The sequence below is a fragment of the Oryzias latipes genome, chromosome 6 (genome assembly GCF_053564925.1).
Source record: "Oryzias latipes strain Hd-rR chromosome 6, Olatipes_Hd-rR_3.1".
NCBI lineage: Eukaryota > Metazoa > Chordata > Actinopteri > Beloniformes > Adrianichthyidae > Oryzias > Oryzias latipes.
The window spans coordinates 26362422-26595504 of record NC_136242.1 but is presented as its reverse complement, the minus strand read 5'-3'; the positions used below and the strand labels follow the sequence as shown (position 1 = coordinate 26595504).

Below are 233083 nucleotides of genomic sequence, written 5' to 3'. Positions count from 1 at the left end.
ATGGCAGCCCTGATGAGGAAAACAAAGATGCATCAGAATGGGGCGAGTTTGTGGTCCGCCCAGGGTAATAGCTACGTAACTATTACAATATTTTCAAATATATTTTTGTCTTCTACTGATTCAAAACTGTTTGAATAGAAATGCAAATGTAACCTTAATTTTAAAAATGCTAGTTGATCATGCTGAAAATACCAAAAAGACAATTTTCATTAGACTACGTTTAAGAGATTTAGTTTTGAATTGATAGGAAAACTTAAAAATTAACACAGCAGCATAGAAAAATAGTAACTGTTGAAAACAAAATAAGACACCAACAGAGCAGAGTGTCATGATGTGTCAAATGCTTGACTATAAAATTGAGCTTTAAGGAGTTTTTTTTTTTAGAAATAAACTGAGAAGAGGCAGCTCTTTCTAAATTGACAGATTCCAAACTGGGAATTAAAGATAAGATGAACCTCAAATGTTTTGAATATTTAATTAGCTGGTTTGTGTTTTTATCTTCTCCCCTGACTGTAGCTGCTGAAAATATGACTTTAATTTAGCCTTTCAAAGCGCTAATGTGGACGCGTGAATGAACTTCTCTGGTTTTAAAAAGATGTGAACCATTTCTTACTTTCTCAATTTTTGTTGTTGTTGTTTGTTTGAGTTTATCCTAGAAAACAACAAACATTGTCTGTAAATTGGTATGTCTGTCAGGTTCTATGCTTCAAAGCATCACTTTAAATCAGTAGTCTGCCTTTGGGGGTTTTTTTGTCAACAAACATCGCAATGGTGCAAAGTGATTTATCCACTTTGATTTGCCAAAGTCAGGGGTGTCATGAAAATAATGCTTAAAATCCACAACCCGGTTTTAGCGAGTTGTGCAGAAAAGGAACCTGTGCCCTCTCATCTTCACTTCACCCCGTTCGAAGTGTATTTTTTTTTTTCACAGCACATCAGGTGGGATAGCACAAAAAGCAACACTTGAAAAGGGAAGCAAGATGAAGAGTGTAAAAAGGTTTAGCAGTTGACCCAAACAGAGGCAGAACCATGGGCAGTTTGGCTTTTTATTTAATGCATGAGCTTTTTGACACAGAGCCAAAGTCTATTTCATGCTTAATTTAATAATAATGCTGATGTTTTTCTTAAACTTAATATTCCTAATCCTAACATACAGAATATATGGGTAGAAATTCCCATAAACTAAGACAAACAGGATATTTTCAATTACCGATGGTGTAGCTCAAACCGTAGAGGATTTTGTATGTCTGTGTGCGCAATCAAACTCTGGAAACGTCTGTGCTCTGAAGAAAAACAATGTAAAAATATTCTTAAGCTTTAAAACTTAGCTTCAAGCACATGATCTGAGCACAATACATACGTATAATGGATATTATGAGGACATTATTGATATCAACCCAATAGTTTAATATTACATTTCAATAGACTCATACATAAAAAATTTTTTAAAAAAAACGCCCCTCTCACCCTTTCGTGGGTGGTTTCTCACTCAAGCTCGGGTCCTCTACCAGAGGCCTGGGAGCTTGAGGGTCCTGCGCAGTATCTTAGCTGTTCCTAGCACTGCGCTTTTCTGGACTGAGAGGTCTGAGGTCTTTCCAGGGATCTGTTGTAGCCACTCCTCCAGCTTGGGGGTTATTGCCCCGAGTGCTCCAATTACCACAGGCACCACTGTCACCTTCACTTTCCATGCTTTCTCCAGTTCTTCTCTGAGTCCCTGGTATTTCTCCAGTTTCTCATGTTCCTTCTTCCTGATGTTCCCATCGCTTGGCACTGCCACATCCAACACAACGGCTTTCCTCTGTTCTTTATCCACCACTACAATGTCTGGTTGGTTCTCCATTACCATTCCTATCAGTCTGGATCTGGAAGTCCCACAGGATCTTTGCCCTCTCATTCTCTACCACCTTCTGAGGTGTTTCCCATTTTGACTTTGGGGTTTCCAGGTCATATTCTGCACACATGTTCCTGTATATTATTCCAGCCACTTGATTGTGGCGCTCCATGTATGCTTTACCTGCCAGCATCTTACATCCTGCAGTTATGTGCTGGATTGTTTCAGGGGCCTCTTTGCACAGCCTACACCTTGGGTCTTGTTTGGTGTGGTAGATCTGAGCCTCTATCGCTCTGGTGCTCAGGGCTTGTTCCTGAGCTGCCAGGATGAGTGCTTCAGTGCTGTTTTGTAGGCAAGCCCTTTCTAGCCATTGGAAAGACTTCTTGATATCAGCCACTTCAGTTATGGTCCGGTGGTACATCCCATGCAGGGGTTTGTCCTCCAATGAGGATCTGTCCTCCAGCACTGCATCCTCTGCTCTCCATTGCCTGAAACATTCACTGAGCACACTGTCATTTGGGGCCTTGAGCTTGATGTACTCATGCATCTTGGATGTTTCATCCTGGATAGTGGCTTCTACGCTCACTAGTCCTCGGCCTCCTTCCTTGCGGCTAGCATACAGTCTCAGGGTGCTGGATTTGGGATGGAACCCTCCATGCATGGTGAGGAGCTTTCGTGTTTTAACATCCGTGGTCTGTATCTCTTCCTTTGGCCATCTTATTATTCCTGCAGGGTATCTGATAACTGGCAGTGCGTAGCTGTTTATTGCCCGGGTCTTATTTTTGCCATTCAGCTGGCTTCTCAGGACTTGCCTTACTCTTTGGAGGTATTTAGCTGTTGCAGCTTTCCTTGTTGCCTGCTCCAGGTTGCCATTTGCCTGTGGAATTCCAAGGTACTTGTAACTGTCCTCGATGTCTGCTATTGTTCCTTCTGGGAGTGAGACCCCTCCTGTGTGGACTACCTTGCCTCTCTTTGTCACCATCCGGCTGCATTTCTCGAGCCCGAATGACATCCCAATGTCAGTACTGTAGATCCTGGTGGTGTGGATCAGGGAGTCAATGTCACGCTCGCTCTTAGCATATAGCTTGATGTCATCCATGTAGAGGAGGTGACTGATGTTGGCCCCATTTCTGAGTCGGTATCCATAGCCAGTATTGTTGATTATTTGGCTGAGGGGGTTCAGACCTATGCAGAACAGCAGTGGGGACAGAGCATCACCTTGGTATATCCCACATTTGATGGACACTTGTGCAAGTGGCTTCCCATTGGCTTCAAGGGTGGTTTTCCACAGCTTCATTGAGTTTCCTATGAAGGCTCTTAGAGTCCTGTTGATGTTGTACAGCTCCAAGCATTCAGTAAACCAAGTGTGTGGCATTGAGTCATAGGCCTTCTTGTAATCAATCCAGGCTGTGCACAGGTTGGTGTGTCGTGACTTGCAGTCTTGGGCGACTGTTCTGTCGACCAGGAGTTGGTGTTTGGCTCCTCTGGAGTCTCTACCAATGCCCTTCTGTGTGTTACTCATGAATTGATCCATGTGCCTGTTTATCTTGGTTTCAATGATGCCTATATATATATATATATTCAAATTCAATTCAATTTTATGTGTATAGCCCAAATTCACAACAACAGACGTGTCGATGGGCTTCGTATCAGTAATTGAAAAAGTGGAACATAAAGTCAAGGGGATCATAAATACATAGAATTCAATAGGAAAAGACTAAAATGAACTAACAAACTGACTAAGCTAAATTGGCATCCCTGCCCTTAGACCCCCTTCGCGGTAAGGAAAAACTCCTAAAAAAAACGGATTCCGGAAAAAAACGAAGAAACCTCAGGCGTGCCCACATATATACATACTATTTCATGTCAGGCAATATTGCAACCAAGACAAATAGGCAAATGGATCAATACATGAGCAACACACAGAAGGGCATTGGTAGAGACTCCAGAGGAGCCAAAAACCAACTCCTGTTTGACAGAACAGTTGCTCAAGACTCCAGGTCACGACACACCAACCTGTGCACAGCCTGGATTGATTACAAGAAAGCAAATGACTCAATGCCACACACATGGATCACTGAATGGTTGGAGCTGTACAACATCAACAGGACTCTAAGAGCCATCTTGGGAAACCTTGGAGCCAATGGCAAGCCACTTGCAGAAGTGTCCATCAAATGTGCGAAATACCAAGGTGATGCTCTGTCTCCACTGCTGCTCTGCAAAGGTCTGAACCCCCTCACCCAAATAATCAACAAGACTGACTATGGATACCGACTCAGAAATGGGGCCAACATCAGTCACCTCCTCTACGTTGATGACATCAAGCTATATGCTAAGATATGCGAGCGTGACATTGACTCCCTGATCCACACCACCAGGATCTACAGTACTGACATTGGGATGTCATTCGGGCTCGAGAAATGTAGCCGGATGGTGACAAAGAGATGCAAGGTAGTCCACACAGGAGGGGTCTCACTCCTAGAAGGAACAATAGCTGACATTGAAGACAATTTTTTTCTCAGCCAAATGGCAACTTGGAACAGGCAACAAGGAAACTTGCAACAGCTAAATACCTCCAACGAGTAAAGCAAGTCCTGAGAAGCCAGCTGAATGGCAAGAACGAGACCCAGGCAATAAACAGCTACCCACTGCCAGTTATCAGATACCCTGCAGGAATAATAAGATGGCCAAAGGAAGAGATACAGACCACGGATGTTAAAACACGAAAGCTCCTCACCATGCATGGAGGGTTCCATCCCGAATCCAGCACCCTGAGACTGTATGCTAGCCGCAAGGAAGGAGCCCCAAGACTAGTGAGCGTGGAAGCCACTATCCAGGTAGAAACATCCAAGATGCATGAATACATCAACCTCAAGCCCCAAATGACAGTGTGCTCAGTGAATGTTTCAGGCAATGGAGAGCGGAGGATCCAGTGCTCGAGGACAGATCCTCATTGGAGGACAAACCCCTGCATGGGATTTACCACCGGACCATAACTGAAGTGGCTGATATCAAGATGTCTTTCCAATGGCTAGAAAGGGCTGGCCTACAAAACAGCACTGAAGCACTCATCCTGGCAGCTCAGGAACAAGCCCTGAGCACCAGAGCGATAGAGGCTCAGATCTACCACACCAAACAAGACCCAAGGTGTAGGCTGTGCAAAGAGGCGCCTGAAACAATCCAGCACATAACTGCAGGGTGTATGATGCTGGAAGGGAAAGCATACATGGAGCGCCACAATCAAGTGGCTGGAATAATATACAGGAACATGTGTGCAGAATATGACCTGGAAACCCCAAAGTCAAAATGGGACATCAGGAAGAAGGAACATGAGAAAATGGAGAAATACCAGGGACTCAGAGAAGAACTGGAGAAAGCATGGAAAGTGAAGGTGACAGTGGTGCCTGCGGTAATTGGAGCACTTTATTTAGAGTATTCATGGTTTTTTCATTTCTTAACCTTTTGTAGACTGGTTCTTTTATAATTTTCTTTGTCTTCACATTGATGTCAAATAGTGCAAAAACTGGTAAATGATCAGTTATGTCACATATCATCAGTCCACTCATATGAGTATATTCTATATTATTTGTAAAAATATTATCAATAAGAGTAGCACTTTGAGTTGTGATTCTGCTGGGCCTTATGGTTGGATATAAACTCATAGCATACATTCTGCTGATAAAGTCGTCTGTGGCTTTATGTTTGCTGGGGTCTATCAGATCGATATTGATGTCTCCACAGATGTATAATATTTTGTTATTTAGAGTCACTGAACACTTCTAAGCTTGACCCTGGCGACCTATAAACACAGCTTATAATGACATTTTTCCCTGAATCGTTACATATTTCAATTGTAAAACATTCCAGTATTCCATCCACTGCGACAGACAATTTATCAATTACCGTAAACTTCATATTTTTTTCCACATATATTGCGACTCCTCCAACATTCTTGTTTACTCTGTTCACATAGTTAATGTGAAGAATAGATAGAAACTGCCTTTAACTTTTATTACACTAATGGTTTAAACTTAATTCACTGAGCATGTATTGTCATCTCAAAATTATATTACATTTGAAGACAGCACAGCCAAGCTATTTTCCTCACAGTTTATTCTCATCCTCCCTTTTTTCTGTGCATGTGTGTTCTGCTGAGCAGGCCTCAGATTTATCTTCACTTTAGCCTTGGAGCTTCTCTCCAGCAGTAACCTGTGGGCGTGATTTTCACACGAGGTCCATCGGACGATCTTCTGAATATGCAAATGCAGGGTTTTTATACCAACCCCATCCCTGAACTCGTTGGTTCGGACTTTGAATGCACCATGTTCATCTGTCTGTCCCCTTCGTGTTTGTACGAAGTAAAACCTCCACAAAAGATAAGTTTTGTCTCTGAGTCATTATTCATTCATTTCTGTGTGCAGGAAGCTGAAGGGGAACGAACCTAAAAATATTCCTACTTTACAGTCCTGTTTAGAATCTCCAGTTTCCTCACAGTTAAGTTCATAGTTTTCCAATTCAAAGTCAGCGTCCTTGTCGCGGCTGAACAAAGTCTCAGATATGGTTATGATATCAAAGGAATGCCCGATGTTCTGTAAATAGTCCTTGATGTTTTCAAAGTTGGTATACATGGTTCTGCTGTTAAAGTGAATGATTGACAGTTTTTCTTCTGGGTTAACAGAGTTTTTAAAGTCATCTATGCTGTAATATTTGCAGTCCATGTTAACAGTGGAAAAGAATTGATCAGGGTCAATGTCTTGAAGGTTGTTGTTATTATCACTGAATATTTTAAGGTCGGATTGCTCAGAAATGGGGCCAACATCAGTCACCTCCTCTACGTTGATGACATCAAGCTATATGCTAAGATATGCGAGCGTGACATTGACTCCCTGATCCACACCACCAGGATCTACAGTACTGACATTGGGATGTCATTCGGGCTCGAGAAATGTAGCCGGATGGTGACAAAGAGATGCAAGGTAGTCCACACAGGAGGGGTCTCACTCCTAGAAGGAACAATAGCAGACATTGAGGACAATTTTTTTCTCAGCCAAATGGCAACTTGAAACAGGCAACAAGGAAACTTTAATGCGGTAAATACAGTTGAGAACTGCAGCTGCTCTATGCCTGCGTGGCTTTTTCTCTGAGAGCCGGAAGTTATAAATGTTGTAACAAACTAAATTTAGGTAAAAAAAAACTTTTGTATGCCACTGTTCTTACTTTGAAAGCATATTTTTTTAAACTGTTTTGTTCCTGCAGTAGATTTGGAAAAAGTCAAATATGTTTACTTCCTTTAATCTTTCTAGTATTTTGGATTTTATTTTAACATGAATCTCAACAGAAGAGTTTAGATCATCAGCAAAGACTAAAAACAGTTTTGTTTTGACACAAAAGCATCATCGCGTTGTTGGGGCTGTGTGCATACAAGAAACTGCACAATCCTTGAACTTCCTCCCATCTCTGAGTAGCTTTTTTTTTCTTTCTTTTAGGGCTTTCTTTTGTCCAAAGCCAAGTGGCCCCTGAGGGCCCCACTGTATGTAATTAAACTTGCCAGCCTTCGTGAACAGCTGGAAGCATCAATGAGACGTCTGATTTGCCAAACAATGTGAAATATGCATGATCTCATCTGCAAATATATTCTCCTCGTTGGTTGAGGCAGCTTCTAACCTAAACTATGTCTTTCTGTGCATGTGAGATGATAGTTAATGTATTTTTTAAAAAAGCGCTGATAATTAAAAGTCATAGCTGTCATTTTAGTGCAAGATGACATTTGCTAGACTTAACAGGAATGGGAGAGCATGTGCATGAAGCCATCGCTGGCTGACCCAGATTTGATCAAATGTAAAGATGGATGGTTTATTTAAAGTGACCTGAGAAATATTTCACACAAAATCCAAATGCAGGAAATTATCAAACAGCAGGTAGAAATTCACACACCTAAATACACTCCAGATGTATTAAGGAACGTGTTTGGACATTACAAAATGCATGACATTTCTTGAAACAGGAAAGATTATTTATCTTTTGAAGATGTATTTTCCTTTCCACTTTTCTTCATCTGCAGAGGTTAAATAGTGTTTAGAGGTATTTTCTTAGTTCTGTTGTTCCACCAGTCACGGTCACATAAAATACATCTGCTAAATTACACATTTTTTTTATTTCAAACTTTTAACAATTTACAATCCTTTCGTATTAGCTTTTTATTTGTTTTATTATTTGTTGTAAATTTAGCTATTTAAATGATAGTGGTTCAAATCAGATTTATTGGATTTGAGTTTTTCTGTAGTGACAAACCACTACTTTCTTCAGCTAAATTTGCCTACAACATAGAAGCACAATGTCTGGATTCTCCATCCAGCTCTGCTGATTGTCTCTCACAGCTTTCTGGAAAATGACACCTAAAGAATTGTCGCAATTATCTAATGCTGCCAATTGACGACTTTCAGTTATTTTTAGTATGTGATTATGTCAGTGCGTAGTTACAACATACATTTTAGCAGGATAACTGCTGCACCATCAGAACGTCAGGATTTAAAAGCAAAGATCACCAGGTGCCTTTAAAGGAGCCAATATAAAAAAATCCACGGCAAATGATTTACAAGACTTTAATTCATAACTAAAAACACTAATTAAGTGTTCTGAATTACTGTTCGTACAAAAAAATGAGAAAAAAAACAAGTAAAGCAAAGAAGAATAGATTTCCTCTGCATTTTTCTAGTTGTCATGATTTTTTTTTCTTTTGTGACCTTTATTTTGTGCGTTCCAAATGGTAATGTCTGCTTTTTTTTCTTTTCTTTTTAACTTTAATTCAATTCCTGTCCTGCTTTACTGCAATCACTGAGGTATGTAATCAAGTTTATTGCCGACACTTAGTTTACATTCAGGACTCAGCTGATCCCAATTAGCCAATCAATCACTCTGCATTTAAGCATCTTGGTCTTCAGCTCTTCTGAGGTAGATCTGTGTGTGGTTGGTTTTTCTGGTTGTCTGAATGTACAAGCTTTCCTATTTAACAGTGGCAGTCATTTACTTTTGTAATTTCATCAAACTTGTTAATTTTTCTGTGTGCCTCTCTACTCCAATCATTTGCATGTGGATGTTTGTCTGACCACCACTTTCTATTTAACAGCATCTAAAACCATCTTTAGATAAACATTTTATTTCGCCAAAACTACATATTTGACATGGTTTTATAGAATTAAATGAATGACCAGTTCCAATCTAAATGTTAAGATCCTCTAGTTTTTTGTGATTTTTCATTTAAGGAAAAACACTATATAGATAGATATCTAAATATATATATATATATATCCCTCATGAAACAAAGTGTTGACCATGCTTTCCTGGATTCATGTTTTTCCAGTATTCATGTTTATGATGAGTGTTTCTGCAGTATAGTGTTCTCTCACAGATCACAAACAAGTCAGTTACTCATGTCTGGCTGACAGGAAGAAGGAAGCAGATCTCTATAGTGGAACCATTAGTAAGCCTGACCAATTACACTACGTGTGTGCATGCATGTGTGTTTATGTGCATTGCAGCTGATGCTTGCTCTCCCAGCGGGACAATGCGGCTGCCGACTAAGTGACCTCCTTTGCAGCTCTTTCAACTTACTCCACGTCCCTCAACTGTTTCCTGGTGGGATGATCCCAGTTCCAAGTCTCGACCCACTTCCCCCTCTCATTTTTCCAGAGATCAAAAACCATGCACAAATTCAAAGTAACTGCAGCCTTCATTTAGACTAGAAGATGAAAATGAGGCATTGTTTACACCTTCCTGTAATTAGCTCTATGTCGGATCACTTCCTTGTCAGAGTTTCACATTAAAAAAACACCTGGGAGGCAAACGGACTGCTTAGAATAAAAAAAGTAGCCTTTGGAAAATCAGATGTTTGTTTTAGCAAATAAAAATCATCAGATATATTTTCTGTAAATATCTGGGAAAAGTCGTTTCCAAACTGACCTTCAAATTTAGGGCTAAGGTCTCTTTAGTGAAATTGCACAAAACATGTCAAGAATCTCATCATCTCATCGTCTCCTCACCACATTGGCGGCCATTTGAAGTAGCCACCAGGCTTTTGATGCAGTTTGCAGGCCATTGATTCCTGAGGTTAGTGGCTTTACCAGGGGGCTGACAAAGGCAGATAGGAGGGCAGACGGCAACTTTCTGTGGGGGCCACAGCTGTATAATTGCACCATTGCTCAGAAGTGTTGAATGTTCTGTTCATTTTGTTGTGTGTTGTTGTTTTTTGCCATGCATTTTGAACTCTAAGGGCAACACTTCAAACAAACACAACAGTTTTCAAAAACTCATCTTCTGCTCTGAGCCCCCACAGCACTCATCACAAACAGAAGAGATCACAGGAGTGCAGAGCATCCTCAGAGCAACACGCCTTAATAAAAGTGCCGTGCAGCAGCTCCATCAGAATTGCCTCAGTACTCAAGAGGGATAAATTAAACGAATAAATGGGCCTCATGTGGTTAATTTGTATTCTGTTTGGACTAAAGATGCCCTCTTCTTTTTTTTCTTCTATTGGCTAGTTTTCCTCTGCTAAGACTTGTGACTGTTGTTAACCTTTTTAAGCCCTACGATGTGAAGATGCCATATACGGCAGACAGGCGATGATCTCATATTAGTTTTATCGTCATAGCTCCTGCTAGTTCCTGTCTAGAGGGCTGTTCACCTCGCTTGTGATTTTTCCATCAATTTACCAACAAGGGAAATGTGGTTTAGTAGATTCTTAAAGAACACTTTGTACTCAGATTGGTTCAATAATATCAGGAAGCACAAAATAATAGTCTATAAAGGTAGTGTGTAAAATATCTTTTTTTCTACAGAATGCTGGGGGGGGGGGCAGGATTGCATTCACTGAGATAAAAAGAAAAAATTCAACAAAACAAAAGCAAAGTAGTGTGCATGTAAACTGAAAGTGTGTGTTTTAAACCCTTCTAAAAGCCAACTGGAGGAAAGGTTAATGTAGAACACAAGTATTTTGAATTTTAGATGAGAACAAAAACCATTGTAGATGGTCATTGCATAAAGTTATTAGCACAAAATACAACAATTTCCTGTTTAGGATGTTCAGAATTGGATGTAAGAAATATAATTTTTAATTTCACTTTTGGTTCAGGTAAAATAATAATAATGATAAACCAAATTTTTCTGAATTTTTTTTCTAATATTTGACAGCTGTTTACAATCACCTGCTGTTTATCTTTTGTAACTGTTTTGTGATTTAGATCAAGATTTTTTTTTTTTTTATAAAATCTGTAAAAGCCAAGAAATGAAAATCCATTTGTTTAATGGAAATAAAACGAGCATAATTTTGTCACATCAAAAATACATTTGTAAGGAAAATGGGTTGTCTACAAAGAAATGAATGAATTGAAGGAGGTCACAGAGTTAAGGATTCCACTTTGAGTTTCTCAAAGTTGAATTATTTCATCTTTCCAACACATTTGGGTGGAGATGAGGGGAAAAGCTGAACCTAACTTTTAAGCTACGTAAACACTGTGCATGAGTTGCGCAAAGATTGTCCTGAATGCAGATTTTTGAACACGCTTTTAGCATGCGGTGTCCAAAAATGTCTGTCTCCATCTGATAGAGCACATATACTCAAAGCTGGAAGAGGCTTTTGTAGCTTGATTTTGATGAATGAAGGACTTGGTTTCATTTAATTCCAGCCGTGAATTATTAATTTGTCCTTCGTGATCATTTTTCAAAGGGTTGGCGTTTTAAAGCATTTTAAAGCGTTTTAAATCTTTTGTACAATGTTTGAAGCCTTTGTTCTGATTAATCACCTCCTTTATGGCAAGCAAAGATTTAAAAAAATTTCAGCAATACAAAAGGGAAAGTTTGCAAGTTTTACATTTCTACAAAGTGAACTTTTTAGCTTGATGAGCTTTGGGGTCAAAGCAGAAAGATATGTGGACATGTTTAGGAGGAAAATAGGTCTATTTCTGTTATTTTAATTTTGGTTTCACCTTCAAAATCCATCTGTTCATCAGTCTGGAGTTAATGAAAAACAGATTTAGATTGTCATGGATTGCCATTTAACTACTCTAGTCAGACATTTAGATGAATCTCGGAACTACAGACAGAGCTTTGTGGGATGATGCAGCCATAAGAGTTTCATAAGAGTTTTCTGCAAGTAGACCAAGATACCTGATCAAAAACAGTTTGCCTGTAGTCACAATATCACAGATAATTATTGCAAAACTCTACATCTCATCTTTCAGCTTTTCTTTTGCTGTCGTCATTCTAGTTTCCAGCAGAAACAGCAGGCAGCTGTTCAAAATGAAAAACACTTGATTAAGCCCGATGTAGGTGCCACAACTATTCGGCCTGTAATAACTGTTCGGGGTCCTTTCGACTGAGGATGACGTCACACTACTGTAGCCCCACTTGGACAAACTACATAGCGTGGAGATCTGCTCGGGCTCTACATATTTTTATTTCACGTTTCCTTTTGTAACATAAAGTTCTTTTCCCTCATAGCTTGTGTCTGACATTATTCTTTATCGTCTTTATAGAGAGATTTTGCCACAACCCACTTTGTAAAAAGATCTGTGGCTGTTATTGAACTTGCTGCTCCACACAAGAGAACCGTGTCTCTGAGCAGTGCAGCTGGAGTCTCGTAGCTTCGTGTTCGCAGGCAGGGAAGGTACTTTGTGTGCGGTCCGGAGAAGGGTTCGGAATGCAGTCCGTTTGGCTGCAAATGCACTTAATAATAATAATCATAACAATAATAAAAGCACGTTTAGAAGATAATTTCACTCTGTGTCGGAGCTCTGTTTGTTTACAACGGACCGCACAATTTCTTCTTCTTCTATGTTAGTATTGAAATTTGTCCAGACCAATCACTATCTGAAACGCATCGATCGGACCAACGGACAGCCGATCGCATAATGTGACGTCAGCACTGCTCGAAGGATCCCGAACGGTTATTGCAGGCCGAATGGTAATGGTACCTACACCGGCAGGAATCCGTGAATTAAAAGTGCAACAGTGACTTGTGAGGGGCTAATTAGGCTGCAGGGCTGCTCTTTTTCTGATAAATCGGTTCAAAATGAAACGACATGTCAAACTTTATCACTTGAAGTTAAATGAAACGAAGACTCTCTCCAGCTCTTCTGTGAGTTTGAGGAGCAAACGAGCCTGTGAGAGGTTTGAATGTCAGAAACTGGGCTGTCAGCAATCGCAGCAGCATGCGGTGAAAACTCACCTTCCAGGTGTGAGGAAGAGAAAAAGGCCAACTCGCTCAATCTCTCCCCCTGCTATAAATCAAAGACGGCTATTTAAAGAGGTTTTATTAGTCACATCTGAATGGACGGTTTTACAGTCTGCCGCAGGTTCACAATACACCTCGTGTTTACAACATGGTTAGTATCTCACAGCAAAGAGATTTTAAAAATGAGTCAGAAAAATAAAACATGCATTGTTTCTATCAACGGGCGTCGTTGTTTGTGATTGTTTTAATTAAACATCCACAGGGAGGGGTCCCTGTTGAAGCTACACAAAGTATCATTACAGTGGAAGGGGACAAATATGAGCAAGCTCCTGGTCAATTCACAAGCCTCAGAACCATCAGCTTCAGTGTTTGCAGGACTTCTGTCTGTATGGATAAAAGGCACTCTGGATCTCCATCAATCCGAGTATGATTACCCACACAGCCTCACAGTGCTGTCAAAGTATTTGCATTCTTCTTTTGTCTTTATTTTTAGCATTTATGTAACACTTGTATGGTTCAGCTCAAACAAATGTTCCCACAGATTTCTTATGAGTAAATATAGTTAATCTGTTGTATTTATTCAGAGTGAAAGTTGCCCAAACCTTCTGGACCTTATGGGGAAAGTGATTGCCCTTTTGGCTATGTCATGGAATTAAATTGATCCGATGTTTTTAGTTTAAACATGAGCTGCTCTTCCTGACACATTTACAGTAAAACTGAGGATAGGCTGGAAAAGACCCAGATATCTTTAAAAGAAGGAGAATGAGGAGTCAGAGCAGCAAGGTCGAGTAATTTACTAGACAGGACTGATCCATTTACTTTTTTTTTCTCACAAATATAAAAAAAGGGTAACATCTAGATCTTTTTTTCATTGTTGAGTCTTAAAAACCCCACTTATTAAACTATAATAAACCTATCAACTAGAACTGAACCTGTGATAAAACGAGGACAAAAAGATCGAGCTGTAAACAAAGCATGAACATAAACCATGCACCAAATAAACTACTGTTTCTGCCTCGCAGCTTTTTAGACATTTTCCTGTCAAAAGCTCCTTAAGGTTAGAAGCTACAGTCTCCTCTGCCTCAGAGGGTATGATAAACCTTAAAAGCAACACAACACAAAGTTTGCAAAGATCGCCTAAAACAGCATTTTAAATGTAAACTTTCATGGGACTCCAAGTTAAGCAAACCCTCGACAGCAGCATCATTCACACAACAGGGTTTCACACATTTACCTAAATAGGAGTGGTTTTGCTCCACCGACTGCTAGTCTTCCAAAAAGAACAAAAAGTCAGACTGTCAGATCATTTCACTCTGTTAACAAAGCAGTCAGAAAAAGTTCTGTGACAAACAAACAGCGCTGAAGTCACTCATCTGGAATGTAAACTTATGATTTCATGTGATTCGGTCTAAAAACGCATCAGTTCTAGTGCAGCTACTGAAACTAATGTGGTCACTCAATCTTGCAAAATCTGCCACTTTTTTTTCAGTGTCATCATGGTGACGGTGGCGTCTTCAACGAATTGGTGGATCCTCCTTGGCTTCCGCTCACTGTTGCTCCCTGTCCAACCCACTAGAGCACAACAGGAAAAAGAAATGCAGAGTCGGTTAGTTCCACGCAACTGTGAAGGGAAAGTTTGGAACAGAAATGATTACTAACTGGGATGTTATGGAAATGTAATCAATAGAAAAGGAAACAACTTATTTTTATATGCTGATGATACTCAACTATGTCATTAATTAAAAACAGGACAGAGCAAAAGGCAAACTAGACTAGCCAAATATTTTAAACATGCAACAACTTAAGAATTTGGTATAAATTTTCAAATATAAACCCTTAAAAAAAGCTAATTTATTTTTGTGAGACGTTTTGGTGCTAGGCTCTTTACCTCTGACTAAAAAATGGCTTCCTCACACTTAATGCTAGACTTTGCGTTCACATCCATTTAGTTTTTTGAGATTTCTAGTTTTTACCTGTTGAGAGTGTTGACCTTTATAATATGTAAGGATAAAATAAGAAAAAGACAGAACAATAAAAAAAAGAAATTTAAATAGTTGTGTAAATATTATGCTAAACTATGTGAAAGTAAAGCATAAGCCAAATTATGAGAAAAGATAATAATAAAATAAAATGGGCTGAAATAAAATCTTGTAATTGTTTTTTTTTGTTTGTTTTTTCTGGTGGAAAGTAGTTCATTATAAAGCCTACTTAAAGTGAGCTTGCGAACACAACATCTTCCTTGACAGCATTCTAGCTCCTAATCCATGTGACACAGAGGTTGACTCAGCTTTCTGTGAATCCTTTACTTCCCACCCAGTGGTGTCGGAACTGGTCTGAAATTACATTGGGGGAATTGAAGAGAGCATTGCTGTTGCTGTTGTTTGTGCTCATGTTTTCGGTCCGAGCATGGCTGTTTTACAGCCATGGTTTAAGGGTCACAGGGAGGAATTATTAAAGCTGTCAGTGTGTAGTGGACTCTGCAAAGGTCAAACCAACACTCCAGAGAAGCTCACAAATGTGATGTCTAGAAGAAACCTGTGAAAAGTCTATATCTGGGTATATAAAACTCCAAATTGAGAGTGTTTGGGCTTACTTGTTGACGCCTGTGTTACAGTGCTTCCGATTCTTACATACCCTTGTACTGTTTTGTGCCTCAGATACATGAGTTTGTTCATGTGTGAAACTTTCTGCGAGCCCCTCAGGGCTTTGGTGTAGATCTTTTTAAAGGAACACGGGTAAGCCATTAGTTAGGGTCTCAAATGCAGGTCCTGTAAAGCAGAACTGGCTGTTAATAGCTTCAGACAAGAGCTGCTTCTAGGGCCAGTTTGACAGACCTGCCCTGTGTGTGGGGAGTACATGGAGTATTTGTCAGCTCAAAGACCCGGGGCGGATAAAGGGAAAAACCTCACAGTCACAGACTTTTGATCAGAACTGAAAATCCATTGGTTATAATAAATTTGTAGCGGGTGCTCCAACTACAGTTTGTTGCTGTTCTCACTGAAACTGGCTAAAGCTGATGCAATTGTAGAGAAATGTTGACTGTTGATTGACTGATATCATCTTGTTAAATCAAAAAAAACAAAATGTACATAATTAATATCTATTAATTATCCCATAAAATCCACCTGACTTCAGAAATAATCAATCACAAATAAAGGTCAAACAAAAGCTGATAGTGTTTTTTTTCTCTCTTATATATTCATTTTGAAATAAAATCAGTTGTCATGTTCCTAATAGATTAAATAAACAGTTTGTAACGCTAAACGCTTTCTTGAATTACAGTTGAATTGCGCCTTTTACTAACAACAACTACAGCAGAGCTGTATATGAAATGAAACACAACAGCAACAAATCCTTTATAGCCATCGTTGTTTTAAGTTAACAAGGCGTAAGAAAATTCTTAAATATTTCATTTCATTTCAACATGAATATTTTAGATGTTAAACAAGGCAATCGCAAATCTGTTCAAGTATCACTTGCAAAAATCCAAACAAAAGGTTTTACTGCAGTGCAGCACACAGACAGGTTTTTCTGTTCTTTTTTTTTCTTCAACATAAACTCAGGTTGATGTTTTCACTCTCAGTCGACTGCGGCTTTACTCTTCTTTATGGTCCTCTATATAATCCAGACTGATTACTGGCTCTAAAAATGGTCTGTCATCACAGAGCAGATGAAGAAGTAATAATAATAATAATACATTTTATTTAAAAGCGCCTTTCAAAACACCCAAGGTCACTGTACAAAGTTAGAGGTAAAACACAATAAAATCACAAGTTAAAAACAATAAATAAATTGGATTCATTAGTAAAATCAGCTGACAGAAAATGAGAAACTGTGTTCCGGAAATGCAAGCTTAAACAGATAGGTTTTGAGTCTGGATTTAAAGATCAGAAAGGAATCAGTGTTACGGAGGTCTGGGGGGAGAGAGTTCCAGAGTTGGGGAGCAGAGCGACTGAAGGCACGGCTCCCCATGGTGACCATACGGGCCGGAGGGACAGAGAGCTGAAGGGAGGAAGAAGACCGAAGAGAGCGAGAGGGAGTGTTAATATGGAGGAGATTAGAGAGATAGGAGGGAGCCAGGCTATGGAGGGCTTTAAAAGTGTAGAGAAGGATCTTGAACTTAATCCTAAAGGCTACTGGAAGCCAGTGCAGCTGCTGGAGAACGGGAGTGATGTGATGGAAGGAGGGGGTTCTGGTGATGATGCGGGCAGCTGAATTCTGGACTAACTGAAGCTTATTTAGAGTTTTGTTGGGAAGACCAAAGAGAAGAGCATTGCAATAGTCGAGACGAGAAGTGACCAGACTATGAACTAAAATGGAGGCGGAGTGGATGGTGAGGGAGGGGCGGAGTCGATTAATATTACGTAGATGATAGTAGGCTGACCGAGTAATGCTATTGATATGGGATTGAAATGATAATGTACTGTCAAGGATGACACCCAGACTCTTTACTTGAGGGGAGGGGAAAACTGGAGAGGAATCGATGGAAAGGTTAAAATTAGAAACTTTGGAAAGGGTGGATTTGGAACCTACGAGGAGTAATTCGGTTTATCACTGTTAAGTTTGAGGAAGTTTAGGGTGAACCAGGTTTTTATTTCAGACAGGCAGGAGGAGAGGGAGGCAGGTGGAATAGAAGAGTTGGGTTTACTGGACAGACAGAGCTGAGTGTCATCCGCAAAACAATGAAAATCAATATTGAATTTACGAAGAAGTGTCTTTGTGTTGAGAAAGTATGAATTGTAAACTGCTTGTTTGCTTCCTTTTTTATTTATTTTTGCTCCCAGCAACAGAGTTACCTTCCCTTGTTTGACAACTGCTACACAAAACATGAGTGGGACATTTATGCCCATAGGGGTCTCTATGAATCGCCCCGAAACAGAGCAGAGATGGAACTCGATTTCACGGTTTTGCACCACAGCTCTATAAAAGGAGCTTAAACAGTGATTTATTTGAATTGACAAAAAAATCATCAATTTGACCCCAGAATGTTGCATGTGGTATTTTAAATTTTTCCAAACTTTTGTTTAATATTGTGACGTTTTCATTTTAATTTTACAGGGTTATGATTTATGGTGAGACAATTCATTTTAAAGACAATATCGCAATTTGCTGATACTTTTTTTCTAAATATTGTTTCAATCTGAAGGATCCTTTTTGATTTCACTTACTGAACAACAATGGATCCAGGAGATCTTTAGCCTCTCAGAGACAACTACCTGGGCACTGACATGTGCAGTTGAAGTTTTCAAGATTCTTTGAATTTCTTGCAAGATAATCGATTGGAAATTTAACATGTGTACAAACAAACATGTAAACAAGAATTAATAGCATATCCATTGACATTTTTGTTTCATAAAGTTCAGCCCACTGTTTTTTTTTTCACATCAACATATTCCAAAGGGAATTTGTTGATGTGGAAAGCCTAGTGAGGACTGCAGCCCGGTGAGGACTGGGACAAAAACAGGTCAGAAGATGAATTCATAAAACTAACCTTCTGTGCCTTAGTCTGAATAGTATTTACCAAGATCAATATAATCGATCTGTTTTGTTTTGAAACGATTTTACAATGGTATGGGTCGATTTGATTAACATTGCTTCAGACAGAGTGGTCTGGTTGGATGGTAGTAATATAAATCTATCATTGATTAATCTATTATTGTTACACCCATAGTTATTAGAAATACTTGCTCCAAATAAGTTGCTTGAAACTGAATATCAGTATCATTCATGTCATTTCTCTGAGTTTTGCTCCTTGCTGATTCAAATGGAGCAAAAGACCCGTCCTTCAAAGCCAACATTGTGATGCCATAACAATATCCTGGGAAAGTAAGTAGTAAAACACAACGATCGTTGTTGAGCAACTCTGGAGCAGAACGCAAAACATCTATGACGTGGACGCTGAAACATTCATTTGCTATAAATAAACAACGATTGTGAAACATTGCTCAGCCTTGTTTTGGATGAATATGATGTTTATTATTGTTGCCGGTGATAATCAGCATCATGTTCATTAAAGATGGAATCACAGTCGCAGGAACTCTAACCTTTTTATAATGAGCATCACCACATGTCTCGTACAAAAGAAAGGTTCCATTTAAAGATAAGTGTCTAAAATATGCATAAAGATTCCCGACTGGCTGCTGACATTCGTGTCATAACGGTGAGACCAGCTGAAGTTATGCTTCCAAGGAGAGATCAAGCTGGTATAAAATATGTGTCACGACTAACACTGGTTGTTACAATCGTTCTTTTTTTCTGAGGCTTTTTAACTCCTGAGCCATTCAGCGAAATGTATATATTTGGCTTTGACAACTCGACATGAATTTACATGAATCTGTTGAGCATCTGTTGAGTTATAGCATGCTCTGTTTCTTTTTAATGAGATTGGGTTGGGAATTCAGAAATAGAAACAGCTCTGTGTGTGGCCACCCTTCCCTCTTTGAGCGTTGGGCTTCAGTTGTGGTAATCGCAAAACTCATTTGCACGTCATTTATGATGTATCGTCTCCGTTATGTGATTGTTTATATTCTATTCTTTATAATTCTGCTTTCAGTAACATGGAATATGAGATTAACTTTTTATTTTTTACTAGAGGGGATGATGTGTGACTTCTGTGTTTTTATTTCTATTCCAGTGACTTCTGCATTTTCTCTTCTAGTCCATCAGAATCTGGCTGAACCGTTGTTTGCTCATGTTCTGTATGAATGGCTCAAGGAATTTATGAATGGACACGAATCCAGAACTGCAGGTTCAGCAGTCGGGAGCTGGACAACACAAAAACTAAATGGCTGCTATAGAAATAGATCAGTTGTAAAAAGGATTTCCCTGGAAAGTGAAATGACCTCCGTTTTTAATGTTTGTGGTGCATTTTTTGGATTTTTACAGTTTGACGTCTTACTAAAATAGCAGAAGTGCAAAAGTTTAATTAAAGGACTCCTGAGGTCCTTAATTTCATTCAAAGATTTAAAAAAAAAATGTAGCAGATTCTCCAGTAAAAGTGCCTACAGCTCCATCTAACACTGAAAGACTATTGAATTGTATATTTGTTGATTTACAAGATTCAGTCACTATATACTGTTTGTGTGTAAAAAGAAAAAAAATATATATATAAGATATATATTTCTGGTCTTAGGTCTGGTCTTTTATATATATATATATATATATAAATCCTTTTTCTATTTATGACGTTTTTGCCTTTTGCAGAATTTGTGTAGCCCGCTTTAAAATGTTGGGGTGTGTGAACTTCCAACAAGGTCACACACTAATGGGCGAAAGTGGTCGCCATAGTAATGTTGACTCAGTAAGCAGTGATTGGTCAGAGTCTGACGACATGAGGTTCCAATATGGCAACGTCCACACCGCGAAAAAACGGCGACTGAATTGACTTTATTTCATTGAAGCTTGAAGTGAGCCATTTTCCATTGGTGACATCACTGTCGCTATTTCCCCTAACTGTAAATATTGGTCTTTAAGCACTTCACCTGCTACAATCTATTTCTTAGTCTTAAAAAAAACGCCAGAAGCATAAACTCCATCCAGGTGAAGTGATCTGTTGCCATTCAGTGAGGAGCTTCACACAAATCAGAGGTAAAGTGAAATAAGAAAGCCACAAAAAAAAAAAGAATTACAAAAATGAGATTTAATGCTCTACTTAATCTAGAGAAAAAAACTAATGAAAGTTGCAAAAAGAATTTCTTACTTGAATGTTTCCTCTGTGGTGAGCTTGTAAAGTCGACGGTCTTACAGTTAGAATAAAACTCTTGTAACTTAAAAAGACTTGATCAAATCAATACATACATTTATGTATGTAATTAATCTTTCCTGAACTGAAAAATCTACATGTCAGGGAATCATGTCATGTGTGACTTTAAATAAACAATTTGAAGGAACAGAAAGAACTAAATTATTGCCAAATTGGCCTTAAACAATAAAAAGGTTGTGCTGTTGCTGCTAATTACAAGCAAAATGTAATTTATCATTGTGGTTTAAAGGATTTGCATTAAAACCTTTTGCACTGATCTATGAAGCAGAGCTCACCTCTATGAGCGGGTGCCAGTGTGCGATTGGTTTTCGGGGGTAAGAAAGCATCTCGTTCCAGTGATCTCGCCCCAAACTTTCAGCTTCACTTCCAACCCTGCACACCCCGATGACCTCATTATGCCCAACCCTGCAGCACCAGAAAGAACGCCACCCATAAGATCTCATTTTACAGTATTGTAGGAGTAAAATTTAACACCGGGGAAATCGGAATGCGTACCGATCGTAATCCATAACTGCTATAAGCAAACTGATCTGGTCGATGTTTTCAGGAGGGACGTCAAACACAATAGCTTCGTTGTAGACTGGATTGAGTGTGTTGCGCTTTGTTGAGGTCTTTCTCTTCTTAAGTCTCCGTCCTTCACACATCAAGGACACTTTCACATATGGATCTGTGAAGAGACGACAGGAGCCAGCTGAACCATGGCGAACAGATTCAGTTTATAGATCCACTTCCTGACATCTTCCTGTTTACACGCCGTCCCGGTAGCTTACAGCCCGTTACACCCCCAGACCTAACATTATCGGTGCAACAAAAATGGTGAGAAATATTGCAGATATCCAGCCGTACCTGTATGAGCCAGATTCCAGTACAGACGAGGAAAACAAAGACGTACATGAACCGAGTTCTCTGCTAGTGAATGCACCAGAACGGAGCTTGTGGCCTGCCAAGCATTTTTTTTTTCTAATGTCGAAAATACGTTTTTTGTTTTTTCAAATGTCTGCTCCTGATTCACATTTGAATAAAGAAATATTCAAATGGAATTTTGAGCTTAACTATCTTAATACAGGTACATCATTAGAAAAATTCAACAAGAATGTTAGAAACAACAAAACTGTCTTTGCAGAATTCAACAGGAAGGAGTGCCGTGGCTAATTTAGTTTAAATAAAGCAAACAAAAACTAAAAACTAGAAAAGTGATTAAAAAACTCTGGGTGTGGTGCCGAACACACCTGAGGCTCCGGTGATGTCCATGGCTTTGAGGTTCCTGGCTTTGATCATGGTGATGGTGAGTCTGCCGGCAGTGGGGAGATAACACAACGAGAACATCAGCTCCCCAAGATCCACATTGTCCTGTAGAGAAATACATCACAGTTCTTAGCATTCTGAAAAGACTTTCATGTGAAAGAAACCATAATCACTTTAAGGATCAATTACTCCAGATGTACTCCTTTCTGAGAAAAAAAAAATCAATGTTACACTGTAGAATAGAAGAAAAAATGAAATGAAGACTAAATAAATTGCAGTCTGTCTGTTGTGTGACTTGAAATTAGTATAAATGGGAGTAATATCATGAAGTGGGTGCGTGCTTACATTTGTGGAATTACTATCATGTCTTTTCCTATGAGTGTACTCACAGCTAATTCACGCACATGCCATGCCCTTTTCCCAATTAACACCTCTAAAAAGAAAGTGTGAAGGGAAGGAGGTGAGCATTGACGAGCTGCTTTATGCACAAACTGTAAAGTCTATTCTTATATTTCTTCAACACAATGGGCTTGCGAGAGCTTCCTTTAAGGCACACAGGGGTTTTATGTATGAAACTCTGGGTTGCAGAAGATAAACAGAAAAGCCCAAATATATATGTGCATGGGATCACACATACAGGTATGACACATTTTATAGTAGCTTTATAACTGAGCACAAAAAAGGAGAAATGTGTGGATGCTTTCATGCTTATCTTTGTACATTGTAAATTTTTGCATGATTTGGCTAATTTCTTGCTAAGTTTGAGCTTTTAACATCTAGATAGAATTTTGAATCAAAGAAAAATTACCTAAACCAAGTCACTAAATTAAGCCTTTAAGTGTTGACATATTTTCGACTACCGTAACTCTTTAACTGTTGATGCAATTAACATAAGTCCAGCGGATTTTGAAGCGCAGAAAATTCTGAAGCCTGGCGCTGACTTGCAACACAGACGGGAAGTGTTTATTCCTGCTGATTCTGTCACGGAGAAAAGCAGCTTTGCGCTGTCATGCATCACCATATGCTATTAATGTGTTGCATATTGGTCCAAAGTTTAAGAAAAGCTTATCTCTGCATCACTGTCAGCTGATTTACCTTGATTGCAGAAATGGTTGAAGAGTAGCCCATCCCCAACTTTAGAGCAAAAGTCCTTTCCTTCAAGTTAAGTTCAAACGTCTTTTTAGTACAAACAATGCCATTGCTGTGCGTGTATAATATAACAGCAGATAAACTTTATAGTCAAACACAAGATTTTGAATGGCAAAAAAAGATTTGAAGTGGTTTTGCCTTGTACTGCATTGAAAGTTGACTCCACCCTCTTCCATCAACACTCGCAAAATTTTGCAGTTAACCTGGACAAAGCACAAAGTTGAGCTAAAAACGTTCTACCAGCGTCACAAATACAAAATAATTTCTACAAAAAGCATCCAAAGTGTTAACTTTTTTCCAGCTGGGGTTATGACGTTAGTTCTGGGCTGCTCCATTTCGCAGCCATTAGGACCACCCTGATTCCAGTAGTTTCCGACACTGTCATTTCCCATCTGCTCTGCTTTGACCCTCACCCTTTCACATCAGGAAAGTTCAGTGGACTCTGTTCAAGGTGGAAGGAAAATTAGGAGAACCAGCATTTCTTCATTTTATCTGGTAAACCATCACACTGCCTTAAAAACTGTAACTGCCCAGAAGCATTACACTTACAAAAACTGATTATATGGTGGCAGTTTGGCTTGAAACAAGCTCTGAACAGGGAGAGAAAGCATGGCACAAGTGGCTGGTCTCATTCATTTTGTGACTTTTATATACTAATAAATGTATTATCGGTATTTTTTTTCACCCTCATAGTTTCTTCAGTTCACAGAAAAAATGAGCTTCAATATCTTGAGTCCTTAGTTTAGACTTTGTCAGAACGTTCAGAAGTTATCTGAACGCCTCCTTAAAAGGTCAAATGTGGTTATACTAAAAGAAATCATCAATATATGTAAGTGCTTCATTTTTTCTCATCATTCTGATTAGGAATAATTGTACCTAGGTAGTATGCATGGCTCACTATCAGTTGCAGATATGAAACCTACCGCTGTGAATCTTCGACTCATTATCTCTGAAATCAGATAGATTAAAATGACTTAATTCATCAGGAATGACATCCTCTACATGCCCCCCAGCTCCCAGCACCCGTCATTATCCAGGATGTGTGACATTCTCATCCTCTGAATCAGTGCTGCAGCAATAATGATTATCGCCTGCTGATGTCTGAGAGAGTGATATACATGTCAGCACAAGCAGGCATGCACAGTGATGGTGGCTAAACAAGCCCTTCAGGCCTCCAATGATGCTGTGAAATCCATTTCTATTACACACTCGCACACTTAGATTGCAGAGTTTAGTTTTCAGGCTATAGAGTGTCAGTCACCACTCTTATAAGCACTCAGATCAAGCCTGTGGTCAGGATTATGGTCACTTGTGCTCTTCCAATGAAATTAGATCGGATCTCTAAAGCAGTCCAATAACGCAGAGAGAGTGTGGACAGTCCATCTTCTCCAGTTATAATACCTCCATCTGCCCTCCCCCAGGAGCCGCTGGGCCTTTTCTGAACATTCAAGGTTCTGTCTTACAGCGTCTTTCATAAACAGAGGTTCGGACTAATTCAATCACACGCCTCATTCTTGCTTTTCCTCCTCCTTCAAGGTTTGCTTCTCTGCACATCCACTGACAATTATTTTGTCTATGGACATTCAGAGGCTGCAGTGTTCCTTAATGCAATCACCATACGCCTTTATTTTTTTTATTTTTTTTTAACTAAGCAAGCTTGGTACAGAGCAGGTTGATTTCTCAGGAGGAGTCCCAAAGTCTTACCTCACCCTTGCAAAATAAGACACTACTTTATATGTTATTGTCCCTTTATGATAAATATAAATGAACTATTGTTTATTTTGGAAATAAATTAAAGCAAAAGGATAACCTTTTTTCAAAATACGAAATGGTTGAACCTTTGACAGAGGTTCACACGGCTTCCTTTCAAAATAAAAGACAGTGTTTAACATGGGATCATTTCATTGCAGTAAATATAGTAGTAAGTAGTGTAATGGCAGCAATAATTTAAAAAATCTGTTAGTTTTGCTTGTGCTTACTGACCCCAAAATGTTTTTCTGTTGTATGTGGCACGCAAAAATCTGCCAGTGCTTTAGTATGACTTTGGTACTACAAAGGATTGATGGATTGTTGGAAAATGACCAATGCAGCATAAAGGCGAGGAGAAGTAAAAGCAGGAGTACACATCTCTGACTTCAGTGCTACTGAGACCGTGGCTTTCTATCATTATTGCAGCCATTCGAAATATTCTCCAGCCATGGCGCAACACAAGTAATGAGCTATTGCATTCAGACACCTCATTAAAAGAAAACCCAGACTATCTTTTAAAACCCAGACTATCTATCCTTTTTACTTCTACCCTTCCTCTCCTCTATTCTTGATCATAATTTATCATTTAGTTCTCCATGCCTCTGTTTGGTGCAGTGCGATTCATGTATTGTCCCTCTTTTCCTCTCCCCTCCTGGGGAGTGGGAGTGCTTCCAGACTCCAGTTGGCTCATCCGTGCTCCAGTTCCTGACCGTTTACCTCGCCTTTGCTCCTGCTCCTACACCTGGCTGTGGATCCTGCCTCTGGCTCATCTCTGGCTCGTCGCTGCTCTGTACCTGACCGAGTACCTCGTCTCTGCTCCTGCTCCTACACCTGGCTGTGGTTCCTGTCTCCGGCTCGACTCGCGCCTTTGACTGTCCCCACAACCACGGCTGGATGAAGCTCGTCTGCTGGACTTTTATATATGTAGTTGTAGATTTAGATAAGTTAATTCTTCTCTAAGAGTTCTGGTAAATCGCCTGTCCGTCCTGGGGGAGGATCCCTCCTTCATGTGGGCACCCCTGAGGTTTCTTCGTTTTTTCCGGAATCCGTTTTTTTTGGGAGTTTTTCCTTACCGCGAAGGGGGGTCTAAGGGCAGGGATGCCAGTATAGCTTAGTCAGTTTGTTAGTTCATTTTAGTATTTTTCTATTGAACTCTTTGTATTCGTGATCCTTTTGATTTCATGTTTTACTTCGAAGCCCATCGAGACGACTGTTGTTGTGATTTTGGGCTATACAAATAAAATTGAATTGAATTGAATTGAATTGAATCTATTGAGACAACACACATCTTGTTACATTCTTTTTTTTTCTTAAGTGCATATATTCGTCAAATTGAACCCACTCTTGTTGGTTATTTGAGTTCTGAATGATTCATCTGGTCACTGGTGTCACTAAATGTTTAAAACGTACTATTCTTGGATTACTTAGAAACCGTACTCACTGCAAAGTGCTAATAGTTTGTTGTGTGAGCGTTTGACACAATGACAACATTAGGAGAGCTTTAGTTGCTCTGTTACATTTTACAATAAAATTAAGTGCATTCTTTATTTTATATATATATACGTATATATGTATGTACTGTCTTAATTCTGTTTTTAGATAGATATTCCAAGGACATTTCAGTTTAAAAAGTTGAATCTGTGGAAAAAAAATGTTTTAAATAAAAAAAAAAAAGTCAAGATATTTGTAGCTTTTACGTTGTTTAATGCTTTATGGGCATAATACTGATTGCAGCAGAATCCTTCCTAGAAAAAGGTTCCAGCAGCTGAAATGAAACCCAACTTAACAATCAAATGACTTTGTTACCCATGAATATAGAGAATAATTTTTTGTGTCCATACATTGGTATCTGTCAGAAAGTAGGTTTATCATTCAAATGCAAATTACTTTTTTTAATGCAAACAAACTCAGTGCTGAGAAGCATTATTGTGCTCCCCTGAACCCCTGGGATCATTCGCTCATCCCACTGTCTATCTGGCTGGGTGAACATGGTGGAAATAAGTAAATCACTGCCATGACTGAACGTTAGCTGCAGCAATAAACAAACTGTGGCAGAATCAGTTTAAGCTGAACAATCCTTCATGACAGTTTTGGAAAAGCATTTTAAACCTAGAAAAATGCAGTTAACAGTTTAAGGTGTCTAACTAACACGTTCTTTACACCAATTTTATTACTAAAACATCAAAAAGGTCTGATTTTATAGCTTTAAATCCTGAAATGCTTTACGATTCGCCCACCTTTTTTGTAAAAAAGTGTTGCACATGTTGAGATTGTCCAAATCAAACACTGAATTTAATCACTTTAATCGGATTGTCTCCATTTTTAACTTGTCTGTTGTCTCCCACAAGAGTCGGCACACACCCACAAACGGGTACATCAGTAGCTGCGGTTAAATGGACAAGGTAATCGGAATAAACACCTGATCAGAATAAAAATGCGTTGTGCAAACATGCCGTTCGGAATACTCTGACCTGATCATACTCAAATCCAGATCAAATTTGACTTCCGATCGAGATGGGTGGGTTATGCCAATTGTTGATCCAATCGTGGTACATGTAAACAGTTTATTCTGATTGTGGGTCCGCATCTGACAAACCCAGAAAAAGAATGAGTAAAGATGACTAAAATGTAGTGGCTAAACTCAGGAATGTAAGTGATGCAACTGGTTAAATGATTCATGCAGAGGAAGTGCATTTGGCATCTCTGTTCCGGGTTGAACCTAATGCGTCCAGATGAATAATACTAAACGCAGGGTTCAGTTGTCTGATCCACCAACTGTTTATTCAGCTGAAGACTTAAATAAAAACATGTCCTACAGACAGACATGTCCTACAGACAGACAGACATGTCCTACAGACAGACATGTCCTACATGTCCTACAGACAGACATGTCCTACACACAGACAGACATATCCTACAGACAGACAGACATATCCTACAGACAGACATGTCCTACAGACAGACAGACATATCCTACAGACAGACATGTCCTACAGACAGACATGTCCTACATGTCCTACAGACAGACATGTCCGACAGACAGACAGACAGACATGTCCGACAGACAGACATGTCAGACAGACATGTCCGACAGACAGACAGACAGACAGACAGACAGACATTGTGAAATTCATCACAAAATAAGAACAATTGGATTTTGCCCTTGTTGGTGATAACAAGGTTATGAGAAGCTAAAGCACTGTCAAATAACCAACTTCTAATTGCTTCTCTGTTTCAAAGCATTGAGATCTCTGGATATTTTTTTCTGTTCCTGCATTAAAATGGTGATTTAATAAAAAATAAAAAAAACTTTAGTCTTTATGTAAACAACAATTCATCCAGTTTTGAAGGCCACTTGTACCCTTTTAGGGTTAAGGGGATGCTGGAGCCTGTCCCAGCTACTATTGGGGCAAGGCAGGGTAAACCCAGGACAGTTTACCAGTCTTTTGCAGGGCAATTTGTAAACAAACAAAGCACAAAAAAAGACAAGTCGACAATCGACAATCTGACAATTACCAGTCCAACAAAAAATTGCGAGCAATATCAGAGCTATCCAGCCGTACAGTTTTGAGCCAAATGCCAGCTCGGATGAGGAAAATGAATCACATGGCATACAGCCCAGTCTATATTCAACGTAAGAAGTACACTCTTCTTCAATTGGCATTTTTTCATCCTGATTCACAATGAATTTGAACACAGAAATAATCAAAAATGAAATTGTGAGCTCAACTTGCTGAATAAATGTCCTCCATTATCAGAAAAGTGTCACGTTAAAACACCAAAAACACAATTTCTGTCAAAGTGGCTCTTTAAAGAAAAGATGCACAGATTTTGTTTGCTGGTAAACATTTAACACCTCTGTGATCCAGAAAATATAAAAGACTTGTAAGAATGAAAAAATAAAGTTGATTTAAAACTTTTTATAAGATATGGTTCCCTGCAAAATTGTCATGCCATAAGGATCAACACAGCTGATGCCCAATTATAAAAGTCAAAAAATGGGCACAAAGAACCAAATTACCTCTGCTTCTATGGAAACCTAGAATCATGCAATCAGGACAAACGTAAGGCTTCCTCGCTGAGACACATGCAGCTTCCAGAGGCCGATTTTAATTACTGTTTTACTAATTAACTGTGTGTTTAATAGTTATCTGGTTTAGCTTCCACATGAGTTCAAAAAGAGATGTAAGCACGAGCTGGAGGTTTTCAGTTAATTAAGGGTTTTAGTTAATTAAGGGTTTACTCCCTTAGCTGACAGTACAGTCCACAACTGAACTATGCAACACATTTATTTTCCTAAAATCCAGTGCACATAACCAATAGATTGAGGCACCTCTGGGTTAGAAGCCATAATTAAAATGCACTCTCCCACGTTGGAGAGTGGACCAGCTAAGGTCTCTCTGTGATCCCAAGGGAGGTAACCTAGTTCTGTTGGGAGAAGTGAAGAGCGCCCGAGCAGAATCTTAACGTTCCTGCTTTGCTTTAAGCCTTTTTTTCTTTCAGATTACTCAAAACAAAATTAACACTGTACACCAACCATGGAAATTATGGGGCTTTCAGAACACATGAGGGGTTCCTGAGATTCTGAATCTCTTCTTGGTTGTTGACTCACATAGAAATGTATTGAAATAGTGATAATATGAGTGGGATAGGGTGGAACAATCACCAGGAGTTACAGATGAAACTGCAGTGGAATCAATCAGAGCTTACGGATAAGTCCAAATGATCTCCAGGGTGACTCCTGGAACATGAACTGCTTGCACTTCCTCAAGAAGCTGTTAAGTTACTTCTACATCTAAAATTCCAGACAAATACATCTGTCAGTTTTACGCTTAAGCTTCTCTTTATTGGAACTATTTTTTTTTTTTGATTGAAGCATTTGTTGCTGCAAAACATAATACATGTTAACTATGTGTCTGCACACAGAAGAAGTTCTATTGTTGGGATTACGTCAGCCCTCTTTTAAAATTTTTAGATCAAATCATAACATTTAGCAGGTGGCTGGAGAGCCTACTTGACAGCAAACGTCTCGTCTAGACTGTCAGTATGTTGTTTGGAGGATAATTTGACATCACAGACAGATCTTCTGTTAGAATCCCACTCTGATCATCTTTTGATTAATTCTCAAAACGTCCACAGTGGTCTTTTAATTATGATGCTGTTTTTAGGCAAAATCAAAAAACCTGTGTTGTTTTCTGGGACAAAGCTTCTGCAAAGAAGTGACATTTTAAGCTTAATTTTTTTCATGTCCTCCATCCTCAGAAAAATGCCACAAGAGCTTGTTAAAAATGCCACGAGTTTCCTCAAAGTGGGTCTTCGTGGAGATTGATTCTGGTTTTTAAGTATGAAAATATCTGTAAACAGGAACTAACTCTGGAGCAAAAGCTTCACTAAGTCACTGTGTTTTTTTTTTTTAGATTAAATCTGCACACAGATTTATCCAACTTGTTGCTCAGGTGTGGTTTAGCTGTCCTGTTGACATGGTAACCTCACTGTGTTCTTTGAGCGTCTCAGCTCTGCTGCCGTCTTCACTTTAAAGGCAGAATGAAAAAATCAGAGGATGTTTTTTTTTTCTTTTTACACCAACAATCACTGTTGCTTGGCAACAGATTATGATATGCGTGTGTATATTCTTTTTGTGCAAAATTGCAACCTGGCTTGTGAGTCGGTTAGCTTAATCAAAAACGACCATGACTTTCAGGCTACTTTTTAATTCCTGCACCAGTGACGCTGATGTCTACAGATCATTAACCACAGACTGAGGAATAGGAAGAACACAGAAAATTATTAACTATAGAAAACACAGCTTACAGGAAAATGGAAGATCGCTCCACTTGATGTATGTAAAGAACGTTTCCACATAAACAAACAAACTGATAACTTTGCACTACTAAGAGAAAGCAGCCCACCACAGAAATCCTCCATCACTCACAAACCACTACTTGCCACAAACAGAAGCCTTGCGTGACCTGAAGGCTGATTTCCAAAAATGTCGGGATAACCACTCTGTTCAAACCTCACTGAGCTTGCAGCCAAAGAAAAGGCCTAAAACCTCAAAATTGCACAAATGGTGCTAAAAACCATATGGGTTTCCTCCACCTCTCTCTAAAGAGTCTCTGCTATCTAATGGAAGAAGACAGAGCATTACAGTTGTTGGGTTGACGGTCCAAAAATGTGCAACTTTAATTTTGTGTTAAAAAATATCCTTTTTTATTGCATTTCGTATCTGATAATCCTATGGCCTCATATGGTCTACACCTTTTAGAAAAACCACACAAAAGAATAATGCTGACATGTTGCAAAACAGTAATTAAAGAAAGCTTCAGAGAACAAAACATTCAGGTAAACTGATCATTTGTATACATACTGCTAAGTGTTCAACATTTTTTGATATAAACAAAAAAATTAGCATTAACACAAAAAAGTAAACTACATGCATCTTTTTAAAAAAAAGTAAAGCTGTAAGAGAGGATCTCACTTTCAAATTTATAGATTAAACTAAGTGAATATGTATATAGGCAATGTCACTGCATGTCTATCAAACCAACCCCACTCTTGTGTCTGTGAAGATCTAGGTCACTGCCCCCAAGTGTTTCCCTCTGCTTTCATTAAACATTAACTGTGTCTAAGTATATTTCTATGTCCCCACCTCTCAAAACCTCAGATGTTTCCACTTGATACCAGTCTGCTCATACTTTTTTTTCTATTTCCTCATTTAGAAGAAAATAATGTCAGACATTGCTAATTTTAGATTTTTAAGCATCCTTTCTAATATTTCATGCATGTGTTACCATTGTATGATCACAGTGTATCAACAGTGTCTGATTTAATGGTATAAGTGTTAAGCCAAGGTTTAAGTAATACAGTGGGGCAAAAAAATACTTAATCAGCCGCCAGTTGTGCAGGTCATCCCAATTAAAAAGATGAGAGAGGCCTGTAATTTACATCACAAGTATCCCTCAACTATTAGGGACAAAATGAGAAAATAAAATCTAGAAAAAATCACAGTCTGATTTTTAAAGAATTTATTTATTATTTTTGGTGGAAAATAATTATTTAATTAATAGCAAAAGTTCAACTTAATGCTTTGTTATATACCCTTTGTTGGTAATGACAGCAGTCAAACATTTTCTGTAAGTCTTCACAAGGTTTTCACGAACTGTTGCTGGTATTTTGGCCCATTCCTCCATGCAGATCTCCTCTAGAGCAGTGATGTTTTTGGGTTGTTGCTTGGCAACACGGACTTTCAACTCCCTCCAAAGACTGACTAGGCCACTCCGGGACCTTGAAATGCTTCTCACTAAGCCACTTCTTTGTTACATAGGCAGTGTGTTTGGGAGCGTTGTCATGCTGAAAGACCCAGCATTGTTTCAACTTCAATGGCCTTGCTGATGAAAGGAGGAGGTTTTCACTGAAAATCTGTCGATACATGGCTTCATTCATTCTTTTTTCTTTTACACTGATCAGTCGTCTTGATCCCTTTGATGAAAAAAAAAGCATTATGTTTCCAGCCCCATGCTCTACAGAAGTTATGGTATGCTTTGGATGCAACTCAGCATTCATGCTCTTCCAACCACAATGAGTAGAGTTCTTACCAAAAAGTTCTATTTTGGTTTCATCTGACCAGAGGACATTTTCCCAATCCTCTTCTGGATCATCCAAATGCTCTCCAGCAAACTTTAGACGAGCCTTCACTTTTACTGGCTTTAGCAGGGGGACATGTCTGGCACTGCAGGATTTGAGTCCCTGGCGATGTAGTGTGTTACTGATGGTAGCTTTTCTTACTATTGTCCCAGCTCTCTGCAGGTCAATCACTAGGTTCCCCCCATGTGGTTCTGGAATTTTTGCTCACTGGACTTGTGATCATTTTGACCCCATGGGGTGAGATCCTGTGAGGAGGCCTTGTTGGAGGGAGATTCTCAGTGTTCTTGTGCGTCTTCCATTTCCTAAGAATTGCTCCCACAGTTGATTTCTTCACACCAACCTGCTTACCTATTGCAGATTCATTCTTCCCAGCCTGGTGCAGGTCAACAATTTTCTTCCTGGTGTCCTTAGATAGCTCTTTGGTCGTGGCCATAGTAGAGTTTGGTGCCTGACTGTTTGAGGTTGTGAACAGGTGTCTTTTATAGAGCTAACGAGTTCAAACAGGTGCTATTACTACAGGTAACGAGTGGAGGACAGAGGATCCTCTCACAGAAGAAGTTACAGGTCTGTGGGAGCCAGAAATCTTGTTTGTTTGTATAGGTCAGTGTTTTTCAACCTTTTTTGAGCCACGGCACACTTTAACCTTGACAAAAATCCCGCGGCACACCAGCATCCCAAAAAAAAAAAAAAAAAAAAGCAGAAACTCATAGTCTGTTTTGATCTACAGCCCCCCCCCCCGGCAATCTGACGTGCATTTTTGTGATAATTGTGGCAGAAAAAGCAGGAAGTTGCAGATGTTTTTTCTAAAAGATGTAATAAAAGTTAAGTTACATACACACTGTATGTTCGTTGTGTTTTCAAGACGCTGTCCCTTTAAGCCAATGCATCATGGGAGATGTAGTGTGAAAACTGCGAGAAAACGGCAGAAAGACTCGCGTCTCTGAGCTTCATGGTTTTGTTCACTTGTTCCACGGTCTGATACCGGATTCTGTGGAAAGTTACACCGCTAAAGACGAGCTTTAGCTGGTGTTTTTGTCGGAACTGACTGAGTTATGAGCTAAATTGGAACAAGGAAGTGGAGACTTTAACCACTTCTGATTGGTCAGACTGATGACATGTGATTAAGCCTTCAAGAATGATTGGTGGAGTCGTGCAGACAGTAAAAGCTGCGGGACTTTTCCTTACACAGTTATAGCTGCAGCTATTTCGCGTTACCGTCATTCTTATCAAAATGTCTTTAATAGAATCAAATAAACACAACGAAAAAAGTATTTTATGATCGTTTATATTCCTAACTACTCAGTGTTTTATCAGGACCTGTTTGGATGAACAAAGAGCTGATTTCCTGGAGATGGTTAATGTTTTTAGATCAGTTAATGAGGGCAATTTTCCACGGCACACTTGACCATCTCCCACGGCACACTAGTGTGCCGCGGCACACTGGTTGAAAAACACTGGTATAGGTGACCAAATACTTATTTTCCGCTATAATTTACAAAAAAAAAATTCAAAGATCAGTATGCATGAGTTTCTATTCTGATGTCAGGGCTGTTGAACATTAATTATTATAGAATGTGTGAAGTGATAGGTTGACTTAAAAAGTGATATTAACAAAAATAAGACAAAAGCTCAATAATCTCTAAAAGAAAAAAAGTTAATGCTAAAACACACTAAAGTAAGTTATAAATTGGTTGTTGTTTTTTTTTTTTAAAAGGAACAATTAAAAAAATGTTTAAAAACTCAGATTATTGGGAAAATACAAGATAATAAACTTTCAGATGGCAAAAATCAACATGTAGGCAAGGCTTATTTAAGTTTTGAAAATAGTCAAAACAAAGGGTTAATGCTACATTGGTTACAAAAATGGGGGGAAAAAACTGCTAAAAACAAAATAATGATCTCCTCAAAAATGTTAGAAGATGCATTGATACAACTTGAGTTCTTAAAATAAACAGATGTTGTGGGACACGGTGAGCACTGAATGAGAAATAATGTAACTACAATGAAGGATTGCCAGAAATGCATAAAAACCAAACTGCAATGAATATAGGATGAGGTAAAAACATGAAAATTTTATAAAGATTACGAAAAAGTTGTTAGTTTTCTGTTTTTGTGTGTGTGTCTTGTTATATGCTAGGAGTCAACATCCATTGTGAGAGCTGAACAAGAAAGGTTACAGGACATGGAAAGAGAAGTTCTCATTTAAAAAAAAGATTAAGGTTTCTACTCATTTTTTATATTCAGTGTGATTCTGTTGTGTTAAATTAAGGCAAAAATCTGAAATAAATGGACGGAAATTCTCACCGAGGTGACGTATTGTATGTCCCGGCACAGTTTTGTCTCCCGTGGAAAGTCGGGCAGATCTAAGAAGTTGTCCACCACCACTTGGCCAATCAGGTCATGGCGCGAGAACCTGTCAAAGTCATAAACGCTGAAGTGCAGCTTACGGCTGGACAGCTCGGCGTATGCAACAGGAAAGAGAAACACCTCATCAAACACTGGGTTGAGTGTCTTTCGGTGCACCTTGGTCTGGTGTTTTGTTTTGCGGTCAGGCAGCAGGTAAATCTTAACATATGGATCAGAGGTCCCTGAGAAGTCCTTGGCAGGAAGGTCCTGAGCCCTATGGATCTTCACGATCAGTTGCTCCAGATCAAGGTCAAATTTCAGTATGAAGTGAAGACGTCCGCAGCTGTCTGTCCTGCGGCCGTCTTCTGCATCCACCGAGCGCTGCTTGTAGAGCTCCGGCTTGATGCGTCCCAAACCGGACAGCGAGTCCTGACGCTGAAACTGGGTGGGGTTGAAGTCAGGGTTGGATAAGTTCATCTGACGGCGGATGGAGTTGTGCCTGTAAGTTTAATGAGACATTCACACAGCTGTGTTGGAATCCTTGTGGAAAAGCATATCCAAACATTTAAAAAAGGGTTACATTAGGTAGATAATTACATTAGAAAACAAAATTACACAACAAACAACCATTTTACAGGTATTTCTGTAAAGCCTTAGTCACACGTCATTAAAATGGAACATGATTGTTTGGCTAGTGTACCATGAAGTATTTGCAATCCAAATGTAAGTAGCACATACCTATGACGTACGGGTGACGCTGTCATACGGTGCCCTTATGCCACACTAACTGTTCTTAAGGTGTGCTTACTGACCAAGCAAAAATGCTGCACACAGGGGGTGTACAGGTGATACAGGTGAAAAAGTTCTGTACAGCATGCCTGCCTTTCACCTACTTCTTCCTTACTTACTGTTGTGTGTTTACTACAACCTTTCACCCTTACACGAACAAGGCCTACGACCTGGATGATTCCTGTGGAACATCTGTTTGCCCGGTACAGATTTTGCCCATTTTTTACCCACAGAAAGCCCATATCCACCCGTAAGCGCAGTTGTGACTGAGGCTTTAAAAACAGCAGGAGCCCTCCAGTGATGAAATCAGGGCTAAACCTTAGCCTTGCTTTACCTACAGACACAAAATTAGCCCTTTCTTTTTTCATTTTTGCCTCCAATCAGTAAACCTCATTGTTTACAAAGTGAACTCAAAGTTCTCGTACGCTTTGTCTCATTCAAGCTAAAAAAGAACAGTTCAGAATTGGTACGCTCATGATGAATGCGCAGCTTTGAGAGATGATTTGTTCACGTTTAAAAGTCCAGCCACATTTAAAATAGAAGTATTGCACTTTGAAACGTTTTACAAACCTCCCTGTGATTCTTTAAATCAACTTAATGCCAAATGTTTCTGAGCAGTTAGGGAAAAGGCCTAAAATGTGGGTCATGGTTGGTTATTTTAAGCTACAAGTGGGGAAGGAAATCCTCACGATAGGCTCGATCTTACACTTCAGTGTGTCACTTTTCCTGTATATTCCCTGAAGCCTGATCTTTTTCCCAAATGTATCCCTGAAACCAAACATCTGGGTAGAGGGGGTTTCAAGCTGCACACCAAATTCGTAGTGCACTGACCGTACAGATGAGGTGGGCTCAGTTATCTGTCTCTGAACCCGGTCCCTGGCCAGAGTGTGAACTTGGTTTTTCTCCAACTTAGTCTGGCTCTCCAGAGGGATGTCTGGGGATGTGTGGCTTATCTTCAAGGCTGACTCTGGAACAGCCACAGCCGATGGGGGACCTGAGGTGTCCTTCATGCAGCCATCCTCACTGTACTCCCTCTCCTCCCCATCCACCTGCACAAAATACATCAATGTGTCTCCCAAAAACAAAAGTACCTTTCCAACGGATAGACAAAAAACCTGATTTGTGGCACTTTTCCTAAAGATGATTAACTAATTTATCAAAACAGATTCATTTTTCCAATTTACAGAAAAACTGGACATTGCTAATGTTCAAAACCAACATGGGTGTCATGTAAATAAACCATGTTTTTCTGCATGTGTTTAAAATTTATACCTGTGTTCAAAGGCTGCATTAATTTTCTCTATTAATATTAGATGCATACTGTAATCAATATCTATTGTAAATTGAACTTTTGTCTAACGTAATCTCAAAATAATTACATAGTTTGTTTTTTAAGTTTTTATGTATATATTTTTAGCCCAAATCCAAAACCGTAGCTCACAGCCCCTCACACCCCAACCTAACATTACTGATTCAACAAAAATGGCAAGCAATATTGGAGCTATCTAAACGTACAACTTTGAGCCAGATTCCAGCTCAGGCACGGAAAACAAAGACGGACATGGATCTATTCGTCGGCAAGTGAATGCATCAGAATGAAGTGAAGCAAGAAGCTTGTGGCTTGCTGTTGTGGCTTCTACTTTACTGCTACAAGCTTTCTCCAACAGCATTTTTTCATCTGCTCCTGATTCACCACAATTTGAAGAAAGAAATACTAAGAAATTTAATCTTAAACTAAATTTTGCCATATACAAGTCCTACAACATGAGAAAATTGCCACAAGAACATGTTAAAACACCAAGAACATGATTTTCATTGGAGTGCATCTTGAAGTTTTTGCCATATTCATTCAGCAGACAGAAAAAAACAAGAACTAGAACTTGTCTTATTAGTTCTTAGTATGTTATCCGCTAAATCTGAACAGATTTCAAGCCTTGTTTTACCAAAAATACAGAGCCATAAGCGATTAAGCATAAATTTACACAGCACTGTGCAGATTTTCTTGCTCTGCTTATTAAATTTTTTAGGTTTACTTCAAAATTCTTTCAGCCATAAAAACTGCATTGAGAAAATCAACAATGAAGACAAAATCCTTAATGTTTCACCATGTGAACGGCAGATTTGAGAATTTTTCACCAAAAGTAAAGCAAACCATAAATTCTGCAGTTTGTCATATGATATTTAAATAAGGAGAAATACAGGAAAAAACAAAAATGTAACACCTACTGAAAAACGTTTAAGATAAAACATCATGGATGAGCATAAACAGTGAGAACATACAGTGAACATGTAGACGGTAATTTAAATCAGGATCTTTTGCAATTGCTTTTTGTTTTTGTTCACTGCATACATGTTGATTTGGTTTTTGTTTCTCCCTCATTCCACATCTTTCCTTCTTTAATGCATTTGTTAACCTGGTTAGATAGAATTTGGTACCTTGTATTTAGTTTTTACAAAAAATGTAAAATATATGTATATATATATATATATATATAAGTAATGACAAATGTGTTAAACCAAAAAGATGGGAAAAGTAAAAAGAATATGTTAAAGTAATCAGAAGTTTATTTAGTCCCATACTGAATTTAAAAATGATTGTGTCTTTGAGATACATACATATATTTAGACTCAATTATTTTTAATGTAATGTTTTAACACTTTTTTTGGACCTTCACATATATTTCCTGGAACTTTACCTCTGTTAGGACTGGCTGCTGGTCCCCTCCCAGGAAGTGTGCCCCCTTCAGGGCATCTGGGAGGAAACGGCCGCTCAGTGGTACCCAGCACAACTTCCATGAGACAAAGAGGGAGACGCTGAAGAGAGCCAGACCGCAGGTGGTCACCAGCAGGGACAGCAGGCTCACTGAAACATCTAGAGAAGAGGGGCAGGTGCTCAGTGAAAGCGGAAAAAGTCTGGCACGCACAGGCCTGCGGCAGAGCTCATGGGAGGACGGTCTCAGTTTATTTAATGTTAAACTGAAAGGAAAATGTAAAAAGCACATTATACTTTTATTATGTAAAAATCCACCTCCACCTGCTTAGATTAAATTAAATATCTAATGTAAATGTTTACATCTGACATTTGTAACTGATTACCATCCTAGCCATAAAAGTCCCACTCTGATCATCTTGTGATCTGTTGTGAAAGTGTTCCCATGGGTCTTCTAATTATGATTATGCTGTTTTTGGCCAAAATAAAGAAAAAACTTTTTTTTTTCTGGGACATCGTTTCTGCAGAGCGGCAGTAGATCATTAGAAATTTGTCTCCAAGTTGTGGGTGGGATCATTGGCGCAGAATAACCCCGGCCCCCTCTTCTCCTCCCTGTTAATGAGAGCTCTCTACTTATCGGCTATCTTACAGCCCCTCACACCCCAGACCTGACATTACCAATGCAACAAAAAAATGGCGAGCTATATCAGTCCTATCCAGCCATACAGTTTTGAGCCAGATGCTGCTTGGAGGCGGAAAACAAATATGCACATGGATCTATTTGTCTGCAAATGGATGCATCAGAATGGAGCGGAGCAGGGAGTTTGTGGACCATCCATCGTATTTTATAGGTAACAAATGTGATGGTTTTTTTACATTTTTTTGTCTGCTCCTGATTCCCAACAACTTGGAAAAAGAAATAGTCAGAAAGGCTATTTGAAGCTTAATTTTCTTTATATGACACTGAACCGCACATTGCTCCTGAAGGTTACAGATTGGTGCCAGTGTTGGTGCCAGTGTTGGCATTCAGTGTGTGAATGTGTGTGTGCATGGGTGAAAGGGACTATATGACATTTACCATATTTATGACCATCTTCATTAGAAAAATGCCTCAAGATGATGTTAAATAAAACAACACCCCAGTTTTCATCAGAGTGGGACTTAAAGTGTATTTCTTTTCTGGTTGTTTTGATACAACAGTATACAGCATACATATATAGTATTTGTTTTTGAATTTGTGCCCTTATGAAAAATCATGTTATGACTTCCACAGCTGTTTTCCCCAAGGGTTTCCAAAAGCTCAATACTGAGCTTATTCAACTTCTCAGGGCACACAATCACTCCCACACATAGACTCACACCTAGGGACACTTTAGAGTAACCAATTAACCTATGAAGCTTGTTGTTTTTTTAACGAGGAAGGAAACCAGAGTGTCCATGCATGCATTAGAACATGCGAACTCCACACAGAAAGATTCCAGCAGGGATTTGAACTAGGGCTGGGCCACCATGCAACCCAGTGACTTTTCCTGGTCACTTTTGGTTAAAAGGGTTTGGAAAATGACTGAAATCAGAGTTGTGCATTTGAAAAAGAATAAAAAAAAAATCTTCTTAAGATTTCCTAAAATAGGGGTAATGATTAAGGAAAGTCTTATCACCATGCAGCCTCTTCTGTTGGACTTTCATGTGGTGATAAAGCCTCTAGGTCATCCAAGAGCTCAGCAACCAAACTGAAAGTCTGTGGTGCCATCAGATTTGCTCATCTATGACCTGGGTCAATAGAGTCCATATAAAGGGATGCTGCTCTCCAGAAGATTGATGTCTGTAGATTGGCAACAATATCCTTAAATCAATAGAGCACTGAAGTCTGAGAGCTGCTTCATATGATAACTTTAGGACTGTTCTAAGATGAGCACAATGGATTACTCCACTTTAATGCCCAGCTGCCTCAATGAAAAAATACATCTTTTGCAGACTATTTTCTCTGTCTCTGTAAGGAGAGAATTTTCCTCAAAATATTCTTTTATTGATCTCTTTGTTCTCTATAAGTGACATTCAAACATTGGAAAAATGCACAACAGGACTGACAGATTTCCCATTGGGATGGAGAGAAGTTAGCCTTTTTAACTGCCAGGTGATGCCTTCATGAAGACTCGTAACGTTCAGTAAAACCTTTTTCCTCTTAAGCAGTCTGTCAGAAAGTTTTACACAACCCTTACTAAATCTGTCGGTGGAGGTAAGGATGTTTTTTTTTGCAGGAAAAGAAAGAAAGATGAGAGCTCTCTCTGGATCTTTCTGTCTGCCATTTTCACACTGAGTGTCATTTTGGATCAAATTCAAACAGAAGAAAGTTCAGCAATAGTCAGACCAGAACATTCAAGAGTGGTCATGAAGTCAGGAGAAAAACAAGCTAAAAGCTTCTTTTTTTTTCATTTGACCCCGAAATGTAGAAAAACGAAACTATATTTTCTTATTAATGAAACCATGAACACACACCAAATGTACACTTAAATAAACAATTTACAAAAGACTGTGTAAGGCAGCAGGCAACAGGTTGTAATAAAGCATTTTTTAAGATATCAGAGCTTAAAAAATAAATCTAAAAAAAACATGCAATTTAAACTGGACAAAGGAGATTTTATTAGCAATAAAGAAAAACGTATGAAAGTATACAACATAAACAGAATTACTATAAGAGAAGTATTGTCACTATATTCTGTGGTTTAACTGGAAATGCATGAAGCATGACGCTAGTTCATAATGTTCTTAAAAAGACGGTGAGGGAAAAGATTTAAGAACTGAAGGATCTTCTTCTTTTTCTTCTCGGGTCTTCACAGCAAATCATCCTCCTCCATTTTATCCTAATCTCTGCATCCACCTAACTCACGACTACCTCCCTCATGCCCTCCCACTGTATATCTATGAACCAACCTCCTATGTCTTCCTTAAGGTAGCTCATCTAGGAACTCTATCAGTCCCTCCTCTCAACAGGTCCAAACCATCAAGCATCACATAATATCAAAACCATCATTAGTGCAGTAAAATAATTAATTGACATCAAAAACCAAATACTGGAAAGAATTTCCTTCATGTTTCAGATAATTTCGTAAAATCTTCAGGCTTTAATTTTAACGCCTGCATAGAATCAATTCAAAGGACTTATTTTTCAATGGAATAATATTACATGGCTGCATAGCAACAACCAGCATTGGATTCTTCAGTAAAGAAAGTGACTCATGGTTACAGAGATCAGCTGCTGCCCGAATTCAATTCAATTCAATTTTATTTGTATAGCCCAAAATCACAACAACAGTCGTCTCGATGGGCTTCGAAGTGAAACATGAACTCAAAAGGATCACGAATACAAAGAGTGCAATAGTAAAATACTAAAAAGAACTAACAAACTGACTAAGCTATACTGGCATCCCTGCCCTTAGACCCCCCTTCGCGGTAAGGAAAAACTCCCAAAAAACCGGATTCCGGAAAAACGAAGAAACCTCAGGGGTGCCCACATGAAGGAGGGATCCTCCCCCAGGACGGACAGGCGATTTACCAGAACTCAAAGAGAAGAATTTACTTATCTAAATCTACAACTACACATTTAAAGTCCAGCAGACGAGCTTCATCCAGCCGTGGTTGGGGGGACAGTCAAAGGCGCGAGTCGAGCCGGAGACAGGAACCACAGCCAGGTGTAGGAGCCTTCACATTTGCTCCAGTGGGGAGCATCCCGGTTGAAGGTGTGACACAAATGTCAGCAAAGCGACTGGATGTTTTAAACATCAAGAAAAGCAAACATTGTTTTTCTGCTTTCATGTTTAGCTTTGAAGCTCAAGGTTTGAACCACCCAGGGTGCACCACACCTTCACCAGACAATGGCTGGATAGGCTCCAGCAACCCCCAAAATGAAACAAGAAGGTTGGGAAAAAGAATGGATGGAAGCTCAAGTTTACTTCTTTTAGGCAAATTTCTATCCTTTGCTCTGCAGTTTGAGTCCTTTACAGACTAAAAAATAAATAGGTTAGTAGGGTATTGTTTACAAAAAGGAAAAATAAAGAATTAAAAGAATATAAAGTTACATTTTCATTTTTATTTTAAAATTTACAAAAATTATAAAAACGCATAGTAAGGAAATGATATACTGTATAAACTTTTAAAAAAGTAAACAGTTACAAAGGATAAAACACAAAAAAGACATTGTTTCTAAAGGAGACAGAGTGAATAACTGAAGACCAAAATACAACTAAAGAGTATTGAATGTTGCATCATAGGCAGAATTAATGAACAGGTTGCAAACAACATACCATTTTTTTGTTTGTGCTTGAATAGCCAGCTGGTTGAATTAAGAAAATACCAAACAAAGAGAAAAAAATAAACTAATGAATGAATAACAGGAAGTCCAAGAATATAAATCACAGGTCAGATAACACATCCTGCAGTACAAGGATTGTGTTTTGGTGGCAGGTCAATTTGTTTAAAATAAAAAATAATAATGAAGTAAAAATTAGTGCAAGGTCAGAGGTATGATCAGTGAAATGTAGTTCTCTGTTTGCAGATGTGCCCTGGGACCCATCTGTGATGAATGCAGCTCAGAAATAATGTAGGATAATGCTCTCAGCTGGAACAAACCAGCTCACAACATTAGAATTTTCCTCTCTAAATAACCACATTTGCACTTTTCTCCATATTAAAGTCAGACTAAAACTATAGGCAGCCTCATTGTGGTTTGATTGATGCAAAAGAAAAACTGTTTTAGCCAGCTTCATTTTGAAGTGATTTGAAAAGCTGCCGTCGGTTAATTGCATGCTACTAATCAGTACGCTCACCCATTACTGAAGGAAGTTTACAAATTATAATTAAAGAGGTCATGTTGATTAGTGTAGATGGAGTCTGTGAGGTTACATGTGGAGAATGTGGGTTACATACAAGATACAGGTTTGAGTGCAATATTTATGTAAAAAAGAACTGTGGGAAGTAAGTCAAAACAGAAGCCCTCTTCATCTTTAATTCTTATTTAAACATTTATGAAGTTCATGTTTTAAGTTTATTTATTAACTAGATGTAAGAAAAGGGACAGTTTTACTTGTTCTCACTGGTCAGTTTGTTTGTATGTCCCTTTTCGTGTGAAAATTAAGAAAAGGTTGAACACAGGTTTATGATTTATCCATTTTCAGTTTATTTTGAGTGATCCCTTGCTAACTTCCCTAATCTAATTTAACATTTAGTTTCATATTTAAACTAAGTTATATTAACTATTTAATGCTGAAATCTCGGGTTGTGACCAGAATACTCTCGAGTTATGTTTACTCCACCCTCAGCAAAGCAAGTTCAAGCGGCTACTTCCAATAAAGTCTAGGCGCCCACAAACGCATGTTTTGGGCTTCCACGTTCAAAACTCTTGCATTCACACGTAGCTTCACAGGTTTCTACAATCGTTTTCAGGCTTTATGCACCATTTTTTTGTTCGCTTTCTTCAGCTAAAATAGTTTTTTGTTATGTTGGGGACCCCTGGTACTTGTTCTACTGCTTGCTGGTGTTAGCTATTTTAGCATTTTGCATGTCATTACAATGTTTTCCATGAACCTCTCTTTTTTTGTTTCATTCAAAATTGCTCACTAAATGTTTTTTCCATTGCTTCCAGATTCTTGAATCCACACTGAATAATGTTGGAAATAAAGCACTTGAAGGCCAAAGGCGAGCTGACACAAATCCTGTTGGTTCTGGGTTTTGGAATCTGTGGCCGGGCCTTTAATAGATTCATTTGTATTTCTGAGATCTGAAAGCGTGTCGAAGTTGCTTTGTGGCAACCTTTCAATTTGTCAAGATCTGGTTCATCACTCCAAGGTCTCCTACTGCTCTGCAAAATGCATGACGATTATTAGAGCCAATTTCTCACTGCTCTGTCCTTAAACACCGTTTTTTGGGTGTATTTTGTTGTTTTTTGTGGGGATTTTTTTTCTTTTCGTTTTTTTGTTGCATTGCTCAGGTTGATCTATTGTGCTACAACATTTTAAATCACAATGGAAAAAAAACTACATCACTGTTCAGTTTCAAATGGAATCAGGACATGTTGACTGCCTTTAAAACTATTGGATGTAGTGAAGGTTTAACATCCATCCTTCAAAAACAAACCTGGACCATGCTTGAGTACAAACTGCTACAGAGAAAATATTTTTAAAACTACTCTGCTTTTATATTTGTTAAATATGTATGCTAAACCCTCATAGACTTTTACCTGTCTTCATTTCTTTTTTTTTACATTTTAAAAAAAAGATATCAAAATATAATTTTTTATATACTCCTGGCATTTTGGCATTATAATTAGCATTTTCAACACTGTTCAGTTTAACCCTTGTGTTATCTTAGATGACCCCACCCTTACATTGACGTGTTCTCCCTACCATGACAAAGGTGGATAAAGGTGGAAAGATTTCATGTAATCCATGGACACCAGTGAAGATCACAAATCATTGAAGAAAAAAGGTTCAGCGCACTGTCTAGTGGGTCTAGATGACCCAACTCCCAATGTTAAAGTTCCTAGGATAGCACAAGGGTTACCTCAGTTTTCTTGTGCCTTTGTCTCTTAACTTTCAGCCACAAATACAGATTTTTAAAACCCACTTTAATGATTTTAGCATTATTCAACTGTTTGTTTTCAGCTTGACACTCTGCTGCAAACCGTCCCAATGCACGCTGGAGGTTCTGGCTTGATGGAGCCAACAGGACAACATCATCTGCAAAGAGCAGAGAGGAATTCCTGTGGTCCCCAGACCCCTCCGGCCCCTGGCTGCACCTAGAAAATCTGTCCATGAAGATTATGAACAGAACCGGTGATAAAGGGCCACCCTGCCAGAGTGAAACATGCACCAGGAACAGGTTTGACTTACTGCCAGCTATGTGAACCACTCTCCTGCCACAAATGGACAAGTTTAAAAACAAATCCAATCCATTGAATATCTTAGGGTCACTCACGAGTGAGGGAAGATTGGAGTGTGAGATTGACAGGCGGTGTTACGGCTGTGGCCGTATCTGGTTTCGTATAGTTCTGTTTGTTTTGTGTTTTGTGTATTTGATTTGAATCAGAACGGGACTTCAGTGGTTTTTGTGGATCTTTTGTTTGTATGTCTGTGTGATTATTTTCAGGTGTGATAGAAAGGGTGTGGCCTCCAATTGGACCAGGGCTGGTGGAGGCAGCCTCAAGAGGCCATGAGAAGGGAGCCTTGCAGCAACAGGCTTCATTGCAGCTTGGCCCTCGTCTCCATATGGTTTGTGTTGCACTTTGTAGTTTGTGGTTTCGTGTCCACTCTGTTTAGTCTTTTGGTTTGTAGTTATTTTTAAGTGAAGCTGTTAGGGGGGGAAATGCCTTTTATTTAGTACTTTGTTTCTCCTGTTTTTGTTAGTCTAGGTTATAAAAAAAGTATAATGTGCGTGTAAATGTGCTCTCTTTCAACCCCATGAGACCTAATGATGCAAATATGAGTCGAACCACTTCAGCACCAATATTACCTTAAGTTAGCATCTACATGTAAGGAAAAACATTCAGTCTTTCTGTTTTCAGACTGAATGTTTGTTCTGTAAGGCATACAATTACTGGCTTTTTACTATTTCTGCCAAGTAGAAAAGAAGAGTTTCTATCACAACATAAAATGTTTTTTTTTTAAACATTTTTATACATAAGACTGAAATGGTGTAATGCCAATTACACCTGGTCATCAATCCCATTGTTATGTGTCAGTATTGTGCAAAATATCCCAAGCTTCCTTGAATATGAACTTAAAGTAACCAAAACTGTTTTATTAGCTGAAGATGTTCCTTTAGCTCTACTAAACATTCCACTGCAAGAATCAAAAAGGGTAAATGGATTTGTTGAAATCTCCTAAAGAATTTAACCTCAGTTTACACTGTTACGGGAGCCGGCGGAATGACCTGGTGATTGTTACAGAGTTATTGTCTCCACAGCGGCTAATGCCGGCTACTGTCCATGTGGGAACATCCAGGTAGTCATTACTGCTTTGATTTACGGTCAACTTCCCTCTGGGGAGCTGAGCGTGGATTCATATCAGTAAAAGGACCACATTGAACCAGGGGGAGAAGAGTCATTAGGTTTATTGGTCTCACTCAACGCAATCACCAGAAACTCAAAGATTTCCGAACCAAACGGCTAATAATGTCATGTTGCCCGGCAACACTCACCCGAAAATTTAATCAGCAGGGTTATGAAAGCTAACCTGTTTCTACTGACATTTAATTAATCCTTCAACTTGGAGACCGAGAAACGAAGGTGCTTTGTGTGCGTCAACTTAAGAATTAAACATCTCTCCTATGATTGGGGTTTGAATAATGTTTGACAAGAAATTATTGAGGATGTACAAATTGACTTTTTTTTTGGATAAAACGAGTTTGTTTTACAAACAACATTGTTTTATCTTACAAAAAAAGCAATTGAAATATTGGAGATAACTGCTCTAAAAATATACAATCACGAAACAAAACACGTTTGTTACATTTTCAAAACATTGTGCTTTCTAAGCTTCATCTACAGCAAAAAAAAATCTGCCTCACCCCTAAGTGTTTGATTTGACTAAGAAAATTATTTCTGGCTGTTATGAAAACAATCAACATTCTTGAATACTCAGTGAGACAAATCCAACCAAAAAGGAGCGATTTATATAACAATGATTTTATTCAAGCAAACTAGTGACTGCTTTTTGTAAGACTGGTGGTGTTTCGCTTTAAATTTGAAATTTACAAGGCAATGCACAAATAAACCAAATGCATGATGATCAATTAAAGATCCTCATGTTTATTAACAACTCTGTTCCTCATGGAGAACTCCTGAAGGATTTTTTGAACCCCCCCACAACCACCACCACCACGTAATTTGGTTTACATGTTATCCTCCTACATGAAGCTCCACCAGGCGCTCTCATAATCAGACACGCTGATTTAGGGGAATAGTCAACTCACCCACTGCTTGGTGCCCAAATGTTTCAGAGGGCCTGGTCTAACACAGAGCTTGAATATGTATAAAGAAAGAAAATCTGTTTTCAGTGACAGAGGAGGGCAGAAAAGCACCTGGAAGAAAGACTGGAGGGGGAAAATGAGCCTGTTCCTGCATAGCATTAGAATAATTCCAGTATGCATCTGCAGCACAAACCTTCAGAGGCTCAGCAGATAGATTTAGTAACATTTGTTCCAAATTTTGACCTTAATCTTTGATGGGTAAGTGAAGGAATTTGACTGAAGTTAAGAAAAATAGTGATTTATGAAACAAAGGCTGTGTGTAAATTCCAACCTTAATCCCTAACTACTAAAAACTATGTACTGCGGGAGTATGTAGTGCCCTGGTTTTTAAAAGCATTTTGGACACCTTGCTCACTATTTCATTTTCTCAACGGCGAACATGACATCATCGATTTCACAAAGTAAAAATCTCAGTGATGTGAAAGTTTTGCGACGACCCTTTATGATTCCACTGTGTTCTGAAGATAAAAATGTTGATGATTTATAAACAAAAAACATTTAAATACAATTTCTTCGCAAAAATTGTTCAAACGCAATGCATTGTGGTCTATATTCAGCAATCAAGTGGGCATCGATGCACACTGGTTTTTCACAGAGACGTCTAGGAAATTTCTGGGGCACTCGATTTTGGAATTGTAGATTCAGACAGCATTCAAAATGACGAACGCACTATATAGTGCACTATATGTATCGATTAGTGAAGGAATTCGGACACAACTTAAGTATTTTAAAAAGTACTTTGAGGTTTTTCAAGATTCTTCAAAAAACGTTTTTAAGTACAATTACTATTTTCCTCAAATGCAAGGAAATGGTTTTGAGTGAAATCAGCAACATGAACATTTGCTGTTTCATTAAAGTGTTGCAACTTAGAAATTAAACAGATCTTTTGGGTCAGAAAATATCAGAACAGTTATTAATTTTGTTGTTTTTATTTGTATCTCTTAATTTACCCATGTGATCTGCCCATAGAAATCCATACGTTACAAGAATGTTTATCTATTTGTTGTCCCTCAGTCTTTAAAATATGTCCACAGGTGTATTCATTTTTTTTTTTTACAATCAAATTTGCCAAGTAATTAAACAGAGGAAATGGAGGCAAATTCACCACAGGAATCCTGTTCGGTGTGAATGCATCATAAAGCGTAATCTGCATTCCCCTCTGTTTATTTTTATAATACTACTTTCCACGGAGGTTCTAAATTTTCTTCATGTGATTGGCTTAGCTTTGTTTTTGTCTCTTAAATATGATCAAAAATATGATCAAACATAATCCATAACAAATCTCCTAAAGTTGCTGACGTTATCTCAGTCCTGTCTCAAACAGATCTCAGTTTAGTTTCTAGGAATCAGAACGATCAATAAAAGTTAATTATGACTGACTGGAGAGAAAAATTCAAAATCCATGCTGTGCAAAATTGTGCAACACTTGCACCACATTCCTAAACGTTACATGTAAAAATCAATATTTTTTATTTATTTATCAGAAAGTGTCCATTAACCCAGTTTAAGCAGATGAAAACATCTTTGCAAGATTCTAATTTGTCTAATATCCAGCAAAAATACAGCCGTTAATAGAAAAAAATGAGGTGTATGAGGGTGTTGATTGATTAAGGTTTTGCTTCACCGCACTTGTCTTGATTACATTAGGTTTAGTTGCCAATCTTTATTTTCTAGAGTGTATTTAAGTTTGCAGCTTCTGTTTTGTCACATTCTTCTCGTCTCAAAATGTTTTATCCAGGTTTTACAGTATCTCTGTTGAAGTTAGTCGCATTTTTTTGTTTCAGGGTCTTAAATCATGTAATTGAATCAGTTGGTTCAAAAGAGCCCAAGTCCAAGAGGTTTGTTTTTCCAGGAAATGATTTTAACTGCATAGCTTAAAGGGAGGCTACACCAAATGATTAATATTTTACCCAGATTTAGCACCAGTTCATAACTTACAAATGCTATAATATGAAGCACCTCAGTTTTATCATTTCAGAGGACTAGCAAACAAGTCTCTGGACTTGGGCCCTTCTTGAATTAAACAGGGGCGCTGCTATATTGGATAACTTGCGCTGCCATCTATGGGATAAAGCTAAACTGATGCAAGAGAGGCCCAAGCCCAGGAACTGTGCATTTAAATGTCAAACATACTCAATTCATTACAACAGACTTGGGACTTTTTTGCACATAATCAGATAGCTTTTCCCTTGAAGACCATAGAACATATAATATCTATATTTAAAAAAAATTGTGGACTTGGGCCCTTTTTGAACTAATCGATTCAATTTACTTGTGAAGTAATTTGATTTGCTGTCAAATTTGTCTCCCATTTCCTGCATCTGAACCGCCACAAACAACAATACATGGCAATTTCTATTTAAAAATGGTTTTAAATGTGTTAATTTATAGGCACTTATGAGATCCAACTGGTTCCAGCCTTTGCATCTCAATGAAAAACTGGTTTCATTGTTGTATCTCGTGCCATAATTGCTAACCTCAAAATTTAAACAGAATTCTCAGTGAAGCTTTTAAAATATCTCTTAGCATCCAAGGCGGGTCATTTTGTCCTCGCTCATGTTTATGTGAAGCTTCAAAGATGAAAAAAAAAAACACCACAGCCTCAGATGAGGACTTCTGCTAATATCTTTGATACTTAGATGTGAATAACAATGAAAGCTGTCACCAATTTCCATATTTTCCTACAATTTTGCATTTTTAACCAACCAGAGCCCAAGGACATTCAGCAACAAGCAAAACGTTCCTCCACCAATGATACTAGAGGCTGAAAGTTTTCAAAAAAGTAATAAACATTTGAGAATTTTCCGACGAAATCTTTTTTGTGAAATATGAAATTTGCAACAGCACCAGAAACATTATGTGAACATGTTTTGGGTCTCTCCCGGGTTATCTGGTGGCTCTATTTTTGAACCACTTGTTTGAATCCTTTTCCAAAGTGGGAGACTCCTCAAACTTTCAGTGATGTTCTAGTTTCTCCCCCAATGCTCTGAGGGACAACTGGCTGTTGTGAATCAAACAGTGGATGTGTGTTTGTGTGCGTTTACAGTGATCTACAAGAGGAAGTGGGTCACAGCATCTCCTGGGAGCCGATCTGGTTGCATGAACCTCCTCTCCATCATACATGTTTAATTATAGATTATAACATGTTGAAAGGCGGCGGCTATTCATAAAAACCTACATTTATTAATGAAGAGGAGGAGAAAACCCCTGTGTTTCTCCAGTGGATCAGGTTGAGCTGCTGCACTGTAAAACATTTCGAATTTTGAGTTTACTGTCCACAGCTTTGCAGCTGAAATACAGAACTTTTTGGGGTACTTAAAAAACAAATTATTTTCTTCATGTTTCCTCATCTTTATATTGCAGCAGCACAAGATGGTATGGCAATACTTTAAAGGCCTAAAGTTGTGGGGTTTTGACCTCTCTCTGGTACATATTCTGGGTACTTTTATATTAATAAATTGTTGTAAAGTTTACATTTTAGTTTCTAATTGTTAGAATTTTCCCATCTGTGGATGTGCAGACTGATAATGATGAGAAACATTGGGTGGGGCTGTCTCTCTCCTTCCGTGTGTGCTTCCCAGGATGAAGAAAAGAGTCATAAATGAATACTGCTGTGTGCAGAATAGATTCTGCAGATGCAGCTTCTTTCTCAAAGCCAAGAAAAGATCTAAAAATGAATGTGTAGATAAAAGGAACAATCAGGTCCTTCATGTTTTCTCTTTTATTTTTTGCATTTTTCAGTCATATTCCCCTGAGTTTGAATGAGCCCCAAAGCTGAAGAATTGAAGCTTGCTCACAACTTTCATGGAATTAAAAGTTTTCTGCCTCCACAGTGAAGCTGCTCATGCAGACAGAGCTCTGACCTGAGTCCGTGTAGCGCGGTCTGGCCAGGTCCCTGAAGTGGTAGATGTAATCCAGGCAGTTGTCGTCCTGCACTTCTCCCTTGGAGCACAGGTCGGACAGCAGTTCCAGCGCCTTTCGACAAATCTCATCCTCTCTTTCTGCAGGCATTGCCTTCCAGCATCCTTCTGAATGATCGGCCACTCCGGCGTTTCCTCCGCCTCGCTCTGGCTCTCTCTGGCTCTCTCTGGCACGCACTGGCAGCAGCGCAAAGGCGCACGGGAACCGCCGCGGCTACACCCTGGGATGCACCCTGCGCGCTCTGTGCATCCGCGAAATCCTCTCAAAGGTCAAATTTATCCAGATTTTTCATAAAAGTATGTTAAAACAGACAATTTGTGGAAGTTTTATTTTTTTTTTTTTTTATCGGAGTGAAAACATCACGACTTGCTGCCCGTGGTGCTCCCGTGCAGCTGCTGCTCGGAGAGGCTGCTGCTTAGTGCGCGCTTCTCACAGTGCGTTAGGATGCAGAGAGACAGGAAGTTCTGCCTCCACCAACACTCCTCCTTCACATCCACCCCACCATCAGACCCTGCCACATAAAATCCCTTCTTCCTCTGGATTGAAACAAAGATATGTTACCTCCCAGCATGCAAATACACGAGTAATGAAGTTAGAGCCCCACGCTCCCCTGGGCAGCAGATGTTTCACTGTAGTGTGGGGGCCCTAACACCTGGGAGGGTGCACGAGCATGACCTTTACTGACATGAGTAATGAAGGGCGAGAAAGGCGGATAAATGTCACAATACTGCCCCGCTGAAGGAGCTCATACAGGCTTTCTGCGCGCGTGGCATTTTGTGGAAGGTCCTTTACGCGGAGGAACAAACAGCACCAAGCAGCCGCCTAAGCTTCTGTTGTTTGTCTTGGATAGGACTAAATATTCATGAAGCTAAGCGCTTTGACAGGGATCTCACTCTGAGACGTCAAGAAAGAAAGCAGAACACAAAAAACCTGCCTGTCTCTCTTTTACACATTTAATATTTTTGCATCTTATTTAGAATAATTCCCCTCAGAGGGGTAACTTTCAAAGGTTTCTTTTATTTCTATTATTATAATTTTTAGCTAATAAAAACTTGACATTTATATCTAGAAAAAAAAGAAAAATATTGAAATATTGAATAATTCATTGAATACTATTTAAACAAAACATATATATATTCTACACGGAAAAAATATGAAAATGTTTACTGTTGAATAATTTTGGTTTGATTTATTTTCAAGAAACAGATCAGACCAGTTTGTGGATCTGCTGAAGCTCATGGATGCCCAGGTTGCTCTGAAACTAGCCTTTTCTCAGTTTTTGAGTTTGGTCTGGGCTTTAGGTCACCTTACGTTAGGTCAACTAACCAAACAGTGTAACTTGGATTGAAGATCATCTTTAGAAAATAACTCTGTTAACCTGATCCAGCGAACCACACTAGTGGATGAAATGACTCCTCAAACCTTCAAGAACCCTTAAATTGGACCTCAAGCAGATTTGTTTTCTTCCTACTCTGAGACTTTTGTTTACTAAAGTTGCGTCAACATTTACTTTAGTCTGAAAATTACACTTTGGACCACAGGGCAGTTCAGTCTGGTATGTTCAGTTCTTTGTCTAGCCTCTGACGTTGTCTACTGTTTAATATACGAATGTGACCGTTTATCCTTTGGATCCATCTGTGCAATAAAGATCTTGAAACGTTAATTTTCCTGGACTGCACAGTGGGTCGGTGGTTAGTGCTCTCAACTCGCACCTAGAAGTCTCTGGTTCAAATTCATGTTTGCATGTTCTCCCTGTTCATGTGTGGATTTCTCCAGGCTCTCTGGTTTCCTCCCACAGCCCCTGCAATAGACTGGAAACCTGCTCAGGGCAAATTCTGCCTTTACTCAAAAGCTGGGTTGATTCCAACCGCCTACTGACCCCAAAGGGGATACAGTGGGATTAGAAAATGGATGGATGGTTAGTTTTCCTCAAAGAAATTTGTAATGGTTAGGATTTGGGACTGACTTCTTCCTGACACCCAGTGATGTTTGAGGTGGACGCACAAAGCTTCACTCAGACTTGAATTTTCTGCATCTCCTTTCATTCGAAGAGCGCTCTTAAATGATTTGATTGCAGCTCACATAGCAGGAGAGCTCTCACAATAAAAACACAATGACTTAATCTCATCAGACTCTGAACAAACTGTTTCAAAGATGCTTTGATGGATTTTGATAGATAACTCAGAGAGTCAGGATGAGCCATTATGAACTGTTTGATTTATGAAACTGCCAACCTCCAAAGTGCAGATGAGTTCAGCTACAAGCTTGCGTGTGTATTCTGTGTTGTCAGTATGTAAGAAGCATTGTAATTAAATAAGGTAAAGCTGCATAAGAGACTTCATATCACATAACTGTGAGTTTGGGTCTATTGAAAGTTGCAGTGCAGCTACAACTGGGGCTCCAAAGGGGACTATAGTGGACCCTCTTTCTGCTCATATTGTGGATGTCAAACTTTAAGATTGTCTCAGAGTCCTGTCTCATACTAAAGTATTGAAGCTGCTGTGGTGGGATATGTGAAGTATCTCAAAGGGGGGAGCACAGAGACTTCATGCAGTGAAAGCACCTGCCTTCTTCTGAACATCACAAAGTCTTGAGAGCTGGTGGTGGCCTTTAGAAAGTCAAAAACATCAGTTTCCAAACTGGATGAAAGAAGTCTGCTGCTGTTCTACAGGTACCTCAGAAATCTACTGGATTGGAAGCTGGACTGTTCACTCAGCACAGACAAAACCTACAGGAAATAGCAGAGTTCTTCCTGAAGAGATCGAGGTCTTTTGATGTTTGTTGCAGAATGCTCAGACTGTGGTGGTGGGCACCTATAATGTTTGCTGCAGTCTTGTGGACCAGCATACTTAAAACAAGGGATGGCAGGAGACTGGATGGAATGATAAAGTCTGTGAAGGAGAGAACAGAGCTTTTTTCAGGCTGTGGCGGAAGGGAGGCTGAAAAATTAGTTCACAGCCATCATGGATGACATTATCATCCTCTAAACAACACGCCACATTGGCAAGGAAGCAGTCGAGCCCACTGTGGTGCAGAACGGAGAGGTGAAGGACTCCATTTGCTCCTACAGCCATCAGACTGTGGCTTTGTCATTCCAAGTCTGCTGTACAAGGACAAATCTGGATAGTTGTTTTTTTTTCTTCATACTTTACTTTGAATAGTAGAAATGTAACAGCTAGTTTATTTAGCTTTTACTGTTGTACGCTGTTGAACAGTTGAATTTCTCAGCTTGGAATCAACAAAATGCGTATTCAACTCTACTCTAACATGTCAGTTTTAGTGGTTTTCAGCCACAAACAAACACGTAAAACACTAAATCACCAGAGCTGTGCTCAGCATTCATCTCTGCTCAGCAGTTTGTGTGTGGGAGCTTGTGTGGGTGTGTTTCAGCCTTTCTGTTTGTTTGTATTTCCATACACATGTGCACGGAATTTGTTCACTTCCAAATAAAAGTTTCTCTGACTGTGTTTACTTTCAGAAGTGCACGTGGACACACGGGTGCACCTGCACGAGGATGTGGGAGAGTTTGGTTTAGCATTTATTGCAGGATGCAGCCACGGCTTGAAGCCAGCCCAGCTGCCTCTGAGGAACTGAGGGCTTCTGTTCCGCCGTGTTTTCAGCAAAGCTCCTCAAACAGCAGCATCCTAATGTGCGGTGGTTGAAGGGACAGCCTTGATCATTCTGCAATTCAAACCTTAACACTATTAACCTCTTTGTATCAGACACCTATGTTACCGTGACTATAATTCGGAGTTCAAGGAACAGTTCTGATAGAGATAAAGAGGGACAACCTACTAAGCTGTGCCATTTTTTATTTAAAAAAAAGTAACTACATAAGGTTACTTTGGTTACACAGTGGGTTAGCACTCTCGTCTCTCAAGAAGGCCTTGGTTCGAATCTTGGCTGGGACTAGAGGGCTGCATTGGGATTGGGTCCCGCCGGGTCCCGCGGGACCCAACGCAAATCTCGCGGGATTGGGCGGTTTGAATTGTACTACGGGCGGGAGCGGGCGGCAAAAAAAAAACTCTCCGGGATCAGTTTTGCCATGAATATCTCATGAATATATAATAGTGGACTACGTTAGGCTGTGCGGCTGTTGGAGTCTTATGTACTGAAGCTCCGTGAAGGCACCAGGTAGAGACGCCCAATAGCCACTGTCATCTAACCTGTTGTTGGGGGTGTGCAGCGCCCCGCCCCGCCTCTTAGAAATTGTGTTCTTTAAAGCCTGATACCGCGGTCGCGTATGGGCGGAGCTATCAGCTAAAGTTCTGGTCTGATCGCTGCATGGAGCGATGTGTGCATCAATGCATGGTAGACACGAAGAATGTGGAGAGATCAGGTTTATTATTTTAAAGAGTTCTGCTTGATAATCATGTTTCCATGTTTTAGTTCATAGAATCATCCCAGAGAAAGTCTCTGCTTCAACTCCCGCAGTGAAAGCTGCGTCTCAATCTGACGCCGTGTTTCCATCTCTCTGACAGAGTTTGAAGCCAAAGCCCCTCCCCCGCCTCTTTACCTGCTTTTCCTCTCTACCTGTTCACCTGTTCACATCTTCTGCAGCTTAGAGTTATTTTCCCCGCGCTCCCAGTGTGTTCTACACAGAGAGCGCAAAATACGGTCATAGCAGGTTAACACGTTAGTCGGAACGCTCTAGCGCAACAGAAGGATGAAAGAGCTGTCAATCTATCTGGCAACACTGCGCGGGATAAGGAAGAAGCAGAGGTTTCCTGACAGGGACATGATGTCAGTTGATGAAGCAGAAAAGAACCTCAAACGAGGTTCATCGTGTTCAGATCTGCGTGCCAATGCCCCACTGAGGCGCAAAACAGCAAAAACGGGAAAAGGCTGAAGCTAAAAAAAAAAAAAAGTATTTTTCCGTCAGGAAAAAATTAATTCATAGATTTTCAGCTCTGTTGAACCATTACAATGTTTTTCTTCCTGCAAATGACTTTGACCTGCATCTATCCCAGCTGGTTCAGCGCGCTTCAGGCCGTCTGTCGTGGACAAACAATGTCGCGGACACACGCACACTTTTTTTACCGAACAGGATTTGTGAAAATATATTTAATGATTATGTTGCACATTACACAAAAGAGGAATGCATGAAAAGATGAGACTGGAGGAGGGACATGAATCTCTTTAATAATATCAATAAAAATACGTGTTTTTTTCTGCGGGACGGGAGACGATACAAAATCAATGCATCTCTATTACTGTGCGGGACTAAATTCTATGAGTTTTGCGGGTGCGGGCGGGAGTGGACATACATATTGCGGGTGCGGGCGGGAGTGTAACGCATACGTTGCGGGAGCGGGCGGGATTGGTCAGAAATTTGGCGGGTGCGGGCGGGAGCGGGATGAAGAAAATAGTCCCGCCCAGGGCTCTAGCTGGGACCTTTCTGTGTGGAGTTTGCATGTTCTCCTCGTGCATGTGTTGGTTTTGTCCGGTTACCTTCCACAGTCCAAAAAATGTGCTTCAAAAGGTTATTGACGATTCTAAATGATCCCTTAGGTGGGAATGTGTGTGTGTTTGTAATTGTGTATCTTTGTGACAAACTGGCTCCAGCCACCCTGTGTCCCCAAAAGGGATTACCTGGGTTTAAAAAATGGATGGATGGATGGATGGATGGATGGATGGATGGAGGTTACCTAAAACCCATGTTTGATATACATTACATAGAACAGAAACATACAGCTTTTCCAAACTGAACTCAGAGGAAGAAACCGGAGATAAAAGAAAAACGAGAGCAGCCCCTATGTTTCAGTGATAATACAGCAAAAGGAGAAGGGGACAGGTCCCAGAAAAATCCCTGCCAGCAAAAAGCAACACGGAACTGACATTTCAGCTATACCAGCTATGTGTATAGACTACTTTGATAACATTGAAACAAAAAAAAGAGTAAAACTTAATGTTTTCTTATCCAACTTAGATATAACCATGTCTTTGAGGTTTCTATTTCATACATTAGATCAACTTTCACTTTTTTTATTTGCTCCAGTGTGTTGACTGTTTGATAAAAAATAATTTGTTTTCATACTAGTCAAGTGAATTCCAGGTCCATCCATCCATCCACTTGTCTTCTAAACCTGCTTCTCTGAATTGCCAGAGCCTATCCCAAACCCCTTCTGGGAAAATGGCCTCTGGATGGGTCGCCAGTCCCTGGCAAGGCCACACAACCACAGACTCTCACAATCACACGGGACATTTCAGAGTGACCATTTGACCTAAGATGCATAATTTTGGACTGTGGGAGGAAGTCAGAGTGCCCGGAAAAAATGTGTCTTGTATATGCTTTTAAAATAACTTTGAAGCTTTCTCCCTGTTAAATGCTTTTTCAACATGTGAAAGACTTGGACATAGAAAATCAGAACAAAATGAAATGTTGCCTTTAGTGGGGAATCCTTAGATGTATTTTGTCCAAAATGCCCACCTAAGAAATGCCAAAGCTCAAAAAATGGGCCAAAGGCAGTGTTTCCCAACCCTGGTCCTCCAGACACACTGTCCTGCATTTTTTTCAATCCAACCCTGCTCAAAGAAACCTGGCTTAGATGGCTGTCATTGTCAGACTTCTGCAGAGCCGGATTATGAGCTGAAGCAGGTGAAGTAGGGCAAAATGTAAAACATGAAAGACAAGGTACCCTGAGGACCAGGGTTGGGAAACACTGGCCTAAGGGACATTTTAGAAAGCCTGCTTAAACATTTCAGAATATTTAGGAAAAACAAGGTTCTTTTTTCATTCTTCTTTTTTTTCAATAATATTTTGGCCCAAGATGGCGTTCTCTGTGAAGGCCCAAGTTCATGTTTTAGTGTTTCATAACAACAAGAATGACAATTTTTATCTCTATACATGACAAAAGTGTCATAGCCCCCACTGCTCTGAACTTTGTCCTTGGCAGCTTTGGCAGCACAATCTGTGGGCTGAGTATAATAGGTGGTGTCATTTGCGTTCAGACCAAGACATAGGTTTAATCATGAGGGATTCATCTCTATGATAGGGAATTTAAGTCTAAATGAAGCTAACTGATGCTCAGATCTGTGAGTCTAACCATGTTGGAGTTCTCTGAGATTTTGTGTCCGAAACAATAATTGTGTCTGTATTAAGCAAATATGTACCTGGTTTTTGGATTTTAGGAGTAAAGAATTTGCCAGCTGCCATGGATTGATGTTTGCAGAGTTGCTATGGCAACAGTACATTCACTTTTTTATGTTCACCTGTTCTGACGTGGACTCATCTGAAACATTCTGGGGTCACATTTTTGGTTTGAGTTCAAAGACAAAATAAGGAGGATAAAAAAAAGTAAGTTGAGTTCACCTCCTGTTCAGACAGTGAGTTTTTCAAGGATAAAAAGAATAAAACTTTCGGTGGATTCAGAAAAATTTCACATGAATTACACAGTGACACTCAGGTTATAGTCACGCATCCACTTCCCCAACCCTAAACAGGATAGAAAGTTTGAAAAGGGAAGGATGAAGCAGAGGAGGAAGGAGGAGAGACAGAAGGGCAGTGTTCAAAGACGCCAGGAGTTCATGCTCTGGCTCAGCAAACAAGTGAGTCTTTGAAGGCCTTGGCTTTTCAACTGCAGGATGCAAGAAAGAACGATGCAAAGCAGGAAAAAGATGTGGATTAAATGTGGACGCAATTTTCTTTAACAATGGTGACTCTGTAGAGGAGTCTGACTGAATCATTGGACATTTTTCTTCCATGAAAAATGGAACATTAATCAGAATCAAACTAAACAGCAGAATTTCTTTTGGGGAGATTTAGCACAGATACTGCAACGAATGAGGCAGATGCTGAAAAGTTGACATTTAAATAATTTATTCAACTGGTGATCATTATAAAAAGAAATCCATTCAAACCATCAGAAATGTCATCATTGCATCAATACTACAAGTAAATCCTTAAAAAAGTTAGAGTAAGTGTGACTCAGGTTAAAATAAAGCAAAAAACACACCATTAATTCTATTGAGTGTTGGGTTATTATTTAAGCAACACTTTGTGGTTAAAAACATTGCAAAACGTTTGCAGATGTAATTAGTGAGTGCAAACAGTATCAGAATGACTGTTGAAGGTAAACATTTCTATATATAAGATGATTGTTTTATGACCGTGGAAAAAAAACTTTCAGGATTTGTTGATTGAGTAATGCTTTGCAGACTGTGTTAGGATTTCAATTTAGATGTTCAATTCAATTCAATTTTATTTTTATAGCCCAAATTCACAACAACAGTCGTCTCAATGGGCTTCGTACCGGTAATTGTAAGGTAAACATGCAATCAAAAAGGATCATAAATGCATAGAATTCAATAGAATAATACAAAACTTTAACCCCCCTTCGCGGTAAGAAAAAACTCCTAAAAAAACGGATTCCAGAAAAAACGAAGAAACCTCAGGGGTGCCAACATGAAGGAGGGATCTTCCCCCAGGAAGGACAGGCGATTACCGAAATTCATAGAGAAGAATTAACTTATCCGACTCTACATAATTAAAGTCCAGAAAATGATCTTCATCCATGTAGTTGGGGGACGGCTGGGAGGCACGGGACGAGCTGGAGGATCCACAGCCAGGTGTAGGAGCAGTAGTAGAGGCAAGCCAGAGACGAGGTACATGGTCAGGTACGGGAGCATGGATGAGCCAACTGGAATCTGGAAGCTCTCCCACTCCCAAGAGGGACAGTACATGAATCGCACTGCACCAAACAGAGGCATGGAGAACTAAATGATGAATAATGATCAAGAATAGAGGAGAGAAGAGTAGAAGTAGATGAGAATAGAGGACAGAACCCCAGTGCACCATAGTTTCCCCAGCTTCAAACTTCTAGCAGCCTACTAACAACTTTATTGTTAAGTGTATTTTAAACAAATTAACAGTAAGGTAAATATTCTCTGAACACTAGCCAGTCTGACAATAGGCCTGTCCAAAGAAGAATGTTTTCAGTCTAACTTTGAATGTAGAAACTGAATCGGCCTCTCTTACATGAGCTGGGTAGCTTATTCCATAAACCAGGGGCATGATGACTAAAGGCTCTACCTCCAACTGTGCTTTTATAAATTCTATGAACCACAAGCAGTCCTGCATTTTGTGAACAAAGTGCTCTGTTTGGTTGGTAAGGCACTATGAGGTCTTTAATGTAGGACGGTGCCATACCATGTAAGGCCTTATAGGTTAACAGGAGGATTTTGAACTTGATTCTAGATTCAACTGGGAACCAGTGAGATGAAACTAACACAGGAGTGATGTGATCTGTTCTGTTAGTTCCTGCTAACAATCTAGCTGCTGCATTCTGAACAAGCTGGAGACTTCTTAAGGAACTCTTAGGACAAGCTGTTAACAAAGAATTACAGTAATCCAGTCTAGACATAACAATTGCACGGATATGTTTTTCGGCATCACTTTTGGAAAGTATATTTCGGATCTTAGCAATATTCCACAGGTGAAAAAATGCAGTTTTACACGCCTGAGATATGTGAGCCTTAAATGATAAATCCTGGTCAAATAAAACCCCAAGGTTTCTAACTGAGGAATTGGAGGCTATACTTACACCATCCAGGGACACTATCTGAGGTTTTTAGGACCTCAGTTTTTTCTGGGTTCAGGAGGAGGTAATTAATTGTCATCCAGGTTTTGAGGTCTCTGATGCAGGCACTCAGTTTCTATATATTGTCATTCTGGTCAGATTTAATATATAAATACAACTGCGTATCACCTGCATAACAGTGAAAATTAATGCTGTGTTTCCTGATTGTATTTCCTAAGGGTAGCATATAAAGCATAAACAGGAGGGGTCCTAAAACTGAGCCCTGTGGGACTCCGTGGCTAACTCAAGTGCAATCAGAGGACTGTCCATTTACATTAACAAACTGGTACCCATCGGATAAATAGGATTCAAACTATTGGAGGGCAGATCCTCTGATCCCTATGTCATGCTCTAACCATTGGAGTAAACTACTGTGGTCGATAGTGTCAAAGGCTGCACTGAGGTCTAACAGGACCAGGATATAAAGTAGTCCCGTTTCTGAGGCCAGTAATAAGTCATTACAGACACTAACTTGTGCAGTTTCCGTACAGTGGTGAGGTCTAAACCCTGACTAAAAATCTTCAAAGTGGCTTCTGTCCTGTAGGTGGCGGTAAAGCTGCTTAACTACAACTCTTTCTGGGATTTTTGAAATGAAGGGGAGGTTTGATATTGGTCTATAGTTGGCCAGGTTGCTAGGATCTAAACTGGGGTTTTTCAGAAGAGGTTTGGCAACTGCATATTTAAAAGACTGTGGCACATAACCTGTTTCCAGAGAGATATGTATTATCGTTAATATGGATTCATTAATTAGGGGGAAGGTTTCTTTAAAAAGCCTACTGGGAATTGGGTCGAAGAGACAAGTTGAGGATTTGGAGGACGTAATAACTGATATTTCCGCTTGATTCACAGTAGTAAAGCAGTCTAATATTACAGAGGTTTCTATCGATGCCTTCACTTCTACCGCTTCAGCCTGCTCTGGGCTGATAGTAGGAATAACTTGATTCAACTTATGTTTAATATTTGAAATTTTACTATCAAAAATGTAAGAAAATCATCAGAGCTGAGAGAAACAGGAATATGTGGTTCTACTGAGCTCTGACTGCTAGTTAATCTAGCTGCTTGGATAATTTCCATTCTCTGATATTAAGGTTGAATAGTACTGGGTTATAGCTCTACGCAGAGCTTTTTATAATTTACGAGGCTATGTTTCCATGTATTCAGAGACTTCTCTAAACCAGAGCGGCGCCAAGAAAGTTGGAGAAGTCAAGGAAACGGCAACAATGCTGACTTTGTACACCCACATTTCCATTTGTTTTGTTCCCTGTAATGCTTTTCCATATCTCGTCAAGGTGGCTTCAGCCTTCACCCTACAGCAGCTGGGATAGCCTCTACTAATCCTGTGACCCCAAAAAAGAATAACCCTTTAACACTGGAGATGTCGCCGGCCACATCTTAATAACACATAATTTTTGACATATTTTAAGTCAATGACCGTTCACGCTATTACCATGAATCAACTGATTCTAACACAGAGAAAAGTGGCTTTGCACCAATATACAACACATAACTAATGTGAAGTGTTGCATAGTGGTGCAAAGCCGCTTTTCTTCGTGGCAGAATCATCAGATTTATTTTTACTGCGGAAGCACTTCGCTTCTGTAAAGTGTTGCATGTCAGTGCAAGGTTACTTTTCTCCACTTCAGAGTTTTGGTCATTGAAAAAATATCAACAAGGGACCTAAAGGTCTGATTTTGAGCAGGTTAGGAAAAATGATGGATGGATGCATGGATGGATGGATGGGTAATGCTTTGGACCACCAAAACAGTTTGCAGTTTAAACCACTGTCTGTGTATGAAAAATGGACTGGATACGAGTGACCCCTCCCCCCTGACGTTCCAAACAGGAAGTACCCACTTGCTCCAAGAAGCCAAAATCCCATCAATTTCTATAGAGAAAATAATCAGCTATTACTCAGTCATTCTATTTGTCAGAATAACTAATTTTTTGCTCTACTTCCTTTTTTAATTATGTTTTTGCTCATCCTAATATTCTTTTATAATTTTTTTCTGTTGTTCAAGTTTTAACCTGGCCAATCAGATCTCCCGAGCCCACTTTCAAGATGTAGGGGACTTTTAACAAGCTCCCTCCTGATTGGCAAAAGTGGTTGCCATAGAAAAATTGACTGAGATAAACTCTGATCAATCGCTGCTTTTTGATGATATCTGTCTACAACATGGCAGTGTACATTTAAAAGGAAAAAAAACACATCAAATTGACTTTATTTTATTGAAGCCAGAAGTAAACCATTTTCTATGGGTGATATCACACTTGCTTGGTCCATTTCTCATATTCAGTCAATGGTTTGAAGTTATCAGTCACATATTGCATGTGTGCCTCCTACCTGCAGTACCTTAAAGCCTGTATCAGTTGATAGGACATCCAGTAGATGGGAAAATATTAAAACAATCCTCTATCTTCTCTTTATTGAAGGTTTAACTTCATTAGTCATGCAAGACATCATTGAAACACTGATTGTGGATCAGAAATTATTGAGCAGGAACCCTCTGTCCTGTAGAATCACAGTCAACGCACTGACTGTAAAGCACATGAGCACTGTAATGTGACTGAGCTCCTGGCCCAGAATCAAACCAAAGTGCTGCATTCCACATTAATGCTCTGAGTCAGAAATGGAGCGCTAAATTATTAAAAGACAGCAAACAAAGATGATAAAAAATAAAAATCTGTTACATCCATGTTTTCTCAGTAGATCCAAGGAGCAGACCCACTCTGACACAATCTGATGGATGTGTTTCCATCCATCATTATATGACGTAAAATTAACAGAAGAAGCTCTAACTTGTGTTGTTTAATTTTACTATACTTATTTTAAAAAACAGAATTCAATGTATAATTCAAACTGCAGAAATGAAAATATTTGAAGGAAATTTCAAAAAGTATAATTTATTTGGGGGAAATTGATGGAGTGGAGTAAAGCCACGTTCTCAATGGCTTTGTAAATGCAGCATGGAATAGCATGGTAGCATCATGTGTATAAGCAGTGGCCATGGCTCTTCAAATGTCTTTGGACGATTCTTAGGGGAAATGGTGGACACTTAAAACCGCTGCAACGTGGAGGAATGCCATAGGAGTCTGGCTCCAAAGACAAAAACTCCATCAAGTTCCACCAGTTCATCATTATATCCCTGTTTAGTGTCAAGAGCAAGATGTTCCTCAAAATTGTGTCTGGACTGCTGACAAACTTTCTCCTAAAAAAAAAAAACCTGGACACATTGATTCCAGGGGTTCTGTGATGCCTGGAACACATGAAAGAAGCAGTGCATATGATTCAGGAGGGAAGAGGACACAAAGGAGCTTTAAGGTTGCTCTCTGGCTTCATTTAACCAATGACTTAATATCTCTCCCACACAAGCAAGATACAGTGTCCTGTATCTTGTGTAAATAAAAGCCCAACAGACTACTTTTGCAATAACGGATTATTGTGGCAAATTCAGCGCACTCTACACCTAACTCGGATTTCCTTGAGAAGGTCATAATTCCTGGATGAGCAAACTCAGTTAACTTTTTATTATTAGCATTTATCATGATTTTAAGTATACTGTGTTGGAATGCCAAGGAGCCAAGTCAAGATATGGGATACAGTAGACCCCCTATTAAAGCCTCCATGGACTATGTAACAGTAATGACGACTTTGGTTCCAGTGAGTTGGTGAGTCCTTCTGGAGCTTGAGTTGCTTGTTGGGTGTGGTGGCAGTGTCGATATCGGTGGCTGAATTCTGCAGTTCTGCTCACTCAATGATGATCACAATCTGGTCATTTAGGATTATTTTTATGTAGTGTATTTTAAGTTTCTGTTGATCTTTTATTTGTATTAAAGGGTTTATTCAGACATTTGGTTCACTTAAAGTGAACCCGAGTTTGTTTCCCCCGATAATCCGGCACAAATTTTCAGTCTGAATACACTTAAGCGGACCCTGGTCCGGACTAGGGACCGCTCTCAGACCCATCTTTTGAGGCGGTCTTGGTTTGTTTCTAATCGGACTGAGATCCAGTTCGCTCTGAGATTCCTCAGTCTGAATATGTCCAGTGCCCGGAGCGGAACAACTGGACTAAAACGGCCACTGTAGCCGGTCGTCACGTGATGTAAACAGATTTGGAATGAAACAACCGACCCCGCTGCTGTGACATCATCCTAAAAGCTGCCATAACACCACAACAATGATACACATCAACTCAGTGAAATGTGGTCAGATAAATGCAGGGTCATTAAAACAACTTTTAATGTGACACACATTGCTTCTTACTCTTTCCCTGATGCTAAGTATGTCATAAACACTTATCAGCATTCCTTCTTGGCCATCTTCTTGCCAGTTACTGCCTTGCAGCATGCCTCCACAGGACCAAAAAAGCGAGTAAAAAGTGTGTATAAAGTGTACCTGACATTGATACAGGCCTTCAAAATTGGTGAGCAAAAGGTAAAGTTTGAATCAGTGAACTATCCTGACAAGGACTGCAAAGTTGGACTTCCATAATTTCTGCCTCTGGTTGCTTTGCCCCGCCCTCATAATTCCTGACCAATGACTGAAGATATATTTAGTCACATCGTTTTGTTTACAAGGTCTGGTTTCTTTTATTTGTATATTAATATAAGACAATGGTGTCAATGGTCAGCTCAGCCAGCTTATAACCCTACTGATGTGTATTCATGTCAATTTGGGTATTTTTCTTTGTTTGTTTACTCCTTGACACCTGAATTCCAGCATTGATAAAGAACATTTATGTTATGCTCTTACATTCATGTGGATGCTATATTAAGGTAAGTTTGGAGCAGAAGTCCTTTGGTGCATATTTGCATCAGTAGGCGCCAATGGGGTTAAGTCTGTTGGTTTCCTGTTAGTTGGTTTGCTGTTGAGTATTCTCATTTGATTTATGCTTAGTTGAACTCTTATGAGGTCAAACACTGTATTTGTGAGTTTAATTAATTTGATTATTTGTGTATATATATATATTTTTTTGCCATTGATCTTCTAATCCGGTTGTTCCCTTTCTGGGTAACCGGGTTGCTGGAGCCTATCCTGGCCACTTGCGGGTGAAGGCAGGGGACACCGTGGACAGGTTGCCAGTCTGCCACAGACAGAAAGCCAAACCTGTTCATGGTGTTCAACATTTTGTTTGTTCACTTGGCCCGTCACAGGTGGACGATGATAAACTTTAACCCGGCTAAGCTTTGGTCTCAAGTCTTGAAGAAAAACAAAGTGATTGTGAACTTAAACTTCACCCTCGATCAAATCCTAGTTCCATCAGTGACCATAAAACTGGTTTGGTCCCTGGGGAAGATCTTTGGCTCTGCCTGAATGGCTGCTCCCTGGTGCAGTTGTTGCAAATCAAATCAAGATGGATCTGGTTGTCTGAACAATCAGAAAAATCTGGTCTCCCGAGAAAATAAATTTTGAATCATCAACACAGACTCCTGCCAAAAATACTCAGACTCTATTATTTATTATTACTATTTATACATTTTGCCATTGAAAGGCAGATTCATACACAAAAATCACAGAATTTTCATGTTAATATATCAAATAAATATAATAAGACAGTAAATATAATACAATAAAACAGAAGTTCATAATTTTAACTAACCTTTGATGTATGTTAAAAGATTTAAAAGTGCAGGAGTCTGCATTAAAAAAAAGTCAAGGATGGGCGTTCCCAAACAGCATGTTTACTGAACATTTATAGTTGATGATTAGACCCAGATTTAACAATTTGATATATGATTAGCATATATATTAACATTACTTTTGTGAAGAGGAAAATAACGTGGCAAATATGAGAAAAAAGTTCTAAATCTACCAATCCTGTTAATAACTTTATTTATTTATTTTTTTTGCTGAAGTACACCAGTATGAGGCCCATTGAGATGACTGTTGTTGTAAATTTTGGGCTCCATAAATAAAATTGAATTGAAATTGAATACATTTAAAATTGGAGAAATATCAAGCTGTGTCTGTTTCAGTTGATAAATCTACTTGACTGTGAGAAATTGTGTTTATTCGAAAAATAAAGTAAGTTATGAAAAGCTTTAGTTTTGCTCTTTCTATACGGTCACTACATAAACAGAATATGACAACTACTGTAAGATTTTCATGATTTTTAGCATTTCTAAGAAGACTTCAGAATCATTCGGAATCTGCCTCTTGTATCTGGGATGCTGTCTGAATTGAAACCTTTTTTGTGGCTTGGAGTGAAGTTATAATTTAATCCAGGCAGGAACTGAATTACATTTTTTCTATTAGCCATTCCCTGACTTAACTAAGACATCTGTTTTGAATCTATCCAACAAAATGGAATTATCCGAGGGAGCTTCAGCCCATGTCCTCCTGTCTTCCTCCAAGGCTCTGTCCTCTGGGACGCTCTTTCCCTCATTCAAAAGTTCCTCATCCTCAGGTCTTTATGGGGTGATTACTTTGAGTTGCCTTTGCTTTGTGTGAAGCAGAGGAAATATTGAAAAGATTCAGCAATATTAAAAACAATCTTGGTTATTTTAACAGCTCCTGAGAGAAAAAGAGCTCTTCAGGAAAATCAGCCTACTTTTCTGTCCCTCCATTCTAAAAACACAATTATTGTCCCCAATTGCAACTTATTCCATTCTTCTCTTGAGAAATTCATTATTTTTTCATTTTCTCTCAAAAATATGGTGATTTTTTTTTTAAAGACTTAAACTGGGAGGACTTGGGAAGACGTGAGCAGGGCAAAACAATCTGTTACTGCAAACTATTTGATTCTTGAAAGATTTCAAACCTTGTTTTTAGACAATTTAAGATAATTTACCAGGTGAGAAATGCATTTAACGTCGGTAATGTTTAGAGGACTTTTTTGTTAACCTTTCCCTCCTGCAAACGTTGGTCAGTTTAATATTAATACATGCAATTGTGTTTTTAAAAGTGAACTTTTGTCTACCCTTGTATTGATCAAGTGGTATAGGTTTATATGGGATAAAGAAATTAAGCAGTGCTAGCAAATTGTGTTTCCTAAAAGTAATTGTTACATTAATCTAATTCAATGTCCCTGATTTCATTTTCATGTAGATGCAATCCTGCAGGAATTAAAAGAACATGGCAGCAGCTAAAAATGAAGTATAAAAACATAATTCAAACAGGTCAAATTTGAGCATGTCATGGATGTAGGCTTTGTTGACAATATTTGACATATGAAACATCTACATAGCAATACATATCTAATGTTGTTTTCATTGTATATATGTAATTGATTGCAGCGAAAAACGGTAACGCTCAAACAAAAACGTATGGGGAAATGACAAGAAATCGAGTCTAGGTCTCAAAATCCTCGCACGACAAAAATGTAATTCTCTACGAATTAATGCAGCCTCCTCGCCTATTGGGTCCTCCAAAAAAGGCCAAGCCATTCTTGTCACTTGTCTCTGTGTGACGGAAATTTGGGCAATGAAGGTTAAAGCGAAAAATACCGCTTCGTCTTTAAAAAGGGGAGGGGACCGGCAGAAACCTTGAGTTTGGAGGATAAAACCTGCTCCCGACCAGGTTAGGTTCACAGCACAAGTAACCATGGACACTGACTCCGAGTATAAGTTACCTCTCTTTCAGAAACGGGTTTGACTTACACTGCTTTCTCTGGTTTAACAAACATCCCATTCTGAAACGGAAAACCCAGGGTTTCCCTGATTTCAGGGTTAATGCACTCAGAGTTTACACTTAACCTCCTTTCTGAAACAGGCCCCCGGTCTTTTGGAACCGACATACCCAGAGTAAGCAAGTTCAGGCGGATTTCAGACAGAGTTCAGGCTTAAAGTCAGGCTAGTTTAAACATGCTTCCTGGAATACCCCCCTGCTCTGCCTCTGGCGTGTCTTCTTCTGGTTTATTATTCACACCTGCATTTAGGTGATCACTACACCTGTAGCCTGTCTTGTTGTTAGCTCAGTCAGTATTTAACTACTGGTTTTCTGCTGTTGCCGGTTAGAGCCTCACTTTGTTTGAACTGTGCACATGGTTTCTGTTATGATTATTATCCCCTGTCCCAGTGTGATTTTATTTTATTTTATTTTATTTTATTTTATTTTATTTTATTTTATTTTATTTTATTTTATTTTATTTTATTTATTCATTTATTTATTTAACAGGGACAGTGCACATTAAAAGCATAACTGCAATGCATCAGGATTAGCTCAAAGGTAATTTTTCATCTGTAGTCCCCGGACAAGAGTTTAGGGTAAAAGTTTGTCTGAAGAACTGGACAAAGGTGGCAAATGTGTTCCTTTGTGCCACCTTGAGGCAACCTGGACTGTGAACTTCATAAGAAAAAATATGGATCAAATTGTTGTGACTTCAGTTTTCTGTACATTAATAACTTAAGTAAATTGTCTATTTATCTGCCTTGCTGCTTAAACTTGTCAGCCAAACCGGCTGATATTTCCCCACAAACGGGGCCTGATAATAGCTGATTACAGCATCTGCTATAAAAAATTGTCATCATAGAAATCCCTTTGCCAGAATACATCTGAGTAATCGCAGCTCTTGGATTCAGGGGGAAAAAACTTTCATGATTTATTGAAACCTCACTTCACAGATAATTCGCTTGCTGTTCTTCATCTCTGCTCTCAGAGATGGGAAGCAAAATTTTGTTCAGCCCACATTTATCTCGCCAGGTGATACCGAAGCTTTAAATAATTAACTGGTGTCAAACTGAGTTAAAAAGTGAAGCAGAGGAAAGTCTATTTGTCAGTTGAGGCTGGGAGGTGGGTGTAAAAGGTAACTGGGTTCTGAAGTCAAATGAAAGCTTTTGTTTTCACTGTGATGAGGATTTAGGAAGCTGCAGAACGGTCCGAACAGAACCACTGGTTTTCAGAAAGCAACTGAAGGGGGGAACTTGCACCTGGATGCACAGCAGGCTTTACTGGACCCTGATGTTTGTTTGTCCTCAGATGAATAAAAGCTTTCACTTATAAACAGGGTGGGGTTTCCTGCTTCTCCACAGCAGCACTTTAGTGGGAGTACTGAGATGAACACGATTACAGCACCAGTCTTTGGAGCTCTGTATATTCAGAAAGTGCCAGCCTATGGTTTCCGATCAGTTTTGACTTTTCTATTCATAGCTTATCAATTTCAAAAAGGATTAATGTCCACACAAAAAAGAAAAACAAATGGCAGTATTTTCTCCTCATTGTGACAGACTTCAGTCCAGCAGCATGTACTGAATATCTGCCTCTGACTGTAATGTGTTTGCTCCCAGATGAAAGAAATCAATGTGGATGCAGCGGATAGTGCATCTCCAAAGATGGGATGATCTGCACATGCTGGAGATAAACCTCACCAAAGCAAAAACATTCTACAGGTCCTGAAGTCCCGCACAATCACACTACCACCACCATGTTTGACTTTCTGTTAGATTCCAAAGAAGTAGTAGGTGAAGGAAGACAAATCCCTTTCAGAAACTTCCACCACATCAAGTATCTCTTCAAATGGTCAATTTTTGATCTGTTTATTAAGCTCGTATTCTAATTTTTTTTTTTTTTAAATGGAGGTTCAAACGTTTCATCCAGGGGTGATCTGTGTTCTTTTTTTTTCTTTTTTTTGGGTCAGCTAATGCTTTTTTCCCTGCTGAATGTGTATAAATATATCTATTGTATGTATCATTATACAGAAGATCCAAACTAGCCAGTGATTCTATACTGAATGCTTGTGTGCAAACTACAAGTGTACATGCTATATAGCATAAATGTACTTATAGGTTTAGATGCAGTACTTTTTTTATATATGTTTTCCCTCTTATTTTTTGTCTTCTAATTAATTAATTAGTCTTTTTGTTCCTTTTCATCTCTCAGGCAGAGGTTTTGTGTATAATCTCTTACTTTTGTTGTTTAATAAAAATGAAAAATGTAAGTAAAAAAAATAAGTTGGTGTAAATGAACAAACCATTTTTAAGTCTTCATTTTCAAAGTCTTTAACTTTTATTGTGATATAGATTGAAGCTTTCTTAGGTTTTTTTTTTTTTTTCGATGTATGAAATAAAAGCCTCAGAGTGAGACCTCTATTCATGACCAGCTTTGTTTATTGTTAAATGTTGCTCATCATTGACTTTCTGTTGATCCTGTCTCTGTTCTGCCATTTTGCTTCTTCCATGCTGCTATGCTGTTCGTCCTGTTGCTCAAATGCTAACAATGCATTGATAAATAACTACTGGAATTTGGCCAGATATGGATTTTAGAGATGTCCATTCTGAAGATGCAAATTTCTACAGACAGTTTTTCATTTGTGATCTTATTATGATGCAGAAAGCAAAGCACATCCAGGGAGCGGCGGTTGTAAAGGAGGATCACAGAGGAAAATGTCAAGGTTCACAGAAATGGGACAATTGTTTGTAAAAAAAAAAGAAAATGTGTCAGGAAATGACATGAGTGATGACTGTTAAATGTTAAGGACAGGTCAGTGCTGCGGGGCCAATTAAGGAGTTCAACCTCATGTTGTTTGATATTTTTATTAGTCAAATCTTTTGACTTATGATTCTGTACTTTTGTGACCCGTTTAGCTGTTTACCCCTTATGACTGTATGAAAAGAAAAAAGAAAAAACAATTTTCAAAGAAATTAACTTGTTTTGACCAATGCAGCGAGAGTCTTAATTTAATTCAGATTCAAGCTTTTTCACTTAATTGAGACTAAAACTAATTCATTTCTCATCTCATGATTCCTTGCAAAACTCCTGTTTTGCTTAATTGACACAAAAGACATTAAACTTTTTCACAATTAAATTTCTTTGGTCACATTTAATCCACTATCTGATACTGTATTCAAGAAATCTTTTATCAGTGACATATTTAACAAAGATTTTGGTCCATTGGGAATGAAGAAATCTGAGATCCCTTTTAAAGAAAACCATTTCTTTTCATTTTCAACCCCTTCATGATGTGTGTTGTTAATTTGTAAACGCAACGTTAAATCCAGGACCCAAATTGGTATCACCATGAATGGAAACAGCTCTGAGGAACATTTTTTTATATTGTTGGAAATACATTCAGACATGAAGGAGTAATAAACCTGTTTGACTAAAGAGAATTTCTGTAAGTATATTGCATGCACAACTTTAATCTGACACGTATGAAGATGTCATGGTGACTGTTTTAATGTGTGTCCTCAGAGAAGCTGCAGGTTAATTGATTCCATAATCAGGTCAAGCCAAAGACCAAACCCTTCCATGGCTGACACTCACCAGGAAGGGTTGGATTTGCTGTGACAGACATTTTGCACACTGTTACTTTGACGTTTGACACTTTCTCCTCTACATGTTCAACCTAAAAAACCTCATCTGTGTGAAATTGACTTTTTCTATTGAGCTCACAGCTCCAGCTCACATCATTCAGCTCCACTGTTGTCATTTGGAACAGCTACAGACTGTACCTTACTAGTGTTGCTCTCAAAGCTTGAATTTGTTTTAAATTTCAAGACCCCCAAAGCAAACATGACTGGAGAAGTCCCACACATCTCCAACTGGGAGAGCAAACTTGAGAGATCATAGACTTTATGGACTTTTTGTCTTACTCCTATCTTTAGAATACCAATGTGATTCATTAGATAAGCTGGAAAAGGTGTGACTATGATCAGACTGTTGCTCCGACAACCTCAAGTCGGATAACTAATGGAAACCAAGACACCAAAATTGAAAATTAAATGTACTTATGTAAATAAAGCTTTTTTTTATATTCATATTCAGCTTTAGAGTATATTTCATCATTGAAAATACTTATTCTATTCCTTACTATTTCTGTGTAGTTATAATATAATCTCAGCACAGGGTAAATTGTGTAGGCTTGGTATATTATTATGCAGTTATTCTCACAGTTTCTCTTGGAAAATTCCACTTCTTTCAATGAGCTTATCACAATTTTACGGTTTCTAGTTTTAATGATCAACTTGCCTGCCATCCTGCTGACCCTGGATCTAATTGTAGGCGTTTCTGATTTGCTTTAAAAAAAATAGAAAGAGGCTTGGAAAGGGTGAAGTTTCTAACAATGGGAACAGTGAGTGAACAATTAATTGCATTAGAATTAAACCTAATTAATTCAGATTCCTGGAGTGGACATGACATTCTGCTACACCGGGGAGCATCCTGCTAATGAAATTTTTAAGACCGGATCCACAGGAAGTCAGATGACCCACAGAGCGAGGAAGGTCGGAGAACAAATGTGAAATAAAGTGAGGAAGGAGAGGGAACTTGGGTCAGATGATAAAGCCAGATGTGATGAGGAAGATGAGGGAGGATGATGGAGGAAAACTTTAATCAGAATTTTGCCTTGTGCTCGCTTAGAGTAAATTTGCTTTTAACTTACAGTAAGTAAACTAAACCACATCCCCACAATGAGATCTAGCTGGGGGCAGAAGTTGAATCATACTTGTTTTCAGGAGGTTTCACAGCCATGTATTGCATGTGGGCAAGACACCGAACCCCACATTGGTCTATGTGGCCTGGTTGGTGCCTTTGGCAGCTCTGCCAAAAGAAGTAAAGTGAAAGTTTTGTCAGGTCTACCCATCTATTCATAACCCCACTTATCCATCTTCAGAACCCACTGAATCCATTTTTGGGATTTTCTGGAGCCTACCCAGCTGTGGTTGGGTGAGAGCGGGGTACACCCTGAGCTGGTTGCCAGCCGTGAAAACCTAAGGGATATATAGAGACATCAATTAATCTTTGAAATGTGCTTAGGATTTTGAGATGAAGCTGGATGGCCCACAGAAAACACCCACATGCATGTGGAGAACATGCAAACGCCACACAGGAAGATCCCAGCCAGAATTTGAACCACCAACTGTGTAAAAGTCCGCCCCCCCCCGACATTCCAAACAGGAAGCAGAGTGACAAAAATGCATCCTCCTGTCAGTTCCACGAACAAATACAACAACTAAATGCTTGAAACTGGGATGTACATCCATGTGTTAATTTTTTTTATTTAAATAGAAAGTTGGTCCTCGAGAAGCTGCAATAACTTGTACTTTTGAGTTGGTTTGAAGTTTTTGTTGTACTTCCTAAAATCCTCTTATGGTTAATGAATTGAGACGACACCTGTTAAAATGGCTTCACCAGAGTCTGGTAGTCCTAAATGCAGCCCGGTGACACCCATCTAAAAGTTGAAGGATTGAATTTACTTTAAAATTGTGGAGAAACTGGTTGAAAAAAAATCTACTTTTATAAAAATAAAATACATCTCAAAAATCGTACACATATTTACACTAAGAGAAAGGCTTCCATCAATAATACATTTCTTTTTTATGAGAACTCTGTCCCGTTGTTGTTAGCCTCCAGGTGGATCCTGTCTGTGCCGGTTGGCATTAAAAGCTCATCAGCTGCCAAACGCAAAGACTGCAAGGAAAGGTCAAGAGACAGAGGGTGGCTGGAAACTGGCAATCCTCAATCATGCAGACACACACATGAGCAGCTGCACTCTCATCCTTTGGCTCAAGAGAATGTTGCACACAAGCAAAGTAACTTTCATCTGGAGACTCTGTTAGCTCGTCGTCAACTAAAGGATGCCCGACGTCCTGCTCCAGAGATTATTCATTTCCCTCCTGAATGTGAGCTCAGTTGCATGTCTTGCTGAGACTCCATGGATATTTTATGGACCTCCTCTGCCAATCGTCATGAAGCTTTCATGAGGTTACATGTCATTGTGTGTTTGAATGTGCCCTCGTGTTAATGTATGACACAGCTCAGGGGGTCAGGAAATAGAAGTTGACCGTAATCTGATCCTGTAAATGTAGATTAAATTTGTCTCTTGTTCAGCTTTGGTAATTCACTGGTGAACAATAAAAGTTTTTTTAGACAATTAGCTGAATGACTGAAAAAGCTAAGGCATATTTAAATATATCCCTGATGCAGCCTTTACCAATATTCATTAGCTTTAGAGCTGCTTCAGAAAACTCTCCACAAGAGATGAATCAAACTTTCATCAATGTTTGAACTTTCCTATTAATTAATCAAATCAAACTTCAAATTTATCATCCTTCTGTTTTCTTACTGACATTTTTAACTTTTATAGAATTCTCTTTTGGGCATTTGAGATTATTTATAGCTAATTTAGTGCACGGCCATGTATTTTTTATTTCATTTGACCTTTTCTTTGATTATCATTTTACCTATTGTTTTGAGCTGACAGGGGTGTGCAAACCTTTTGACTAGGGCCACAGTGGGTTCTGAAATTTGACAGAGGGGCTGGGTCAAACTTCAAAAATGCGTCGATCTCTTCTTTCAGGTCCCAGACGCATTGAAACACTTTGTCCAAACTTAACCAGCGCACACAAGAGTGGTAAAGTAAGTCCTGATGATATGCATCGGTTTCCCCCGGGAACGTGATGAACTGACGATGCTGGAGTCTCACGACTGGATACATGACATGGTTAAGCTGCAATATAGACTTGCACAGTGATTCCTGATGGATGATACAGTGAAGGAAAATAACCTCCTGCTTTAGGTTTTCCTCTTACACTTTATCCTGGATTCTTTTCAGCAGCCCAACGTTTTTTTCCTGTTAAATTTGTTGATCCATCTGTCATGACGTTAGCAAGTTTACTCCAAGCTAATTTACGTTTCTCGATGGCAGCAGACACCTACCACCATACAAATCCTCTCGCTTCCGGTGGCAGTTTTACCCTGAATTACTCCGCAAGACCCTCGCCAGCCCCCCCTCTCCCTCCTCTCTGAAAAGGTTTTGAAGTTAAGTTTTAATTTTAAGTTTGAAATTTAAATTGTCATGCTCTATATCAATCTCTACTTCAGAGAAGAAAAATTAGCTCATGTTTGCCGTCTTCCATCCTTTGAATGGCACATTTTTAGTTATGATCTGTTAAATTATGTTTTGTCACCATGGAGTTGTAGTAAATGGTAAATATTCATATTTAAAACTACCTACAGATTTATGAAAATTCTACGGTGGCCAACAGGGCTCACACTACATACAAAAGAAAAAACGCAACGGCATTACCCGAAGCACAACGAAATTACACAAAGCACAACGAAATTACCCGCAACACGATGACATAACCGCAGCATTAGCATTAACCTCAGCACAACCGAAATGAGGACTTTTTTTTCCTACCGGCGGGAAAAAAATAATTCTGTTTCTAACTATTCAGCGCTCCTGAGAGCTATGTGATATTTGGACAAGATTAGGGCGTTTTCTTACTAGATAATATAATTTCTTACAAATATACATTTGTCTAAAAATATAAATTTACCCAGCTCTCCACATAGCTACAGCTGCATCTAAGGCTCTTTGTCTTTTTTTTAAATTACGACTTTAGTCGTAAATTTACTAGAAAAAAACTCTTGAATTTACAAGTTTTTGCACCCCCCGCCTTTGTCCCCCACCTGGCCACTTCATTTGGAAGCTACCCAAAGTTGAACTGATTCCCCGCAGCCCCCCCCCCCTTTTCTTCACACATTTCCAGCAGGGGCGGGTACAGCTACACCCAGGGGCGCCAATTCGCCACAGGGCGGCGCAGTCGCAGTTTTTATTTTTATTTTTTTATCAAGGACTGAGCAGCGGCCCGCGACCATCGCCCCCCCCTTGAAGATGATCCAGCCAGGTTTAGCACATGCACAATCGCGGCGGTGCTCCGTGCTCACCGTGCGTCCTTCACCCCACGCCCCCTCTCATTTTCTTCTTCACACACATTTGCGTCTTGTTCTCAAAGACAGGATAGAGAGCGCACAGCTGCGGGGCGGGGGCGCCGCCAGGTTTCAGGCTGTTACAAACTCTGTGATATAAGTAAACCAATAGTGGCGCATATATTTTTTTACAAGCGCTGAGCAGCCGGTGCCGCCCCACTTCATTTTCTGCCCCAGGCCATTGCCCGTATTGCCCGTGCCTAAAACCGCTACTGCTCCCTTCGTTGTTCCCTTCAGAGACTCCATGCTCAAAAACTCTTCCGTCAATTCAAAACTGTTATTCATCCCTCGGATGAAAATTAGGAGCTGCGCAGAGTCTTTTATTCTGTTGCTTTCATCAAGGGCGAGTAATTATAACTTAAAAGACTCCACCTTTTTATTTATTTGGGTGGCTAAATCTTTATCAATCAGTTCCACACGGCAAGTCACAGCCCGATGCGACAAATGGTCCGGAAACAGGACACCTCCAGTCTCCACTGTCAAGGATGCCGTGTGGACACAAACGCAGGACGCATGATTTCTCACAAAAAAGTCCAAATTTAATTAGTAGGTGATGACACTGAGGGAGAATTACACTGGGGGGAAATCATGACACCCGAAATGAGAGGACATGTGAGGAACTGAAAGTAACAAAATAAAAGCAGAACAAAAACCCGCCCAGGCCCCACTACCTCACATCCACCACGCAATCTTTCAAAAACTTCTGAAAAAAGGCCTTCTAGCTTTTGCTCATTTGAATGCCAGTAAAAAGCTTGCCTTGGTAGTTGACTCTTGAATCAGAGTTTTTTTTAACACTCTGCACTCACTATCCACTTTTCTTGTCTTTGATAAGCTCATTTTTACAGAAGGGTTTGTTGGGAAAAGCATGACAGAGAAGGTGGCGCCAATGGTCAAAGGCCACCATCTGGTGGGGAAATTTGGGCATTACAGGGGGAAAGTAAAATGAGCGGTATGCGTGCACCGGTACTGGTAGTATTAACTTTATATTTTAATATAATTTGGACAAGTTTAGCAGGAACAACAGGCAGTAGTATGTTCATGTCTGGACTAATGACTCTATTCATTTGCAATATTTTGGTCTTTTTTATTTTTTTTTACTTTTCTGAATTGCCTGTCTTCCATGCTTTTAGAATAGTTTTAAAATCTAAACTATTCTAGTTTTTGAAATTATCAGCCCGGATAAATTGAGAGGGTTGCGTCAGGAAGGGCATCCGAGCGTCAGCTCCCTTAGCCTGCCGAGGCCCACAAGCCAGCCAGGCTTGGTAAGACTCCTTCTTCTGCTTGACAGCATACCTTACTTCCAGTGTCCACCACTGGGTTTGAGGATTGCCACTGAGACAGGCACCAGAGACCTTACGACCATAGACAATAGAGGTAGAACAGATGGAGGCTGGACACATTGAGTCAGAGTGGACCTGTTTGAAGCTAAGTTGAAGTTAAAGACTTCCCTGACGGAGGGCTCAGTCATATGTTTCCAGCAAACCCCCACATTACGTTTGGGTCTGCCAAGTCTTTCTGGTCTCCTTTCCTGCCCAGCATATCCAACTGACCACCAGGTAGTGATCAGTTGAAGGCTCTGCCCTTTTTCTCATTACTCGAGTCTTCAAGACACTCAGCTGAAGGTCGCCTGAAACGACGTCAAAGTTGATCAATCTCATCAATCTTCTGCCTGGGGTGTTGTAGTGTCAAGTGTATTGATGGACACCCTTGTGTTCAAACATGGTGTTCATTGTGGACAAACTTTGATAAGCACAGATGTCCAAACAACAGAAAACCACTCGGGTTCTGATCGGGGAGGTCATTACTCCCATCCGCACCTCTCCAGGTGCCACTGTTGTTAAATATGTGGTCATTGAAGTACCCCAGGAGAACAATGGAGTTCCCTGCTGGGGCGCTTTTTAGTACCCCTCCAACAGACACCAAGAAGGCTGGGTACTCTTATCTGCTTTCCGTTTATTAGACCAAAACCACAGTCTGATACCTATCTTTTGTCTGGAGGTGAGGGGACATGACCCTCTTGTCCACCAGGTTGAAGTCCAACAATTGGGGGCTGCGCTGGGGGCTCACAAGTATGTCCACACAAGCCTACCCCCTCTCACCATGAGAAACTCCAGAATGGTAGTGAGTCTAACCTGTCTCTCAGGCTTCTTCCCTCTTAGAGAGATGACTTGTCAAGTTCCAAAAGCCAACTTTGGTCATCGTGGTTACAGCTACTGAGGCACCTACCTTCGACTGTCTCCCAACCCACTTTGCACCGACCCGTTTTGAGCTCTCCTGCAGGTGGTGGGCCCAGGGGGTAGTGAGCCCACATCACAAGGGAGTGATGCCACATCACAGGGGAGTGACCCCACATCAGCTCTTTGGAAGCTGATGCGCTTCCAGAGCAGGACCATGGTGACCCCAATCAGGGCAATGTAACAGAATCCTGAAGGCACCTATACATACATACAGATGGACAGACAGACAGACGGACGAATGGAATAATTTAGTTTAAAATTAAATATGTAATAACTCAAATGTATAATTTAGTTTTGCTTTCATAAAACCCTCTTGGGACTTGGGACCGGCGCAAGAGAGCACTGGATTGTGCTCTCCTGTGGTTGCATTACATTCATTCATTTATTGATTCATTCATTTATTCATATGTTCATTCGATTGATTGATTGATTGATTGATTGATTGATTGATTGATTGATTGATTGATTGATTTTAAATAATTACAGTTTTTGTTTTATAAACAGTTTTAATTTTTACACTTTTAACAATAAGCAACAATATTAATAAGCAATAGAGATTTTTTTAAGGGCAAAGCTGAGCTCCAGGAGAAAACCCAAACTAATTAAACATAAATAAATAGAAATATTTTTTACACTTTTAATAATAAACACCTTCATAACCGATGGAGATTTTTTTAAAGGGGAAACCTGAGCTCCGGGAGAAAACCCAAAGTAATTTAACATAAATAACAACAGAAAACGTTTTAATTTTACACTTTTAAAAATAAGCAACAAAATGAATAAGCAATAGAGATTTTTTTGAGGGCAAAGCTGAGCTCCAGGAGAAAACCCAAACTAATTAAACATAAATAAATAAAAATATTTTTTACACTTTTAATAATAAACACCTTCATAACCGATGGAGATTTTTTTAAGGGGAAACCTGAGCTCCAGGAGAAAACCCAAACTAATTTAACATAAGTAACAACAACAAAAGTTTTAATTTTTACACTTTTAACAATAAATACAATATTAATAAGACGTAGAGATTTTTTTAAGGGCAAACCTGAGCTCCAGGAGAAAACACAAACTAATTTAACATAAATAACAACAAAAATTAATTTTTACACCTTAACAATAAACTTCTTCTTCTTCCAGCATTTCCCATCAGGGGTCGCCACAGCGAACAAGTCGCATGGTAAACTTGGCAATGTTTTACGCCGGATGCCCTTCCTGACGCAACCTTCTCAAAGCAACCGGGCTTGGGACCGGCACAGAAGTAGAGAAGGGAACAGGGAGCAGCCCGGATTTGAACCCTGGTTTCACGGACGGACGGCGCCGCAAACCAGGACGACCTAAACCGGCTCCCTACTCCTTAACAATAAACAACAATATTAATAAGCCATAGTTATTTTTTAAGGGTAAACCTGAGCTCCAGGAGAAAACCCAAACTAATTTGACATTACTAAGGCAGAAGCTCACGAAAGAACTTCAGAACGCGCCTAAAACCCTTGTGGCTACTAGATTTTTCAAGAACCTTTTTCATCACCGGAGAGGTTTTTTTCAATTATTTCTTTCGTCCGAGCTGCCTGTGTCCCACGACATCTTCATCCTGATAGCACCTTTTTCCTGAAAGGTGCTTCATGGTAATGAAGTCGTGTTCGAGGGCTTGACTCGGCGTGATTCTTCGCTCAGGATTAACTTCCAGAATGAGCTTGAGAAGATCAAAGAAGGCTTTGTGGTCGACAACATCGTGCATTTCATACGTATCCCGATGTTTATCAATCATAGCATCAAAATTTATCACATGATTCTTGTTTCTCACTTTTTCCCCAGTTGCTTCAGTGTATTCTTCTGGTGTGCTTAGTCTCCAGTGACCGTTGTCCATAGTGAAAAAGGTTTCTTTGTACTTTGCCCTATGGAGAACGTCAGCTTCTGGTAAACCAAATATCTGCACCATAGCTCGTATTGTTTCGTATTCGCTTTTTGGTGGAAAGAGATAATTTCCTCTGTAAACACAGGCCAACACCATGCCAAGAGCCCACATGTCAACGCTTTCATCCAAAGGAAGACCCAGGATAACTTCAGGTGCTCTGAATGGATTTACTTGGATTACGATTTCGGTTGAAAGTTCCTTTGTCTCTACAGCCACACCAAAGTCGATGAGTTTGAATTTCAAGGATTGTTTGTCCGCAAACATAATGTTGTCCAATTTTATGTCGCAGTGAACCACACCGATACTTTTAAGCGCTTGGAGAGCCTGAAACATCTGCTGAGCAATAGCTCTGACATAAGTCAGAGGTGTCGCTTTGCATTTATTTTTGTTTAAGAAATCTTCCAAGCTTTCTTCCAGGATCTCAAACACCAAGCAAATCACATTTTGAAATGAGAAACACTCATACATCTTTATCAAGTGGTTCTCATCAGGATCCAGAGCTTTGATTAGTTTCATGGATTCAAACTCTTCCATACCTTCTTCGACATGTGCTATGATTTTAATTGCATACATTTCCTGACTTCCCAATTTACTACATTTACCCACTTTTCCAAAAGCTCCCTCTCCCAGGAATTCCTGAACTTTAAAGATCCCCTGATTTCCAACCAAATAATGACCTTCCATCAGCTCAAAGGCTTCAGTTTCTCTATTTCCTTTACTTGACATTTTTTTCTTTAGGTCTCTTCTACTTGAGATCGTCTGTCAGTTTTAAAGATTTAATCTTAGAACACAGTTGATCAAAATTCGTTCACTTTGTATCTCCAACTTTAAGATGTTTCTTCTGGGAAATTCAACCTATATTTATAGCATAAAGCAGTGATGTAAAATGACACCATAACATGTATGCTTGCATAAAAGTGTTGCAGAATGACGTCATAACAGGTCTTGGATAGTGTGTATTGATCCAAATGTGGAAGGGTGATGATTTCTGGCGTCATTCATACGTCATTACGTCATTCATAGAACCATCGCAGTCACGTGGGTTGTGTGCACGCGCGAGCCTGCCGTCAGTCATGCCTGAGTCTAAGTGCGCTAAATGAAACGGAGCTCGCGCGTGTGACCATGACGTGCATGTGACTCTCCAAATTCAAACTGTTTCCAACATTTCGACTTGATTCAGTCTAACATGCGCAGACAAAAAGAGTGCGCAGCCAGAGCCGGTGGTCCAGAACAGGTCAGGAGGAAGATCAGTATGGTGTCAAATTAGAGTCTAAAGTATTGCGCATCAAAACAGTAAAACCGCGCATCAAAACCCCAAATCTGCAAATCAAAATGCATAAATTGAGAACCAAAACCCACAATTTGCAACCAAAAGCCTTTCCCCAAAGCAAAATCCTATTTCTCAGCTGCTGATTTGTTTTCTTGCCATTCTGAAATCCTGTTTTTGAGTTGCAGTTTTATTTTGAAATTATCTTTTTGAGTTGCGCTTTTATTTTTTGAGTCGCGCTTTTATTTTTTGCGGTTTTGTATGGTGTCAAAATAGAGTCTAAAGTATTGCACATCAAAACAGTAAAACCGCGCATCAAAACCCCAAATCTGCGAATCAAAATGCATAAATTGAGAACCAAAACCCACAAATTGATGCGCAATACTTTAGTGCAGTGTTTTTCAACCAGTGTGCCGCGGCACACTAGTGTGCCGTGGGAGATGGTCAAGTGTGCCGTGGGAAATTGTCCTCATTAACTGATCTAAAAACATTTCCCATCTCCAGGATTTCAGCTCTCTGTTCATCCAAACAGGCCCTGATAAAACACTGAGGAGTTAGGAATATAAAAGATGTAAAATACATTTTCTTTACGTTTATTTTATTTTATTAAAGACATTTTGATAAGAATGACTGTACAGTACCGCGATTCAGCTGCACTTTCGGCTGTATTTTGGAAAAGTCCCGTCCCTTTAACTGTCTCCACCAATCATTCTTGGGGAGCTTAATCACATGTCATGAGTCTGACCAATCAGACGTGGTTAAAGTCTTCACTTCCTTGTCCCATTTAGCTCGTAAAGTCGCTCAGTTCTAACAAAAATAGCAGCTAAAGCTCGTCTTTAGCGGTGTAGCTTTGCACAGAATCCGGTATCAGACCGTGGAACAAGTGAACAAAACACTGAAGCTCCGAAAACCGATCTCCAGCCGTTTTATGCACTACATCTCCCATGATGCATTGGGTCATGAGATTGACAGCGCACAAGGAGATCTGTTGTTAAACGTCTTGAAACAACGAACACACATCAATCTGTTTTTAAATCTTCTAACTTAACTTTTATTGCATTTTTTAGAAAAAAAAAACAGCTGCAGTTTCCAGCTATTTCTGTAACAATTATCTCAAAAATGCATGTGAGATTGCGGAGGGACTGTAGATCAATACAGACCATGAGTTTCTCCTTTTTTTTTTTTTTTTTTTGGATGCTGGTGTGCCGCGGGATTTTTTTTAAGGTTAAAGTGTGCCGTGGCTCAGAAAAGGTTGAAAAACACTACTTTAGTGTAACGGTTTCAGTTTCTTTGTGTTTTGTTCCTGGGTTTCCTGTTTTATTTTGTAGTATTTCCTGTTTTGTTGTTGTTTTGAGTTTTACCTTGCCCCATCAGTCCTGAGTGTTTCCACCTGTGTCTTGTTGCCTTGTATGTATTTAAGTGCTGTCTTTCCCTTCCTCCTGTGCTGGTCCATATTGTATTCTTCCCCGGTTTCTGAGCTTAGTACATTTCTATTGTTTCGAGTTTTGCCTGCCGTATAGAGTGGTCTTGTTTTTGTCTTTAGTTTTGTTATTAAACCCCATTCCCTGCATCCTCCTGCCTCCTCTCCTCTCTGCGCCTGGGTACTTCCCTTCTCCCCCGTTACATTATGGACCAGCCTTACCAGTACCCAGCAGAGGGGACCTGTCTCTGGTGGACCCCTGGCACTTCCCAGATCTACAGGGACTTCAAGGGGAGTCGCCTGGCCGTAAGGGGGGGTCGACCACATCACCGCCGCCCCCATTCTAAGTCCTCCCCTGTTTCCTGGTTGGAGCGAGACATTCTCCGGCATCGGTCCTTCCTGGACCCTCTGGACCAGGACCTGTGGCTGTGGGAGGACCCTTACCTGGAGGAGGGGGTTGAGTCCCAGTGGACTTTGGAGGGTCAGCTCCCCGCCTCCTACTTCAACGGGAGTCGACTGGCTGTAAGAGGGGGCCGCCGCCGTCGTCGCCGCCGCCCTTCTCGGCGTCCCGCCGTGGTTCCGGAGGTGGACCTGGAAGCTCCCCAACCCTGTCCCGTTCCGGCTCCGAGGAGGGTACCGGACGCACCCCCTCCCGTTCCGGCTCCGAGGAGGGTACCGGACGCACCCCCTCCCGTTCCGGCTCCGAGGAGGGTACCGGACGCACCCCCTCCCGTTCCGGCTCCGAGGAGGGTACCGGACGCACCCCGTTCCGGCTCCGAGGAGGGTGCCGGACGCATCTCTTCCCGTTCCTGCGTCCAGGAGGGCGCCTGATATACCACGACCCGTTCCGGCTCCGAGGGCGGTGCCGGACCCACCCCGACCCGTTCCGGCTCCGAGGGCGGTGCCGGAACCACCACGACCCGTTCCAGCTCCGAGGACGGTGCCGGAACCACCACGACCCGTTCCAGCTCCGAGGACGGTGCCGGAACCACCACGACCCGTTCCAGCTCCGAGGACGGTGCCGGAACCACCACACCCGTTCCAGCTCCGAGGACGGTGCCGGAACCACCACGACCCGTTCCTGCTCCTAGGAGGCTCCTGGTGAGGGGGATGGCAGACCGAAGGGAACTGGAGAACCCTCAACCCATTCCCGCACCGGACGTCTGGCCCGAGCCCCCCGCACCGGACGTCTGGCCCGAGCCCCCCGCACCGGACACTGACCCCGAGCCGCTGCCGCCCGCCGCGGACCCCGAGCCGCTGCCGACCGCCGCGGACCCCCAGCCGCCTGCCGCGGATCCCGAGCCGCCAGCCGTTTGCTGGTTAGACTGTCGATGCTGGTTGGCGCTGCCTCCCGGCCGCCCTCCGGATCCGTTTCGCCGGACAGGGCGGTCTCCGGGCCGTCCTCCGGACCCGCTTCGCCGGACTGCTGTTGGCCCTTGGATTGGCCTTTCGGGCCCCCTCCTCCTGGACTCTTGGAGGAACCTCGGTGCGGTTCCTTGAGGGGGGGGGTTATGTAACGGTTTCAGTTTCTTTGTGTTTTGTTCCTGGGTTTCCTGTTTTATTTTGTAGTATTTCCTGTTTTGTTGTTGTTTTGAGTTTTACCTTGCCCCATCAGTCCTGAGTGTTTCCACCTGTGTCTTGTTGCCTTGTATGTATTTAAGTGCTGTCTTTCCCTTCCTCCTGTGCTGGTCCATATTGTATTCTTCCCCGGTTTCTGAGCTTTGTACATTTCTAGTGTTTCGAGTTTTGCCTGCCGTATAGAGTGGTCTTGTTTTTGTCTTTAGTTTTGTTATTAAACCCCATTCCCTGCATCCTCCTGCCTCCTGTCCTCTCTGCGCCTGGGTACTTCCCTTCTCCCCCGTTACATTTAGACTCTAATTTGACACCATAGGGGTGTCTCAGACTCGCAGCGCGTGCGCGCTCAGTGCTCGTTCTGAAGTCAGGAGTTTTTAAATTTTGCTGTTTTGTTAATCTAGTGGTGTTCAAATGTTTCGGAAGTTTTCACGTGGAGCTTCAAAGCAGCCTGATTTGTGTATCACTGATGGGTTTGTTGGTTACAGTTTAAGTGTATTTTTAATGTGGTGAACTTTTAATAATAAACTCCTTTTTAACCCCTGCTGACATGACACTAAATGAAGAGGCCTTGTGTGCTTATCAATCCGATTGAGTATAATGATGAGGATTCCACCTATCGTCAGAACTGTTTCTTAGTTTCAAGCATGTGTCCTTATCTTTTACATGTGTTCAGAAGTTCTTCAATGACAGAATTGTCTGTGAATATCTTTCTAATTTTACTAATTCCTGAGTCCTGCACACTGGTTGACTCCCCCCTCCCCCTTATCGGACACATCAGTTTTGAAACAAATGTCTTGCAAGGAATGTGTCAAAGTCCGAGCGCAGATGTAGCACTCGTGGTTCAGCAGGTTTGCGCACACGCAGCAGCAGATTTGAGCAGTTGTAAAAACTGACAAAAGTAAAAACAAAAAACATTTTAAAATCAGATCATGCCTTAAACTGTTGTTCATTAGGATTACTAAACTTCTATGTATGTTGGAGGTGAAACACTTTACTATTAAAACCTGACAACTGCTTTTTCTCCTTAGGAAGGGGTAAAAAATAGCTGACAGGTTCAGAAGTGGACAGAAACTGTTTGATTGCAGTGATTGTTTCAAAAGATTTTGCAACTTACTATTACGATATTTGTTTTTATGAAACCATGTTTTAAAGATTTTTCAAAACAACAAATAACAGACTGTTTTTTAATTTTATTTTTTAATCAGCGCCTCATCAGAGCTTTTCTGACTCTTGGATGTACATTGAGTTGTCCTTTTTATTTGGTAATGGAATAATATTAGTATAACGGAGAAAATCTTTAAAAAAGCCAGAAAAAAAGAAATTGAGGCATTTTTTTGCATCGTTATCTTGATTATTCACGTAAAATGACCCTATTATTGTTTAAGGTTTTCAGATTTAACTATGCAGCAGTCCTTTTATTTAAAAAAATAGTTTGTAAAATGAAAAATAGCAATTTTTCTATCTGGGTTACAGAGTTTTGAGACCAAACTATATTTTCTGTGTTAGCATTCAAGAAACTTTGTCTCTCTCTAGTGGTCAACTATCGTCACAACGTTAATCAATAACGTTTGATATAAATTGATTTCTATGTATTTAACATAAAAAATAAGGCCTTCTGTTTAATTTGGGTGTCTAAAGCAACCAAAAGTAATTATAATATCCTTTCAGTCTCTTTTCTACAAGAACACTGGCTGTCCTGCCCTGAATTTTTGTTTTAACCCTTGTGCTATCCTAAAATGACTATTGACGTGTTCTCCCTACCATGACAAAGGTGGATAAAGGTGGAAAGATTTCATGTAATCCATGGACACCAGTGAAGATCACAAATCATTTAAGAAAAAAGGTTTAGTGCACTGTCTAGTGGGTCTAGATGACCCAACTCCAATGTTAAAGTGCCTAGGATAGCACAAGGGTTAAGGGAAACATATTATGTTTGAGTTTAGATGACGTAGATTTAGATTACAGAACAGAACAAATACTTGCCAAGGATCCTATGTGTAACTGTTAATTGCACCTTGTTAACTTTTTAAACAAAACAAAAAAATTTGATTGTTTCTGAATTGTTTATTTGTAAATACATTTACATTTTGACACATTTTTTTAATGAAAATGTCAAGAGTCAGGAATTCAGAAATAGTTTTGATTTCTTCAAGGCTCATTAAGTCTTTTTTGTTTGTTTCTTTCTTTCAATTGGTGCCCAGAAAACGGCGTTGGTTTTGTGGATAATTGGAGCGCGTTTTGGGGGAAGCCCGGTCTCATGCGGAGAGATGACGTCCATCCCACCCGGGAGGGTGCCGCTCTTCTTTCTAGAAACATTTCTGCTAGCCTTAGTCTGTTAACCTGACAATCCAGAGACGAGACCCGGGCCCAGAGCAGCAGTGTGAAACGCTCCTCTGATCCTCCCTTAGGGTTAGTGCTGGTGCAAAACCCATGCAGGGAAAGTCAAGCAGGTCCTAGCTTTAGCTTATGTGCTGAAAGACAAGTGAAAGGAGCGCGTCATAGAAACCTTAAAGTGACAGACAGCAGTTCTCACAAGCAGAATTATGATGTCATTAAATGACGATTTATCGTATTTCGGGCAGATACTCGAAGCAGTGTTTTCAGGTAAATACCCCAGGGCGGTTCAGTTAATTAACTCACCTGCTCAGCGTCCTATTTAAGCCAGGTGCGCAGTTGTTCATTCTTTCTTACCTTCAGCGCTCATTCTTTGCCGGTCTCCGAGGCCGCGGGTCTCCGTCTCTTTCGGCGTCTTGCTGTGTTCCCACGTCCTTCGGATGGATGATCCCCTTCTTTCTGATGTGGGGTTTTCGTTTCGCTGCGTCTGCTCTCCTTAATTTCTCCTCCGATCCGCGGGCGGCTGACGGCGCACAGCGCGTTCGTTTCGCCGCAGTCGCGTGCATCTGCAAGGGGTGTGCTTTCCGCGATGTTCTGGATGTCCGTGCCCCCCGATCAGGAGTAGTCCGGGTCTTCTCGTCTGCCGTGGTCACCCCAATTATCCACGGTGAGCGTCATGCGGTACTTTTCCCGTGTAGTTTTCTATGGCTGCGTCTCACTTCCTGTTTACTTCGGTGACGTCACGCCCCTAAGGACCCTGGGAATTGTGGTTTTGACTCCGGGTCCTTCATGATGCGCTTCTGATTCCTTTTCTGCTGCGTAGTTCTGTGTCGTCCGGTTGTTTTTTTTCAGGGGTTGTGGGGTCCTTTCTGTGGTTGTGAAGGCTGGCAGTCCTCGTTTGGACAGGTTTCTCATGCTGGCTGAATTTATCGTGGCTTTTAGCATTTGTTTTCTGTTGCTGTTTTGTTCTTTGGGAGCTGTGTGTAAATCTTATCTTTAATTTGATGCTGGCTTTATTATTATGGCGTTTCTACTGTTTGTTTTCTTCGTTGTTGTAGCTGCTGGTTAGTTAGAATGTGAATCAGTGTCTCTTGGACCCGTCTCTGCTCTGTGGACATTTTTCCCTATGATTGGTCTCTCTTATGCAGCGTCTATGGCTCATTTTATTCACTCAGCGATCCTCGTTCATTGCCCCCGCACATTCTGCATCTGGTTCTGCTTCGCCTGTTTTTCCCCGCTCTGTGTACCCCAGTGGGTCCTGCCCTGTCCTCAGGGACTTGCGTTGGCCGCATTAGTGAGTGTGTCGGTCTCGTCGCGGCCTTGTTTTCTCGGCTGGACAGTTAATTTGTTATTCTCTCTCTAGTTTGGTTGGAGGTTTGTGGGGGCTATGTGATGGATTCTTCCGGGGCATCGTTTTCAAAGCCGCCACTGAGGGTGGCCCCTAGGAAGTGTTCAGGTTGACGTGACTTGATCTGGACCTGTTAGCGCCTCGCAGTTAATCTTCTGGGCATCAGTGGCCTGGTTCCCCATGCGCCTTCAGGATTAGTATACATTTTCTTCAGCTCCCCATGCTGTCTCTACGATTTTCCTCCGAACGCGATATAAGGCTGAGGATGACTGTTATTGCTGATGGTCTCACTGTTCTGCCTCTATGCCTCTCAGTGGCGTCTCTTGGCCTTCAGTTGGCGCTCGAGGTGTTTGCCGGTTTACCTTTCCGTTGTCGTGGCAGTCCTCATAAAATCGACTTTATCGCCCTGTACTGGATATTTGTAGGCGATGGGTGCCCTTCATTTTGCATGTTATCGATGATTTCTTGGTGGCCAACTTTCCTCTGTATCCCTGGTCTTTTGAATCTCTGTGAAAAAAAAAAAAAAAAAAAAACTTTATTTTCAAAATTGGGTTTCCACGTTATCTATAATGTACGGTCCTCCACCCGTCCGGATTTCTTTTTCTTCTATAGATTTGGGTGGTTCATTGATGCTTGTCTCTCCCCATTATGTCATCTCTAGCTTTTGTGCAGCATGTCGTTTATTCAAATTTTGGTTGGATATGATTTGTCAATGATTGGGCCACCTGACATTTGCTGTAGCTTTGGTCCTATGGTCATCCGTTCATCTTGTGTTCTTGTTCTGGGTTGTTCGATCCTGGGCCACGTGTTCCTGTTCTGGATTTTCGTGTTTTGTTTGATCTTTCCCTCTCTATGCCTGGAGTGGTTTTGTGATACCTGTTGTGTCTTCAGGCTCCCTCCACTTGTTCTCCTGAGTCTGCGCCTTCTGGTTTGGGGGAAAAGGATTTAAGAAGAGTGGTTTGTGCTTGTCCGGCCGCCAGAATCTACGGCTCTGATGGTTCTTAAGGGGTCGTCCAGTTATTTCATCCTTGGAGATTATATTAAGGCTGTTTCAATATTAAATGATAGTATTGTGTCATCGGTTGACTTGGTTAATGTTTAAATAACACCTTGAGCAACTTCTACCCTGACCGTAGGAAATATATATCACTTGCGCTCTCAAGCTTAGTTCAAGAGTTAAATCTTGTGTCCACAAGTCAGTCTTCTATCTGCTTTTTTTTAAGCAGATGACACTCTGCTAGATGCATCCCCATTTAGAGGCTTGTTATACTCCGCCTCTAAATGCTTAAGGTTCAGTCTAGCAAAAATACTATCAAAACCTATGATCCCTCATGGCTCTCAAGTTCTCTTTTGCAGTATCCAGTCGCCCTTGGCTAATTAAAAAATTTGAGAACCACTTATATCAAATACAAGGCATCAAATCCAGCCGAGCTGTAATCCTTTGCCACGCGGGATGTTGACCTTCCTCATCTACAAATCTCCTTGGCTACTCTTCCCATCTACTACTCCTCGATGGCCTCCTGAAGGTGCGTCCCTCTGAAACTGTCAAAGGTTACTTTTCTCATCATTGGAATATATAAAAAATTGGTGTTAAGATTTCGTGCAGGTCATATATTTCACTATCATTTCACTGTTGGAATTTGTAATTATGGTGGTTTCTAGGGTGCGATAAATCCACAATGGGTCTTTACTTTTACTATCTACTAAATTTCACTTTCTCAGATTTGTTTTTTAAAAGCACTGTTATTTAATTTATCTCAATCATTTTGAAACTGATCAGTTTCTGGGTTATTTATATATTCTTGTCAAGACTAATACTGCTTTGTTTTTATCTATGCATCGCATCCTGAGCCTGCGAACACCTACGCCCCGATCAGCTTCTCCGTTTCCAGGAAATGATGTCACCCATGCATTCCTTGATCTGGTGCTGCAACGATGACTGCTCGACGTACCTATTGCTGCACTGAAAGTGACGGGGCGTTGGACCTCCTCTGCATTCCAATGACACTTCTGACTGAATTAATTAATCAATGTCAACCGCAGAATGAATGTAAATTCTTCGATTATAGATGTTAAAAGAAAATTATAGCCAGGTGGAAGCCTCAAAATTTAGGTTGCTCTAAGTTGTATCATAGTCTGCGAGGAGCTCGAATCTGGTTCTTAAGCTCATTTGTTTGTAGTATGCCAAAGAAGCATAGTAATTATGGGCGTTGAACTCGTTCTTAATATTAGGATGGAACCTCATTATATGGATGTTCCTTGAGCGCTTATAATTGGTATGCCAAATGGAGAAAATTATGGCTATTAAGCTCGTTCGTGGTACTGTCGTTGGGAGCTTCGAAATAATGGATGTTACTTAAGCGCGTGTATATATAGTTGCCAAAATGGAAGAGTTTATGGCCATCAAACTTGTTCTTGGTTTAATAGAAGTTCCAATAATGGCTGTTAAGCATGTCATACGCCATCGGAAGCTTTGGATTGGATGTTAAGTTAGTGTATCATACGGGTTGTTTGGCGGTTTAAATTATAGTTCTGCACAGCGTTTTGCGGAAGTGAGCTTACGTTCTAAGATCACGTATAAGTAATTTTATGTTGGCTCCCCTTTTATTTCTTTCCCTCTCTCTTTCAGATAGTATGTTCCTCTAGTGGTTTCCACGAACGGGAGCGACCCTACGGTCAATGGTGCCGGGTCACACATAGCAGATCCACTAGATAGCATGTCCCCTTCGTGGCGCTGTACTCGAACGGGGGCGGCCCAACGGTCAATGGTGCCGGGTCACACATAGCAAATCCACTAGATAGCATGTTCCCTTCGTGGCGCTGTACTCGAACGGGGGCGGCCCAACGGTCAATGGTGCCGGGTCACACATAGTAGATCCACTAGTTAGCATGTTCCCTTCGTGGCGCTGTACTCGAACGGGGGCGGCCCAAACGGTCAATGGTGCCGGGTCACACATAGCAGATCCACTAGATAGCATGTTCCCTTCGTGGCGCTGTACTCGAACGGGGGCGGCCCAAACGGTCAATGGTGCCGGGTCACACATAGCAGATCCACTAGATAGCATGTTCCCTTCGTGGCGCTGTACTCGAACGGGGGCGGCCCAAACGGTCAATGGTGCCGGGTCACACATAGCAGTCATACTGGGAAATGAAATGAAAATGGAATGCTGCCGAAAACACACCCCATTTTATTACACACTGATTATACATTCACATTTTCTCTTCTTCTGGATGATTTTAGTGTTGGGGGTTTTGTTACCCGAAAGTTTTATGGAAATTTTATGGAATTTTATGGAAGTTTTATGGAATTGAACGGAGCCTTATGCCAAACGAAAATATGTGAATGCCAACTTAAAGAATGTGGAAAAATGTCAAATAAATATTTCTTACTGCAAGAGTTGTCTGACTGAAATGACGATTTATCGTATTTCGGGCAGATACTCGAAGCAGTGTTTTCAGGTAAATACCCCAGGGCGGTTCAGTTAATTAACTCACCTGCTCAGCGTCCTATTTAAGCCAGGTGCGCAGTTGTTCATTCTTTCTTACCTTCAGCGCTCATTCTTCGCCCCACCCTCCTCCCCGGCTTCCACCTGTGGGCTCCGTAAAGGGGGGGTTTGTTACCCGAAAGTTTTATGGAAATTTTATGGAATTTTATGGAAGTTTTATGGAATTGAACGGAGCCTTATGCCAAACGAAAATATGTGAATGCCAACTTAAAGAATGTGGAAAAATGTCAAATAAATATTTCTTACTGCAAGAGTTGTCTGACTGAAATGTGGTTTATTAAACATTCGATCCATTTCCTCTAAGTCCTTCTTAGTCAATGAGTTCATCACTGATTCTAACCTTAGTCTTCTAGCCTTAACAGAAACTTGGCTCCAACAGGATGACTATGTTAGATTGAATGAAGCAACCCCCCCCCCCCACACACACACACACACGCATGAACACATGAAGTTGGCTAATGTTAGGGTAGAAGACGTCCATGATAGAGTGAGGTGGAAAAGGATGATTCGCTGTGGCGACCCCTGATGGGAAAAGCCGAAAGAGAAAGAAGACTCTGAGACAAGCTCCCATAGTATCAGTCCTAGTATAAATGACCTGTTTGTTAATGATGCCTTACAAGCCCTCAGGAGTACACTCGATGTTGTTGCCCCCCTGGAACCTAAGTTTGTTAGACAAAACCGAGTAGCACCGTGGTTTAACGCTGAAACACGTTCTCTTAAACAAGAAACCCGTAAGTTGGAAAGAGAATGGTGCCGCTCCGGTTCAGAGCAGTCTCTGGATATCTGGAAACTTAGTCTATTAAATTATAAAAAAGCTCTGCGTAGAGCTAGAACCCAGTAGTATTCAACCTTAATATCAGAGAATGGAAACAATCCAAGATTTCTCTTTAGCACTATTACTAGATTAACTCGCAGTCAGAGCTCAGTAGAACCACATGTTCCTGTTTCTCTCGGCTCTGATGATTTTCTTACATTTTTCGATAGTAAAATCTCAAATATTAGACATAAGTTAAATCAAGTTATTCCTACTATCAGCCCAGAACAGGCTGAAGTGGTAGAAATGGAGGCATCCATAGAAACCTCTGTAACATTAGACTGCTTCACATCAATTATTACGTCCTCCAAATCCTCAACGTGTCTGTTAGACCCAATTCCCACTAGACTTTTTAAAGAAACTTTTCCCCTAATTAATGATTCCATATTAACAACGGGTTACGTGCCACAGTCTTTTAAATATGCAGTTGTTAAACCTCTTCTGAAAAAGCCCAGTTTGGATCCTAGCGTCTTGGCCAACTATAGACCGATATCAAACCTGCCCTTTATTTCTAAAATCCTAGAAAGAGTTGTAGTTAAGCGGCTTTACTGCCACCTACAGGACAACAGCCACTTTGAAGACTTTCAGTCAGGGGTTTAGACCCCACTACAGTACGGAAACTGCACAAGTTAGTCTCTAATGACTTGTTATTGGCCTTAGAAAAAGGACTACTTTCTATTCTGGTCCTGTTGGACCTCAGTGCAGCCTTTGACACTATTGACCACAGTATTTTACTCCATAGACTAGAGCAGGACATAGGGATCAGAGGATCTGCTCTCCAGTGGTTTAAATCCTGTCCATCTGATACCTATCTGTCCGATAGGTATCAGTTCGTTAATGTAAATGGCCATTCCTCTCAGTGCACTCGAGTTAACTATGGAGTCCCACAGGGCTCAGTCTTGGGACCGATCCTGTTTATGCTTTATATGCTACCCTTAGGAAACATAAACATAAACAGGAAACACAGCATTAATTTTCATTGTTATGCCGACGATACGCAGTTGTATTTATCCATGAAGCCTGACCAGAATGACCAGATAGAGAAACTGAACGCCTGCATCAGAGACATCAAGACCTGGATGACAATTAATTACCTCCTCTTGAACCCAGAAAAAACTGAGGTCATTATACTTGGTCCTAAAAACCTCAGAGATGCTCTGTCTGCTCAGATAGTCTCCCTGGATGGTATAAGTATAGCCTCCAATTCCACAGTTAGAAACCTTGGGGTTTTACTTGACCAGGATTTATCATTTAAGGCTCGCATATCTCAGGCGTGTAGAACTGCCTTTTTTCACCTGCGGAATATTGCTAAGATCAGAAATATACTTTCTAAGAGTGATTCTGAAAAACTCATCCATGCATTTGTTACGTCGAGGCTGGATTACTGTAACTCTTTGTTAGCAGCGTGTCCTAAGAGTTCCTTAAGAAGTCTCCAGCTTGTTCAGAACGCAGCAGCTAGATTGTTAGCAGGAACTAACAGAAGAGATCACATCACTCCTGTGTAAGTTTCGCTCCATTGGTTCCCAGTTGATTCTAGAATCAAGTTCAAGATCCTCCTGTTAACCTATAAGGCCTTACATGGAATGGCCCCATCCTACATTAAGGACCTCATAGTGCCTTACCATCCAATAAGAACACTTCGCTCGCAAAATGCAGGACTGCTTGTGGTTCCTATTAGTAAAAGTACGGTTGAAGGTAGAGCATTTAGCCACCAAGCCCCTGTTTTATGGAATAAGCTCCCAGCTCATGTAAGAGAGGCCGATTCAGTTTCTACATTCAAAGCTAGACTGAAAACATTCCTCTTTGGACAGGCTTATTGTCAGACTAGTTAGTATTCAGAGATTATTTAACTTAATGTTGATTTGTTTAAATTAAACTTAATAACAATAAATATTTGTTTTAAAAGGCTGCTAGAAGTTGAAGCTGGGGTAACTATGGTGCTCTGGGGTTCTGTCCTCTTTTCTCATCTACTTCTACCCTTCCTCCTTTCTCTATTTTTGCTCATCATTTATCATTTAGTTCTCCATGCCTCTGTTTTGTGCAGTGCGATTCATGTATTGTCCCTCTTCCCCCTGCTTCCAGACTCCAGTTGGCTCATCCGTGCTCCTGTTCCTGACCGTTTACCTCGCCTTTGCTCCCGCTCCTACACCTGGCTGTGGATCCTGCCTCTGTCTCGTCTCTGCTCTGTACCTGACCAAGTACCTCGTCTCTGCTCCTGCTCCTACACCTGGCTGTGGTTCCTGTCTCAGGCTCGACTCGCCCCTTTGACTGTCCCCCCAACCACGGCTGGATGAAGCTCGTCTGCTGGACTTTATATATGTAGTTGTAGGGTTAGATAAGTTAATTCTTCTCTAAGAGTTCTGGTAAATCGCCTGTCCGTCCTGGGGGAGGATCCCTCCTTCATCTGGGCACCCCTGAGGTATCTTCGTTTTTTCCAGAATCCGTTTTTTTTTTAGGAGTTTTTCCTTACCGCGAAGGGGGGTCTAAGGGCAGGGATGCCAGTGTATCTTAGTCAGTTTGTTAGTTCATTTTAGTATTTTCCTATTGAACTCTTTGTATTTGTGATCCTTTTGAGTTCATGTTTTACTTCGAAGCCCATCGAGACGACTGTTGTTGTGATTTTGGGCTATACATATAAAATTGAATTGAATAGAATTGGTTCATTAATCTTCAAGGTGTAAAAATTGCAAACCAGCATTAAGATTAATTTATTGTTTACAAAAATTGCCAGTGTTTGTTTCTCACATCCACCAAATAAAGCAAAAGTAAAGGATTTGTGTTTTTTTTTATAAACCATCAGCATTTTTATCTTCAGAAGACAGTGGACTCATAAATAATTTTAACTTTGTGAAATCGATGACATCATATCCACAGTTAAAAAAAAAAAAAAAGTAGTGAGCATGATGTCTGAATTGCTTTTAAAATTCACTGCACTACATAGTGCTGCACTATATAGTTCTTCAGTAGTTAGGGGTTAGGGTGGGAATTCAGACACAACACTAGTCATACTACAACTCCCAGCATGCCCCAGCGCACACTTCCTGGATGCTGCACAGCTGACTCTCATTCATCATTCATCAACCACAGCATACTTAAGCCCTGCATTGAGGAAATCTCAGCCTGGGCCAATTTTCAACTAATTTAGTTGAAAATTATTATTGAATACTATTGTAACTTTTAGGTAAAACAGCTGCAACTTCAAATTGTTTGTGCCTCAATTATTACAAAAAATGCACGTGAGATTGTGACAACACTCAAAACAGAGTTACATTCTTTTCCTTTTGGTTGCTGGTGTGCTGCGGATTTTTGTCGAAGTAAAAAATGTTTACCTTGGCTCAAAAAAGGTTGAAAAACACTGCTACACTGTAAAAGGTATGGGTCAACTGCAGCTGCACTCTCATCCTTTGGCTCAAGAGAATGTTGCACACAAGCAAAGTAACTTTCATCTGGAGACTCTGTTAGCTCGTCGTCAACTAAAGGATGCCCGACGTCCTGCTCCAGAGATTATTCATTTCCCTCCTGAATGTGAGCTCAGTTGCATGTCTTGCTGAGACTCCATGGATATTTTATGGACCTCCTCTGCCAATCGTCATGAAGCTTTCATGAGGTTACATGTCATTGTGTGTTTGAATGTGCCCTCGTGTTTATGTATGACACAGCTCGGGGGGTCAGGAAATAGAAGTTGACTGTAATCTGATCCTGTAAATGTAGATTAAATTTGTCTCTTGTTCAGTTTTGGTAATTCACTGGTGAACAATAAATGTTTTTTAGACGATTAGCTGAACGACTGAAAAAGCTGAGGCATATTTAAATATATTCCTGATGCAGCCTTTACCAATATTCATTAACTTTAGAGCTGCTTCAGAAAACTCTCCACAAGAGATGAATCAAACTTTCATCAATGTTTGAACTTTTCTAATAATTCTTCAAATCAAACTTTAAATTTATCATCCTTCTGTATTCTTGCTGACAATTTTAACTTTTATTAAATTTTTGATTAAAATTAAAATTTTAGCTAATTTAGTAAATGGCCATGTATTTTTATTTTATTTGACCTTTTATATGATTATCATTTTACTTATTGTTTTGGGTTGACAGGCTAATGACTCAATTTATTTGCTATATTTTGGGGTTTTTTCACTTTTTTGTATTGCCTGTCTTCCATACTTTTAGAATAGTTAATTTTTTTAAATTAACATTGTCTGCATTGTTTTTATTTTTTCAATTTTGTGTAACTGAAAGTCAAAGTTTCTTTTTTCCTGTTTGTTGATGGCTGTTTCATTCAGATGTGCAGCTCCAATCTTCTCACAGCTGGACTGGATGGACCAAAGGTTTTGTTTTCTACTTTGTCCTTATTGACCTTTCAGTCATTTTCTTGTTCAGACTTTTCCCAACACCCCACCAGATTAGTGTTTCCAAAAGTGCACTGCTGTTTCGTTTAGTTACTCTCAGGACATTTTTGTTTATTATTTCAGTTTAATGGTTTAGTTTTCTCATATTTGTCTAGTTTTCTGCTTCTGGGTCCTTCAAAAACAAATCTTCATGATATGATTGGGTTACATTAAAAGTATCAATAAATTTGGTTAATAGATACATTAAAATTGAGATCTATTGTCTTAATTTAAAATAATTTTCTTAAAAAAGATTTTTGGTAAAGTTACATTTTGTTTTGTATTGGTAATTTTAATAATATTCATATCTTAAATATTTTCAGCTCCTCGCATCTCAATCTTTTTGCCTTTTTTTTCTTTTCTAATTTATCACTTCAGAGTTCCTGTGTTTCTGTTTATTTCTTTTTTTAGTTGTGTTTAATGAAATGTTCCCATCCATGAGGCACGTCTCCTGCATTTGGTTCCACGTCTTCTGCATTTGGTTCCACGTCTCCTGCATTCGGTTCCACGTTTCCTGCATTCGGTTCCACGTCTCCAGCATTCGGTTCCACGTGTCCAGCATTCGGTTCCATGTGTCCAGCATTCGGTTCCACGTCTCCTGCATTCGGTTCCACGTCTCCAGCATTCAGTTCCACGTCTCTTTCATTCATGTCACCATTAAACTTACCTTGTCTTTTCGTATAAGGATGAATTGATTTCCCTCTACCTGTCACCCTCATATGGAAGCTAATATAGGATGCTAACACCATGGTTTCTATTGTCAGATCTTCAATAAATGGAGGTGGTCTCCCAACACCTTTTGATTCCCTAAACAAAACGCAGAAGTGATCCGGTTACACATGCACGGAGAGAGCTTCTCACAGAAGACTCCCTGCTGGGATTAGAACCAGCGCCTTCTTGCTGTGAGGTGAGAATGCTGTCCGCTACACCACCGTGCATCCCTTTTATTAATTCCTAATTGGACCTTTTTATTTCTGAAGTGTAAATGCTAATTTATAAAACCTACTGAGATTTAAGTACGCTCCTGTTTAAAAAAAAAAATTTCGAGCTTCTAATTTTATGTTTTTAGAGATGAATTAAAAAGCCCTGTCTGGTTTTTGCACGCCCCCTTCCTAGTTTTTAGGTTTGTCTTTATACCAATTAAATCCACCCGGTTTGGGTGGAGCACGCTCCTCTCCTGCCCAAGCTCAATGAAGACGAGGTAAAACTCCCTTGAAGGCCAGATTGAATTTAGGAAGAACCCTCGGGAAAGGCAATTCAAAGAGAGATCTCCTTTCCACAGACGGCAGGGGGGGTTAAAGGAGCTGCAGAAAAAGTGTGCAAGCAGCACACTGTAAGAACCCCCCCACCAGCACCGCCACCATGCCGAGGAGTCCTGAAGAAAAGAGAAGAACAACATGTTAGAAAGTGACACTGCTGTAACATCTACACCTTTATTTTGGGTACATTTAATTTTTACATACTGTAGTGATTGTCTAGGATAACAACTCACCAACATTTGGACTCAGGAGGTCTTGCCAACTCTCTCTGGAGGAGATCTGAAGGTCACAGCAGCCATGAAGGTCACAGCAACACAGACGAGTCCCGGTCACTGGAACAAGGAAAACGAGGCAGGTCTTTCCAGGAGAGTCAGCATTAGTACAATCAGTGGACAGAGAACCCAGAAGGAATTGAACTCAAGTGAGGAGCCTTTGTCCAGTTTTCCTTTAACTTTAAACTAGTTGGATTTTCAGTTATACTACATCCCGTTTGAACAACGACCTGTTCTTTAACGTTGCCTCGTGCCGTGCTTCCAAACATCAGTTCTTCTCTAACCCAACTGTGTATGTTTTAAATAATTCTACAGACTAACAAACATGATTTAAGACATCGTCCCTACAGGACCTAACAGTGATTAAAAATTCAGGGTCCGTGCGTAATATACAAACAAAACAAAACTTTCAACCAAGATTTAAGCAATTATGTATACATTAAACTTGTTTGCACCCCAATGGATTTTAAATCTATATGAATCAGTAAAAATAAATGGGTTTTCCATCCATACTTTACAATATTATATTTTAAAATAAGTTGATGATCTAAACACATTTCGTTATCCCGGTATATTGCTATATTTCTTTCGTATTGGAATTCTTTCCAATGAAACTTTTCTCCACCTCCTCCTGCACCGTAACAAATAGAAAAATCAGTTTCCTTTTCTGTGGAAAAGAGCGCAGAAACGCGGAATGCTTCTCCGTCCATGATCAGCTGTTTTTTCGGTTTCGCTTCGCGGACCTTCGCCTTAAGTTTCGCTTCTAGCTGAAACGGTCCTGCGTGACGCGGCGGCGCTGCGGGTCCTGATGCAGTTCTGAGGCAGCATGCTGGCGTGGGGAGAGGACTGCCGGCGCGGCTTCCGGCTGATGGACAGCGGCGACGATGGAGTTCAGCTTCTCCACGTCTCCTTCCACATCGCCGATCTGTCTGCGGGCCGTGGCGCGCTGGCCTTCGCCAAAACCAATGGGAACGCGTTTGTCATGCGCACCAGTGACGGCGAAAACGGAGCCAGAATGCGGGGCAAGCAGAGTGAGCCTGGTTCTCCAAGTTATTATCGTCTTCAGAGTCTAGAGCTGATCTGCTGCTGATATCTCTGCAGAGTTTGTGAAGTGTAAGGAGAAGATTGAAGCAGTGGGCTGTGGAGATGATGAGGTCATTCTGCTCTCTGAGAAGGGCTCAGTTTACCGCGTTGACGTCACTCAAGCTCTTTACCTGCCCAGGTGAGGAGAATCCTATCCAGGAAGGTTTTAGGGGGTAAAATGTGACAGATGATTGACACAGATGTTCAAGTTGTGCTTCGTTCAAACCAGTGGCATCTAAACTCTGTGCAAAGACGGACAGAAATTTTGTTTTGATTTTTCAACAGTAAACAAAATCTGGTTCAAATCCAGATGCTAAAAGAACAGTTTAGTCGGCATATGTGAACAACTTTATAAGCTATTAGCATAACCCTTGTGCTATCCAATGGGGTCCAGATGACCCGATCCTTACATTAACGTGTTCATTGAAGAAAAAAGGTTTAGCGCACTGTCTTGTGGGGTCTAGATGACCCCACTCCCAATGTTAAAGTGTCTAGCACAAAGGATAAAAAGGAGAACCATGCAAACAAAAGTGAAGGAAGTAGAAAAAAAGGCATGCAGATAGGGAGAATATACAAACTAAGGTGTCATTTATTCAATTCATCTTGTAAATTCTTTTAGAATGGTTTCCAAATCTCACTAGTGCTGGGTTAATCAGCCAGCATTTTTGAACCCTTATAAAATGAATGCAAAGGAACTATTTCATGAAATTACTTTTGCTTAGAAATCTAAATACATTTTATACCAAATTACTGTGAATTTTGTATTTAAAGACAAGAATAAAGTGCTTTTACTTCTTTCTTAGAAGGCCCAAAGCACTTTACAGTCACATTCCCATTCACTCATTCACATACTGATGGCACACACTGAACCTATAACCAAACCTGCTACCTCCCATTAGAAAAAGTCTGTCTGAAAAAGGAAAAAAAAAACTATTGTCAACACTAAATCTGGGTTCATGTTAAATGTTACATACTGTGTATTATTAAATGTTCAGTATAAACATCTAAATAGAAAACACGTGAACAGGAAAATAACAAAAACTGAACACTGTTGTTTGTACACAGTTTTCAGAAATTTGAATACTGGCCGCATTTGGCCCACGAGCCGGACTTTGGACATGCCTGGTTTAAAGCAATGCACACTTCAGATTTAGACAAAAACTTTGTGGATCAGCAATTCTTCATCTTTGCACTAAAGATTCTGCAGAAATTATGTCAAAAATGTGTACATTTCATTTTCACAACTTCATGGTGTCCCTGTTGTTTTTGGGCACCCACAATGACGAAATGGATGTAACTTGTAGTGAGTTATAAATGAGTTTAGTGTAATTAGATACTAAACACGTAAGTCATTTGAACCAGTGTCACATTTTTGTTCTTAGAAAAAGGAAACGTGTGCTATTTCGTTTGCTTCTTTCATCAGGATGCTGGAGGCCTTCTGCAGGATCCCGGTTTCTCAGGTTGCTTGTGGGAGTCGGCACACAGTTGCTCTGACCAAAGGTCTGTGCAGAAAACCACTAAAGATTTAGCTTTATGACAACCTGTTATTATATATCAGAGTTGTTTTAATCTAAAAATGTAAAAAACGTATATTTTATGTTCATTATTTACCTCATAATAGTTCGTTTGTAGGGTGAAACATTTACAACTTTTTGAACTATTTATCTCTCCTTCACTTTAAACCAAGCCATGGAGCAAGTCGAAGGAAATAGGCTATCCCCTCAAACACCCAGTTGAAAATACTATTAAAAATATAAATAAATTAAAAAAAACAAGAAGAAAAACAGCAACACTCATTGAAAGGGTTTTAAGGAGGTGTGCAGTGTTAAAATTGGGGCTGAGGATCATGGCTCCCTTCAACCTTTTTAGAAGTGTGCAGCTGAAATGGTTTAATTTTCCCACAGAGGGTCAGGTGTACACATGGGGCCAGAACTCCAGGGGCCAGCTGGGTCTGGGGAAGAAAGGATGCAGCATCAGTTCACCCCAATGCGTCAGGTCTCTGTCCGGCATGCCTCTGGTTCAGGTCTCTGCTGGAGGGGACCACAGCTTTGCCCTCTCTGTGTCTGGAAGTGTGTTCGGCTGGGGGAGAAACGACTGTGGACAGCTCGGACTGGGAGACAGTCAAGGTGCTGAGTCCTAACCTCTTTCTGAAAGAGCTGTTTTTATTCACTCAAAAAGTCTTCATGATCCAGGAACTGTGTTTTTCTTACAGACAGATGTACACCGACCTCTGTTGACAGTTTGAACCTGAAGAAAACCACCAGCATTTCTTGTGGTAAAGACCACACCGCCATTCTGACAAAGGTTTGTCTATTCTTTATCATGAGCTAATGTTGTATTTGTTTTTCCCAAACTCAAGCCGAGCACATCAAACCAGTTCAGTGGCCAAATGGTAGGATGTCCACCCTGAAGCTTTTGTTTGGGACAGCTAATGACGAAATGAAAGCATGGCTAAAAATGCTACTTAGATGTGCTTACCATTAGAGTTGGGCACAGACAAAGTTAAGAATGGCACAATTCTTGCAAACTTGACAAAAAGCGACAGCTGCTGCAGTTCCTTAAAGTACCACTGGAGGCAGGTTTCAAAAGGGCAATAACCCATACATGTTTTTGTTTTTGTTTATTCTATTCTATTCTATTCATGACAACTGTTTGTGTTGGTTTTGATTCTATTAAAGCACAAGCTTGATCATTTTTTTGGGGAGTGTGTTTTTTACTCAACACAACTCTCACTTTACTTTGCCCCGCCCAATCAGCTATTTCTAGAACTTTGTTGAGTTGGGCGGGACAGAATTCAGTCAATATGGATTTACTTTTGGATTTGTTTTCCCGTTCAGGATGACATCAGAGATGACCCGCCCAGCGTGTATATGTCTATAGTTCTGCCGGGAGCTTAGTGGTGAAAAGATGACGGAGTTTAGCTAAGTGCTACAGACTCTCTAAATATCGGAAACATTTATTTAAGTTGCTAAAATATGAAATAAAAATGTCTTTTACTGAAACATTGATTGTTGCGTTTGGATTCTGTGCAACCAGAATGTGTTTACTGTCAATATTGACCCTTATTGTTTACATATGTTGATCAGCATGGCACCGTGTTCACGTTTGGCTCTGGGCAGTTTGGACAGCTCGGACACAACTCCTCACGGAACGAACTCCGGCCTCGGCTCGTCGCAGAGCTCTGGGGGGCAAAAGTCACCAGGATTGCATGTGGAAGGTACATCCAACTTAGCATTTTGAAGTCTTCCTCTTTTACTGTCTATAGTGTTTCATTTGCTGCCAATGACTTGATGAACATGACTTTATGTTGATGGACTAACATTAGATAAATGGGAACATTTTTATATTTTGCTTTTATATTCTATTTCAGATACCACACCTTGGTCTTACAAGAAAACAATAAGATCTACTCCTTTGGTTGCAATGACCAAAATCAGCTGGGACGCAGCAATGACAGTCATCCATCAGTTCCTCTGCCTGTTCTGTTGCCTCAGGGTAAAGTCAAACTGGATGGAATTGGAAAAATGACAGAAGATTGAACATTTTTTAACCTATTTGTGAAGATTCTTGCTTTTCATGACTGCAGTCACAGCTCTTGTTTTCTTTTCAGACATTGGCGGCACCAAAATTAGAACAATCTTTGCTGGAGAAAATTGTTCTTTTGCACCATTAACAACAGATGAGGTAATTTGATTTGAGTTCATTTGGTTTGATCTGGTTTGTCACTCAAACACAGAGAGTTATGCTACACAGTACTAATTTGTGTTACACTTTTACATGCATGTGTTTCTATGTCTGCTGAAAATCAATTTATTTCTGCTGTTGCACTTCCTGTCTGCAAAAGATGCTTTTTTTGTCTTCAAAACCCAACTATATTTTATTAAAAAAGGTTTGACTGATGCGTTAGGATCTGTGTAACAGTGAATTATAAAAGGAGTTTCCCCTTTTTAACGTTATTGTTTAATAACAAAAATTTTAGATCACAGTTTTATTTGTTAGGGCACTTTTTCTGAACAGTGAGTGCTGCAAAAAACAACTTACAGTATCTTGTTGCAGAAATTTCACAGAGATTCAAATTGTGACAACGCCAACAATAAAGCTCAGCTTTGCCTTGAAAACATGGTCAAAAGGTGGACATCTGAATCAGATATGAAGACATGGAAAAAGACCAAACAGTAGGTTTTACTCCACAGTAAAGCGTAAAGCGGTCTGATGTTTTAGTGTATAAATGCAGTTTGCTTTACAGGGAAATCCAAAGAACTTTTTCTTCGGCATCCTGTTTAAACAGAAGCTTCCTGGAGAAAAAGTAAGGAATTGTTTTTCATGTTTGTCCATTTTTTACCTGGTGTTTGGTTGAGATTACCTCCATGTTCTGCCTGTATTCAAATTAGCCTCCGGAAGGTGTTTTAATGCCAAGAAAATCCAGTGAAGTTGATTCAGACGATTCAAATTTACATCTTCATTTTAGCACAAACAGCTCTCTCAAGAATGAACCATAAACAAACTCTGCACCCAAAAAAGTCTTGCTGCTCCAACTGCTGGTCTTCATAATTTTCATCAAATAGAAAAGAAAACCTGCTGACTCTGCTCTAACTTTGACTATAGCTACCTGTGAACAAAGGCTTTTGTTTTCTTTTCTGACTCTTCTATTGTGTTTTTGTGCACCTCAGATTGCCCTAAACTAAGCTTCACATTAACCTAAACTCCTTGTCTTTTTACCAGAGATAAATATTTCCAAACTTCACCAAAGTATCACGGACTGGACTTGAAACGAGCACAACTCTCTTTCAAGAAACTAGTAAAGAAGAAGAATGTGTGGGAAGAGGTGAGCCTCTTTTTTCAATGAACATTTTCTGATAAGCATGTACAGTAGACATCTTTGGCTTTGGGGATTAAAGAAGTCCTGATGGCCTCCAAGCACCTAATAAAACTTGGACACTCTGCCATAGCTTGCTTTAAATCATCGTCCAAACAGGTTGAGGCTGCTCTGCTGCGTTTGCTCCCTCTGCTTGACAAGAATCCAGTCGGGGTGGAGGGTCTGAGAATCTACCTGCTTCTCAACGAGCTCCTGCGAGCGACCCAGACACAAAATCCACAACAGAGCACAAAGCTGGCAGAGGTGGTTGCTGCCGCTGTGACACGGTTGTCAGGGAAAAACCTCCAGGTCATAGGTACTGTGCCCAAATAATTTCATTTAGAAATGATGTGAATTTGTACCATTAAACACCTTTATGAAGCTTTATGTTTACAATTCTTTCAGGGGACTGGTGGTCCTCACTGATGCCCTCCAGGAGGGTTAGACATGTTAACGTGTGGAAGAAAGCTGTCTCTGCAATGTTGTCATCAGAGGATGGTTCTCACACTCCTGCAGTGAGAAACCTGCTTCTTGTCCTTCAGTATATGTATAATGTCAGTTTCTTAATTATCAAAGACTACTTGTTTTTCTTCTTGTCAGAACTTTGTTCGCAAACTCGATGATTATGTCTTGGTTACAGGTCAACAGCAGGGTTGCAGAGTGTCAGAGGCTGCCAGACAGCGTTTTTTGTTTGAAACTCAGTGAAGCTTTTCTTGACGAGGATGGAATTCGCTGGTATTTGAGGTCACATGGCGAGGTAAATCAAAACCAAAATCGCAAATTACCTAAATGTATTTCTTCTTTGTCTGTATTCTCACAATTCTGCAAAAAAAAATTGAATCAGATAACTTCTTTATTTGCTCTTTTTCTCTGGTAGATCATGATGTCTGAGCCTCGTGTCCTTCCAAACTTTTCCTTTGTGATGGATCTGAAAGCCAAGATGCTGATTTTTCAGAAAATGTGTGATGCCACAAAGGTAACCTGTGGCCTTTTCAGAACTTGTTTTAACTTCTTTATTACTAAAATGACAAATAAATTTGCATAGATATAACAAAAAATATTAATACAGGTTGAGAAAGCATTGGGTGATCTTAGTTCTCTTTTATGGAGCTACATGTGGGACACACAAAATAACCTACCGGGATTGATGCTGGATTTGAGGAGAGCATCAGTTCTGGAAGACACATTTGAGCAACTGGCTGCTACCCAACAAGAGGACTACAAGAAGTCACTTGTGGTAAACAAAACTTCATAACTCCATTCCAAACACTCTCCTCTATGTCTTCATGTTTGTTTGTTTGTTTTTATTTTATTTTTATTTATTTTTTTTGGGGGGGGGCAGTTGTGTCTCCCTGCCACTTAGCCTACACAGTTCCAGTTGCATTTAAATGTAAAAAAATACTCTTTTGACTTGTAGGTCATTTTTGATGACAATCCTGTGTTCGACGAGGTGTACATAAAAGACTTCTTTTACGAAGTCTTTCATGAGATAGTGTCACCTGAATATGGGATGTTCATGTTCAATGACTCTAAAACGCTGGCATGGTTCCCTTCAAAAGTACGACTTTAGGTTTTTATCACAACAGTTTTACAGACTTTTACACACCAAAACATTTCTAGATGGTAACTATCTGTCATGAACATTAGGCACAACAAGAGGACCAACGTTTCTTCCTGTTTGGAGTCTTGTGTGGGTTGGCTTTGTACAACCAGGTCATCATTTTCTTACCCTTCCCACTGGTACTGTTCAAGAAACTGCTCGGAGTAACTCCTTCACTGGAAGATTTGAGAGAATTCAGCCCAAGTGAATACAAGTAAGTGGAAATTTGCAACTGATTTCCCTACTTTTGCAAATTTCAGTCTTTCCTAGAAACATGGGATCTTGCATTCTTTCAGGACTCTGCATTGCATTCTCTATGAATACACAGATGATGTCCTAGAAAACCTCTTCATTGACTTTCAGGTTGGTATTTTGAAGATTTTCAAATACTTGCTGATAGTGACAGTTTTTGTTCTTAAAGGAAGGGTTTTTTAGACTTCAAGCCAGGGTATAGTTGTGCGCTTAGCATTATTAATACAAACAATGCCAATTATAAGAAACCTGCTGTCTGAACATGCAACATGATGCTGGTTTTTGAAATCCAATGCATATTTTACTTCCTATAATAAAAAATAAAAAACAACATAACCATGACTTAAGCCGTAGTCATTGGCACTCGTATAACCCGTATAGGTGCTGCATGTTTTTGGGTTGTCTGGGGCCGTGGGGGGGGGCATAGACAGGAGTTGCTGCTTCACACTGTCACACCACCATAAGAAGAATGTCTTGAACAAAGAAGTGCAAAAGTTTCATTTTTTGTAACCGGTTTGAGACGCCCACAATGAAATATTTAAAGAAAGGTTGTTGCAAAACTTTGATTCAAAACTCCACAGATATGATGACTGAGGCTCTGAAAATGAGAATCCCTGAGAATATTTCAATTATGAATGATTTATGTAATAGCTTTCTCACAGACCTGATATCTGGTTTTCTTGTTTTAAAGATCACTTGGGATAAAACCTGCATTGACCTTGACCCTGCTTTCCCTGAGAAGCCAGTAACAGGTCAAAACAAGTAAGAGTTTAATGTGTTTTGATACGTCCCAAATTTTTCTGTTTAGGGCAAAGTTTTACACCTGTGATTCCTATTTAACTGTTGCTTATGTTAATGAGTCATTTATTTTATTGCTAGAGAAAAAGAAAATAAATGTTTTTACGTCTATGTTCTAACATTATTTCTAATTAGCGTTAATATTACAATCCAGTTTTAAAGTCGGAAAAATGTGGCATTCAGAGTACTATTCAAAAAAGAACAAAAGTCAAAATAGTATATACTTTTTTTTAAGTAATTTAAGGAAAGTTAGTCTCAAAATCAGTGTTTGGCTACGTTCACACTGCAGGCTGAAACGACCCAATTCCGAATTTTTTGCCCCTAAGCGGCCCAATTCCGATCTTTTCATGACAGTCTGAATGACACAGATCCGATCTTTTCAATTGCGACCCAGGCCCCGTGGATTTGCCGTCCTGATTCCGAATTGTAGCCGTTCTTTTCAATTGCGACCGCCGTCTGACCGGCCAGGCGACTTGATTCCGAACCGTACGTCATCGACACGCAACAAACGTCATCATTTTGCGTTGAACTAGGCGGGAACGAGAACGTAAACATCAACCATGGTGGACTATGCTGCTGAGACCCGTCAGTGGAAGGGAAGCGAGATCCCCGATTGGATTAATATTTGGGGTGATCGCTCTTTTCAGGCCAAACTCCATGGCTCTTATTGCAACTGGGCGGTTTTTGAAAAAATTTCCAGATAAATGGCAGAGCGTGGTGTTGAACCTTTACGGCTATAACTTTTTTTTCTTTCTCCCCTTCCGACCGTGCTCAAGCGCGGGGGACCCGAGGCGATCCTCCTCCTCCTCTCTGTTCTGATCCTTAGATTCTCCAGAACGGGTTAATAAAGAGTCCATAGCATTTATTTTGGGGGAAACCTTCTTTTATTACCGTCCTCCGTAACACACAACATGAATGCCCCCCCCTATTCTCTATCGCGGCATGCGCTTGCACACACACACACGGGGCGCCCGGGCCCAACACATACACATTCCTCTTCCACTACAGTGGGTACAGACGATCCCGACTCCATTGCCTTCTTAAAATGAGAAGATTGTAATTGTGCTGCTCCTTCGTGAAAATAATTTTAATATTACAAAAAGAGCTCCGCTTTTGACAACACTGTTGTTGACATCTGCTCCGCAAACAAGTGACGTCGTTCACCGTTGAGTATTCTTCTGGCTTCTGCGCATGCGGGTCTCGTTTGGGTCGTGTCATGGTCACACTGGAGATCATAAAAGTTCGGATTTACTTGGAAATGTGAACGGTCTTGCAAAAAATTCGGATTTTTTCAAAAAATCCGAATTGAGCATTAAGCCCTGCAGTGTGAACGTAGCCTTTTTGTCAATACCTAAGCCATTTCAGGTCTAACAAAAACATGTTGACAACAAAATATTAGAAATTAAATATAAATATTGTCTAAAGGTTTTAGATGAAGGATCTATTTAAAAGTGGGGGGGGGGAATCTATGTATTTTCAGTAGTTTTTGTGAGGCTGACCTTTTGTTTGTGGTAGAATATCCTTTAACCTCTTGTAGGATTTTTTGCACATTCACAGAAATTTACAATGAATGATTTAAGGCGAGCCCAATAAATCTCTCTGCTTTACAATTTTTCCCCTTTCTTATATAAAACAAAATCTTCTTTCTTTCCAGCTCTGCCCCATGACTACGCTACCTTTCTGTAAATCTCAAAATGCATTAACAGAACCTCTTGTCTATTATTAAATTTAAATACGGTACCTAAAAGTGACAAATAATCAGTCTTGTTTGGCCCCAAAATCACAAAATTATATTGCAAAAGTTAAAAAGGACTGGTCTTTCTGAAAACGACAAAACTATTTTCAAATGTAGAAAATCGCTGCATTGTCTGCATAGAAATTTTACCCTTTATAAAAACAAAGGTCATTTTTAAAAGAAAACAAAATCCTTAAAGTGAACTTGAAGCAAAACATGTGACTAGGAACCTCTTGAGGAGACACAAGAACACCCAGATAAGTTAACATTTATTGATATGAGCTTTCTGCAGTTGAATCTTGTGGATTTTCTCTGCTGTTTTGAACAGAAAGGAGTTTGTGGATGCCTATGTGAATTATGCCTTCAACACATCAGTGAAAAGAATTTTTCAGGAGTTTGCACGAGGCTTCTTCAAAGTTTGTGATCGGGAACTGGTGAAACTTTTCCGACCAGAGGAACTGCACAGGGCGCTGGTGGGAAATGACTTCCATGAATGGGAAAAGCTGAAACAGGTATCAGCACTTTTTTAAGCTCTTTTACCATACATTTGTGGTAAATTTGGATTTAACACTGTTGTTTCATTAAAGATTTTCAAAAGCTCCTTTTCTGTGTCTAGAACACCTTGTATGACGGGGGTTACAACCCCAGCCACACCAATATTTTGATGTTTTGGGAGGTCTTTGACGAATTGTCGGAGAATCAGAAAATGGCTTTTGTCTGTAAGTAGTGGACCACATTTTACCATAGTAAACATACACTTATTTTAATTAAAATGTATTGCAGCATAATAAGTTTTCAAATTGATAGAATAATTCCTCTTTCAGCAATATTTAACTGGATTCTTTTTGGAAAATCTCCCTGTATTGAATATGTGCCAATATTAGCATCTAATGATTACTAGTTTCTTTTCCCACCAGGGTTTGTGACAGGATATGAGCGTTTGCCCATTTCAGCTTTGGAGAAAATCACAATCTCCACAAAGAAGATTAGTGAGGATTTTGGGGACCGGTACTACCCAGAGTCAGAGACTTGTTTTAGGCTTCTGGTGCTGCCTTTATACTCATCGAAGGAGATCATGACAGAGAAACTGGTGGAAGCGCTAAGCAGCAACAGAAAAATCAGTCAGTGCTGAACCCTGTTTCCAGAGTCCTGTGAAGGTGTGAAGTACATGAGGGTTTATAGGTGTGAAGGAGGAGAATGCAGAAAATGACACGAAAGGCAAAGAAGAATTTGTTTTGTTTTTATGTTTTCATTACCCTTTAACGACCCAACCGAGACAAAATCAGTTTTTTTCTGCTGCTTATTGCCTTTGGGGATTATTAAAAACAATCAATGTTTTTTATGTAATCATAAAATATAGATATATAATGTGCACTATTGTTTGGTTGAACACACCATTAGAGGGTCGTCTGATTTTTTTTGGTTCTATTCTTTTCTTTGTGGAATGTTCATACAGTGACGTTTTGGTCATTTTCCACCCCCTGCAGATATGATCTTCCTCTGTTTGTGCATTTTTACATCCATGTTAGTTTCCAAATTTTTCTCTCACTTGTCATGTTATATCTTGTGATTTTCTTTCATTTCTATTTCAAATAATGAATAAATCTGTACAACACATTTCTGATCTATTTGTGAATGCTATTTTTTATAGGTTGCTGCAGAATTGGACAGGCCGAAAAAGTTCCACAGGCGGCAAATAAATAAATAAAAAATAATTTCTTTTTTTTTTTTAAATAAAGCACCTTTGCTTTATTCGATTATGTTTCAAAAATGCATTTTAAAAATGCAAAGAAGTCTAATTAAAAATAAAGAGGTTGTACACAAAGATAATAAAGAAAGATTCAGGTCCAAATTAAATCATTAAAACATTTTTCAAGAACTCTAAGTTCTAACTTGGACTCAGGTTTTATTGATTTTCTCATCATGTTATAATTCTTTTATTCAAATCTTACTGCACTGCTCACCTGCGGATTGACTACAGGGCACCCCAAAGTTACAAGTTACTTTTGATGATGCCCTGAAAATAAAAAATAGATCAGTGGTGCAGTGCTAGTAGTGAGATGTTTGTTGGTGCAGGAGTTCACACTCTCCAGGCCCCTTGATGATATTTTATTTATGGCTTTATACAACGTCTTAATTCCTCTGAGAATAAAATTATTTTAGCCCTCACCAATAAAAATCAGCCTTTTTAAATATCAGTCTCTAGTCTGGAGATATGGAGGCATTTTACGCCCTTCAGTTTTTAAGGTTGTAATTTCTGTTTTTAGTTTGATATTTATGCCTGTTTTTACCACTTTTATATTTATTTCTACTGTACCTTTTATGCAGGAATTTCTGTTTGTTTTTAAATTCGTGTTATTTGGACCCTGAGTCTATAGTAAAATCATTCATTCTAACATATTAGATGATAAAATAACTGCTACGTCTAGTTAGAAGAATTTGTGAGCCAGATGCCAGCTCGGCCGAGGAAAACAAAGACATTCAAGTGGATGCATCAAAATTAGGGTTTCAGCAATGAACGGATTTCTATATAAAATCAAAACAGATTGATCTGTCACAGGCAAGTTGTTTAATGGAATCAGCCTAAACCATGAAGAAACTGATATATAATGAGATACATCGATAATGTTGGAAAATACCATTTGGATTGAGAATTGTTAGGTTCATTTTACTGTTGCTTCAAAAAGAACCAACATCGACTACGAATTGGATCAGAAAATACAAATTATGAAATGAGTCATTGTTGAAAGGAATCCTTACAAACTGTAATCAGAATGGAGCGGAATGGAGCCTTGTGTATTTTCTGTCACAAATACGCTCTTTATCAAACTGCATTTTTTGTCTGCTCCTAATTCACAATGATTTGATTTGAATAAAGAAATACAAAATAATAATAATAACAAAAATGAGTTTATGAGTTTAAAAATTAGTTTAATTTTCTTCATATTTGTCCTCCATCATCACAAAATGCCACAAAAACACCAAAAAGTGAGTCTTTAATGTTTAATATTTGGTGTTAGCGCCCTCTGCTGGTTATTCCCAAGTTTAGCAGAAAAATAACTCACTAATTAAAGACGTGAATATTTGAATTGTTTTTTTTTTACAAAATGTATATCTTCATGGAACGTAATATAGGCAGAATCTTTTCATTATATTTAATATAAATGTTGGAGAATAGTCTGGCTCCAGGAGCTCATCAAATGCTGAATCATTAAGTCGGTTGTTTAAGATTTTATGGCTAAGTTTCCACCTTCACATTCCAAAAGATATCAGCCCTTTTGGTTTCATTTTCCCTATCAGGAGTGTTGTTGTTGTCACGCCCCCGCGTGAAAGTTTCGTTTATCATTTTGCGTCATAAATTGAGCAAAGTTTCGTTTTTCATTTTTACGTCATAAATGGAGGAAAGTTTCGTTTCCGCCAGCTGGCCGCTTCAGTCTCAGACATGTTGTCGTGGGGAGAGGACTACCAGCAGGGCTTCCGCCTGAAGAAAGGCAGCGCCGTCCCGCCCGTGGCTGGAGGAGTTCGCTCCCTTCAGCTCAGCTTCCACGTCGCGGACCTGTGCGTGGGTCTGCGGGTGCTGGCCTTCATTAAGGACAGCGGCGAGGCGTCAATCATCCGCGTGAGCGAGAGCGCAGCCGGGACGCGGGAGAAGCGGAAGCAGAGTGAGCATCCGCGCCGCGCCGCGGGGTTGTGCTGTGCCTTGCATTGCTGTTGGGATTAAAAGGCGGTGTGTTTGCAGAGTTTGTCGAATGTGAGGAGAGGCTTGCGGCTGTGGGCTGCACGGACGATGGGGTCACCCTGCTTTCTGACACAGGTGTGGTTTTCTGCGTGGACTCCCCTCACCCCCCCTTCACGCCCAGGTGTGACTTTTTTTTTTTTTTTTTTACTGATGCTGCCTGGTGTGATTCTCATGGGACAAAATCCTGAAGCTCTGCCTGTCGTTTCAGGTCTCTGGAGGCTTTGAGTGGCATCACAGTGACCCAGGTGGCGTGTGGGAGTCAGCATACGGTGGTGCTGAGCAAAGGTACAGGTACACACTGTAGTGACTGAGTCAGCCGTGTTAGTCAGAGCAGTCATGGTACTTTGACCTGCAGATGGTCAGGTGTACACATGGGGCCAGAACTCCAGGGGCCAGCTGGGTCTGGGGAAGGAAGGATGCAGCAGCATCAGTTCACCCCAATGCGTCAGGTCTCTGTCCAGCATGCCTGTGGTTCAGGTCTCTGCTGGAGGGGACCACAGCTTTGCCCTCTCTGTGTCTGGAAGTGTGTTCGGCTGGGGGAGAAACGACTGTGGACAGCTCGGACTGGGAGATACTACAGGTACTGACATTTAAAAAAACAAACAAATTTGTTCAAATTTGTCATAATCAAAAACAAAAATTCACTTGCAAATTGCCAAACTTGTTGCATTACAATGTCTTCAAGGTGTTATAGGGACTCACACCGATGAAAATGGTGTCTTTCACATGTTCTCGTGGCATTTTTCAGGACATTTATTAAGCTTAAAACAGTGTTTCCGAGTATTTCTTTATAAAAGTCATTCTGAATCAGTAGCAGAGGAGAAAATGCCATTTGAAAAAGCTTCTAGCTGTGATGTACAAGTTACAATCATTGGGCCACAAGCTCCCTGCTCCGCCCTATTCTGATGCATCACCTTACAGACGACTACATCCATGTACGTCTTCGTTTTCCTCGTCTGAGCTGGAATCTGGCTCAAAACTGTACGGCTGGATAGCTTCAATATTACTCGCCATTTTTGTTCCACCGGTAATGTTAGGTTAGGGATTGTGAGGGTCTGTAAGCTAGCAGGAGTTAATGTAAACAAAGGGATGACTGGCAAAGGGGGCGGGCTTACTCCGCACCTACAGTCCCATCCACAACTGCCTACATGTGGGAACGATGGCCCTAGAAAATGACAGGTGTTTTGAACTGTTTGGCTAAAAACGGCATAATCATAATTAAAAGACCACTTAAAACACTTTGAAAATATCAAGAGATGATCGGAGTAGAACTTTAAAACCTTTCCTTGTAAGACATTTCAAGCTTGATTCTTATTTTTTCATTTAATTTGTTTTTCCGCAGATAGAGAAACACCAACCCTTGTTCATTATCTGAACATGAAGAAAACTGTTTTTGCTGCCTGTGGGAAGGATCACACAGCTGTTTTAACAATGGTGATTGACATTATTTTAAAAATATATATATTTTGTTAGACCAAACCACATTTTTATAGATTGTATTTTTGGGTGGAAGTGACATTTATTGAGTTAAAAATACATAAAAAGAATCAAATAGATTGTTTTATTCATCTATTTAAAACTTTGGAATTGTTTAGCTGTAGTGAACAGTGTGTCTAAAATTATTCTTTTTTATTTTATTTTAACTAAATATTTAATAAAATGCATCTTATGTTATTGTGAATTCTAAGCACCTTTTTTTTAATTATTACACCTTAAGAGAAGAAATATTCTATAAAACTAATTTAAACATTTTTTTATAAAAATCAAATAAAAAGAAAAGTAAGCAGTAATCCTATGACTTTTTTGTTGCCTTTTATATACTTTTTGTATGACTATGTTAACATATACTTAAAGTTTTTTCACGTGTCGTTGTGAATTGTGAAGTGAACCAGAGTTTTTATTTTATTTTATATTCTTATTATTTTTTTTAGGATGGTACCGTTTTCACGTTTGGCTCCGGTCATTACGGACAACTCGGACACAATTCGTTTCGGAATGCGCTCTGCCCTCGTCTTGTTGCTGAGCTCTGGGGGGCAAAAGTCACCAAGATTGCTTGTGGAAGGTAGAGTTACTGCAACGTCAAACTGAAATGTTCTCTGTTTTGCAGAGGGACATGGATGCTCTGTTTGTCATGCTGCCCTTTAGCAAAGTCTTTCTAGCTTTTGAAGGAGCTTCTCTTGGTTTCTCTGGCAGATATCACACATTAGTCCTGACAGACCACATGAAGGTGTACTCCTTTGGGTGTAACGAACACGGTCAGCTGGGACCGAGAGAGGAGACTCATCCATGTGTGCCGCTGCCTGTGCAGCTGCCACGAGGTAAATCATTTTGTTAAAATCCATAACAGAATGCAAACAATGATAATAAAGGATTTAAGTATAAATTAAACACAAACTTATATGAACATAGAAACTCTTTAAATGCAACACTTTTCATGAAGTTCACACAAAGCCTATAGACTTTACTAGGTTCACATTGACTGCTGCTATCAGATGGAAAACATTAAATACAACGAAAATATTCAGATTTATAAAATCAACAGGTGCACTCCAGCATATCTATTATTATGAGTAATAATGGGAAAATGGTGTATACTTACATAAAGTAATGTTCTACCTTAATTAATCAATCAACTGATTGAGATTACCGGTAGTTGTTGTTAAGAATTCTTTGATATGCTCCTACTTATGTCCACCAAGATGTCAATGTCCCCTAAAGAGTATTGGAGTCTTGTGAATCCACTGACAAAACTGACAAGGTCTGAAGTTTTAGCAAGAAAGTTTGTAGAGGATGGAGTTGACACGTTTTTTTAAATTAATATAAAAATATAATATATGCAGAGTTTTATACACAATCATCAGTGTGAACGTAGCTTAAGACTGACTCGGACCAATCACTGCGGACATTGTCTGGTTCCAACATAGAAACATTTACTGGAGCCAGAATGTGCATTCAGTGCAGTTCTCGTATGCAGTGGATAGAAAAAAGAAGAAAGTGCTACTTTCTGTCACACACCTAGGTGTGCGAAATTTGTTCTCCGCATTTGACCCATCCTGGGGGAGCGGTGAGCTGCAGACGAACTCGGGAAGCAGTAGCGTTAAGGGTCTTGCCCAAGAACCCCCACTGGGTGATGTGAATTGCTCGCCATTGATATGGTAATTGCCCCCAGTACTATTGCTTATTCCCCTCTGGTAATTGAACCCTGGATTCCTGCGTTGTGGCCCTTTACCTTTTGGCAATTTTCTTGCCAGATGTTTTACTTTTTTTGTCTCTTTCTTGTGGGTTTCAGTTTTGGACTGATCTGCAGCTTTTAAACAATAGGCAAGGCAAGTTTATTTGTATAGCACAATTCATACACAAAGTAATTCAAGGTGCTTCACAAAACAGAAAAATGCATTAAAATCACAATACATCATAGAAATAATCAACATAAAATTTACTTTAAAAGAAAAGAAAAAAAAAATTGAAAACTGATTTAAAAATAAAGGAAGGAAATGAAAGAAAAGTGCAGATAGGACCTTTCAGTCATATACACGGCTAAACAGAAATGTTTTAAGTCTAGATTTGAACATGAACACAGAAGAGGCCTGTCTTACGCCTTCAGGGAGGCTGTTCCAGATTTTAGCTGCAGAATATTGAAACGCTAATTCCCCTTGTTTAGTTCTGACTCTGGGAATCAACAGGAGGCCGGCCCCTGAGGTCCTCAGAGTACGAGATGGTTCATATGGCACTAACATGTCAGAGATGTACTTTGGTGCTCGGCCATGGAGAGACTTGTACACAAGCAGAGCTGCTTTGAAGTCTATTCTTTGAGGTAGAGGGAGCCAGTGCAGAGACCTGAGCACAGGACTAATGTGATCATACTTCCTGGTTCTGGTCAGGACTCGAGCAGCAGCATTCTGGATGTACTGAAGCTGTTTTACAGCTCGTTTTGAGAGGCCGGTGAGCAGGCCGTTACAGTAGTCTAACCTGCTGGAGACAAATGCATGAATAAGTATCTCCAGGTCTGGCTTTGACACTATGTTTTTGATTTTGGCAATGTTTTTCAGATGGTAAAATGCCGCTGATGTTACTGACTTGATATGGCTGTTAAAGTTCAGGTCAGAGTCCATGATTACCCCTAGATTTCTGACTTGATTTGAGGGTTTAAGAGACAGAGAATGAAGGTAGCTGCTGAGACTTTCTCTTTGTTTCTGTGGGCCAAAAACAATAACTTCGGTCTTGTTTGAGTTTAGCTGGAGAAAGTTGTTCTGCATCCACGCACTGATCTGTTGGAGGCAGTGGCTGAGTGAATCCACCGGCCCATATTCACCTGTTGTCAGTGACACATAGATCTGAGTATCATCTGCATAGTTGTGATAAGATATGTTATTACTGCATATTAACTGCCCTAGTGGCAGCATGTAGAGGTTGAACAGAAGGGGTCCCAGGATCGATCCCTGGGGCACACCACAAGTCAAGGCCATGTAGTCTGAGACACAACTCCCAATTTCAACAAAATATTTCCTGTCTTCTAGATAAGACTTGAGCCAACTTAGGGCAGATCCAGAGATGCCAACCCAGTCTTGGAGTCTGTGCAAAAGGATCCCATGATCAACAGTATCAAAGGCAGCACTCAGGTCTAGCAGGATTAAGACAGTGACTTTGCCATCATCAGTGTTCAGGCGGATGTCGTTGGTTACCTTGATAAGAGCAGTTTCTGTGCTATGATGGGGTCTAAAACCTGACTGGAAAACATCAAATGAATTGTTTAATAAGAGAAAATCAGTGAGCTGTTGGTAGACAACTTTTTCAAGGACTTTTCCTAAAAATGGCAGATTAGAGATAGGTCTGTAATTATTCAGTACAGTGGGATCAAGACCGCTCTTCTTCAGGAGAGGTTTAATGACTGCAGTTTTTAAGGCCTCTGGAAATATTCCAGATTGAAGAGACATGTTAACTATTTGAGTAATTGATGGCAACACACTGTTCAGGACAGACTTTAGAAATCTAGTGGGTAACACATCAAGGCAGCATGTAGACGAGCTCAGACGGGTGATGGTCTCTTGGACAGTTTGGTCAGTGACAGGTACAAAGTGAGTCAGCTTAGAGTGAGTAGGTGGCCGTTCGATAGTTATATGTGTTGTGGAGTTGATGGCTTTTTTAATGCCCTGAACCTTGTCATTAAAAAATACAGCAAACTCATTACATTTAGGTGTGCAAACCAGTTCTATTGGTAGCTGGGTTGGAGGGGTTAGTTAATCTGTTTACTGTTGTGAACAGGACACGAGAGTTGCTGCTGCAACTTCCAATGATTTCAGAGAAGTACCTTTCCCTTGTTCTGCATAAGATCTGGTTGTAAGCGTACAACTCCCCCTTATACATTTCATAATGAACCTGGAGTTTTGACTTGCGCCACTTTCGCTCGGCTCTGCGGCACTGTTGTTTCTGTGCTCTGACTAGATCATCGTTCCTCCAGGGAGCTTTCTGTCTATGTTTTCTCAATTTAACCTTCATAGGGGCAATGGCATCCAGAACATTCAAGATGCTAGAAGTAACAGAATTCAGCATTTCATCAACATTGGCACCAGAGGCGTTTTCAGGGTTTATCATTTCTACAAACTGTGCCCTAGTGCTCTCATTTATTTGTCTCCTTTGGACAACTGCAGGGCCAGGCGGTGGTTTGGGAGTAACAGACAGGTCAAAGAATACACAGAAATGATCAGAGAGGGCGACATCAACCACACTGACATTGTAAATATTAACCCCCTTTGTGATGAGCAGGTCCAGAGTGTGCCCTCTGCTGTGGGTGGGGCAACTTACATGCTGAATTAGATCAAAGGTTTCAAGGACAGCATTGAGCTCTTTTGCATTTCTGTCATTGACATTATCAACATGAACATTAAAATCACCTGTAATGACTAGACCATCAAAGTCTGTGCACACAACTGAGAGCATTTCAGTGAAATCATCAATGAAACTTTGGCTGTGCTGAGGAGGTTTGTACATGACTATGCAGAGTAAGGGAGGAGTTTGTTTTAACTCAATCTTAAAGGACACATACTCAAATGATGAAAACACACCAAATGATAGTCTGCGGGTTGCAATATTATCTCTAAACAGTGCAGAAACGCCTCCACCCTTTTTATTTTCTCGTATTTCTGATACATGTTTGTAGTTGGGGGGAGTTGATTCGACTAGAACTATGTTTCCTGTGTTTTTGTCAAGCCATGTTTCAGTTAAAAACATAAAATCAAGATTAAAAGAAGAGATAAGATTATTGATTAAAAATGATTTGTTGCATAAAGATCTGACATTGAGTGCAGCAAGTTTGAGATTAGTTTCCTTGGGACTGGTCGAAACCTTCTTGCTGTGGATTAAACGATTTTTATCCAAACAATACAAGAAAAATGTGCTGTTCTTTCACAGCCAAACACATTCAAAGACATGAAGTATTTTCTTCTGCTCTTACTCCACAGAGGGGCCAATAATCCAAAACATCTTTGCAGGAGGAGACAGCTCATTTGCAACATGCAGACCTGAGCAGGTACCACAAACATGTTTTAAAGGCAGACCATGCTGTCAGCAAAAGAAAAAAGGTTTACCATTACTTTAGCAGGAGATGCATAGTGAGCTAAAAAGTGTCCCAAAACAGGATGTGTCTGAAGTGCCCGTTGAGATACTGGTGGACAGATGGATCTCTGAATGGGACTCAAAGCTGCAAACAAAAGTAAAGCAGTAAGTTAAACTGGCAAACTAATATTCCACACATGACTTTGCATTTAAAATCTTACTGGATGAATCCCTGCAGGGAAATTGACCAGAGATTTTCCTCCGCGTCCTTGATGAACAGAAGCTTCCTTAACCAAAGGTACAGAATTTATGAACAGGATCTTGTAAATTGGCTTCAAACTGCATCCCTGACATTTATTTATCTCTCAGCAAACATTTCCAGACATCCTCAACCTACTCCGGTTTGGATTTGTGTCTTTGCAAAAGTGGTTTTAACAAGTTGCTGCGCAATGAAGCCATTCAAATAGAGGTACAAAACAAAAACATTCAACTAAATGTGATTTTCAATCACAGTCTTAGAGTTGTGTTCTTCAGGTTAAATGCATTTTTTTCTTTTAACAGGTGGAAAAGGCTGTGATGAAGATGCTTCCCTCTCTTCACGAGAAGCCAGCCGGAGTTGAAGGCTTGAGGGTCTTCCTGATCCTCAACGAGCTTCTTTATGCGATTCAGACACTCAGGCATGGGAGTCTCTGGGAGGGGCCACAGACTGGGAGGGGCTTTCATGGCGTGGAGATCGCCATGAAGGTTGCTGCCGCTGTCCAAAGTCTGTCTACTGAACACCTGCAGATCACAGGTACCAGGATGGAGACTTCACTGAAATCTTTTTTTGTTTGTTTCTTTTTTATTATTGGTTTAAAGACCTGTTAGGTCTTAGAAATATGTATTTTTCCCGGTTATTAAATAAATATACCCATTTGGTGTTAGAATCCAGATGAAGCAGAACCAAACCTGGAGCTGAATGTTATGAGACTGTTAAACATTATTTGATCAAAGTGTTTAAGATAATTCTTTATCGCGACATCACAAATCTGTAAACTTAAAAAAGACATAGTGTTTTAAATACTGAATGCAGTTTATCATAAAGCTACAAGTTTGCCCCTCACATCACACTAGCACCACCATGTTTGATTATCACTGATGATGCTTTACTGAAACTTTAATGTTTTTATTTTCATCTATACTTTATTTTAACAGGAAGATCAGTTAAGAGCACTTTCTCATTTACAATGATGACCTGGAAATACAGCTTGACTTGAAGGCCGTGTCACAAAGCCACTAAGTACATTTTGAGCATTTTTCAAGTATGAAATTTCAGCCTTGGTGTTACATGCACAATAATTCAGAAGTGTTTCTTGCGTTCGTCATTCGTCATTGTGTCGAGGGTTTCAGCCGACAGGTCTAACGTGGTTCATTTGTGATACATCTGTGGAAATTTCACGTAAAGACCGTAACTTTTCTCACATTTTCCAGGTATGTTAACATTTGACCAATTTTCATATATGACATATGCCCAAAATGTACATAGTGGCTTGTGTGACACTGCCTTTAGATTTAACAGGACTCACAATCCTTTAAAAAAGCGTTTTTTTTAATCTCATCATTTCACAGAAATTCTGTGCAAAGGTTTTGGACATAACCCACATTTTTTGGTCTTGTACTCTTTTTTTTTTTTCTTACTGCTGAATTCTGAACTTTATTGTGTGAGGCCTGCAGTTCTTTTCACGTTGCTCTGCCTCTCTGTCGTCCTCCTGGATGAGTTCCACTTGTGCTCTTTGAGTAATTTCGGTTGCCTTGGTCACTCCAGGGAAGGTTTTCTGCAGTTTGAAGTGTGACTTGAGGTTCTTCTCATGGCTCCCTGGAGCTCCAAAGCTGCAGAGGTTTTAACCAATCTTTTTTTTTTTCAAATTTCAGCAAACTGGTGGACTTTGTCCATGATGAAGAACAAAAGCAGACATGTGAACGTGTGGAGGACAGCTCTTTCAGAGGTTCTAGGAATCGAGGCTTTTCCTCACAGCTCAAGCAAAGACATCCTGCAGATCCTGCAGAATATGTACAATGTTAGTGTTGAAAGCCATCATTCTATTCACTTTGGTCGTCAGAAATCTATTATCACCGGTAATAAAATAAACTACACGTTTTTGATTGTCAAGGTCAACAAGAGGAAGATGAAGATCCCTGAAACAACCTTTTGCCTGGAGTTTAGCCCAATATTTATAGAGCAGGAGGTGACTCGTTGGCGTCAGCAGTCAAAATCTATGGTGGGTTTGATTTCTTTCTTTTTCATTGATTCCCTTTGATTTTCAGATTTTTTTGGTCACTTTCTGATAAGGTTTTCTTTTTTTTTAGGCTGTGGACAATCCTCCACTCATTCTTTGCAGCTTTGCATTTGTGATGGATTTCAAGTCTAAACAACTGGTGTTTCAGTGCAACTCTTACTTCACTGTGGTAATTAAAGCAACGCCTTTAGCGTGCAGCTCCGCTCTGCAAACTGGACATAACATATTTGTTGTTCATTCTTTTAGTTTAAAAAAGATTAGGATTAAACTACTAATTTAGACCAAATAAGGTCAATCATGTTAATCCTGTTGACTGGTAACAAAACAGACAATGAATTTTTAAAGATTTCATCCAACTACAATAAAAAGACGTTATCCCACGAACATTAAAAAACAAAAACCAGATCAAAAATGTATTTCTGAGATATGTGATTTATGGATTTTTTTTCAGCAAGAGGTCCAACAAGAACGGATGCTTTACTACTTCCAGGGATTGGCTCCTCCACCCCCATCATACTTTGAGCTGAATCTTAGGCGATCATCCCTTGTGGAAGACTCCTTCAGACAGTTGGCTGAAGCTCCTCCCACAGACATCAAGAAAGCTCTTGTGGTGAGTTTTTTATTTTCCTCTAATGAGTAGGACACAGTCAGAGAGGAACTAAACATCGTGCGACTTCATTTTCAGGTTTACTTTGATGGAGACACAAAAATCACAAACGTCTACAAAAAAGATTTCTTTCACCATTTGTTCCCGAGGATCAAGGAAGAGAAACCAGAAATGTTCAGGACCAACGACTCTGAAACTTTGGTCTGGTTCTCCATCAATGTAGGAATAGCATCCAAAACAGGAGTCTTATTTGAACTATTTTCTGACTTAAATGACAAGATTTGTATTTGTATTTTGCAGGAACCTGAGAGGATCAAGGCAGACGTGTACCTGTTTGGGCTCCTGTGTGGACTGGCCCTCCACAATGACTGCATCTTTCCTGTGCCGTTCCCTCTGGTTCTGTTCAAGAAGCTGCTTGGCGTTAAACCAACCCTTCAGGATATGATGGAGTTCTGCCCTGAGGTTGGAAAGTAAGGACTTACTTGTCACTGGTTAATTAGAACTTTTTACAAACATTGATGTCTTATTTTCCAACACACCTTCAGCTAAAGACATATTAGATCTGTTACTTAACAAATCTCCTCTCTACATAAATAAATGTAGAACTGTACAGCCAAATACATTTCTGCTTGGATTTTATCCATATTTATATATATATATATATATATATATATATATATATATATATATATATATATATATATATATATATATATATATATATATATATATATATATATCCATATGGGATACTTTAATGTATGTATAATATACTAATACATTACAACATGTGGTTGACAAAATGTATCTCTGCACCTTAATGCTTTTTTTTGCTTTTAGAAGACACACCAGTAGTAAATTTATTAGAAAGATTTTAGTTTTTTTTTATTATAATGCCAACCTATTATGTTTAAAAACAATGTTTGGTGATAATTAAATGCATTTTAACAAACAAAACCTGACTGGATGGAGAAAAAACAGTTTTTAACTCCCTAAAATGTACTCAGACACTGCCGCAATTTTAGGGTTCTGTTCTTCAGGGCAGCTAAAATTCAAAGGTTCATCAAAACAGAAGATGTTTTGCTGCTCTCCATTCTTTAAACACTCTTCCAACATATTGCGACAGAAGATGTTGTCCTGAAAATAAAAAAAATTATTCTCCCTATATTTCTAGAATTTTGGGGCCATTTATGTTCTATTTTCTGCTTGTCTTTATTGTAATCATTGTTTTTCTTTTCCTTTTATTTTGTGTATTTAAAGGAGCCTGCAGTACATTATGAACTATGAAGATGATGACTTAGAAGACCAGTACATATTTTTTGAGGTTAGCTTTACTTCTTTTATCAATGTCAGGCATTACAACTCCAAAGATTTCATAACCAGTTTCATAATTGTTGTGTGCAGATTACCTGGGATGACACAGTCATTGACCTTGATCCGGAAAATCCAGGAAAGCCAGTCACCAGCCAAAACAAGTATGGATTAAACATGTGCGTTCACACCCAAAATTCTTAAATGTTTGCTAATTTAAGGCTCTTTTCCGCCCCACAGGAAGGAGTTTGTGGATGCCTATGTGAATTATGTCTTCAACCAGTCTGTGGAGAGTGTTTTCCAGGAGTTTGAACGAGGCTTCTTCCAGTTGTGCGATCGGGACCTTCTGAGGATGTTTGAGCCACAGGAGCTGCAGAGGTTGATGGTTGGCCAAGATGACTACGACTGGGAAAAGTTAAAGCAGGTACAGCAATTTCTTGTTTGGAACTCTGTATTTTTGGTTTTTGCTTCAACAAATTACAGTTTCTGTTTCTTTTCTTTTTAGAACACACTGCATGAGCTATTACCATTGTCAGCAAATGGTGGCCAGCTGGCCCGCTTTGACAGCCATCTGCAAAACCCCACCATGCAAATGTTTTGGAAAGTCTTTGATGACCTTACTGAAGATCAGAAGAAAGATTTCCTCTGTAGGTGCTATTGAGAGCTTTTAAAGCTAAAACGTTCAGGCTCACAGCAGGGGATCTTGTAGAGAACTACGTCATAAAACTGGCCCAGCGTCTGTTTTTGTGTCGTTAACTAAGACAAGATATTCTTTTTCTATATAATAATAGTTACAATGTTTGCATTTATATTTTGAATATAATATATATTGTATATTTTATTATAAATAATAAAAAATATTGCGCGGAAATGACAACTAAAATGATCCACAGTCAGCAGCTTGTCTTCTCCTTTTAGGGTTCGTGACTGGTTCCAGAAAAGCTCCAATTCTTGGCATGGGTCAGATCCAGATGAGGGTTCGGTTAAAAATCATCTCGAGTGGATCACCCGATGAGCAATTCCCCGAATCTCTGACATGCTACTATATTTTGGATTTGCCCTCATACTCAAGTGAAGAGATCATGAGGGACAGGCTGATTCAGGCCCTGGAAGCAGAGAGAACATTCTCGAGTGAGGAGGAACGTTTGTCTGACTGAGTCTGTGCAGGGCAGAGATGCAGCTCAGTTTTGCTGTTGTAAGACTTCTTTACTTATCATTAGAAAATGCACAATTAACTGAAGTAGAAGACATTGTTTGCGTGCACACTAAACGTAAACTTAAACTTTCAAAATTGAAAATACATCAAAGGTGTAGGTTTTTTTTCTGTTACTTAGGGTCTTTATTTGAAGATTTTATGGCCGCAATCCTTTTTAAAATGTTGAACGTTTTTGCAACAGTTTTAATAGCTATCTTAACAAATCTGCACATCAATATGATAAACCTACTGGGGACTTGTTTGCAACGATTGGGGTTAAAACGTATTATATATAATTTTAACAAATTACAATGTATTTATTAATCTTTAATTGTGATTAAAGGAAGTTTAACATAATGAAAAAAATTGTCAGGTTATTTTCTGTCTGTTTTTGCATTTCTTGACAAATGGTGTTGGAAATTTCTCTTGGCTTCTTTAATTGCATTTTTGTAAATGATATTTGATGAGTGTATGCCGATATTTAGTTAATTTTATAGCCAATAAATTCCCTAATTTTTTGTATATTTCCTAATACTGATGACTAATTACAAATTGGTTATGTTTCCAATGGTTATTCTTAATATGGCCACTAGATGGCGCCAAAAGCAAGCTTGTAAAAAACAAAAACTTTTTTTTATATTTTTTGTTTATTTGAACTAAATGCGTTGTTTCAAGCATCTATTAAAACATATGCATTTAATCTTAAATGTCAAGGGCATAAAATAATGTAAATGTTGTAGAAAATGTAAAATGAATAAAGTAGCAAGTAATGTTGTTAAAACTATACAAATCCTAAAAGTCTTGAGGGGGGAAAAAACAGATTAATTTATGAAAAAGTCACCACAAGATCTGCAATTCATGTTTTAAAAAAAGTAAAAACTTTATCCTTCGTTTGTTTTGAATGTGAGTTTGGGAGACTGCAAGAAATAAACCACTAGATGGTACCATTATTCTGCTGTGCTGCTCAAACAAAGAGCAACAGCGATGAGATCATCTTGCAGACTGATGCAGCTTCAGTCAAACAATAGTTGAAACCTCAAACCTACAAACACAAACCCTAAAATCAATTCCAGTCCACTCAAGCATGAAAGCAAAGTCTAATGAATAGACACAATCTATTCACACTCTCTTGCATCGTAAAACATACACACAAATACAACTCAATTAACGCTCGATCAGATTTCTGCAAGTATTCTTTGTGAATATCCACATTTTAAGCCCACAAAGCATACAGAAAGACAACAAATGAATACATGAAGGAATGAAGAAAGACCAATTTTAGCGCAGAAGAAGACAAAACCTTGATTTATTCTGAAATAAACAGAAACCTTTCTTATGTCCTGCAGCGAGAGCAGATCTGGCTGTTCTTAGACATATATTTGGGTACAATAAGTATGGGAGGCGTTTTTTTATATATATATATATTGGACTGTTTTTCATCCCTTATCCAGCCCCAACTGCACATTGAAGGAAAATATATCAAATTAAACATTAGACTATATTTTGGGTGCATTGATTCACCTAGATAAATAGACAAATTGATAAAACAGCTTCAGAGGAGAATCAAACTTTAAATGTCATAAGGGCCTTAAAATCGACTTATTGGCACAAATAAAAATAAATAAATGAAATAGAATAAAATAAAATAAAATTAGGCAAAATGAGCAGGAAGTACACTGAACTGCCAATGAGATGTGAAAAAAGTATAAGAGATGCAGAATTGAAAAGAAAAATACAGAAGAGTTACAAATATGTCTCAAAAAAACAATTTATTTTTTTAAAATTATGCAAAACAACACAGACCTGAAAAAAAACGAACTCCAAAAACATCTGATTTTACACTTTTGGATCAGACACCATACACTTAATGAAGGAGCTTCTATTTCCAATTTTTATATATATATATATAAAATCATAAAATTAAACAAAAACCCTTAGGTGAAAATAAACAATTCCCAGAAAATGAAGCATTCGGTGAACACACAGTCCGTCCTTGAGTTTGTGTTTCTGCAGTGTTCTGGATTCCTGTGCGTTGACTCAAAAAAAGGACAAAAACGCGTCAGTTACATAATTCTTTCAGACTTCGTTCAGTTGTTTTCCTCACTCCCTCTGTGAACCAGAGGCGCGCCGCCGCTGGCTGCTGTCTCTCCCTTTGGCGCAGCGGCCGCGCGCACCATGGAATTGACGTCAGAAGGTGCGCGCGCGCGCGCGACGGTTTTTTTTCTAATTCCTCTCCCCTCCCCTCTCAGCCTGCGCGGAACAGGCACGCGGTCATTCGTCGGAGCCAAGTGGAGAAGCGGCTGCCCGGGAGGAAAGTATGTCCGCGCGGAGCTCGCTAATACAGAGCGTCTTCACGGTACCGTTCGAGCCTAAATTCAGCAAGCGGGGGCCAGCGGAATGACGGGGACAACAGTTACGGGAATTTTTCGTCCGAACACGGTAAGTTAGCTGCTCGGTGGTTCGTGTCGTCACAACTGCCTCTCTGCCCCGCAGCGGTTTGGCGGTCCTGCACAGGGGTCTGCTGCTTGTTTACGGGCTGCTGCCCGAGGATGACAGGATGGGCCAACTTGGGACTCCGGTTGAGGCCATGAGAAGAGCTGGCCTGAGGTCCAGCTCAGCTGGGATGATGCGATAAACTAAGCACAACAGTCCGGGACATGTTGTTGGTGGATGTTTAAGTCAACGAGGCCTGTGTCAGTGTGGACCCAGAAAATGTGGTTGTTGGTGTTGGAAAAGGCTGCAGTCATGTTCTGATTTATACGACTCTCTGAAAAAGTGATGACGATGTAAGTATTGACTAAACAAAAAATAAAAATCAACTTTAAAGATGCCTAGGCTGCCAGGAAATCCAGATTTACTGAAGAAAAGGCAATGCTCTCATGTTAATTGTTAAATCCTTAGTTAACATGAGCATTTAGTGTCACAAACGTTCTTTATACCTTAAAACATCATTTTGATACATGGCACGTTAAAGACTCTTAAGTGCAACAGTAAAAGTAAAGTAAAAGAAATGCCTTCAAATGAAAATCATTGAGTAATAAAATGATTTTTTGTTCAAGTTTCAATGAGAATCAAGGTTTCTATATACAAAACCAGAGAGATTCAAAACAAGAGTGCATACTGTAGCAAAACTTTTTTGCCAAAGAGCTTGGTTAGAATTAATCAAAAAGGCCCAAACAAGATTTAAAGCTATTATATTCAAGCCTGAGCTTCTCAGGTGCAGAGATGAAGCCTTAGGTCAACACTATCTTGAAAACAAGAGACTTGAAAACAAAGTTGTTTTTTTAAATCTTATTGTCTGTAGCTCCAGGACTTTTACATAAAGATACAAAAGCACCAACTCACTGTTATTATGTCCCCACGGCTAGTTTAAAAGCAGTTTATTGACACTAATTAAACATTTTGAAGACTCACTCTGACATGGATTGTGTTTGAGGCTTTTTGTGATGATGATGGACATATATTAATAATAAGATTTTTATTTTTTTCTAAATTAGAAGCAGACGAAAAATGCCGTTTGATAAAGAGCTTATTTGTGATGTAGAAACTACAATGGGCGGGGCCATAAGCTCCCTGCTGCGCTCCTTTCTGATGCATCGCTTTGTAGAGAGTAGATCAATGTACGTCTTCGATTTCTTTGTCCAAGCTGGCATCTGGCCCAAAAAATATTCGGCTTGATCGCCATTTTTGTTTCCCTGCTAATGTTAGGTTGGGGTTGTGAGAGGCTGTAAATTAGCTGGAATGTGTGTTAATGGATGGATGACAGGAGTTGGGGTGGGGTTGCTCAGCGCCAACAGCCCTGCCCACAACTCAGAGGTGGATTTCTAATAGACTACTGCCGCTCTGCAGAAACTATGTTCTAGAAAACGAGATGGCTTTTTGATTTTGGCTAAGAACAAAAATGTTAGGATTTCAATCCTGACAATAAGTCAAATGCAAAGGCTTTGACTTGCAACAACCTCATAACTGCAACATCATGACATAAAATAACAGCTGAATATGTTTGTGTGTGTGTGTGAGAAACATTATCAAAGGCGTGCCAAACAACAGCAGTTATTTCACAGAAATCAATAGGAAGAAGCTGCAGCTGCAAGTCTTTTAAACCGCAAAAAGGAAGTGGAAAGGCAAACTTTGAGCTCTGCAAAATGCCATCAAAGAAAGATCAAAGCATAATTTCAGGTTTTATAAGTAAGATGTTGATTGTATTAGACATCCAGCTCAGTTGACATTAACTGCACACTTAAATGATGGACGCCATTCTTAATGTCACACATTTGCTGCCTTTTTAAAATCCCGCTCCGACCATCGTTTGATAAATTGTAAAAGCTTTGTTGGCCCAAAGCAACCCTGCCCCAACTCCTGTTATCCATCTGTTAACACACTCTCCGCTACATTAAAGCCCCTCACAACCCCAACCTAAAAAGCACAGGTGCAAGAAAAATGGCGAGCAATATTGGAGCCGTACATATTTGAGCCAGATGCCATCTCAGACGAGGAAAACAATATGAAAATGCTTAGATTTGCAAAATTAAGCTTAATCTTCTTTAAAAAATTTCTCCACTATAAAAAAAAATAGCCACATAAATATGCTAAAAACACCCAAAACACAATTTTCAAACAAATCTTTAAGTACCGGAGAACTGGCTTAATTCTGTGAGTAATGAGTTACAGTTATGCTCTCTGGATGACATCAATGTTCAAGGTACTTCTTAGTTTGTGTAAAAATCCATCTCACTTGAGTGTTGTTTTACTTTGTTTTGCTCATTTATACGGTTTAATTATCCACTTTTATTTAGGGATAACTCTAGAGAGTACTGGTTTTTCTGGCTTTCAAATTTAAAATGATAAGGCAAACTGTGATTGAACTCAAAGAGAAAACTGTTTTACTTTCGCTTTCACGAAGCAACGACCTAAAAGTCTGAGTGCAGATGAACTTTCTGTAAATGGTCGAAGGGCAAAGCCAAGCGGTGCAAGGTTGCCTAAGTTTTTACAGAAGGAAAGCTCTGCGAATGAACTCATCTAGAGGACTAAGCTCAGAGGTGGTAATGGAGATGGCTGCTGAACTTTCTACGCTGGGGGAGGAAAAAATGATGAGATAATCGACTCTAATGCCATCTTTGGACCACCGAACAAAACTGATGATATGCAAGCACGTGTTCAAGTGTGCTTCCACACAAACATACATTAAGGTTTACTATTACAGTATCGATCCGGTGCGCTGCTTGTGCTTGATGGGGATATTTGAGATGCAGCTTTTAAAACAACAGAGACGAAACCCGGAATATTTCTGCCTCAGCTGCTTTCATTGTGCTGCACTGTGATCTGGTCTTCACTTCTTAATCTAAACATGTTCTGACTTCTGTGTTTAATGAAGTGGAATTCTGGACTACTTTTGGCTCACTGCCTTTAAAGAATTGTGGCATCAGCAGCAGCTGACCATGTCTAAAGCTTTCCCCCCCTTGGGTTTAAGCCAAAATTATCCTCTGACATTTTTTCTCTGTCTCTGGTTTGTCTCCTCTTTTCCCTGCCAGGTCTCTACTCGAGACTGAGGAACTTCTGTCATCTAAGTCACTTTGAGGAGGAAAAAAGAAACAACTCGGTACTTTTATTTTAAACATGGACTCCCTTGGAGATTCTAGCTCAGCCGGGGATGGCTTAGTGGAACGGAGGAGCAGTCCCGGTCGCGCTGATCTCAGTGGGCTCTACCGCGTGGGTCGGACGCTGGGCCGAGGCCACTTTGCCGTGGTCAAACTGGCACGTCAGGTCAACACCGGACAGCTGGTGGCTGTGAAGATCATTGACAAGACAAAACTTGATGTATTGGCGGCGAGCCACCTCCTACAGGAAGTCAGGTAAAGACCTGGAAACTTGGAATGTAGTCATTGACTGTACATGAGAACTGGACCGAGTGATGAGATGTCACCCAAAGGAAAGGATTTACTTCCAGCTCCAACCAAATGAAAGTTGCCATACAGATGTTGCCATGTTGGAAAAAGTCAGTAAGCAATGACTTGTCTGAGTAAACATTTCTATGCCAAGCACTCTTGCCAATCAGAAGCTTGTTGGAAGGCCACACCCCTACCCCTTAAAAGTGGACTACACAAAATTTGTCAAACGTTTGATGTGAGACCACTTACTTTTATCTGATTGGCCAGTTTGTAATGAGAGTAATTTGTACTGCAGAAAAGATGACATGAAAAATAAGGATGATCAATAACGTAAAAAAAAAAAGTAACTTGGAAAGAAGGGTTATGCTCGCACATTTATTTGTTTTTCTCAATAGATTTTGGCTACTTTGAGCCAGCAGGTACTTCCTGTTTGGAACACAGGGAGAAATGGTTACTCAGTCCAGTTCTCTTATACAGTCAATGAATCTAGTTCAAAATGACCAACTACTTTACATTATTTGAGACATTCTTTTTAATGTCATCGTCTTGCATTCAGGTGCATGAAGCTGGTACAGCATCCCAATGTGGTTCAGCTCCACGAGGTCATCGACACCCCCACCACACTCTACCTAGTCATGGAGCTGGCAGAAGGGGGTGACCTCTACGACTACATTCTCCGTCACGACGGGGGCGTGGCCGAGGGAACCGCCAAGCGTCACTTCGCCCAGATCGTCCAAGCCGTGGCGTACTGCCACCGGCTGCACGTGGTGCATCGGGACCTGAAGCCCGAGAATGTGGTGTTCTTCCCCCAGCAGGGAACCGTGAAGCTGACAGACTTTGGGTTTAGCAACTTATTCAAGCCTGGCATCATGTTGGCCACCAGCTGTGGGTCGCTGGCGTATTCTGCTCCGGAGATTCTGTTGGGAGAAGAGTACGACGCCCCAGCTGTTGGTAAGTCGAACAGAAAGTGACATGTATTTATGGGATTACATTTGTCATCTGGTCGCTTTATGCACGTTTACATTCATTTATTTATATTTTGGTCAATGGTTTTAGAAGAACTTTGCTGTGTTGCATTGAAGTTCCTGGATTGTTCCTCATCAACCAATCTACTCTGACTTTGTTTATGAGTTTGTTTGTTTTTTTCAAAATATTTGATTTTAAGAAGTTTTCTTCGTCCACAGTGAATATTTTGAAATCAAGTTATATTTTAATGTTTTATTTTTTTCAAACTAAAGTGACCATTCTCTATGAGCAGATCAGGGGGGAAATGGTATTTTTGATGGACTTTGGTTTATTAGAATGTCTAGAAAAACAAATGTGAACAAGATTAAATGGTTATAAAGTTAATTAAAACAAATTTGACAATCATAGTTTAATAGTAAAGCAAACAAATCAAATCATAGTGCTTTTAAAGTTATGGTTAGAAATTCAAAACATTGAAAAGATTATACTTTTTACTCTTCGTTTGGTCTGACTTCCCATTTTCTACAAGTTTTTGGGAATTATTTGTAAAAAATATTTTGCAAGCTTGCATCTGCATTGCAGCCCTGCTTCTGACTAAAACACTGAATGCATTTGGAGTGTAGCCTGAGGCTGGATACAGTAAAGTCCCGTTCCCTAATCAGGGTTGTAAATGTTTCGCTTTTAGTGTGTATAAATCAAATTATCCAGTTATAAATTCCCACAAAAAAGTGACAAGAGCGGGATTTTCACTTCTAAGGGAATTAAATGCTGCATATTTTTTCTTTTAATTGTAGTTTAAAGTATTTTTGTTTCTTAAATGTGATGAGTTTTTGTCTTACAAATCCACAATCACTTTTACATACATGTACATAAGAGTTTGTGACCATAAGGCTGGTTCCTGTTCACACGGCCACTCCCTTCTTCATGGCCCATTTGTTCAACCTTCCATGTTTAGGTGCTGCTATCTGATTGTGGCTGCATATGGATCATGCTTTGAGTGCATTTGTGCATCTGTTGAGGATTATTGTGCCTATCTGGGTCAGTCCCAACAGACCCGACAGTCATGAGCCAACTGGGCACGTTCTGCAGAGGAACCTAACACCCGAATGCTCGCAGCTCACATTGCAGAGAGAATGTGTTCAGGAGAGCCGGACAGATGCATGCATTCTGTTCTTCTGTAATATGATAGATGCGTTGATAATGGCTGGGGGGCCCACCGGGGGTTTGTGGTTTCAACTACCTAACTATACTGTGCTGCATCTTTTATGATGGCAGTGTGTGTGCCCTTTTCCCACACGTGTGTATTAATGCTGCATGGTTACTTCATTGGGATTTAACATGGATTTAAAACGGGTCAAAAGTTGGGATTTTGTTTTTGTTTTTTTTCCACTTTATTGCAAGCACTGATGAAGACATTTCATGCACAACTGTCAGTATGTTTCTCATGTTTCATTAGTTCCTAGTTTATGTTCCTGCTTCTAAAAATGTTCATATGAATCCTGTCAGCCTAAATTACTCAATAATGCCTTTCCATGTTCTGCAGATTAGCTGCCCTTCTCTAACGTGACTCGGAGTGTTGATATCCTTCTGTCATCATTAGGATAGAAGTCTGCGGCTCTGTCGGTCGTCCCCACACATATGCACATGTATGTATTTATGGATGAGTGTGTAATCCTGAGCTGCACACAGAAAGAGATGTCCCTCGGTGATCTCGGCTTAGAGATGACTCATAAACCTGAACACACGCACACACACACAGACGCACAAACACGGGCTGCTCTGTGTGTCTCTTTGATATTTCTGGCTCTCATAAACAGCCTGATGTTTAATTCACTGTTTCCTTCGCACTGTGTGCTCTGCTTTGTGTGTATGCTTGATGATCAGCATGTGATGTTGAAGAGACAGAAATGTCCACAAGGCCTCCAGCCTTTGAAGATAAACAGTGCCTGCAGTTATATAACATCTCGCAGCAACCAGTTTGGTTAGGGTTGTATTTCAAGAAAAAGTTCCACATTCTAGTATCATTTGTTTGCCTTTGTCATTAGTGTAGCCTGCAATTGTGTACACCAACCTGCTGTATTGTGGTAATGTGTGGTAATGTCTTGAAAGGAAAAGGTCACAAACTGAAGTTTCTGCTTGTGCGCCTAAAGACATCCGACAGTCCATCACACAGAGGTTGGCAATAATACTTTGAGAAAATGTCAAGACGCAAAGAAATAAAGAGCCAATTTGGTCGCGTGTGTCGTTCTGAAGGAGGAACTTCTGCTCTGAGAGATTATTGTAAGCGTGCCCGACTGCTTCACACTGCAGGTGTGAACCCACGGCCTCCGATACATTCGAGGTTTAAATAACTTTGCTGTGTTGTACCACTTACAAACAGAACAGTAGAACAATTCTGAAAATGTGAGAGAAATTACTAGATTTTTTATAATATTTCAGAGCCTTTATAAACACCGAAGCAACAGGAAAAAGTTTTTTTTTTCTGAATTGTATAATGTTAAAAATAATGATTCAAGGTCTGCTGAGTGTTCATGTAATCTTTACTTTTAGGGTGTTTCGTTGGGGATGATTTGCTGTTTTTATTTTTTTTCTTCTTTTACAAATGATGGAAATAGTCCCAACAAGTTAAAGTTTCCTGATTTTCTAATAACTTTATTGTCTCTGGTTCAAAATCTAAGATGTGTCTAGAGGTTAGGTTCCCCTCCATCTCCATCTTCACATGGAAGCAGCTTCACTACGGAGTGAGAAGCCAACAGAGTTTGACATTTTAGTTTCTCTTTATTGTATTTGTCTGTTTTTGGTTTGTTAAATTTGCTTCGTCATGGAAAGACGAAGCTGGCACAGCAAAAACTTGCTGTGTGGTAGAGTTGAAACAACTGCTCTTTTTGACCTTTTCTTCCTTGATACTTTGTTGAATTCTTCGTAGCTCTTATGTACTGGATGGATGTCTAAAATGCAACTTTGCTTTGATGAGATCAATACGTAGATTTTCCTATAAACTGAGTCAAAGAGTAAATGGCCTTTTTCATTAGTTTTCAGTTTTGTTTCTCAACATTCTATTACATATATTTGTACTAATTTAATGTTGCATCTGGGCAGTATACATGCAAGGTGAGAATCCTTATTTATTAGCCAGCCATTTATATTCAAAGAAACAGTTTGCAAAAAACAAAAAAGCAAATTGGACTCGCTTTCATAAACTAACTAGAGATATGTCTGTAGTAAAGCAAAGTAACAAAAGATGTTAATTTTGTGTAATATAGACAGAAGAGAAGTCTAAAAACTGGAAACAAGCATGAGGATGAGGAAATGAGAAGGACAATACTAAAAGTAATGTACAAAGGGGAAGAAAAACAATGATTGCATCATACACAAGCATAGAAATGGCCACAGTTACGGTTTTAGGATATGGTAGTTGACAAATGGCTGTAAAAACATATTGGTCATCAGTGAAATACAATCAATCCTGAAATTATTCAATGTCCAGGCAAATGTTGACCCCTTTCTTTAAGACGGGTCTCTTACAAAGTACCACGAATGCACAAGAAGTCTTCTCAGGAAAAATATATTCAGCTTTTAATTTAAGATTTGGCAAGGGTGTGGACAATTTTGGGCTTGACTGTAACTGGAACAGAAGTTTCTGGACAGTTGTGTTCTATTAGATAAATATCTTTTACTTAAGCCAAAGCAAACTTATAGAAACCTCTCAATTTAAGTCAGATTTAGTTGCTTCTCTACCATTGTACGTTTTTTTCCTTCTTGTTTTTGTGTCATTTTCATTCCATTTTAAATGGACATAGCCCCTCTTTCTGCTCATGTGTTGTAACCTCCCCATCAACGCAGGACTAATGGCAGCACATGCGGCTCCTCAGGGTTATGTCTAAGCTAGTGTGAAAATGGCCCTTATCTACTCTTTGTGCCACCACACACAATACACCACTCTGTTCTGCCCTCCATGCTGGAAGCTGCTGGTTGCTCATTACCCAGCTGGGAGCAGCACATGGAAAGCCCCCATGAACATCCTATTTTGGATCAAGGAAGAGCAGCACAACCGGAGAGACTTTCCAGACAGAATGACTTTCAGTGTTTGCATATCAACCTGAAGGCTTGTGGCGTGTTTATACCAGCACTTGCTTTTCCAAGACCAGCACACTGGAAAGCATTCAGTGAAGTCTAATAGTAAAGCAAACAAATCAAATCTTTTTGCAGTGAAATTTAAACACTACTGTGGGGTTGATCTAGAACTGCATCCGCTAGAATGCTTTGAATTCCGGGTCAAACGGGGAAAGTTCAGTCTCCGTATTTTAAAGTGTATTGATGGACTATAACAAAATTTAGCAAATTGCCTGTCACAAGGCTCCAAATGTCATTTACTTTATTTGGAGGCACATATTATGTACTGTGCTGTTCTGATGTAACTGGCTGTTTGTCTAATTTTATTTTTAGATTATGTAAGGCAATTGTGACTTAAATAAGCCATGAGTGAATTAATGAGACAGAGAGGATCCAGTGTGATCCAGCGTCGTTTTGGAGGAAAACCAAACAAAAGGCTGGAGGCCTTTTAAGTGGATTTGAGTCCGTTTGCAGTTAATAGTCAATAGAATATTTCAAACTGATGTTCTGTGTTTGTGCATTTCCTCAAAAAATGTTTTCCAAACGAACTCTGGTACAATTTACTTCAGTATGACAACACACTGGCTTTTTCTGAACTAGAGAGCAGACTTAAACCAAAAAGATGTGAACATTCAATTCATTCAGTTTTATTTGTATAGCCCAAATTCACAACAACAGTCGTCTCAATGGGCTGTCGTATAGGTAATTGAAAAAGTTAAACATAAAATCAAAAGGATCATGAATACATAGAATTCAATAAGAAAATATTAAATTGAACTAACAAACTGACTAAGCCAAACTGGACATCCCTGCCCTTTGACCCCCCTTCGCGGTAAGGAAAAACTCCTAAAAAATCCCGCAAAAAACGAAGAAACCTCAGGGGTGCCCACATGAAGGAGGGATCCTCCACCAGGACGGACAGGCGATTTAACAGAACTCATAGAGAAGAATTAAAGTATCTAACACTACAACTACATATTTAAAGTCCAGCAGACGAGCTTCGTCCAGCCAAAGTTGGGGGGATGGCGGGGGGCGCGGAGTCAAGCCGTAGGCAGGATCCACAGCCAGGTGTAGGAGCAAGAGCAGAGACGAGGTACACGGTCAGGAACAGGAGCACGGATAAGCCAACTGGAATCTGGAAGCACTACCACTCCCCAGGAGGGGAGAGGGAAATACGGAGAGTACATGAATCGCACTGCACAAAACAGAGGGAACTAAATGATGAATAATGATCAAAAATAGAGAAGAGAAGGAGGGGAGAAGTAGATGAGAAAAGAGGACAGAACACCAGTGCACCATAGTTACCCCAGCCTCAACTTCTAGCAGCCTTTTAAAACAAATATTTATTGTTATTAAGTTTAATGAAAAAATATTAACATTAAGTTAAATAATCTCTGAATACTAACTAGTCTGACAATAAGCCTGTCCAAAGAGTTTTCAGTCTAACTTTGAATGTAGAAACTGAGTCGGCCTCTCTTACATGAGCTGGGAGCTTATTCCATAAAACAGGGGCTTGGTGGCTAAACGCTCTACCTCCAACCGTACTTTTACTAATTCTAGGAACCACAAGCAGTCCTGCATTTTGTGAACAAAGTGCTCTGTTTGGTTGGTAAAGCACTATGAGGTCCTTAATGTAGGACGGGGCCATTCCATGTAAGGCCTTATAGATTAACAAGAGGATCTTGAACTTGATTCTGGAATCAACTGGGAGCCAATGGAGCGAAACCAACACAGGAGTAATGTGATCGCTTCTGTTAGTTCCTGCTGACAATCTAGCTGCTGCGTTCTGAACAAGCTGGAGAATTTTTAAGGAACTCTTAGGACACGCTGCTAACAAAGAGTTACATTAATCCAGCCTCGACGTAGCAAATGCATGGATGAGTTTTTCAGAATCACTCTTAGAAAGTATATTTCTGATCTTAGCAATATTCCGCAGGTGAAAAAAGGCAGTTCTACACACCTGAGATATGTGAGCCTTAAATGATAAATCCTGGTCAAATAAACCCCCAAGGTTTCAAACTGTGGAATTGGGGGCTATACTTATGCCATCCAGGGAGACTATCCGATCAGACAGAGCATCTCTGAGGTTTTTAGGACCAAGTATAATGACCTCAGTTTTTTCTGGGTTCAAGAGGAGGTAATTAATTGTCATCCAGGTCTTGATGTCTCTGATGCAGGCATTCAGTTTTCTATATTGTCATTATGGTCAGGTTTCATGGATAAATACAACTGTGTATCGTCAGCATAACAATGAAAATTAAATCGTAGGGGTAGCATATAAAGCATAAACAGGAGGGGTCCTAAAACTGAGCCCTGTGGGACTCCGTAGCTAACTCGAGTGCAATGAGAGGACTGTCCATTTACATTAACAAACTGGTACCTGTCGGATAAATAGGATTCAAACCACTGGAGGGCAGATCCTCTGATCCCTATGTCATGCTCTAACCTTTGGAGTAAACTACTGTGGTCGATAGATATAAAGTATTCCCTTTTCTGAGGCCAGTAATAAGTCATTAGAGACTCTAACTAGTGCAGTTTCGGTGCTGTCGTGAGGTCTAAACCCCGACTGAAAGTCTTCAAAGTGGCTGTTGTCCTGTAGGTGGCAGTAAAACTGCTTAACTACAACTCTTTCTAGGATTTTAGAAATAAAGGGGAGGTTTGATATCGATCCATAGTTGTCCAAGTTGCTAGGATCCAAACTGGGCTTTTTCAGAAGAGGTTTGACAACTGCATATCTAAAAGACTGTGGCACATAACATGTTTCCAGAGAGGTATTTATTATCGTTAATATGGAATCATCAATTAGGGGAAAGATTTCTTTAAAACGTCTGGTGGGAATTGGGTCTAACATACAAGTTGAGTATTTGGAGGACGTAATAATTGATGTGTGACGTGATTTACGAACAGGAAAAAAAAAAATCTAAAATAGCAATTTGAAGAAGCATGCTTGAAAAGTTGGAAAGTCTTGTGGGTAAATAGGATGTGTGGAGATTTTTGTTGTTGTTCATATCACCTATGTGTCAATTTTCCTACTGTCTTTCTGTCTGGTTGCTGCTTGCTTCTGGCAAAACTTTCTCCAACTGAGAAGCTGTTAAAGCTGCGGGATTTCCAGATGCTATGCTTCGCTCCAGCCCGCGGTTCCCTCCTGATAAAAATCACATATATGAAAAACCAAACCAAAATTAAGTTGTAAATCTTATCAGCTTTCCCTGACCATTCTATCCAAGGCTGGACAGGAAAGATATTATAAATCCATCTCACTGTTCATAATTTGCAACCTCACCTAAATTTTCCTCCAAATGACTTAACTTCTTGTGGCCACAATCGCCATATATATATATATAAGTATTATATGTAGTATATATAAGTATTTAAAAGAAATGCAATTTTAAGTAAGTATTTCCCCCCTGTCTTCACAAAATCTTGTCAACAGCAGTTTCAATTTCTTTGAAGCCAATAAAAAAACCTCCACAGAGCTGGTGGTGATTCAGTCTTCTACTGTATCAAACATCTTCTAATAACCAAACAGCAACTAATTATTCTCAAAAAGGCTATTTCGCAATGTGGAAATGAGATGCAACGATTTTTATTTCAGAAAAAAAGTTCTTACTGACCAAATTGGTTTCCTTTTTCTCTGCTTTCTGCATTCCGGTGATGGTCTAGAGAGGCTATCAAAGTGGGGAAGAATGATTATGAATCCGTTTACAGTTTGAACAGCTCCTCAAAGTCTCTAAAATCATCAAACTACACAGAAAATACTTTTTTTGGAACTTTGTCTTTGGGAAAATTGGCCTAAAATGGTAAAAATGGAAATTGTCATATAAAAGAAAATCTCCAGTAATGAACTAAGTCTTTTTTCCAGCCTCATCAGAACAAACAGATCTGGTATCAGAATGATTAGATTCAAGATTAATCAGTCTGTTTTTATAATGAACTCACTTCAAATGATTGAGTGTAATAATCAGCGACTGATGACCTGATTGTGCATGGAAAATGAGAGGCCAGCCAGCCATGGCCGGGTGACGGTGCTGGCTTTCCAAATGTGGGCAAAAGGCTGCATATTTTGTCTGAACTCGGAGGACGTCTTGTAACAAAGCCAGCTCTGTTCATCCATGATGCACTTGTTCTTGAAATGTGCACTGCAAAGGAAGTGGCCTCTGACAGAAGCCATGCAACCACCGCCGCTCACTCTGTTTGCATCACTGCTTGACTCTAAGCCAAAGCATTTACACCGAGGCCTCATTTGACATTTGAATCCACCCATCTATAACCAGTGTATAGGTTCTGTTGGTGTCTGTGCGCTCGCATATCTTGGGTTAATCTCCGTCCTTAGCGGGACGCTAATGTGTGGTGAGAATGTGTGACATTCCCCAGTGTGAGGGAAACGTCTCCTCCCTGTTGCATAATCTAGAGCTGATGACATGACACGCAGTGTGCGCTTGGTGAGAACTGAGGGTTCTTGTTTGGACCCTCATCACTCCTATGTAGGACAATAGCTGTATGTTTTGTCACTCAGATTTTGAACAAGTGCAAGTCTCTGGTAGAAGAGGAGCTGACAGAAAGCCAGTGAAACACTGCCTCCAATCGTATTTCTAAGAAGAAAACATTATATTAGTACTATTAAAATACTTTTGTGTAACCTAAACTATTAATTCTAATGAGTTTCATGATGCCTTCATGTCCAAAAGACAAAACGCTTTTTGCTTTTCCTTCAAAACTTTTCTTTTTATAGCTTGTCACTCACACTGCTTTCAGCTACACTTCATAGATACGAGTTTAGGGAGAGTATTTTCTGTAAATAACTGTTTCACATCATTTCCCTCAAGTCTTTAAGTGATGACCCCCAGGTGTATTTGAAATAATATAAAGATAACATTGAATTCGTGCGTAGAGACTTTGAAAACCCAGATTCACAGCGAATTATCCAAATGCAGGATCCTTTATTCAGTTACCTTAAATGTTGTAACACACTTCCAGGAAAGGTTGAGGTTTTCTGAAACATCAAGAGTGTTATGCACAGTCAGTGGTTTCTTTAAACCGCTGGCTCCTTTTTGGTAAGCACCTTCGACAGTCACATCTGTTTTGGCAGATGCTTTAGCCCGTCAGGTTTCTATCTGGGACAGAAGAGACTGGATCTTAAGAAAATAAAAAGACCTTGTTTCAAGAAAAAAAAAAGTCTTATTTTCTGTCTTGCAGAAAAAAAAATCTTATCAGAAAGGTTTTTTAATGGTACAATAATCTTAGTTTGAGAAAACATGTTTTAGCGACTAGAATCTTTTTCTTAAAACAAGACATTTTGGTAGGACCAATTTTCGTGCCCCAATGGCAGGGTAATTATTTTTTTGATTATTTAAAAGAAATGAGACTGTGCAAATTTTTCTAAGGGACTTGTTTTTGCGGTGCAAAACCAACCTGCCCTGTGTGATGCTGGTGGAAAATGAGAAAAACAGTTTGACGGACTCAGATGGAAATCCTGCTGACTGTGCACTTCTTGATCAGTTTATCAGCAGCTTAGGTTACATGCTAAAGTAAGAAGCAACCAGGTTTCTTGCACACAGTAAAGTGGATTCTAGTTCAAAATAATAGTCTGCAGGCAACCAGCCAATTAAATTGAGGGGTTTTTGGTGTGATATCCCACTCGGCTGTAATTTTGGCTCAATCCATGTAGAAACTATTTCCTCTAGAAGGGAAAAAAAAAACTTGTGGAAAAACAAGACTGTAAGGCTGACCATCTGTAGTAACCAGTAGTGCGAAGGTGAATAAAAACATCCCAGAATGACCCTCAGCGACCTACATTTCTAAACGGAATAACTGAGAGGGACCCGGCTGCTGTCATCATTAACTGGAAGAGGAAATGACGCGACTTACCGTAACCCTAAAGTCTTGAGAATCATAGAAAAAAAACTTAAATTGAAGCTTAAAATGTGGAAAACTGTAACTGTTGGGACCACCAGTTAAAATAGAGTTTTTTGTAAGCAATATCTGGTTCTAGATGTTGACGTCTGCAGCAAGGTCCTCTTGGCATAACTAACAGCATTTCCCAGGGTCGCCCAGACCAACCTAGATCTCAAACCTGATCAAAAACTGTCCCACTCTTCAAAGGAGGGATTATGTTGTTTTGTGATGAATATGTTGTTACTTCTCGAAAAGAGGTGATGGCTTAAGGCACTGTGTCCCATTCTAGTGTTGGTAATTCTAGGAATAACTGGGAATCCTTCATACTGAGACCAGTTGGTCTGTATGGGAAAACATGGGCTCTTCGAGAGAAGGTGGACAATGTCTGCTACATATTTATAACCATTTTATATTCCTGTTTCAAAAGGCAGCAAATGAGGAGAAACAATCACTGGTGAAAAATGGTCTCCAATTGTTATTTCTCATTTGAATTGTTGCTGCAGTGTTTTGGATCCGCTGGAGGCTTTTTAGAGAAACTCTGGAACAACCTAAGAATAATGATTACATTTGAAAAACATGGTGAAGCTTAAATGGTAACTTTTTTTTTCACATGTCATCAGGGTTATTGTAGTTAATAGAGCAGAAAGGTGTTGTCTTTCATCAGTAGCAACGGGGCTTCATGGATGTAGATCTACAGTGTTTGCCGTTCCTGTTTCCAGTGTTTGGGGAATAACTCCGACAGCTGGAAGATCTCTCAAAATAGCTCAGTGCTGCGTGAAGCCCAGTGGCTGAAGGCCGTTTTCATTGTATTCTCACATGTCCTCAGTTCCCATGAACCTCCTCTCACAGCAGGGGAGGAGGACCATGGGGGAAGGAAAGGGAGGGAACGGGAAGTGTCAGCATGTGCCTTGTTGTGTCAGAGGTCAACAGTGCCAAGCCCATTCAAACTGCTGGTTGATGTTCACATAAATCCATCCTGGGAGAGGATCCCCCCTTCATGTGAACACCCCTGAGGTTTCTTCTTTTTATTTTTTTCTTCCAAAATCCGTTATTTTTTAGGAGTTTTTCCTTACTGAGAAGGGTCTAAGGGCAAGAATGCCCACTTTGTCCTAGTCTGTTTAGTTTAGTTTAGCCACTACCTTCATGTTCTTTATGATTTCATATTTATTATACCATTACCAGTATGTAGCCCATTGAGACGACTATTGTTGTAATATTGGGCTATATGAATAAATAAAAATAAAATATTAATAAATCAAGTTGTTAGAGCTGGAAATAAGCGCAACTAGTGAACGACCCTGGGAGTATTTCTGGCAGGCAACTCGAACAGCGCGTTTACCTGGTTACTCCTCCCTGCGGGCGGTTCAGTCTAATCTACTCGCTTGTTAAGCGTCTTACTTAAGTTCCAGGTGTGCGGTCCAATCCTCTTCTTTCATTTCCGCAAGCTCTGTGTTCATCACCTCACCCCCCTCCCCGGCTTCCACCTGTGAGCTACGTTAGGGGTAGTTTAATACCCAAAGTTTTCTATGGAGACCTTTGTTTTATGGCTCTGAACGGAGCCTTATGGCACGCTAAAAGAAATACGGAATAAATATTCTGCCAAACTAAAAGAAATATGGATTAAACCTTATTTACTGCATGAGTTGTCTGACTGAAATTTCCTTATTTAAACCTTTCTTCCGACGGGATCTTGAGATTTATTTTCCCCGTTAACCTGAAAACAGGATCTTTACTTTGAACTATTTACATCAAATCTGACAGGAGGGCTGAGGACTGAGTTTTTTGTGTGTTCTTTTGTGTGTGTTCCAGATATCTGGTCGCTGGGGGTCATCCTGTACATGCTGGTGTGTGGAGTCCCTCCCTTCCAGGAAACCAACGACAGTGAGACTCTGGTCATGATCCTGGACTGTCGCTACTCCGTCCCAGAACACATTTCTGCCAACTGCAGAGAGTGAGTACCAAACCACAATTGTTCAAGAAGGCAGGTTTTCAAATGGATCTCTCCGTAAAATGAATCAAAAGTGTAGATGTTAATCTCCTTTTAAGAAAATGCTATTGTTATGTAGAGCAAAATCTGTTTCTTAGTTTTTGATGTCAGAAATAATAATTTCTCACCTAAAACCCATATGGGGTTTGTTTAATTTACTACCTAAAACTCATTAAATAAGCAAAAATAGGGTTTTGTGATGAATATTTTTAAATTGATTTTGTTGGACCTTTGAAGTTTTGGTAGTTTTACTACTAAAAGAGAGAAATCTTCATTGATTTGAAGGGGTTTATCACTGTTTGAAAATGCAAGTCTTCATTTAAATCAATGCAAATCCACAAGCATCTTTTTTTTCTTTTCTTTTTTAAAGGTTGAAAAATAAAACTCAAAATTTGCTTATTAGCTGTGACCAGCAGGCGAGTGTCTGACAGAGTGTTTGTTTAACTTTGAAGAAGGCGTCGGGTTTGAAGGGGTTACATCAGTGTACAAAACCAGACTCTCAGGACCTCGTCCATCTTCTCAGTTAACCGTTACTCTTCACACCTCAAGTCCAAACTCCTCCGCTCACACGGTAAACTTACGCAAAGAACAGCACGGACTCTTCACTTTAAATGAGCTTTCATTAGCCTTCTGTTGACTCAGGCGCCAGGACTGAATGGAGAAAGAATCACAGTTTGACGTCAAATAAAATGGGAAAGCAGATTAATGCTCTGAGGCTACGTTCACACTGCAGGGCTTAATGCTCAATTCCGATTTTTTTGAAAAAATTGGATTTTTTTGCAAGGCTCGTCACATTTCCAATTAAATGTGAACTTTTGTGATCTCCTGTGTGACCGTGAAATGACCCAGAAGTGACCCGCATGCGCAGAAGAGTACTCAACGGTGAACTCGTTGTTTGCGGAAGTAGCTAACGTTAACAATGGATGTCAACAACAGTGTTGTCAACAGCGGAGCTCTTTTTGCGTTATTACATTCATTTTCACGAAGGAGCCAGCACAATAACAATCTTCTCATTTTAAGAAGGCATTGGAGCCGGGATCGTCTGTACCCACAGTGGGTACAGACGAAGGCTTCCCCTAGAATAAATGCTATTGACTCTTTATTAACCCGCTCTGGAGAATCTGGTGTGAAAGTGAACCCTGAAGGACGATCCGCCTTCGGCCTGGAGAAGGTCTCCCCCGCGCTTCTGACCACGGTCGGAAAGGAAAAAGAAGTCACCACGGGGAAGGTTCAGTACCACGCTCGGCCATTTCGCTGGAAATGTTTTCAAAAACCGCCCGGTTGCGATAAGAGCCCTCGAGTTTGGCCTGAATAGAGCTGTCACCCCAAATATATATGAAATCGGTGACCTTGCTTCCCTTCCACTGACTGGTCTCAGCAGCATCGTCCGCCATGGTTGATGTTTATGTTCTCGTTCCCGCCTACTTCAACACAGAATTATGACCTTTGTAGCGTATCGATGACGTACGGGTCGGATTCATGTGGCCTGGCCTTTCAGACAGAGGTCGCATTTCAAAATATTTGGATACGTATCGGATTTAGGACCACATACCCAAGTGGCCTGGGTCGCATTTGAAAAGATCGGATCTGTGTCATTAGACTGTCATGAAAAGATCAGATACAGGTCGCATAGGGGAAAAAAATCAGAATTGGGTTTCAGCCTGCAGTATTTAAAATAAAAAAAAATAAAAACATGAATACATTTTTTTAGTTGTCAGTTCAGGTAAAAATTATGTTTAAAAAACTTTACATATTCTGGATTAATAGAAATTTATCAAAACTGATGCAAGAAGCATTTTCAGGACCAATCACCGCGGATCTGCTCTGCGGTGATTGGTCCCCTTGAAGTTCCTTTTTACATGACTGTGATGCAGGGAAATAGTAACACAGGGGTAGAGCGGTCCACCTCTTATTATAAGGTCACACAATCGATTCCTACTCTGTCCACCTATATGTTCTTGGCTACGGTAGCTGTGCTGCCATTAGTGCATGAGTGTGTATGGGAATAGGACTGTGAGCGCTTTAGGCTTTGAAGAGGATAAAAAGCTGCGTACACATACCCCATTTCTACCATCAATAAACATCTTCACACCTTTGTTTTCTTTTCAAGTCAGCTGAGCTTTAAAGAAGTAACTGCCCTCAGTCAAAGGGCGCGTTATCCTGGAACATCTCACCCGCACTCCTCATGACTTTGCTTTGATTCACATGACCATGCACGCACGCTTGGGAAGAGACAAAAACATGCTCCTGGACATTCAGGTCTATGAATGGCCTAAATCTGATCCAAACTGGGTCATTTTTGGTGTCAAAAATCTCTGTGCTGTGTTGAATCACCATTTACCAACCAATAAACCCTTTTCCTGTCAGTCTGATCTCCAGGATGCTGCAGAGGGATCCCTCTCGCCGAGCTTCACTTGAAGAGATCGAGGGTCATCAGTGGCTGGAGGGTCTAGATAACAATCTCCTCAGTCCAGAGCCCCCGCCACACTGGCTTTCCGGGGCCCTCTCACCTGGCTCCCCCTGCCCCGGAGCTCCTGAGTGTGGGGACCTCCTCGCTGCCAAGCCCTCGACTCGGCAGGCTTTCCCGGGACCGTGGCAGCCCAGCCTCAGCTTCAGCCTCCGACCTCCACCAGCCGAGGAGCCTCCTGTTAGCAAGACACTCCCAGCCCTTCAGTTGATCTGTGAGGAGGAGGAGGAGGAAGAGGAGGAGGAGGAAGAGGAGGAAAAAGAGAGTCTGGTGAAAGGAGAAGCTGAGGAGACGGTGGAACTAGCAGGCAATGAACAAGTTAAGGAGGAGGAGAAGCTACGGTTGGAAAACACAAATGAAGACAGCGGATGTGTGATTTCCGATCAACCTGTCAGTCAGGGGGAGGAGTCGCTCAGTCAGACTCCCGAAGCCCCGCCTTCGTCCCTGCGCAGCTTTGCCGTGTCGTGCTGTCAAAGTCAGCCATACATCTCTGCTGAAGAGGAGGGGCAGGATGAAGAGCCCAACAACAACACCAACAAATCTTTTCACGCTCTCCCACACTCCGCATCCTGCCACTCCTGCCTCCCTGCGTCCTCGGCCAGTCCGGATGGAACGCACGGCAAATCGGGCGGATGTATGCAAGATGACCTCCTAAAGGAGAGATCCCAGTCGCAGAGTGTGCTGGACACGCGGGATGAGTCCGCCTTGAGGGCGGACCACGGCAAACGGCACAGCGTCAAGCTGCGTGAAAGACTCTTCCAGTTCCCTCTGTGCGAGAAAGCCCTGGCCTTCAACATACCCACACACAACAAGCCCAAGATCCTGCCGCTAGCGCAGTACAACTGCTGCCATGTGCTTTGAGCGGCGAGCGCTGCCTGCTGTGCTGCACGCTCTATGGAGGCCGGGGAGCTGCCAGGCCAAACGCAGGGATGAGCAAGTGCCTCTGGGCGAGGGGGGGGACCACTTCAGCTTCATTCGCACAAACACTCAGTGCTCATGAAGAAACTCTGCTGTGGTGGAAGATGGCGTGCTGCACAGCGGTCACACTCACCTGAAGGTCAACCATTTGCTGCTGTGTACAGGAGCGACCCGAACAGACGCGGTTTCCCATCCGGAGCCTGGAAGCTCAGTAACAAGAGGACGACGACTGCAAGAAGTGGTTTTGGAATAAGCTAATTCTGTTTGTTTTTGAAGGTGCCTGTTAGAAAATATGTTCCGATATATTTATTCAGTGAAACACAGAACTTAATATAAATAAACGGAAATGTCCTTTTTGTATTTGGGTGTAGAATCATTGATATTAGACCCTGAACGAAGAACAGAAACAGAAACAGCTTTAGGATTACTTTAATGCAACTAAATTGAAGTTTTTGCATCTGCAACTGACAGAATCTGTCTTTCATTTAGTTTGTGACCACAGCAGAGATTCTTCCTCTAAGCTTTTTTAAACAATGTTTGCGTTTGGTTTTTCTCCATTTGGTCCATCCTCAAATCATCATCATCACCACCTGAGCTTGGATGATGATCTGCGGTTTGAGAGCTTGCATCCTTACAAAATAAGTCTTGGTTTGTAAAGGCTGTCTAAAGCTACGTTCACACTGCCTCAAGCCACCAATTCTGATGAAGTCTTTTTCGGGCTTCTGTGTTTAAAACTGTCATTCGGGCGTCGCTACACAAGTTGTTACGACCGTTCTCGGGCTCCACGAACAAAACGCGCAGCCATTGAACTTGTGTTAAAAGTGAAACCAAACTTTATAACCAATCAGGGACTCAGATTTGGTAGAGATTATCAATGACGACTCCTTAATTCACAGAAATGCCAATTGTTTGAAAATTGATCATGGAAGAGAAATTAATAATTGCCAGAATTCTATGTCACCAAGTCGGTCATTAATCGGAATAAAGCTGTGAAAGAAAAAGCCTGGAGCAAGATTTGTGCAGCTTCGACATTTTGCAGCTTCGTCTCTTCCAACTGTAGCTGCTAGGAAGCGGTAGAAAAGAAGAAGCCCCTCCCTGCTCCTGCAGTGTGAACTCCATGGGCTAAGCATGCGTTTCATCATGAGCACTCACGAATGCACGTTGAGCGCATCATATGCACGGTGTCAACGTAACTTTCCACACCTTTTCCACCAAACTTTTCATCCTAATTTTTTATTGAGACTTCTTTTTTGTGGTCATTTTAGTGTTGATCTAAACGTCAGTCCTGTGTGTTGCAAATGCAAACACTTTAATAGGTGTGAAGATCTTATTTAAGACTGTTTTATGTGCAGCTGCAGGGTAGCACTTGTTCTTCTTTTGCACAACTTGCTCGTCACTGGTTTGAAAGCTTTTAATAGAAGCTAGCTCTTAAAAATAAATGTTTTTATGATGTAAGCTCTGATATTGCTGTACATTTCACAGCCATGAATCAAGTATGCTCTGACGGCTCTTAATTTAATGGTTGATGGGGTCAATAACTGGGATGCGGGCCTCCCACAGTCTGTTTTCAGTACAAACATTTCATATCTGACCATAGCTGTTTCTATTTTGAGGTGTGAGGATCTCGAGTCTTGTTCTTTTATAACACTGTTAAGATATTGATTCTCAGACCAGATGTGCAATGTTGCATGTAGTTTGTGGCAGTATACATGCACGTGTTCTGATGGAACAGTTGTTGCTCTTGTGTGATGAACAGCACAGTATTAACTGTAGCCAGCAGTCTCCCTCATGAAGTATCCTTGTTTTTTCTCCAAACATTAGCTCTGTTTTCCTTTTGTAAAGTAACAGAAGGACCAGTCTGCACAGTGGGTGGCAACCTGCTTAAATCGGGACAGGCTGTGGCGTCAAATCTGGTTATGACGCGTGGATCATCCGCCTGGAGCTTATATTATGAGCAAAAGAGAAATAAAAGAATGAGTTCCTGTGTGGTTGTAGCTCGTCCCCCCTCACTGTCTGCTGACCCGCATTTAAACTAGGACCACGCCTTTCGAGGAACCTATTTTTCTGTAATTATTTATTAAAATGGATAAACTCAACCAACCGTGTGTCTGCAGAGTGTTTACTTTTCTCAAAAAGGTTAAGAACATTCATTCCTAATCTGCTAATCAAAAGCAGATGTGATGCAAAACGTGCTGCTGATTCCTTCAACAGAAAGTCTATTAATAAACGGAGCTACTCTTTTTACAACCTCGCTTTTGTTTAAAGTCCTACTCCAATCCCTTTTTGATCTATTTTCAAGACCATTGATCTACCTTTTAGTTATGATGTTGCTGTTTTTAGCCAAATTCCAAAAACCTGTCGTTTTCTAGGATATAGTTTCTGCAGAACAGCAGGAGTTCATCAGCAATTCATCTCCGAGTTGTGGGCAGGACTATTGGGGAAGCGTGTTTCTACGTCCCAAAGAAGATCTTATTCCAACAGCATTTTTTTGTCTGCTCCCGATTCACAATAATTTGAACAATGAAGTAATCTGAAATTCAATTTTAAGCTTAATTTTCTTAATATAAGTCCTCTATTAGAAAAAAAATCAATGTAAAAAACACAATTTCAATCTGAGTGGGTCTTTAACGATTTCAAACATTCCTGAAGAAAACTTTAAAAAAAAAAAAACTTTTTTTATGTAAGGATATATTCCACTGAGAATAGCAAAAGCGAGTTTTGCATTTACATTGCGTCAAAATCAGAACAAAAAAAGGAGCAAAGTGGATCTAACATGTCAGATATAAACTCAAGATAGGATCCTGTACATGGGTCTGATGTCGTAATCACATGGCTTGTCACTTCTTGATATGATCAGCATATTTTCATTTAATTTTGATATGACAAAATGATGGGTTTTCATTTACGCGTAACCCTTGTGCTATCCTAGGCACGTTAATGTTGGGAGTTGGGTCATCTAGACCCACTAGACGGTGCTCTGAACCTTTTTTCTTCAATGATTTGTGATCTTCACTGGTGTCCATGGATTACATGAAATCTTTCCACCTTTGTCATGGTAGGGAGAACACGTCAAAGGAGGGTCATATAAGATGGCACTAGGGTTAAACTGAACTAATTCCCAATAATTTCATGACAAAAAGACTAAATATCGTTGCAGTAAGAAAAATTAAGTATGTTTAAAAAGTACTATACGTTAACCCTTGTGCTATCCTATGACCCCACCCTTAGATTGACGTGTTCTCCCTACCATGACAAAGGTGGATAAGGGTGAAGAGGATTTCATGTAATCCATTGACACCAGAGAGGATGACCAATCATTGAAGAAAAAAGGTTCAGCGCACTGTCTAGTGGGTCTAGATGACCCAACTCTCAATGTTAAAGTGCCTAGGTGTCAAGGTTAAATGCACAAAATCCTGTAGAAGTTCTTTTATCTAATCAAAACGACTTGTTTCTTTTGAGAGTTTATTGTACTGCAAGCAAACACAGGGAAACCTAAAATTCTGAACCACATTTCTTTACAGTTTAGTGATTTACGTCATGCAGTCTCCGAATCATCTGCTCTTTGTCCAAATGATTCTGCACAGCGGCCCTGCTGCACTCACAGCTACATGTAACAAGCAAGCTGCTTGAACCATAGATGTACTGACAGACATGATAGTGTATAGCGCCACCTGGTGGGTGAAAAAATAACTAATACTAAACAGTCTAAAAAAAATACAGGAACATCAAATATATTACAAAAGAGCAGCAACAAATATTTGACGTAAATGTACAATTTGCATACAAAATAAGGGTAACGGTGGTAAGACAACAAAAACAGGAAGAACTTTGGTTTTCTCACTTCAGCTTTCTTTTGATATTCAGTATTAACCAAACAAACATTTTTTTGGAAACAGTATTCTAGAATAAACAGTAAGTTTGCTTTGATAGGAACATTTTTTTTATTTTACAAATGTAATACTCAGAATAGAACACTTGCCAGCAGAAACTGTAAAATACATTTGATGAACTTGGGGTATTGCTCTATGTTATTCATAGACTCTGTGATAAAATCAGTTTTTGCCAGAAAATTGAGTTAATATGCCATTTTTGCATTTTTTCCCCTTACTTTTTCATACTTTAAAGTTACAATATGTTGTCTTAAGACATTTTTAGAATCCAGAAACAAAGGGAATTTCTTAAAATAATAAAAGTTCATGCAGTCCAAAAATATCTTAATATTGAAAATTAAACACTTTGAAGCTGTTGTGTGAATCGCACTTGCGGAATACATTCTGTGGAAACTGCAGGAGCACAGTTGGAATTCAGCACTTTCAATCGAGTCAAAGCACAAAGCTGGTGTTTATTATTATTATCAGAAAACCTCTGACTATTTATCTGGGTTCTAGAAGATGGTATGTATAAATAAAGCAGAATGGCAAAGCTTGATTTAGATTTGAGCTCTAAACTCCCTATAAACCAGAATTCAACCACCTTTAATGTCATCTGGTTGGTGTGTCACAATGCAACTACAATCAATGTTAGTTCAAAGATAAACCCCTAAACCCTAAACAGAGATAACCCTAACCCCTTAGGAGTGAATATATACGAAATACACGCAGGCGTGTGGCCCTGCGTTTATTTCGCTTTTGCCCTGAAGCAGCGGGAATTAGTCTAGCAACCCTTGTGACCCTGCAAAAGACACAGTAAGAAAAGAAAATGGATGGAGCCCCAACTTTGGCAAATAAATACAACCAAACACTAGATGGCAGTTTAAACTATGCCTCTACTTCTCTTCTTAGAGCTGATGCAGCTGACAGCATTAAAATTTTAAAACTGTGGATCCAGACATTAGAGCTCTATAAGCTCTGAAAGCACATCAAGCCAAAATACTGGCTTTGTGGTCTTGAACTAGATTAGAGGATTCAAATCTTCAAGCATGAAACTTCAAACCTGCAGACCTGCAGAAGTCTTTGATATGAAGAAATCAAAATGACCTTTGATTGGAATTCTTTTGGGTCACGTTTTTGGGTGAAAATTGTGGGACACTGTGAGACCAGCACCACCTCTTGAAACAAACTTAGGACTCTCGAGCTTCAAGTGTCTGGAAAAAAGAAAAAGAAAAGCAGTCAAAAAGATGACAACCAGATTTGAGAATAAGGTGCGTGCAGCTGAGGCTCACCATCTGTCTGAGGGCCCACATGGAGGCATATTCCATATGTTCCCTCTTTTTGCGGATCCAGTAGGGCTCATCTGGAATCACTACTGCTATGATGAACTTCACCAAGAACAGGACGTGCTGAAAACACAAAACAATGGTATCACACTTAGAATGACCGTGATTGCACATGGCTCTTTGTCTCCACCTCCTACCTCCACGATGACGGCCATCAAGAGGAGGTTGCCGCCGCTCAACCCGTTCTCCTGCCCCCACACCTGCACGTGTGGCGACAGCAGCAGCAGCCAGCAGTTGGACACAACAGAGGCAAAGCTCAAGATCTCAAAGGCAATCTGAAACACAGAACGTTTTCCTGTGAAGTGGTATTGTGAAACCATTTTTGTTGTTGTTGTTGTGTTCAGTGCTGACCTGCCAGACGCCCATGTTAGCCACAGGGGGGTAGAAGGGTTTGCGGAAGAGTTTGCAAATCTTATAAGCGTCTGATCGGATCTCTGTCACGTTGTTAAGGAGAAGCAGAACGGCAGTCAGAGGAAACACGCAGGAGAAAAGACTTAAATACCCAAACTGCACCAGGAGCTCAATGTATTCTGCAAACAGTCCCTGTGAGGAGAAAGGTAAACTATCAGGTTTTTTTTTAATTCTTTTCTGGTCAGATACACGGTTTGCTAAACTTTTATCTCACAGGAAAAGGAGGCAGGGATCTTTGGTTCCTGAATTTGTCTTCTTGTGGGTCATCTTCTTTCTCATTCCTCCGGGGGGCGCTAATGAATCTGTCCACCAGGAAAGGTATAACCACCTCTGTTACCTGATTCACCAGCTGGGTCACGATCAGCAGAGATGCCAGTCGCTTTAGGAAGACAAAAAAAAGGATTGTTACTCAGTGGCTCTGTTAACCCTTGTGCTATCCTAGCCACTTTATTATTGGGAGTTGGGTCATCTAGACCCAGTAACCCAGTAGACAGTGCGCTGAACCTTTTTTCTTCAATGATTTGTGATCTTCACTGGTGTCCATGGATTACATGAAATCTTTCCACCTTTATCCACCTTTGTCATGGTAGGGAGAACACGTCAATGTAAGGGTGGGGTCATAGGATAGCACAAGGGTTACATAGGCTGCTTTGTAGCTTTCACATCTTTTAATCAGAAACGAGTTACATCTCGGACCCTGCAGGCCTCGCAGAGCATTTTCAAATGTAAATGTAAAGTAAAAAATAGTAAAACTATGTACACAAGTCCACTCTGGTAAGGTAAGGTAAGTCTGTAAAAACATGAACAATCTCCGCGGCCCTGAGGCTCTCTGGGAGGCTGTTCCAAAGGAGAGGTCCATAAAAACTGAAAGAGGCCTCGCCGAATGTTTAAGTTCTAACCAAAGAATAACCAATAGTTCTTTTGGTATCTGTTGCAGTTGAAGTTTTGATATTCTTATTCTGGGAAGACCAAAGAGCAGGATATTACAATAATAAATAGATATTATAATTATCTGCTGGAAATAAAAACATGCATTAGCACCTCTTTGCTGGCAAGAGAGAGAAATGGGCGGACTCTGGCAATATTGTTAAGATGATAAAATCCTGTCTTTGTGATATTTTTAATTTGTGGAATAAAATTCATCTCAGAGTCAAAAATAACACCCAGGTTTCTCACACACTGAGAAGTTTTTTAACTTTTTAGTTTAGAAAAAACAATCTCTCTCTTGTCCTCAGATGCGATCACTAAGATGATTTTGTCCTGGTGGAGCTGTAAGAAATTCTCTGCCATCCATGACATCACATCTAAAATGCATTTAAGAGCATGTTGACTGGCTCTTTGTCATCAGGAGACACAGCAATGTAGAGCTGTGTGTCATCAGCATAGCTGTGAAAACAAACGCCATGCCTCATGCTCCCCCAAGTGGCAGCATATATAGATTAAAAAGTAGTGGGCCTAAATTTGACGTAAATTTTGATGTAGAATTATTCTTTTAGCAAGTTTTACACTAATGTCTCCCAGACTACTGTAAAAGATATCTTTTAACACCCATTATTTCATGCAGTGAAACTTTCTAGAAGTTGCTAAAGTGTTACCTTTCGAAGAAGAGACACGTCCTGCTTGAAGAAGGCAATGTGGAAGAGCACTGCAAAGTTGTTGAAGAAGGTAAACTAAAGGGACGAGAGGGGAGAAGATTGGACATGAAACTCCACACTAAGTGCCTAAGGAGGAACCTGGTGAAGGAGAGGAACTCACCACCAAGACTTTGGCTGTCAGGTGGTTCTCAAAGGCTGACTCCTCCCTGTGGTTCTCTAAAGGGACACGAAAAGAAGTCATCTGAGTGCTTCTCACATTATTCTGCTTTCCTTAGAAGGGATTGGGTTTTATAACTACTTATTGCTTTATCGTAATCCACGAGTATATCTTTGACCATGCAAACTAGCATAAAGATCAACCCTCCTTACCAAATTCCGTCAGGGCTTGTGCCACGTTTCTGTAAACGTTCCCCAGCATGTTTGTGTAGACGATATGGAGCACTGAGGGAATGTAGAGGAACGTCTGGGAAAGGTAGGAGTCCCAGTCTTTGTGCAGCTGCTTAACTTGAGCTTCCCCCCAGTAAAAGCACATCATGCCCACAACCACCAGCCCTACAGGGGGCAGTGTAGCACGTGTTAAAACACTCTTTTTTTCTCTTTCAATTCCATAATTGTCTGCCATGTTTTTGCACCTTACCCAGAAACAGCCCCACCACTGGGACGGACACGAGCAACATTCGTAGGTCTCTTTGCCACTCAGAGAAGAGCAGCTCCACACGTCCTGTCACAGGGTTGACTCCCAGTTTGCCATGGAAACTGGGGCGGGGCTCTGCAAAGCGCTCTGCGAGTTGCAGGGTCCCCCAGCGGTACGACAGAGTGGCACTGCGGCGCTTCCATAGCTCCATCACCACCGTTGACCAGAGCATGCTGAACACTGCCTGGATCATGTGACCGCTGACCATCAGACCCGAGTCAACCTGGATGTCCGGAGACTGAGACTTGGAGACCGACTCCACCATCTCCTTCTGGACCTCACCTGTTTTTACAAAGCACTGCTTTGAATAAAATCAGTTAAACAAGTAGGTTTTGCAGCAAAAAAATACTAAATTTGCCACTTGGAATTGAGTTTTTTTGGTACAGTTTCAGGTTTATGGTGGAAATATTGGGATATGATAACTGTCTCAAGAGTTACAGATGCACTACATCTCCCAGCAACCCCAGCGTGCTGTTTCTGAGTGCTGCACAGCTGAATCTAATTCGCCAAATCACTAACACCATAAGCACTGCACTTAGCCTCACTCAATGTGAAGTAATGTTGTTACCACTCTGCCTGCATGGCAGAATGTTTTATCCAGATCTGGTCTTCAAATTATAATTTATCCACATTTTTCATCAAAATAAAAAAGCTGATTTAGAGAATAACACCAGAGAACCAGATACGACCCCAGAGAAACTGGCTGGGAGCTTCTGCTTCCTTTCGACTTGTGTTTTCCTTTTTGTCCAAAATGAAAACATTAAAACCCAGTTTGACTCTTGCTTTGTTTTGGAGGACAGAATAATTAGTTGTGCATTGAGAGAAATGTACCTGAGAAGTATGCGATGGACAGACCCAAAATTGCTGGTGGGAGCAGAGACCAGGTGTAGAAATCGAGAAAGCTGAAGTAGAAAGCCACTGAGTTCCCAAAATACTCATTCACAGAGTCTGGAGAAATAAACAGTATAGTAAATCAGAGCTCATATAATGAAAAAAACTGTTTGTGCGGCTTATCACCCACCAAGTGGCTGGGAGAGCTGATTCCCCAGGTACCAGGCTTCCTTGAGCTGCTTCAGTTTTTCCGAATTGTGGAGAGGAAACATGTCCACGATCACACCGGCTGAACAGAGCTTCTGCCCTGCAGGACATTCAGGCTTATCAGGTCAAAATAGAAAAAAACACAGCAAAAAACTGGGATACAAACAAAATAATTTCTGCAATGAGCAAGGATAAATAACAAATGTACTTTTTTTTCCATCTAATTAAGACGAAGGTTTTTCTGACAGCTGTTTTGATGTCTATGGCACTTAAAAACGTACAAATCTTTAAAAAAATTGTCCTTATTCACGCAAATAACATTTTACTGCATATATTAAATAGCAAATAACCAATTTTTTGGTTACAAGTGGCAGCTTTCTGCATTAAGGGTAAATTTATCCAAACAAGTCCTTCTATTTTGGTGTAATAGTAACTTTCAAAACACACGGCCTCAATAGAAGTGTAAAATGAGAAATTGAATAGAAATTACACCAATTTTTGAGGAGTCTCCATTTTTACAGACTCCAAAATTACCCAAAAAGACCAGCTGATGGGGGCACAAACTGAAAATCGAGTCACAAGGTCAATTTTTCTGAGGACCATATTGAGAACGTTTAACCCTTGTGCTATCCTAGGCACTTTGACATTGGGAGTTGGGTCATCTAGACCCAGTAGACAGTGCTCTGAACCTTTTTTCTTCAATCATTTGTGAACCTCACTGGTGTCCATGGATTACATGAAATCTTTCCAGCTTTATCCACCTTTGTCATGGTAGGGAGAACACGTCAATGCAAGGGTGGGGTCATCTAAGATAGCACAAGGGTTAAACCACAATGCACAGTTTTACCCTTTTCATGTTTTCATGCAAGCACAGAAGAAATGCTAACTCTTGTCCAAATGTTGCTTGATGTCGCTGATGCCTCCCTGTGTCAGATGGCTGATTTATGATTGGTCAGTTCAGCTAGAACAGAGATTTCAACCCTTTGGTGGAGGATGAAGTCCTATGCTTGCAAATGTCTGGTAGAATTGGTAGCTCGTCTTCATCAACAATAGTAATGTTTCCCAACAGGAACAAAGATTTTGCATGATTCACGAAAAAAAAAATTTAAGGGACAAAGTCATATCTGAGTTCTTGTTAAGATGAGTTTTAAAATATGGGACATTTTTAGGAACATCAATAAGTATTTAGGTGGACTCAAATTAAACACGTATTAATCTGCAGCCAGCACACAGAGAAGTTACTGAACTACATTGTTTTAATTTAGTTTGTGTGACTTGGGCCTTTTATAAAGTAACATTCAGCATCTGAAGTCACGTGTGTCCGGCTAACACGGGTAGATTGTCCTCCTCCTACTTTATCAGTGGATGATTCAGGAGCATGTGGGCTCTGAAGCTACTCACAGATGTTGTCGCGGTTATGCAGGGTGTATTTGTCAGGAAGACCTGGGATCCTCAGGTCCTTCTGGGCTCGCAGCCCTTCAAGCTCGTATTTTACGATGTACTCCCGCTCTGCCAGAGTCAGAAACGCCTCCATGTTGTCTGTCACACATACGAACAAAGGCATGAATGTGCTGCCTCATGAAAATGAAAATAATATAAGGATTACGAAGCAGAATGATTAGTTTACTTGAATTTCTGAAGTTGTCTCTGTCATTGTAGGAGAAGGCCTCCATCTCTCCGGTGTGGTAAGTCTTACAAAGGCCTAGCTCCTCTGTGGCTCGCAGCAACGTGCAACGGGGAGCTGACACCACGATGATGCTGCTTTGTGCGTCTTCACCTGGGTGGGCCAATAATCCAGCACCTGGAAATACAGAGTACGCAAATGATGATTTCATAATTTTGAAATACTTCATCCATCAATTTAAACCGCTGCAATGAGGAGGTGATCTAAAAACCTAAAAGTTAATGTTTTAAAAACTCTAGATGAAAATTAAAAAGTTAGAAACATTCAGGATTTTTTTCATCTGCAAATGTTTTTCTTTCAAAAAGGAAACATTTCACAATCAACTGATTCTTGGATTTTTTTTTTTTTTTTTGTGAGGACGAAACCTCTGCCTCACCTCCATCTTTTTGCTGGGCACCTATCAATCTGATGAGCCACCGCTTCGTCTCTGGGCCGACCTTCCCTCCCAGCTTCACCAGAACCAGCGGCTCGACCTGCTTGGACTCGCAGCAGGGGCAGCTTGCTTTGGTCCAGTCTCCTTTAGCTGGGGTGGAACTCAGTTTGCTCAGAGTTTTTCCTTCTTTAGCATCGCTGTCCTGCTGTTTTAAAAATCCCAATCGGCCTCCAGCTGCACCTTCATCGTCCCCTGCCTTCATCATGATGAGACTGCAAAACAAATGATCAAAATGGTCAAAAGACAAATACAACCACCATTTCCATTTTCCACACCATACCAGAATAAACCCAACAAAATAAAATTAACACTACAGGACTTTCCAATGTCGATGCGATTTTAGCAGCAAAACCTAAAAATGTGGGATTCTTTTATTAGTCTGCCCCGACTCTCGGCTGGATCCTGACCCCCCCTGTCTCTTCTCTGATGCTCTCATGCCTGTTATTGACCCCTGCCGGCCTGACCCTGATTTAGCTTTGTGGACTTTTAGCTGGGCTAATAAACCTGCTGGATTTGGAACCAGCAGTCGGCCTGTTCTTGTGACAGTTCCTGAGATAAAAAAATTACAGTTCTTCATATCATCTTCAGATCGCTAGGTCTGCAGAGTCTATCATCCACCTCTAGAGCTGTTCTTGAATATTGTGCAATGTGAATTTTTACTATCTACATCATGGTAGAATGACGGGTATGCATTGACAATAGTCTTCTTAGTATCTTCGCTTACTGAAAACAAGCAAACCGCATGAAAACAGCTGCTGCTTTTCCTCTGAGTTCCTACACAAAAATGTGATTTTCACATACAGTTTTGTGACTTATAGTTGCTTAATTATTAAATGATCAATAACAGCTTAATTTGCGTACAGTTAGCATCCATCATGGTCAAATCAATGGCAACAAGTTCAATTCTTCTAGTAAAAGTTAGAATAAAAAACACAATTCAGGATATGTTTGTTGTATCACTGTTATCAACACTTTCACTTTTTTATTCTTAAAAAAAAAGCTGTTTTGATCGTTTTGCTATTAAAAAGCCTTCAAACTGATGCTGCTTTAATGTTTCTCTTTCATCCATCTTTGCCTATTTGAATAGTCAGACGACTGTTATAGCACCTTTATTCCTGTCAGTATTTGCATCCTTTGCTATGTTACCAGAGTCAACGTGGAGCCTTCACTTTAGATGTCAGAACAAACACACAGCAGCTGAAGCCTGGTGATCAGATTAACAGCCTTCCTCCACTCTCGAGGAAACTGTCATTATTGCTAGTTCAAGAGCAAGTTCAAACCAAACTCTTTGCTGCATTGAAATCAGACTACAAGACAGACATACAAGCAGAAGTGGAGAACAGAAAGTGAGACAGAGCAGGGTGGGAACGGAGAGAAACCTTAAAATGCAAAACAATCTGGAATACCAAGCTGGCAGGGTTCTGATGATGAAGTTCTGGTCTCCAGGTCTCGGTCAGGCTCCCTCCAAACCTCTGACTGGCTGCACACAGAAGAGAAGAGCAATAAAAGGAAAAAGCTCAGATGAATCTCCCAGAAAGAGAACCAGGAACCACGCCACACTCTCACTGACTGCATACCTACCCAACCTTGCTGAGCGGGCCCTCCCAGCCTTCCCTCTGTCTGGACAGAAATTTGTGTGTGTGTGTATTTGTACATTCAAAGAATGCAGATCAACTTCCCAGAGGCTGCAGGGTGTGGAGGCTTGTTTGGCCTTTTGTGAAGCTCCTCCCTGCAGCCACCTCCCTGTCACATTGCTGCCTCTGCAGCTCCGGGTCCTACTGCACCACTGTGTGTGTGTGTGTGAGTCTGCCCTCCGTCAGAGAGCACACACAGCATGAGTTCAGTGAGAAACCTCATGAAGCCGCTGCAGAGCAAGGGCTGGTGGAAGCAAACAGACACAGGAAAGTGAAAATAAAACTCAGGAAATGCATATCAGTCAGTCAACCTCCGGTAAAAACAGAGGTATTAGTAACCCTTAGTAAAAGATTTTGAATAACAAGTATCTGAAGATATGCTGCTGTTATATTGATGCTCAGAACACATAAGAACAAAACTAATTAGAAAAAAAGAGATTTTTTTAAATATTTTGATTCATTAAAATTAATAAAAAATAAAAAAGCAAGGGCAGTTTTCACTTTTGTTAAAGACAATGACAAAACCTTTAGTATTCATGTGTTTTCTTAAATCGTAGTTAATTGTATGTCTTTGTTGTGCTGTCCTCTCTTTATTTAGTGATGTAACTAAGTAGTTTGTTCTAAATGTTGTTTCTATGTTTTATATTTATGTTCATGTGTTCTTTTGTTGACATTTGTAAAGTCCAATTAAAAAAAAAAAACTAGAGAAGCCAGATTGAGATGATTTGAACATGTTTGAAAGGAGGGACATCGATTATGACAGTAAAAGGATGCTGAGTTTGAAACCACTGTTAGATGGTGAAAGGTGAATTGCTGTGGTGACCCCTAAGGGGAGCAGTGAAAAGGCAAAGAAGGAGACAGTGAAGTCTTCTTCTGAGCAGACTTTCAGGCCCTACAAAAGCCTACCAAACCAGGAGGTCGGGTCCTTTGACCCAGGAAGTGAAACTGAAAAAGGTAAGACACAAGTCAGCAAGACATACTATGAAAAGACTGGAACAGCTTTGGATGTAGAATTCAGTGGGAAAAGGTTTGGACCCTGCCACAAAAGTATTTCATCACCAATAAAATCAGAGAAATTTCTTTCAAAATTCTTCACAAATTTTATCCAGTGAAACATTTCTTTACTAAGTTTAAAAAAGATCTTTACATAAACTGTTCATTCTGTCATTCCTCACCAGAAACTGTGCCTCATCTTTTTTGGTTTTGCTCTTTCACTCAACTATTTTGGAAAGATGTGATACATTTTATAAGAACTCATCTATGTGAAGATTATAGCTTATTTTACGAGCATATTATTTTTGGATATTTTACACAAGGAAGACTTAATGCAGAAAAAGTATATGTAGTTAATTTACTTATAATTATGGCTAAATATTTTATTCACAAGTGTAAATATGCCAACAAAAAACCAGTGTTTTATGTTTTTCAGAAAGAAATGGTATTGTATGTGAACAGTATTAAATCTTCCACTAACAAAAAAGCTGTCAGAAAAGTTGAAACATGGTCTCTCCTGAAACTTTAACAGATTCCTTTGCCTTATTATTTTTGTTTTATTTTTGCATAACCTCTTTTACATGGTTATTATTATGGTTTTTTGTTCATTCTCATGGCGAATGTGAAGATTGTATTTTGCACACAGTGGAGTCTTGTGTTTGGTATTTTGTATGTGCAATATATTGTTATTAAAGTTTATTTAAAAAAATACTATGAAAAGACTATGTTGTTTTTTTCTTTTTTTTTTTTACCAAAAAATTTCTTGTTTGCAAAAGTATTGACCCAATCTGATAAATATCACTTTAACATTAAACTAAAAAGTGGATTTACAGTTTTTTTTTTGTTTCTTCTGAGTGACATAACAGTGCTGTAAGCAAGGACCCAAAACGAAACAAAACAAAAATTAAACAAAATGTTACACAACTGCTTAACTACAATCATTGAGAAGGTAAATATGAACCACTATTGTGGTATTAACAACATTGTAGTTGTACTTGAAACATGTGAACAGCATTTTGTTTTGCTTGAACAAAGTTCCCTCTGTGGACCTGTTTAACTATTGTATTTGCATCTGAGCTGCTTTCGTGCAACTTTAGTACATAGTGCAACATGATAAGTATTGATCTGTTTCCTGTTTTAGCTGTGATCACAAAAACCAGAGTTTACATCAGAAATAAAAACAAAACAAAAAAGTTTTGCTAATTCAAATAATAAAAAACATGATTTACTATTAACGAACTTATTTAGTGGAATTGTTTGTTTTCGTTTCCAAGCTTCATGGTATATCGAAATCTATCAAAACTCTAAATAAACTTAAGAAGTTGTACCCCGACACTTGGCGTCTTATTTTGAAAGTCAAATAGCTGCTTCCTCTTCGGTGACAACTTCCTGTCTCTTTGAATGTAGTTGGAGATTCCTTCCTTTTCGATGTCGCAAAAGAAATTCAATTATTTTCTGTTACAGCGGGGCCCATGTATTTGTTATCAACTTTCAGCTATAACGTATTTACGCAAAAGTAGCAAAATAAAAAAAGACTTTAAAAAGTAGCAAATGAACGTAACTATACCTGTCTACATGGAGAACGAAAAGCGTTTTGGGATTTTTTAAATTTATTAATTAACATGTGTGCACCTAACATGTGAAATGTTACTACAATAAGTAACTGGCTACAATAACCTATAAAAATGTCAAATTTAACTTTAATTTTAAACTACCAGTTTTACGCAAAGGTAGAACTTATGTCACTTAAACATGAAGAACCTTTTAGTCAACACTAACATGTTTTTTTCCCCCGTATTGAAACAAAAACTCCGTATTGAAACAAAAACTCAACTAAGTAAAACTACTAAAAGTAACACATCTTACTTCATATGACCGTTACCAAATTTGTTAAAACATTCTTATTAATTTTCCTTGCAAAATATTAAAATAAACTCGTATAACCCTTGTACTATCTTAGATGACCCCACCCTTACTTTGACGTGTTCTCCCTACCATGATAAAGGTGGATAAAGCTGGAAAGATTTCATGTAATCCATGGACACCAGTGAGGTTCACAAATCATTGAAGAAAAAACGTTCAGAGCACTGTCTAGTGGGTCTAGATGACCCAACGTTAAAGTGCCTAGGATAGCACAAGGGTTACATGTATACTTTTGTTTAAATGTGTCAATGAATCCAGATTTTTTCAAATATTTTACAAGTTGTGGTGTGTTTAATCTGACATATTGATCAAGCGTTACTTTTTCTTTAATAGTATTCAAAGAAAAAATTGAAAAACAAGTTTTTTTTTTAAAGAGGCCGGTGTAGGTACCAAAAGCGTTCGTCCTGCAATAAATGTTCGGAGGCTTGTGATATATAGTGAGAAATTTCGATGCAAAAGTCATCCATGTTCCCCACGAAGAACTGTGTTACCATGTAAACAAGTTTTTCACGGAGAACTGTATTAGTGTGTAAACTTATATATACTTATACCCTATACTTATATATATATATATATATATATACTGTATATTTATTTAACCCTTGTGCTATCCTAGGCAAGTTGGGTCATCTAGACCCACTAGACAGTGCGCTGAACCTTTTTTCTTCAATGATTTGTGATCTCCACTGGTGTTAATGGATTACATGAAATCTTTCCACCTTTATCCATCTTTGTCATGGTAGGGAGAACACGTCAATGTAAGGGTGGGGTCATCTAAGATAACACAAGGGATATATATATATTTATATGTATGCAATAAATGTGGGCTTACAATAAAAGAACAAAAGTAAAATTTTGCTGCTATGATTTTCACATTTTTAAGGAAGACAGTCCGTTAGGGTTTTGAGATATCAGTACTTTCATGTATTTTTGTTTTTCAGAAAAATGGAGCCTTATCATTCAAAAATAAAAAACAAACAGGACACGCTGTCATCAGAAACATACAGACTTTTATTTACAAACAGCTTTTGTATTTGCACAAAAAATTAAAATTCCAAAATAAAACTTTAGACATAAAAGGAAACAGATTGATGAAAAATAATATTCTATTCAGTATCTTTCAGCACAAAAGTGGAAGTGTGAAAAATCAAATCTTACAAGCTGCTGTTTTCATCTTTATCACATAAATATACATAAATAGAATCTGCAGGTATTATTCTTGAAAAGATGGAACTATGTCACAATCAGCTCATATTAGTACACTTCTTATTAGTTTCCTCATAACTTCTTTCAAAATCATTACAAATATTACAAAAAATATATTTATAGGTTCTTTAAAAGAGAGACATCTCTGTGAGAAACAAAATCCTTCTTTTGAGAACCTGAAACATTTGTTTCTATCATCACTTGTGAGCAGCATCATGTAGCGGTTTGAGTTTGAATCTAAGGTTATCTGGAGATGACATGACACATTTAGGTGCTGAATCAGTTCGAGCTCATCCCTTAAAGCCAACCAGGTAAAAACGTCTCCCAGCAGACCCTCTTTCACTTCAGCAGTACCATCTCATTGTTGTTGCTGCACCAAATCTGGATGAAATTGTGGAAATTGACAAGCAGGGATCATTTTTAAAGTTATAAAAGTCAATAAAAAGTGTTTTTTTCTTCTTTTTTAATGCAGTCATTTAAAAAAAAACGCACAGGCCTTTTTAATCCAATTTTTCTTTTTCTTTTTTACAAATTAGGAGAAGAAAAATGATCATTTGGTTGTAGTTAAACGTTAGGTCTGAATGGCTAAAACATCCTATGAATAAAAAAGTAGTAATATATGAGCATGCAAAACAATGTTTAACTCCAATTACATGCATTTCTTTGAATTATTGAATTTAATAATCTGAGTTTTCAATGCAGTTCTTGAGTAAAATTTGTTGGTTTGGGGGGGTAGTTTTGGACCTCTGGAGTAAAGTCCCACCTCCACATTCTTGAACATTTTTTTCCGAATCAACAAATTCTTGAAAAAGGAAGCAAAAAAAGGTGTGTGTTTTCTTTTTAAATGACTTTTCTCGTAGACCGTTTCACTGAAACCTCCACCGTACTTTTGTTATCTGTGCGACAAAGGTTTCATCTTATTTTGTTCTGCTTCTTGTATCACTCTCATGTCAGGCGTTTGGAGGAGGCATGCTGAAGATCCGCCAGTTTTTGCCAAGACGTCCTGCCGTCGAGTCAAATGTTTAAATCGTCATCCTCTGTAGGGAAGTGTGGGGGCCAAAGACCAGGACAAAGATGCGAATGTTAGGAAAATCCGGCACAGATTTATTCAACGTGAAGAAGAGTGTCAGTACAATTGACGGCCACTAGGTGTCTCTAGTGCTTCTGAAAGTATCACATTCATTTCTTTTTAAAAAAAAAGGTGCACTTCCGACACAAGTGGTCTCAACAAATTGATGTTCTTACACTAAAATTTGGATAAGATCTTTGTCCCTCAGACCCCCCCATCAGCAGGATGTCTGACCTGCCTGGCTTCATACGTTCAGCTCTGCCTCTCCATCGCCATGACAACATCCATTCAAATCCACTCATACAGCATCCATTCACCGACACAGTCACAACATAAAGCTGGTGCAGTCAAAGCGACTCCCTTTCTGTACAAAGTATTTTAAATGTATATATATTTTTTGTTTTTACACATTTTCTGAGTCATAGAAGAAGGGGAGGAAAACAAAATACATCAGATATTTGAACAGAGAGAAATAAATGTGCACACTGGAATCAAACATTCGGAGCTCGGCTTTACGTATCCACAGTGAAACCACACTGCTGCAGAGATGCTCGTGTTCAATAAGTTAAAGCTTTACTCTGGATTGAATCTCATACAAATGTTTGAATCCAAACTTGTGTTCACGGGAAAATGAAACTATAGAAAAGTGAAAACGTCTGCAGCAGCCGGAGAGCTCTGAAAACCTGCAGAAGGGCGGAGCAAATTGGAGTAACTCTTTCTTGAGTTGGGTTCCTCTGGCGAGATGTTTGGGGGCTTTCTGACAATCCGACTCCTTGGTCACTTTCTCAGACAGTCTTCCACATCCTCCTGCCATCTATCACTTCCTTGCCTGCGTGCATCTGCTGTTAGATTTTTATGAAAACAATCAAAAAGATTCAGTTTGTCCCAATCTTCCTCTGCTCCACGCAGACAGGGTACTCTTACTGGGGGGCTCATTGAAGCAAAGCTGTACAGAAATGATGACAGTGAGTTAACGTTGGAAGCTGGAGGAGAACGAGCTGCTGGTTGATGTGAGGATGGATGAGTTAAAGTGGTGCTGGTGGGGTGTCTGCATTGTGAAGAGGGTCGTTGACAGGTCCTGTGGCTCTTTCAGAGAGAGCCCTTTTGTACATTAAAACTTCTCATCGGGGATGACTGTATTAAAGGGATGGTCCCAGAATGTGGTGGTAATTCCAAATCCTGCAGAGAAAAAAACCCCGGAAGTGATCAGATGAGAAGCAAAAACACATTTGTTGACTAACTTGGGTTTTGTTATTGTAGATAAATGCACATGATTGTCTGTGCATGTGATGTTTCTGTCAGGGTTTTGACTATTTCAGAGTTCTGCCTTCCCAATGTATCCAGTTTGTTTTCATATTGGTGGCAGGGGTTGGTTACATGAGAGTGGGTCATTCAATCAGGCAGAACAGGAACATCATATCTTGTATGATCAGCTCTTTTCACGTCAGTGTGTTTTCACTGAAAGACAGAGCTGCCACACAATCATATTAGGGTGATAAATCCCTGTGTGAGTGAATGATAACTACATAAAATCTTAACAGTTTCCCACATGGACAAAAGCATTATTATGGACAGAAAGTTAAGAACTTTTTTATGGATGGACTGTTTTTTGACAACTCCAACAATCTTTTTCTACAGATACAAAATCTTTTTACAAACACACAAATTTCTTATTACAAGTATGAAACCTTGTAACATTTTTGCAACAAATCTAACTTCATTGTCTTCACGGAACCATGAAACTGCTCTGACCTGATCGCTGGTGCTCAAAGTGGTGTTTGACGTGGTACGCCTTCAGGTCGTACAGGTATGAGCCTTTCTTCGGAGAGCCGTAGTGAAGGTAGTAGTGGATCATGTCGTACACCACGTAGCCGCACAGACCTCCAACAAACACGGACAAGCCGATGATGTCTGGAAGCAACTGGTGGAGGGTCATGTAGAACACCCCAACCACTATAGAGGCCAGGCCGGGGGGGAAGACGAGCCGAGCGCCGTCGAATGGAGACTGAGGACAGAAAGGACGCGTCATGAGCGACGGAGCAAACGGGATCGAGTCCAGGCTGCGGGCAGAGAGGTCTGTGTACCTTGTGATGCTGTCCGTGCAGGAGAAAGTGTAGCGTGATGAGGTAGTAATTGTGAGCTGGCGGTTTCATGTGGAAGACGAAGCGATGGATGCAGTATTCGATGAACGACCACAAGAACCAGCCCATCAAGAAGAACACGGGGAACGAGTACTTATGGATGGGGATGGAGAAGTCTGGGGCAAACAGGCACACAGATGATGCTGATTCATGCTGAACATGCAGGTATGATGACAACAGACATCGATGAGTGTATGCTTGGGACAGCTGCATGTTACCTGAAGTTATGTGCACGCTGGAGGTGCCCTGTGCCATCGTGGTGTAGCAATGCCAGCTGACATAGAACACAATCGGGAGCCACACCACCGGGACCCAGTACCTGCAGCCACAGAGCAGAAGATTTCATTGTTTTTGTCACGCCTTCTTTAAAAAAAAGTTTTTATTACATTTTTGTTGAATTAATTTATTCCATCTTATATTTGAATTAATAACGCATTTATCTTTTTATTTTATTTTACAATTAGTTTATTTTTTTAATGTCAGTTTTTCCCTGTTTCATATTTTATTATAATAGTGCACAGAATGGTAAAACACTTTGATATATGGATATTAACAAAATTGATTTAAAAGATGCAGACATACAAACAATTTCTGCAAACGTAATATAGAAAACGTCATCAGCTGATAATAACATTCCTATCTTTTAATTATTTTGAATCAAAAACGTAAGCAAAAATCCTCCTGAAACAGCCTCTCAACTAACTTCATAAAGAGTCACATTTTTTAGGATACGAAGCTACGGTTTTATGTTTTGTTTTCAGCTTTATAAAAGGTTGAAAACACTGCTAGAGTTTATAAACTTAAAGGAGGTTTTAAGCCAAATTAGCTCTGAAAGTTGGGTAAAATTTTACCGTCTCTAAATGTATCTTCTGTAGTCAGAAAAACGCTGAGAATGGAATAAAAAATAATACAAAAATAATGTGAATTTTTAACCTTTGTGGCTTATTTGTTGTGGTTGTTGTTGTTTTTTAATTGTAAGGTAGAAAAGCAGCATCTGGTGTTACCAGGAGGTTTTGGTCCCGGCCTCCAGCAGTGGATTTCCAAACAGTCTGATAGGTCTGTCCACAGGCTGATGCACCCACGCGTCGTATTTTTCTCCCAGGTGACCCACCTGCCACGCCAGAGGTTTCCGCCAGTCGACCAAATCCTGTGGATGCACCAAAACGTTAGTAACCTAAAATGTAGGTACTTTCTCACTCCAGCAGGGGGCAGCAGAGAGTAAAAAACTAGTTGAATTATTAGGTCACCGGACATTGCAGGCTCATTGATTTTATTAGCAGGTGAGCATGAGCTTCTGCATGAATGCTTCACAACCGCTTGCTGTGAGAAGGTATCACTGAGTTCAGAGGACAGAATACTTTACCAACACGGTGCTTGTGGTGATTCATGAGTCACCACAACAGATGGATCAGAATAGTTTTAGTTCTTAACCCAAAGAACCTGGGATTTTTTTCCTGATTTCTTTCTTTTTAATATTAGCTAATACTATGAAAATTATGATTTTGCTGTGATCATATTTTTTAATAGCATGCATAAACTTAAGTTTGACATTTCTAACATGAGGATGATTTTTTGACAAAAGTAATAGCAACATTTATATTATACAATTATTTGAAGCCCTTCTTTAACCCCATCATGCTTCCCATTTGATCTTGATAATCCAAACAGCCTCAAATCTCTACTTAATAGGATAAATCTTTTTTAATATGTTTTGGGGTTTAAATTGCTTCTAGGTGTAACAACCTTTCTGTACTGTTTTGGCTTTTTTTTTTTTTTTTACTAAAAAATGTTCCTTTTTTTTTTTTGGGTCAGGTATTAATGCTGGCTGCACAGTGGCGCAGTGGTTAGCGCTCTTGGCTCACAGCAAGAAGGCCCCTGGTTCAAGTCCCGGCTGGGGGACGTGAAAAACAACATCAATGGGGGACCTTTCTGTGTGGAGTTTACATGTTCTCCCCATGAATGCGTGGGTTCTCCCACCGTCCAAAAACATGCTTCATAGGTTGATTGGCAACTCTAAATTGACCATAGGTATGACTGTGAGAGTGAATGGATGTGTGATTGTGGATATTCTACCCTGTGACAGACTGGCGACCTGTCCAGGGCATCACCTGCCTTTGCCCATGAGTGGCCAAGATAGGCTCCGGCAACCCCGTGACCCCGAAAGGGAAAAACGGTATAGAAAATGAATGAATGTAAAAGGTATTAATGCTTAAACAAAGAATATATAAAACTTTATTGACATTCTAACTAACTTATAAGCAAAACAAACAAACTACAGATCTGTGCTGCAAAAAGTCAAGCAGTCTTTCAGCAAACAGCCATTTTAGATCCATTATTTATATTAGAGTTTACTTTTTTAATCAGCAAAAGAAAATATAATAATATCTCAGCATAAATTACAATTAAAAACAACAAAAAGAGAAAAACTTTAAAAATAATGCAGCAACTGTTTTTTTTTTACAAACTAAATGAAAGTAAGACATGACTTATCGCATTGATGCTAAGAATTTCTTTTCACCCGGTGGGCATGGTTTTGTTGTGGTTACCAGTCTCCCCTCACGGCGAGAAAGCCTTGGTTCAAATCCCAGCTGGGTGTTCTCTGTGTAGAGTTTGCATGGCATCCTCGTGCATGTGTGAGTTTTACACCAGGCACTCCGGCTTCCTCCCACAGGCAGAAAAACTCGCTCTACATATAGGGCGTGTGTGGTAGTCTGTCTCTGTGTGGCCCTGTGGTTGAATTGCAAACCATCCAGGGTATCCCGCCTTTGCCCAACAGTAGCTGGTATAACCCAACTATGCCTAGTAAGGGCCAACAACAGCTAGGATAGTCCAAAATCAGGTAGGATAAGCCAACAGCCATGAGTCTAGCCCATCAGTAGCTAATATACCCAACAACAGCTCGGATAGGCTCCAGCATTCCCAGGGCTCCAGCATTTAAATTGCTGTTAGTCAATCTGTCGCAAAGACAGCGGTTTGAATTAATGAGCGCATTAGCGCATGCGCATTGCACCAGTGTGCGAAAGTAAAAGCTGCTTTTCTCAGCATCAGAATCAGCTGGTTCACGTTGATTGTTAACATAAATGGATGAAGATTTGTGGCATGTAAATCTGTGTTATTAAGGTATCGCTGGCAACAGTTTTAGTGTTAAATTACATACTGAATGTATGTAATAATGCTTGAAGATAAATTCAACTATAAAAAATAGTTAAGTAAAGCATATAGGGGGATGGATAACAAGAATTTGCTTCCTCCACTCATTTTTAAGCAATTAATCAACCTTTTTTGACAAACTTGTAATAAAATTATATAAAATAAAAAGATTGATGGGATAAAATGTATTCTGAATTTCACTTGAGATTTCTGCCATTAAAGGAAAATACAGGAGCTCAGTCATAATACTGTAGATGGAGCCATCAAACCAATACATAAACTGAATAAACTGTAATTTTACTCCAAACAAAGCTGATGTCTGATGTTTTTGGCCTTTCAAGTATTGTTTTATTCCAACACAAACACCTCATGAATCTTTGGAATGGTGGAGATTTCTTGGGGGAGAAACAAACAATTCAAGTAGAGCGGCATTGGTTGTAGCTGGCTCTGAGCTTAGCTGAAGGCTCTGAGATTTACATGGCTTGTTAACCTGAGTGAGAAATCTAAAAAAAAACTCTTCTTATGACATACTGTGTTGCCCAGAGGCAAAGTAAGCAAGACAGGCTGGTTACATCTGTCATTATCTGACAGGGCTGTGCAATGACCTGATATAGATGGAAAAGTACGAGTTGCGTAACCACACACTGAAGAATGACGTCATGCTTTTGGGTTACAAAACGTGAGATATGTAGAAGAAGACACTTTTCGGACGGGCTCCTTCAGGGTTGAGAGTTTGGAGAAGTTTCATGGAAGCTGCTGTGGAAGTCAGCTTTAGCTTGTTGGCGCATGCTTTAGTCTGACAGCGTTTGAACTCCAGAGACACGCCGAGGTTCAAATAAGGAGGGGTGAATAACCTGATTGCCGGTCATTTCCCTTTTATCCCCCATTACTAGCACACACATGTTCACATGCACACCCTTTTCGTGTTGCCTCACTGTCTGTGGCTCTTAATCCGGCACAATTTCAACAGAAAGGCAGTAGGAGATTATGGATGAAGAAATCCTCTTCTCCGTAGACAAACACACACCTTGTCCAGGTCCACAGGACTGCATTTGCTGAAAGGGGAAATCTCGTCCTCTTTGTCCACCGTCTTCACTTTTTGCGCCGTTTTCTCATCTGTCTGTTCGGTGGCTGTCCTCCTCTCCCTCAGAACCTGACAGAAAAGAGAAACGTACAGTGTGAGGACAGACAGAATCGGGGTGGCCATCCTCCTGTTTTTGTTAAACATACACACAAGCTTTTCAATATAATAACTTTTGAATAATCTCAGGCTTAGCTGAGGTGAAAAAACATTGTGTGTGTGTGTGTGGTGAGTCACACAGTGTGCTTGCTAAATGCCCTTTGCTCTTCCCTGTTCTAAACGTAAAAGGGCCATCGCCAAGTTGTCTGGTTATCACCATGCACGGCACCCAGCGCTTTACATTTACAACACTCATACCCGGAGTGCTGCCCTATCACCATTTTTACAGCCCCTTATTTATTCAGCACTGCACCCTCGTCTACCTGTTTAAGTTTGGTAACCTCGCTGCTTAGACTTGTCCTTATAGGAGTGAGTTGATGTCCCTCAACTGTTGCTGCAACTATTCAACAAAGGGTGTGGTGGCATGTGGGAAACTGTTAGTCTGCCCCAAACGCATAGGTGTGCCAGTTCTCTGTAGCAGCAGGCCGTTCGATACTCTGAAGAGGTTTGCTGCATAAAAGCCGAAACCAGCTTTGCTAAATTGTGAAGATGCTGACCTTTTATATTCCAGGAAAGAGAGAAAAACATACCAGATTGTTCATAAAAAGGAGTGCAATCAAACAAGCTCTGCAACTTTTAGGAAACACATTTTGAATTCCAGAAAGTTGTGCAATTATGATATACAAAAAAATTCCACCCATCAACTCCTGAACATGCTGAATCCCTTTTGAGGTCACGGGGTTGCTGGAGCCAAACCAGCTGCTGTTGGGCAGAGGCGGGGGTACGCCTTAAGTAGGTGGCTAAAAATCAGTTACAAGCTCCACCATCACACCAAAGCAAAATGTGGAGACCTATGAAGCACGTTTTTGGATTTTGGGAGGACGGCGAAGTGTCCGGAGAAATCCCACGTATGCAGAAGATGCAAACTCTGCACAGAAAGGACTCAGCCGGGACTCAAACGTCTCGCTGTCAGACAAGAGCGCCACCCACTGCACCACTGTGCAGTATAAGGCAAAATTGTGGAGATCAGAAACATCATTATTACTTATTCAAATTCGAATAAATTAAGACATTAAAAGAAGCCCAAAACTGCAATTATCTCAACTGAAATAAGGAACCAGTCTGAATATGAAAATATTCAAAAAGTGATTAAGAGTTTTGACAAAAAGTCCAGAATTCATTAATTATTTTCAAATAAATAATAAAATGCTGGTAATGTTTGTTTGGGCAAATTTCTTTCCTTTTGGGGGCTTTTTATGCCTCTTTAATTTTTTCAGTTGTTACAATAAAAACATAGTCCCTGCAGCCAGTGACTGCTGCGAGCCATAATAGTTGGACTCCATGTGCCACTCGACAAACTGTTAGTCCACATTTTGTCATATTTGTATTCTGGCAGATGCTTTCATCTCTTCTTGTACTCACATTGACTTTCTCACTGCTTGACTCTCCACTTTTAAAACTTATTTTTTAACATTTATCAAAGGTTTGTGAAATTGTAGATTAATGCACCTCTCTGTTTTAATACATTTATTAGGTATGTTTATATGAAGATTTAGTCATTGTAATGAATGGGTTCTCCCTATTAACGGTCTTCTGCCTGTTGGTGAAAATGTATAAACAAACAAACAAACAAACAAATAAAGATGTGTATGTTTGTTATTGGTCTATTGAGATTGAAGCTGGGACAAAATCAGCCATCAAATCAGCATTAAGCTGGACACCGTTAAAGTCCTGATATTTCTTAAAGAGACCACCTTTAATTTGACAAATATTTCCTAAAAATAATATTATTTTAACAATATTCTACTGTCAGGACTCCTCAGGACGTCTCTGAACTGCAAATAGCTGCTGCACATCCCTTAATGCTGCCAGACAAGTTAAATATTCAGCACCTGAGTATTGTGAGACATGTGCAGAGACATCCTGGGGAAACTTTACACCTACAGTAGAAAGGTAATACCATGACATTATCACTGCAAAAAACAAACAAAACAAGGGCAAAACACGCAGGTTCTGATGAGATGTTCCAGGTTCTTTAAAAATACACTAAAAAATACAAAAACAAATTTTTTTAAAGGTGTTTTTTAACATTTATGAAGTTTTGGTCAATGAACAGAAACTGAGCAGACTGATCAGTGATTGCTGAGCCATGGATAAGCGAAATTTAACTTAGGGTTAACTCACTGAAGAGTATGAGGAGAGCACAGGCCTAACATGTTAGGAGTGCAGACGCATAATTTCATCCTGTGTTTAACGTTGACGTTCAAAATGTTTCAATCATTTTCCAAACAATTGAAACACATTTTATTTCCTTGATGGATTGATAGTAGGCTGCTCAAATCCACAAACACAAAAGCGAAACTGCTAGAAAGGGAAATGGATTGAGCATCCAACCGATCATCAACGAAAACTGTGACACATGTTTACACAACCATGTCACGCCACGGCACCGGCGTCCTATCAAGGAAAGAAGCCTGATATCATAAATGGGAAAAAAACAAATAATAATGTGGGATGTTGCTCCTCCCAGAAAAGTGACGAATACTGAACACACTTCAATGGAATAGAATAAAAATCACCTTCAGCAGAAGACTGTTAAGGTTAAGCTATAACACAATAACATCATTTGAATTTTGTCATAGTAGGTTATAAAATCAGGCACAAGAAGGTATGTCTACACAATTTGTGACTTTTTTTCAAAAACCTACTTGAATGAAAATGATGTTTTAGCATTTTTAACATTCTTGAAGGATTTTCTGATGGAGGACATATATAAAGGACATTAAGATTAAAACTGCGTTTCTGAGTATTTCTTCATTCAAATCATTGTGAATCAGGAGCAGATGCAAAAATGCCATTTGCAAAAGATTGTAGATGTGACGCAGGCGCTACAGTCAGCTCTGCTGATGCATCAAGCTGCAGCCAAATAGATTCCTTTGTTGGCATCTGGCTATTTTTGTTGCACTGGGGTTGAAGGGGCTGTAAGCTAGCAGGAGAGAGTGTAAACAAAGGGATAACGGGACATTAGCAGAGGCTTACACCACGTCAAGTCCCGCCCACAAGGCAGAGTCGAATTTCTAATAAACTACAGCTGCTCTACAGAAACCAACTCTTAGAAAGGAACAGTTGTTATCTTTAATTATTTTGGCTAAAAACAACACCATCACAATTAAAAGACCATCAAAAGATGGTTGGAGTGGTACTTTATTCTCTCAGAGGACTTCTAGATCATTGCTTTCTCAGCTTCTCAAAGGAAAAAGAAAAAGAAAAAAAGAATTTTAAGGAAGGTTTGAGTTTTCGAGGCTTCAAATGTGATCCTTGTGGTCTTAACTTCAACCGTCTGACTATACCTACAGGCTCGGCTGAAACTGGGTGACCCAGCAGGACACTGATGCTAAGCATACAGAGAGGAGGCACCAACTGTTGCACCCTGTGACTCAAGTCTTTCCACACCTGGAAATCTGTTTGCTCTGGTCATCAGGTGATATTTCCCTTCTGATTTGGTGCTACAGTAGAAGGAAAAACATAGAAAGGATGCAGAAAAAGACACAAATATTAAAATGTTTAGAAACTGTATAAATAATAGAGAAATAAAATAATCAGATTACCCCCATATGTTTTAGATACTATGTATAGATAAAGATATTTTTCCTTTCCTAATTCAAAATAAAATTAGACTTTTTGTAATGAATAATTACAAATATTAAACATGTAATAAAACTTTTGTAATAATAAAGCAGTTTCTATGAGTTCAATTTTTACAAGAGTGAATTTCATGCTTAAAAATAAAATTTAAAACACCTGTTTGGAAGAAAACATGTTTAAGCTTTTTATTGTCTCTTTGGGTTAAAAAAAAAACAAAAAAACGTCCGTTCTCTTGAGAAATTGTAGAATTTCACAATGTTTGTTAGAAAGAAAATGGCAGGAAGGCTGACAATAAGCAACTGAGTTGGCCTATAAATCAGTTTCAGAAGGACACATTGACAAGTTAAGATGCAACAAAGTGGAGGAGAAATAAAGCTTAAAAACACTCAACCAAAAGTGGTGCACTAAACACTGCTAGAAAATGTTCTTCTTTCCATTCACACAGTTTTCCATGACATCCTATAGTCCTCAAACCTGCAAATGCGTACACACCAAAGCAAGCAGTGAGCCAGCTTTATGGTGGTGAATGTCATAAACCGGCACTCCCTCTGTATCTGTGGCCACCATGGCCTACGTGAGTCTAAGAGCCGTGTGGCGTTTTAATGAGCTTCGCCTCGCCCCCGTCACTGCATGTGCACCTGCACGGGCATCGCCTCTGAACTGGAGTTCAGGGGGATGTGGCCGGATTCTAGGGATGTAAATGTCACTAAATGATGCTTAAACCAGAAAAAGAAAAAAAAAAAAAACAACATCAACCAAAAAAATGCAACCTCAACAAAAAACTTTATGTCTCGGGTCAGATAAAAATCTTTATGGTCCCCGTTGCTGAACTGCAGCCCGCAGATAAAGGCGTCATTTATCCGACGATTGTCCCACGTAGAGGTTGGAATCACGTGGAAAAGTCTTCAGTGGCTTCAAACTATATCTAAAGAGGTGGTTATGTTGTTGTATTACCTTTATCTTCCATAATAAAGATAGAAATCACAGCTACACCATCACTTTTGAGATTTACTTAGCCACTTTTCTGTTTTAAGATTAATGATTGTAGCGACCAAAACCTGTAGAAGGTTCCTCAAAATGCTGCCACAAACTTTAGGAAACTGATTTTCGCTCTTTTCTTTAATCTGGTTTTTCATTTTTGCATTCGTTGATTCATTAATCATCTTTTAGAACACTTGTAAAGGCTAATCAAATCATAAAAAACTTTATTCAGATCTAACCTTGACAGAAAGTGGTTTAAAAGCTCCTTACATTTTGCTTTCATTTGGGTTTTGTGTTGCTTCTCCACCTAACTATAATATAGGAGATAATTATATAAATCGGGGCTTTCAAATTCAAATACACAGTAGGTCAAATTTTAAAAAATAGTGTTCAATTTGAGGGATTGATTCTTTGGTTTTTTGAAAACTTGCAAATTAACTTCTTGATTTGAATTTGATTTGATTTGAAATGGTTTATTTCAAGCAATTAAGTAGAAATAATACACAAAAGCAATACAATCATCAGTTATACATTCATACAGTAACTAATCAAACTTAGGATAATTAGACATATTAATAAATATTGCTTGAAAGGGAGTGGAAGGAAGCGAACTTATATAATCCCACCCCGTTATACTATAACCATTTTATTACATGATTTATCAATATCCGGTTCCCAGTTTTTATCAGACAGAATTAAAAATCATAAGGTGTCGATAAAGCAAATGAAAAAGATGAATTATTTAATTATTATGTAAAAAATAACTATTTCAAAAATCAACATGGCAAATGCAGATCATTCATCTGAAATATATGCAGATTATGTTACTTATAAAAGTCATTCATATGAATAAAACATAATACTATATCAGTAAAGTAGACACAACACTGTTTCAGGAATTTTCATAGCAAAATTTCATCAAGTATCAAGTATCTTGCAATAATTTAGCCTGAAATGAACGACATCTGAAAAAATTACAGCAAATTCTTATCCAGAGCTTTTCCCAATAGTTTCAAATGAAAACTTTTTCTATTGGCCAGAACTTGTGTTTCATCTGTAGAAAATCTTTTGCCTAAAAACAGCATAATAATAATAAACAATAAGAATAATAAACAAAAAAAACCCACTGGGAACGCTTTTAAAAACCTCAAAAGATGGTGTGAGTGGGTATTAAAGTTGAGCAAATCCTTAGGATTATACTGATTGTCATTAGCACAACTCCTATGATAATTATGACAACTCCTTCGGAGAGGCCTTTAAAAAAATACACGTTAGTAGTGCATTGTGGGATTTGTAGTGTATGTGTGGCACAGGCCAGATCTAACAGTGATTAGACATTCTTATGCGCCAAAGATAAATATCATAGATTATGTCTGCCTGCTGAGTTTATATAGGTCACCACCCAGATCATTGTCCTTAGTATATAATTAAATATGTGTAATTAATGTCTGATCATATGAAATGACAGTGTCCAGCTCCATGAGGAGCTGAGAATTGGCAGTTAAGGAGACAAACCAATTCAATTGGTGACAATCAGGGCTGCATGAAATCCGTTTTGTTACCGGTACAGACTCACACAGGCAAGTTGGTAAACATCTTTCAAAAGAAAATCTCAGGAGTGATTCAATTCACTGGAGCATCTTCAGATTCTGAGAAGAGGAACATGATGTACAGCAAAAAAACCCCAGTTACGATCACATCATGAGGCCACCTTCACTAGATCTGAAACTAAACTGTGAATGTTGTAACGCGTCTCAATGAACCAGCGGGGCTGGGGTTTGAATTGTTTAAATCTTTGTGTTGCTGATTGAAAAGAGAAAAAAAAACAAGAAAAGCTGCATTTCTGTTCATCCTTGGTTCTTGTTGTGCTTGCAGGGCACTTCTTGTTGCAGTTGTGATGCAACTTTAGTTCTAGCTAATGCACTTCAATCTGGTTTATTCAAAACTAGGGGAAAAAACACTTGTTCGCATAAAAGTATTTTTGAAATACGGACCTGGGGCAGAAGTTTAAAAGAAAATTTCCCCTGCCTTAGGGTTAGTTATTTGCTTTTCTGTCACTTTAAGGTAAATTATTTATTTATATTTATATTTTACATCAACTTTGCATTTGCTCTCCTGGAGATGGATCATGCAAACCCCTTTTAACGACCAAATCTATTTCATAAACTGTCATTTTAACTATTATTGACATGCAAAGTGGCACAGTATTTTCAACAGCATGAAATATTCCTCCTTTACGTGCCCCTGTACTTTATTTTCTTTTTTAATAGTTGAGAATATAAAAACATGTGATGGTAATTTGATTTTACATTTAGATTTAAAAAATCATTAATCAATTTACCTTAAAAAGAACTTCCTTGTGATTTTTTTTTAATAAAGATCTTTTAGTTAATATTGCATGCAAGAATTTATAATTTATCACTGAAACTTCCTACTTTTTTAGTTTATGACACGATTTGTGTGAAAACTGTTTTACACAACCAAAGAAAAGCTGTTTTGGATTGGAAATTGGAAAAATAAATTGTTTTTTTTAACTGAATCAAACTTTGATTCAATATGGTGGCAGTGATACCCAGCCCGAGTTGAGAGCTCTTTCATATTTCTACGAAGAAGGAAATTGTTGCCTAACTGTTTGTGACACGCCTGTGCCGATACCATCTTTGCAAATCCAGTCTGCACACAGAGATCCAGGCGTGCCGCAGAGTTTCAGATCAAACAGCCACCATCACCTTTTCCCTGCTGAGAACATTGTCTTCTGGTTAAGACAGGAATGTGTTTGTCATTTTTAAATTCCCTACTAAATGATAATATCCCAAAACCCAAACTAGCCCTAAGCAAAGCTTAGCCGTGTAGCCATGCAGCACGTGTCCTGCTGTTTTATTGGTCACTTATTCTGTAACAGCAGATTCTGATTGAAAGGCCTTTTTTTTACTAGTACACTTTAATTACTCCAGGTTTTAATGATGTTAAATCTCAATGAAACTGCCAGTGAGTTGACATTTTCAGATAAGCCAAATAAAATGGTTCAACCATTAAAAGCTAAAGCGAGTCACATGGCAGCAGATCTTTGCAGGTCAGCTTTTGTTTCTTTCTGCGCTCCATTTAAAGCTATTTAAAAAATGGTTTAGAGCAACATATTGGTGAGGAAAAATAGAGACAGAAAACAATGTCCACATTATGACCTCGATTTAGAGCTACAACCCCAACTTTGCACTTCACATCAGCTCCACACTGTAGAATCATCTACAGTGTGGAGCTGATCAATGCCTTTGAAACCGTCGAAGAGATAAAAGTTCAGGTCACATTCCCCCACAATCGGAGGTTTGTTTTCTTCCAGAGCCAAAAAACTTGTGCCACCAGCTGCAGAGATTAGACCTAAAAAAATACCACCGCAGTCAGATTTTAACTCACACAAAAGCCTCACAATTGTTATCTGCCTCAATTAAAAACCAACAAGCAAATTTTGATCAGAGAGCTACACAACTTCCAGGAAAATCAGCAGGAGGAGCATCCATTTGCCTCACTGCGGTCAGAGTTATATTTGAATGTGTCGACGGAGATCGAGTGGCAGCCGGGCAGTTTGGGATTTAATCATCAACATGGATGTTGAGTGATACACATGAAAAAAGACACGTTCTGAAAACTCAAACCTGTGTGGCTTTTTGTTTTTTTTATTTGAGGAGGAGGAAGGGGGGTTGACACGTTTATAAGCTGTGGCTAGGAGCCCAGCATTTGTTTAAACCTCAATATTATTAGGTTTCCATTGTGCAAATCCATTGCTATGAGAAAAAGGCGTAAAAATATGTCAAAAACATGTGGATTCATTTGGTTTGCTGCACAACACTGTTAAACACTGTTGAAATCCTTATTATATGAGGGGAACGTAAAAAAAATTGATTGCTTCTCTTTTTTCTGAATTGGTCTGGAAAGAAATTATACAGCCTTATGTATACTTTAACAATTAATGTGTAAGTGCTGTTTAACTTAAAAAAATGAATGGTTTTGGATACTAAAAGTGCAGAAATAAAATACAAAAAAAGTTCTCTGAAGAGATGTGCTTCTGAACAAACATTTTAATAATAATAATAATGGATTGGATTTATCTGCGCTTTTCAAGTCACTCAAAGCGCTTACAGTGTGTCCATTATTCTTTCACTCCTCATTTATACTTGGTGATGGTAGCTACGGTTGTAGCCACAGCTGCCCTGGGGCAGACTGACAGAGGCGTGGCTGCCATTTCGCGCCTACGGCCCCTCTGACCATCACCAGGATCATTCATGCACATTCACACACCAGTGGAGCCACACTGGAGGCAAGGAGGGTGAAGTGTCTTGCCCAAGGACACAACGACATTTTTGGCCGGTGGGAGCGGGGATCGAACCACCAACCCTTCGGTCATTGGACAACCCCCTGAGCCACTGTCGCCTGGATTGGATTGTTGTTTTACTTAACAACAATCCAATCCTTGCATCGGCTAAGGGTAACATATTTTAAATCAGAGAATTTAACACTCCAAATGAAATAAAATTAGTAAACTGAATTTACATATATAGCAGTATTTCCTTAAACAATACTAAAAAATTGTAAATTATGGTGTAATTTTCATTCATTTTCAAAATACTAAAGACATTGCATGGAAGTTCAGTGGAAATATATTTTAAAAATGAGATCATATTGTTAGAAAGCCTTTATAACTTGGTTTTATTTATCAAAAAATTAAGAAAACAGGTTTTCTAAAAGATCACTTTCAAAAATACAATTTATTTTCAAATGAGCATAATTTCTTAAAAGTATGTTATTAAAATACTTCTGTAAAATTCAAGCGGTTGAATCTCAAATGCACAAATGTGAAAAAAAATCCCTGCAAACCAGGAAAACAAATTGAAGGTATCAAATAAACTATATTTAAAAAAAAAAATCTTTTTTAATTTATTTATAAACCACATAAAAGTAACAACATCACATAATCTTATAAAGAGGAAGGAGAAAACTGCCAAAGTTCCTCTTTGCAGTTACTCACCAACAAAAACTAAGCATGAAATTGAGCAATTATTTACTCATTTGAATGTTGGGTAGCCACTCTACATGCATAATACTGACAAAGTGATGCTTCAGATAAAGTCTGCTGGATCACAGCTTGTCCTGTGTCACTCACATTTTTGTTTTTTTGTTTTTTGCCCACAAGCATTTCCTGTGTTTCTGTTTTGTTTGTATCATCTGACGTGATGTCGTTTCTGCAGAGCTGCCTCAGCGCTGAGTCACAAGGTGCAGAACAAATAAGCTGTTTCCTAATCAAACAGAAAAAACATGCTCAACCACTTACATGAGGGTTCCTCACTTAAGACAACTAATGGAATTGCATCCATTGTGTTATTAGGAATTGCACCCGTTTAACTTTAAAACAGGACCCAAATCATTCTGGTCCACTTCAGAGTTAAGGTTAAAAAGCATTTGATGAGGTAAAACGCACATCACTATTGAAATGTTATGGAGTGATATTTCTGCCACCATGTTGCACATAAAACTTTCTAAGTTGAACACAAAACTTTCTAAGTTTTTTGCTCAAAAAAAACATTTTTTTGCTCAAAAAATTTTTTTTTTGCTTTCAAAAACGTTTTTTGCGTTTGCAAAATACATTTTTTTACGTGCGTTGTGTCAAATCTCGCTTTTGTCCTATCTTTGATTTTGCTGACTACTTTGAGCGCGACTTAGCGTGATATGACTGCCACTGGCATCGCCAAAAAGAAATTCGCATGCGTTGTGTGTCATCTCACCTTTTTCCTATCTTTGCTAAGTTAAGTTTCGGTTTGACGTCACCAAGCTGCCATCAAACAGCTGCTGATTGGTCCAGATTCTAACTAATCAAGTGTCTCTGTCTCATATTGACGGTGCTCCGAGGCTGACATTGACTTTGCACTTTGTGTCGGTTCTGTTTGTACGGGGTTCTGCCGTTTTCAACCACTCTGGCCCGTTTGTCTCAGAGTAAAACCCAGAAGAAGCAGCAAAGCAACTAAAATAAAACAGAGTTTAGTATTTATTCATGTCTGTGTAAAGACCAACGTGTTTAAAACGTCTGCAGCAAAAAAAACAAAACAAAAAAAAAAAACGTCCGAGCTCCGACTCCATCCAGCTGGAAGAAGTTAAACTTTTTAAGATTTGTATCTGAACTTTTGTTTTATTTTAATAAATAATTGTTGAAATATTAAGAGAAAATAGCATTTTTGATGAATAATATTTTAAAACTTTGGACAAACGCTCACAAGTTCTAAAACATGAGACACTGGTGAAAATTTACATAAAAGTTAAAATGCTTCTTCTGATAAATGCATTGAGTCTCCTGTGGTGAGCCATCATTCTTCTGCTTATTACTGCTATTCATCTGATCCCAAACACATGTGCAGCATAAAATAATATGTGCTTTAAATTTTTTATTGTTTTGTTTTAACAAACAGACCTTAAAGAAAATCACACTTTTCACTAATAATTTGCTCTCCAGGATTCACAGATCAAACAGACCTGTTGATGTAATGTCAGCAGATAAACTTTACACTTTCAGGAGATCCTCAGCCATAAATTCACAAATCTGACTTCATACAAATGAACGAATGCTAAAAAAAAAAGAAAGTACGAATTATTATGAATTATTTTAAAAATGAAAACGTCTTCATCCAAAAATGAGCGTAAAAAGAGCTGGTTCAGCCTCTGAGCCTCGGCAGCAGACACCATGTTAGATTCATATGGCGATATGATTGGTTAGAATCTGGACCAATCAGCAGCTGTTTGATGGCAGCTTGGTGACGTCAAATCGAAACTTAACTTAGCAAAGATAGGAAAAAAGTGAGATGACACACAACGCATGCGAATTTCTTTTTGGCGATGCCAGTGGCAGTCATATCACGCTAAGTCGCGCTCAAAGTAGTCAGCAAAATCAAAGATAGGACAAAAGCGAGATTTGACACAACGCACGTAAAAAAATGTGTTTTGCAAACGCAAAAAACGTTTTTGAAAGCAAAAAAAAAAAAATTTGAGCAAAAAAAATAATTTTTGAGCAAAAAACTCAGAAAGTTTTGTGTTCAACTTAGAAAGTTTTGTGTGCAACATGGTGGCAGAAATATCACTCCATAAAATGTTCCCTCCAGCAGAAACACACTTTTTAACAGTCAAACTGAGGACGTTTCTGCCGTTTTCTTTTTGGCTGAAATAAACAGATTCCAGTTCAAACGGATCCCTTCATTTCACACAAAAAGAAGCAGCGTTTCGGTCTTCTTGTTGGAGGAGGTGAAAGTCTGAAAGAACGAGACAAAAACAAAGGCGATCGTTGGAGCGGGGAGTCAATGTGGCCTGGTACCATTTCCACGCAAACTGCAGTCAGTGTCAACAGCATGGAAGGGGGGGGGGGTGAATGAAGTGATTGTGATGGGAAGGAGTTAGAGAAGAGTGCAGGATGGACTTTGACTGCAAACGTCAGAAAGGATCAATATGTTGGGAACCAAGTTTGACCTGACAAAACAAAGAAGCAGGGGAACGGTGAGCGATCTACAGCAAACGACGGGAGGCAAAAGGCAGAACTACTTAGAGTATGAAATAATAAGGACAGAGAAGACAAACTGTTTACAAATCATGATAAACAGATGTCTAGTGGAGCTCAGTGTGTCAGCTTATACAGATATGATACAGATCTTCTTTCACTTTTGGCTTCTCCCATCAGGGGTCGCCACAGCGACACAACCCTCCCTCGAGGATGAGTCGCACGGGTAACTTGGCAATGTTTTACGCCGGATGCCCTTCCTGACGCAACCCTCTCAATCCAACCGGGCTTGGAACCGGCGTAGTAGCAGAGAAGGGTATTGGGAGCAGCCCGGAATCGAACCCTCGTTTCACGGACGGAAGGCGCCGCAAACCCTAAACCTAACCCTTACCCTTATTATAAAATCAAAATTCAAAAATCTGATCGCAATCAAAGATTTATGTACATTTAGGAAACTGAACGCATTCTGTACATGATATACAGCACGGAGATTGATTGACAAGGTCAACAGCCAATCAGGATGCAGGACACAATTCACCGTTACAAAATTGGACTGAAGAAAATCTGCGAGACCACAAATGGTGATGTGGGATAACGAGAGGGACCACTGCACATCAGGACTGAAATTCGGTTCATTTGGAGCCAAGAAAGTTAATAAATTCTACTGGTTCATTTCCTTTGGTTCACATTCATACCCTTTCAAAGGAGCTAACCAAACCAAACCAACCGGAAATTTGGGAGGTGCATAAATCTACGACAAGCCCAGATCAATTAAAAGGAAAAAGCACAAAGAAGAAAACCAGTTTGTACCGCCTCTAACCTCACAATCATGTAGTAAAAAGTGCATGCACCTCCTCACAAAACCACCTTTGTTCCTTAATCTGTTTTAGGTTTTCTGGATAGTCCTTCTGTGTTCACACTGCAGAGAACAGCACCAGAATTCACCTGCAAACAAACCAAAACCTGCGTTTTAGGACAGAGCAGATTTCAGGTGAACTTTCACACCTGACACACCAATGACTTTCCTCTAACACCGCTTGGTGTTTTTACTGATCCACCCATCTTTAGAAGGACAGACTTTGCTAAAATACTCTGCCAAGAATCTGAATGACATCCTTTTTCCACTTGTTTTCTTACTACAGCTGTAATTCGAAAAATATTTACAAGAACCCGTTTGTCGTTGTTGTTGTGGACGATCCTGAATTATGTCAGGAGTCACTTGCTTCTCTGCACTGTCGTGGATTGGCCAGTAAACTAGTTAACCGATAAATGAGGGTCACTGATGATCAGTTCCATCTTGATTAAATCAACTTCCCAGCATCATTTCATGTAACATGTGTCGAGGGTTAATGATTAAACACAATAAAAGCAATGAAGGTAAATGTGAATTAAATATTTCACTAATAAAAAGGGGAAAAAATGAAAATCTGACCAACTCTTTTGAATAACTGTCACTCTTTAGATGTATTTCTTTTTTTTAACATTTATTTAAAAAAAATCTGATTTTGTCGTTAAACTTTATTGCCCTTTATATGACCAGCAGTAAAGGGCGGGTTGGGATTAAGGGTGGAGCAACTCCACATGCGTGCAAAGGTTGCCTTTTGCTGCCCTTTGGGTGTTACATGTAAGCAGTTTTCAAACATTGTGCGATTGTCAAGAAAAAAGAAAGAAATTGTGCAGCGATCATAAAAAAAGCTAATTAATATTTAAAATAATCACATTACAAATTCATGAATAATTTGTCCCACGTTAAGATTCAAGTTCCTTCAAGGGCACGCTTTGTTGTCTTCTGGTGCCAAAACTTGAATTTCCGGTTGATCGCCTCAGGTTCTTTGAGTCCCTCAGTCAAAAATGTTTGAAAAACTTTGGAAGTACATATTTGAAAATCACACAAGGTTTGAAAACTATTTTTTTAACTCCAGGGAACAAGTCTGCGTTCCATTTGAACTTTTATGATTAATTGATAAAAATATTTAAAGCTCAAGAAGCCAAAAACAATTTAAAAAATGTGGTTTTGATTTTTTTTATTTTTATTGATGCATTCATCACAAACTGGTATTTGGAGTTAAGCGCAGGGAGGGAATAGTTCAAGTTCAACGTATGAATGTAGTATGTAGTATGTTTGCAGCAGCGCTTGTTCTAAGGTGTGTCAGCAGCACTTATCTAATGGAGGATGCCAACGGTAAAACCAGGGTTGAAGTTTAGCACAAAGCTCAAAAAACAGAAAAGGTCATAACTCATGTTTACCTTTGGTCGCTCAGGGGCGAAGCACCTCTCCTTTTAAACATTTAACAGGAAGAATAGCCTATTCATGAGTTCTGTTTAATAAGACTGAATTTAACACCAGTGGTTCCATAGCGGGATGAGACACAGAGGCGTTAAAGTGCAACAAAAAGTGTAAAAACAAGTGTGGTCATTGCATTTTTGCAAAAAAAAAAAAAAACTAAAAGAAAGAAAGAAAAGAAAAAATCAGCAATCAGAGTTTTAAAGAATGAATTCCCGCACAAATCTTAACTCAGACTGGTTATAACCACACCTTGCCTCAAACTTTTCGCTGCACTGATGGAGCAGAAGCTAAAGGAACACGGCCAAACCCTCCAGCATTAAGTGAGGCGTGAAATAATGGCAATCTCATGCTTCAGGGTCATACCAGCTTCAGTAATGAACTCCACAGACACAAGAAAAATCAGATTAATATTATTTACTTAGCTCCCTGCTCTGCTCCATTCAGATCCATGTATGTCACTATCATGAAAAGATCAGATACAGGTCGCATAGGGACAAAAAAATGGGAATTGGGTCGTTTCAGCCTGCAGTGTGTCTTTATTGCACTGGAAATGATGGGTTGGGGGGCTGTTAGCTAGCAGGAGAAAAATGTAAACAGAGGGATGTTGGGAAGTAGGGGCAGGGCTGCTTCATGCCAATGGTCCCACCCATAACTCAGAGCTGAATTTGGGATGATTTTCTGCCGCTCTGCAGACTGTGTTCTAGAAAACGACACGTGTTTTAGGATTTTGGCTAAAAACATCATATTCATCATTTTAAAACAGCATTGGGATAGATCAAAAGAAAATGGATCAAAAGATGATTGGAGCAGGACTTTAATTAGGTAAATTTGATTGGAAACCAGTTGAAAGAAAGAAGAATATGTCTTCTCAAATTTACTCTGTTTCTAAACAAGATGAGTATTTGTGCATAAGGTAATTGGCTGCACATTTCCTCTGGTTTCACTAAAAGACCTTTGTTCCATGGTTTAAACCACAAACAATGTAGGGCACTCTCTAGATTTTAACCACACAAACAACCATAAAACAAGAAAAACTGAGTGGCTTTAGCAATGACCTCTTTCTTTTTGACCATGTTTTCATGTTTGTCGGAGTGTCACAAAGCAAATAAAAGCCACAAAGCACCTCTAATGTAGCTAGATTTCTTTCTTTTGCAAGCATGTTAAAGTCAGGCACTCTTCTGTTTAAATTCTTAAAATTGCAACCATGAAAAACTCATTCATCTTATGTATGTGAGCGTTACTTTACTGATAGATAGTGTGAATCAAGCTTAGTTCGATGACAGAAGGTTGTGTGTTCACGTTTGTAGGATAAGGCAACAAAACAGCTTTTCTACACCACTATAAGAACTGGTCGGGCCGGCATATCCGTGACTCGAGAATCCGCCCTCCGTCTCCCTGCCGGCTGCGCTGGGACTGCATGAGCATCTGCAATAATCAGAGGCTCTGTGTTGCAGCCAGCTTTGGTGTCACGTTACTGTTCACACTCAGAGCAAACGCTGAGCTAAACAGCATTTTAACCCCCAGACTCTGCTGTCACAGTCCGTGGGCCCACAACCCTGCAGAAAAGCAAACCTTTAGCCAATCAATGGGATTCACTAATGATTAATGATTAATTAACCTTACAGTGGGAATTTCAATAGTTGCCCCTCCTGCAAAAAAAATCCAATAAATGTGCACAAAGATAAGCCATGCAAACGTTCACAAGCGTGACTCAAATGTTAGGGAACTGGTTTCCCTTTTGCTGCTAGATGGAGGAGAAATCTGAGGAGCAAGCGTGGCCTGTCTTACACCTCTTCTGCACAAAGTCTGGAAACAGTGTGAAGTTCTTTAAAATAAAGCAAATCAGTCAAAGCTGCAGTAAAGATATGAAATAATTTTCTTCATATTTTTAGACACTTCTGGTCCCATACGAAGGCTGAACTCACCCGGTCAAACTAGTAAAAACAGCACCAGGCCAGGATTAACAGAGTAAATAGGTTAAGTGCTGCAGGGATTAACAGGTTTATTTGGTGAAAAGTTATTTACTCAGAGGGGTACAGAAAAACAAAAGGTCTGAAGAAGCATCTTAAGGTTGATTTTTTTTTTTTTTTTTAGCAGGAAACAGAAAACCATGCAGACAAGACTCTGTGGATGGAATACATGAGCAAACCATGAAGTCCTGCAGTGAAACGTCAGCTTCAGGAAGATACGGTACTACAAAATAATCTAAATATTTGCTAAAATCAAAGTCTTTTTAATGTGTTTTCATGCTCTATTTGAAGGTAGAAGAAGATTCTAAGTGTCCGTGTGAAATAAAAAGAAAACAATTAGTGTCACAGAGAAGATTACCAACAAAACCCAGCATTATTCCACCAAGATAAATATAGAATGTTCCAATTTTCTTTGATATACATTTAGATATAGTTACTTTTATTTGACTTCCGTTCCTTTCTTATAGCAAATTCATTAAACAGCGACTGGATCACAAAGTGTTTCTGAGATTGTTTCCCCCTCACAGTATTCATTTCTGACAACAAAACAAAGCGGTGTAGCCGTGTGTAATGTAATACGACTACGGCAAACATCAGCATTGATGTAAAGAAAAGAAGGCGGAGCAAGTTTCTGGGTATCCTCACTCTACGAATCGGCATTCCACTCACAGCTGCTTCCTTTAAAGCGGAGATAAATGCTTCTTCGTTCAAACAAGTTTTCAAATATTAAAAATCCTTTTCGACTGAAAACGGTGGCAATACCTACACAAATCCATTCCGACAAATCCTTAGGTTGGCTCATGACCTGCTCTCTTCTCTGGAAATGTCTGCTTTGTCTGTTTGTGGAGGGAAGGAAAAGATTCAAGCTCCCCATCTTTATCTACCTTTAACTTCACGTTCCTGACCGTTAGACGAAGGAAGTCTGAGCTCCATTGCTCTTCCCTTTTTTGCTCAACACGACATCACTGTCTGCAAACATGGAAAACATGGAAATCCACCACTTTCTCTAAACCTATTTTTTCACCTAATTAATCGTTAAAATTCTAATAGGGTTTTCAGTTTGCTTTTAAATGTAGCATTAGGAGCACAAAATGCTTTAAAAAAAAGGCAACTTTGCAAACAATGGAGGCATGAAACTGGCAGAACTAAAATGAAATGCATAAATAGGGCACACAATAAATAGTTTTATTGATGGACTTAACAGGCTTCATAATCAACTCTTATAACTTAAAAGTTCCTAATTTTTTTGGTGACACAAAACTGAAACAACTAAATTGATTTGAAGAGCAAATCCGAATGCTACCCCTGCGGCTTCTCCCTATCCCTCCAACTGTGGTGGCATTTGGAGGTGTCCGAAATAGAATATTTGAATGGGAAAACCTCACAGTGGAGGCCTCTCTATCCCTCTGCTGCGAGGTTAATCGGAAAGTTCTTCACATGGGTGTTCTCTGAAGCACAGGTGTTTACATGCAAATGTAAGTAATGACGGTTTTGTTTTAGCATGACTTTTTAAAAATCTAAAACTCATGTTGTTATGCAACTCCCAAATGCTGGCAGCTACTCTCTAATCTGGACGATTATTGATGACATCATCGAGTGGGAGTGACATCCGCAGTAGAACAGTTTTTTCTATAACTCTCCCGTAGTGTCCGAATTCTTTCCCTACTCACTATGTAGTGCACTATTTAGTGTGTTTGTCTGGATCTAATATTCCAAAATCAAAAAATGTCAGTGTTCATCGATGATCGGCGAATATAGACCACAATGCATTGCATCAGAACAATTTTTCCCCCAAAAATGTATTTCAATGTATTTTTGTAATAAACCTTCAATGTTTTTATCTACAGAAAAGTGGACTGATAAATAATCGTCGCAAAACGCTCGTTTTTATTCGATTTTAACTTCATGAAATCAATGACGTCATATCCGCCGTTTAAAAAAAAAAAGTGGTGAGCATGGTGTCCGAATTGCTTTTAAAATCAGGGCACTATATTGTGCCGCACTATATAGTTTTTTAGTAGTTAGGGGTTTGGATGGATAATTCGGACATAGCCTCCATTTGGAGGACTAAATGTAGGTGTAGGGAGAAGCCGTGGGAGTAGAGGAAGAATTCGGATTCGGCCAAATTGACCAGCTTTAATTATATCAATTAAGTCTTATGGATCAAAACATTTTAAACATCTTTCTTCTGTACATTTTTAAAATAAAAAATCAAGTAATTTCTGTAAAAAAAAAAAAAAAAACTCTTTATGTCTGTATTAACTCCCATCTCCTTCCATCACCTATCGAGCGCTCTTGTACCTTGCCCTCTCTCCATTCCAGGTGTTGCCGTGGCGATGGGGGGGGGAGCTGCACCTGGGACCTTCTCCTGTGTACTAAATGCAGCGTCTCTATGGCGTCAAAGACAAACAATGTCTTGAGTAATTTATCACCAAGGAGATAAACGTGTTGGGGAGGGACAGTTGCTGCAGGAGAAGAGGCTTCAGAGAAAGAGTGGAACGATGAAGAACAAACTGCTCATCAGGACGTCTGTGGACGTCGGTACGGTCACAGGGTTGGCTTTGTGCTGCATGTTTATAGGCTCAAAAACCATAAATATTTTATAAGCTTCTGCATTTTTTTCTTGTGTGTGTGTTCTCACACTTTTATTGAATAATTTCTTGCATTCCGATTGTATTATGTATTTGTTATTGTGTGGCAGAGGTTACAGTCACGAAATAATCTTTACGGAAACATAAATAAAAGCACAATTTGCATTTAAAAATCTGGAACTTCATAATCTGTCTCATAATTTTGTTTCTTATTCTATCAAAATATAATCATCAGCTTTTTAATAACCGTTCATTCTTAATTAATTAGGTCAAACTTCACCTTTATATTGCTGTGACCATAATTTCCCACAATAGTTTTGTTGGTGTTTATTTTGAGAAATACTTGCTAAACATCTAATTCTTTAAAATGTCAATTCCTCCACCTCATTATTGTACTTATAAACTTCTACAAATACATACCTCCATGAATTTAATTTAATTTGAATATTTCACACTTTGATAACCGTCCCTGTTGAAATATTCCAGAGAATGGTCAGTGTTTGTTCACTTAGTGGCATAAACATATTCTAAAACCTGCTTTTAATGACACGTTTCATTTCAGATTTGTGTCTTCAGGGCCACATAGTCGATAAATGTTCTGTAGGAAAACATTGACTGCTCCAAACGAGGATGTAGTTCAAAGGAAAGCAGCGTCACAAAACATGTCGAATGGAACAAAAATGCTGGAAGAAAGAATCTTAGATTTCCTGGGCAGGTTATCTCCACACTGAAGTCCAAGCAAAAAGGAGGCCAGAGCCCAAACCAAACAAAGGAGTAACTGAAACCAAACAATCGCTCAGGGGAACATTCCTTAAAGTCTTTGCTTAACCTGCTATGAAAAAAATGCAGGAGAAGACTAGATCCTATCATTTTACTCTTAAAAACAAACAAAAAACAACTTCTTAATTCTCAAATTATTTAAGGTTTTTGTGGATTAGAAACTGATAATAAAGAATTTAAGAAAATAGAAGTAAATGAGAAGTTGTCACTATTAAATTTCACTTAAAAACATCAATTATTGTCCGTCTTTATCCAATGAAGGGTGAGATGACACATGTTGGATATAAAACAATATTTTTAAGTTGATGTATTTATGACCGTTTTTTTCCCACCTTATTCTCAGCTCTAACCATGTATGAGAAAAAAATGTTTAAAAAAAAATAAAAGATAGAAAATTGTGTTTTTGTGGGTGGAATTAAAAAACAGTTTCCCAAACTCTTTGTGCCTAAATCATGCAACCAATGACTCCACGAGTCATTTCTGACTTAGAAATGTGAAAATCTCTCTAATTGACTTTGTGCAAAGTACATTACATTTTTTTTTCAAACTAACCCGTTAAATTTGTTATCGGTGTCAACAGCACTGCTGTTTAGTTGTAAACCTGCCCCCAAAAAGCACATGCATGTGCACAACGCAAAACACAAAAAGAGCGTCTCCTGTTCTCCGTACAGAATGATTCGTACAGGTTGACTGTATGATCCAAATTTAAAAATAAAATCAAAGAAATAAATAAACAAATTTGAATGTTGCATTGCAGGAAATGGATACATTGAGAATCTAAAAAGTAATTTAAGGTTTTTTTAATATATTTTCTTAAACTGCATTTTGGTGAAGCCTTTCCTGTGCGGTGTGATTATTTTGATCATCTTAATCTGGATTGAAAGTATTGACCCAAAAAGTACGGATTCTCTCCTTTTTTATTCCTGGAGTTGTTAAAAAAGTGAAACCGACACAAAATCACTTTTTAATCAGTCAAAAGCAACTGTGTGTCTCTGCAATATAAGCATGAAGAGGATGCTGAGATTTTAACAGGTGGACATTTGATTAAATGTTGACATGGATAACAAAAAAGACAAAAACTAGAATTGAGACGTCTGTATTGTTGCGTTACTATCCAAAAAAGAAATGCTTGTAATGAGACTAAAGTACAAGTTTAACACGTAAAACCTGATGAAGGAAAATATCTTCAAAGTTTCACCCAACAACTTTATTTTGATTAAATAATAATCTAAATATGCTATATTTCAAACTAAAACTTCATTAGATTCCCCAGGTAGTTTCTATCAAAGCTCAAAGACCTTCTGCATTATCTCTGTTACACCCGGAAGTTTATGCATTTTTGAGTGTCGCCCAATATGATTGGGATCAGCACACTTATCAGCAAAAAAGGACAAGATTTTATATTAAAACAAGTTAAAAAAAACTTCCTGGAAATAAATACATATGCCAATAAAGAAATAAGGGGTGATTGTTTATACACCACTTTGCATGACAACAAACTTAAACAGAATTTTACTCAGCTGCTGCTGAGAGTGAAAATCTGCCACTTCTGAGAACTTATTATAGTCGTGCGATATGCTGCTGAGCTGCCTAGATAAAAACTTATATCCTTTCCACAACATTTAGCACAATACCACAATCTATGCAGCCGAAAAAACAATTAAAAAGCCATTCAAGGGCACAGAGGAGTGACTTGAGAAGAACACATTTACACCGTCAAACTAATCATTAAAGAAAACGGAGGCAGAGTTTAACATTCAGTGAAAGTGTGACAAAGTTCTGTGAAGGTCAGAGTGAACTAATCACTGCTTTGAAGGCAAGAAAACAACTTCTCAATCACTTTGTGAGTTTGTTGAAGGGTTATCTAAGATTTATTTTCTTTTAATGACAAAAGCAGCTTGTTCAGGATTTGTTCATTTGTTATACACCAACAAATACCAGTCTTTTATTTTTCCCCCTAATTTGCTTTTATGAGGGAAGAAAACATGACAAAAGAATAAAGTCAAATGAAATGAACGTACAAAGAGGAGCTTTTTATAGCCGTGACATCAGCTCAAAAAAGATGTGCAAAGGTCTGTGTGACGCTGGAACCGCCTCCAACACCTTCCGCTCATTCGGTGAAAACAAATCAATTTAGAATTTGTCTTTTTTTTTCAGTTTCAGCAGCTGAGGCTCCTTTCCAGAGAGGCAGGTTTGAGAGAGGGCAGGCATGTAAATATTGCTCTCTGAGCAGGAGATTTATGCAAACTCTCCTCTCAAACTCCGAGCAACAAACACGTGTAGGAACAGCTCCAATGGGTGTGGCTTTATGTGACAAAAAAGAGCTGGAAAGTTTCCAGTTTCTCACCAATTTTGCCTGTCATGACCCTCCATCAGGACAAACCTGTTTCCCCTCTCCATCCCCATCTCCCCCACCTCTGCACACCTATTTGTGTGGCACGGCCCTCCACGCCCATTCATCCCCAACCTTTTCACCTGTGAGCCCCACCCCGGCTTTGCTGCTTCCCACCTCCACACAGAACATTTCACAAGCAGCCTCCATCTCTATCTCCATCAGCTCCCCGTTCTCCTCCCATAGGATCAATACAGGTGGAGGAGGAGGAGCACGCAGGCTTGTTTGATGGCGCACAGAAAACACCTTAAGTCAACTGACACTCAACAATACACCTGTTACTCAAAGAGCCTGAGTGCAGCAACTGAACACCAAGTCCATTACGCACAGCGCTCTCACAAAAACATGTCAGGGAGCGTGATCTGGCTTCTAAATACTTAGAATTACACAATTCTGTGAAGACAAATAAGAAAACTTTTAATTAAACCCTTATTAAAGCTCTAGAAAAGTGACAAGAAAGGGTGTCCTGTTTGTTTGTCCACGCGCTACAGGTGATGTCAGGCTCACCTGTGCCTCATGCGCGCCGCTTTCCCTGTCCAGCTCCCCGATGTAGTACTGCTCCATCCACCGCCGCGCGTTCTCCGAGTGCCGGTGCGGGGGACCCTCCATCACCCGGCTTATGTCTTTCCCAGAGCGGCTGCGTATCAGCGCCTCCCCGCCCGGGTGCATCCGCAGGAAGGCGGTCACGTCATACACCCGGGTCCCCAGCAGCACCCAGCAGGAGTCCTTGGAGCAGTGGCGGGCCACCTCCCTCTCCGTGAAGAAGCGGGGGGACGTGGACGGAGACATCCTGGAAGAAGAGGTCCACCTGGAGCAAACACTGAACACAGAGAGGAGAACAGAGACACCTCCTCGGGGGAACCTGACGACTGATATCTGAAAGAACTCCTGAACCCTGCGGTTGACACCCGCCGCGGGAGGGCGGGGTCTGGGTCGTAAAGAATGACTTCACGTCAAAACTGCTTACCTAACCCACCAAACAACTCATTTTTTATCTATATTTTGGACAACTCACTCCCATCCTCCCCCTTTTTTTTTTCCAAAAGTAAGTTCAACAATTAAGCAGCCCCCCCCCAATACATTTCAATGTTCGACGCCCCCTAACGGATCATTTTATTCGGAAGCACCTGTTCCTTGTAACGTTCGGGGCTAAAGGACAGGTGACATCATAATTCTGAGATATAAGACACAAAAATAGAGCTTTACGTGGTTTTTACAGCCCAAATAGTGAGCAAATATTTCCGAACAGCTTCAGTGCATTTGGGCGTGTGCCGAAGGGCGACAGCGCATGTTTGTCCAAGAGTCACGTAGTCTGGCAACACTTCCTCATCAAGACGCAGTAGTCTGACCGAGCCATAAAACCGGATTATTAAAGTCGGGAGCGCCTAAAACCGCTGACATATTTAACACACACAGTGCCGACATACTTAAGAAATGTGTTGCTTTTGTTTATTTACACACAAAAACACTTGTTTTCGTCTGTTTGTCTGCGACAGACTGGCGAACAGTCCAGGGTGCCCCCCCCCCCCCCCCCCCCTGCCTTCGCCCACGAGTGGCCAGGATCATAGGCTCTGGCAGCCCCGTGACCCCAAAAGGGAGAAAACGGTAGAAAAGGAATGAATCAACACTTTGTTTGTTTTCTGTAAACAGTGTTTTGAAACGATAGGTTTCTCGGGTTTTATATTCACTGACCACATGTGCCGCGTTGCCTTCGCGTGCTGTCGGAAACGCCGGAAATTTGGGCTTAGAAATGGTTTTATTTTCAATCAATCAAAAACAAATAGAACTACAGAAAGATACTTCTACATAAAGATTTTTCAAACTCAGGATAATTAGTCATGAAATAATTGGAAAATATATGCATACATCCTCAAACATGTAAATGATTCAATTATATTTATAAATAGACATAGTAGCTCTTATGCCTACAGAACATGTTGAAACTTTTTAATACCAAGTAAGTCTAAAGGAATTATTTCCACGTAAAACAATGTGGCAGCAGCCTCAAGAAGGGTGTGTCAAAGGGCCCCCCATACCTGGCCCTTCCATTCCATACAATGTCTTGTTCTACCTGTTTGTGCTTTTTTTTTTTGTAGTGGGGTCTTTTTTCCCACCCATCCCAGAGAGAGCAGAAGACCAGGGGCGGACTTACCATTAGGCAAAGATAGGCGATCACCTGGGGCCCCCCCAACTCTCAAGGCCCCTGAGCAGAACATTTAATAAAATGTCGTAAAATACATTTTACGTCCATCATTATTTAGTCATAAAAAACACCCAAAATCCCTCAACTGGCATAAGATTGATCATGTAAAAGTGTTTGGTCCTCCCCCGTCCTTCTATAGCAATGGTATATTCCTGTCAACTGAGCAGAGTCAGCATTGCCAGACTGGGTGGTTTCCAGCTCAATGGAGAGGTTTTCATCCTGATTTTGCTGGCAAAATTGCTATAGGTGGATGGACATAATTTTGGCGGGTTTGGGATCGGTTCTTGAGCTTTTAGGCGGGGGTGTGGTCTGGGGACAGGCAGGTGACAGACAGTTCTTCACCTGTTGCCTTCCTCACCTGTTGCTAAGATGTAAAGCCTACTGATAGTAAAATAAATATGTGTTCACACTAACCTGTTCCATAAATGCAATTTAGAAGTTTGATTCTAATCATTTTAATAAATTTTAACTTTAAAATCGCTTTGTTTAGCAGGCTTCCTGTTTAATTTCAGCGCGAGACTGTGAGCTATGCTGCACGAGATATGACGCAATACTGAGTGAAGTCAGGTTGATTGGTCCTTTAGTTTACTCAGCGTATGCTAATAATGTGAAGCTTATTATTATTATTATTTGTATACATTTAAGACATTTTAATTCCACGTCCCCCTTTTATGATAGGTCATATTATTTCTGATCTGATGTGAAGCTGCGCTGAATAGACAGAAAGAGGCAGAAAAACAATTTTTACTGTAAGTTTTGCACCAAATTTCCTTTTAATACACAATTAGAAAAACATCTCAGGTGATATTTAATTTAGTTCCTAATGTTTTATTTAATACCTGGACATTTTATATTCAGAAAAACAGGTTTTCAAAAATCCAACTCCTCTTTTTTATGTTTCACAGGACATCTGCTCATATTTCAGCTCATCTATATTCAGGAAAAGTAAAAATACAAGAACAATCTCCACTTTTGTTCATGATAAGCTAATCAGTTAAACAAGAACTCCTTTAGTGTTTGATTATATATGTTTTTTACTTTCCCTTCTTTTTATTGTTCTAAATATTTGAGCAAAACATCAGTGGTTGTTATTGCAGTTCAATAGGCGTCCATCATTTCATGTTTTGCTCTGACTGCAAAGATGTATATACTGTATATAATATACAGTGATCCCTTGCTATAACACGGTTTACTTTTCACGGTTTCGCTACTTCACGGATTTGCATCGTGTATTGTGTTCTGCATTCTGATTGGCTAAAAAGTCACTCCGCTTCTTCTCTATCTGCGCGTCAATAATGCTGCAGTTTAATATGTACACGTACGTAAATCAGCTCGCCAAATTTACAACACGTACGTGCAAATCATCTTGCAATTTCGAGTTTCTCTAAAACCCATAGAAAAAGAGCGACAACAACTGTCAATCATCATGTTCTTCTCCCGATCAAACACACCTGCACCGCGGGCTTCAAAAGGAGAAAACACTGCAGAGGAGTCAAGATGCAGAGCATCAGTCTGAAGAGCAGTGAAATAAACCTGAGTCACTATTTGTTCCACTGTACTTTGTATTTTTTTCATAATCATTTTAAATTTTCTCCGGTTTAATCCAAATACTCGGGTCGTGGTGGGCAGGGCTAATCTCCGCGATTTGAAGCCTTCTGTTCACATCGATGATTAAAATTATTATTTGACAGTACAGTACAGAAGTTATTTGTTTCTAAAGTACTTTTATTTGTTAAACAAATGCTTAAGCTTGTAAAATGGTTTGTTCTTTCTTTTCAATGTATAATAGAGTATTTAATTGTATAATAATTGTAAGAAAAAACAAAGGTTTCTACTTCACGGATTTTGCCTATCACGGGTTCTTTTTGGAACGTAACCCCCGCGAAAAACAAGGGTTTACTGTAATGAAATACAGATTTCTGTTGCATTTAAATTGGATTTCGGTTTTTCAGTTCTTATTAAATTTTGATTCTTCACACTGTCTAAAAGTGGACCAGTAAGGAAGTTAATTGTTGTTACTCTAAGGTTAAAAAAAAAATGAATACAAGGCCCCACGTTATTGTTCGCCTGGGGCCCCCAAAATGCTACGTCCCCCACTGCAGAAGATGCATTTTTTTGGCCATGGCTGTATTTATCTTCAAGTATTTTGCCTTTCCTCTGTGCCGGTCCCAAGCCCGGTTGCTTTGAGAGGGTTGCGTCAGGAAGGGCATCCGGCGTAAAACATTGCCAAGTATACCATGCGACTCGTTCGCTGTGGCGACCCCTGATGGGAAAAGCCGAAAGAGAAACAACAACATTTTGCCTTTCTTTCATTATATGTTCCAATGGCAATGAAGGCAATTCATGTATTCATTAATAAGAAGTTTATATTCTGAAATTACAATAAGTTTAAGATGTGTTAAACTTCAAACATTAAATAGAATTTGTGAAAGCTAAAAAAAAGGTTGACAGTTTACAAAATACATTCTATTAACAATAAAAAACTGAATATCCTTTAAAAAAAAGAAAATAAATAACCAACTATTTGAGAAACTAACAGGAGCAGTTATGAAGAGAAAATTTATAATACTGCACTGCAGAATTGTTACAAAACAAAACAGTAAAAGCAGATTAAGGTAGAATACAATTCATTTAAAAAATTGGTAAAATGAGAAACACAATATACACTTATAAAATTAGTTGTGTGGATATGTGAGAATTTGCTTTCACATATAAATTCTTTGACTTTATCTCTTTTTAATCAGTTGTACTTTGCTCATTATTGATGTCTCTGTAAACTTTTTTTATTTAAGTCAAGTGATTTTGTAACTTCCAGTTTTGTTTCCGATGAAGTCCCATAGTATGCGTAAATGAATAAATGCATTATGTAGTAACAACATGTAACCACTAGATGTCACAAAAGCTGCATTTTTTGTGTTTTTGCTTATTTTTAGATCTCCGTCCTGACTTGTTGACTTGTTACTTTTTGGATTCAAGCAAAGTTTTAGCCAAAAGTGCATCATTGAAATACCAGGAAATGCGCAAAAAAAAGTAAAAGAAAAAAGATGGGATGCAATAGAATGTTTTCATTGATTGAGAAAATATGCTGTGAAGTTCTTTCCACTGTCCACGGTGAGGTGGTGCTGAAATTCTGACACTTCAGATCCAGGTTTGGACGACTTTCTTAAGACAAACAAACTAAACACCGATTACGCGTGGAGTGCAGCACCCATATAAACTACCACTCGTTTACATGAATTGCGTCCCTGCGCGCGCTTCATAATTGCCAATTACTGTCCGTTCAGAGACACGCTTGGAGTTTATTTTCCTCTGTGAATCGGTAGCCTGGATACAGCGGGGAGCGTCCTTGGTATTTGCGACTGCAAAGACCTGGAGGAGAAAGAAGGACGAGGAGGAAGAGTGATAATTTGAAGACTTGCCAGGAGTACATTGTCCGCCTCAAAAGGCATTTCAAAGAACCAAACCATTCAGTTTTTCTTTCTCTCCTTTTTTTCCTGGATTCTTTCCTCTCCCTTTCTTCTCGCACGGTTGCAGGGCGTTTGAATCGACCAATGGGGTTTCAAGTTGGAGGCATTGGAATGTAAATGAGCCCAGCGCGTGCTCCCGGCGCAGTGAAAGGATTGTTTATTGAGCTCCCTGAGCCACGCGCCTGGCCCGGGGGAGTCGGCGTGCAGAAGAATCACACAGCGGGGGCGGGGCCTCGCAACGAAGTGTGCGTCTCTCAAAAAAAAAAAAAAAAAGAAAAATGAAAGAAAAGAGGGTGGGTGGGGTGTGTGTTGGGGCGCGTGTTGAAAAAGAGGAGTGCTGCCAAAGTTTGGGTCAGATCGGCTCGTGGAGTAAGCAGTCAAGAGAGACTTGGACTAGAGTTGGCCACACGGTCCCCACGCGAAGGACACGAGAGCTGTACACTGCCAAGCACTCCTGCTCTTCCTCCTCTTCTTTCCCCTACTGAGGCTGCGCGCACCCCCTGCATCCATCAAGTCGGAAAAATCTGAGAGATGGAAACTGCGACCATCACCACCACGCAGACAGCATTTACCTTTGGACTAAGCGAAAGACACGCCACCCTCAGCCTGCACGCCCCGGCCCAGGACGCAGTGTCCGCAGTTCTCCCGGACTCCAGCGCTGCAGGCTACCAGAGTAAAACCAAGGTGCTGAAGAGACAGCGCTCCAGCTCTCCGGAACTCCTCAGATGCAAGCGGCGCCTGAGCTTCAACGGTCTTGGCTACTCCATCCCACAGCAGCAACCCGTGGCAGTTGCCAGACGAAACGAAAGGGAGAGGAACCGGGTCAAACAGGTCAACATGGGTTTCCAGACGCTGCGTCAACACGTGCCCAACGGCGCTGCCAACAAGAAGATGAGCAAAGTGGAGACTCTGAGGTCCGCGGTGGAGTACATCAGGGCTTTACAGCAACTTCTTGATGAGCATGACGCCGTTTCGGCCGCATTTCAGTGCGGACTGCCATCCCCGACCCTCTCCAACAGCTACTCAGCCGACCCGGAGTCGCCTCATTCCACCTACTCATCAGACGAAGGTGGCTATGAGCCTCTGAGCTCTGAAGAACAGGAACTGTTGGACTTTACGACCTGGTTTGACAGGTACTGATGCTGTCAACGTCCAAACAACACCAGCATCTGTGCGTAAAAGCGCATGAGAGCTTTCAGAGATGCGGATAAAAGACTTCAGTCTCGTTGTCTGTGCTCACTGATCAGTTACCTCTCTCTCTGACTGGGACTGCTTCTGCAGGAGCAAACCAAAAGTGAGAAGAAGGGTTTGAGTGCGCCAGAGCAGGAGAAAGAAGAGGGCATCTGTTGCATATGAGCGCGGACTCATCTCTAAACTCCACAAGGAGACGAAGCTGGACTCAGAAAAAACGCTGGAAGAAAAGAACTGCTGATTTCATGTTTGAATAAGTGCAATTAACTAGAAAGGAGCTGCAGGCGCTGCAGAAGCACCTCCTCAGAAGTTTCTCGGGATTTGTCAGAGTTTCCCGCACTGCCTTATTCAGATGACGCGTAAACACAACTTTCTCGTGGTGAACATTGAAGAACATTACAAAAACTGTATCATATAGCGAGCGGGTTAACACGAAGTCATGTTTTTTGTACACTGAGTCAAACAAATCAAGTTTTATTGCCACTTTCAGACAGTGTTTTGAGCGGACAGCCAGCTGGAAGTGAGCTGATCTGCGTCAGGCATGTGATTGCAGCAATATCGAGGCTATAAACCTGTGACAGTAGTTTTGTTTTGATAGATGGTAAAGAGACATTTATTAATGTATGCACTTGTCCTTGTAGCCTGTACATATTTGATTTTAACAGATATATTTTGTGTAAACCGAGTTTTATAAATAAAGACGAATCTATTTATATTATCTGCTTTTGCTGCAGCTTGCTTCTTGGACATTCGTATGGTTGGGAGTGCATTGTGCGCGTGCGGCACGGGTGTGTTTGTCGCGGCGGTAATTGAGCAAAGTAGGGAGCTTCTCCATTCAACGCCTTCTCGTGACCTTTTCCCAGCTCCGCTGCGCACATGGAGAACATAGTGCAGCTGGGAGGACGCTCAATAACCATTATTAACGTCCATCTTCTGCAGAGCTTTGTCTGGGTGCAGGGTGGTGGTGGTGGTGGTGGGGGGGGGGGGGGATTAATATTGCATTTCATGCGTCGCTTTGTTTCCTTTGCAAACTCTGCCTTTAGCCAATCCCGGAGTGCCCGGAGCGCGGGGGGGGGGGGGGGGGGGGGGGCGTCAATTTACTCCAAGGGTGGACACTTTGAAATATAGTCCGGGGAGATTCAGCAAGAAGACAATACTGCAGCTCACAATTCTCGCTGCCCGATTGAGATCAATCTAAATAAAACCTGGGATTGTTGACTAGTTGTATCCCCGACTGTGTTTTTCAAAACGCACATAGGCAAAAGAAAAAGCCCATCTCCTGCGAAATGGGGTGCTGTGCTCCCCATTGTGCGCACCATTGTATGAAACTTTGCGCCTCATTATGCGAATTATGGAAGATCTTCTATTGTAAATAAACATTGATGCCAAATTCAGCGAGGCAGAACAAGAAGTAATGGGTTTCATTTCATCCAGTGCTCCCTTAGAGTAGAAGAAATTTGGGAACGAGATACTGAAGTTGCTCCTTTGGAGTCTCACGACAGAAATTTGGAAAACTGAAAGACTCAAAGAGGGGAAATGTACTTTTTTGTGTTTCCATCACTTTCTCCACCTCGGTCCCACCCACCAGGTTGCAGGTGTGAGCCACGTGCCTGCGCTCCACAACAAAGGCCCAGGCACTCCCATTGGTTGGTGGCTCGCCCATGTCAGCCTGTCAGGTGGAGGCAGTGACAAAATCAAACAAGTGATAAATGACATTAATTACCCTCTGCATTATTGCCTCCAACGCCACAGAGACCCAAAAAAGACAAATCAATGTAGAGCGCAAAAATCCCCCGCTGCTCCTTTATCACTCAATTGAAATGCTGCTTCAAGCGTTGTTCAATGTCAGCCGGAGGCCAGGGCGCAAAGTGAAAATAAGCGTTTGTCTCGTGTCCCCTTAAGATGAATTCCCCATTCTCCCCTGTGCCGTAAAGGGGAGGAGCACGATCAAGACTGGATTTATTCATGTCATTTTGTGCATGGGCAATTTTTGGCTTCACAATACACAGGGGCGATGTTAATTATAGCGTAGCTGAATATCAATCACAAGCAGCTTTTCGTGCGCAAAGCCATGCTCTATGCGTAAACAATGGAGACGTCAAGTGCGCATGCAATAAAACTGGCCGAGACGGGAGTGCCGCGAGGTCATCTGTTGCTCTGCATAATCAGAATCAGCCCATGCTGCGTGAACATAAGAAAGCCCAGTGTTTGTTTGAGCTGCGCTGAACGAAAACCTAGGAAGTCAAACATTTTCCTCTTCACTTTCAGTTTTTTTAAAAGTTTTTTTTAAGGTAAATAGATGCTGGTCAACAAACAAGTAGAGTTCAAAAAGTGGTGTTAATACTTGTCCAGACTATTTTCTGTGATGGATATAAATTTTCAAATACTTTTTACTTTTCAGAAAAGTAGCTGAAATCCATTGTGGTAAACCTGACTACATTTTATTAATTTAACAGACACAAGCTAGTTTTACCTGGGACTTTTAAGGGATTTACAGGCTTCAATACAAGTTAATTCTGTATCAAGCTGACTGCTTTAGAACAAGGTGAAACTAAAAACAAACACTCAGAATGTCTGGTAGATTTGGTTGCATAAACCATGCATGCTCTACCTGTAACAGGTGCTGCAGCAGCTGTGGATGAAGGATAAATTATTCAGAAATAACCGGTTTTCATTGTTTTCTCTCAAATAATTTTTTACCCATGCACAAAAACAAAACAAAGCTGAACCCGAATGTATATAAGAAAAAAGTTATGAGTCATTTACAACACAGAAAAGAGTTATATTTTGAAATAATACAATATAATTTTCTTTACATGAATCAATTAAAATTGAAAATTTAAAACATATGTTGAGATCTGTTGATGTGAGATTTGTATGTCGTTTATTATAAGTAAATTTGCGCAATTCTCCACCAAAGCTCTGTCAAACAGAGCAAAATATTGAACACAAATAGTATCAACCTAACAAACTACCACTGCTTACTTAAGGAGTCTAAAAGTCAAATGGGGTGAAAGTTCTTTACAAATACTAAGACTGTGCTAAAAAAAAGTTCAGCTGAATCAGAGGGATTGTGCCAGAACCATTCTGACATAAAAATATGAGGATTGATTCGTTTCATTTGACAGGTTGAGATTGGTGTACTGCCTCTCTGAACACACATCCACGCACACACATAGACACGCGCACATCCAAACACGCACGGATGCACGCACACAAACACACACACAGGAGTGTGGGAGTGTGGCAGTTCGGCTGGCCATGTTGACAGAAAAATGAGTCACGATTCCCTTTGGCCGTACCTCTTAACCCTCCTTTTTGAGGGCCAAGAGGGTGTACAGGGCTAAAATATTCCAGAATCACAAAAGCTTGACTTAATTAACTGTTTCTTATCTTTGGATTTTTAAGCATTTTCCTGGTAAACATAAAAACGAAGGATTAGTTTATTGTGTCTTAAAAAATAAATAAAAGGTCAGGAAATAACTTTCTAAAAGTCTCATTATGAATACGTTGAAATTCATCAAAGTATCTGGGAAGAGTTGATGTGTAAACATGCTAGACTGACATGGAAATTAATGTTAGATACTTAATCTTTTTTATATATTTCTTTTCCTATAATAAAACTATTATAATTTGATCCCCACTGGACAAGTAGATTTTCTTGATCACCTTTTCATGCATAGTTTCATGCTCTCATGCACTCAGTTTCATGCAGAGTGGTCTGTTGCAGCACTTCTGCTGAAGAGCAACATTGCCCTTCACCTTATCAAAAATAAAAATCCACATTTTACTATTTTTTCCACAAGGCTTTTCATAGAAACTACTTCCATTAATTTCATGTTTTAAATTCGATGTTTTTCTGTATTTTAAGTTTGCAAGATGAAGTAAGAACAATTGAATATGTAAATGTATTTAGTTTCATATGTATTTGACTGGTAGGGTCAATATTAAAGTCCCACAGTGGCCTTTTAATTATGCAGTTTCTAGCCATAACTTTAACAAAAACAGTCATTTTCCAGGACCAGGTTTGGGTAAGTTACTTTTAAAGAGTAATTGATTACTTTACTTTAGTTACTGGATAAAATTGTAATTAAACTACTTGACTTATTACGTAATTCAAAAAGTAATTCACTACTCGTCACTTTACTTTTTTTGTTTTCCACTCACATCAAAATTCTCAAGGGAATAAAGCTACTTCAAACAGGATAGCCTTGCAAAATCCACTAAATAAAACATAGATGCTACCCAACGGCAAACAGGTTTTTTTTTTGGCATCCCCTCCTGAATTTCACCACAAAATGTAAATTATATAGTAGCCTACATAGTTTATAGACAGGTTGCTCTATGACACTAGGGCAGTGGAAAGCAGTTCATCTCCTGGACAAAACTTGCACTTAACTGAAATATTTTTGCCTTTGTTTTTAACAAATTGGAAATAATTTGAATGTGTCCAGTTGCCGAATGACCCTACGTGCTTATCCACATCCATATTTTCACTCTGTAACTCCGTTTTTTTTTATTAGTATCTGTTTTTTTACCAGTCCTCACTTTTTACAACATAATTAGAAGTTTTAAAATCATCAATGGCAAAGAGCTTTTATTTTGGAAAATGCTGCAAATGCAACCCGTTTCCCTCTAGCTTAATGTTTTTATTATCTGCTAAATTCAATTCAATTCACTTTTATTGATACAGACCAATATTACAACAATAGTCGTCTCAATGAGCTTCATACCAATAGCAATTGAGGTAGAATGTCACTACGTCTAAGGTTTTCTATGCCAGCTTAGATTAAGAAATGTAGTTAGAACAAACAACTGGCCGAGAGTCGCTCCTGTGTGAAATCCTCCTTACAGTTGAAGTACACTGGAATTTTCACTTTTACTTTCTGAACAAAAAAGTAAATCATTGGACCCTTGTTTTTCTACAGTTCCTCTAAAAGACAAAAATCTTTTTCTTTTTAATCAAACTACAAAACAGGAGTTTGAGTGGATGCAGCTCAGCACTTTTAGCTGAAACTTCTCTGCGGTTGTGAATAGGCTTTAAACTTCAGACGACCCAGCAGAAGAAGAACCACCAAGCCCGGGGTGGAAGAGGTGGGGATGTGTGGTTGGGTGGAGGTGGCGGAGTTGTGATTTGCATGGGCCATTGTGCTCCACAAGTTTGGGTGCTTTTTTTTTTGGCTTGGGCCCTTTTGGCCATTTACTTCCACTCTGGCTGGCTGTGGCGAGCTGTGAATAGTCTCTGCTTGGAGGAGACACAAAGGCGCTTTTGTGCTTTGGCTGCACCATATTCATCATGTAATGCCTGTAAGACAAATCTGATTGGACGTCTCTGTCACTTTGATGTGGGTCCAGAGTGCGAGTGGTCCAGAGATTGCTAACTTCAGTCTCTATTGCCTATTCTGCAGCATTGATATGGGGGCGGAGACAAGGGAGAGTGAAGAGAGGTAGCTTGAGGGGGCGAATGAGAAGGGAAAAGGGAGAGCAGGCAGGGGGTAGTCCTCATTATTTGCTGGAGCAAATTCATAATAAATTTCCCCATTCTACAAAAACGGGTCGAGATGATTGACACTACTTTACGCGGGGCTGAACAAAAGCCCTGATTTGAGCAGAATACCAAATGAATGGGGCAAGCGTGGACTCAATTCAAACAATTTTAATCTCTCCCCGTCCTCCCTTTTTTTTCTCCCCTCTCCCCCTTTCTCCAACTTACCCTCTTTTTTCAACTCCATCTCTCCTTCCTCTTCTGTGAGGAGCATTCTCATTTTACAGGGTAATTCTTGTCTAACGGATGTGCTAATTGTGCTGGGTTAAACTGGATGCTGCAGGAGCCTGTGACACAAAGCTTATTCTTACTTAAGGACTGTAATGATGGTTCAGACAGACTGCAGCCTGTACGTGGCCTGGAGTGGACCGCTTGCATAGAACTTAAAGGCCTGTTCACACCGGGACGAATTTCGCCGGCGATTTTCACCGACGTTTAACGCCTCGTGACTAAACAAAGGGCACCAACGAGAGTGTGCACACCGACGCGAAAAAACGCCACGCGTTAAAGCGTCAAAAAAAAAAAACGCCTCGGGTTCGTTTTTTTTTTTCGACGCGTCGCGTCGAAATCTACTCGACCAATGAGAATGGCGCTTTTGCTCACGTGTCTGGAGCTTCTGAAGTTACAGTAAAACACAACTTGGGGGCGCTCAAACACAAAACTGCCTTGCTGAGCACACATACCAGCGAAGAAGATAGACGCCAAGTAGCGTCTACACAGCCGCGAAGCAATAATGACGGACATTCTAAAACATCCCCGAACCAAGCACCAGTTGGAGCTACTGGTGCTTGAAATATTCATGTTTTCTTTGTTTGATTCTGACAAGCGCGTAAATACTTGCTCTCTTCTTCTGAGTGAAAAGCGACTTTAAGAAGCGTAAAGTTGCGCAGCGCCACCTTGTGTACAGGAGTATTTCTGTTTTACATTAAGCACCATCTAATGTCAGGGAATGAAATTGCATGTTCACTCCACTCATCGTCAGCGAAAATCGCCTGGGTGTGAACACAAAAAACGTGGCGAAAAACGCTGGCGAATATCTGTGATTTTAGAAAAAGAGTCTAATATTGTTAATCAATGAATTTAAGACCCAATCTGATGAAAATGGTGTTTTATGGCATCCTACCAGCATTTTTGTCATAACAAAGGACATATATTATGAAAATTAAGCTTAAAATCACATTTCTGTCTATTTCTTTATTTAGATCATTGCGAATCAGGATGAAAAACGCAGCTGGAAGAAATTTGTCGCTGTGATGTAAGTGCTACAGCCGGCAAGCCAAAAACTCCCTGCTCTGCTCCATTCTGGTGCATCCACTTGTAGACGGCTAGATTCATGTACGCCGTTGTTCTACTCGTCTAAGATGGTATCTGACTCAAAACTGTAGCTGAATAGCTCCAATTTTGCTCGTCATTTTTGTAGCACCAGCAATATTTAGGTTGGGCTGTAAGTTTGCGGGAGTGAGTATAAACAAAGGGATGATGGGAAATAGTACAGGCTTACTAGGCGCCAGCAGTCCCGCCCACAACTCAGGGGCAAATTTCCTGCCGCTCTGCAGAAACTAAACAACGCAGGTCTTTTTTTAATTTTGGATAAAAATTGCATAATCATTATTAAAAAGACAACTGGGAAGAAAGTGCATTAACAAACGATCAGAGTGGGACTTTCTAAAATTTTGCTAATGATTAAACTAAGAACAGTTTTTTTCCTACTGCAATAAATATTTAATGTGCTGAAACATCATCGGAAGAGCTTTCATTACAGCCGAAACAGCTAATTTTAAAACAAATTACTGTCCAACAGGATTTTAAATTTAAAAAAGTTCAGAAACCTCAATGGCAAAAAGCTAAAAAGCTTTTAAAATGCTGCAGATTTAACATGTTTCCCTAGCCTATTGTTTTCAGATGTACTGTGCTAAATCAAATCAGGATTGATCTAAACACTTCATTCGAAAGTTTGAAGGGAATAACGCAGCATCTTTTTTATGAGATCCTGAATAAAAAAAACAAATTTAGCTCCCACAAAAATAAAAGGTGGTCTTTGTACACTTTCATCTTGTGTTTAAATATCTTTTATCGACGCCTCACTTTAGATCAGGTGCATTCCTTCACTCAACAATGAGTTGTGATGTCTTCATACTTTGGGTAAGCACAGGTTCTTGTGCATCATTGTCTACATGTCAAAAGGTTGCACTTCTTCCTTTGAAAAACTTTCTTCTTTACAAGTTCCATCCCCTCCCTGTACACAAATGCATACAGTGTCCTCGGCAGGCTGGAGCTTGCCCCTGGGGAACTTGTCCTTAGTGTCAAAACACAGTTTCATCAGACTCCAACATGCCTGGCCCTCAGCTTTAGATCACAGGCTTCAATCCCCAATTGTCTGATTCAGACAGACAGTGGGACACTTAGATATTTTCCTTTTATACGACTTTTGAAAATCTCTGCAAGGCACAATAGATTCAACTTCTTTATTGTGACAGAGTAGAGTGTACACTCGCCTCTGGTCATGGCAGGTTTGTGTGTGAAGGCTGAATAGAAACATGAAAGTACTTGCAGACTTAGAATCAAAAAAGACATTAAGTGCAGGTGTTTGAGTGCTGGTAACCCAGGTGCTTCTCAACTTGTTTGTCATTATTGTCACAAATATTATCCTCAGTTTTGTTCAATATTTGTGATGATTCACTTTGTCAATATCTCCTTCATGTACCAGTGAATACACCACTGCACTGGAAAATTAGAATTCAAGTCATTTACATGTTTGCAGGTCATTGACCTAACTAGCTATAAATGTGCGGGTTATGAAAGAGAATTCTAGAGAATTCCAGAAACACAGTTAAGGTTTGCAACACAGAATTGCAGCACTTCTAACTGATGTTTTGATAAAAAATTCCATCCATCCATCCATCTTCTTCTGCTCAGAGTGTCTGCCCTGTGACTGGAAATTCAAATCCCCCATTCTCCCCAGGGGATGGGTCAAATGCAGAGAACAAATTTAACACACGTGGGTGCATGACAGTTAATGGGACTTTAATTTTAACTTAACTCAGGCTAGCCAAGAGATGTAGGGTCTCTGGCATGTTCTGGATCTTTCCTGGGGTCTCCACCCAATGGAGCATGCCTGGAACACCTCCTCAGTAAAGTGTCCATGAGGTATCTGAAGCAGATGCCCAAGCCATCTAGAGGTGCAGCAACTCTACTTCAAGTTCTCACCTCATTTCTAAAGGGTCACTCCAAGTCCCAAAAGATAAATTAGTCACAAAAGCCCCAGGGGTTGGGTCACCAAGGTACCAGCATTTGACCTCCAAGCCCATTTTGAGCTCTCCTGCAGGTTGTGGACACATGGGGGAGTGATCACACATCGTCACTTCAACATGGACCAGATCAACCCAAGGTCTGGCTCCACAGTGGGGCCCTGGTGATGTCCATCCTAGAGAGGTTAAGAATTTTAACCATATAGGCTTCTGAACCGGTCTTTGTCAGGCTCATCACTAAAGACCTGTCTGGCTTGGGAGACCCTACCAAGGGCATCATCCCTACAGCTTAGCTCCAAGTATCGCTCGAACTCTCAAACCCCTCCATGACATTAACGTGGCAGCGCGTACACAAACAATAAAAGTTGTTGTTGCACCCCCAGCTAAACTTCAAGAGACCCATCAGCCCAAATGCAAAGACAAAGTGGAAAATGGCTTTATGGATTATTCTTATGGTGTCTAAAAAACTATCCAAAAAATCAATATAAATGTGGACAGAATCTCAAAAGTTTAATCACTTTAGAAGAAAAGTTGCTACAGACAAATGTCCAGTATCCAAAAGAACACCACTGACTGTGTCTAACAAACAAAGATTGTGGCATTTTGATAAAACTGAAACACTTTGGATTTGAGTTATACTGCAAGGAAAAGATCCAAATCTGAAGTTCAACGACAACAAAAACTAAAGACAAAATTATAAATGCTATTGTTTAGGCCATTAAAGTTAATGTATTCACCTTCAAGTTGGTATTTTGGGGAAGAGATGTTTAAATATTTCTTTGTCTTTTGGGTGCCCCCTTTTAGAAGTTACTAGAGCAAACCATCCATCTCCATAACAGTCTCCTTTGCATCCTCCTGACTCACACCAACCACCCCCATGTCCTCCTTCATTACATCCACAAACCTCTTCTTTGGTCTTCTTCTAGGCATTTTCCTGGTAGCTCCAACCTGAGCATCATTTTACAAATATAGTCACTATCCCTCCTCTGAACATGTCCAAACCATCTTCATCTGCTTCCCTGCATTTATCTCATGAACTATAACATGAGCTGCTCCTCTGATGGATTCATACCAGGGGTCGGGAACCTTTTTGGCCAAGAGAGCCATAAACGCCACATATTTTGAAATGTAATTTCGAAAGAGCCATACAATAATGTGGTGTCCTTTTCCCACACTGAGACTTAACCTCTTTTAAGGTTCTTTATTCTGGTTAATGCTGGCTGTAACAAATAACGTAAATTAATTCAGCAACTCCTGGATCTCTCCCGCCGAGACGAGAGCGCTTCTCCTAACTTTATATTCTCCTGCTCCCGCTCCAGCCCTCCCATTTCCCTTATTCGGCCCATAGCTGAACCCCATTGGTCCAAACTACCTAACAACAGGCTGAGCGACAGAACTGGGGGCCAATCAGATCACTGCATGATGCGTTCATTGAACTCCAGAACTTATAACACGGCCCAACAGCCACCCAGTTAAACTCAAGCCGCGACAATATGTTTAAAACTAAATATACAAGTGAATGTGTGCATTTGATGTAATTTCAACACTTCTAAAGTACAATAAGTCTGTGGATTCTTTTTAATAATATCGTTATGCTGTTGCTACTAAATGATGAGTATTTCTCGTGGTAGTTCTGCTGATGGTCTAGTCTGGTTGATACGTGGTGAGTTTCTGCTTCATGCAGGCGTTGAGACTTTAAACGTGATCGTAGGTCTGAATGTTCTTTAGATGTGAGACAGACTGATCACATGCAGACGGGGAGCCAAACACACACTCACACGCTGCAGTGAGTGACGGGCAGCAGGTTTTACGTTTTTACAATCCCTGCGCGATTCACCTACTGGCCGTGCCCACAACCCCTCACCCCCACCCTCTGCTTTCTCCCTCACACATCCCGTCCCCGCTACTGCGCGCTCTTTCTCAGAGACGGGAGCGCGCAGTTTTAGGCACGGCAATTCACAGGTTTCCGGGTGGTACAAACTCTGTGAAATAATAGATAATAGTAAAGTGATAATGCTGGCGCAGATCCTTCTCTCCAAGCACCGCTACTACTGCGCGCCTCTGGCATCGCATTGCGCCCGAGAAGGACTGGTCTGATGAATAAAAAAAAATTGAAGATTTGTCTGCGAGCCACATGTGACCATCAAAAGAGCCATATATGGCTCGCGAGCCATAGGTTCCCGACCCCTGCTCTACACAAACAACATGGCTGCTCTCACCACAGCTTTCAGCTTTCTTCTCATTCTTTTTGACACTGACACACTTGAAGCACACCTCTCCACTGTCTTACAGTTGATGCATGTCCTGAATAACGTACATCTCTGCAAACTTCAGAGTTCCTAATACAAACCACAGCTTCTCTGTTGGTACCCTTTTAGGTTTTCTCTAGATCTACAAATTCTCTGCACTTCCACATCAAGATCCTCAAAGAAAATATAGCATCTGTGGTTCTCCTCATAGGTATGAAACCTTTAGTTCCTCCCTTTAGTTCCTCCTCTCACTATTCAACACCTTCTTAAACTGTTGAGTCAGAAACTATTCAAATACAAATATATGTACACAAATATATTTACACAAATGTGTGAGTATCAATATATAGAGAGTTGTGTCCCCTCCCTGAAACAAGGTAGAGGGAGGATTAGTGAGCACCATTTAAGGAATCCTTTCAGCCTGCATTTTGTTTCATGAGCTTGTGACCCCCAGAGTTAATTATTTTGATCTGGCCAAAGGCTTGGTCTCCTTTTTTAGTATCCTGACTGACTCACCGCCTCCCATTAGAATTCACAATACTTAACATCCATTGAGGGCTGGGGAAAGAAGGAGTGAAAAGGAACGAGTCAGGAGAAGAGAAAGACTGAGAGTGGCATTTACCAGTCACCAGCAGAGTCTGTATGGAAGGGAACCCGGTGATGGCAGCGTGGTTCAACGCCCTCAGACTTTTTGTTAGAGTTAGTTTTTGTCCCTTGTTGACTGAGTGGCTTTACTCTGTAAAGAGCAAAACGAGCTAAAAACTGAATGGGGCAAAAAACAAAAAACATAAAATAAAACCCACTGGCCTTTTTTTTTTTTTTTTTTTAAACTTAACTGAAGCAGAATTTTACGTCCTTAAAGTAAATGTTTGGAGCCTTTAACATGTGATCATAAATCTTTGAGTGAGCTGGAAGTACCTTCAGGGCATTGCTCCATCCCTGAACCAGAGCAAAAACAAGTTATTCAGTTTCTCTTTTTCGTCTCCAAACAAAATATTCCTGGACTTTTGTAGCCTAGAAAATAAAAGAACCCAGCCATTCCTTCAGGATGCATTATTATCAGTTAAAAAAAGAAAGAAAGAAAGGAAGAATAAGCTGCTATAAAAACTCTAATGACAGGGCAGAAATGATTAAACTTTAATTTCTGTTTTTGGTAATTCAGTCATCTTTTGATTTATTTTAAAAGCGTTTCCCAGTTGTCTTTTAATTATGATTGTGCAAATCAAACAATCTCTGTCATTTTTTTGCAGAGCAGCAGGAGTTTAGAAATTTACCTGAGTTGTGGGCAGCACTGTTGGCGCAGAGTAAGCCTGCCCCTACTTCCCATCATCCCTTTGTTTACACTCCTTCCTTCTAGCTCACAGCCCCTCAAAACCCCCACCTAATATTACAGGTGCAACAAAAATAGCGAGCGATATTAGGGCTATTCAGCCGTTTGAGCCACATGCCAACACGGATGAGGAAAATGTAGACTAGATGGATTTAGTCATATATGTGGATGCATCAAAATAGAGCAGAGGAGAAAACTTGTGGCTTGCCGTCGTCGGATCTACATAACAGCAACAAGCTTTTTTAAATGAAATATTTTCACGTGTTCCTGATTCCCAACGATTTTACTCAGAAATGCAATGTCAAGCTTAACATTCTTAACATGTGTCCTCCATCGTCAGAAAAATGCAGCAAGAACATGTTAATAATGCTGTCATTGGAGTGGGTCTTGAATACTTTGCCAAACTTTTGACTTCTGATAACATTGAGGTGCTTTAGGCGAGACAAAGACCCTTATTTCAAGAAAAATTTTCTTATGTTTGGTCTTGCAAGAAAAATAATGTTATCAATAAGGTTTTTCCAACAGTAAAATAATCTTAGTCAAAGAAAACATGACAATTTTTTTAAAATTAAGAATTCTTGGTAAGACCAATCTTCTTTTTGCATATTTAAAAAAAATCTGGCAATGGGGTAAGAATTTTTGTCTTATTTCCAAGGGGCCTACTTTGTATAAGCTAACATAGTACATAGTATATACACAGACCCAGTACGAGGACATCCCTGGATTTTGCAATTTTACCAATGATTTCTGTCCTCCTACCCTCACACCTGCCCCACCGTTGATGCACTAATTGCCCATATTTGTTCTCCCTGTGGGTGTTTGCAAACATAACTTCCGTTTACCCGTGGCCTCCCAGCTCCATACTAAAGGCAAACACAATAAAATCTGAGCAGCCTGTGTTTTCGAATGCACCACAAGCATGGCGTCCAGTGCATTTCCTAATCAGTAAAACAAGAGAAGATGGGACGTTTGGAGGGCGGAGCAGGTCGACGGTGGAGCTGCTCTTGAATTCCTGTTTTGTGTCCTGTATGCCTCGCCTTGCTGGCAGCACTGCTGACCAGTTTACTCTGTCTGGCTATGCATGTAAAGAGTGTCTCCTCTTTGTTCCAGCTTTAGGCCTGCAGCCAAGCACCCCCTTCAAAAACTTAAGCCACACACTCGTGCACGCACCACCCCTCTTGCCCCCTTTCTCCACTCTCTCAAACGGCTCTCCCCTTCTCCCCATGTGGTGCCCTCAAATTGCGATAACAAAAAAGGGAGGACAGAACCGCACAGACAAGCATCCCTTTAAAAAGCAGGTGTCCACAACTTTTCTGTGGTCGTCCATTTCAAACGGGGACCCTTTAACCCTCTGGTGGCTGAGGTAACCAGTCAGAAGCCTAATCAGTCTCGTGCGACAATGCTGGGAGGTTGAGGGTTGTCAGTCCCTCTTTCAGACTGAGGGACCAATGAAGCTGCAGAAAGGGACCCTCTGATTGATTAGTGCCTCTTTACTGAAGTTGAATGTGTGTGTAATAGAGAGTGTCTATAGGGGCCCGGCTAGAAAGCTTTATTTGAATCCAGTCGGAACGAGTCCTGTAATTATGACTTTTTCTTTTTGCTGGCAGGTTAAAGCTGACAGAGAGGGTTCTTACCGCTCATTTCACCCTCTCAGTCCACTAAAAGAGAGATTAGTGCTGCCTGCAAAAAGCATGAACCGGTCAACCAGTCGACAAGCCTGCCTGTTTTATTCCGGACAGGATCAGGTCTTAGAAAAACAACCAAAAAGCAAAACAAACACACAAACAGTGGTGGAAGAGAATATATGTCCAACAGTTGATAAAAAAAAAGAAGATTAACAGCACAGACCCACTATTACAACCCCTCTGAACAAACAAAAGCACATTAGCAAAATGTGGTTGATCCTGTGTGGCCTTGTTTGCAGGAGGTCCGGCACCTCTATCTCTTTTTTACAGGTCAGCTACTATCTGCATGTGTCTGCTCTGCTGTCCTCTTTGCTTCTGCTGAATGTGCCTTGCATCTATTGTTCAGTCAAACCTCCTATCTACCCACCATTTGCAGGTACTTGTGTGTGTTTGCGTGTGCATGTAGGTGTGTGTGTGTGTACTCACCTGGCCTGCCTCAGTTTATCATCTAAGATAGCACAAGGGTTAAACTAAAAATAATATTTTTAGGTATATTTTTCTCATTGTTGTTACATTTTTTCTAATTTCTTTCCCCATTTTATTGGTTTTTCTTAAACCTTAATTTGTTTTCTTGGCTACAAATTCAAGCAGCATTGTTGTAAAGATGCTTTTGAACGCCTAGAAATCCTCTTTGGCTGTTCAAGTATTATAGCGATCGGGTCTAATATTGAAGAACAGCGATGGAGTAAACAGCAGCTGTCAAAAATGAACAGTTAAATTCAAAGCTATTGTTTGCCTTGCAGCTTAAGATAAAGGTTTATTAGAAAAAGGTGTAAAATTTTAAGTTTTTAGGCACTTTTAAATTGTTTCATGGCTGGATAATTCAACATTTTTAGATTCCTTTATCCTGTTTTTGTGTAACAGAATTCATTTAGAATTACTGGACTGTTTGCCAGGGATTTTTAGTAATTTTTTCCCCTCATTTCTGTTTTAATGTATCTGAAGTTGAGTTTGTTTTCAAAGCACTTTCTTGGTCATTCTTCCTGACGAGTGTTTTTGGTTCACTTTTTTGGGTTTTGTTTGTTCAATTTGTCAGATTTTTGGGACAAGTTGGCATTTTGGTTTTGATTAGTTAGTCCCCTTGACATATTAATTCCATTGTTTCAGTGACTCATTTAAATTTTTTATGTAATGATACACTTCTTAAAATTTATTTTAATGGTTAAACGTACGTTTCACTTAATTCATTAAAGGCTTTAAGTTTCCTTCTAGCAATTTTTCTGCATTTGGGTTCTTCTCAGCACATTTTCATGACAAAAATACGTTTTTACTTTTCCAAAGTGTTGCAGCACATAAATATCAACAAACATGTTTCAAGTACATGGGTATATAACATGGAGAACATGAAATGCAGATTCACGAAAAGAAGATAGCCTTAAAATCCTGATTCGTCAATTAAAACAGATGTCCTCAACCATCACCAAGGTTCTTCCTGCGTCTCTTATTGTCATGACATGACCTGTAGGATAATCAATCACTGCTGCTCCGTTGCATCTAAATGATATTTATTTTTAGACTTTGACAAATTTTTCTTCCTTCTTTTGCAGATGATTCTACTGCTGCTCTGCTCTTTAGATTTCTGTTAAAAATCTGTTGGAGTGTTTGTTGACTTCAACATTCTGAACATAGATTTACTCACAACACTGACTGAAGCTTACAAGCTGCATCAGCATTTCTGTAGTGACCTCAAGACTAACTTATTACAATTAAATGTCATTTCCCACATTTTTATGGTATCAACATTCGACAAGAAAAAATAAAAAAATAACTCAATTTTTCATTCGTGGCTGTAGTTTTGAATGGAGTTTTCCTTATCTGGATCTACTAACTCTAACCAATACTTTCCAATATATCTGCTGTTCGATAAACGTATAAATCAGCTGGAATCAATATTTCAGATGTTTGCACTAGTGTTAATATCCACTGAATAATATAAATGTATTTTTCTTTCTTGAAAAAGAGTGGTTGCATGCAAGACGTTTCTGTAAAAAATCTACTAGAAAAGTCTTTAGTTTTACTTGGAGGTACCATATTCTCTACAAGACGGAGTATTGGATAATAGGCTACACTGTCATTAAATGGTGTATTTTCATATTTTAGTCGTATTTAAGGCACATGAAGCGTGACAAAATAGTCAGAGAAAAATCAGTCAGACTTTATTAACTGCGTTCACAGTGATTCTTGCGTGTGACACGCCTTGTTTGCATGTTTACAATACCTGTAACTCCCAACCTTGCTTGAAATGTGTAAAAAAACAGTCTGACACTAACTACACATTTGCCATGTTAGTGTATTTACATTAACTCTGAACCTTCTTAGTAACTCGTTAAAAAAAAACCAGACTGACATTTTGACAGAGCACTGTGTACCTCGAAGGATTGCTTCAACATCAGAAAAAAAAAAAAAAAAAATTAAGGCTTTCGAGTGCACTTTATAGTGGGGGGGGGGGGATTTGGTAAATATAATGCTTTTTAATGCATCTGAGGCCTTAAACATCATTGTCTATTTTCAAAGAAACTGCCACATCTCTCCATCAGTCATTATGATCCAGAATCTCCGTTTCATGTTCTGAAGGTACTGTTCAACCCAGTGAGGTGTCTCCTGTAATGTGTTGATGAACAGCTGTAAGTTAAAGCTTTCTGCAGTGACAGCTCTCATGGAAAAACACTCAGATGGACTCATCAGAAGAACATTATACTAACTCCTCTTTTCTTTTTCTTTTTTAGCTTATGCACTCTTTGTCATAGAAAACAATTTGTTCATTTTACTTTGTGGGATTAAATGAGGGAAATAATACATTTTAGATGCTTTGAAGTTTATGAAAGATCAATATCTAGATATGGGTTAGTTGATAAACCTAGGACCCCTTTTAAAAGCTGGTTTCTTGATGATCTGAAAAAGTTTTAAGCCCACGTTGAAGGAAATCACGTCAGTTCAATGAGAGGGGTTATTTCTCGACAAGTTGGGAAAACAAACAGAAATGGAAAAGTGTGTCTCACCAAATCCATTCAAATAACAACACACCAAACAAGAGCCTGGCCTGAGTTGTGTTTACCGTATTTGCAATAGCTTTTCATGTCCTGCAACAACAAATGTTCTCTTCCAATTATTTATTATTATTGGATAAAATCTCAGTCTTTACATTCAGGCTCATGGCCCCATTATTTACATCCAGTTTCAAACTCTAACACCTGCTTAAGCATTAACCTCACCAGCCATAAGTGAATAAATGCACACGTCCTCGCACGTCCTTTCCCTCTCACTCACACACACACACACACACACACACACGCACACACACCTGTGTGCTGCTTGTCTTTTAGTTAGAGGGGAAAAATTCCAACATGAGCCCATTTATCAGCCAGAGAAGCTCAGCGATTAGATATTGGTGATAAAGATTTTAAGTCAACATCCCAGCAGGTGTCGAGCGTGTTTTTACTGCACACAAGTGACTCTGCTCCTGAGTCTGCTAGGGCAATAAAGGAATGATGAAACCCACTACATCCCTTCATCAAACCACATTCTTTCTCCTTAAACTGAGTTTATGAAAGTCTGCAAAATAACTGTTTTTGATTGAGATGGATGATTGTATGATTCAAAAATAAAGCTTTAAGCACAGAAATCATTGAGAAAACTAAAGTCAGTGTCCTGGATTGATTTTGGTCTTTTAAAAAGCTGAGATTTGAATTTTTTATGATTTTTTCTTCATAAACATGTACCGGTAGGCTACGCAATAAATTAGCTTTTGACAACAGTTCAAAATTAGTCTTAAATGTATTGTGTGGGTTGGGTTACAGTTGGTCAAAAACAAACAACAGGTAGTAAAAATACTTAAGCTTGGTAAGAACATAAAGTATAAACAAAAGATGCAAAGTAGAGCTAAAACGGTATGGAGGTTAAAAAAATAAAGATTACATTTGTTCAGAAACATAAATTTGAACCCATAATAGGGTAAAAAAAAAAATCAAAAAGTTAGTCATGCATGAAAAGGACGTGGTAAGATACAGACCATGCCCAAAGCAAAACACTAAATCGAATTAAAATGCTATTTTTTCAAAAGGTATAAGTTCATTTAACCAAATGACAACAAAAATGCAGTTTCTGACACTCACATCTTTAACCTTTAGATGCATATTAATATTTTTGAATGATATGGCCAGTTTAACTTGATGACAACTGGTTAGGTTTTTTCCTCATTCTGGTATAAAATAATGTAATTGTGATGACAAATGTAAAGATTTATGTTTTTCGGTTTCCTTTCGCAGGTTCAAAACTGTCCCTGTCTACTGCCCATCCTATATTGCTACTAACGGCTTTACTTCACATACAGCAAATATTACACACCCTCACCCCTGCTTACACATGTTGTATACTTATGTGCTCCAACTGATTCTTTTTTTGTTCTAACAATACCGGAAACAGCTGGTACCTTAATTGCAAAGGCATTCTTTTCTTCAATGCAGACACAGACATAGATATACTGATGATTTAAATCAAGTTGTGACAAAGTAGTTGTATCTACCTGTCACCTGTCTGTCATAGCTCATCACTTCTAGACACATCATGTATGTAAAACACAACCACCAAATGTTTAGACTTGTTTGATTTTGTCATGTTTCTCACCTTCTCTTCCTGGTGCCCAAAGAATAAAATGGTGGCCAAGGCCTTCACTTCCTGTTTAGGAGTTGGGCACAGGAAGTGGAAAGGATTTGGATTTCTTTGTATACCTCCTGGTTTTAATGATTTGAGTTGTTTGTTTATTTATTTTGTCTTTGTTTACAGGACTTTAAATGTATAATTTACCAGACATTTCTATCTTTTGTTGTATATTTTCTTTATTGTTTGGTTAAAGTGGCTTCCTTCCTGGGCGTGGCCAGCCAATTAACTGGAGCCCATGAAAGTGAAGGAGCTCAGTGTGAAGGAGGATGAGTGTGGGTGAGCTGTGGATAAAATAAAAAAATAAAAAAGACCTGTCCCTGAACTTTAAGGTCATCTGCCTCCTATGTTAACCAGGCCACTCTAGTCACACCACATTGTGACACGAGCTAGTAAAACTATATCTCAATGACAACATTATATAAAATATATATATTTTTTGTTGTATTTGTTTTCTCCTTCTTAAAAAAACACTTGCTTTACTTATAAAATGTTTAACCTAAAAATATGAATGAGTAAAAGTTCTTAAAATAGCTTTAATCTTCATAATGGGGCTGAGAATATGTGTAAAAACAAGTTAAGCAACAACATAATCAAACGTCTTTCATTGGATGATGTAAATTCCCCAAGTATTTTTCCAACTAGAGGCAATGGATTTTATGTACAGTCCAAGTCCTAGACAATTTCCTTATCATTTCTGCATATTGTAAATATGAATATTACATTACAAATTCTGCAAAGAGCAATACTCTTTCTTTATTGTTTTTGGTTAACTTTTTCTCACGGTTGACATGGATGCACAGATTCTTTCAGAGAAGAATGCACTATTTTAACATTTAGGAAAAAGTGACAGGTTGAAAAACGAAAAAGATTTGGCACAAACACACAAAGTACATCATTAGAACCTTAAAACTATGTATTTTCCACAAAACAAATCTGAGCATGGCTTTAGTACACAGGCCTTAAACCTAATATAAAAGAAATGAAATCCTTTCTCTTGTTTTTGCAATTTTCATGTTCATGCAGCATTATTGTACATTTAGCTTCTTCTCAGAAAATTATGAGATTCCAAAAAACATCCCTCAGTTTTGTTTCCACGCTTATTAAAAATGTGGAGGAGTTAAATTTTGAGAGAATGTGATCCCTCAGTGAAGCCTGAATCCTTTTTCGTGCTTTGACAAGTTCCAACTCAAAGACTATTACAGATCCTTCAGCTGTCAACCAATCACTTCTAAAATATTTTCAGCAACAACATGCTAACATTGTCTGATTCTGTTGGCAGAGGAAAGGCTTTCTGTAGCAAAAAGCAGAGGTCGTCTCCTCCAGGGGTTTGTGCAAACGTCTATTTGACCTGGAGGTGTCCAGTGTGTCTTCCATGATAACTAATCTCATTGTAGACAGAGGAATGTGTGATGTCCTTTCACTTCTACTGGGGGGGTCCACGTTTGCTCATTTCAAAGGCCTCCACTAGCAACGGTAGCCTGTTTCCTCCCACCAGCTTTACGAGGGCCACCTACTAAAACAAGCCACTCCATCAGACTTTGACAGGGATGAAGACACGGGCCGAGGAAAATAACTAAGTTAGCCATTCAGATGCTCGTCTTTGCAGAGGACGCCAGGCGGATAGAATCTGCTTCATTCGTTTCCTGATCAATCAAAGCCTTCTCTGGCCATTTTTATGCTTTGACGTCTTATAATTAGGTTGTCTTCTTAGTGATCAGTTCCTGTTTCACCACAAAAGACAGCAGAAGAATAGCAGGTTGATTTCGATGAACACAGCTGTTTGTCCTGCAAATTCTGTCCCATAAAGAATAGATCATTGGAAAGTGCGTCCGCCATTTCTGTTATAGTACGCAATTGATTAAATGACGACTTACAGACTTATTTCTCTCATCTTCAGATTCATTTCAGGAGAAACACAATCACAGCAATACAGGATTTATTACTATTTTCTCCACTTTTTCTTTTTGCACAGACCCATCCTTGAGTCATATTCACTTGTAAATAGGAAAGATGCACCTCTAATAGCCACCTTAAAGATAGCAGAAGTTCAGAGGAGCAAACAAAAAAATGATAAAGCAAAGAGGAACCAGGAAAGCCTGGGGCCTGGTGTGCTGCCACAGTTTACTCAATGTTAAACCAATAAGATAAAACAAGGAACATGTTGTCTGGACTCGCTTTATTTGGAGATAGAGGTTGGATTGGGCACTGTCTGGCATGCGGTCTCTGTCCTTGTATCAGTTGCTCTGATTTTCAGTTAGATAGTGAGACCAAGATGTGTTTGCATGCGTATGCATGTTGAGCTTAAAGATAAGTGTTTACAACTCCTACTCCTTGGCAGGTGGGACTTTAAAGGAGAGAGTAGCCCCGTAAACTTTGCCAGTCAGATTGTAAGATTCCCCATCACACAGTTACTGTAAAGCACTGTCACACTGTCCTTGGAAACATGCATTCAAGCAGCCAGTATCAATGAAAAGTCTTTGTAAAGGCTTGTAAGTGCACTTTTTAGGCTTCCGCGTTCAAAACTCTTGTGTTCATGTGTTTCTATGCAAGCGTCTATGACCATATTTGGGCTCCACGTACAAAATGTGTGAACAATGAATGTGTGTTACAATTTAAACCAGCTCTAACCAATCAGAGACTGGGATTTGGTAGTGACATATGGATGGCATTCCATTTAATTCATGGAAGTGCAAACGGTTTGGAAATTAATCATGGAGGAGAAATTAATAATTGCGGTTTGTGCTCGGCCGGAATAATATGACAGCAAATCAGCCAAATATCGGAACAGAGCTGCGAAAGAAAAAGCCTGGAGCAAGATTTGCGAGGTGTCACCGCTTTGACCTTTCACACCAAACCAACTGTAGGTGGTGAACATGTGCTAGTAAATAGTAGAAAAGATAAAGAAGAAGAATCCCCTCCCTACTCGTCTAGTATGAACACCATGAACAGCTCACACATCACGTGTTCAGTGTGTCTGTAGCTTCAGAGCTGTTTTTGAGACAGGTAAGATTTAACTGTTTGGATTGATTGATTGATTGACTGACTGATGTCAAGCATTGTGGTCAATACAATAAGAAAATTCTCATATCAAACTCATTGCAGAAAGGATGAAATGAATTGATTAAAAACAAGCAGAAAAAACAAAGATACAGTTAAGTCATATTTGCTTAATTAAATATAGTGATCATTAACTAAAGTCATGTAGAGCTTGATTTTTTGCTTGAAAAGGAGTGGGAAGAAGCGGGCTTTTATAATCCCACCCCTACGGAGTTTTCAAATGGGGATGTTTGAGAAATGGAACCTATTTCTTTACCAATACTGGAGGAATCTTGGCTGGTGATCTTTTTTCTGCCACTATTACCACAGGGGATCTTATGGCAAGCGGGAACTTGTTAATATGTGACCCATGTGACATGTTTGAACAAATCTATTTCATGTCCACAGAAGCAGAAAGCCAGTGTGCCTCAACAAATATAACACATGGCTACAGGCGCAGAGCTACTGGTGGATAAATCAAGAGAGTTGAGAACAAAAGGGGGAAAAAAATACATTTATATATATTCTGCTGAGCTGCTCTATGAGCAGATGAGGCTCCTCACAAAAAAACGATAGGGATCAAATTTTCTGCTTAGTCTGTGTGTGTTTGTTTTACAATAAACACCACTTGAAGCGCTTGGAAAACCCTCCCTGTGTCTCCTCCTTACGCCATAACAAAAACCAAAGCAGACACAGCGATGCCTGCAAAAACGGTGCTTTTCCTTAAGCATCATGGGATTTTGCTGTCCTGGTAAATAGATATTACAACCCCCCCCCCAAAAAAAACTCCATGTGGAAGACAGAACACATGTCTTTGTTTAATCCTCGCTTCATTCAATTACCCCCACTTTAGTTTGTTTAACATTTCATTCTCATGATCTAATTTTTTATTTGGTTGCTCTTCAGATCTGTAAATGAATGCCTCAGCTGAGCACAGAGGCTGCATGTGGTGTAGAATCCATTAAGTCTTGGGGTGCACATATCTGTGGCATCCCCGGAAAGCAGCTCAGCGTCTGTGTGAGTGCGTGCACGTATGCGTGATGCTATGGTGAAAAGCACCATCTGTTCCATGTGACAGTAATGAAGTGAAGGGCATTGTGGCACAAAGCCTCAGACCCATTCATCACAGCTGTAGGCGGGCCAAGCATATTCCCTCTGTCTTATAGGGATACCTCCACACACACCGCAAAACTGTATGACTCTCTTTTGCTTTTATTCGAAAGGTTGGTTTATGCAAAACACCGTCAGGGCTGTCATTCTTTGGGACATACATTAGATTTCCAACTACCTATTCTTGAAAAAAAACTGCTGCTTCATTTCCTCATAGCTCTCAACAGTTTTTGTAGAGGAAACCTGAGAACTAGTTAGAGCAGTATGTTTGGGATTCAACCTAAAATGGACCACAGAGGCTGTGAATTTTGAATTTAACAGACACATTTTTCTACAATATACAGTATTGTTTGCTGTCTTTTCAACAGCTTTTTGTGCATGCAAAAACTTTGCATGTCTTTGTTGTATTCACTGTTGCATTTGGTAGGTAACTATGGTGATAAAATCTATTCCTTCATGGGGCTTTGCCCAAGGTAAACAGTCAGAGTGCAAGAAAAAAAAATTGTGAAGATTCTTTGTTGCTTGTTTGTTCAGTCATCCAACAAACTGAAAATAAAAACTCTGAATGTGAACTGTGAGCCAGCCACCGTTTATGCCATCATAAAGTGTCCACCTTTGCAAAAAATGTTTTTTATTTCAATGCTCTAACTGATCTTCAAGTGGACTCAGCATCACACAGCAGTAAGAAGATCATAATACTCAAAAGAGTCTTCTGGAACATCATCCTCAGGAAGATTTCTTAGCTTTCATCAACTGTTGTTGCGCAGCCCTGAGCATCCAAACTGAATCACATGTCAATTAAAGAAAGGAAGCAAAAACTCTCATTAAACCAGCTTCTAAAAGGAAAAGGTGAATTTCTAATGAACTCCTGACGCTCTGCAGAAACTATGTCCTACAAAATTCAATTGAATTCAACTCAAGTTTATATAATTTACTGTGTATGGTCCAATATCACAACACGTTTGTATCAATGGGTTCCAGTAATTGTACAAAGCATGACATCGTCATAAAATGCAAAAGCTGATTGCTAAACTAAATTAATCAGACTGAAACCCTCCTTGTCAGTAAGGAAAAACTCCTAAAATAAAACAGATTCCAGGAAACAACAAAGGTGTTTTGATTTTGCTTAAAAAAAACAGCATGATTGTAATTAAAAGACCACTGGTAACGCTTTTACAATAGAAATAAAGATGATTGGAATGGGATTTTAATGTTAGATGAAGAAATGAGCCAAAAATAGTTTCTCAGACACTTCGGACACTTCAGTCTTCAGACACTCTCTTTTAACTGTACTGTTAAACAAATTTGATATTTTCAGCAGAAAAGGGATGACTGCACCTACACATAACCAGGCACCTTCAACTGCTTGATCAACCAAACGGTAGCACACATTAGGAAAACATATTATTAAAAACATTGATTGTGTGTATTACTCCCCCAAGGCTATAAGCATCAGAAAAAAAACCCTGTTTTAACAGATTTTATCATGGTTGTGTAAAGAGTTAAACAAGTTGAAGCTGTTGTGAAAACATTGGTTTTTAATATTCCTTACTCAGAAAACATTTGTGTTTTTGCTTATTGTAAGAAAGAACTGGCAGCTTGTTTGTTTGTTCAGTTCAGGTACAACGAGGCGGTAACAGTCGTGTGTGTCTGTCTGTGTCGAGTATAAACAGTCCTGGTCTTGGATGAGTAAGGGATGAGTGGTGTATTTTTATCTTTCCAGTTCATCTCAGCATTAACTGACAAAAGCAAAACATTGCACAATCTTCATCGTCGAACTGCAATGTAAGTTTCACAATGGCAGAAGTGTATTGACAACTTCTGCCTGTCTTCTAAAGACTTGTTACAGCTGCAGGTCCACTCTTTTTCACATATTGTTACTTAAAAGTCATGTACTTGACCAGTGAACTTTGCCTGTAGTTTATAACTTATTAAAACATAATGTGAGATGACAGTCTTTTTCTGTTGTTTACTCCAGGTTGTGCCTTTGTCACAACTGCCCTTATGGGGGAATATAGACTGTCTGCAATAGAATGGCAAATCTGTGTGGGGTATGAATATTGCCCGCACAAGATTTTTAGATTGTTGGCCATAAACCCGTAGAGCAGAAATGGTTATGTAGATATTTTTCTATGAGAATTCTGCAGGCAACATGTTGTAGTGAACACTTTAATGACACGTAAGGGTGAGTGAGGGTGAAGTAGATGAGACGCATGTTGTCTGGGTCTTTCATTTATTTCAACCACCCCGAACCCTGCACACTGGGCAAGCGACTGTTGGTGCTGTTCAAGTGATAAGTGCAAGCTCCTTGCACGCAGCCTGGCCGTGAAACTGCATTCACATTGGCCGTGTTGACTCACGTTTAGGCGGTCACTTCGAATGAAAAGTCTATGCAAACTCACATAAACCCTCGTTTCGGGTTTCTGGATCCAGAACTCTCAGAATCACGAGTCGCTACACAAGTTTTTAAGTCCGGTTGCAGGCTCTACATGCAAATCTGGAGTTTTTTGGTCACACACTGGAAGTTCAACCAGTTGAACCTCTTGGCTGCTTAAACCCTAAAACTCTTAACTTTGACCAATCAGGGACTCTGATTTAGTAGTGACGTGCGGGTAGTGTCATTTTCAAAACACGTGCAACAAAAAAAAAAGTGCTAGCCAGTATAAACATGATAATGAAGGAGAAATTAACAATTGTGGTTTGTTCCCAGTCGGAATTATACGATACCAGGTTTTTATATCAGAATAGAACTGTGAAATAGAAAGCCCGGACAAACATTCACAATATTTGCACCGCTTTGACATTTTGAACCAAGCTTCTGCCAACTGTAGATGACAGACAAGCACTAGAAACCAGTAAAGAAAAAGGAAAAAAACGGTTGTGGAAACTTGCGTTGCTACGCGTTTACACAAGAGTTTTGAACGTGGACGCTCAAAAGATGCGTTTATATAGCCTTTTACTGGAAGTGGCTGCTTGAACGAGCTTTGTCAAGGACGGTGAGAACATAGCTCTATTTGAGTTTGGTCTGCTGAAGAACCTATGGACGGTGTCCCCTTCAATTCACAGAAGTGAATTATATAACACCAGGTCTTTCATATATTGGAATGGAGCTGTGAAAGAAAAGCCTGGAGTGAGATTTGCACCGGTTTGACATTTTTCACCAAGACTCTTCCAACTGTAGATGGCAGAAATGCGCTAGTAAACAGTAGAAAAAGAAAAAGGAGGCGAAGCCCCTCCCCTCTTGTCCATGGTGAACACCATTAACAAGACGTTCATACAGGAACACACGTTTGGTGCATTCTTGACGCCTCAGTAACTTCCTGCAAAGCGACTGTGGTCAGAGAGGCCCATGACAAAAACCTCAGAAAAGGAGTAGATAATAAATACCCTTTGTGGTCACAGAGCTGCTGGAACCAACCCAGCTACTGTGGGGCAAAGGCGGGGTACACCCTGAACAGGTCGCCACTCTGTGGCAGGCCCGATCAAATTAGATAGAATTCATATTTTAGATACTCAGCTTGAATGCTTTAAAAGTTTGTTTTATGTCCTTCTATTTTATTCTATTATATTCTATATTTACAAATGCATAAAACTATTTTTTTTCTCTAAATATTTTGAAAATACCCTAAGTGTTTAACACCAAACCGTTTTTTCCAGAATCTGCTTGTGCCCCATTCTCACACCCCTTTTTACTATGCAGCTCCGTCTGTCAACTCCGCATCACCGAGTCTGATCTTTTGCACAAACCGAGACAGACCTCATCTCTGTTCAAATGATTGGAATCGCTGTTCAAACATTGACATCAGCTGGAAGTGCTTCATTCCCAGCTCTGTTTAGTGCAGACAGGCTTTCCCTAATGCCACCAACACTAATATTGACTCCCATAGCCTAATCCCTCAATGTCTTGCCATGTCTAAAAACTCTGAATGCTATCATCAAACAACCCATTTATCATATTTTCAGGCGTGCACTGGAGGCGTCTTCTCTGTGCTGCATGCCCTCCCGCCTGCCTCTGCTCACTGATTGCTCAGTCGCTGCACAGCTCAATGCCAGCGTGCACTTTCGGTTTTGTTGTTTGGCTTTAGACACCCCCCTCCTGCCGCTAGCAGCACCAGCATCTCTCCAACTCTCACACAATGAGGTTCATTCTCTGCACTTGTTGCCGTCTCCCTGCAGGAGCTGCGTGTGTGTCTTCCATCTTTACACTATGTCAACAAACACTTTGTGCATAACCGCCGTCTGTGACCCCACCTCGAGGAAACTCCCCTCGTCTGCCGCCCATTTCCCTCCAAACTCACATTTAGATTTACAATCAAACATGATTTAACATGTTTATGCTGCTTAAACTCCACATTTGTTTGATTAGAAAACTCTTTGTGGAGCTTTTCTCTGCAAACTCCCTGTGAAGTGTTGCTCTCCTTGTTCTGCACAGGTTAGTCACTCCCATCCTTTTTGTGTTTTCTGCTTGGGAGTCCTTTCCATCGCCTTTGCTTCGCTCTCTGCAAAGACGCTGGATTTTCCAAACTTAACGACCATGTAGAAACTGCAGGAATACATTTCATGCCAATTATTACAGTATTCTGCCGCGGCGCACCTGCTAGACCAAAAACCTTAAAGATAAACATGCAATTAAAGTATGAACTCTTTTTATGACTGCCCCTTCAGGTCTGACAAATTGCGCCATGCAGGTTTTTAATGGTTCTCTTCTTGGTTTATTTTGAACATGTTTATGTCTTCTCTCTCCATTGCCCTTCGTCTCTCGTCGACCCGCCCTCCCTACTCCAAACCTCCTCCTCTTTATTTACCGGGCCTCTGGTGTTCCTCATGCTCTGTATAGGGCCCCACTTTGCATTTCCCTAAGCTTATGTGTATGTGCGTGTTTATGTATAGGAACCCCTCCTTCTCTGTCTTGCTGAAAGCGTAGAGACGGCGTCCCTCCCCTTCAGCTCCAAGGATAAGTCTACTATCATGCTAATGCACATGTCCTGAGACTAATAGGTCCTTTTACACTGGAGGTTTTTATACCCCTTGCCTCACTAAAGGGTTTAGTGCCAAGGCCTTTTCTCTTTTTCCCAAACTTTTAAACAGGATAAATATTTCTGTGATTCCTCCGCCTGGTCGATGAGTTTGGAGACCGTTCTTTGTATAATTGGATCCCCAAGCCTTGTAACGCTTTCTGTAAATGCAATGAGAGAGATGCAGGAATGTACAATAAAAGAAAATGCACTGTTCTGTGTCTTTATCTGCTTGTACATCAAATGTGTTTGGTGACAGAACAAAGAGAAGCAGCAGTCTATCGCTCTTTATAGAGGTGTAACAGAAATCAGACATTAGGGCTGTTTGACCTGGATCAAACTTTGTTTTCTTTCTTCTGGCAGATGTGAAAACTCATCTGAACTCTGGTGTGGACCAAATACGTTCATTTACTTTTGGGCAAACAATGTTGCCTATAAACCCAGTGTGACTGTCCAGCAGACCAGAGAATGAACACGCTCTAAAATGTTATGCTGCGTTCACCACGGACATATGACGCACGTTCTTGAATGCGCGTTTAGCATATGGTATTATTCACACTACCCGACAATAGCGCATGTCTGTCACATAGATGAGGCTTGATGCAAAATGTTGAAGAGGTGCAAATCTCATGAATATTGCTTCAGGCTTTTTTAAATATATATACAGTCAGGACCATAAATATTTGGACAGAGACACATTCTTTCTAATTTAGTTTCTGTACATCACCACAGTGAATTTTAAATAAAACTACTCAGATGCCATTGAAGTGCAGACTTTCAGCTTATATTCCATGGGTTGAACAAAAAGATTGCATAAAAAATGTGAAAAACTAAAGCATTTTTTAAACACAATCCCTTCATTTCATGGGCTCGTAAGTAATTGGACAAATGAAATAACTGAAAACAAAATGGTCATTACTAATATTTGGTTGAAAACCCTTTGTTGGAAATGACAGCCTGAAGTCTTGAACTCATGGACATCACCAGATCCCTTCATTTCATGGGCTCATAAGAAATTGGACAATTGACTTCCATGCTATCGCATGAGCAGGTGTGGTCCTTTTCACCATGGAAATGATTCTGCAATCATCCACCACTGTTGTCTGCTGTGGACTTCCAGGTCTTTTTGCGTTGCTGAGTTCACCAGTGCTTTCTTTCTTTCTCAGGATGTACCACGCTATTGATTTTGCCACTCCTAATACTGGAGCAATTTCTCGCATGGTTTTTTTCTGTTTTCTCAGCTTAATGATGGCTCCTTTCACCTGCATGGAGAGCTCCTTTGACAGCATGTTGTCTGTTCACAGCAAAATCTTCAAAATGGAAGCACGAGTCCTCTAATCAACTCCAGGCCTTTTATCTGCTTCACTCATAATGACATAACAAGGGAATTGCCCACACCTGCTCATGCGATAGCATGGAAGTCAATTGTCCAATTTCTTATGAGCCCATGAAATGAAGGGATCTGGTGATGTCCATGAGTTCAAGACTTCAGGCTGTCATTGCCAACAAAGGGTTTTCAACCAAATATTAGTAATGACCATATTGTTTTCAGTTACTACTTACGAGCCCATGAAATGAAGGGACTGTGTTTAAAAATGCTTTAGTTTTTCACAGTTTTATGCAATCTTTTTGTTCAACCCATGGAATAAAAGCTGAAAGTCTGCACTTCAATGGCATCTGAGTAGTTTTATTTCAAATTCATTGTGGTAATGTACAGAAACAGAACTAGAAAGAATGTGTCTCTGTCCAAATATTTATGGTCCTGACTGTATTTATATATATATATTTCATCAGGGCACAAACTGCACTCATTATTTTCTTCTCTATGGTTGGCAAAAGTCTCTGATCAACGTTTGACTTGGTTTAACCTTGTGTATGTATGTAGATCCATAAAAATATCTTAAAAATATGCATATTTGCACGTGAGTATGAGAGTTTTGAACATAGAAAGCTGAAATGCGCATTTACATGCATCTAGACTTTTCCTTGAAAGTGGTTGGTTAAATGGACGTTGCTGAAGGTGGTGTGAATGTAGATTAGGTGAGATAAACAGTTACATAACAGGTACAAGTCTCCCCATGGCTTGGCACCAAAGTACGTTTCTGGTTCCCATGTAAAACCACCTATTAGTACAGGCTTTTTGCTGGTGCACAGAGCCAGGACCAATGATGGTTATTTTGTGTTTGAGTTTTATGAAGGTAAAATTTGAAACCATCTTCCTGATGATGTTAACCCTTTAACCCTGGAGATGCTACCAGTGATGACTAAATAACACACCCTCTTAGCCATACCATAACTCCTGGACAGTTTAAACAATCAGCCTGAATCAGCTGATTCTAAATGGAGAGAAGTGACTTTGTGTCATCTTGCATTACTTTACATTTAAGCTGCTTTTTTCCGTGACAGAACCAGCTGATTTACATTAATTGCGTTAGCATTTCGTTGCTGTGTGGTGTTGCATATCAGGGCAAAGCTGCTTTTCTCTGCTCCAGAATCCGCTGAAACCCTTTAATTGCCTAAATGGTTGAAGATTTACGGTAATCAAAGGGATGTAAGCACTGGAGCTAAAACGTTTGTGTTAAAGGGTTACACAAGCTTCTATTCTGACAATGTTCAAGTCCATACCAAAGACTGTTGTAGCTTTAGTATGACAGCCAAAATGTTTTTTGTGTGCAATTTTTCGGTTGAAATTTGGTTTACAAATTACTTCACTTTTAATTTTTACATTACATTTTCAATCATATTTGTTGTGACTTTGTTTACTGATTTACCTTTCTGAATATCCATTTAATATTATCTTGTATTTGGATCGACTTGCCTGGCCTTGATCCCCATCAGAATTCCTGGTGCCAATAAATCTGATAGTCTGAACACAGCTCAAGGCCACTTTTATTTGTTCCTTTATTTATTTATATATTTTATCGATTGCGGATGAAGCTTCATGCTCTCCCCATAATTTTCAACATTTTAAGAGTTTTGGGAACACATATCACCTGAGTGGTATTCTGACAAAACTGGGAGTTAATAAATAATGAGTGCTTCTCATGTTTTGGGTTTCAATGGTCTTGTTGTAGAGTAAACACAGTGACCGTGTGTTGGTAGTAGTTGATCAAAGTGTGAACCAACTCTTTATGAGGTTTGCAAGCACACACAAAACACTCGCTAAAGCAGCCAAAGTGGTGTTTTGATGTTGGTATTAACCTTGTGAAGGGAGCACGATGCTGGTGTGTATTGTTGGGACACACCACCACTCTGGTGACTAAACATAACACTATCAAACATTTCAAGACCCTGCATTAAAAATGCAGAATGAAAAGATTCCTGACAAATATCTTTAAGTTTGAAGTTTTTTTTTAAAGGAAATTCTTCATTTTAAAAAGTGTTCTGTTTTCTACACTCTAAAACAAAACACAACATTCCAACATGCACAGGTTAAAGGGCTGCCTTTAAAATTTTAACTCAAGATCATACATTTGATTTGTGAAACACAGGAGGAATGAGCATCCAAACTTCACACAGAAAGGTCTGAGCTGGGATTTCAACCAGAGCCTTCTCACTGTAAGGCAAGAACCATGGAGTCTGAACTTAATGAAGGCTTCCCGAGCCTCTTCTTCTGAGCAAAAAGGGAACATTTTACCGCTTAGCACCATCTAATGGTTGCAAATCGGAAGGGGCCAAAAGAAGATTGTACTTAAAATGTTAGATCTACTGAACATAAAATCTCATATTAAGAAATTTTGTTTAGTTGAGACGTATTTCACTTAAAATTTTAATTTACACGGACGTCATGACCAAGAACTTGTTCTGTTGAATTACAATAACACATTACAACAACAAAAATGGCAAAATACAATTTAATGTGTAGCTTATGTGTGCAAAGCTTCACAGATTGTGATAACAAATGGTTTTTTTTTGGGTTGGGGGTGGGGGGGATTGGTGTATTTGACCTTTTAGAGTCAAGTTCATTTGCTGTTATGTAAGTTGTCTGACTCATATGTTTAACTCTTTTTATGCCTTTCATCTGTGTTTTTTACTGTTCTGCAGTTTGTACAGTTTTCTGTCTTCTACAACTTTTGCACAGTTTTTCTAAACTGTTGTTTTTTAGAATATCTTATATTTAGTCAAATTCTTTCCTTTTTGATATTTCTTGCAAACATTTCTTGCAGATGAACCAGAATTTACTGACAACTTCCATGCAGAACTCATTGGCTTAGACATGAGTCTTAATATTCTTTAGTTGGCTCCTTCAAATTTTTTTTAACTTAAAAAGTTAGATAAAAGAAAAGAAAAAATCTCAGTTTTTTGCACCTAAAATATGCCCTGTTCTTCTATTAGAACTCAAATACATTCTGCTGCTTTCTTACAAAACATGGCATGCAGGTCAATTCTTGTCTTTGCACCCAGAAAGAACGAAGCCTTAGGCAAAAACGGGTTTGTCTCTCCAAAGGCCTCTGTGACAGTTGAGTGGAGAACTTGGGCTATAAAAAGTACTTCTACTTTTTTTTTTAGGAGGAAATTCCAAAACAGACTTCCTGAAGCAGTCTGAATTTATTCTGGAAGGTAACATGTCCCACCCGGTTGTGTCCGCAGTATAGGTCTGGTTGGTCAGATG

At 39.7% G+C, this 233083-nt stretch overlaps 7 protein-coding genes and 1 long non-coding RNA gene across 11 annotated transcripts; 5 read left to right on the top strand and 3 right to left on the bottom strand.

Moving 5' to 3' along the window:
• Positions 1–13122: 13122 nt before the first annotated feature.
• syt9b (synaptotagmin IXb) lies at positions 13123–52041 on the bottom strand. 2 transcript variants are annotated; one of them, XM_023955941.2, is made up of 9 exons: positions 51337–52041; positions 38439–38614; positions 36574–36791; positions 34912–35452; positions 22050–22170; positions 21316–21487; positions 21096–21225; positions 20758–20780; positions 13123–14630 (listed from the first exon to the last, which is right to left on the bottom strand). In XM_023955941.2, the coding sequence occupies exons 1-9, from the start codon at positions 51482–51484 to the stop codon at positions 14606–14608; spliced, it is 1554 nt and encodes a 517-aa protein (XP_023811709.1). In that variant the 5' UTR covers positions 51485–52041; the 3' UTR covers positions 13123–14605. The 2 variants fall into 2 exon arrangements, with proteins under 2 accessions (XP_023811709.1, XP_004069783.1); XM_004069735.5 differs by lacking the exon at positions 20758–20780.
• Positions 52042–99691: 47650 nt separating this feature from the next.
• On the top strand, positions 99692–110903 carry LOC101161309 (E3 ISG15--protein ligase HERC5). 2 transcript variants are annotated; one of them, XM_011476314.4, is made up of 23 exons: positions 99692–99987; positions 100058–100178; positions 101463–101539; positions 101944–102165; positions 102252–102343; positions 103126–103256; positions 103410–103534; positions 103650–103723; positions 104096–104214; positions 104286–104345; positions 104762–104864; positions 105015–105210; positions 105300–105409; positions 105535–105651; positions 105772–105870; positions 105964–106131; positions 106312–106452; positions 106542–106708; positions 106791–106857; positions 107438–107508; positions 109608–109791; positions 109896–109998; positions 110197–110903. In XM_011476314.4, exons 1-23 carry the CDS (start codon positions 99783–99785, stop codon positions 110409–110411), a joined length of 2967 nt encoding a protein of 988 aa, XP_011474616.1. In that variant the 5' UTR covers positions 99692–99782; the 3' UTR covers positions 110412–110903. The 2 variants fall into 2 exon arrangements, with proteins under 2 accessions (XP_011474616.1, XP_011474615.1); XM_011476313.4 differs by having other exon boundaries at positions 99693–99987; positions 105300–105448.
• A 1328-nt stretch (positions 110904–112231) lies between these two features.
• On the top strand, positions 112232–125325 carry LOC101161054 (putative E3 ubiquitin-protein ligase HERC4). The gene is made up of 24 exons (XM_011476312.4): positions 112232–112267; positions 112681–112941; positions 113019–113139; positions 113227–113303; positions 113374–113598; positions 114361–114452; positions 114950–115080; positions 115212–115336; positions 119477–119544; positions 119653–119735; positions 119809–119868; positions 119940–120039; positions 120132–120363; positions 121482–121627; positions 121721–121828; positions 121917–122015; positions 122298–122456; positions 122532–122672; positions 122754–122923; positions 123714–123777; positions 123858–123928; positions 124005–124188; positions 124270–124411; positions 124683–125325. Exons 2-24 carry the CDS (start codon positions 112722–112724, stop codon positions 124919–124921), a joined length of 3057 nt encoding a protein of 1018 aa, XP_011474614.1. The 5' UTR covers positions 112232–112267; positions 112681–112721; the 3' UTR covers positions 124922–125325.
• Positions 125326–127020: 1695 nt separating this feature from the next.
• On the top strand, positions 127021–149289 carry snrkb (SNF related kinase b). The gene is made up of 5 exons (XM_004070107.5): positions 127021–127398; positions 130491–130811; positions 131404–131798; positions 143631–143772; positions 146176–149289. The coding sequence occupies exons 2-5, from the start codon at positions 130576–130578 to the stop codon at positions 147134–147136; spliced, it is 1734 nt and encodes a 577-aa protein (XP_004070155.1). The 5' UTR covers positions 127021–127398; positions 130491–130575; the 3' UTR covers positions 147137–149289.
• Positions 149290–150638: 1349 nt separating this feature from the next.
• Positions 150639–160016, bottom strand: ano10b (anoctamin 10b). The gene is made up of 16 exons (XM_011476311.4): positions 159845–160016; positions 159670–159743; positions 158207–158475; positions 157774–157947; positions 157548–157685; positions 156130–156246; positions 155940–156056; positions 155052–155390; positions 154784–154966; positions 154575–154630; positions 154415–154489; positions 153034–153198; positions 152760–152951; positions 152546–152683; positions 152355–152471; positions 150639–152276 (listed from the first exon to the last, which is right to left on the bottom strand). The coding sequence occupies exons 3-16, from the start codon at positions 158466–158468 to the stop codon at positions 152253–152255; spliced, it is 2097 nt and encodes a 698-aa protein (XP_011474613.1). The 5' UTR covers positions 158469–158475; positions 159670–159743; positions 159845–160016; the 3' UTR covers positions 150639–152252.
• Positions 160017–163803: 3787 nt separating this feature from the next.
• Positions 163804–219298, bottom strand: fa2h (fatty acid 2-hydroxylase). Of its 2 annotated transcripts, none has more exons than XM_078948907.1 (8): positions 219275–219298; positions 194241–194553; positions 171407–171532; positions 168234–168376; positions 167448–167548; positions 167173–167345; positions 166841–167093; positions 163804–166267 (listed from the first exon to the last, which is right to left on the bottom strand). In XM_078948907.1, exons 2-8 carry the CDS (start codon positions 194520–194522, stop codon positions 166200–166202), a joined length of 1146 nt encoding a protein of 381 aa, XP_078805033.1. In that variant the 5' UTR covers positions 194523–194553; positions 219275–219298; the 3' UTR covers positions 163804–166199. The 2 variants fall into 2 exon arrangements, with proteins under 2 accessions (XP_078805033.1, XP_023811708.1); XM_023955940.2 differs by lacking the exon at positions 219275–219298 and adding an exon at positions 195886–195902.
• LOC144992473 (uncharacterized) lies at positions 183597–190406 on the top strand. The gene is made up of 3 exons (XR_013656449.1): positions 183597–183712; positions 188095–188190; positions 190293–190406. It is a non-coding gene; the product is annotated as an uncharacterized LOC144992473 (long non-coding RNA).
• On the top strand, positions 199730–201312 carry ascl1b (achaete-scute family bHLH transcription factor 1b). The gene has a single exon (XM_004069734.5). The coding sequence runs from the start codon at positions 199935–199937 to the stop codon at positions 200541–200543; it is 609 nt and encodes a 202-aa protein (XP_004069782.1). The 5' UTR covers positions 199730–199934; the 3' UTR covers positions 200544–201312.
• Positions 219299–233083: the final 13785 nt, after the last annotated feature.

Bases quoted from the DNA above. Each gene is read 5' to 3' on its own strand.
- ascl1b (XM_004069734.5), top strand. From the start codon at position 199,935: ATGGAAACTGCGACCATCACCACCACGCAGACAGCATTTACCTTTGGA.
- fa2h (XM_078948907.1), bottom strand. From the start codon at position 194,522: ATGTCTCCGTCCACGTCCCCCCGCTTCTTCACGGAGAGGGAGGTGGCC. The intron at 168,377-171,406 runs GTGTGTGTTTGT...GTGCATCCACAG, and splicing joins GTCCTGTGGACCTGGACAAG to GATTTGGTCGACTGGCGGAA. The intron at 166,268-166,840 runs GTCAGAGCAGTT...TTTTCTCTGCAG, and splicing joins CTTTGAGCACCAGCGATCAG to GATTTGGAATTACCACCACA.
- ano10b (XM_011476311.4), bottom strand. From the start codon at position 158,468: ATGATGAAGGCAGGGGACGATGAAGGTGCAGCTGGAGGCCGATTGGGA. The intron at 154,490-154,574 runs GTGAGTTCCTCT...TCGTCCCTTTAG, and splicing joins TGACAGCCAAAGTCTTGGTG to TTTACCTTCTTCAACAACTT. The intron at 152,952-153,033 runs GTGAGATAAAAG...TTCTCCTCACAG, and splicing joins GATCCCTGCCTCCTTTTCCT to GGACTGTTTGCAGAATACAT.
- LOC101161054 (XM_011476312.4), top strand. From the start codon at position 112,722: ATGTTGTCGTGGGGAGAGGACTACCAGCAGGGCTTCCGCCTGAAGAAA. The intron at 120,040-120,131 runs GTACAAAACAAA...TTCTTTTAACAG, and splicing joins ATGAAGCCATTCAAATAGAG to GTGGAAAAGGCTGTGATGAA. The intron at 120,364-121,481 runs GTACCAGGATGG...TTCAAATTTCAG, and splicing joins TGAACACCTGCAGATCACAG to CAAACTGGTGGACTTTGTCC.
- LOC101161309 (XM_011476313.4), top strand. From the start codon at position 99,783: ATGCTGGCGTGGGGAGAGGACTGCCGGCGCGGCTTCCGGCTGATGGAC. The intron at 103,724-104,095 runs GTAATTTGATTT...ATCTTGTTGCAG, and splicing joins CACCATTAACAACAGATGAG to AAATTTCACAGAGATTCAAA. The intron at 104,346-104,761 runs GTAAGGAATTGT...TCTTTTTACCAG, and splicing joins AGAAGCTTCCTGGAGAAAAA to AGATAAATATTTCCAAACTT.
- snrkb (XM_004070107.5), top strand. From the start codon at position 130,576: ATGGACTCCCTTGGAGATTCTAGCTCAGCCGGGGATGGCTTAGTGGAA. The intron at 130,812-131,403 runs GTAAAGACCTGG...TCTTGCATTCAG, and splicing joins CACCTCCTACAGGAAGTCAG to GTGCATGAAGCTGGTACAGC. The intron at 131,799-143,630 runs GTAAGTCGAACA...TGTGTGTTCCAG, and splicing joins GTACGACGCCCCAGCTGTTG to ATATCTGGTCGCTGGGGGTC.
- syt9b (XM_004069735.5), bottom strand. From the start codon at position 51,484: ATGCCTGCAGAAAGAGAGGATGAGATTTGTCGAAAGGCGCTGGAACTG. The intron at 35,453-36,573 runs GTCAGTGCACTA...TTAAACTTACAG, and splicing joins GAGCCCACCTCATCTGTACG to GCACAACTCCATCCGCCGTC. The intron at 22,171-34,911 runs GTGAGAATTTCC...ATTTCTCTACAG, and splicing joins ACATACAATACGTCACCTCG to GACAATGTGGATCTTGGGGA.